The sequence below is a fragment of the Chelonia mydas genome, chromosome 8 (genome assembly GCF_015237465.2).
Source record: "Chelonia mydas isolate rCheMyd1 chromosome 8, rCheMyd1.pri.v2, whole genome shotgun sequence".
Classification (NCBI taxonomy): domain Eukaryota; kingdom Metazoa; phylum Chordata; order Testudines; family Cheloniidae; genus Chelonia; species Chelonia mydas.
The window spans coordinates 103,232,705-103,510,383 of record NC_057854.1 but is presented as its reverse complement, the minus strand read 5'-3'; the positions used below and the strand labels follow the sequence as shown (position 1 = coordinate 103,510,383).

Sequence of the window (277,679 nt, the reverse complement as noted above, 5' to 3'; positions counted from 1 at the left end):
CATCAGAAACTTGACACAATATTCCAGCAGTGGTTGCACTAGTGCCAGATACAGAAGTAAAATAACCTCTCTGTTCTTATTTGAGATTCCTGTTTATGCGTCCCAACATCCCATTAGCAATTTTGGCAGGTGTCACCTTGGGAAGTCAGGTTCAGCTGATTATCCATCATTACCTCCAAATCTTTTTCAGGATCACTGCTTCCCAGTAGAGAGTCACCCACATCCTGTAAATATGGCCTACATTCTTTGTTCCTAGATTTATGCATTAACATTTAGCCATATTAAAAATGCATAATTGTTTGCTTGTGCCCAGTTAACTAAGCGATTCTAATCGCTCTTCATTATTTACCACTTCCCCAATTTTTGGGTCATCTGCAAACTTTCAGTGATTTTATTTTTTCTTCCAGGTCATTGATAAAAAATGTTAAATGGCATAGGGCCAAGAACAGGTGCCTGTTGGACCCTGCTGGAAACACACCTGCTTAAAGACCATTCCCCATTTACAAATTACATTGGGATCCATCAGTTAGTCAGTTTTTAATCCATTTAATGTGTACCATGCTAATGTGTACTGTTCTGGTTTTTTAATCTTACTTGATACTGCATGACATTTAAACAGCCTTAGGGAAATCTAAGTATGTTACATCAACACTATTACCTTTACTAATCAAATTTGTAATCTCAAAAAAATTAAGTGCGTTTGACAGTATCTATTTTCCATAAACCCATGTTGATTTGCATTAGTTATATTACCTGCCTTTAATTCTTTAAAAATAGGAGTCCCCTATTAGCCACCTCATTATCAGTCTGACAGGTCTATCGTTACCCAGGTCAACCCATTTATGCTTTTAAAACTTGGCACAATATTAGCGTTCTTCCCGTTTTCTGGGACCACCCCAAGACTTATTGAAAAAAACTCAGACCAGCAAGCTCCGGGGGAAAACAAAACAAAAAAACAAAAACCCAAAAACTTGTTGCAGGTTATTTGGACCCACTAATTTAAAAATGTCCAACTTTAGTAGCTTCTGTTTAACATAAGACTGGCCAAACTGGGTCACACCAATGATCCATCTAGCCCACTATCCTGTCTTCTGACAGCAGCCAGTGCCAGATGCTTCAGAGGGAATCAACAGAACAGATCAGTTATCAAGTGATCCATCCCATCATCCAGTCCCAGCATCTGGCATTCAGAAGCTTAGGGACACCCAGAGCATGAGGTTGCATCCCTGACCATTTTGGCTAATAGCCACTGATGGACTTATCCTCCATGAACGTATCTAGTTTTTTTGAACCCATACTTTTGGCTTTCACAACTTGCTATTAATTTTGTTGGGTGACCCTTGACTCTTGACTTCCGCCCCGCCCCCCTTCACATAACACATTTTCCTATTCACTTTCTCCACACCATTTATGATTTCATAGTCCTCTATCACATCCTCCCCCTCAGTTGTCATCTCTTTTCTAAGCTAACCAGTCCCTTCATATGGAAGCTGTCCTAAACCCCTAATCATTTGTATTGCCCTTCTCTGTACTTTCTCCAATTCTAACATCTTTTTGAGATGGGATGCCCAGAACTGCATGCAATACTTGAGGCGTGGGCATACTATGGATTTATGTAGTGGTATTATGATATTTTTTCTCTTATTATTTATTCCTTTCCTAGTGGCTCCTAATAGGGCTGTCAATTAACCACAGTTAACTCAAGCGATTAACACAAAAATTAATTAGATTTTAAAAGTCGTGATTATCGCAGTTTTAATCGCACTGTTAAATAGAATACCAATTTAAATTATAAATATGTTCTGATGTTTTTCTACATTTTCAAATATATTGATTTCAATTACAATACAGAATACAAAGTGTACAGTGCTCACTTTATGAGATTGAATGCAGCACTGTTACATTTCTCAGACTAGAGAGAAATAAGAATTCAACGAGTCACTGAAGAGAGGAAAGATACTCCAGTGGCTAGGGTTAGATTGTGACTACAAAGACCTGGGTTTAATTCTTTCCTCTGCAACAGACTTCCTGTGTGATCACAGACAAGTCAGTCTCTGTCTCATTTCCCCGTCTGAAGTGGGAATACGACCACCTCAATGGGGCATTGTAAGGACACCTATATTAAAGATTGTGAGGCACTCGGATACTACGGTCACGGGGGCCGTAAATGTTTAAGTTAGTGTCAATCCTGCAGCACGAACAAGTCTGTGGGATAGTATCCACTGTTTAGGAGTCAGTAGCATTCAGGACCTAAAAAGTACTTTGATCAGATGTGCCGTCAGTCACCAGCTACTGATCTTCTCCCAGCTACATCTCCCAACCAAATCCGACACTGCCCAACGCCTGAGCCAACAATGACAACTTAAAAAAACTTGCCAGGCTGTTCAGAGGTTAACACACAGATTTATGGGCTACACGTCCCTTTAGCCAGCTTTGTAGGGAAAAGGGACCCTATAGGAGATTTGGCATTATTTGCCAGAGTACCCCAACACAACTTGGCTGGTACATAAATTTAATGTAACTTGAAATTAGATATTCACTCTGCAGTTTGCCTTTGATGACTTGCAACAAGGAAACAGAGTTTGTGCCCTTTTGTTTCTTTACGACAAAGTATAAAGGGCCTGAAAGATTTGGGTTTTCCAAAAGAGTTTGCTTATTTTCTTATCAGGGAAATTCAGGTCTTGTCCAAACGGTTTTTCTCTTGAAAACAGCCTGAAGTGCTAGTTGGTACAACATTGGATACAAAGTGAAGCAATTTGTATCCAGGCAGCTTAAAATTAACACTCATTTTACTAATACCTGACAAACAGCCGGAAGAAAAACTATAGCCAAGCATGGCCTGGGCATTTCTGAGTTCTTCAAGGCTGACAGCAGGCCAGGGAAGGCAAGACTTCACATTTCTGATTCTTTTAAGGTAAAAGCAGGCAGATTTTTTAAACCCCTCCACCCTCCCCTTTTGGCTTTTATACAACTACAAGAAGCAGAAGAGGGAACAAATCCTGTTTTCACTTCTCAGGTCATTTTTAAAGTGCAATCCTAACCTGAAAGGTAGGAAACCGATTAACCAAGCTTTCAATGCATTCTCCTTATTGGTAATTATGCCCTAGCCAGGAAGGCTCCAAGTTGGCTTTTAGAACCCATTTTAATTGAGCAGATTTGACCTGGAGTCAGAACAAACAGAAAACCAAGATGCTCTGAAGAGTGACCTAAGGCAGGCAACAAAAACATTTGCTCAGGAGTTAGCGAGTCATGATCCCCATTGCAATGGGAGAAATTCACAAGTGAGAAAGGCCATTACCTGTCAGCATATCTCAGGGTGTTTAAGGTGTACTCACACGAACTCATGCCTGGGGAAATCATTGCAATCTGAAAACAAATGGATGATAATAAGCATGTGTCAAGCTTTTGCTTACTGCTAAATGCTTTGCCTGACATCTCATCCAAACTGTTGAAAAGATGGATTAAGGCAAAGGCTCTCTAGAAAGCAAAAATATTCTGAGAACATTGCACAAAGTTTTGACAGCTACAGAAAGTCTTACAACTGGGAACTTGGTTTCTATCCCCAGCGCTGCCACTGGCTCACTTGGGCCATTGAAAGGGCACCGATACGTTCTAGAAGAGTGAAATGCTGTATCAGTCAGCCTTCAGTAGTAAATGCAAGTCTACTCAGCAATTTACTCTGGCCCTGATCTTAACAAAAAGAACAGGAGTACTTGTGGCACCTTAGAGACTAACAAATTTATTTGAGCATTGTTAGTCTCTAAGGTGCCACAAGTACTCCTTTTCTTTTTGCGAATACAGACTAACATGGCTGCTACTCTGAAACCTGATCTTAACAGTTATTCAGAATCATCACGGATTTGACTCAAGAAAGTTCATTGTAAAGCTATGGGATGGGGAGCAGATTTCACTGACTTTCTGGTTCATGTATTTATAAAGCAATATCTAAACCCTGAATGCACAGCCTTCCTGGCCCATCACCAGCCAAGAACCAGCTTTCTGATGCAAGGAAGGAAGGAAAACATCTTTTCACTCGTGAAATGATCCAATTTGATCTGGAATCACCAAGACAAATATGAAACCACACAGTCACCTAGGAAGTCACTTGTCAGAGTTAGCCTGCACTTTAAGTATTATGAACCTCAAAGCTGATAAATTGATAGAGAATTAGAACATGCATTTTAAGGTGCCCATAAAGCATTTACACTTACCATACAAGTCCTGGAGTTTGCCCCTATGAATGAGTCTCTCAGCACCTGGGTCAGCTTGCTTTCCCTGAAAGGTGTATGAGATTTGTTCTGACCTAGTGCTCGGATACATTCCTGGAGGGGCAAAATAGATCCCATTAATGTAATGTCTGCCATCTTGGTTGACAAGTCTTCACAGAATAGTTCCAGGAAAAAACAAACAAATGGTTATCTACCTTTCGTAACTGTTGTTCTTAGAGATGCGTTGCTCATGTCATTTCCATTTTAGGTGCGCGTGTGCCCACGTGTGTGGCCGGAGATTTCTGCCTTAGCAGTCTCCATGGGGTTGGCTGTAGTGCCCTCTTGAGTGCCACGTTCATGCGTCTGTATATTAGGTACCGCCAGCCCTACACCCCCTCCATTCCTTCTTGCTGGCAATTCCAACAGAGGGGTAAGGAGGGCAGGTAATGGAAGGGACATGAACACCACATCTCGAAAAACAACAGTTACAAAAGGTAGGTAACCGGCTTTTCTCTGAGTGCTTGTTCATGTCAATTTCATTCTAGGTGACTCAAACAGTATTCCTGGAGGCGGGCTCAGTTCACGGTCGTGCGGTTTGCAACACTGCTCTGCCAAAGCCAGCATCGTCTCAGGCTTGCTGGGTAAGCGCATAATGAGACGTGAACGTGTAGACAGACGACCAGGAAGCAGCCCTGCAGATATCCTGAATCGGCACCTGGGCTAGGAAGGCCGCCGCTGAAGCCTGCATCCCAGTTGAGTGGGCAGTCACCATCACCGGTGGAGGCACTTTTGCCAGCTCGTAGCAGTAGCGGATGCAGGCCATGATCCAGAATGTAATCCTCTGAGCAGACACTGGGCAACCTTTCATCCTGTCCACCACCACAACGAACACCTGTGTTGACTTGCGAAACTGCTTAGTCCTGTCGATGTAGAAGACAAGTGCCTCCTGACATCCAGGACAGGCAATTTGCACTCCTGTTCCGATTTATGAGGCTTTGGGAAGAAGACAGGTAAGTTGTCCGGTATGAAACTGTGACACTACCTTGGGCAGGAACACTGGGTGCAGCCGCAGCCAGACCTTGTCCTTGTAAAACACCATATAGGGCAGCTCCAAAGTAAGCTCCCTAATCTCAGAGACCCTACAGGCGGATGTTATCATGCCCAAGAAAGAAACTTTCCAGGAGAGGAGGAAAAGGGAGCTAGAGGCTTGAAGGGAGGACCCATGAGCCGTGACAGCACGAGGTTCAGGTCCCAGGGAGGGACGGGATCCCTGACATGCAGGTGGAGGCCTCCAGACCTTTAAAAAAAAAACCAGGGGATTTGTAGGGAGAGGTTAAAGGGATTCCCTAGCTTGTGTTTTTTTTTTTATATGTTAGATCACAATTCCAATGGAGGACAGCTTGTTTACTTACCAGATCAGTAGTCGGGGGGTCACCAGTGTCGGGGGGCGGGGGGGGGGGGAAGAGGAGGGGAGGGTCATCTCTATGCAGACAGCTGGCACAGCAGACCTCAAGTGAACTGCCCAATGACCACAAGTTCCACTAAGGGACAAAGGCACCCAGCCAGGTTTATTGTCGACAAAGCACGGTACTAGTATCCTGCAGACTCTACCAGACCAGTAATACATGTATGCCAATAACAATGGACCAGCTCAGTGAACGGCAGGACTTTCCGTTCCTCCTTAAAGCCAGACAAAGACAATCCCTCTGAGATACATCTTTACACCCCAATACAAACAAGTTAGTATGGCCCCTTTGACATAGTTACTGCCCCCTGACATCGCTAGTTATCACCCATCATCTTGTACATGTTGGTTCGATCAAAACATCTCCCTTACGGACTGTCATCCTGACCTTATCTTTTAGGAGGGGTCATTGTGTTCTGGTTATCCTTGAGGAATGTTTTTGTACCATCCTTGATATTGGGATGTTCTGGTACCACTTAATGTCGGGATGTGTTTGCGTGAGTATTCTGACTAGCACTTCTTAGGAATGTGTATTTTTGCAATACCAGCCCTGTTTTTGCCAGATTGTGAGCAGGTCCTGCCTTGTACCAGGCCTCTACTACAAGGGGTTACGTCTCAGGCTCTCTTCCTACTACACCAGGGAGGGGATGATGGAGGCCAGGGAGACCATGTGAAACTTCAACTTCCTGAGAGACTTGTTGAGGCATCGCAGGTCCAGAATGGGTCTGAGGCCCCACTTTTGCTTTCGGGATTAGGAAGTAGCAGGAGTAGAATTCCTGTCCCTTCATGTCCCAAGGGACCTCCTCCACCACCCCCATATGCAGGAGGTTCTCATGAGCAACTATTTGTTCAAGAGGTCGAGAAGGGTCCCTGAAGGATGGCCAAGAATTGCAGGATATAGTCCTGAGATACTATCTCTACCTCCCAGCGGTCCAAGGTGACCTGTGACCTGGCTGAGTGGTAGGGACGAAGATGGTTAAGAAAAGAACAAGGTGGATCCGGGGAGTTGACTGGGGCGTCGCTCTCAAGCACACCTTCAAAATGAGTGCTTCTGGCCCTTGGGATGCTTTGGTGGGCTGGGCTATGTGAGCGAGCGGGAAGAGGAAGCGCGGCAATGACTAAAGCTTGTGTCTCTATCCCTTCTCCTTGCAGATCCCTGTCGAGGCTGCCAAGGCCTTGGTGGCAGCAGCCGGAACTGCTTCCTCGACAATTGCAGCATATGCAGACCCAAGGAGTGAAGGTGGTCCGAGTGTTCTGTAGGCCATGCAACCATGAGTCAGTCTGTTCCACAAAGAGGCCATTCCCATCAAATGGGAGATCTTGAATTGAGGCCTGCATTTCTTGGGACAGGCCAGCGGTCTGAAGCCAGGAGCTGCGCCTCATCACCACCGCCAGTGCGGCCACCCTAGCCACCGAGTCAGCCGTGTCCCACGCCATTTGAAGGGAGCACCTTCCCGCCGCCATACCCTCTCCCCCTCAGGGTGCCAAACTCCTGGGCCAAGACCTGGGGCAGGGACTCCTTGAACTTACAAAGGGAGTCCCATGAGTTAAAACTGTATCTGCCCAAGAGAGCCTGGTGGTTCACCACCTGGAACTGAAGACTAGCTGTTGAATCAATTTTCCTTGCAAAAAAGGAAGGAAGGACGGACGGACTGCACACCGAGACCGAGGTACTAGGGGTAGAGTCCGGCCGGGAAGGCTTGGAAGCCGGGCAAAGAGCAGCCTCCATGAGGAGGGCCCTCAGATGGATGTCGTGCTCTTTCTTGGTCCTGGGCCGAAAGTTTTTGCAAATGCGACTTCCCCAAGCACTTCAGGCAGCTGCTCTGGGGGTCACTAACAGCCACAGACCTGCTGTAGTCCAAGCAGAAATCCCCGCTGGGACTCTAACTTCTAACTACACTTAACAACTACTTAACACAAACTACTATAAAAAAAAATTATTTGCAAGGCCCTAAGCCTCGAAGTCGAAAGAGACAAAAAACTGCTAGCCAAGGACAAGGTTCTGACTAACCACCACGAGCGATAAGAAGGAACTGAAGGGGTGTAGGGCCAACAGCGCCTAATATACCAATGCATGAGTGCAGCACTCAAGAGGGCACCACAGTCGACCCTATCGATACCTCCAAGGCAAAAATCTCCGACAGCCATATACATAGGCGTGTGCACACCTAGAATGGAATAGGCATGAGCAAGCACTCGAAGAGCTAGTTAATAATGAGCTATTGTAGCAGCACCTAGAGGACTCAAGCAGGGTCAAGGCCTCATTCTGCTAAGTGCTATACAGACACAAAGGAAGATATGGCCCCTGCCTCAGAACTTTTTGTTATTTGACTCTTCAGGAACACCTTGTGATTGTCTAACTGCTTAGACTTTTAAATAGACTTCTTGGGTAGAGCTTCAGAGAATTGTTATAGCAGTCTCTGGGCTGACAAGGTTTAAGCGATTGGACTCCTGACAAAAGGATTCTGAATGGAAATACATGCAGCATAACTTTCAATGTACAGAGTTGGGCTCCTTTGAGGATGGTCCATTTTTAAAAAATATAGACTAAAAAAATCATCCTGTAAGGAACAGCCCTGCATTGCAAAAAGATGGATCAGATAATCCAATAGGTCATTTCCATCCAAACTTTGCTGATTAACGTTGATGTTGCTCTGAGTTACTCTACCTTCAAAGCCAGAAGGCTCTTGTTTATTTCTGCCCCTTCCATGCGTGTCTGCCGATCAGCACTAGAGGTATCCGCACCTCTCTCATTTCCAGCTAAGTCTACCAAGGAAAATTTGCCATGTAGTTTCCCTCTTCTGCGTAGTATGATTTGGAAGCAGGCATGTGATCGTGAGGAGCTAGAGTTCGCAAAGGTCTGTCCAGATGTCCTGTAGCAGAGACATGGATGAAGTTTATTACAATTTTAGATGTCAAAGCATAGTTCATGCCTAGATCCCCCAGCACTACGCAAGAACATTCATAAGCTATTCACAAATGAAGTCACTAAAAAAGTCTAGGTTATCTGCTCGGTTTTATTAACAAAAACAAAAAAACCCACTGTTAGACATTAATCTAATTGAATTAAAAAAATAATTCCATTATTTCCACAGCTTGATTTAATCAAGCCCTAATCCTTCTCTGCTATACTCCTTTGCAGACACTCCCATTATCTCTTCAAGAGACTCTGAAGCTGTATATGGAGGCTGTCACTAGTACTAAGGAATATTTTTCCAGACTGCATGGAGAGAAATGCTTCAGAAAGCAGTTTTACCACCAACCCCAGCTAGCAACAGGAAATACATCAACCCCTGTACCTCAGAAGTCTGACCTTGGGGTTTTGTAGTTTGAGGGTTCACTGTCAGCAATTAGAGATGTCTCAGGGTACAGAATCAGCTTTCCTAGCTAGAATGCCTCTGACCGACTATTCAGATTCCTTACAGGTATTTAATGCCTAGAATGATACCTGCCCTCTCTTGAAGCCTTATAGCCCACATTCAGTTTCCCTACCATTTTTATCCTGGAATAGACCACATCTCATGCCATATCATGTTTCCACTGTAAGATGAAACAGGTTCCTTATTTTGGTACAGTTTACCCATTGTTTAGTACCATTTACACTTGGGTACCAGACCCCTGCCACCTATCCAGTCAAGTCAGTCCAGCAGTTAACTTCTCCCAAACTGCTGCCGGATGCACTGTAGATGCTCTGAAATCCTTAAAAGGATTTTTAAGTATATGTTAATTATTAACCCCTGGAGGATTGACAGGTCCAGATTTGGTTTGCTACAGGGCAGCGATACATGTTTTCAGCAAGTATATGATGTGATCCTAAGAATCCCTCAATGCCAGCTGGCAAAGGGCTCTCTGTTCTGTCAGCAACTCCTATCAGGCCTGACAAACCCACTACACTTAACACACTGCTTTCATAGCATTTATCCAAGAAGTGTCTTGTGCAGTATCAGATGAAAGCCGATGACACACTGGTTGTCACTATTGTTGTGAAATGTATGCACTCACTCTATATGATAAATTGTGTGAGCCTACTGATACTATGCCATAAAGTCTGTAACTAAACAAAGGGAGAAACAAATTCTCTTCCAGACAGAAGGGAAGAAAAGTCTCTGTACAATGTAAATTAAGCATGGTAAAGCTGACATAAAGGAAGCCCCATTTGCGTGCAGAGTCAACAGGAAAAACAGGCTGATGGGGAGGGGATATGAACTCAACATAGCACTAGCATACCAGAGAACAAGCAACTGGGAAGAAGTCTTATTTGGGGGGTGCATTTCAAAAGAACACATTTCAAAGATTTACTGGACTACTGAAGAAAATCTGGACCCTGGTTATGACTGAAAACCCAGCAACCCTGTCAGACTGAATTCTGGAGAGGACCTCTAGTTGATTAACAGTTACCTTTCCTATTCAATCAGTGTAGACTTAGGATTGCATTTGATATTTTATTTGTAACCTGATCTTAATATTCTTACTCAACTACTCATTTGAATCTCTGTTCTTTATTAAATAAACTGATTCTTTTTTGTATCATAACTACATCTCAGCGTTGTAGTATTAAGCAAAGTGTGAATCCTATATTAGATCAAACAACTGTTCCCTTTGGGAGACAGCAGACTTGGTAACTACTGTGTGTGGCCAGTGACAGGGGCCAGACACTACAGGCAGATGCTTCTGAGGTGCACCTAATAGCCTGCAAAGCTAAACAGGACTGGTAGAGTCCTGAGGAGAGCATGAATGGCTGAAAGGCTGGTTGTGTTCAAGAGCTGACACCCAGCTACCACAAGATAAACTCCCTCATGCCAGAGGTCGGAGGTAAAAAGGTGACATACAATCCTGGGCATGCCGAGGAAGTGTCACATATGGGTGTGGATGTTTAGTATGATGGCAGATAAGCTACCTTCTTAACCCCACCCTCCCCTGATCTCCATTACCATCTACTGCCTGAAAAGTTCCCCTCCCACCTTTAGGGAGACAAAAACTCTTCATAACATATTACTGTAGGAAGTATTAGAGTTTGGAAAGGTTTAAAAAAAAAAAAATCGTCAACGTAAGTTGAATGTGCTTAGGGAGTTCTAGACTAAGAAAGGGTTAGGGTAGATCAATGCAGACATTCAGTGTGATACACAAGGCCTTCCCTAAACTAAATTTTGTATTGCACTTCCAGCCTCTTCAGAGTCATGACAAGACTGCTTGCTACTGAACTCTTATAAGCTGGAGGAAAAACTTCTCTAAAAACTCAACTAGTTACGAGAGGGGAGCTTCACAGAGAAGCCACCACATGGTGTGGAATCAGCAGTGCGCAACCATGCTGCCACCACTGTTTTTCAACCGTGATATGGGAAGAGCCTTCAAGAGTTCGGATGTGTTACGTGACTAGCAAATAGCATCAGACAGTCCTTGCCTCCCACTCAGAACCCTGTAGTGCACAGGTGCTGCACCACAGACATCCCGTGGTTCTGTTAACCAGACAGTTACCTTGATAGGTTTTGAATATTATGCATGAGCTAGCCATGTTTAAAACCTATTGCAAGACACCCATGTCCATGCTTTCCCATCTCTGGGATTTGGTCTACTGGCTGATTTTCTTTCTTTTCCTTAGAGTCAAGATGCTAAGGCATGTGCTTGTTATTGGGGGACAAAGTTCATTGCCCCTTATTTTAAGCCTGGTTATAGATATCCTATAGAGACTTGTAATAGGAAATAAAAGGCTGGAAAGCTTAAAAAAAAAAACACATCACACACATTAAGGAAGCAGAAGCCCAGGGAGACAAACCTGCAGGCACTGCCCATCTCAATCATTCTGATCACATCATCTGCACAGCTGACTTGTCTTTCTTGGAGGCCAACTACTTGGACCTGCTGCTTTCCATCCTCAAGCACTCGGAGTTTTGCCTTCTTATTCAAGAGATCAAACACCTGTATTTGAGCAAAGAGATGGAGATGCACAAGTAAAGAACCATCCCCTACACCAGGGGTTCTCAAACTGGCGGTTGGGACCGCTCAGGGGATCTTGAGGTTATTACATGGGGGGTCGCGAGCTGTCAACCTGCACCCCAAATCCCGCTTTGCCTCCAGCATTTATAATGGTGTTAAATATATTTTAAAAAGTGTTTTTAATTTATAAGGGGGGTGGGGGGAGAAGAGAAGAATCCACACTCAGAGGCTTGCTATGTGAAAGGGGTCACCAGTAAAAAAGTTTGAGAGCCACTGCCCTACACCTATTTCAGTTTCCTCATTTAAAGGAGAGGTACATAGCATGAATTATGCATATCCCAGACTTTCCAATTCAATACCAGAGGCACAAAGGGCCCATGTTCCAGCAAGGACATGCAGATAGCTAAATAAAATCGTACCATGTATCAAATGGTCAAAAAACTCAGACTAAAATCAAGACACAAGATCTCACCTTTCCATTATATATTTCAAAGAATGTCACATAGACCTCCAGGTCTTGATTCCTGTACCTGGGTTGGCTTTGAAGGAGGAAGACATCTCGTGCTGATGGGGAAAGGAAGAAAAAAACATGACCTAACCAGATTTTAGAACAACAATTTCAGCTGCCCCTGGGACTCTGCCCCTTCCAAAATTCTTCACAGCAAGGCAGTTATAGTATCTAGTAGCTGGAATGACAATTGCCCCAGCCAGATAGTAGTGGAGTTATCTGTACAAGAAGACTCCTTCAAATGAATCGGATTTCAGCTGTGTCCTCATTAGGACTGAAAAAAAGAAAGGGATTATGTGAGCTTCTACCTCTCAAGTTATCAGTGAGCAATGATTTTATTTTCTGGCTTGGTTAATACAGTCAAGTTTTAACTTTGCAGAACATTGCAATCCTCTGTAGCTTTGAATCACTTGTTAAACAAAAAAGCGTTAGTTGGGATTCCTAGACAAGGAAACTTTCAGGTACAGTTCAGCAAATAGAGGAAGATTCTAGTTTTGAAAGGGAGAGTTCAAAAGTAAATCCAACTCCTTCCACCACTCTCCCCCCCGCCCCCCCCAAAAAACCTTTCCTTTAGGGCCAAGCTCTTACTACTAATTTGTTAGGAACCAGCAATACCCTACGCAACCAACCAACCACTCTGCCTCAGAGAGTGTGTTTTGATCTTGATTAAATTATTTTTGCTCTAATAAAAATTACTGTTAATACCATTATATACAGAAGCTATATATTGGGTAATATCTATAGGTGGTGATTTACATAACTATTGCAACTAAATTTATCACTGCTTATTCGGAACAACACATGATAATCAGGGTCTATAGGAATTCTTTAAATATTTATTCATAAAGAACTTTAAAATAAAGGCCTTATGGACTTCAATAACTTCTCATACATCTATATAGTAAAGTCTTTTATGAAGAAAAAATACTATACACAACTTGGATTAGAAAACTTGAAGAGTCAACTTACATGCAAAAGCATATATCCCCTTTGAGACATTCTGAGTTTTCCCAGAGAAGTCTCCTCCCATAGTCTACAAAAAAAAAAAAAGCCATTATAGAGGTGCAGTCCAAGCAAGTCAGGTTATCACTCAACTGTAGTTCTAACAATATTCTAGGAAAAAAGAGTCCACATGAACAGCCTGTGATCTCAATGGACTAACTAGACATGGTGCTATGCCATGTAATTCAGGATAAAAAGCTTGATGTAATTGTGTTAACTCATTCTGAATGTTTGGAATGAGTCGGTGTGACAACCACGTTTTTTCCAGCACCTAGGACAGTAGTTACCAAACTGTGGGTTGCGACTCCAAATTAGGGTTATCTTTCAAGTTCCCAAAAAAAGGACACTGTAGAGGGGATGCCTGTGGCCTCACTCTCGAGGTGGGAGGCAATGTCGCTCCCTGTCATGGTGTCTGGAGCAAGCCTGGGATGCAGTGACAGCTGTCTGTCAGCACCTCCCTGCATCTCCCCTTTCCCAGTGCTGGAAGCCAGAGCCAGGGTGGGTAGGATCCAGCAGCTGCGGATGCAGCGGGAAAGATCATTTGGGACGCGGAGCCAGCTCTTTCTGAGCTGCAATGTCTACTGTGAAAAGATCCTGGATGTTTCTCCTTTTATTTGAAAAATCGGCCTGGACAAAAGGTAGAGGATCAAAAAAGAGGAAATGTTGGGAAAACCCAGACATGGTAACCCCACTCCAAGTGCAGTCATGCCATCAGCACATGGGGTCATAGCAATCCCTGATGTGTGGAGGACACTATTTGCTCTGCACCAAGTGACTTCACAAATGTACAGTGTGTGTGAGGTCACACTGTGCAGAGGACACCATTTTGTAGAGCATGTATGTAGCGCACATATACGATGCGTGAGAGGTCACGCTGTGTGGAGGGCACCATTTTGCTCTAAAATTGTGTCCTCCATGCTGTCTCGGGTCCCGGAAAGAAATAATTCATTAAAATGGGGTCATACCAGCAAGAAGTTTGGAAACCCCTGACCAGGGACAAAGGGACCCTCTAGGTGCTATGAAATTAAGGGGAAATCACATGAGTTCCAGCCAACTATTTATCTACAAGCGAGAATTTGGGATCTTAGCAAAGTAACCTGGCTTCCTCTGTTCAGAGAGCAAAAAAAATTGCACTCCAAGATAGCAAAATTTTCCATGTGGCATTGAAAAGGCAGAATTCACTGTGTTTCCAAACCTGGCAGAATCTTATGTTAGTGTCACTGTGACTACTATCTTGCTCATCCGTCCACGATGCTTTCAGTTCCAACAAAACTAAGGTAGCTGCTGCTGTTAATTGCTGTAACAGTTATCAACACTACACCCTCTGAAGCCTGGAACTGCAGTTATTTAATATAAACCATTAGCCTAACAAAATCCAGTATCTTAGTCTGCCAGGGCTCAACGTATAGTACAAGTCCTTCCACAAGCAGCCATTTTTTCTAGCACTAGTTCTGATCCTGGATCAGAAATCAAAAATGGAAAAAATGTAGTTTTCCTACCTATAATTTGTATCTAGGTCTCCTAGTAGAATCTACTTAGCTGAACATCACTACTGAGACAGACCTGCCCATTCCATGCTAATGGAAGTGGCCTAAGCGTTTTGCCTGTGAAATCAGACAGTGCTGCTGGACCGTAGCAGCATCAAACTGATGACCAGGAAGTTTTTAGATGAAGCTAAATAAACCTGATATTTTATAGGTGTAAACATTTATGAGCCCATAGGATTCAATCAGTAAGGTATATAGGGAGTGGCCACAACCAGGGATCACCTCCATTATAGGAATAAAAAAAGTTGCAAAGAAAACAAGTCCTTTTGCATGCCTGGGTAACACCAATGGGAAGTAACAAGCCACAAGACAATTCCTAGGCTACTTTTTGGACCTTTATCTCCCTTAGCATCGATCTTTTACATCAGGATTAGTCATTTGTCTAATCAACTGGCACTAACCAATCAGAGGGTTGAGTTAAAACACTTTGCTACATGACCTGGGGAAAATCATTACCAAAAACACACACACAAGGCGGTGTATTAGGCTACTCTGACAGGTGACCTGAAGGGAGAGAAATTCAGACTTAGTTCCAGTGATTGGAAAGCTACAGGGGAAGAAAACAGGTTCCAGTTACTGAAAGTCTAGTATTGAGTATCCTGTAGGCAAAAAAATGTCCACACTTGTAAGGTCTCCCCAGCCTAAAAGCTGGTGCGATGGAGGCAGTGAACCAGGACCAGAGTGTGATACCACAGAACATCTGCAGAAAGTCTGAAGTGAAAGAGAAAAGCTTAGGATACCTAACTCACAGCAATGAAGATCTGCCCATTCCACAAGTAATATCCAGATCAGGGGGTATCCATGTGTTGCGTTATTGACTTGAACCGGGACTATATAGAACATGGTTGCAACCAAGGTCCTGTAGTGGCACCAAATCTTGTAATAAGGGGGTCAAATAAGGTGTCTAAGACAAGGTTATGGTTTGCTGGTTATGATTATGCTATCTGTATGCATGTATCATTTTTGTATTGAAAGTATTGGCTCTATATTGTCTGTATTTCAAGCTTGTGCTATGCTTCTGGGTGACACCCCCAGACAAGTTGGTGTCAGCTCTACCTAGCCTGCTTGACGGCCCATTAAGGGCCCTCAGATATACAATTGGCCCATTGAGAGAAGGCAGACTTGCCTTGTGACTCAGCAAGGTATGCAGGGACATGTCTATGGACAGAACTCTGAGGTTTTTCCAGGCCATAGGATGGACAGCTTGTCTTTGGAACAAAGAAAGACCACATGGTATGAGACTATAAAAAGCTGCTGCAGCTCCTCCATCTTGTCTTCAATCCTGCTTCGTACCTGTGGAGGGTCTTTGCTACACTGAAGCTTTGAACCAAGGACTGAAAGACCCCTCCCAGCTGGGGATGTTCTCCAGAGACTTGGTTTGAACCTGCCGTTTATTCCATCACTGCTACAAGCCTGAACCAAGAACTTGGCCATCACTGTATGTCACTGATTCCATTTAACCAACTCTCGTCTCTATCTTTTTCCTTTTATGAATAAACCTTTAGATTTTCGATTCTAAAGGATTGGCAACAGCGTGATTTGTGGGTAAGATCTGATTTGTATCTTGACCTGGGTCTGAGGCTTGGTCCTCTGGGATCGAGAGAACCTTTTTTCTTTTATTAGGGTATTGGTTTTCATAACCATTTGTCCCCATAATGAGTGGCATTGGTGGGGATACTGGGAAACTGGAGTGTCTATGGGAATTGCTTGTGACTTGTGGTTAGCCAGTGGGGTAAAACCAAAGTCTTCCCTGTTTGGCTGGTTTGGTTTGCCTTGGTGTGCATAGAAGCCCCAGCCTTGGGTTGTAACTGCCCTGCTTTAAGCAATTTGTCCTGAATTGGCACTCTCAGTTGGGTCCTGCCAGAACCAGCATCATTACAGCATGTATGAGAAGAGGCTTATTTTTGTAAGTGTATTAAGTATTTCTGGAAGAGTTCAGAGAGCCTTTAAAGTGTACATCTTCAAAATATGATACAAACAATCCTTATACCTCTTGAGTGGGCTAGTACCCTATTTCACAAGCTGGGGAATGGAGGCAGAGAGATTGAGACTTGCCTGAGGTTAGTGACAGAGTCAGGATTACAAGTCAGCAGTGCCTGGTCCTGGTCTTCAACCACTAAACAACATTGCCAGAGTCAGCCTCATTACTTTCTCAGCAACATGAAAGGAAGCAGCTATTCGCTTGCCGAAGTTTTAATGGTTACTAACTCACCTCTTGGTAAGGTAAGTGAACTCTCTCCATTATCATTTCAAAGGACAATCAAAAACCAAGATCCAAGTGCTGGATGAAAGGCTATTTACCTTAAATATCCAAAAGTGCTTTAATCAGTTTATCTAAACTGAGATATTGGAGGCCTTTAGAAGACAGCCAGTCAGTCACTTACATGTGTTTTGCCGCTGCCTGTTTGGCCGTATGCAAAACATGTAGCCTTTCCACCCTCAAAGATGGTCTGTACAAGAGGCCTCGCAGTGAACCTAGGAATTTAGAAGTATAAAAAGAATAAGGCACAAAGAAAGGAGGCACTCTCCTGACTAGCCCATACTTGGCTTCAGCCATCACTATACTTCTAGAATCTTCAAATAATTCCCAGGAATCCAACAAATGGAAGTGGATTCAGTAGTAAACATTAAGATCAGACAGAAACTAAGCTAAGGGCTCCTGTTAGATGTTTCACAGTCCACTGGTCTCTACCAAAACCAAATATGGTTAGCTGGATTGTAAAATATCAATCCCTTTAAACTAAGAATCTGAGGTAGTAACCATTTATGTTTTCATTCCCACCATGTTAATCCTGTGCTGCTCAGGCCCACTATGTAAGATGATGCATTACCTATAAACCACTTCATTGGAAGCAGTTTCATCAAATGAAAAATCAAATCTAAATGCCTGGGTCTCGAGATATTTTGTTAGGTCCACTTTCAACTTTGGCTCATGCACCAGCAGGACACACTTGCTGGGAACTGTAATCACATCACATTCCTTCTTGTGAAGTTCTGTTGATGGAAAAAAAATATTTGTAACATGAATGAGTAACGTCAAACTGGCATCGGAGTCCAGGCTAAATTTTGTCAATACATACATACACTTACCTTGCTTATTTAAAGGGCGCTTCCTTACACAAACACAGATCCTGCGCTCTTCTATCTTTAAGAGAAGGAGAGGTTACAGTGAGACTGAATACAGAGTATCACCATTCCCCCCAACCACACCTGTGCTAAATCAGTGTTGCAGTGGAGGCTGTAAGGATACAAGGGCCTGGTCTACACTACAGCATTAGGTTGACGTAAGGCAGCTTACGTCAATCTAATTATGTCAGCGTACACAATACAGCCCTTCTCCTGCCAGCATAAGTGCCCTACTACACCAACATAACTCCACCTCCACAAGGGGTGTAGGGCTTCTGTCAGTGTAGTTCAGGTGACGCAGTGTCCCTGTAAAAACTGCGTTACTTGCATCTATTGGCTGTCATTCTTGTCAATTTCATGGCTCCATACTCTGCAGCCAGGCTCCTGCCTGGTCTCTGCTCCAAGCTAGGCTGCCACCCAGGCTCCCCACAGGGAGCCCTCCTGCCACAGCTGGCTTCCTGGCTCTATTCCCTGCTGGGAATGGAGTAACCAACTGGACACTGGGTGCAGATCTCCCTGCTGGAAGCCCGGCTGCCCCCCACGGCTCCCTAACAGAAACAGGGTAGCCACAGCAGGCTCCAGGCATGGATCTCCCCGCCTGGAGCCTGGCTGCCTTCCTGGCGTTTCGGCCCCTGCTCCCTACCAGGAGCACAGCTGTGCCCAGCAGGGAGCTCCACATCCAGAGTCCTGTTAGGTACCATGCCCCTGGCGGGGAGCCAAGAGGCCCGGGGCAGCTGCCCCATTCCTTGCGTGGAGCCGTGGGGGGAAAAAAGAGGAAAGGGGCAGCCTGGCAGGGAGCTGAGAGCCCTGAGAGCCATTGTCCCCTTAAGTCAGTGGAAGTGCTCCTGGTGAAGACGTACACCACTGACAGGAGGAGGATAGTGCGGATGTGAACCACCACAATAATTACTGCCATGGCTGTATGTCGACCTAATGTAGGTCGACTTAAGTCTATAGGGTAGAAATGGCCAAGGTCACTAAATGTCTCCTCCCCATCACTATTCTGTGAATACCACCAGAGTTTACTCTAATACTACTGATCAGAGCAGAGCCATTGATGGCAGGTTATCTAAGACCATATCCTATTATTGCAGAAAGCTCACCCTGCTGCAAAGATCTATACATAGTGTGTTGGGCTAATGAGAGCCTGGTCCAAAACATATTAAAAATCCAAACAGACATGATAATTTGCAATGTTTGTAATCAATGTGCCAAATTCAGCCCTCCAGTAGCTCCCCTGATTTGAGTGGGACACACTAAGGTTGTATTTGAATGTATACGAGGGATGCAGCACCACCATTCGTTTGGTCGAAGGGGAGACCGCCGAGATCCCGATCCGGAGCGGAGTTAAGCAGGGCTGTCCCCTCAGCCCCATCATCTTTAACCTCGCCATGGAGCCGTTGCTGCGAGCGATCTCCAACGGCACAGATGGCTTCAACCTCCACAGTGAGAGGGTGAGCGTCCTGGCTTACGCGGATGACCTGGTCCTGACCACGAACGATCCAGAGAACCTCCAACGTATGCTAGATGCCACCAGTCGAGCTGCCGATTGGATGGGGCTTCGCTTCAACGTAAAGTGCGCAACTCTCCACATCGACGGCAGCAAAAGGGACTCAGTGCAGACAACAGGGTTCCAGATCCAGGGCGAGCCCATCATCCCCCATACAAAGGGGGAGGCGTACCAGCATCTTGGCATGCCGACGGGTTTCCGTGTCCGGCAAACACCTGAGGACACCATTCAGGAGATCTTGCAGGATGCCGCCAAGATCGACGCCTCCCGGCTAGCACCGTGGCAGAAAATAAATGCCCTGAACACCTTCCTGATCCCCCGCATCCCGTTCATCCTAAGGGGATCCGCCATGGCGAAGGTACCCCTCAACAAGGCAGACAAGATCGTCCGGCAGCTGGTGAAGAAGTGGTTCTTCCTTCCCCAGAGAGCCAGCAATGAGCTGGTCTATATCGCCCACAGGCATGGCAGTGCAAATGTCCCCCACATGGGTGACCTGTGTGACATCGCAGTGATCACCCATGCCTTCCGCCTGCTGACGTGTCCAGACGCCATGGTAAGGAACATTGCAGCGAACGCCCTCCAGGACGTGACAAAGAAGCAGATCGGCAGAGCCCCCTCCAACCAAGACACCACCAGCTTCCTGAGCGGTTCCCTGGATGGTGAATTCGGATGGGACGGGCGCGACATCGCTTCACTGTGGTCCCACGCTCGCAATGCCACGCATCGCCTGGGGAAGCGCATCGGCTGCCGCTGGGAGCGGTGCAAGGAGCACCAGGAGCTGGGAGTCCTGGTGCCGCAGATCAGGTCCGACGACAACACCATCGTCACCCCGAGCGCCAGGGGCATGCTGGAGAGGACCCTGAAGGCAGCCATCCACTCACTGTACATGGAAACCCTGAAGCATAAGCCGGACTAGGGTAAAGCCTTCGAACTGACCAACAAGTGGGACGCCAGCAAGCACTTCCCCGCTGGGGGCGGCTTCACCCATTTCACGACTGGCAGTTCATCCACCGTACCCGGCTCAACTGCGTCCCACTCAATGGAGCCGTCCGCCACGGGAACCGAGACGAGAGTTGCAGGAAGTGCGGCTACTCCAATGAGACCCTGTCCCACGTCCTGTGCAGCTGCAAGCCCCACTCCAGAGCCTGGCAGCTGCGTCACAATGCCATCCAGAACTGCCTGGTGAAAGCCATCGCACCACGCCTGGGGGAGGTGGCCGTGAACTACGCCATCCCCAGTACTGACAGCCAGCTGTGACCCGACGTGGTAGTCACCGACGAGGCCCAGAAAAAGATCATCCTTGTCAACATGACGGTCTCCTTTGAGAACAGGACCCCGGCCTTCCACAAAGCCCGAGCTCGTAAGCTGGAAAAATACGCACCCCCCCAGCTGACACCCTGAGAGTGAAGGGCTACGAGGTGCATATCATCGGAGCCCTGGGCGCTTGGGACCCCTGCAACGAGCTTGTGCTGCGGACCTGTGGGATCGGTCGACGCTACGCACAGCTCATGAGGCACCTCTGTCTCGGACACCATCCGATGGTCCAGGGACATCTACATCGAACACATCACCGGCCACCGACAGTACCAGGAGGTGTGAGCCGGTACGACATCATGCATCCACTATGGGAAAGGGACTGAGAGACTTTTTCCATTGGACCATATGAACTGGAACTATAAACTCACTGAACATTAAATCTCACCAAATGAGGGTAAATCCATCCTCATCATCGTATCCACTCATTATACTCCACACCTGAACATAGCAATTATATGAACAACATACCCCCATATCTCAATGTCTGTACTTTGACCCGTTAACCTTTTACCCCCAATCGGGGAGATTGCAGATTATGTATTTCTTACACCACCTGTTCCTAAACCGAATTTCGCACCCCTTGATAATCTGTACCTTATTCCCTGATAACCAGAAACTTCGAAGCTTAAACCCTGTACCGTTTTCTTTTTACTTCAACATCATAATAAAATTATTAAGTCTGTAATCACCAGATTTGCATATTGCGAAGTTAATTGCACAGTGACCTCACTAGATCTGAGCTCTTCACATTGCAGTCAATTTAGGCATCGCTGCAGTCCAGCTATAGGATCATTTTGTTGGGGAAAGACCACATTCTGCATATGTCACTGGCTGAGCTGAACCAGAAGAGGTATTTAAAGAATTTGTGGACTGGGCAAATCTCTATTCTGCAGCTTGGTGGCATTTACAACATCACCGCTTAGTTTTCAGCCTCCTCATGTTAGAGGCACTTGACCAACATGTCAAGAGTTTGGAACAGGGGTTAACAGCTAGCAAGTTGCATTTTACTTCTCTGGACTCAAGTTTTGTCATTGACAGATCAGAGTAATATTTTTCCGAGGCTAGGATGATACTTCAGTTATTCTGGCATTCAATGTAGTCTTAACTCCAGAAGCGGCAGTTTCCACCACCACCTTCACAGCTTGTTCTGCTGATCTGCTTTGAAGTTACTCCTAATATTTAACTTACATTTTCCATGTTGCAGTGTGAGCTCAATACTAAGCCATGTCGTCGCACTGTTCCTGCTTATTCATGGTACACCAAGTTAAACTAGGCAAGTTCAAGTATTTCTGGTTAAGTCTTTGATAATGACTATCGAAGCACGAGTGTTCAATGAGCGGAAAAAAAAAATCACAGGTGATATTGGTACCTTGCAGTCAATGATTCCAAATATTTACTTACTGGGTCATTCATAGATATTGGTTGGCAGTCTAAAGTAGCTCTGAATTCCTTGATCATCCGTGCAAACTCCCAGTTTGGACAGCTGCTATCGAATTCCTGCAGGGCAGTGACAGACATTAGCTTTAGCAAACAGCCAAAAAAGGTGCAGCCTAGGAGTACAAAGGGCACTAGTCTGTGTGCAGCTAAAGAACTCAGTATATTGTTACTCTGTCCTCATGCTGCAAAGACATGTGAAAGACTCTGGAACTAGAAATAACCTGACTGAATGATTAGGATTTCTAAACTCATTTTCCTTGGAAGGGGGAATCTTCCTATGCAGCAGAAGGGACAGAGCTGAAGGAGTTTTCAGTACTCATTTTAACTGCTGATAAGCACACCTCCTCTCTACCCATCCATTGCCTTCTCCCACAAAAAAACACCCTGTATTTCTCCATTTGTACCCCAGTTTTCCTCTACATAGTACCAAATCTGTGTGCTGTGTCTGCGTTGTAGCACCTCAAACAAACTGGGAAGTTTACACTGACTGCCATACCGATGAATTTTAAGATGGTTGACAATGCAGAACAGGAAGAAGAGCATTAAGTTTGATGCATGGTAAATTCCTCCCCGTGCGTAGTGAGAAGAGATAAGAATACTGCATTATGTCTGCACTCCCTGAGGCAGATTCACATGAAGGGGAAGAGAAGAGAACATTCAATACCCTGCCATTTGTCAATGAGTTTCAGTATTCCAATTGTCACCACTTTGCTTTTCCATTGCTAGTGGCCAATCATTTTGTTCAATTTATGCTTAGTTCAATTATCCAAAAAATGATGAAATCTGTTTCAGTAAAATACTGCGATAGTTTCAAGAACATTGTGTTCAGTTCTGGGCTTCAGGAAAGATGTGGACAAATTGGAGAAAGTTCAGAGGAAAACAACAAAAATGATTAAAGGTCTAGAAAATATGACCTACGAGGAAAGATTAAACAAACCCAGTTTTGTCAGTGTGGAGAAAAGATGACTGAGGGGGAACAGGAGAAGTCTTCAACTACATAAAAGGTTGTTATAGAGGAGGAGGAGGAATTGTTCTTCATGTCCACTGAGGAGAGGACAAGTAGTAATGGGCTTCAGCTGAAGCAAGGGAGTTAGACATTAGGGAAAGCTTCCTAACTGTAAGGGTAGTTAAGCAGTACAACAAAGTTACCAAGGGAGGTTGTGGAATCTCCCTCCCTGGAGGTTTTTAAGAGCAGGTTAGACAAACACCTGTCAGGGATGGTCTAGATCAGTAGTTCTCAAATTTTAGCAACCCGAGGACCCCCATTTTTATTTAAAGCCCTGCCACTCAGCCTCAGGCCCCACCCCACCCCTTCCCCCAAGGCCCCACTCTGGCCCCACCCTCCACCGCTCACTCTTCCGCACCCTCACTCACTTTCACCAGGCTGGGGCAGGGAGTTGGGGTGCAGGAAGGGGTGAGGGCTCCGTACAGGTGGCACTTACTGCAGGTGACTCCAGAAAGTAATCGGCACATCCCTCTGGCAGTGGCTCCTAGGCAGGGGGGCCAGGGGATCTCTGTGTGCTGCCCTTCGCCGCAGGCACTGTCCCCGCAGCTCCCATTGGCCTCAGTTCCCAGCCAGTGGGAGCTGTGGAATCAGAGCTTGGGGCAAGGGCAGCATGCAAAGACCCCCTTGCCCCCTCATCCTCCCAGGGGCCGCAGGGATCTGCCGGCCACTTCCGGGAGCAACACGGAGGCAGGACAGGCAGGAAGCATGCCTTAGCCCTGCTGGACTTTTAGCACCTAAAATCTCCCAGTTTGCCTTCAGTAGCCCCCCCCGGTGATAGAGCCTGATTCCAGGAGACTCCTGGCAAAACTGGGAGGATTGGCAACCCTAGTTGATCAGCGGGGCTGGCGGCCCTGGACATGATTCTGCTCCCTCCCCCGAGTGCACCCCGTCCCTGCTCCTCCCAGTGTCTCCTGCATGCCAGGGAATAGCTGTTCCCCAGTGTGCAGGAGGCGCTGGGAGGGAGGGGGAGGAGTTGATCAGCAGGGCCAGTGGACCCCCTGAAGTACTCTCTGGGACCCCCAAGGGTCCATAGACCCCCGTTTGAAAAACGCTGGTCTAGATAATACTTGGTTCTGTCTCAGTGCAGGGAGCTGGACTAGATGACCTATTAAGATCCCCCTCCAGTTCTACATTTCTATGATTCAGAAATGCCACCTGCAACTGAAAGAGCAAGTCTGGGGTTTAAAAGCCTTCAACTGCAGAAACAGCTATCCGGGAGACCCCTACACAAATTCAGTCTGGAGAGAGCAGACAGGTTTTGTTTACATCCTTATGCATGACACTTTAAAACAAAATCCACAGCGAGTGTAAACTGAAACCAAACACTGGGCACGTTAATCTAAAATGTGTTTTAGTTTGACCAACATACTATCCTATAGAATTTTTCTTATCCCAGTTTATTCTGCAGAACCAAGGGCTACTCCCTGATCAAATACTGCACCTGTGCCCGTTTTGTTCTGATCTCACTTATCTGGGCTCTCTTCTCTTCCCTCTTGCTTTTCATTTTCTCCATCTCTTTCACAATATTAGATTTTCTCCGAACTGGAAAAAGACAGACATTTATATCACTTTTATGTGAAGTTGTTACCACAAACAAGTTTCTTTTAGGCAGAATAATTTCTTTATCTACACCCTCCCCCTGCCCATACACATACAAAACCCTCTTCTGTACAAACTGGGATATCATGACCTAGAGTCTTGTCCTGGAGAGGGTGTTCCTTATTAGTTGTGTCCAGTGGTTATGACAATCCAGGTACAGACACCACAAGGGTCTGAATCCCAAGGAGTTAGCAACTGAATCAACTGGTTTTGTATGCAAGGTTGTTAATAAATATATCAAGTAAGATCTTATGAAAGCTTGTAGTGTTCTGAACTTGATGGTCATTAGGAGATGTTTATACAGACTGTGGTTATGAATCTATGTACATAGAGTATTGTGCTCATACACTGTACTACAATTTCAAATACACTTCACAGCAGGCAGGGGCTCCTGTTGAGCCAGGTGTTTACACAGAACCAAACACAAGTGATGATCCATAATACAGCCCAGGAAGAGAGAAACAGAACCATTACAGTTAATGGGAAGAGACAAATTCCCCACACTCTGAATAACCATAATCTCAGAGAAAGAAAAAGGCTGCAAACCCTGTTAAAAAGGGAAGGGGGTTGAGGACAAAGGCTTCAGAAACTGAGGGGCAGCCTCTACGCAGGAAGCAGTCCATGAAACACTGGATCCCCTCTGCGACAGGGAGTATGGTGGGAAACTGTTCCGAGGCAATGGGTAACTATTAGCAAAGGGAATTTATCCAATATAGAATTGTAAAGCCTGAAGTTGTATCTATGTGTATTTTGTGTAACTCGTGTTTGCCTTTCCTTACTAGTTCATCTGTGATTTTTCTATTAAATGAACTTTATTTTTACCTCAAGCATGTCTCTGCTGTGCAATCTGTGTGGAGTGTGCATGCCAAAGTGAACTGATAACTGGGGGCTGTTCATACCTTTGGGGGGGTGACAAGCAGAGAGGAAGTCAGGGTGCCTGGCAGTTACAGAACTTAGTAGACTTGGGACTGGACGGGCTGTTGGGAGTAACGAGGCTGGTGGAAGCCAGCGGAGAACTTTATGCTTGTGGGCTGGCTACTAGTGTCAGGGCTCCAAGCCATAGCAGCACAGCATTAAGGCACCTAAAGTTAAAAGGTAGGAGGTCACCTTATTGGTGTGGGCGATTCCCGCGCCCCCAACAACAACAACAAAAAATCACAGTGACCAGTGGTGTCTTCACAAAGTATAGCTACCAGCTACTGAAGCTAGTTAGAAAGCCATTGTATTGCTATTCTGGGGTGGAGCCAGTCCTTCCAGGCAGATCTATTTGTATATCAGAACTGTACCATATTTCAATTTGAAGTCATCAGGATGTTTCCTTTTGCTGCTAAGCCACTTTCTAGGAAGTCATATTAAACCTATGAGCATATGGGGAAACAATCTTAACTGACGCTGCTTAGAGATGCAATGCTGGTCAATGAGCCAGCCAGCCCTGACAATAGTTCTTATTTACCTGGATTTGCTGAAGAGCTGCTTCTGATAGATGGATGTTCTTCTATAACTTCATGTACATTTGTCAGTGAGGATTCTGTAGCACAATGTGGCCTGGTAGTTCGGGCTCGGCCAGCTGTTGAAAGGAAGCAGGTCAATGGAACGGTATCTGTTAGACCTCAGAATGAGGGAGAACAGCCTTCCGATTTGTAGGGCCCCAAGACAAGAGTAGAGGGTGGGGAGGGAGAGGAGTCAGGCCACGAGCTGCCCTGCTCTCCAATTCTATGGCAGGTGAGGGAGATAGGGCTAACCCAGGAGGTACAGCACTTGTATGGGATGCAGGCACCCAGTGGCCATTTCATAGTAATTTAGTATAAAAACTGCCAATCCAATAATAGTTCACAATCTGTAAGTATTTCCTTTAATAGGCCAACATATAACAATGTATTAGGATAGTGCAGAATTCTGCTGTAAGGTTGTACTATACACACCTTTAGCTTTATTCTCATTTGTGTGCACTATGGTACTGCCAATTATATGATCACATCTTTGCATGTATGTCATCCAAGATAAAGTTACTTAAATACTTGACTATGGAACTGAAGATTACTGTAGTGAAGATATCTATGCACCGTACCTTAGCTTCTGCATTTCCCATCTTTATTACTTACCTGTACAGCCTTAACATTGTATTCATACAGATTTTTGCACTGGATTTCTTAAAAATCAAGGTTTGCCCAGTGTCCAAACTGCAGGTCAAGTATATATTTCCACATAAGGTAGGTTATTTAAATGCATGAAGTGTGCAGGTTTTCTCTTGTTTTGTTTTTAAAGTGAGGCACAAGTGCTTCTCACCCCATACCAATCTCTCCTCTACCAGCTGCCAAATTTTAGAGATTTTGGCAGCATAACTCATGTAAAGGCTTAAATATGAGAGACAAGATGGGTGAGGTAATATCTTTTAATGGACCAACTTCTGTTGGCAAAAGAGAGATTGCCTCACCCACTGTCTCCTTTAAGCCTTAAAGTAATTTATGATGCTTTAGTAGCCTAAGAACCCGATCTTGCTCCCACTGAAGTAGATGGAGACTTTGCCATTTATTTCAATGAGAATAGGGTAGGACTTTTAGATTTTTTCTTAAAAAGATTTTGGGAAGCTACAAAAAAGTGCTGGCTAGGGGAAAAAGTGCCTATCAAGCTTGACTCCTATTAGAGGTCTGTGATTTAAATGAAATCAAGTTTCAAGATCTATGCAGTGCCTTCAGCCTTGGCTACGTTTTTCAGTTTATGGATCTCATTGATAAAAGTCTGAAGATTAGGGCATTTGCCTACTTTAAGCAGTGTAACTTTAAAGCAAACTAGTTGAGAACTGTGCTTAAGAAAATGTTTTGCATCTGCATAACGATGCATGTCTAGCCTTAAAATTAGTTGTACATGCTGTTTCAGAGCCACGGATCTGTGCTATGCCCCAGCTTTTACACAGTCCCTTGAAGGAACCCCTTCAATGTACCAGACCAGCAAGGGGTCCAACTCTTCCACAACTGAGCCTCTGGGCTCCAGCACTCGTTTCACACCATGAGCTCTGCCCAGCGAGTCTAACTGGGGAAGACTCCTGTTCAGAGATACTTTGCTCTTCAGGGATCAGTGCACCTCAGCATGTATTTGCAGTGACACCAGGCAGCCTTTTCAAAGCAGAGCAGAGTTTATTAGCCAACTGGAACACAGCGTTGCCAAGTCCTTCGGTTGCCATAGAGAAGCAAAGGTGGGGACAGTCCATACCGGCCAAGCCAGAGCTCCCATACTGGTTTCCTCTCTCTGGCTATGCCTACAGCACAAGCGCTGCAGTGGCACAGCGGCAGCTACACGGCTGAAGTGCAGACACTTACTACGGTGCCTGGTGGGTTTCCTGTGCTGCAGTAAATCCACCCCCCCCGAAGAAGCAGTAACTAGGTTGACCAAAGAATGTTTCTGTTGACCTAGCTGTGTCTACAATGGTCGTTAGGTTGACCTAATACAGAGCACGGGGTGCAAAATTTCACAGCCCTGAGCAACGTAGTTAGTTTTAGATGTAGATCAGGCCTGTCTGTCCATCCCAGGTGAGCTCCTGGCCTTTCGAGAGACAACTCTTACCCTAGCCTCCTGTCACCCCAGGACACTGCCTTCTTCCTGCAGACTCATGCTGAGTTCACATGTTCTGCCTGCCAGAGTTTCCTGTGGCTAGTTGTCAATTGTTCAGTTGTTGGGGTTCTCATTGTCCTTCTGGATCCTCCACTGATAGGGTTGTTTCAGCCAGACCTTTAACCACCCATTCATTTCGCCCCAGACTGTTATGTGATACAATGCACCTCATGTTTCCTACTCTGCCCCAAGTGCTGATTTAACCTTTCAATGTCTGTACATAGCAATGCAAAGCACACAGGGAAACCGAGGCACATATAGGACTCCAATTACTAGTTCCCACATTTGTCACACATGTGCAACAGGCAATTTTAAAAAAAATAAAAATCAACTTTGTTACACTTAAGACTACTTTTTCAAAGCCATAGCCCAAAGTCTGCATGGAACAGACTGAGTTTTAACAAACAACCTCTCTAAAGTTCAGGGCCCATCATGAAAGCCAATATGGAACGTGCAGCACACATGCTTTTGCTGTGTGAAGTAGCAAAATGAACAGTAGTAGCTACCAATAAAGCATTAAGTCTGCATTTCCAAAAGAACAAAGCAGGGCTCAAATACTTTCCTTACCCAATAGGTGTAAATACATGCGACTGTACCAGTATCAATACTGCTGCAGAATTTGAAGTACTTTAGCTACACTCAAGTACATCCATATCCCCAATTAATGGAATCTGTCAACGCAGTACAGCTCAGAGGCAATCCAGCTTTTTTTGTCCCCAAATATTGTCCCTATCTTAAGTTATCCTTGCTAAGTCTTTCAGATGAGATATAAAATGCACTATTAATAGCTCTTTTAGCAAGAGTAGGGCCATTACCCCTGCCATTCAAACCAAATTGCCATGTGGGTAAAAACACACTTTGCACTTCCAAGAGAGCAGATACTTCACTTCCCATCCTAGCATTACGTATGCTATTGTGCACTGTTAAACAGATGTCAGATTCATCCCAAGACATGCATGTGGTGGATTAAGTGATTTATTTTTTCAACATCAGGAGAATTTCTGAAGTTATTTGAAATCCCTCTTAATTAGAAGCCCTATGTAAAATGCATGATCATGGACCTATTGTGGTCTCTTCTCTTCTCTGTTTAAAAGGGGAAGAGATTTTGGTCAGTTCTTTCTGCTCTTACAGTTTGCACACCCATGAGATAAGCATTTTGAAACACATAAGACATTCAGTTCCATTTAATCACATTTTACTGGGCTTGTCTCCACTCACCAGGCACTGTTGAATGGTTTCTTGTTTGTGTAGAAGTGGAGGGATCCACCTCCATCTCATTATCTTGGAGGCTGCCCTGGGATTCTGTGATAACAGACATCCTGGTAGAACGGCTACGTAATACTTAGGAAATAAAGAATTCAAGGTCAGTATTGAGCACTGACAACAGCAGGCCAGTTTCTTCAAAAAAGATCAGTATGCTCATGAAAGTAAAGAACAATAAGGAAAGCAGCCTGGTTAAAGAGATACCATTCACAGCAGGCTCTCTGACCCTTTCGAGAAGGTTAGGGTGAGGCAGGGTGCTAGAAAGTCACCTGTTTGGTGAAGAGAGTGTTCTTGAAAAAATACCACTAGTGGAAGATAAATAATTAACTCCAGATTTGCAGTTCCAATGGGTTCCTTTCCCTATTCCACTTTAATTAAAAAGAAAATTAGGATTCATTAACTTATGCTGAGGTTCCTGAACTACCATTCTTGAAAGGGACCAGAAGGCTCAGCTTCATACTCCTGGTCACTGGATCAATCAATCTTGATGAAGGTGTTATAAATCCCGTGACTATTTGACAGGAATTTATCTGTCTTAGTCCACACATCACAAAATTAGCAGCTCGGTTAAAGTCTCTGCGGAGACTTCCAAAGACAGCTTCTCTGTCATCACGGTCTCTCCGTGTGAGGGCTGAGGAGGTATCATGCATCACCATGGCACCTAAGCACAGTTAGAGCTAGTGTGGAAACTTCCACCAATGCTAAATTCACTTAAAAGCTATGATTACAGCATCTGACCAATAAAAGCTGCACTCTCTCAAGATTTACCATGCAAGCTGCAAGGGAATTAATGTCTTAGCAATCACACATTTAAATCTCTATTACTTTAAAATAGTTCTAGCTTCTTACCTGGAAATTCTTTTAGAGCTTTTATGCCAAGGCTATATCACCCATTCAAATAGTTTAAAATAGGCCTTTTTTGTGAAGAAAGCAAATCTTACATGAAAAATTTAGAGTGCAATATAAAAATTGGATCTATTATCACCTCTAACAATTGTAGGAATTTATCCAGAATAAAGCAATGAGTATTCTCATGTGAAGACAAGATTTCTATTGCACACCAAATGTTTATTAGAATAGTGGATAAACCCTGTGCACAGGAATTGTAATTGTGCCCATGAAGCTCAGTGCAGATCACACCAGAATTCTTTACCTGGTTGCTGCTGCTCGGGCGCAGAGACATTAGGGGTCACCGTTGCCACTTTAGGAACAAAAAAGAATTGTACTTCCATTATGCTTGGAGATGGAATTAAATGCTGTGTCCTTTGTGAAGTGTAACAATTTCCAAACCGGAGCTCACCAGAAACACTCTCAGTGTCTCCAGCACTCTGATCACTTCATTACGGAAAGAAATGGCATGCGGTATCGTGACACCACTGCTCCCTTACAGGACAGAATACCATAATTCAGAAGACTGGCAAGATTAGTTTAGGCAGAACCAGTTTTACAATTAACTTTTTTTCAAAGTTACCATTTATTTTAGCTTCCCTCAGGAGCTGATGCAGTAGTACACATTACACACTGATGGGGACTTTGCTTCCTTTTATGTGCTCAGCCGAAGAGGTTTGCAGGACCTGAAAGTATTGAGCTTTCTAATCAGTTTAAGGCAGGGCTCAAAATAGGAGGATACTGGTCCCTGCTACTGTAGCATAGATGTTTTGCAAAAGAGAACACACACTACTTTGCTTTCTTGCTGGATTCGGAGCTGGTCTTTCTTTATGCACTAAGACAGTGGTTCTCAACCTTTCCAGACTACTGTAACCCTTTCAGAAGTCTGATTTGTCTTACGTACACCCCAAGTTTCACCTCACTTAAAAACACTACAAAAATCAGACAAAAATACAAAAAAGTATCACAGCACACTATTGCTGAAAAATTGCTTGTTCTCATTTTTATCATATTTATAAAATAAATCAAATGAAATATAAATATCGTATTTACATTTCAGCGTCTAGTATATAGAGGAATATAAATAAGTCAGTGTCTGTATGAAATTTTAGTTTGTACTGACTTCACTAGTGCTTTTTATGTAGCCTGTTGTAAAACTAGGCAAATATCTAGATGAGTGGATGTACCCCTGGAAGACCTCTAAGTACCTGGTTGAGAACCACTGCACTAAAACACTGGGACAATAGCCAGGCAACATGCACTGCAAATTTTCACTTATATTGTACGCGTCAGAGTACTTCTAGGGAGGGCACTGCCCATCTGTCAGTAACTAGCTGGGTTAAGAGCACCTGATTGGTCAGCTAGCCATTCACTTCCAGGGAGTGACCAGCCTAGAGGCAATAACTCCTAGTACAATTTCCAGTCTACCCGTTTTATGGAGAGTTCCCTGGATTAGTGACAGTTTGGGATGCCTGGGTTCCTGTCAGATCTGCCACTCCCTGCAACAAGATTTGTATTGCCTTCCATCTCCAAGGTCACACAGAGAGCCAAGAGAGAGCTCAGAAAGCCAGTAGCAGCTGGGGTGAAAGCCTCCTGTTCCAAAGCTTAGCACTCCTGTACTGGACAGGCAAATGGTAGCAAGCAGGAGGCTTGCTCCACTTTTGGAGGGAAGAAGGAAGGCAGAGCCAACATGGCAGGGGGCAAGGAGAACATAGCTAGCATAGGATGCTAATTCGTAACTTAGAATTCTATGGAGAGCTAGTCACACTTGTGACCACTGTTCCCTCTAAGCTGTGCGCGTGCACACAGATCCTAAACCCCATGCACACGGCAAAACACACACAAATTTGCACAGAAAAAATTTTTTGCACACACGGCCTGTCAAAAATTAGAGGGAACATTGCTTGTGACCATGACCACTGAGGTGGCAAACTCTAGTAATCTTTCCTCCCCAAACTAACAAAAAGCCCCAAGAAATAAATTAGTCAACTAAAATCTGAAAGTTAAAGTTAGATATGGGATGGGAACTACACCAGACCCTCGCTAGAATGTGGGATTTGGGATCCATGTGTGGTACCGCATTATAGCGGGGATTGTGTTAAAATGAATTGCAATTAAGGTAATTAAATTTGGGATCCATGGCTGCGACTGCATTATATGTGAATTCGCGCTATACAGACGCTCGTTCTAGCGAGGGTCTGGTGTATTTCCCAACTAGCCCCATACCTTCCAGCCCAGGAAGAATAACCTCTTATGGACCCCACCTTCCCTTGCAACATGCCAATCCTCAACTAGCTTTGTTCAAAACATTTTATTCTGTTGACACAAGAACCATTGACCCTATTCCAGAGCCTCTCTACGCACTCACTTTCCATTGGATTATGGAATTTGCAAAGTAGAATTTACTAGTATTAGCTGTAGTAAGAATTCCCCTGAAGCCTGTAGAACTATACAACTTGGAAGAGGAAAAAAAAAAAAAAAAAAAAACACTGTTGTGATAAAAGGCAAATTACAATCACCGGCTTGCCAGCTCATAGATGCACAAAAGCAGCCTGCTGGCAGTAGGCCTGTATTAGGGTACCCAAGATAGGAACCCTCCAAGAAACAGAAAAGCCTCAGAATGCCTTAGGACTAACGATTTAAAACTCAGATTTCAATAAGGAACCAGCATAAAGTACAATTGCTTAACTAGTACATTTTGTAGTGTTGTGTTGCCTAAATTAGATTAGTAAATCTCCAGCATAATTTATTTTTGTCTTATGACTATAGACAAGAATTAAGAGTCATTTTTACCTTCTCTTGGAGCAGGAATTTTTGAAAGCGTTGTTCTACGTTTTTGTTTCTGCAAAAAGTTAAAAAGCCACTGCAGTAAGTATCTGAAGCATCTACCATGCTCTTGGCATTATACAATTAAGATATGGTAACAAATACAAGGATGTGCCTGTTCTTTTATAGAAAGCAGTACAGGAAGCCCCAAAAAAATCCATATGGAACAAAACATGCATACACAGAGACCTCAAAGTTTAAAATGGAAGGTAAGTGAAAGAATCAAAGCAGTTTTAAAAATAATCTGTACTTATGTTCTGACATGCTGCGGTTTGAATTTTAGTACCATAACAAGAGTCTGAAGAGTTTAAGGATTACATACCTGTACAGTTACATTCTCCTGCAGAGGCAGGTTCTCTTTCACATCAGAAGCAGAAGGAATTTCTTCTAAAATCTCTGGATTTATTGTTATCACATCTTCAATCTCAATCTACAAAGGCAAAGACAAGATTTACATAGTAGACAATTTCTGTTCTAACTCCAATGTAAGACAAATAGCTTGACATAAACCTTAAATAAAGACAACCAAATATAAGCTATTCATTTGTTTGATGTGGAAAGTTAGGGTTGCCTTGATTAGTAATGTAGTATTTTAAATTCCACTTGAGCAGTCTAATCGGACTATAATAGAAATCTGCTAGTGAGACCATCTACCAGCATCTGCCAACCACCACTCAGTTCCGCAGGAGCCATTGAGCACTTCTGAAAACACTAGCAAAGCACATTTGTCACCGTTTTAATCTCTTGTGGCTAATCTTAGTAAAGCTCTCAATCACTTCATGATTTCTGCTCTAGGAGAGCATTACGAGTTTACAATATAGTTGTGCTTGTTGAAATAATTATATTAAAAAGCTGCTCACACGGAGGTAAACGAAGCATTTAACATTTAAACCAAAACAATTAAATTCATCTGCATTTTCCCCATATTCACCCTCCTGCTATTTGCAAGTGGGAGTAAATAAGTGATTTCACCTCAGCCACCAAACTCCTGCTTTACCCTGTAGTGAAGTCATAATCCTTTATCTACAACATTCTGCAGCTCTGGAAAAAGTGTGATGTCACAAGTGTCTGTGGGGGAGGACGGGGGTAGTGAGGAGTTGGGCTGTGAAGGAGAAAACTTAGGCACAAACTGAGTCTCTCCCCCTTATTTTTACTGTGTAAAGATAACCTTATAAAACACTGAGTTTGTATGCCACATAGTTGTATAATTATCACTTCATCCTCCACCGAAACTAAGCTGCCTTTGATATTGAAATAGTACCTATTCTGCACAAGTTAGTTAAGTTTATATATTAAATATTAACCTTTTAGAAGCTTTAAGTGAAAACAACTATGTCATTTAATCCTCTGTAAAATGAGCAAACACACAATATTAACTGTTCTCATACAAGAGAGAGAAAGTATTCACCAGATTTTTAAAACAGATTTCTAGATATGTGATTGTCTCCAAGTATTATGGAAACCCAGGACAATCATCAAGTTTACTCACTTCTTGGTAAATGCCAGTCCCTCCAACTCACCTGGGCTCTGACAGTCATGGTTTCTTCCCATTACGATAGCAGATCACTTTGGAGGTTCTGCAAGTCAGAAAACCTAGGCCCCCATGATACCTGTGCAACCTCATTGATCTTATGCTCATGGGTTTGCACTGGTAGAGTTCAAACTAATTTGCCTGCAAAACATCTATTAATGGTGATTATGCATGACATAGCATACCCAGCTTCAATGTCAGAGCGCCACCTCATCTTTCAAATCTTCCTCTACCTGCCGGTACATATTTAGAATTCTGACTAGCCTAGATCTGATAAGAGTTTCAAGTCTCAGACAATGCAATTAGTAGTTGGACTCTGGCCCAAACCTCACGGCTAATTCCCCATCTGTTGCAAAGACATCTGGGATCTCGTGAGCAAGCTCCTCAGTATAAACATCCACTAAGTTTCAGGAAAAGCAAAAGTTTCCCTGCGTGAAAATAAAATAAGCAGAACTAAAAAAGGAATGTGGTAAATTGTGCAAGCTGGGAGGAGATTTACAAAATCAGATTCCAAAACAAACAGGAAACAAGGAAAACCCTTTTCTACAGCCAATGGAGCGGGAAGATAGTCCGGCAGAATATTAGAAATACCTCCAGTTCTTTCTCAGCTTGTCTGTCAAAGACAATGGAGATATTCTAAGTATGGTTTTAATGCATAGGTGGGTAGGGGATGTCCAAAGTATCCAACTAATCTCACATTTTGCCATATGTTAGGAAATTCTTCCAGAAAATTTTTGAGAGATCATTAAAGGTGCTGAACACCAATAGAGAGCTGCCAAGGTTGCGTAAGCCAGGCCTTTGTTAAGAGCATGACAGTACGACACTAATGAAGAAGTCATAACTCATCACTTATGAGTCGTAAAACAAATGTATGTATATAAATACATACACATTTAGTTTTATTCTGAATCAACTATTCTTACTAGAAAAAAAAATAAAAAAACATTGCCCTCAGAGGCAGTGTGTGTCAGCAATACTATTCGCAAAAAGAAAAGGAGTACTTGTGGCACCCTAGAGACTAACCAATTTATTTGAGCATAAGCTTTCGTGAGCTACAGCTCACTTCATGTAGCTCACGAAAGTTTATGCTCAAATAAATTGGTTAGTCTCTAGGGTGCCACAAGTACTCCTTTTCTTTTTGTGAATACAGACTAACACGGCTGTTACTCTGAAACCTAGCAATACTATTGCAATTATTATTTGTGATTAGTTGGAATACAGTGGTCCAGTTTACAGAAATGAGCGATAAGGGGTTTTCACAGTTTTCCTACCCTCAAACTAAAGAGCCAAAAACAAATATGGCCCAAAATTAAGGATTTGTAAAAACAGACTTAGTTTTTGTAAGGCCAATAAAATCTTAATTTTCTTTGGAACGTAATGTAACAGATAAACCTTCATCTGCAGCATTTCCAAACCAAATATTACAACTTTTATGCATTTGAATCTGAAGAGTTAGAACATACTACAAACAAAAAGTGAACTGCCCAAGCTGTTCTCCTTGTCCTAGGTGACAGAAATACTATTACATTTTTAACCCTCAGTTTAATGAGCCACGGAATTCTATGAAACACATGTAAGAAAACTGGCTTTAAGCCCAAAGGATCTTTATTTAAGAGAGTCATGGATTTCAGCCCCATGCTTTATAACTATGCAATTCAAAGATGCTGCGCTTTACTCCAGATAGAGTGAGCCTGGGGACACCTCTCACACTCACCTCTTTTCCTTTGGTTGACTCCCCTTCTGACCATTCTACCGAGACAGACAGCCTTTCAACATTTACAGTCTTTATAATTGCACTGTGAATTAAGCCTAAGGATTAAAGATAAATTCACATTTCATCAGGTCATTCAACACAACACAATTAACTTTTGCTGAAGAGAACAAGTCCTCATATTCATCTCTGTAATACCAATTCAAGATTGGAAGAATAGTTTTTCAGAGAGAAATTTGCCAGTATTCTGTATCCAAAGCTATGCGCCATTGTTAAAATCTGGGAATGGCCTTCATACTATAAATATTGGATAAACATTCAAGACACAAAAAAGCAATGAAGCTGTTAACTCTGCTGTCAGCCAGCAATTTCCTAAGAGTACCAACACCCTTGAGGACCCAGCTGCCCAAAGGAAATTAATGCCCCAGCAAAGGGACAATAATAGCTTAAAGACCACATCCCTGCCAGAAAAGGTGTTATGTGCTATTTTTAGAGCCCTAACTCTGAAAGGCTTCTGGCTTACTTAGCTTATTTTGGCAGCACTTAGTAGATGTTTTCCCATTTATATGGGTTTTCCTACATGGCAACCAGGGGAAAGAATTTTTTTTTAAAGTGGAAAAAACAGTCCCATAAAAAAGAAAAAACACGCACAAAAGATAGCCTGGGGGAGTTCAAGGGTCTGTTTAGGACCAGAAACCACTTGTTAAATAGCACTGAAGTCTGCTAAACAACATGTTTACAGCATCCTTTCATTTTCAATCTCCTTTGGAAAGGACAGAGTCTCATATATGCCTTGTGTCACTGGAAAGATTTCATCAATAACGGAAAGGAAAAAAGACAAGTCTGTAAGAAGACCAGTCCCCTAGGGCATCACAAGCAGTAAGTCCAACAGAGGCAACCAAAGGCAAGAGTGAGAATATAAGAACAACCATACTGGGTCAGACTAATGATCCATGTAGCCCAGTATCCGGTCTTCCAAAACTGGCCAGTATCAGATGCTTCAGAGGGAAAAAGCACACATTGGGGGAAGAGGGTGTGCACACATCCATAGTGAATATGACAGCCCCATTTGAGCATGGAGCTCTTACAGTTTCACTACATACCCAGTGATGACACGACAGGGGAGAAAGGGATTTGTCCCAGCTGCAACCCAGAGGTCCAGGGTGGATGGGGGCTCTCCTCCTGACCCCTCACCCCCAATAGAGAGGCTGCTTCCCAGAGGTGGGGGGTACTGAGGAATGGTAGAAGGAGAAACAGCAGAATAAAGACAAGGGACTTCAAGAAGGCAGACTTTAGCAAACTCTGAGAACTAGTATGTAAGATCCCATGGGAAGCCAATCTTAGGAGAAAAAAAGCTCAGGAGAGTTGGCAGTTTTAAATAGACATTATTAAGGACACAAAAACAAACTGTCTGAATGCATTGGAAAGACAGGAAGTATGATAGATTGGCCTCAATCTAACGATAGATTAGCGTTAATGGCCTGAAACGCAAAGAGTCAAAGGTAGAAGAAAGTAGTAAGGATGTAAATAACAGTTAAAAAAGTTAACCGGTTAAACGATTTAAATGATTTTGTTTAACTGGTTAACCGTTAACTGTGGTAGCTGGGGGGAAACAGTGGGCGCTGAGGCCAATCCAGCCAGGGCCAGGCTCCTCCCCCAGCTGAGACTGAGCCTGCGGGACCCCAGCAGAAGCAGCACAGCTGTGGCTGGGGCCGCTCCCTCTGACCCCACGTGGGGCCACCAGGGTTAACGGTTAACCAGTTAACCTTTTACATCCCTAAAAAGTAGATCAAATTACAAAGGATGAATATAAAACAAAACAAAAAGCACAAGCATGTAGGGACAAAGTTAGAAAAGACAGGGCACAAAATGAGATTAAACTAGCTAGGGACATACAGGGTGACAAGAAAACATTTTACAAATAAGCCAGAAGCAAGATACCAAGGCCAGAGTAGGCCCGTTACGCAATAAGGAGGGAAAGACAACAGAAAATGCAGCAATGACCAAATTATTAAATGTCTTCTTTGTTTCAGTCTTCACCAGAAAGATTAGCAGTGATCGTACGACTAACATAGAGAACATTAGTGTACATGGATTAGGAGCGAAGATTAAAATAGGTGAAGAACAAGTTAAGAATTAAGGTATGTCTACACTTAAAATGCTACAGCATAGACACTACCTATGGCAACGGGAGGATTCTCCCGTTGACATAGGTAATCCACCTCTCCGAGAGGCAGTAGCTACGGCAACAGAAGAATTCTTCAGTTGACCTAGCGCCATCTACAACAGGACTTTGGTTGGTGTAACTATGCTGCTCAGGGGTGTGGATTTTTCACACCCCATAGAGATGTCGTTACTCTGACCTAATTTTCTATTCTAGACCAGGCCTTACTTAGACAAGTTAGATGTCTTCAAGTCAGCGGGCCCTGACAAAATACACCCTAGAATATTTTAAGGAACTGGCTGAAGAGATCCCTGAGCCATTAACAATTATCTTTGAGAATTTGTGGAGGAAGAGAAAGATCCCAAAGCTCCGGAAAAGGGCAAATATAGTACCCATCTATAAAAAGAGGACTTAGACCAGTCATCTTAACTTCGGTACCTGGAAAGAAAATGGAGCAAACAATGAATTTGTAAGCAGCTAGAAGATAAGGTAATAAGTAACAGTCAGTACACATTTGGCAAGAAAAAAAATCAAGTCAAACCAACCTAATAGCCTGCTTTAGGAGAGTAACAAGCCTTGTGGCTAGGAAGAAGCAGTAGATGTGATATCTCTCAACTTTAGGACAGCTTTTGATACCGTCTCATAAGCAAACTGGGGAAACAGAGCCCAGATGAACCGAGGACAAGGCTGGAAAACCACACTCATCGGTCGTTCTCTAGCGATCGGTGGCTCCCAGTCAGGCCCATGGAGCGGGGACCTGGCCTGGGGCTGGCTCGAGTGAAAACTGTCAGCGAGGACTTGGGGAGCAGCCCAGAGCGCACCCCGTTACCGAGCTCGCAGAGGGCACCGGCGGGGCGGGGCTGCAAAGGCCTTTGGGAGGCCAGGGTGAGAAGCCAGCAGCAGCAGCTGGGCAAGCGAGAGGGAGGGGCTGGAAGCCAAGAAGGCTGCCGGCAAAGCCCCGCGCCCAGGGAGAAGACCGAGGGCGCAGCGACGGAACGGGACAGGCCCTGCCCGGGAAGGAGCAGCGGGGACAGGGATCCGGGGGAGGCGCGGATCACAAAGCAAACGCGAGGCAGCGATGTAACAGTGCTGCAAAGACCCAGCCCGCCCCCGCCCCCGCCCGCTGAGCGGGCCCCTCCAGCCAGGCCCTCGAGGAAGCGGGCGGTACGGAAGGCGGCGGGGGTCAATCCTGTCAGAGACCCCCACACACACACACACGCGCGCGCGCGCTCCCCCCGCACTCACCGTTGCTCCGCTGAATCTTAATAAGCCGGCCGGGCAGGAGGCGGCTGCAGACCGCGGAGTCCATAGCGCCGGGGGAGGGGAGGGGGGTGGACGGGGGGGGTCCTCGGGGCCGCTGGACCAAGGGGAGGCACGAAGGGGTCCGTGGGCCCAGCGGTACCGCGTCCAATCAGCAGCTGGGCATGGCGGGCCCCCCGCAACCGCCGCCGATTTAAACTCCGCGCGCCGGCGTGCCGCAGGGCCTACCGGGAAACGCGGCCTCGGAACCACAAGCCCCAGCATGCTGTGCGTGTACAGGGAACTCCATCTCCCAGCATGCCGAGGGGGCGCCGGCCCGGCGCACCTAATGGGAACTACAACTCCCAGCATGCCGCGGGCCCGTCTCTCAGAGCGCTGCGGGGCCTCCACGCGCGGCGCACCCTGGGAGATGTAGTCCTTCTAGGGCGGCGCGGTCTAGCTGCCCAGCTACACGTGGTGCTGACACCCCTGGCAGGGTTTCCCCCTCTGTCCGGGCCCCGGGCCTGCAGGCGAGGGTCAACCGTGGAGGGATGGGGAAATAAGGCCCTGACCCTGCCTGTAGGACCCAAATAATCAGGGATAATGGAAAAGAGGGGACAGTGATTCCCACTCCAGAGAACCCCTCCCCCACTCAGCATGTGCCCCGGTGAGTCACTGGCCACCCCACTTCCACCCCCAGCCTGGGCTCGTTGCTGTCTGCTGGAGCAGGGGGGTCACATTACAAACACCTTCGTGTATTTACAGTGAAAGCTGGAAAGCGGTGTCTTTCCCTGTGTCGCGTCCCAGCAGCTGTTTGGGTTCAGCCTGGCCAAGGGGAAGGTCGCCGGCAGGATGCCCTTGCAGCCGTCAGCCTCTGCACAGGGCTGAACTGCATCCCCACGTTGTGTGTGTGGTGTGGAACAGGGCCCCTGCGCTTCAGGCATTTTGGGCTGTGAAATTAACTTCCAGAGTGCAAGAGGCATTTCAGAATGACGCTCCCAGCACTAGTGTATGCAGTGTCATTGTGGCCCTGTTCGTCCCAGAATATTAGAGAGGCAAGGGGGTGAGGTCATAGCTTTTGTTGGACCAACTTCTTCTGGTGAGAGAGACGAGTTTTGGAGCTTCTTCCCTCCAGCCAGGCGGTGTAGCAATCAGGCAGCCTACTATAAGCCAGCTGCGCACATGAGGTTGCCCAGAGACTGGTTCTGCTGCCGGCCTTGATTTCTGACACACTTGATTTCTCTTAGGACTGCCCATGTCTCCCTTTCACCCCTGCATCAGCTGGAGGAATCCTCCTGGTAAATAGCAAGGCTGCATATCTTTGTGGTTTGCCCAGCGCCCTTTTTGAACAAGACTCTGCTATGTCTCTTGTGAAGTGCCCCGAGGGTAATATCTTCCAACGTAAAGGCAGCTGCAGGGGTGTACTGGCAACTACTAACCTCCGCCCTGCAGCCCCTCACCGACCCAACAGCCCCCGCTACCCCCCCAAAACCTCCACAGCCACTCACCCACCCCACAGCCAACACTCATCTAAGTACACCACGGCCACCCACCCAGCATTTTGACGGGAGTCCTGTACAAGGTGAAGTCATTTAGAAAATGTCTTACCACCTGGAAGCGAACCCCAGGGTGGGAAGAGAAGATAGGAATGGCCTTCCAAAATGACTCACCTCAGCAGGCCACCAAGCCTGCCTGCCTGGTTTGTGAGGGGGAAGAGGGGCACAACAAAAATTGCAGTCTCCCGGCAGCCAAGAGCTCTCCCCCTGCCATCAGGAAGGGTTGCCTCCCAGCCACTGACCCCACGAGCAGGCAGCAGCTAGCCAAGGAGACACGCCACTGCTCCCCCCCGCTACATTAGCATTTCAGGGAGCATGGCAAAATGAGAGGCAGAATATTGGGGGGGGGGGAGCAGGTGACCCTGTGTGCTTCCCCCCGCTTCACCTCTGGTTGGGGATCCGCAGGGCTGTGTATTTATTTTTAGGGGCCCCCGGTAAATAAAAAGGTTGAGGACCACTGTGAGAGAGGTCTATAAAACCCTGAATGATGTGGCTAAAGTGAAGAGGGAAGTGTTATTCACCCTTTCCCGCAATACAGTAAAGGTGCGGGGGACCCACCTGATGAAATTAAGGTGCCGAACTCCCTGCCATGGTATGTTGTGAAGGCAAAAAGTAGCACTGGCTTCCACAGAGAATGAGGTGAGTTCATAGAGACTAGGTCCGTCAAGAGCTATTAGTGAAGCTGGTCAGTGATGCAATCCCATGCTTGAGGCAAGCCCTAAATCTCTGACTCCACAGAGACCAGGAGTGGAAGATGAGGGTGGATCACTCCAAATTTCCCGGTTCAGTACACTCCACTGGGCTAGATGGATCGTTGGTCTGACCCACTCTGGCCTTCTTACAGGAAATCATGGGGGTGAAAGAATTAATTGCTAATGAGCTCTGCTGCATAAGGTCATCTGGAATAACCAGATAGGCCAGTATGAATACTCTTTTTGTACCATTAAATATTAACACAGAAAGCATGGGGATTAGTTATTCTAATTCCTTCATTTGGGAATCATGCATGAAAAAAATGAAACTTGAAAATATATCTGACATTTATTTTCTACATTATGCAAGCCTTGTCTTAGCAAATTACTAATACCAAAAACATACCAAACCAAACAGCTAGATGAATACAGATCACAAAATAGCCCCCTGCTGGAAAAACATCTCACTAACACATCGAGTTCTAAACACTGTATATTGTAAACAATATTTTTTAAAAATCCAGGGTTTTTTTACAATATAAGCTTTAGCTATCAAGAGAAGTTCAAGTAGGAAAATCAAAGCACAAATCTGCTCTTTTCACAATAGGGAACAGCCTCACTGAAGCAAAATATCAAAAAATTGGGTAGAAACTCATAAATGTTCCTCTCCACAGAAATCTTTAGTAAAAACATTTTATTAGATTTAACTCATGTTTTAAAATCATCACACAAATTAAAGTTGGCTACTCAAGCCTTCTATGAAGCACTATGTCTACAGCCTTCGTGGTTTCTTGTTATAATTTTGCACAACTCTGTTAATGAACTTCTTGAATGCCATGCGTTCATCTTTGGTGGCTTCTCATGTGTCCAGTACTTCGACTTCTTTCAGAACACAAAATTCTATTCAATGATGAACCAGAACGCTCAACTGTAGCTGTTGTGACTGGGAGTAGCAAGAGATGAATTCCTACTTCTTGCAGCCCAGGAAACAGAGCACAAAGATCAGGTCGAGCCACTAGCAATGATAAAAAAGAAGTTGAAGTCAAATCTTCATTCATTCGTCGTATGATATTCCACTCTGTGTTCAAATTCTCTATTCTGTCCTGAGCACATGGCAGCCCCATTGCCGGCAGTGCCTCACTCCACTCAACTGTCGGTGTTTTATAGAACAGGGATCTGTAAAAGCTACGGAGAGGTTGAGTAGAATCTAGAAGTTGCTGTTGTAGATTTTTAAGAATCAATTCTGTGTACTTTTTCAGTTGTCTTAACAAACACTTCTTGTCCTCTTCACTTAAGGATTCAATATAAATGCCTTCATTAGTCAACTTCTGGACTGAAGTCTTTGCTTCTTCCTGTACTTTTTCAATGGATAGCTCTCTGATTGATCCAAATGTAGCCTGTATTGCTGGACAAAGATGTACTACTTGTAGCAGATGCCTGGATGGCATTGTTTAATTACCCAAGTGGTTTCAACAGTAGACTTACGAGAGAGAATGGCAATAGTCTTCTCTGAATGTAGTAGCAAAAGTAATCCACCAGCCTCACTACTTAGATCCATCCCATCTTGGTAGATACTTCCCAAAGCCAGTAATAATGGCTGGAGTAATTTTAAGACAACAGCCAAGGATCGCTCACGAGAAAGCCAGAGGGTTTTCCCAGGTTGGACTAATATGAACTTCAGTCCCAGTGTATCTTCTCAAAAAGAAAAGAAGTATTTGTGGCACCTTAGAGACTAACCAATTTATTTGAGCATGAGCTTTCGTGAGCTACAGCTCACTTCATCGGATGCATCCGATGAAGTGAGCTGTAGCTCACGAAAGCTCATGCTCAAATAAATTGGTTAGTCTCTAAGGTGCCACAAGTACTCCTTTTCTTTTTGCGAATACAGACTAACACGGCTATTACTCTGAAACCTGTCATTATGCAAGTGTATCTTCTATATTTTCCAAGATATTCAGTCTTTTTGGACTCTTGCTGAAAAAAGAATATAATGAAGACATTAAATTTATAGCTTTTTTAATGTCTTTTGAAGATTCTGCAGCTCGTCCTAGCACTAGTTGGAGTAGATGGCCTCTGCAGTGTGTATAGGAGAGATTAGGGTTACACTTTTCTCTGAGCAAAGCTTGTACTCGACCATGTCTTCCAGAGAAGTTTGCAGCTTCATCAAATGCACAAGCAGCCATCTGTTTGGGGTCCAATTGACAAGCATTTAACTCTTCTAAGATGTGGGTTGTCACAGATGCAGCCGATGTGTCTTCTATAACTTGAACATCTAGAAATGCATCTACTGGCCTACCCCTGACATCAAGATAACGTACACAGTGACTTAATACTTGATGCCCATTTGCATCAGTGCATTCATCAGCCATGTATGCAATTTTTTTGAATGTGGTGAGAGAGTTCTTCACTTTTTCAACTGTTGAGTCTTTCACTGTTGCACCGCATGCTTCTAGCCAGTCAGTTGAGTTTCTTGCAGAAAGACAGTGAGCATTTGCTGGTCTTGTTCAGAACCACTGTTCAGAACCAACAGGATGAACAAGTGACAATGCACTTAACATTGGCCTCCAGTTTGCAGTGTGTGGTATCTCTTGCTTAAATAGAAAGTAGGATGCCACAGCCCTGTTTGTTCACATGAACTGTGTTGTGTCTCCAGCATTCTTAACAGCCTCATTAAGTACTTCTAAAATTGGCTTTGAAAGGGGGCTTATAAGGCTTTCTGCATGTTGATGCAGTCCAGAGTCCTGGTGTTTTGCTGCCTTTTCACGTAGTTTGTCAGCACTGGCTTTGCTGATCGGTCTGACAAACCAAGCTCCTCCACTTTTACCAATTGTAGCATTGGGAAGCTTTCCTTCTTCGTAAGTTTTTTTGCAAGAGGTGCACCAGTAGCCATCTTTTGTAACTTCAATAAATGGGAACACTTTGACCGATAAACATCGGGAACTGCCTTTAGGTTTTGGAGACACTTTTTCTTCAGTAGTTAGCTGTATTTGTGCTTCGGGCTGGCTGGATGTAGATACACCACTTGAACCTTCAGACGACATGTTGATATATTCTTGGTTCTTGACGTGTTCTTCACCTTGGTTAGTTTTTGAGGCCTTTGAGTGAAAAAATTGTTGTATTGTTTTATGTCTTTTCATTTTCACTTTGACCTGCAACATATAAAACAGATATGAATAAATTAAATGTTTTGTTAGGATAATGCAAATTTAATATAAGGATAATGCAAAATACACCAAAACACATAACAGGTCTAGATTTCTAAAAAAATATATAAATTTTTTAAAACAATGTATTTAATTTAAATTGACTTTTGAAAAGTAAGCCATCATGAGATAAGAGGGAAGTCCACTCATGGATCAGTAACTGGTTAAAAGATGGGAAACAAAGGGTAGGAATAAATTATCAGTTTTCAGAATGGAGAGAGATAAATAGTGGTATCCCTGAGGTGTCGGTACTGGGAGCATCAGTATTCAACATATTCATAAATGATCTGGAAAAATGGATAAATAGGGAGGTGGCAAAATTTGCAGATGATACAAAACTATTCAAGATAGTTAAGTCCCAGGCAGACTGCGAAGAGCTACAAAGGGATCTCACAAAACTGGGTGACTGGGCAACAAAATGGCAGATGAAATTCAATGTTGATAAATGGAAAGTAATGCACGTTGGAAAACATAATCTCAACTATACATACAAAATGATGGGGTCTAAATTAGCTGTTAACACTCAAGAAAGAGATCTTGGAGTCATTGTGGATGGTTCTCTGAAAATATCCACTCAACGTGCAGCGGCAGTCAACAAAGCAAACAGAATGTTGGGAATCATTAAGAAAGGGATAGATAATAAGACAGAAAATATCATATTGTCTTATACCAATAAAATAAAAACCAGCAGGATCTTATTAAAGGGGAAAAGGCAAAATGCCACATTTATTGTGAATACAGAAAGAAACATAGTAAGCAGTTAGTTATAGCTATAACATTCCATTCAATTTCATATTTATTCACACATTCATTCATACACACATACACACACACACACAGGTTCTGCAAGGCTGTTATCATAGTTACCAGCCTTAGAGTTGCTCATGCCAAGCCACTGGCCAGGTGGCCTGGACATGAGGAAGGAGCAAGGCCTTGTCAGATGCACATCTGATGCTCCTGGAAGTTGGTTTGCAGAATCAGACCCCAAAGTTCTCACTTTCGAGAGTCCATTTTTATAGGAATTTATTCCTATGCCAGTCTATGGGAATTGCTTCATCATGCTGTTGCTGAATCAATCAGCAGATGGCACATTCCTGACGGCTCCGTGCTGCCAGATGTTATCTTGTTCTTTGGTTCTCCCATCCTTGAGGCTGTTGGGTGGATTCCAGTCTGCCCTCCGGGGGTCCTCTGGTTGTTTCCACTTGATGCCTTCTTCAGCCGATGGACACTAGATTCTTAGGCTGGCACCTCCCTGATCATTCAGTTATTATCCACACCAAGCATCCATCCACATACATCCTCTATCTCTATTTTAATCACAATTGTTAACAAAGTGAGATGAATACAACAAAAGGGCGGGGAGTCTCTGGGTGCTGTTTCTGTTGTTACAGAGTATTGCTTTGAGTCTTTCTCTCTGTGAGTAGTTGTTGTTACAAAGAATTGCTTTGAGAACAGACTCTGTCTTAGAATGATAATGTTGAAGTAAAAAGAAAACGGTACAGAGTTTAAGCATAGAAGTTTCTGGTTATCAGGGAATAAGGTACAGATTATCAAGGGGTGTGAAATTCAGTTTAGGAACAGGTGGTGTAAGGAATACATAATCTGCAATCTCCCCAATTGGGGGTAAAAGTTTAATGGGTCAAAGTACAGACATTGAGATATGGGGGTATGTTGTCCATATAATGGCTATGTTCAAGTGTGGAGTATAATGAGTGAATACGATGATGAGGATGCACAATTAGCAGCTTGCAAGTTTCACACAGAGAGGGAGAGAAACAGTACCAAAAACCAAGAGACCTCTTAATTAGTAATACCCTAGAATTTAAACTATGGGGAATCAAACTCATTTGTGATTTTAATACAGAACTTCTTTAATATGATCCAACAATTGCCTCTATATAAATCCATGGTACGTGCACTCCTTGAATACTGTGTACAGCTCTGGTCACCCCATCCCAAAAAAGACGTATTGGAATTGGAAAAGGTACAGAGATGGGCAACTAAAATGATTAGGGGTATGAAACAGCAGGAGAGATTAAAATGACTGGGAATTTTCATCTTAGAAAAGAGACGACTAAGGGGGGATATGATAGAGGTCTATAAAATCTTGACTGGTGTGAAGAAAGTGAATAAGGAAATGTTATTTAATCCTTCACATAACACAAGAACTAGCAGTCACCCAATGAAATTAATAGGCAGCAGGTTTTAAAAAAACAAAAGGAAGTACTTCTTCACACAACATAAATCAACCCGTGGAACTCTTTGCCAGGAGATGCTGTGAAGAACAAAACTATAACAGGATTAAAAAAAGAACTAGATAAATTCCTGGAGCATAGGTCCATCAGTGGCTATTAGCCAGGATGGGGAGGGATGCAACACCATGCTCTGAGTGTCCCTAGCCTGTTTGCCAGAAGCTGGGAATGGGCAACAGGGGATGGATCACTTGATGGTTCCCTGTTCTGTTCATTCCCTCTGAAGCACCTGGCCTTGACCACTGTTGGAAGACAGGATACTGGGCAATATGGACCATTGGTCTGACCCAGTATGACCATTCTTATATAAAAATTAATTATAATAATAAAAATGTTTAGTACAGAAACTCCCCAACATAATGACCTCTCAGGATAGCAACGAGGTGAGATAACAACCTTGGCAAACAATGCATTTTAAAAATCTTGGCCTACTAGGAAACATGTATATAAGCTTCCATTCCCAGTCACAAATCTAGCATTCGGGAGCAAAGTCACTAAAATATAATCCAACAAATGTTTATTTAACGTGCCCCTCACTTTTCCCTCCACCGCACCCCACTCACCGGTGTTGTCCTTGGTCAGTGGAGACTCTGAGTTCAGAGGTGCTTTCACCTGAGTTCAGCTGCCAGGTGGGGGGCAAGAAGGCACCTTGCTTATTCCTCCAGCTACTCACTGTTCGCTCTGGTCACTGTTGTTCGTTGTTCTACCGTTCACTCCACCGCTCTGTTGCCAATGGCCCTGCACCGTCACCTTCTGCTGCCACCGGCCACTGTGACCTCTGCACATTGGTCTCTTGAGGTTCCACAGGCTCTAAGTGATTTCAGCTGAGATCTCAGTGGGGGAACCTCGCTGCTAGTGCAGGCTGGGCCGTCTCTGCCACAGAAACACTGTCCCCACCGCAGATCTGAGCACTTAGACCTGATTATCAGTGATTTCAGCTGTAGGGATCACTTAACAGAACAAAAGACTCTCTATGGAGCCTAATCAGCTCTGTCTTTAAACAGTGGAGAGGGGTAGGTCAAATCGTATTTGTGACTCAGGCAGCCAATCAAGCAAAACACCTGTTCCCACCCTCTCTCTTGATGCCCTCAATCAGCACAGGCTACGTCCAGTTCTACTGCCCTTTACTCCTACAATAAGAACAACATTTTATCTCCCCCCCTTCCCGCCCCCCGCATTCAAGTGATTTGTAACCCAACCCCAGCCAAAATCTATCACTTGGGCAGCACAGCGCTGTTTGCTGGATACCTAGATAGATTAGGTGTGAATGTAAATACAATCTGGTCCTGAAGCCTTTCCCCCCAGCCCATCACTAGCTGTCAGGGAGAGCTCATTTTGACTTGCTTACAAATCATAATTTGATTAATTATTAGGTTGGCCAACATCACCGAAATGAATGCACTGACATCGTAGTAAAAAATAACAGCTGTATAAGGAAGCTAGTCTATGTTCATACTTTTCAAATCTATTACACTTTTTCAGATACACGTATTTTATCATACACTTTATATGCTTTTAAAGTGTGTATTAATGTTTCAATTTCAATTCAAATTTCCAAACAGTCACTAAATTGGCATGTAACTAGTTCACAAAACTGGGGGGGGTCTTGGGGAAATTCAGGGGGGTGTAGGGAAATCACTGCATGGAGGATGGAGCCCGGCCGAGAAGCAGAGAGCTATTGGCCCCCGGCTGTGTTAGGAGGGAGGCTAAAATCCGGAGCAAACGCACAGCCGGGATCTCGGACATTTTTACATTGAGGGCATGGCTGCACTTGCAGATGTAGAGCGCTTTGAGTTAAACCAGCCTTCGGAGATCGCAGTAGGGAACGTGCTGCAGTCTGTCCACACTGACAGCTGCAAGCGCACTGGCATGGCCACATTTGCAGCACTTGCAGCAGCATTGGGAGCGGTGCATTATGGGAAGCTATCCCACAGAGCACCTCTTCCCATTCTGGCGCTGTGGCTTGTGGGAAGGGGGCAGGAGGGTGCGGGGTATTCTGGGTCCTGTCCCAACGCCCAGTGATGCATCGCTTCGCATCCCAGCAATCCCTGTGCTTCCGTCCACATTTGGAACCATCTTTCAACGTTTTTTGTACTGCACGCTCTGTCTTCCCTTTCGGTCTGCGGGAATGGAGCCCAAAGTGCTGAGGAACATGCTGATGGGTCTCACCAGCATGTTACGTTTGGCAGTCGAGTTACTCCTTAAGATCCAAACTGACACCGAGGACTCCAACAATGATATGGACTTGGACTCGAGTAACACATACAACACGAAATTGCTTGTGGCATTAACGGACATGCTCACCACCATGGAATGCCACTTTTGGGCTCGGGAAACAAGCACTGAGTGGTGAGATCACATCGTCATGCAAGTCTGGGATGACAAGCAGTGGCTGCAGACCTTTCGAATGAGAAAAGCCACTTTAATGGGACTGTGTGAGGAGCTTGCCCCCACCTTGCAGCGCAAGGACACGAGATTGAGAGCTGCCCCTCTGGTGGAGAAGAAGCGGGTGGCAACTCCAGACAGCTACCAATCGGTCGCTAACCAGTTTGGAGTGGCAAAGGCGACCGTTGGAATCGTGTTGATGCAAGTTTGCAGGGCCATTAATCGCATCCTGCTCAGGAGAACCGTGACTCTGGGTAACGTGTAGGACACTGGGGATGGCATTGCACAAATGAGTGTCCCTAACTGCGGAGGGGCAATAGATGGCACACATATTCCAATTCTGGCACCAGCCCATCTAGCCTCCAAGTACGTTAATCGGAAGGGCTATTTCTCTATGGTTCTCCAGGTGTTTGTGGAGCACCATGGGCGTTTCATTGACATTAACACAGGCTGGCCTGGAAAGGTACACGAAGCATGCATCTTTTGGAACACTGGCCTGTTCAGGAAGCTGCAAGCTGGGACCTTTTACCCAGACCAGAAGATCACCGCAGGGGAAGTCGAAACCCATTACCCTTTAATGCCGTGGCTCATGAACCCTACACAGGGAGCCTTGACAGCAGCAAGGAGCGGTTCAACAACAGGCTGAGCCGGTGCAGAATGACTGGAGTGTGCTTTTGGCCATTTAACGGGCTGCTGGCGCTCTCTGTATGGGAAGCTGGACCTGGCTGATGACAACATCCCCACGGTTATATTCGCGAGCTGTACCCTCCATAACATTTGTGAAGGGAAGGGTGAAAGATTCACTCAGGCATGGAAATCGGAGGTTCAATACCTAGACGCTGAATTTGAATAGTCAGAGAGCAGGGTTATTAGAGTAGCCCAGTGCGGGGCTGCAAGGATTAGGGATGCCTTGAGGGAGCAATTTGAGGCTGAAAGCCACCAATAATGTTTGGTGCCCGGCAAGGGAGTGAAGTGCAGTGGTTCCAATGTTAGTAGGAACCTGTGCTTGCTACACTGACTTGCAGTGCCTTTGCTGTCCTGGGCTAAGGTATCTTTTACTTAATGCAATAATAAAGAATGTTTTCAAAGCCAAAAAAGCCATTTATTTAAAAGAAAATTCATTTATTGAAAAGAAACGCAACTGCTTGGGAAACAGAAAGGGCAAGGGGTGGGGTGGGGAACGGTTCAATCACAGATTTGCATATGTCCTGTTCTCATACTCAGCCTTCCTGTCTGGAGTGCTGTGCTCAGGGTGGCTGTACTGCATGGTGATGGGGGTTGAGTGCAGTGGGTCAGGGTCGTAGTTTTCAGGGCTGGGTGGTGAAGCTACAGGTGTTGGAGGCAGCTGGTGGCGATAAGAACCTGGATGTTGGGGAAAGTGGGTTGGAGGTGACATGGGGGCACAAGGGAAAGAGTTTTGGGATAAGGGCTGCAGGGGAGGGCGGGTGCGGTAGCGCTCCGCCTGCATGGCTACGAGCCCCTGGATCGAGTCCGCTTGGAGCTCCATAATGCTTATCAGCCGCTCCGTGCTTTGGTGCCGGCACTCCGCATTCTGCTGGCGGAACCTCCTTTCACTCTCCTCCACTCCTGCGCTTTTTGATTTTCATTAAAGGACTGCTGCATTACTTCATGCAGCATGTCTTCTTTGCTTCTATGTGGTCTTTTCCTAATTCTTTGGAGTCTTTCGGCCGGTGATAACACGGACAGCTGAGATCTCAAGGTTGCACCTGTAAAGGCAAAATGCAACACTTAACAGAGGCAGCATTGTTCACACCAGACAGAGCAATGATTCGCCCATACTTAAAGACAAGCACAGTGTACACAATAGCAGAATTTGGCTGTCCCAAAGTGAGCGCACATAACACACAGAAGCCCCAAAATGGAGAGTAAGCACAGGGTCAAGGGGGACTGATTCTTTCACTGCCGTACTGTCCTCTGGGTTTCTGTGCCTTGGGGAGAGCCAACAGCTGCAGGGGGCCCCTATACTGACCACTGTCCCCACATTTTCCACAGGAGTTTGTCCTGGAAGCGATCTCGCTGCTGAGGGTGACCTGGGAAGCAAGGGAGGGTCTACTACTACAATGCGGCTTCTGCCCTGGCCCATATGCAGCTTGCCTGTGTGCAGCAATGGTCCCCCCGCCCCGCACGGCACAGGGGCGCAGACATGTTAGCCTGACTGGGGCAAGGAGCACAGTAGCGCTCCCAAGGAACCTGCGCAAGAGCATTCCACAGCTTCAGGATGAGACCTTTGAAGAGATCACTGAGGCCGATTATCACGATGTGAGAGAGCACCTCAATGCCCTATTCCGCATCTAGGCATGCAGGCAGCCCTAACCCTCCTTGCCCCAAGAGCCCTCACCGAATAACTTCCTTCCCAAAATAAAAGCCGCTTACCAGGCACATCCTCTGGTGTTTGTCCTTCCCCAAGCACCAGCCGCTGTGACTGGCTACCTTCCTCCTGGCTTGAGAACAGCTCCTGGCTGCATGCACCTAGGGATGCCGGGGTGTCTTCCTCCTCCTCAGCATCCTCGCTCCCGTTATCCTCCTCCTCCTTCTCCCTTGTTGAACTGGGCTCTGAAGTGCCCATGGTGGTCCTCGGAGTGGAGGTGGGGTCTCCCCCCAGTATTGCATCCAGCTCTTTGTACAAACGGCAGGTCACAGGGGCAGCACCGGAGTGGCTGTTTGCCTCATGGGCTTTGCGGTAGGCATTCCGCAGCTCCTTCGCTTTAGCCCTGCACTGCACTGCGTCCCGGTCATGGCTCCTTTCCATCATGTCCCTTGATATCTGCCCAAAGGTATCGTAATTCCTACGGCTGGAGCGCAGCTGGGACTGGACAGCTTCCTCCCCCCAAACACTGATGAGGTCCAGCACCTCGCCATTGCTCCATACTGGGGCTCGCCTGGCGCGTGGAAGCATGGTCACCTGCAAAGATGCACTGAGAGCACTCCACGCCTGGCTGAGCAAACAGGAAGGGGATTTTCAAAATTCCCAGAGAGTTTAAAGGGCAGGTCTGATGGTTGGTCACCTGAGGGCAGGGCAGTAGAGTTCAAAGCGATGACCAGAGTGGCTAGAGAAGGCATTGTGGGACACTTCAATCAGAGCGCATTAACAGACCAGGGCGTCCACACTGGCGCTGCGGCGCTCCAGCCAGGGCACACCAAGCGTTACGCCTCTTGCGGAGGTGGAGTACCAGGAGCGCTCCAGCTGCGGAGTCCGAGCGCTCTACGTGCCTTGCCAGTGTGGACACGTCGTGAGTTAGAGCGCACGGGGCTGCTTTAATGCGCTCTAACTCGCAAGTGTAGCCATGCCTTGAGATTCTACCTGCCAGCCGGGGTCTGGCCCGGCCTTGTACCTGCTGCTTGGTCTGTCTCTGCTGCCAAGTAGCTCCCCTGGGATCCTGGGGGTTCGTTGAGCTGCAGCTAACCTGATACACGAGAACAGCTTTCACCAGCGCTGCCCGCCTGTGCGCTCAGCCTCACTGGGCGGGTCACAAAAGGGATCAAGTGGCCTTCCAATGGCTGGAGTGGGTGACAACCCCTGACCTTCTGCAATGACAAGAAACTGACGTGAGACAAGGCAGGGGAGGTCATTCTTGTATTGCACCAACTTCTGGTGGGGAGAGAGAGAAGCAAAATGCAGCATCTCTCTTTCCCCGGCAGAAGTGGGTCCACGATACAAGCTATTCTCTTGTCTCTCTGATACCCTGGATTCCTGGTACAGGACCTGGCTACAATTATAGGGCATGCCAGACACTGAAGCGTTATTGGGAAATCAGGTTACAGCTTTGTCGGGCCCCTCCTTTTCTGAGCCGTACTGCAGCACGTGATGCAGCCGCCCGCCTGCCAGGGAGAGCGGGCCCAGCAGAGGCCATCAATCTTTGGTCTGACAGGTAGGATCCCTGCATTAGGAGAGATGGCTAATTAATGAGACCATAAATCCTGGCAATCAAATGTAACCTGAAGTTCATCATAGAAGACCCCAAAAGGCCATTGGGGAGTGGAGTGCAAGTTGAGGAAGAGTTCCCTGCACAGCTTACCTCTCAATTCCCGTTTTCCTGTCCTGAGCACAAAAGTCAGGAATCAGCTCAGGGTAGGGTGGGAATAGCATATGTGTGCAGCGGTTAGACAGGAAACAGCAAGGAACTGGACTGGTATTGAGTGAAACTGTAAGTATCTTATGTATGCCTGATGACTGTATGTTTGAGATAGTTATGTGGGAAGTGGAGGTTTAAAGTGGGCTTTTAGAGGAAATTTAATTGAAAGGCAGCAGAAAGTGGAATCCCAGCTTTTTAAACAATACTCCAGTAACACACACAAAAGCTCATGTCTAGTTACTCATTCAAAATTAGACTAAAGTTACAGCAAGATTTCATCATAAATGAAGTAAAATCCTAAAGATCTCACAACACAACTTCTATAAGGAGACACAAGGAAACAATACAAAGTCAACCTTGTCACAGAGAAACACAGTTAAACTATTTTTGTAACCAGCATAGTCTCCCCAAACGGACTTCAGTAACACTCCAGTGTCCGGCCTGCATGATTTCATTCCCGAATGAAGGAATTAGAGTAACTAATCCCCATGCTTTCTGTGTTAATATTTAATGGTGCATAAAGGGTATTCATACTGGCCCATCTGGTTATTTTAGATGGCCTTATGCAGCAGAGCTCATTAGCAATTATTTCTTTCACCCCCATGATCTCCTGTAAGAAGGCCAGAGTGGGTCACACCAACGATCATCTACCCCAGTGGAGTGTACTGAACCGGGAAATCTGGAGTGATCCACCCTCATCTTCCACTCCTGGTCTCTGTGGAGTCAGAGATTTAGGGCTTGCCTCAAGCATGGGATTGCATCACTGACCACCTTCACTAATAGCTCTTGACGGACCTAGTCTCTATGAACTCACCTCATTCTCTGTGGAAGCCAGTGCTACTTTTCGCCCTCACAACATCCCATGGCAGGGAGTTCGGCACGTTAATTTCATCAGGCGGGTCCCCCCCACGTATACCTTTACTGTATTGTGGAAAAGGGTGAATAACACTTCGCTCTTCACTTTAGCCACATCATTCATGGTTTTATAGACCTCTCTCACAGTGGTCCTCAACCTTTTTATTTACTGGGGGCCGTAAAAATAAATACACGGCCCTGCGGATCCCCAGCCAGAGGTGAAGTAGGGGGAGGCAAACGGGGTCACCTGTCCCCCTTCCCCCAACGTTCTGCCTTCCATTTTGCCATGCTCCACTGAATGCATCCGATGAAGTGAGCTGTAGCTCACGAAAGTTTATGCTCAAATAAAATTGTTAGTCTCTAAGGTGCCACAAGTCCTCCTTTTCTTTTTGTGAAAGGCTAATGTACCAGGGCAGAGCAGTGGCGTGTCTTCTTGGCTAGCTGCTGCCTGCTCATGCCTTACTGGGCAGGGGGTTGGACTAGATGACCTCCTGAGGTCCCTTCCAACCCTGATATTCTATGATTCTATGATATTGATGGCAGGGGGAGATTTCTCTTCTGCAGTGATACTGCAATTTTTTGTTGTGCCCCTCTTTCTCCCCGCCTCCCCCTCCGCAAACCAGGCAAACAGGCTTGGTGGCCCACTGAAGTGAGTCGGAGGTGGGTCAAGCCCAGGTTTCTTTTGGCGGACGCCCGGTTGAGAACCGGTGCTGTATCGTATCCCTCCTTAGTCATCTCTTGTCTAAACTGAACATCCCTAATGTCTGTAGTCTCGTCTCATACTTTGGAAGCCTGCTATTTACCCCTTTCCATTGTAAAAACTGACTATTTATTCCTACCCTTTGTCTCCTATCTGCTAACCAGTTACTGATCCATGAGAGGGCTCGAGCCGTCTGGAGTAGCTTGTGACCGTGAGTGCCAACCTCAGGGCAGAGTGTTGAGAAGCAGGGCACAATCCCCAAATTGGTTGTGTGTTCTATACTTAGATTTCACCAAGTTTCAGATTATGGATGATGTGCCTTTTATGACTTTTTAAACCAAACTTGCTATTTTGGGATAATTTAAGCATTATATGCTTATATATTATATGCAACTCCACATACCTTTGTTCCCGATGGGGAAAAACGATTTGGATTACCTGCTCGACCAATGTCACCCGTTTGAACAGCTCAGAGATAGTCGAAATCTGTCGTCCGGCGTTGTGGAACAGTCCCATGATTAGTAAGGGTTCATGTCACCGGACTAAGTGTTCTTTTTTTAACGGACGCACTTCAAACTACCGAACGCAACCTGTGGATGCCAACAAGCGGGGTTGTCAGGCACATTTCTGGACTATTTAACAAGGCAACACAACAAATTATAAGTGACAGCTATCACATCACCTTGCGACTCAACGAATGGGCAAATCAAACTAGGAATGATACTCAGGCAATAATGGATCTTGTCTGGCGATCAGGAGGACAAGGCCTCCTCTCTGACTTTTCAAAAGATCTACATATGTCTTACATGCAAAAAACCAACCAATTTAATGCAGACACACACCTTTGCCAGTACAAAAAAAGTCTGGAAACATTCACATTCTTAAATAAGGGTCTTTCCTGGCAAGGCTCCCTATCCTAGTTCCCCATAGTTGGATTACACTGTCTAAGACTTTTGCTCTCCGACAATGCCACCCTGCAGGAAAATGAATGGTACAAAACCTCAAATGGAAAATAGTTCACAGCAACTTTCCAGGGCGACGTAATTCAGACAATCTCACGCGGTGCTTCACTGAGCAGCTTTGTTTACCTACTGGCGATGGTTTCTGTGCATGTAACCACACTGCAACATTAGTCCTGCATGATGAGACATGGCAAACACACGGATGTTTTACAGGTCCCAGCCTATTAGTAAAAGTGGGGGGTATCCCGATTGTGTTGGGGTGCAACGGAATTGTCAATGCTCATTTCTTATACCCCTGGTCACTACCTAACAGGGCCCTAAAGTTAGAATGGCATGCAGGTCTGCAGTATTCCATCCTGGACGGAATCGATAAAGTTTTAAGCCATCCCCTCAATCTTGAAGACCCTTTGGATATTGAGGAGCCCCCCCACCCCTCCTGGTGGGACAGCCTCACCTTATGTGCTGACCAACTCCCAAATTGGTTGGGTGTGGGAGTAAAAACAGTCCTGGGATGGGGAAGGTCTATAATCGGATTCACTGTGGATTCCATATTTGGCTCCGACTGGTACTGGGACATTGTAGTAGTAATTGTTATTTGTGTTGTTAACTCTGCTGCATGCATTCAGTGGCGTCTGCCCGAGTGCATTATACTGCAATAGTGAATGGTAACGACTGGCTCGAAGAGAATGTATTTGAAATCAATCTGACTACACGTGTCCAGCCTCCCTCTAGGCCTTCTGGGGGGATGTACAATATATTTTAGAATAAATGATATAAGGCCTTCTTGGGAGGAAAATGGCTTACATTAAACCCCGAAACGTAGATGGCCACAAACCACATCCTCTCGAAATAAGTAGCGTTGCATAAAGTGTCTAGCAGAAATCTGCTGAATATATATTATAATTGTAGAATACTTGCATATGTTAAGGAAAGATCAGCGTCAGCAATCTAATACCGGTTCCTATGGCAATCAGCGTAGCAAAAAAACACAAGGTACAGCAGTAAAATATGCAAAAGAGAAACCAAATTGTACTGGCGAAGCAGCAATTGGCCCTTAACGTTAAGTTAAGCAGCAATGCATACACTAAGATAATCAAACTTACCCTAAACTATGCCCGCATCTCAAGGCCTCATTGGCTAGAGCACATCAAGCAGGCTAGCGGCAACAAGCCATATAAACCTGCTACAGGCAAGGGAGAGTGTGATGTTGAGGATACACCCCGGAGAGTCTGCTCTCTGGCTGGTGGATCAATTCGCCTCCCTCTCTCCAAAAGCTGAGTACCCCGACTTTCTTCTAAGGATCTCTGACAAGTTCCTGGCCAGAGCTTGTGTACTACCTAGGCGTGAGTATCTGGGGAAAAATTGATGAGAGAGTCAATGATAAAAGAGCTCAAATAATTGATTGTCAGATTGATCATTTTAACTGGTTGATGATTTCCTGATTGCAGATATCTAAGTTAAGAACTTTTTTGATTGAAGTTTCTTCTTCTTTTGTATGTAAGAAAGATTATTATAATCTTGCAAAAGTCTCATGGTGTGTAACCTGTAATCCTTATTCGCAACATTCTATCTCGCTTATGACCAATAAAACTTATACACCTTTTGACCCTATATCACTAGCTGGTTTTTTCTGCCTTATCCAATTTTGGACCCTTATTTTCATTGCTCTTCTAATTCTTTGTTTATTAAAATCTTGGCAAGTAGTAAAAAGGATCTCAGAGCGATAAAACAATTAGATTCTTAAAAAAGGGGTTAGGGTGTTCCTCATACCACCTGGAACGTCCTAGTGGAGAATAATGAGAAGGGCCTCTGCCCTTTTTCTTTTTTCTTTTCTCCAGTAAACTCCCGCACCTAGCACCATGAGGATGGCTCTTCGGGACCTCACATCCAGGAGCAACAACATCTCGCCAGCTCTTCAGGAGGAGGACGCCCAGAGAACCTCTCCCACTGCCCAGGACCTGGATGCTGATCGCTGCCCTGCTGCTCCTGAGAAAGCTGCTACCAGAGGAGCCCGCCCGACGACCCACGACCAGGATGCTGATCACTGCCCCTCTGCTCCACAGAGGGATGCTCCCGAAGGAACCACCTCCTCAACCCAGGACCCTGAAATTACTGATCACCCTGCTGCCCAGAGGAACGCCGCTCCAAAGCGAACGCAGTCCACAGCCCAGGATCTCGGTGCCGCATGCTGTCCTTCCAGACAAAGAGACATCATGGCCAGCGAGTCCGTGCCCCCCTCCCAGGAGCGACTTCACCTCCTCAAGCTTCTCTGCCAGACCGAGAGGAACCACCTGGCGAGTCTGCAGGCACAGCAGAGATCCGCCCCACAGAGGGTGAGGCAGGGGAAAATGACTGCATCTACCTCCAGGACCCAATCCCTACAGGCCTCCTCCTCTGCCCCTCTTCTGCCTCCCATGGCCCACTGAGGACCTCCCAGCCGGATACTGCCTGTAGGAGAACCAGGATCATCCCCAGCGCTTCCAGACACGACTGCATCCCCCCAAAGTCCAACACCGGTGCTTCCAGAACCCCACTCCCTCCTGGAAGATCCAGCACTGCCTCAGAGACACGGAGAGCTGCCCCCACCACCACACCAGGACCCCGGCCTCAAGATTCACCTGAACACCGTTCCCCAGTCCGAGAGACAACAAGGCCACAGACCATCCCCACAGCACCTGAACCTGCGGAGACAATGCAGCAGGAGGAGCGACGGCCGCGAGCCAGGGTCGCCACACCATGGCAATCCGTCTGGATGGAGGAGCTGGCAAAGGCTGACAACTTCGAGAACTTCGACACCCTGATGGACAGACTGACCACAGAACTGCCTTTAGAAATCACAACCAGAGGGAGGGAACCCCAGGAGGGCACACGGACCACTCACAGATTCCCTGCGCTGAGCCGTAACAACACCGCCAGAGAAGGCAGGAGAGGGGATGCCAGCTGCCGCTACGATCCGGCGGCTGCACCCCATATTCAGAAACTATACAGGACAAACTGCTCAAAAGCCATGAGGGAGATCCTCGACGGGACCTCCTCCTACTGCGCCATCCAGACCGAGAGGCTCTACTCCTACTTCAAGGATGTGTTTGATCGTGAGGCCCAGACCGATGTGCGACGCCCAGAGTGCCTTCTACCGCTACCCTTGATCAACCTCATGGAGAACCTGGAGCGAGATTTTTCCCCGCGGATGGTGCTGGCGAGGCTGACGAGGACCAAAAACACCATCCCTGGAAAAGATGGCATCCGCTACCACCTGCTGTAGAAGCGAGACCCCAGCTGCTTGGTGCTTGCTGCCATCTTCAACAAATGCAAGCTGTTCCACCGCGCCCCCCGCTCCTGGAAAAAATCCATGACGGTGCTCATCCACAAAAAAGGCGAACGAGATGACCCCAGCAACTGGAGGCCCATATCCCTCTGCTCCACCATCTACAAGCTGTATGCCAGCTGCCTCGCAGCAAGGATCATGGACTGGTCAGTGTGCAGGGGCCCCATCAGCTCAGCGCAGAAGGGCTTTATGTCCTGTGAGGGATGTTACGAGCACAACTTTCTTCTTCAGACAGCCATCCAGGAGGCCAGGAGGTCCAGGAGGCAGTGCGCCATAGCATGGCTCGACCTGATCAACGCCTTCAGGTCCATACCCCACCATCACATCTTCACCACCCTGGGAGAGTTCAGGATGCCAGAAACCTTCATCCAGATCCTCCGGGACCTCTACAAGGACTGTACCACCACCATCTGCGCCACGGACGGAGAGACGGACGCCATCCCCATCCGCTGCGGCGTGAAACAGGGCTGCCCCTCAGCTCCATCATCCTCAACCTGGCCATGGAACTGCTCATCCGAGCTGTCTCCAGCAGCTTGGCCAGCTTCAACCTGCATGGCAAGAGAATCGGCATCTTGGCCTACGCGGACGATCTGGCCCTGGTCGCTGACAGCTCGGAAAGCCTCCAGGGGATGCTCGACGTTGCCAACCGAGCTGCCGAGTGGATGGGCCTCCGCTTCAACCCCAAAAGTGCGCCTCCCTCCATGTCGAAGGCGGTGCCAGGGCTCTGGTCCGGGCATCACGGTTCCTGATCCAGGGCAAGCCCATGACCTCCCTCGAAGAGGGAGAGGTATACCAACATCTGGGCACACCCACAGGAGTCCGCGTCCGACAGACCCCCGAAGACACCATTGTGGAGATCCTGCGGTATGCAGCCCAAACCGACTCCTCCCTGCTCGCCCCCTGGCAAAAGATCAATGCCCTCAATACCTTCCTGATCCCCCGCATCTCCTTTGTCCTCAGGGGATCGTCCGTAGCCAAGGTGCACCTGAACAAGGCCGATAGCACCATCAGGCAGCTGGTGAGGAAATGGCTCGACCTTCCCCAGAGGGCCAGCACCGACATCTTCTACAACTGCCACAGACAGGGCGGAGCCAACGTGCCTCGGATGGGTGACCTGTGCGATGTGGCGGTGATCACTCACACTTTCCGCCTCCTGACATGCCCGGACCCGACAGTGAGGAGCATCGTGGAGGAAGCCATACGGGACGTGGTCAGGAAATGCACCAGCAGGGCCCCCTCTGAGCAGGATATCGACACTTACCTCAGCGGCTTCCTGGAAGCTGAGTTCGGGAGAAAGGGGGGAGACCTGTCCTCTCTCTGGTCCCGCACCTGCAATGCCTCGAGACGTCTAGGAAAGAGGATTAGCTGCCGGTGGAAGTGGTGCAAGGAGCACCAGGAGTTGGGAATACTGGTGCGGTGCATAAAGACCCTGGAGCACACTATCGTCACCCCGACCGCCAGAACGCTGCTGGAAAGGACCCTGAAAGACGCCATCCGCTGCCACTACGCCGAGAAACTCAAGCGGAAGCCGGACCAGGACAAGGTGTTTCAGGTGTCCAGCAAGTGGGACGCCAGCAACCACTTCCTCTCTGGGGGCAAATTCACTAGGTTCGCTGACTGGTGGTTCATCCACCGGGCCCGACTCAACTGCATTCCCCTCAATGGAGCCATCTGCCATGGCAACCGGGACAAGCGCTGCAGGAAGTGTGGCTACGCCAAAGAGACCCTGCCTCACGTCCTGTGTGGATGCAAGCACCACTCCGGAGTCTGGTGCCACCGCCACAATGCCATCCAGAACCGGCTGGTGAAAGCCATCCCGCCATCCCTGGGGAAGATCACCATCAACTCTGCCATCCCCGGGACAGACAGCCAACTGCGACCCAACATCATTGTGACCAACGCAGAAAAGAAAAGGGTCCTCATGGTAGACATCACGGTGCCATTTGAAAACAGGTCACCAGCCTTCCACGAGGCCCGAGCATGGAAGGTCTTGACGTACACCCCGCTGGCCAACACCCTGAGAGCTCAGGGCTACAAGGTCCAGATCCATGCCGTGGTCGTGGGAGCCCTGAGCGCATGGGACCCCCACAATGAGCCGGTACTGAGAACGTGCGGAGTCGGTCGACGCTACGCCCGGCTCATGAGACAGCTCATGGTGTCCGACACCATCAGGTGGTCCAGAGACATCTACACAGAACACATCACGGGACACCACCAGTACCAGGTCGAGTAACCGAGAACGCACCCAGGGAAATAACCCACCTCCTCCCTTCCCTGATGAACCGAAGGACACACCCACCCATGTACTTATTGTCTACACCACTATTGACTTGGACTCTTAATACATTCCATGGGTGATCTACCCGAGTCCATTTAGCCACTGACACTTTTGTTGTCAGACGCTACCAGTGTGGTGCTCTGCTCGTGTTCGGTGATGGTAACAGTCGGCTGCGTGTGTGTTCCCTTTGTGTGCTGCCCCAGCTCTGGGCAGATAGCTAACACAGCAGACCCCGAGAGAACCCCCAAAAACCACAGACTCTAGTAAGGTACGAAGGCACCTGAGCCGGGTTTATTGTCAAACGAAGCACAGTGATAGTTCCCTATAGACTCTACAGGGCATACTACGAATTTGTGCTCCCTGGCAATGGACTCAGCTCAGTCAGTGGCGCGACTTTCCACTGCCCCCTAGGCCAGACAAGGACACCCCCCCAGGGATGCATTCTTCTACACAGGTACAAACAAGTTACATAACGCTTCTGACGTATTAAGGTGCAACCCCTTTACGTAACTATGCACCACCCTTCTACGTAGTGAGGTGCCACCTCTCACCTTGTACATGTTGGTTTGAACAAAACAACTCTCTCCATCATACTAGCCTTTTCCCCTGTCCTTGTTATCTATGTGGACGGTATAAGAATGTTCTTGTACCATTTGTATACAGTTCTGGTATCCAATACACTTTAGATCTATGTCTATGCAACCTCAGCCTTTTCCTTGCCAGCTTCTGTGAGCAGGTCCTGCCTCTGGCTCACAGCTTAACTTTGCTTTATGTTAGCAAAGTCTTGACCATTACTTTAGCTCAGGCCTTAGGTCTCATAACGGGCCTCTGATACCAAGGGTTTATGTTTCAGGGCCTCATCTTACTACAGCTTTAAAAACTCCCGCACCCCAAGCTGGATCTATGCTGGTTATGCGATATGTATGTACCTCGTGAACCTTGTAACTGATACTTGCAATCCCCCATAACCCAAGCCCGGCCCCAGATGTACAGTACCTTCCTTCTTAACTTGTGCAAATTTGATTTTAAACATTAACTTTAATAAAATTTTAAAATCTGTTCTTATCAGTTTAATATCTGCTATGTCCTTTATTTGAGGACTGTATATTAAATTGATTTTTGAAACAGGGGGATGGAATAGGAGCTTGCTCTGTCCACCCCATGCATTGACCTGGTATTGCAGTGCCTCCAGGAACGGTGCATCTCCTTTTGGGGACAATGTTCTGGTTAGAAAAGCAGAAAGGGTTTAACTGTGATGATGCTTCTTTAAAGTAGATTTTTTGAAGTAGCTGAAAAGTCTTAAGTCTTTAACGCTTTGGTTTCTTTATGACAAAATATTGTTACAATTTTTGGGAGTGTTTTGTGAGTCTATAGACATGAGGTTCTTTGTCTTGCTAGAGGATTATTAAAGAAGCTGGGATCCTTCTTTCTGCTGTGAGTCTTTTCACCAGTATGAGGGACAAATGCTTTCCAGACTGTGGGTCTGTTGGGGAGGTGGTTGGTTGGTTGGTTGGTCTTATTGTTGGGTTGGTTTTTTCGGGGGGGGGAGGTAATATTTGAGGTCACATGTATATCAACAACTGCATGAGTTACATAGACCTCTCCCCACCCAGCCTATGTTCCATGTGTCTTGGTTTGTAAGCTCAAGACAAGGCACCAGGTGTCGTGCTGCATCCGGCACTCAGGGGTCCCAATCCTGATTTCCCCCCTCCCCAAACCTACTGTAATGTAAAGGCTAAATAATAATCCTTAACTTCTCAGTGTTGCCACCGTCACCACTGGAAAATCATGAGTCAGACTCCCCAAAATCCTAGACTGGTGAGGTAGGAGTTCCCTTTACAAAAGCTGTGTCCACCCTTTCCCTGTGCAGACCAGGCCTGAGGGTTGGTGCGTGCTGAACAGTTAAGTCAAATAAGCCAAAATAGCTCCGTCCGTCAGGGGTGTGTAAAAGGGAAATGCAATCCTGGGCGACACGGACACGCCGACCTAACCCCCACCATAGCTAAGGGCATTCGGGGAGGCGGTGGGCCTAAAGCGACAGAAAGACCACCTCCACCATAGGGTTCTGCCAGCCTAGTCTCTGTAGCACAGACAGGGTTGCCACCAAGAGAAAGAACAAAAGAGAGCAAAAGCCAAAGCAGCCCCAGGGCCGGGGGAGAGCCTGCAGGCTGGAGGAGGGGACCAGGTGAGACAGGCGTTTTTGACAGGCCATCCTCCTGTCAGAGAAAGAAGAGCCCAAGAACAAAGAATGGGCAAAAAGCTGCAAGCAGAGCAAGAAGCAGAACAGCCAAGCAGCTCCTCTAAGGGCAAAAGAAGACAGTAGTGCAAACCCCAAAGGCAGACTAGAGAGCAGACCAGCTCTAAAAACCCAATGCAGAACCGGAAAACAACAAAGAAGCCTGACCCAACATTTGAAAGACAAAATCACTGAGCTATGCTCAAAGAAGCAAAAAAGAAACCAAAGTAGATAAGTAATTATCCTTGAATAAAAGCAGAGCACAGATCCACCCTTTTCTAGAACATCTACCAAAACGAATAAGTTAAAAAAAAAAAAACCAAATGAAATCGAAAAACCAACAAGAAGAACTCAAAATACCACACATAAAAGCTTTTATTCTTTTGACCGATTGCCAGGGGAGAGCGCGAACGCAGTCCCCCACTACCACAAATTATGCAGTCGAGTTTCCCGCATTTGGGGAAATCGCAGGGGTCAGCACACCCGCAGTGCAATGGATGAGCCTCGCCCTGGGAAAACCACCTTCGTGATCATGGTGTCTCCCCTGCCAGGTAAGTATGAGCTGCACAGCCCCAGCCGCCGCCCGCCCTCGCTCGCCCCGCACTCTCAGCCCACGGTGGGGCCCGCCGCGACACGCCCGCCGCCCCGCCCACGCCGGCCCCCACTGCCGCGACCTGCCCCCACGTGTCCCCGGGGCCCCCGCCGAGCCCCGCCTGCCAAATTCGGGCCCGGCTCGGCAGCCAGCTCCCGCTCCCACAAGGCTCTGCGCGCACACATATCTGCATACGGGCTGCCGCGGCTCCGCCCCTCCGACCGGGCCCCTCCCCCTGCCCCGGCTCGCCAGCGCTCCGAGCCCCGCCGCCGGCCCCACCCCCACCAGGCGCCCTGGCCCAAGGGCCGCCCGGTCCCGGCCGGGGCCTCTGCGGGGCCCGCTCTCCCGGCGGCCGCCTCACGTGCTGCAGCCAGCCCGGCTCGGAAGAGGCGGGGCCGACAGAGCTGCCCCCGGCTTCAGGAGCGCTCCCGTGTCCGGCCTGCCCGAGAGCCGGAGCCGGTCCCGTCCCAGGGATCCCGGAGCCCCGCGAGCAGCTCGTGTCGCGGACCCGCTTCTGCCGGGGGACGAGCGCCGCCGCCTCTCGCGGCTCTCCCCCCACCAGGAGTCGGAGCCGCCCCGAGCGGCCTCCCCGGCCTGCTCTCGCGCCCGTCCCCGTCCCCGCAGAAGGGCAGGGGCGGCCTCCGCGCCAGAGCCGGGAAGGCCCCTCGGTCCCTCCCCGGGCCGCCCAGGGAGGCTGAGCGCGCAGGCGGGCGGCGCGGGGGGAAGCTGGTCCCGGGTCTCGGGGGGCTGCAGCTCAGCGACCCCCGGGCCCCGGGCAGCGACTCGGCAGCAGAGACGGAGCAAGCGGCGGCCCCCGGCCGGGCCCACCCCGGCTGGCGAGAGACGCTCCAGGGCGATCCCGGCTCCTGCGGCCTCGCGAGGCGCGTGCCTTGGCTCCGGGTTCGAGCCTCCGAACCCAGCGGGGGGCCACGTGCCCTCGGGCTTCCCCGCCCGGCTCCGGGGCCCTCCGTGCGCCTGCGCGTCAGCGGGAGTGTCTGGGGAGACCAGCCGCCCCCGCCCGCCGCCCGCCGCCGGCCCCGGCCGCCGGCAGCGCCCCCTCCGCCCGGCAGGGGCAGCCCCGAGAAAAGCCTCGTTTGAGCGGCGAGGCGGGCCGGCGAGTCTGATTTGCATACCCACAGTGCATTGCGCTCCGTGAAGCCAGTCCCTGGTGAAGGGGATGGTTCTGCTCGCAGCGTGCCCGGTTCCGATGATCAAGCTCGGGATTGAAGCGGGCTCGATTCACTCTCCTGTAAAAGCGAGCGGTGTGGCGGGCTGTGAGCGTAGTCACCCTGAGGTGAGGAGAGACCGCGGTTTCCCCGGCAGCGCCTCTGCGGGGTGTTTGTTATACTCTGGTTTCTCTTCAGATCGTATAAATCTTTCGCCTTTTACTAAAGATTTCCGTGGAGAGGAACATTTATGAGTTTCTATCCAATTTTTTGAGGTTTCATTTCGGTGAAGCTGATCCTTTTTGTGAAAAACAGAATAAAGTATTGTAGAGCGATTGTTGTTTAAACTACCGCTTTGGTAAGTGGTGCGGGTCTGTAATGTGTGAATGTTTTGCAGTTTTAAGTTCACGGTCGCACACTCAAGACCTGGGGATGTTTCTTGGTTTGTTAAGACTGCTGTTAGACACACCGTAATATTTTTGGGCTGCTCTGGCGAGTTCTATGTTTTTTCTCATTGCAGTTGGTGAATGTGCTAACACTTTTAAACTTTCAGGAGCACTGCTGGGAAGTTAAGAGGTTTTTTTCTTTGCTAACACTGCTGTTAGGTACGCTGTACGATTTTTTTTAGCTCCTGCTTGCTTGCCCAGACAATGTTTGTAAGGTGTTCTTTTATTAAACGTTTTTCTGACGTTTTTCATCAAGTGTTGTCTATTCTTTCCTGCGTCCCTTCATTTTCAGATTAAGGATTCAGGACATTAACCAGTCCCCAGTTGTGGTTCTTTTTATGCACACTCTCTACCTTGATCTGCAGATTTTCTATGTTTACATTTCATGATAATGTCAAAGTTTGACTCAGACTCACAATTTATCAGACCACTCTGTTTTATTAGCAAAGCTGCTCTGCTAATACATTTAGAAGTGAGCCCCCCGAGTGGGGCTTGTGTCTCTTAATTTATACAGCTTGCTGGAGAACAAGTTACAGAGAAGTTACAGACAAAAGAAGAAAAAGATTTTAGTCACCACCCTTCGAGATCCCTGAGACCAGTCACGTATCTTCAATTACCTGCCACCCTTAACAATCTCCTTTAACAGCTTCCAGTTAACTTAACTAATTGCCCTTCACACCTTCCATTCTGATGCCTACTTCTTAGATGTGCTGGCTCTATCTTAATTGCTTCTCCATTCAAAAGCTAACTGTCCCTACGTGTGCTCCCTCAGATACTTTGTAACATGTTTTGGCATGCCCTCTCATATACAATGTATCCAGCATGTCCCCTTATACAACGTTATACTTATACAATGTTATACTTCCACAATCCCCCCTTTTGGTCAAGGCTACGCCCATGACCAATGACTTACTGGATTCCATACATCAATCGTTCTTTTTCATTACTTTCACTGGTGACATTTAACAACATTAGATTAGCACTCTGGTTAGGGGTAACCTGATGGATGGTGTGTCTTGTGCAGTTTTGGATACAACAAGAAATCAATTGAAAACACACAAAGATTATTAGAATTCCAAATAGGATAGTCAGGATTCCTTGAAACAACCAGTTTCCCAGACTAGAGAAATTGAATAAGTTACTTATCCATTTCCACAAGGAACTTGGTTCTTCGTGGGGAAGGTATGCAATTTGCTCCAGATGGCTAGCACGATTTATTACCTCATTAGTATTATCAGGTATGTATACACAGCATTCTGTTCCAATTAGAGCACAGGTCCCTCCTTTGGCTGCCAGTATTATATCTAATGCCCGACGGTTTTGGAGGGCCACTTGTCGGACCGCTCCTGCTTCTTTGGCTAGAGCTTTTAAGCTCTCTCCTGTTTCATTGGCCATGATCTCAACCACCGCTTGTAACCTTAAAAGCCTTTTTGCATGGTGGATTACCCCCCCTACTGGGACTAAAGAAATGCCAACAGCTTCTTCCCAAGTTAGGGGGCTTATGTTATCCACATACCATTTAGCATCTGGCAAGTCCCTCCTTTTTCGCCTGAAATTACGGAGGCGATTTCGTGGGAGGGATTGAAGCACCCGGAATTGTGGGAAAAGCTGAGCAGGATAACAGATACCTGACCAATTTGCTGGTAACACAGTGTAAGCATTTTCCCCACAAACCCAATGATGTCCCATTAAAGCTGGGAAGGGTTGACTGCAACCCTTTGACATGTAAGAATTTACGAAGGAGGAATAGTATCCCCCAAAGGGCACAGGATGATTTTCACTGGGAGAAGAGGTGGCATTCACATGACATTTGTAGATGGTGCTGTTTTTCTCAGGGAGGCTGTAGGGGGAGCAAGAGATTGAATCTTTGGTTTGATCCCAGGTTGAGAGGAAGTTTATCTTTCCATACCCGGTTCGCCATTCTCCAACCTTGTTTGAATAGTCCCATACACCATGGGACACGATGTATTGGAGACAGCTGCTCCTCCCTAGATTCAGCCCTGTCCCATTACACACCCAGCACCAGTGGCCCTTTCCTTTCACCACACTTATAAGTTTAGGAACATATGTTTTTCCCAGCCCCCAAGTGTCATTTTCCTTCCATGTCCTTTTAAGTGGATAGGGTTCTCCAGCAAGCTCTGAGGAATTCAAAGGGATTGCCATGGTGGGGATACTAGCTTGTGAGTGAGCTGGGATGTGGCTGCAGACCCAGCAATTAGAAATATTCAGGATCTGGGCTATCTGCACCTGTTGTTGGATGAAAGAATTGTCACTGTCACTCTGGATTCCCCAGACCCTCAGGACACAGTAGCTGAGGATTAAGCTTCTCAAAGGACACATGTTGGAAGCAGGACCCTTTCTGGTTCCGACAACCCCTTTCGAGGGAACCGCAGTCACGGTTTTACGTCCACCAGGCAGCAGGCGCTAGGCTCACTACTGCTTCTTGTTTGTTGGGTCCTGCTGTCTGCTTACCCTCTGCTTCTGGCAACCCTTACGAGAGTGCAGATTGTAAGGTATTGCAGGCTGTTCCTCTTTGTCTTCTGGGGTTGAAGCTGGTTCTGCGTGGTCTTGCAGAGGTGCTTGGTCCCCTTGAGGTGGCGCTGGCTTACACTGTGAGGCGTGGATCCATGCAGCGATGCCGGGTAATTTCACTGCTGTCTGGGTGGTGAGCAGTACCTGGTATGGACCCTTCCACCGGGGTTCCAAGGCGTGCTTCCGAAGGTGGTGCCGCAGGTAGACCCACTCACCAGGCTCAAGAGTGTGACAGGCAGCAGAGGTGGGTTCCCTCGGCCAAGCTGCTCGCACCTGCGAATGGAAGGAGCTCACAGCTTGCATTAACCCTTTGCAGTACTGGAGGAGCGTGCTGTGAGTTAGGTTTAGGTCTGGGGCTGGGGTAATAGTAGCCATTGTTCGCATAGGGCGTCCCATGATGATTTCAAATGGACTCAATTTGTGTCTCTGGGATGGGGATGACCGAATTTCCATAAGGGCCAGTGGTAAAGCAGCTGGCCAGTTTAACCCTGTGGAACTACAGATTTTTGCCAGCTTATTTTTAAGCACACCATTTCGCCTTTCAACCATAGAGGTTTGGCAGAGCCCCTGCACTCTGTGGATGGTAAGGGCAGTGCAACAGGTGGGTGACATGTAATACCTGGTTTAGATGTTGAACAATTTTTCCAGTAAAATGTGTTCCCTGGTCACTAGACAAAGTGGCAGGAATTCCCTTGGTAGGGATAATGTGGTTTAACAGACATTTTGCAACGGACAATGAATCAGCTTTGCGACAGGGAAAGGCTTCAATCCAACCCGAAAACAGACATATTATAACTAAAATGAATTCATATTTCTGACACTCTGGCATTTGTACAAAATCAAGTTGCCAGTGTAGGAAAGGTGCTTGAGGCAAACCCCGGAACCCTTGTGTTACTTTTACAGATTTGCCTACATTGTGGCTTTGACAAGTAACACAAGCAATGGGGAGCCCACCACCCCGCCTTACTCATAGCAGAGACCATCCCCTCCTTGCCAACATGCGAAACACCATGTAGGAGGGTGGCTAGAGACGGGTAGAGTGAGAGGGGGGCTACAAAGGTACCGGTGGGCGATCGCCAAAGGGAATCAGAATGCAAAGAGCAACCCAAAGCACTCCAGGAGTCTTTCTCTGTTTCTGGGGCAGAATCCTGGAGCTGAGCGAGATGAGACAGGGATGGTGGCGTTACAGAGACAGAGAGGGGACCAAGAAACGCTTCTGGTGAAGGTTTTATAGTGGCGGCATGTTTTGCATCAGCATCAGCAAGTGCATTACCTTTTGCCACCTCGGTGTCTGCCGCTGAGTGGCCAGTACACTTAACAATTGCCAAGGCAGACGGTAGTAAAACTGCATACAGGAGGGCGGCAATGTAGGGGCCATTCTTGATAGGGGTACCAGTAGAGGTAAGAAAACCTCGAGCCTGCCAGAGGGTGCCAAAGTCATGCACAACCCCAAAGGCATACCGAGAATCAGTAAAAATAGTGTCAGAGAGCCCCTCGGCTAGAAAGCAGGCACGGGTTAGAGCAATCAATTCAGCCACCTGGGCAGAGATCACAGAGGGTAAGGGCGCAGCTTCTATGGTCTCAGAGAGAGAGACCACAGCGTATCCTGCAAGAAGGTCGCCTTGGTCATTTCTATAACAGGACCCATCAGTGAATAATACCAGGTCAGAGTTAGGGAGAGGTACATCTGAAAGGTCGGGGCACGGGACAGTGATAGTGGAGACAGTTGCAAGGCAGTCATGGGGTTCACCATCACTAGGTAAAGGAAGGAGGGTAGCAGGGTTTAACCAGGAGCAGCGCTTAATAGTGATATGTGAGGCTGAAAGCAGCAAAAGTTCATACCTAGTGAGGCGAGCAGAGGAGAGGTGAGCAGTGTTGCGTTGCAGAAGGAGAGTTTCCACAGAATGGGGAACCATGAGAGTGAGAGGAGAGCAGAGGACAAGGGACTCAGACATCTCGACCAGGCGCGCTGCAGCAGCTACAGTGCGTAGGCAAGGGGGTAAACCCTGGGCTACAGGGTCCAAGGTTGCAGAAAAATAAGCCACCGGGCGATTTCTGTCACCGTGCTCCTGAGTAAGAACCCCGAAGGCATAAGCAGATTGTTCGTGACAGAAAAGGGTAAAAGGCTTGTCATAGTTAGGTAACCCTAAGGCAGAGGCAGAGGCTAAATTCTGCTTAAGGGAGATGAAAGCAGCATTTGCTTCAAGTGGCCATGGCATGGGGTTAGGTACAGAGGATCGAGTGAGTTCTTGGAGTGGTTTAGCCAGAGAAGCATATTGGGGAATCCATTGCCTACAGAACCCTGTCATGCCTAAGAATTTTCTGACCTGGTGTGGAGAGCAAGGCTGGGGAAAGCTAAGGATGGCTTGTACCCGGGCTGGAGAGAGTGTACGGGAGCCCTGGGAGAGAAGGAAGCCTAGGTATGTGACAGAGGTTTGGCAGAGCTGCAATTTTGTGCGAGAAGCCTTATGACCCTGGTTCGCTAAAGCTGTGAGAAGTGTTAGTGAATCAGTTTCTGAGGCAGACAGAGAGGGGGAGCACAGGAGTAAGTCGTCCACATATTGGATCAGTGTGGATCCTGATGGGAAAACCAGATCAGTGAGATCCTTGGCTAGGGCTTGAGAAAAATAGGATGGACTCTCTGTATACCCCTGGGGAAGGGTAGTCCATGTATATTGCTGACCCTTGTAGGAGAAGGCAAAGAGATACTGGGATTCAGAGTGAACTGGGACAGAGAAGAAAGCGGAGCACAAATCTACAACAGTAAAGTGGTTAATAGCTCGAAGGTCTTGAACAAATCGCCACGATTTGCCATCAGCCTTTTGAACTGGGAGGATAGGGGTGTTACAGGGGCTGGAACAAGGGACAATAATTCCTTGTTCTTTTAATGCAGATATAACTGGAGCAATCCCAACCTCTGCCTCAGGATTCAAAGGATACTGAGACAGGCGAGGCAGAGGTTTGGAATTGTCTACAGTAATCTGAACTGGGTCAGTATTTAATTGGCCCACTTCAGATGGGTGAGATGGCCATAGGGAGGAAGGAACCTGAGAGATTAGGTGCTCTAGGGACGGAGTTAAGGGACAGCAAGGGACCGGAGTGGAGAGGGAAGTTTCAGACAGCAGGGAGGCTACAGAATCACATAAGGAAGACTGAGGGATTTGCAGATAGACACCATCTGGGGAGCAGTAAATAGAACAGCCAAGTCTGCATAGCAAGTCCCGTCCCAGAAGGTTTGCAGGGGTGGAATCAGAGAGGAGGAATGCATGCTCCTCAGAGAGGGGACCGACCTGAACAGACAAAGGTTTTGAGAGGGGAAAAGAGGTAGGGATCCCTGTAATGCCAACAGCAGACACAGATTTTCCAGATCGGGGAACCTCAGGCAAGTCAGTGGTGCGGATTGTAGAAAGAGAAGCTCCAGTATCAACAAGGAAAGGGAGAGAGAGATCATTTACAGTCAGGACACATTCTCCAGGAGGGGACAGAGGTAATAAGGGAGCTAAAACTTTGTGAGGTTCCCCAGCATCCCATCATTGTTGGGGTGAAAAATAGGGTTGGGGATCAGCTGGAGGAACCAGCGGGGGGTTCACTTGATTTCCCATACAATTATTAGGTCGTCTTGGACACTCTTTTTTCCAGTGTCCAGGCTGTTTACAGTAGTTACAAACCCCAGTTAATCCAGCCCCCCGCCCCCTTCCGCAACCCCGTCCTTGTCCCCGGTGTGGTCTGCTTAGTCCTGAATAATGCTGTATCTGCACAGCCATTAACTTTTGGGAGGACTGTTCCTCCTTTCCTTTTAAAGTGCGGTGGCAATGCTCTGCTACTGCCAGCGATTTGTCCATGGTTTCAGTCTCCCATCCCACACTTACTCGTTTCAACATGCTGCCTGTGGCAGGGAGAAGACCATCAACAAATGCATGTGCCAAGGCCCCCTGCCCATTTACATAGGGCTCTTGTATTCCTGAATGTTGTAGGAAAATATCAGTTAGCCGGGACCTATAGTCTCCTGGGCTTTCTCCTTGCCCTTGCTTACAGCAACGTACTGCTGTCCAGTTTGTTTTAGGAGACCACACTTTGGGAATGGCTTGATGCAGGCGCTTCCAAAGAGCCATACACCGGTCTCTGTATGCCGAATCTGGGCCAGTACTTTTTATGGTTGAGTGGCGTGCCTCAGCTGGCCAGTCTGCGGCAGCCAACCATTTTTCATAATAACTGGCAGGAGCTAACAATTTACACAGTTGGAGGAGATCTGTCTCAGAGGGTTCATAGGTTTCACAGATTAACAGAAACTCCTCAGCAAATTTGACAGAGTTTTCCTGTGGTTTGGGAAAACTTTTAACTATAGATAAAAGTTCCGTACGAGTCCAAGGCTTATAATCCCATATGGACTCACTTTCTCCCATCTTAAGGACTCGTAAGGGTGCCACAACAGTTTGATCAGAGTCTCTCATTAACCGCCCATCAGGTTCTCTTTTTCAAGAAGAGATGTCAAGAGAATCTTTGCAGTCTGCTTTGGATTTCTTCTTCATAAGATTTTGCAGAGCTGCGAGGCCACTTTCATTATCTGTAGTCACTGAAGATTTTTCCTTTTCTGATTTCTTATTTGCGCAGGAGTATGGTGGGGGTCGGGTTTGATCCAGATCATTGCACAGGACTGGGCAAAGGGGAGCGCTCGGACTAGTGGTGGGAGAGACTGCATCCAATTGAACTGTTAGTTTTTTGATAGAATTTTTAAGAGAGGTGAGTTTTGACTCAGTCCATCTATGATTTGCCTCTTCCCACCACTGCATGAAGCAGTCTACTTCTCCTCTCTCCAATTTGGTTTTTGGGAGGACGAGTTTGCTTTTTAAAGCGTCCACTCGATCCTTGTCCCAAGAACCTAACAGTGGCCACTGTAATTTGGGGTTCTCTAGAGCTAATTTGGACCATTTTTCAAGAAACCTACAAGAGTCCGGACCCCTCCTAAAATACATAAAATAAGCTGGAGTTCCCTTAGGGAACTGTTCTACCTTAGACTTCTGATTACCCATCCAGGAGGACTTCACACAGCACTCACACAAGAAGGAAATTCGGGCTCAGCAGAGCGGTACCGGTGCAACACACAGAAAGGAGCCCACAGGCTACTGCCTCAACTGCCCTTGCTTTCACACCAGGGGTTATACCCAAGGCGTTGTGCGGCTGCAGCTGTGCAGATTCCACTTATTCAGACTGTGGGGACGGGGACCCCTTGGTCAGCCAGTCTCCGGACAGAGATGGCTCCCAGATTCACACACACACCACGGCGAAGACGGATAGACACAAAGACAAGACAGTCCTCAAACCGGTTAAAGCACAAAAATAATAATTACCTGAGACGTCTGATTCCAGAAGCTGGATCCAAAGACCCCTACCCGAACAGAGTGGGAACCAACAAGTTCAATGGCATAGACTGCGCTGCTGCTGTGTACTTTCTGTCTTGTGGAGGATCGCTTGGACGAAGCGTCCAGGCGCCGGCTGCCACGATCGTCCTGCAAGGCAGTCAGCGATCACACAGCCTCAGTGAAGCCGCTTGCCATCTCGGTGGGACCTCCAAATTGTCAAAGTTTGACTCAGACTCACAATTTATCAGACCACTCTGTTTTATTAGCAAAGCTGCTCTGCTAATACATTTAGAAGTGAGCCCCCCGAGTGGGGCTTGTGTCTCTTAATTTATACAGCTTGCTGGAGAACAAGTTATAGAGAAGTTACAGACAAAAGAAGAAAAAGATTTTAGTCACCACCCTTCGAGATCCCTGAGACCAGTCACGTATCTTCAATTACCTGCCACCCATAACAATCTCCTTTAACAGCTTCCAGTTAACTTAACTAATTGCCCTTCACACCTTCCATTCTGATGCCTGCTTCTTAGACGTGCTGGCTCTATCTTAATTGCTTCTCCATTCAAAAGCTAACTGTCCCTACGTGTGCTCCCTCAGATACTTTGTAACATGTTTTGGCATGCCCTCTCATATACAATGTATCCAGCATGTCCCCTTATACAACGTTATACTTATACAATGTTATACTTCCACAATAACAAAGAGAGCACTCATAGTAGGGAGTATGGTTGTTCTAAATGATGTAACCCAGAAAAGTCGCTTGCAACTACTGGTATTTTCCCACACTGTTTTCTATATTTGTGGTTGCCCCGGCAGCACCTCTGCAGAGTATCCTGGATACTCTGGTTTCTCTTCAGCTCTTATAAATCTTTCGCCTTTTACTAAAGATTTCCGTGGAGAGGAACATTTATGAGTTTCTACCCAATTTTTTGAGGCTTCATTTCGGTGAGGCTGTTCCCTATTGTTGTGTAAAAAGCAGAATTGTGGTTGGACTTTGCTACTTGAACGTCTCTTGATGGCTAAAGCTCCTTTTGTAAAAAGAAAACCAGCGCTTTAAAAAATAGTGTTTACAACATCTTTAGAGATCGATGTGTTAGTGAGATGTTAGTGAGGCCCCAGCAGGGGCCTAGTGTGTGACCTGCATTCACCTAGCTGTTTGGTTTCATATGTTTTTGGTATGAGTGATTTCCTAAGACAAGGTTTGCATAATGTAGAAAATAAATTTCAGATATACAGTATTTTCAAGTTTAATTTTTTTCATGCATGATTTTATTCCCAAACAAAGGAATTAGAATACCTCATCCCCGTGTCTTCTGTGTTAATATTTAATGGCACAAAAAGGGTATTTACATTGGCCTATCTGGGAGACAGGCCAGTCCTTGCCTGTTTCTTGGGAGTGTTTTGGAGAAATGTTGGTGGTGCCCAGAACCCGCCCCCCCCAACTCCACACCGCCCACCCCGACTAAGGCTCTGGGAGGGAGTTTGGGTGGGGGGAGGAGGTCTGGGGTGAAGGCCCTGGGCTGGGGATTAGGGTGCAAGGTGCAGGCTCTGGGATGGAATTTGGGTGCAGGCTCTGGACTGGAGGTGGGGGTGTAGGAGGGGGTGAGGGGCTGCAGGCTCTGGGAGGGAGTTTGGGGATAGGAGGGGGTGCAGGGGTGAGGGCTGTGGGGCTGAGGATGAGAGGTTTGGGGTGTGGGAGGGGGCTCAGGGCTGGGGCAGAGGATTAGGGTGCAGAGGATGAGGGCTCTGGCTGGGGTTGGGAATGAGGGGTTTGGGGCATTGCAGAGGCTCAGCACTAGGGCAAAAGGGCAGGGTAAGGGCAGCCTGCCCTGCCACAAGTGAATTGGGGGCACTCGGACCCTGTGGCAGCAGTTGATGCCGGGAGCCGGCACAGGAGAGTCAGGCTCCGGGGCCCGGGGAGGTGAGTGGGGGGCAACAGGCGGGCTGGAGGAGAGACCAGGCCTCAAACATTGGTGGAGCCGGGCCCCCGGGCCCTGAATAATGCTGGAGCCCGGGCACCACGAGCGTATCTCACTCGCCGCTCCTGGACGTGAGGTTCTTTGTCTTTCCAGAGGATTGTTTAAGAAGCTGGGATCCTTCTTGGTAGGACGGGGTAGCCTAATTTTGGCAATTAATTGATCTTTGACTGTTAGCGGTAGATACACCCCGTGGCCTGTGATGGGATGTTAGATGGGGTGGGATCTGACTTACTGCAGAGAATTCTTTCCTGGGTGTCTGGCTGGTCAGTCTTGCCCACATGCTCAGGGTTTAGCTGATGGCCATATTTGGGGTCAGGAAGGAATTTTCCTCCAGGGCAGATTGGCAGAGTGTTATGCAGACAAAACTACACAGGATCCTTTCAGGGGACAAGACAAGATGTCACGTTTATTATCATAACGCAATTTGATTTATGATCAATAACTAATACTTAATACCTACGTATACACCCCCCCCGCCCCAAATGTTCTGCAGCCGCTGTATAGTTACCGGTCCTGAACAGGGGCAGCGAGTTATATACACTCGTGGTGCCCAGGCTCCAGCAATATTCAGGGCCCGGGGGCCCGGCTCCACCAACGTTTGGGGCCCGGTCTCTCCCCCGGCCCCGCCTGCTGCCGCCCGCTCACCTCCCCGGCCCCGGAGCCTGCAGCTCCCGCTGACTCTCCTCTGCCGGCTCCCGGCATCAACTGCTGCCGCAGGGTCCTAGTGCCCCCAATTCACTTGTGGCAGGGCAGGCTGCCCTGGCACACAGGGGTCCCTATCCTGCTTTACCCCCCCCCCCCCCCAACCTACTGTCCTGTAAAGGCTAAATAAAAATCCTTAACTTCTCAGTGTTGTCACCCTCACCATTGGAAAATCATGAGTCAGATGCCCCAAAATCACAAAATTGGCTTAAAAATCATGAGGGTGCTTTAAAAAAAAAAAATGGTAACGTGGGTCCTCTTTATTTCCCTTCCGGTTTCTGAACCAGGGAAGCTAGAAACTTACCTTTCCAGTGCAGCCAGAGCCCCAGAGAACAGGAGCCCCGGGTGCCCGGGGCTGGCAGACAGCGGGGCGCCTCGCGGTTGTATCTTCCACATTTCGATGTCACCAACCAAGTATCAAGTGTGAACTCCTCAGGCACTAGGTGAGCCTGCCTTTGTGACAGATGGTCCCTTGCACCAAAAACCATAACAATATTCTGGTCACTCGGACCAGTCACTCAGCCAGGTCAATTGCACCTCAGATCTCAAAGTGAAGACAAGGTTCGTGGCCAATCCCATACTAAACTAGCTAAATCTAAATCTAACTACTAAACTAGCTAAATCTTTACTAACTAGGAAAAGAAAGAAGAAACTTATTTACCAGGTTAAAGCAGGGAAACATACACACAAAGGAGTTACAGTCTGAAGTTTCAAAAAGCAGTAGAAGCTGCTGTAACACGCAAGCCCTGTGTGTCCCTGAGGGCTATCCCTAGCCAGACAGCCGGGATCCCTTGCTGACGCTTAGAAGGCGTGCCCTCTCCCTGAAGTCCAAGCAGCATAGGGACAACAGTTTCTTCTTGACAGGGCTTTTTATTCCATTCCCCCAGAGCTCAAACACTGAGGATGGAGTGGAGGTCAAGGATAATCTAGGCATGGCCCAATATCTAAACAAATACTTTGCCTCAGTCTTTAATAAGACTAAAGAGGATCTTAGGGATAATGGTAGCATGACAAATGGGAATGAGGATATGGAGGTAGACATTACCATATTTGAGGAAGAAGTGAAACTCAGACAGCTTAATGGGACTAAATCGGGGGGGCCCAGATAATCTTCATCCAAGAATATTAAAGGAATTGGCACATGAAATTGCAAGCCCATTAGCAAGAATTTTTAATGAATCTGTAAGCTCAGGGGTTGTACCGTATGGTTGGAGAATTGCTAACATAGTTCCTATTTTTAAGAAAGGGAAAAAAGGTGATCCGGGTAATTATAGGCCTGTTAGTTTGACATCTGTAGTATGCAAGGTCTTGGAAAAAATTTTGAAGGAGAAGGTAGTTAAGGACATTGAAGTCAATGGTAAATGGGACAAAATACAACATGGTTTTACAAAAGGTAGATCGTGCCAAACCAACCTGATCTCCTTCTTTGAGAAAGTAACAGATTTTTTAGACAAAGGAAACGCAGTGGATCTAATTTACCTAGATTTCAGTAAGGCGTTTGATACCGTGCCACATGGGGAATTATTAGTCAAATTGGATAAGATGGGGATCAATGGGAACATTGAAAGGTGGATAAGGAACTGGTTAAAGGGGAGACTACAACGGATCCTACTGAAAGGTGAACTGTCAGGCTGGAGGGAGGTTACCAGTGGAGTTCCTCAAGGATCGGTTTTGGGACCAATCTTATTTAATCTTTTTATTACTGACCTCGGCACAAAAAGTGGGAGTGTGCTAATAAAGTTTGCGGATGATACAAAGCTGGGAAGCATTGCCAATTTAGAGAAGGACAGGGATATCCTACAGGAGGATCTGGATGACCTTGTAAACGGTAATAATAGTAATAGGATGAAATTTAATAGTGAGAAGTGTAAGGTCATGCATTTAGGGATTAATAAGAAGAAATTTAGTTATAAGCTAGGGACGCATCAATTAGAAGTAACGGAGGAGGAAAAGGACCTTGGAGTATTGGCTGATCATAGGATGACTATGAGCCGCCAATGTGATATGGCCGTGAAAAAAGCTAATGCGGTCTTGGGATGCATCAGGAGAGTATTTCCAGTAGGGATAAGGAGGTTTGAGTACCGTTATACAAGGCACTGGTGAGACCTCACCTGGAATACTGTGTGCAGTTCTGGTCTCCCATGTTTAAGAAGGATGAATTCAAACTGGAACAGGTACAGAGAAGGGCTATTAGGATGATCCGAGGAATGGAAAACTTGTCTTATGAAAGGAGACTCAAGGAGCTTGGCTTGTTTAGCGTAACTAAAAGAAGGTTGAGGGGAGATATGATTGCTCTCTATAAATATATCAGCGGGATAAATACCGGCGAGGGAGAGGAATTATTTAAGCTCAGTACCAATGTGGACACAAGAACAAATGGATATAAACTGGCCACCAGGAAATTTAGACTAGAAATTAGACGAAGGTTTCTAACCATCAGAGGAGTGAAGTTTTGGAATAGCCTTCCAAGGGAAGCTGTGGGGCAAAAAGACCTATCTGGCTTTAAGATTAAACTCGATAAGTTTATGGAGGAGATGGTATGATGGGATAACATGGTTTTGGTAATTAAATATTCATGGTAAATAGGCCCAATGGCCTGTGATGGGATATTAGATGGGGAGGGATCTGAGTTACCCAGGAAAGAATTTTCTGTAGTATCTGGCTGATGAATCTTGCCCCTATGCTCAGGGTTTAGCTGCTCGCCATATTTGGGGTCGGGAAGGAATTTTCCTCCAGGGCAGATTGGAAGAGGCCTAGTCTCCGTAGCACAGAGAGGATTGCCACCAAGAGAAAGAACAGAGAGCAAAAGCCAAAGCACCCCAGGGCCGGAGGAGAGCCTGCACATTGGAGGAGGGGACCAGGTGAGAGAGGCGTTTTTGACAGGCCATCCTCCCATCAGAGGAGGCCCAAGAAGGAGGAACAGGCAAAAAGCTGCAAGCGGGGCAAAAGGCAGAGCCGCCAAGCAGCTCCCTTTAGGGCAAAAGAAGGCACTGGTCCAAGCCCCACAAAGGCAGAGTAGAGAGCAGACCAGATGTAAAAGCCCAGGAAAGAACAGAAAAACAACAAAGAAACCAGCAGCCTGAGCTCCAATTAACAGAGCAGTCAAAACAACATAGCGTCGTAAGGCAAAGTCTCAGTTTTCTTGTTGAACCAAACGCCAGCGTGAATCACAAACGCCCCAAAAACTACTCACAAGCATTGAAAAAGAAAACAAGGTAGGTGAGCCCCGTACAGGACCAAGCAATAACAAAGACATAGAAAAAAACTGACAACACAGAAAGAAAAAGATTCAGAATAACTTACAAAAAAAAACAAAAATAACTCTTAACAGAACATTAAAACTTCTCTTCTTTTGACCGATCGCCAGGGGAGAGCGCGAACGCAGTCCCCCACTACCACAAATTATGCAGTCGAGTTTCCCGCATTTGGGGAAATCGCAGGGGTCAGCACACCCGCAGTGCAATGGATGAGCCTCGCCCTGGGAAAACCACCTTCGTGATCATGGTGTCTCCCCTGCCAGGTAAGTATGAGTTGCGCAGCCCCAGCCGCCGCCCGCCCTCGCTCGCCCCGCACTCTCAACCCACGGTGAGGCCCGCAGCGCCACGCCCGCCGGCCCCGCCCACGCCGGCCCCCACTGCCGCGACCTGCCCCGGAGTGTCCCCGGGGCCCCCGCCGAGCCCCGCCTGCCAAATTCGGGCCCGGCTCGGCAGCCAGCTCCCGCTCCCACAAGGCTCTGCGCGCATACACATCTGCATACGGGCTGCCGCGGCTCCGCCCCTCCCCCTGCCCAGCCCCGGCTCGCCAGCGCTCCGAGCCCCGCCGCCGGCCCCACCCCCACCAGGCGCCCTGGCCCAGGGGCCGCCCGGTCCCGGCCGGGGCCTCTGCGGGGCCCGCTCTCCCGGCGGCCGCCTCACGTGCTGCAGCCAGCCCGGCTCGGAAGAGGCGGGGCCGACAGAGCTGCCCCCGGCTTCAGGAGCGCTCCCGTGTCCGGCCTGCCCGAGAGCCAGAGCCGGTCCCGTCCCAGGGATCCCGGAGCCCCGCGAGCAGCTCGTGTCGCGGACCCGCTTCTGCCGGGGGACGAGCGCCGCCGCCTCTCGCGGCTCTCCCCCCACCAGGAGTCGGAGCCGCCCCGAGCGGCCTCCCCGGCCTGCTCTCGCGCCCGTCCCCGTCCCCGCAGAAGGGCAGGGGCGGCCTCCGCGCCAGAGCCGGGAAGGCCCCTCGGTCCCTCCCCGGGCCGCCCAGGGAGGCTGAGCGCGCAGGCGGGCGGCGCGGGGGGAAGCTGGTCCCGGGTCTCGGGGGGCTGCAGCTCAGCGACCCCCGGGCCCCGGGCAGCGACTCGGCAGCAGAGACGGAGCAAGCGGCGGCCCCCGGCCGGGCCCACCCCGGCTGGCGAGAGACGCTCCAGGGCGATCCCGGCTCCTGCGGCCTCGCGAGGCGCGTGCCTTGGCTCCGGGTTCGAGCCTCCGAACCCAGCGGGGGGCCACGTGCCCTCGGGCTTCCCCGCCCGGCTCCGGGGCCCTCCGTGCGCCTGCGCGTCAGCGGGAGTTTCTGGGGAGACCAGCCGCCCCCGCCCGCCGCCGGCCCCGCCCGCCGGCAGCGCCACCTCCGCCCGGCAGGGGCAGCCCCGAGAAAAGCCTCGTTTGAGCGGCGAGGCGGGCCGGCGAGTCTGATTTGCATACCCACAGTGCATTGCGCTCCGTGAAGCCAGTCCCTGGTGAAGGGGATGGTTCTGCTCCCAGCGTGCCCGGTTCCGATGACCAAGCTCGGGATTGAAGCGGGCTCGATTCACTCTCCTGTAAAAGCGAGCGGTGTGGCGGGCTGTGAGCGTAGTCACCCTGAGGTGAGGAGAGACCGCGGTTTCCCCGGCAGCGCCTCTGCCGGCTGTTTGTTATACTCTGGTTTCTCTTCAGATCGTATAAATCTTTCGCCTTTTACTAAAGATTTCCGTGGAGAGGAACATTTATGAGTTTCTATCCAATTTTTTGAGGCTTCATTTCGGTGAAGCTGATCCTTTTTGTGAAAAACAGACTGGAATGTTGTAGAGCGGTTGTTGTTAAAGGTAACGGTTTGTTCAGTGGTGTGGCGTTGTAACGTGTGAATGTTTCGTAGTTAAGGTCCCGCTCGCACATTGAGGAGCTGGGGAGGTCTGTTGGTTTGCTAAGACTGCTGTTAGACACAGCGTAATATTTTTGGGGGGTCCTTGCACAAAACAGACGAGGGTTTTCTTGGGAAGTAGCTGTTGGAACTGCTGCTCTGGCAAGCTCTATGTCTCTTCTTATTGCAGTTCGTGAATGTTCTAACACTTTTAAACTTTCAGGAGCACTGCTGGGAGGTTAAGAGGTTTTTTTCTTTGCTAACACTGCTGTTAGATACGCTGTACGATTTTTTTTTTTGGCTCCTGCTTGCTTGCCCAGACAATGTTTGTAAGGTGTTCTTTTATTACACTTTTTTCTGACGGTTCATCAAGTGTTGTCTATTCCTTCCTGCCTCCCTTCATTTTCAGATTAAGGATTCAGGACATTAACCAATCCCCAATCACGGTTCTTTTTGGGCACACTCTCTACCTTGCTCTGCAGATTTTGTATGTTAATATTTTATGATAAAAAAGAGAGCACTCTTGTGTATGGTTGTTCTCTGATGTAAAGCAGAGCATTCGCTTGCAACGAGTGGTATTTCCCCCCCACACACACACGCACGTTTTTTCTCTATTTGTGGTAATTCATTCATCACTTTAGGTTTTTAACTCCGATTTGTAGCTGAAAAGATGTAAAAGGGAAACAGTCCTATTAAAATAACTGGTGTTTTTACTTTGTAGGTCCTAACTTCCTTTTGATTATTTTGCAGCAGATTTTCGTGCTTGAAGCCGGACATGATGGGCTCCTTATTTTGATGTAAAGTTCCCTGATTCGGTCAGTGCTAACTCGGGTCACCCTGGCTGCAAAGCGAAGTGCTTTAGCCCTGATGGTGGTTTTGGAGCCCACTTACTGATACCCAGGTTTTTCTTTATATTGTCTAAATATTTTGCTTTTTACTAAACTTTTCTGTGGAAACAATATTTATAAATTTCTTCCCTTTTTTTTTTCCCAAGCTTTGTTTTGCTAAACCTGTTCCTTGGTGTGTACAGTAAAAGACAAAAGGTATTAGAGCGGCTGTAACACGAGCTAAGTCCTTTTGTTATAATTTCTATAATCGAAAGCAGTTGGGCTGTCTGTTAATTTTCTTACGGGGAAGTTAGAATGAACGTTGATGTGGTTTTTTCTTAGGGGGCTCTTTTTGCCTTCAGGCTGTAAGGAGTGTGTTTGAACAGACGAAGCACCCGGGTGCAATACCAGAATGGCCCCCTACGCGACTTTCCTCGGACGTGGGAGGATTGCACGCGGAGGCGTATTGTCAGCGCTCCCCAGCTCCACCCCGGTCTCCGCGGGCGGGTCAACGAGCTGTGCGGTGGCTGCAGGCTGGCGAAGCCCAGTCCCGGGGGGCGGCGGGGGCTGGGGACAAGCCGGCCGCTCTTTGCCGCCCCTGGGCGGGCTGCTCTAACCGTAGGGGGCGGGGCGCGATCCCCTGCAGGCTCCGAGCAATGGCCGGTCCGGCCCGACAGCTCGCCGGGGCGGCTCCGCGGCCCTTGCAGTTGCACCGGCCCTTTCCCGCGGGCACCCGGGAGTGGCCAGCGCCCCGAGCCCGCCTGCACCGCCCGAGGCGCAGAGCCCGGCACCCGCAGGCTCCGGGCCCGGGGGCGTCTCCTGCGTTCCAGGGGCTGCAGCCGCAGCTCGGAGGCTCGGGCCCCCCTGCGCTCTCGGACCTACCCGGGACGCTACTTTGAATGCCCAGAATGCATTGCGCATCGTCACCTGCTCCCCGCCCCGCGTCCCTGGTCCTTGGGCTGGGTTTGCTCCCAGGGATCCTGGTTCCGACGGTAAAACTCGGGCTTTACGCCGGCCAGTGCAATGGGCCGTACAAGGGGAAGGATTTACGGGCCGTCCGTGTAGCGCCCGTGGGCTTTTATTGTGAAAAAAAACAGAGCGTTGGTGATTCATTAATTGAAGTTGTGTTAATGCTTACATTGCTCAGAAATCTCTACTGGTTCTTTACACGTCACTTATCTCGAGAATTAACAAAAATACCGTTTACAATGTATTTAGAGCTCAGTGTGCTAGTGAGATGTTTTTCCAACAGGGGGCTATTTTGTGTTCCGAATTCATCTTGCTGTTTGGTTTCGTATGTTTTTAGTACTAGTGATTTGCTGAGACTTTGCATACTGTAGAAAATAACTTTCAGATATATATTCAAATGTCATGCTTTTCATGCATGATTACATTTCCAAAGGAAGGAATTAAAATAACTAATCCCCATGCCCTATGCACATAATTTAACTCAATCCCCATGTTTTCTGTGTTAATATTTAATGGTACAACAAGGGTATTCATGTTGGCCTCTCGGGTTATTCTAGATGACCTTATGCAGCAGAGCTCATTGGCAACTAATTCTTTCACTCCCATGATCTCCTGTAAGAAGGCCAGAGTGGGTCAGACCAAGGGTCCACCTAGCCCAGTGGAGTGTACAGAACAGAACAATTTGGAGTGATCCACCCTCATCTTCCACTCCTGGTCTCTGTGGAGTCAGAGATTTAGGGCTTGCCTCAAGCATTGGATTGCATCACTGACCAACTTCACTAATAGCTCTTGACGGACCTAGTCTCTATGAACTCACCTCATTCTCTGTGGAAGCCAGTGCTACTTTTCGCCCTCACAACATCCCATGGCAGGGAGTTCGGCACCTTAATTTTGTCAGGTGGGTCCCCCGCACCTTTACTGTATTGCGGGAAAGGGTGAATAACACTTCCCTCTTCACTTTAGCCACATCATTCGTGGTTTCATAGACCTCTCTCACAGTGGTTCTCAACCTTCTTATTTACCAGGGGCCCTAAAAATAAATACACAGCCCTGCGGATCCCCAGCCAGAGGTGAAGCGGGGACGGGGGCACACGGGGTCACCTGCTCCCCCCCGCACCCCGCTAACGTAGCGGGGCGGAGCGGTGGCGTGTCTCCTTGGCTAGCTGCTGCCTGCTCGTGGGGTCAGGGGCTGGGAGGCACCCCTTCCTGATGGCCGGGGAGAGCTCTCTGCTGCCGGGAGACTGCCGGTTTTTGTTGTGAGCCTCCTGCCCCCGGCAGCAAGCCAGGCAAACGGGCTCGGTGGCCCGCGGAGGTGGGCCAAGCCCAGGTTTCTCTTGGCGGCCGCCCGGTTGAGAACCGGGGCTGTAGCCTAGCCCTCCTTAGCCATCTCCAGTCTAAACTGACCAGCCCTCCTAACCTCTGAGTCTCGCCGCAGCCTTTGGAAGCCTGCTCTTTCTGCTGGGGAGAGAGAGAAGCGAAATGCAGCGTCCCTCTTCCGCCGGCAGCACGTGACGCAGCCGCCCGCCGGGGGGACCGGGCGGCCCTTGGGCCAGGGCGGCTGTGGGGGTGGGGCCGGCCGCGGGGCTCTGAGCGCTGAAGTGCCGGGACTGGCCGGGGGGGAGCGCGGGGCCCGGGCTGGCAGGGGGAGGGGCCCGATCGGAGGGGCGGAGCCGCGGCAGCCCGTATGCAGATATGTGTGCGCGCAGAGCCTTGTGGGAGCGGGAGCTGGCTGCCGAGCGGGGCCCGAATTTGGCAGCCGGGGCTCGGCGGGGAGAAGGGTGGGGTCCCGAAGACACCCCGGGGCAGGTCGCGGCAGTGGGGGCTGGCGTGGGCGGGGCCGGCGGGCGTGGCGCGGCGGGCCCCACCGTGGGTTGAGAGTGCGGGGCGAGCGAGGGCGGGCGGCGGCTGGGGCTGCGCAACTCATACTTACCTGGCAGGGGAGACACCATGATCACGAAGGTGGTTTTCCCAGGGCGAGGCTCATCCATTGCACTGCGGGTGTGCTGACCCCTGCGATTTCCCCAAATGCGGGAAACTCGACTGCATAATTTGTGGTAGTGGGGGACTGCGTTCGCGCTCTCCCCTGGCGATCGGTCAAAAGAAGAGAAGTTTTAATGTTCTGTTAGGAGTTATTTTTGTTTTTTTTTGTAAGTTATTCTGAATCTTTTTCTTTCTGTGTTGTCAGTTTTTTTCTATGTCTTTGTTATTGCTTGGTCCTGTAGGGGGCTCACCTACCTTGTTTTCTTTTTCAATGCTTGTGAGTAGTTTTTGGGGCGTTTGTGATTCACGCTGGCGTTTGGTTCAACAAGAAAACTGAGACTTTGCCTTACGACGCTATGTTGTTTTGACTGCTCTGTTAATTGGAGCTCAGGCTGCTGGTTTCTTTGTTGTTTTTCTGTTCTTTCCTGGGCTCTTACATCTGGTCTGCTCTCTACTCTGCCTTTGTGGGGCTTGGACCAGTGCCTTCTTTTGCCCTAAAGGGAGCTGCTTGGCGGCTCTGCCTTTTGCCCCGCTTGCAGCTTTTTGCCTGTTCCTCCTTCTTGGGCCTCCTCTGATGGGAGGATGGCCTGTCAAAAACGCCTCTCTCACCTGGTCCCCTCCTCCTCCAATGTGCAGGCTCTCCTCCGGCCCTGGGGTGCTTTGGCTTTTGCTCTCTGTTCTTTCTCTTGGTGGCAATCCTCTCTGTGCTACGGAGACTAGGCCTCTTCCAATCTGCCCTGGAGGAAAATTCCTTCCCCACCTCAAATATGGCGAGCAGCTAAACCCTGAGCATATGGGCAAGATTCATCAGCCAGATACTACAGAAAATTCTTTCCTGGGTAATTCAGATCCCTCCCCATCTAATATCCCATCACAGGCCATTGGGCCTATTTACCATGAATATTTAATTACCAAAACCATGTTATCCCATCATACCATCTCCTCCATAAACTTATCGAGTTTAATTTTAAAGCGAGATAGGTCTTTTCCCCCCACAGCTTCCCTTGGAAGGCTATTCCAAAACTTCACTCCTCTGATGGTTAGAAACCTTCGTCTAATTTCTAGTCTAAATTTCCTGGTGGCCAGTTTATATCCATTTGTTCTTGTGTCCACATTGGTACTGAGCTTAAATAATTCCTCTCCCTCGCCGGTATTTATCCCTCTGATATATTTATAGAGAGCAATCATATCTCCCCTCAACCTTCTTTTAGTTAGCTAAACAAGCCAAGCTCCTTGAGTCTCCTTTCATAAGACAAGTTTTCCATTCCTCGGATCATCCTAATAGCCCTTCTCTGTACCTGTGCCAGTTTGAATTCATCCTTCTTAAACATGGGAGACCAGAACTGCACACAGTATTCCAGGTGAAGTCTCACCAGTGCCTTGTATAACGGTACTCAAACCTCCTTATCCCTACTGGAAATACTCTCCTGATGCATCCCAATACCGCATTAGCTTTTTTCACGGCCATATCACATTGGCGGCTCATAGTCATCCTATGATCAACCAATACTCCAAGGTCCTTTTCCTCCTCAGTTACTTCTAATTGATGCGTCCCTAGCTTATAACTAAATTTCTTCTTATTAATCCCTAAATGCATGACCTTACACTTCTCACTATTAAATTTCATCCTATTACTATTATTACCGTTTACAAGGTCATCCAGATCCTCCTGTAGGATATCCCTGTCCTTCTCTAAATTGGCAATGCTTCCCAGCTTTGTATCATCCGCAAACTTTATTAGCACACTCCCACTTTTTGTGCCGAGGTCAGTAATAAAAAGATTAAATAAGATTGGTCCCAAAACCGATCCTTGAGGAACTCCACTGGTAACCTCCCTCCAGCCTGACAGTTCACCTTTCAGTAGGACCCATTGTAGTCTCCCCTTTAACCAGTTCCTTATCCACCTTTCAATGTTCCCATTGATCCCCATCTTATCCAATTTAACTAATAATTCCCCATGTGGCACGGTATCAAATGCCTTACTGAAATCTAGGTAAATTAGATCCACTGCGTTTCCTTTGTCTAAAAAATCTGTTACTTTCTCAAAGAAGGAGATCAGGTTGGTTTGGCACGATCTACCTTTTGTAAAACCATGTTGTATTTTGTCCCATTTACCATTGACTTCAATGTCCTTAACTACCTTCTCCTTCAAAATTTTTTCCAAGACCTTGCATACTACAGATGTCAAACTAACAGGCCTATAATTACCCGGATCACTTTTTTTCCCTTTCTTAAAAATAGGAACTATGTTAGCAATTCTCCAACCATACGGTACAACCCCTGAGCTTACAGATTCATTAAAAATTCTTGCTAATGGGCTTGCAATTTCATGTGCCAATTCCTTTAATATTCTTGGATGAAGATTATCTGGGCCCCCCGATTTAGTCCCATTAAGCTGTTTGAGTTTCACTTCTACCTCAAATATGGTAATGTCTACCTCCATATCCTCATTCCCGTTTGTCATGCTACCATTATCCCTAAGATCCTCTTTAGTCTTATTAAAGACTGAGGCAAAGTATTTGTTTAGATATTGGGCCATGCCTAGATTATCCTTGACCTCCACTCCATCCTCAGTGTTTGAGCTCTGGGGGAATGGAATAAAAAGCCCTGTCAAGAAGAAACTGTTGTCCCTATGCTGCTTGGACTTCAGGGAGAGGGCACGCCTTCTAAGCGTCAGCAAGGGATCCCGGCTGTCTGGCTAGGGATAGCCCTCAGGGACACACAGGGCTTGCGTGTTACAGCAGCTTCTACTGCTTTTTGAAACTTCAGACTGTAACTCCTTTGTGTGTATGTTTCCCTGCTTTAACCTGGTAAATAAGTTTCTTCTTTCTTTTCCTAGTTAGTAAAGATTTAGCTAGTTTAGTAGTTAGATTTAGATTTAGCTAGTTTAGTATGGGATTGGCCACAAACGTTGTCTTCACTTTGAGATCTGAGGTGCAATTGACCTGGCTGAGTGACCGGTCCGAGTGACCAGAATATTGTTATGGTTTTTGGTGCAAGGGACCATCTGTCACAAAGGCAGGCTCACCTAGTGCCTGAGGAGTTCACACTTGATACTTGGTTGGTGACATCGAAATGTGGAAGACACAACCGTGAGGAGCCCCGCTGTCTGCCAGCCCCGGGCACCCGGGGCTCCTGTTCTCTGGGGCTCTGGCTGCACTGGAAAGGTAAGTTTCTAGCTTCCCTGGTTCAGAAACCAGAAGGGAAATAAAGAGGACCCACGTTACCATTTTTTTTTTTTTAAAGCACCCTCATGATTTTTAAGCCAATTTCGTGATTTTTGGGCATCTGACTCATGATTTTCCAATGGTGAGGGTGACAACACTGAGAAGTTAAGGATTTTTATTTAGCCTTTACAGGACAGTAGGTTGGGGGGGGGGGGTAAAGCAGGATAGGGACCCCTGTGTGGCAGGGCAGCCTGCCCTGCCACAAGTGAATTGGGGGCACTAGGACCCCGCGGCAGCAATTGATGCCGGGAGCCGGCAGAGGAGAGTCAGCGGGAGCTGCAGGCTCCGGGGCCCGGGGAGGTGAGCGGGCGGCAGCAGGCGGGGCCGGGGGAGAGACCGGGCCCCAAACGTTGGTGGAGCCGGGCCCCCGGGCCCTGAATATTGCTGGAGCCTGGGCACCACGAGTGTATATAACTCACTGCCCCTGTTCAGGACCGGTAACTATACAGCGGCTGCAGAACATTTGGGGTGTGTGTGTGTGTATACGTAGGTATTAAGTATTAGTTATTGATCATAAATCAAATTGCGTTATGATAATAAATGTGACATCTTGTCTTGTCCCCTGAAAGGATCCTGTGTAGTTTTGTCTGCATAACACTCTGCCAATCTGCCCTGGAGGAAAATTCCTTCCTGACCCCAAATATGGCCATCAGCTAAACCCTGAGCATGTGGGCAAGACTGACCAGCCAGACACCCAGGAAAGAATTCTCTGCAGTAAGTCAGATCCCACCCCATCTAACATCCCATCACAGGCCACGGGGTGTATCTACCGCTAACAGTCAAAGATCAATTAATTGCCAAAATTAGGCTACCCCGTCCTACCAAGAAGGATCCCAGCTTCTTAAACAATCCTCTGGAAAGACAAAGAACCTCACGTCCAGGAGCGGCGAGTGAGATACGCTCGTGGTGCCCGGGCTCCAGCATTATTCAGGGCCCGGGGGCCCGGCTCCACCAATGTTTGAGGCCTGGTCTCTCCTCCAGCCCGCCTGTTGCCCCCCACTCACCTCCCCGGGCCCCGGAGCCTGACTCTCCTGTGCCGGCTCCCGGCATCAACTGCTGCCACAGGGTCCGAGTGCCCCCAATTCACTTGTGGCAGGGCAGGCTGCCCTTACCCTGCCCTTTTGCCCTAGTGCTGAGCCTCTGCAATGCCCCAAACCCCTCATTCCCAACCCCAGCCAGAGCCCTCATCCTCTGCACCCTAATCCTCTGCCCCAGCCCTGAGCCCCCTCCCACACCCCAAACCTCTCATCCTCAGCCCCACAGCCCTCACCCCTGCACCCCCTCCTATCCCCAAACTCCCTCCCAGAGCCTGCAGCCCCTCACCCCCTCCTACACCCCCACCTCCAGTGCAGAGCCTGCACCCAAAGTCCATCCCAGAGCCTGCACCCTGCACCCTAATCCCCAGCCCAGGGCCTTCACCCCAGACCTCCTCCCCCCACCCAAACTCCCTCCCAGAGCCTTAGTCGGGGTGGGCGGTGTGGAGTTGGGGGGGGGCGGGTTCTGGGCACCACCAACATTTCTCCAAAACACTCCCAAGAAACAGGCAAGGACTGGCCTGTCTCCCAGATAGGCCAATGTAAATACCCTTTTTGTGCCATTAAATATTAACACAGAAGACACGGGGATGAGGTATTCTAATTCCTTTGTTTGGGAATAAAATCATGCATGAAAAAAATTAAACTTGAAAATACTGTATATCTGAAATTTATTTTCTACATTATGCAAACCTTGTCTTAGGAAATCACTCATACCAAAAACATATGAAACCAAACAGCTAGGTGAATGCAGATCACACACTAGGCCCCTGCTGGGGCCTCACTAACATCTCACTAACACATCGATCTCTAAAGATGTTGTAAACACTATTTTTTAAAGCGCTGGTTTTCTTTTTACAAAAGGAGCTTTAGCCATCAAGAGACGTTCAAGTAGCAAAGTCCAACCACAATTCTGCTTTTTACACAACAATAGGGAACAGCCTCACCGAAATGAAGCCTCAAAAAATTGGGTAGAAACTCATAAATGTTTCTCTCCACGGAAATCTTTAGTAAAAGGCGAAAGATTTATAAGAGCTGAAGAGAAACCAGAGTATCCAGGATACTCTGCAGAGGTGCTGCCGGGGCAACCACAAATATAGAAAACAGTGTGGGAAAATACCAGTAGTTGCAAGCGACTTTTCTGGGTTACATCATTTAGAACAACCATACTCATTACTATGAGTGCTCTCTTTGTTATCATGAAATGTAAACACAGAAAATCTGCAGATCAAGGTAGAGAGTGTGCATAAAAAGAACCACGACTGGGGACTGGTTAATGTCCTGAATCCTTAATCTGAAAATGAAGGGACGCAGGAAAGAATAGACAACACTTGATGAAAAACGTCAGAAAAACGTTTAATAAAAGAACACCTTACAAACATTGTCTGGGTAAGCAAGCAGGAGCCAAAAAAAAAATCGTACAGCGTATCTAACAGCAGTGTTAGCAAAGAAAAAAACCTCTTAACTTCCCAGCAGTGCTCCTGAAAGTTTAAAAGTGTTAGCACATTCACCAACTGCAATGAGAAAAGACATAGAACTCGCCAGAGCAGCCCAAAAATATTACGCTGTGTCTAACAGCAGTCTTAACAAACTAAGCCCTGGTCTACACTAGGACTTTAGGTCGAATTTAGCAGCGTTAAATCGATGTAAACCCGTACCTGTCCACACGATGAAGCCATTTATTTCGACTTAAAGGGCTCTTAAAATCGATTTCCTTACTCCACCCCTGACAAGTGGATTAGCACTTAAATCGGCCTTGCCGGGTCGAATTTGGGGTACTGTGGACACAATTCGACGGTATTGGCCTCCGGGAGCTATCCCAGAGTGCTCCATTTTGACCGCTCTGGACAGCGCTCTCAACTCAGATGCACTGGCCAGGTAGACAGGAAAAGAACCGCGAACTTTTGAATCTCATTTCCTGTTTGGCCAGCGTGGCAAGCTGCAGGTGACCATGCAGAGCTCATCAGCAGAGGTGACCATGATGGAGTCTCAGAATCGCAAAAGAGCTCCAGCATGGACCGAACGGGAGGTACGGGATCTGATCGCTGTATGGGGAGAGGAATCCGTGCTATCAGAACTCCGTTCCAGTTTTCGAAATGCCAAAACCTTTGTCAAAATCTCCCAGGGCATGAAGGACAGAGGCCATAACAGGGACCCGAAGCAGTGCCGCGTGAAACTGAAGGAGCTGAGGCAAGCCTACCAGAAAACCAGAGAGGCGAACAGCCGCTCCGGGTCAGAGCCCCAAACATGCCGCTTCTATGATGAGCTGCATGCCATTTTAGGGGGTTCAGCCACCACTACCCCAGCCGTGTTGTTTGACTCCTTCAATGGAGATGGAGGCAATACGGAAGCAGGTTTTGGGGACGAAGAAGATGATTATGAGGAGGAGGTTGTAGATAGCTCACAGCAAGCAAGCGGAGAAACCGGTTTTCCCGACAGCCAGGAACTGTTGCTCACCCTGGACCTGGAGCCAGTACCCCCCGAACCCACCCAAGGCTGCCTCCTGGACCCAGCAGGCGGAGAAGGGACCTCCGGTGAGTGTACCTTTTAAAATACTATACATGGTGTAAAAGCAAGCATGTGAAAGGATTACTTTGCCCTGGCATTCGCGGCTCTCCTGGATATACTCCCAAAGCCTTTGCAAAAGGTTTCTGGGGAGGGCAGACTTATTGCGTCCTTCATGGTAGGACACTTTACCACTCCAGGCCAGTAACACGTACTCGGGAATCATTGTACAACAAAGCATTGCAGTGTATGTTTGCTGGCGTTCAAGCAACATCCGTTCTTTATCTCTCTGTGTTATCCTCAGGAGAGTGAGATATAATCCATGGTCACCTGGTTGAAATAGGGTGCTTTTCTTCAGGGGACACTCAGAGGAGCCCATTCCTGCTGGGCTGTTTGCCTGCGGCTGAACAGAAATGTTCCCCGCTGTTAGCCACAGGGAGGGGGGAGGGTTGAGGGGGTAGCCACGCGGTGGGGGGAGGCAAAATGCGACCTTGTAACGAAAGCACATGTGCTATGTATGTAATGTTAACAGCAAGGTTTACCCTGAAAGAGTGTAGCCAGTGTTTTATAAAATGTGTCTTTTTAAATACCGCTGTCCCTTTTTTTTTCTCCACCAGCTGCATGTGTTTCAATGATCACAGGATCTTCTCCTTCCCAGAGGCTAGTGAAGATTAGAAAGAAAAAAAAACGCACTCGAGATGAAATGTTCTCCGAGCTGATGCTGTCCTCCCACACTGACAGAGCACAGACGAATGCATGGAGGCAAATAATGTCAGACTGCAGGAAAGCACAAAATGACCGGGAGGAGAGGTGGCGGGCTGAAGAGAGTAAGTGGCGGGCTGAAGAGAGGGCTGAAGCTCGAATGTGGCGGCAGCGTGATGAGAGGAGGCAGGATTCAATGCTGGGGCTGCTGGAGGACCAAACCAGTATGCTCCAGTGTATGGTTGAGCTGCAGCAAAGGCAGCTGGAGAACAGACTGCCACTACAGCCCCTGTGTAACCAACCGCCCTCCTCCCCAAGTTCCATAGCCTCCACACCCAGACGCCCAAGAACGCGGTGGGGGGGCCTCTGGCCAACCAGCCACTCTACCACAGAGGATTGCCCAAAAAAAAGAAGGCTGTCATTCAATAAATTTTAAAGTTGTAAACTTTTAAAGTGCTGTGTGGCATTTTCCTTCCCTCCTCCACCACCCCTCCTGGGCTACCTTGGTAGTCATCCCCCTGTTTGTGTGATGAATGAATGAAGAATGCATGAATGTGAAGCAACAATGACTTTATTGCCTCTGCAAGCGGTGATCGAAGGGAGGAGGGGAGGGTGGTTAGCTTACAGGGAAGTAGAGTGAACCAAGGGGCGGGGGGTTTCATCAAGGAGAAACAAACAGAACTTTCACACCGTAGCCTGGCCAGTCATGAAACTGGTTTTCAAAGCCTCTCTGATGCGTACCGCGCCCTCCTGTGCTCTTCTAACCGCCCTGGTGTCTGGCTGCGCGTAACCAGCAGCCAGGCGATTTGCCTCAACCTCCCACCCCGCCATAAACGTCTCCCCCTTACTCTCACAGATATTGTGGAGCACACAGCAAGCAGTAATAACAGTGGGAATATTGGTTTCGCTGAGGTCTAAGCGAGTCAGTAAACTGCGCCAGCGCGCCTTTAAACGTCCAAATGCACATTCTACCACCATTCTGCACTTGCTCAGCCTGTAGTTGAACAGCTCCTGACTACTGTCCAGGCTGCCTGTGTATGGCTTCATGAGCCATGGCATTAAGGGGTAGGCTGGGTCCCCAAGGATACATATAGGCATTTCAACATCCCCAACAGTTATTTTCTGGTCTGGGAATAAAGTCCCTTCTTGCAGCTTTTGAAACAGACCAGAGTTCCTGAAGATGCGAGCGTCATGTACCTTTCCCGGCCATCCCACGTTGATGTTGGTGAAACGTCCCTTGTGATCCACCAGAGCTTGCAGCACTATTGAAAAGTACCCCTTGCGGTTTATGTACTCGCCGGCTTGGTGCTCCGGTGCCAAGATAGGGATATGGGTTCCGTCTATGGCCCCACCACAGTTAGGGAATCCCATTGCAGCAAAGCCATCCACTATGACCTGCACATTTCCCAGGGTCACTACCCTTGATATCAGCAGATCTTTGATTGCGTGGGCTACTTGCATCACAGCAGCCCCAACAGTAGATTTGCCCACTCCAAATTGATTCCCAACTGACCGGTAGCTGTCTGGCGTTGCAAGCTTCCACAGGGCTATCGCCACTCGCTTCTCAACTGTGAGTGCTGCTCTCATCTTGGTATTCATGCGCTTCAGGGCAGGGGAAAGCAAGTCACAGAGTTCCATGAAAGTGCCCTTACGCATGCGAAAGTTTCGCAGCCACTGGGAATCGTCCCAGACCTGCAACACTATGCGGTCCCACCAGTCTGTGCTTGTTTCCCGAGCCCAGAATCGGCGTTCCACAGCATGAACCTGCCCCATTAGCACCATGATGCATGCATTGGCAGGACCCATGCTTTCAGAGAAATCTGTGTCCATGTCCTGATCACTCACGTGACCGCGCTGACGTCACCTCCTCGCCCGGTAGCGCTTTGCCAGGTTCTGGTGCTGCATATACTGCTGGATAATGCGTGTGGTGTTTAATGTGCTCCTAATTGCCAAAGTGAGCTGAGCGGACTCCATGCTTGCCTTGGTATGGCGTCCGCACAGAAAAAAGGCGCGGAATGATTGTCTGCCGTTGCTCTGACGGAGGGAGGGGCGACTGATGACACGGCTTACAGGGTTGGCTTCAGGGAGCTAAAATCCACAAAGGGGGTGGCTTTAAATCAAGGAGTAGTTCAGGCAGGAGTTCAAGGAGGGTTCCAATAAGAAATGGTGCACCTAAGTTACTGTTCTTATTGGAACAAGGAGGTTAGCCTGGCCTCTGATTGATACATGGGTAGATTTAGCTCGCTGCACCTTCTCTGTGAGTGACTGCAGTGTGACCTAGAGAAATGAGTCCCCTAGACAGGGGAAGAGGCAAATGAGTACAAAACAAATCTGGTCTATTTCTTGTTTTGATCCACTCCATCTATCTTCTACATCTTTGGCTGGCAGCAGACGGTGCAGAAGGACCGCATGCCATCCACATCTCATGGCTGCTCGGCAGAAGATGGTACAGTACGACTGCTAGCCATCCTCATCTCTTGCCTGCCTGGCAGAAGATGGTGCAATATGACTGCTAGCCATCCTCATCTCTTGCCTGCCTGGCAGAAGATGGTACAATACGATTGCTAGCCATCGTCATCTCTTGCCTGCCCGGCAGAAGACGGTACAATACGACTGCTAGCAATCCGTATTACCTGCCTGCTCACCATAAGACGGTTCAATAGGACTGACTGCAGGACTAAAGAGAATGACCTGGTCAAGTCACCAAAAATTTAGTCCCTGCGCCCATGTCTGCCCAGGCGCTCCCAGCTGACGTGGCCAGGAGCACCTCAGACACGACAAGGACGGGTAACAGTCATACTGCACCGTCTGCTGCCAGAAGGCAATGGGTTGCTGCTATTGTGTAGCAATGCCGTACCACGTCTTCCAGCACCCAGGAGACATACGGTGACGGTTACCTGAGCGGGCTCCATGCTTGCGGTGGTATGGCGTCCGCACAGGTAACTCAGGAAAAAAGGCGCGAAACGATTGTCTGCCCTTGCCTTCAGGGAGGGAGGGAGGGAACGGGGGCCGGACAATATGTACCCAGAACCACCCGCGACAATGTTTTAGCCCAATCAGAGTGCTCCATTGTGACTGCTCTGGACAGCACTCTCAACTCAGATGCACGATTGTTTGCCGTTCCTCTGACGCAGGGAGGGGCGACTGAGGACACGGCTTACAGGGCTGACTTCACCGAGGGTTCCAATAAGAAATGGTGCACCTAAGTTATTGTTCTTATTGGAACAAGGAGGTTAGCCTGGCCTCTGATTGATACATGGCTAGATTTAGCTCGCTGCACCTTCTCTGTGAGTGACTGCAGTGTGACCTAGAGGAATGAGTCCCCTAGACAGGGGAAGAGGCAAATGAGTACAAAACAAATCCGGTTTATTTCTTGTTTTGATCCACTCCATCTATCTTTTACATCTTTGGCTGGCAGCAGACGGTGCAGAAGGACTGCATGCCATCCACATCTCATGGCTGCTCGGCAGAAGACGGTACAATAGGACTGCTAAGCAATCCATATTGCCTGCCTGCTCACCATAAGACGGTTCAATAGGACTGACTGCCGGACTTAAGAGAATGATCTGGTCAAGTCACTAAAAATTTAGTCCCTGCGCCCATGTCTGCCCAGGCGCTCCTGATCGACCTCACACAGGTGACCAGGAGCACCTCGGACATGATGAGGATGGCTACCAGTCGTACTGTACCATCTGCTGCCAGAAGGCAATGGGTTGCTGCTACTGTGTAGCAATGCCATACCACGTCTTCCAGCACCCAGGAGACATACGGTGACGGTTACCTGAGCGGGCTCCATGCTTGCGGTGGTATGGCGTCCGCACAGGTAACTCAGGAAAAAAGGCGCGAAACGATTGTCTGCCCTTGCCTTCAGGGAGGGAGGGAGGGAACGGGGGCCGGACAATATGTACCCAGAACCACCCGCGACAATGTTTTAGCCCAATCAGAGTGCTCCATTGTGACTGCTCTGGACAGCACTCTCAACTCAGATGCACGATTGTTTGCCGTTGCTCTGATGCAGGGAGGGGCGACTGAGGACACGGCTTACAGGGTTGACTTCACGGAGGGTTCCAATAAGAAATGGTGCATCTAAGTTATTGTTCTTATTGGAACAAGGAGGTTAGCGTGGCCTCTGATTGATACATGGCTAGATTTAGCTCGCTGCACCTTCTCTGTGAGTGACTGCAGTGTGACCTAGAGGAATGAGTCCCCTAGACAGCAGAGGAGGCAAATGAGTACAAAACAAATCTGGTCTATTTCTTGTTTTGATCCACTCCATCTATCTTTTACATCTTTGGCTAGCAGCAGACGGTGCAGAAGGACATATTGCCTACCTGCTCACCATAAGACGGTTCAATAGGACTGACTGCCGGACTTAAGAGAATGACCTGGTCAAGTCACCAAAAATTTAGTCCCTGAGCCCATGTCTGCCCAGGCGCTCCCAGCTGACGTGGCCAGGAGCACCTCGGACATGACGAGGACAGCTACCAGTCGTATTGTACCGTCTGCTGCCACAAGGCAAGGGGTTGCTGCTACTGTGTAGCAATGCAGAACCACGTCTGCCAGCACCCAGGAGACATACGGTGACGGTTACCTGAGCGGGCTCCATGCTTGCGGTGGTATGGCGTCCGCACAGGTAACTCAGGAAAAAAGGCGCGAAACGATTGTCTGCCCTTGCTTTCACGGAGGGAGGAAGGGAGGGAAGGGGGGACTGACGATATGTACCCAGAACCACCCGCGACAATGTTTCAGCCCCATCAGGCATTGGGATCTCAACCCAGAATTCCAATGGGCAGCGGAGACTGCGGGAACTGTGGGATAGCTACCCACAGTGCAACACTCCGGAAGTCGACTCTAGCCTTGGTACTGTGGAAGCACTCTGCCGAGTTAATGCACTTCTGTGGGGACATACACACTTGAATATATAAAACCGATTTCTAAAAAACCGACTTCTATAAATTCGACCTTATTCTGTAGTGTAGACATACCCCAAGAGACATCCCCAGGTCTTCAGTGTGCGACCGGGAACTTAAAACTGCGAAACATTCACACATTACAAACCCGCACCACTTAACAAGGCGTTAGTTTAAACAACAAGCGCTTTACAACACTTTATTCTGTTTTTCACAAAAAAGGGTAGCTTCACCGAAATGAAGCCTCAAAAAATTGGGTAGAAACTCATAAATGTTCCTCTCCACGGAAATCTTTAGTAAAAGGCGAAAGATTTATACGATCTGAAGAGAAACCAGAGTATGACAAACAGCCGGCAGAGGCGCTGCCGGGGAAACCGCGGTCTCTCCTCACCTCAGGGTGACTACGCTCACAGCCCGCCACACCGCTCGCTTTTACAGGAGAGTGAATCGAGCCCGCTTCAATCCCGAGCTTGATCATCGGAACCGGGCACGCTGCGAGCAGAACCATCCCCTTCACCAGGGACTGGCTTCACGGAGCGCAATGCACTGTGGGTATGCAAATCAGACTCGCCGGCCCGCCTCGCCGCTCAAACGAGGCTCTTCTCGGGGCTGCCCCTGCCGGGCGGAGGGGGCGCAGCCGGCGGCCGCTGGTCTCCCCAGACACTCCCGCTGACGCGCAGGCGCACGAAGGACCCCGGAGCCGGGCGGGGAAGCCCGAGGGCACGTGGCCCCCCGCTGGGTTCGGAGGCTCGAACCCGGAGCGCTCCTGAAGCGGGGGTCAGCTCTGTCGGCCCCGCCTCTTCCGAGCCGGGCTGGCTGCAGCACGTGACCAGGGCGCCGGGTGGGCGTGGGGCCGGCGGCGGGGCTCGGAGCGCTGGCGAGCCGGGGCTGGGCAGGGGGAGGGGCGGAGCCGCGGCAGCCCGTATGCAGATGTGTGTGCGCGCAGAGCTTTGTGGGAGCGGGAGTTGGCTGCCGAGCCGGGCGCGAATTTGGCAGGCGGGGCTCGGCGGGGGCCCCGGGGACACCCCCGGGCATGTCGCGGCAGTGGGGGCCGGCGTGGGCGGGCTGGCGGGCGTGTCGCGGCGGGCCCCACCGTGGGTTGAGAGTGCGGGGCGAGCGAGGGCGGGCGGCGGCTGGGGCTGCGCCACTCATACTTACCTGGCAGGGGAGACACCATGATCACGAAGGTGGTTTTCCCAGGGCGAGGCTCATCCATTGCACTGCGGGTGTGCTGACCCCTGCGATTTCCCCAAATGCGGGAAACTCGACTGCATAATTTGTGGTAGTGGGGGACTGCGTTCGCGCTCTCCCCTGGCGATCGGTCAAAAGAAAAGAAATTTTAGCGTGCTCTTCTCAGTTATTTTTGTTTTTCATTATTGTTTGGTTTGGTAGGGGGCTTGCTTACCTTGTTTTCTTTTTCAGTGTTTGCAAGTAGTTCTTGGTGGTTTTGTGATTCTGACTGGCATTTGATTGAACAAGAAAACTGAGACTCTGGTTTACAACACTGTGCCCTGGGGTACGCTAGGACTTTAGGTCAAATTTAGCAGCATTAAATCAATGTAAACCTGCACCCGTCCACATGATAAAGCCCTTTATTTTGACTTAAAGGGCTCTTAAAATTGATTTCCTTACTCCACCCCTGACAAGTGGATTAGCGCTTACATCGGCACCGGGTCGAATTTGGGGTACTGTGGACACAATTCGAAGGTTTTGGTCTCCAGGAGCTATCCCAGAGTGCTCCATTGTGACTGCTCTGGACAGCACTCTCAACTCAGATGCATGCAGGGAGGGGCGACTGATGACACGGCTTACAGGGTTGGCTTACAGGGAGCTAAAATCAATAAAGGGGGTGGCTTTACATCAAGGAGTATTTCAGGCAGGACTTCACGGAGGGTTCCAATAAGAAATAGTGCACCTAAGTTATTGTTCTTATTGGAACAAGGAGGTTAGTCTGGTCTCTGATTGATACATGGCTAGATTTACCTCCCTGCACCTTCTCTGTGAGTGACTGCAGTGTGACCTAGAGGAATGAGTCCCCTAGATGGGGGGCGGGTTTGCAAATGAGTACAAAACAAATCTGGTCTATTTCTTGTTTTGATACACTCCATCTATCTCTTACATCTTTGGCTGGCAGCAGACAGTGCAGAAGGACTGCATGCCATCCACATCTCAGGGCTGCTCGGCAGAAGATGGTACAATAGGACTGCTAGCAATCCTGGTGATATGGAAGGGAGGGGTTCAGCTGTTGTGACCTGCACTGGATGTGCCATGTTTGTCTTTCTTCCACAGGACAGAAGCGACTTTGTCTGTACAAAGTGCAAGCTGGTCTCCATATTGGAAGAGAAGATTGAAGGTCTGGAGCAACAGATAATGACCCTGCGTTGCATACGAGAAACTGAGGATTTTCTGGACAAAAGTCAGGATATGCTTCTACGGGCACAAAGCTCTAAAGATTTAGAGCAGGTTGCACAGCGGAGCCAAGAGGCCAGTGAAGAAGCTTGGCAACATGTGACCTCCAGAAGAAGAAGGGGGAATGTCCGGGTTTCAGCAATGCGGACACAGGTAACTAACCGCTTTCATGTTCTCTCCACAGGTACTAATGCGGAGAGTGGACCAGATGATACGTCTGAGGGAAGGGAGCAGAAGGAGACTCCGCTGGTTGGAAGGCATGAGATGCACTGTCCTGAGATGGGGGGTTCCACGACCATCACTCCCAAGAGAAGGAGACGGGTGGTGGTGGTCGGGGACTCTCTCCTCCGGGGGACTGAGTCATCTATCTGCCGCCCTGACCGGGAAAACCGAGAAGTCTGCTGCTTGCCAGGAGCTAAGATTCGCGATGTGACGGAGAGACTGCCGAGACTCATCAAGCCCTCGGATCGCTACCCCTTCCTGCTTCTCCACGTGAGCACCAATGATACTGCCAAGAATGACCTTGAGCGGATCACTGCGGACTACGTGGCTCTGGGAAGAAGGATAAAGGAGTTTGAGGCGCAAGTGGTGTTCTCGTCCATCCTCCCCGTGGAAGGAAAAGGCCTGGGCAGAGACCGTCGAATCGTGGAAGTCAACGAATGGCTATGCAGGTGGTGTCGGAGAGAAGGCTTTGGATTCTTTGACCATGGGATGGTGTTCCATGAAGGAGGAGAGCTGGGCAGAGACGGGCTCCATCTTACAAAGAGAGGGAAGAGCATCTTTGCCAGCAGGCTGGCTAACCTAGTGAGGAGGGCTTTAAACTAGGTTCACCGGGGGAAGGAGACCAAAGCCCTGAGGTAAGTGGGAAAGCGGGATACCGGGAGGAAACACAGGCAGGAACGTCTGTGAGGGGAGGGCTCCTGCCTCATACTGGGAATGAGGGGCGATCAGCAGGTTATCTCAAGTGCTTATATACGAATGCACAAAGCCTTGGAAACAAGCAGGGAGAACTGGAGGTCCTGGTGATGTCAAGGAATTATGACGTGATTGGAATAACAGAGACTTGGTGGGATAACTCACATGACTGGAGTACTGTCATGGATGGTTATAAACTGTTCAGGAAGGACAGGCAGGGCAGAAAAGGTGGGGGAGTAGCACTGTATGTAAGGGAGCAGTATGACTGCTCAGAGCTCCGGTACGAAACTGCAGAAAAACCTGAGTGTCTCTGGATTAAGTTTAGAAGTGTGAGCAACAAGAGTGATGTCGTGGTGGGAGTCTGCTATAGACCACCGGACCAGGGGGATGAGGTGGATGAGGCTTTCTTCCGGCAACTCGCAGAAGCTACTAGATCGCACGCCCTGGTTCTCATGGGTGACTTTAATTTTCCTGATATTTGCTGGGAGAGCAATACAGCGGTGCATAGACAATCCAGGAAGTTTTTGGAAAGCGTAGGGGACAATTTCCTGGTGCAAGTGCTAGACGAGCCAACTGGGGGGGAGCTTTTCTTGACCTGCTGCTCACAAACACGGAAGAATTAGTGGGGGAAGCAAAAGTGGACGGGAATCTGGGAGGCAGTGACCATGAGTTGGTTGAGTTCAGGATCCTGACACAGGGAAGAAAGGTAAGCAGCAGGATACGGACCCTGGACTTCAGGAAAGCAGACTTCGACTCCCTCAGGGAGCGGATGGGTAGGATCCCCTGGGGGACTAACATGAAGGGGAAAGGAGTCCAGGAGAGCTGGCTGTATTTCAAGGAATCCCTGTTGAGGTTACAGGGACAAACCATCCCAATATGTAGAAAGAATAGTAAATATGGCAGGCGACCAGCTTGGCTTAACGGTGAAATCCTAGCGGATCTTAAACATAAAAAAGAAGCTTACAAGAAGTGGAAGGTTGGACATATGACCAGGGAAAGGTATAAAGATATTGCTCGGGCATGTAGGAATGATATCAGGAGGGCCAAATCGCACCTGGAGCTGCAGCTAGCAAGAGATGTCAAGAGTAACAAGAAGGGTTTCTTCAGGTATGTTGGCAAGAAGAAGAAAGCCAAGGAAAGTGTGGGCCCCTTACTGAATGGGGGAGGCAACCTAGTGACAGAGGATGTGGAAAAAGCTAATGTGCTCAGTGCTTTTTTTGCCTCTGTCTTCACTAACAAGGTCAGCTCCCAGACTGCTGCGCTGGGCATCACAACATGGGGAGTAGATGGCCAGCCCTCTGTGGAGAAAGAGGTGGTTCGGGACTATTTAGAAAAGCTGGACGTGCACAAGTCCATGGGGCCGGACGAGTTGCATCCGAGAGTGCTAAAGGAATTGGCGGATGTGATTGCAGAGCCATTGGCCATTATCTTTGAAAACTCGTGGCGAACGGGGGAAGTCCCAGATGACTGGAAAAAGGCTAATGTAGTGCCCATCTTTAAAAAAGGGAAGAAGGAGGATCCTGGGAACTACAGGCCAGTCAGCCTCACCTCAGTCCCCGGAAAAATCATGGAGCAGGTCCTCAAGGAATCAATTCTGAAGCAGTTACACGAGAGGAAAGTGATCAGGAACAGTCAGCATGGATTCACCAAGGGTAGGTTATGCCTGACTAATCTAATCGCCTTCTATGATGAGATTACTGGTTCTGTGGATGAAGGGAAAGCAGTGGATGTATTGTTTCTTGACTTTAGCAAAGCTTTTGACACAGTCTCCCGCAGTATTCTTGCCAGCAAGTTAAAGAAGTATGGGCTGGATGAATGTACTATAAGGTGGGTAGAAAGTTGGCTAGATTGTCGGGCTCAACGGGTAGTGATCAATGGCTCCATGTCTAGTTGGCAGCCAGAGTCAAGTGGAGTGCCCCAGGGGTCGGTCCTGGGGCCAGTTTTGTTCAATATCTTCATAAATGATCTGGAGGATGGTATGGATTGCACTCTCAGCAAATTTGCGGATGATACTAAACTGGGAGGAGTGGTAGATACGCTGGAGGGCAGGGATAGGATACAGAGGGACCTAGACAAATTGGAGGACTGGGCCAAAAGAAATCTGATGAGGTTCAATAAGGATAAGTGCAGGGTCCTGCACTTAGGACGGAAGAACCCAATGCACAGCTACAGACTAGGGACCGAATGGCTAGGCAGCAGTTCTGCGGAAAAGGACCTAGGGGTTACAGTGGACGAGAAGCTGGATATGAGTCAGCAGTGTGCCCTTGTTGCCAAGAAGGCCAATGGCATTTTGGGATGTATAAGTAGGGGCATAGCGAGCAGATCGAGGGACGTGATCGTTCCCCTCTATTCGACATTGGTGAGGCCTCATCTGGAGTACTGTGTCCAGTTTTGGGCCCCACACTACAAGAAGGATGTGGATAAATTGGAGAGAGTCCAGCGAAGGGCAACAAAAATGATTAGGGGTCTGGAACACATGACTTATGAGGAGAGGCTGAGGGAACTGGGATTGTTTAGTCTGCAGAAGAGAAGAATGAGGGGGGATTTGATAGCTGCTTTCAACTACCTGAGAGGTGGTTCCAGAGAGGATGGTTCTAGACTATTCTCAGTGGTAGAAGAGGACAGGACAAGGAGTAATGGTCTCAAGTTGCAGTGGGGGAGGTTTAGGTTGGATATTAGGAAAAACTTTTTCACTAGGAGGGTGGTGAAACACTGGAATGCGTTACCTAGGGAGGTGGTAGAATCTCCTTCCTTAGTTTTTAAGGTCAGGCTTGACAAAGCCCTGGCTGGGATGATTTGATTGGGGATTGGTCCTGCTTTGAGCAGGGGGTTGGACTAGATGACCTCCTGAGGTCCCTTCCAACCCTGATATTCTATGATTCTGATTCATCTCTTGCCTGCCTGACAGAAGATGATGCAATAGGACTGCTAGCCATCCATATCGCCTGCCTACTCACCATAAGATGGTTCAATAGGACTGATTGCAGGACTAAAAAGAATGACCTGATCAAGTCACTCCAAATTTAGTCCCTGTGCCTATGTCTGCCCAGGCGCTCCTGATCAATCTCACAGAGGTGACCAGGAGCACCTCAGACATGATGATGACAGCTACCAGTCCTATTGCACTGTCTGCTGCCACAAGGCAATGGGTTGCTGCTGTTGTGTAGCAATGCAGTACCACGTCTGCCAGCACCCAGGAGACATACGGTGACGGTGAGCTGAGCGGGCTCCATGCTTGCCGTGGTATGGCGTCTGCACAGGTAACTCAGGAAAAAAGGTGCGAAACGATTGTCTGCCCTTGCTTTCACGGAGGGAGGGAGGGAACGGGGGCCTGACGATATGTACCCAGAACCACCCGCGACAATGTTTTAGCCCCATCAGGCATTGGGATCTCAACCCAGAATTCCAATGGGCAGCGGAGACTGTGGGATAGCTACCCACAGTGCAACACTCCGGAAGTTGACTCTAGCCTCGGTACTGTGGAAGCACTCCGCCGAGTTAATGCACTTAATGCACTTAGAGCATTTTCTGTGGGGACACGCTCGAATATATAAAACCGATTTCTAAAAAACCGACTTCTATAAATTTGACCTAATTTCGTAGTGTAGACATACCCTATGTGCTTTTGACTGCTCTGTTAATTGGAGCTCAGGCTGCTGACTTCTTTGTTGCTTTTCTGTCCTTTCCTGGACTTTTGGATCTGGTCTGCTCTCTACTTTTACCTTTGTGGGGCTTGGACCAGTTCCTTATTTTGCCCTAAGGAGAGCTGGTTGGTTGATCTGCCTCTTGCCCTGCTTGCAGCTTTTTGCCTGTTCCTCATTCTTGGGCTCTTCCTGCTCTGACGGGAGGATGGTTTGTCAAAAACATCTGTCTCACCTGGTCCCCTCATCCAACGTGCAGGCTCACCCCCTGCCCTGGGTTGCTTTGGCTTTTTCTGTCTGTTCTTTCCTTTGGCGGCAACCCTGTCTGTGCTACCGAGACTAGGTTGGCACAACCCCATGGTGGAGGAGGCCCACCACTTCCCCGAATGCCCTTAGCTACGCTGGGGGTTAGGTCAGCGTAGCCATGTCGCCGAGGAGCGGGTTTCCCTTTTACACACCTCTGACGAACGGAGCTGTTTTGACTTAACTGTTCAGCACGCACCAACCCTCAGGCCTCGTCTGCACGGGGAACGTAAGTCGCACTGCTACATCTGTGCGGGCTGTGGACAGAAGAATTCTTCTGTCTACCTAGCTCCCGCCTTTTGGGGAGGCAGGTGGTCTACGCTAACAAGAAAAACCCTTTCCAGGAGCCTTCTCCAGGAACAGTGGCCTTCCGTTTGGGAAGATTTTGCTGATTAAAAAAAGAGAAATAGTTTAACTGCGTTTCTCTGTGACAAGGTTGACTTTTTATTGCTTCCCTTGTGTCTCCTTAGAGCAGTTGTCGTTGACATAGATTTCAGAAAAGAAAAACCCTCTCCAGGACCTCAGCAGGCCACCAAGCCTGCCTGGTTTGCGGACGGGGGGGAGGGTTACAACAAAAAATGGCAGTCTCCCGGCAGCAGAGAACTCTCCCCCGGCCATCAGGAAGGGTTGCCTCACAGCCACTGACCCCATGAGCAGGCAGCAGCTAGCCAAGGAGACACGCCACTGCTCTGCCCCGCCACATTAGCATTTCAGGGAGCATGGCAAAATGGAAGGCAGAACATGGGGGGGGGGGCAATCTCCCTGGACACTCAATAACAGACTTAAAAGTGGCCATTCTTCAACAAAAAAAAACAGACTTCAATGAGAACCTGCAGAACTGGAATTAATTTGCAAACTTGACACCATCAAATTAGGCCTGAATAAAGAATGGGAGTGGCTGGGTCACTACAAAAAATAATTTGCCCTCTGTTGATACTCATACCTTCTTGTCAACTGTTGGGAATGGGCCACATCCACCATGATTGAATCGGCCTCCTTAGCACTGACCCCCCCACTGGCTAAGTCAACTCCCATCTTTTCATGTGCTCTATATTTATACCTGCCTATTTTTTTCCCCACTCCATGCATCTGATGAAGTGGGTTCTAGCCCACAAAAGCTTATGCCCAAATAAATGTGAGAGTCTCTAAGGTGCCACAAGGACTCCTCGTTGTTTTTATTGTCTTGTGTGAAATTTTAGTTTGTACTGACTTCTCTAGTGCTTTTTATGTAGCCTGCGCCTCGGGCGGTGCAGGTGGGCTCGGGGCTGGTCACTCCCGTTTACCTGCAGGAAAGGGCCGGTCCAAGAGCTGCTAAGCTGCCCTGGGTGAGCTGGGGGGAGATTGGTGAATTTGGGGGGTAGGGAATCCCTGCCTGTTGGCCAGGGGCTTCCCTTCCAGCTTCTGGGCGTTGGTCTCGCTGCTCAGGGCAACTGCGTGGCTCCTGTTCTGGGGCTGAGCTTTCCCTTCTCCTGCTCCCAGGCTGCAGCAGCTGCTCGCCTGTGAGCCCCTGGCACCCTGCCCAGAGTTCCCAGGCAAGCTCCAGGCAGCCCGCCCTTGTGAGGAAGTTTCACCCACCTTTGGACGCCCGCTGCCCCCAGTCTCCAGGAGGTTCACCTGGTGGTCCTCCAAGCAATGCTTGGGGGGATGCAGGGGAGCAAGAGCACCCAGGTGGGGGACGGACCCTTGGACACCCGACTGCCCTCCCAGTCCCCTCTCGCCACACACTGAGGGGACTTGGTGGCATCACAGTACAAACTGTGCAAGGCAGATGACTTGATTCACGGATACGAGTGTCTGCTTGTGCCTAGTGTAGCAACTCTGGGAAGGCCCAGAGTTACTCCATTTCTCTTTGCAGGTTAATTCGGGATATTCTGATCAGTGTGGCCAAGGTACCTGCGGAGGTGGTGGTAGATGCAATTCTAGTTAAAGGCTGACGTAAAGAAATGACTCGTGTTGCAGAGCAGTTGATAGAAACTTGCAGTCTGTCCTGGTCAGAGAAAACATGCATTTTACATGGCAATTTCCGAATATGATTTGTTTCTGCCCTAATAATGAGGCTGAAGAGAATGTTTTCTGTAAAAACACATTCCACTCCTCCAGGCAGTTACTTACTGGAAGGACAAAACAGTGTATTCTGAAGCCTGAATGAAGCAGGTCAACTCAGTGTAGAGTAGATATTGCCCTCTCGGTCAGTGTTACAGTTTACAACCACCTCTGACTATTCCATGAACTCCGCACTCAGCAATGACCTGTCATAGCTGGTGATCATAGTTCTTGCTTCTTTTCAGCCGCTAGTAGTGAAGCTATGCCTGTTCCAAAGTGGGTGGATAGTTTTTGTGGGGGAAAGGTAACAGTCTCCCTAGCAGCAGCTCCAATCCCCAAATACCAGCTGCATTCAGAGAGGGATTTTCTTTGTCTTGTCTAAGCACCACAGGCAATAAATAATTGGCATTCCCATGCTGCGTTATGCACTAAGAGGTTTTTACTTCGTTTCATAGAAAGTATAAAGCTAGGTAATATTCATGGCCTGGAGAAATACTGCCTTCTTTATGCTATTTTGCTTCACTACACCAAGTAAAATTTAATTCCCAGTAAAAAAGCAGCACAGTGACATTAATGGGCATTTTTGCCCTCGAACATTTGTGAGAAAACTGCTAATTGTCTCCCCAGGAGTTTCCTTTTGTAAAGTCCAGGTTATTAAATCCCTTGAGCTGTGATGCCAAACTCTGAAGATGTTTGAGAATCTTTAGTTATTTTATACTAGAAAATGCTGTTAAAATATGTCTAACAATACAGGTTATTATAAATGGCTGTACTCATTACAACTACCATTTGGGCTGCTAAATACATAGACGTTTGTCTATCTCAGCGGTTCTCAAACTGTGGGTCTGGACCACTGTTCCCTCTAAGCTGTGCGTGTGTGCGCACGCACACAGATCCTAAACCCCATGCACATGGCGAAACACTGCGCGCACAAACATTTGCACAGAAAATTTTTTTTGCGCACACAGCCTGTCAAAAATTAGAGGGAACACTGGTCGAGACCCCAAAGTGGATCACAAGCCTGTTCTAATGGGGTCACCAGGGCTGTCGTTAGACTTGTGGGGGTCCAGGGCTGAAGCCTGAGCCCCACTGCCGCTCCTTTTCTGAGCTGAAGCTGGTCCACCATACAAGATATTACCATACAAGATATTACCTCCCCAACCTGGTCTCTCTAATATCCCGGATTGCTGGGACTGGACCCGGCTACAACTGTACTGCATGCAAGAATCTGAAGTGTTACTGAAATCAGGTTACAAGAGGCTGAAGTGCCAGACTCCACCAGGGCTGGTGCTTTTTTTGCTCCTCAGCCCTTTCTTAGCTGCTTAGTGGTTTTATATATTCGAGTGTGTGTGTCCCCACAGAAAATGCTCTAAGTGCATTAAGTGCATTAACTCGGCGGAGTGCTTCCACAGTACCGAGGCTAGCGTCGACTTCCGGAGCATTGCACTGTGGGTAGCTATCCCACAGTTCCCGCAGTCTCCGCCGCCCATTGGAATTCTGGGTAGAAATCCCAGTGCCTGATGGGGCTAAAACATTGTCGCAGGTGGTTCTGGGTACATATCGTCAGGCCCCCGTTCCCTCCCTCCCTCCGTGAAAGCAAGGGCAGACAATCGTTTCGCACCTTTTTTCCTGAGTTACCTGTGCAGACGCCATACCACGGCAAGCATGGAGCCCGCTCAGCTCACTGTCACCGTATGTCTCCTGGGTGCTGGCAGACGTGGTACTGCATTGCTACACAGCAGCAGCAACCCATTGCCTTGTGGCAGCAGACAGTGCAATAGGACTGGTAGCTGTCATCGTCATGTCTGAGGTGCTCCTGGTCACCTCTGTGAGATTGATCAGGAGCGCCTGGGCAGACATGGGCGTAGGGACTAAATTTGGAGTGACTTGATCAAGTCATTCTCTTTAGTCCTGCAGTCAGTCCTATTGAACCATCTTATGGTGAGCAGGCAGGTGATACGGATTGCTAGCAGTCCTATTGTATCATCTTCTGTCAGGCAGGCAAGAGATGAGGATGGCTAGCAGTCCTACTGTACCATCTTCTACCGAGCAGCCATGAGATGTGGATGGCATGCAGTCCTTCTGCACTGTCTGCTGCCAGCCAAAGATGTAAAAGATAGATGGAGTGTATCAAAACAAGAAATAGACCAGATTTGTTTTGTACTCATTTGCAAACCCGCCCCCCATCTAGGGGACTCATTCCTCTAGGTCACACTGCAGTCACTCATAGAGAAGGTGCAGGGAGGTAAATCTAGCCATGTATCAATCAGAGGCCAGACTAACCTCCTTGTTCCAATAAGAACAATAACTTAGGTGCACCATTTCTTATTGGAACCCTCCGTGAAGTCCTGCCTGAAATACTCCTTGATGTAAAGCCACCCCCTTTGTTGATTTTAGCTCCCTGTAAGCCAACCCTGTAAGCCGTGTCATCAGTCGCCCCTCCCTGCGTCAGAGCAATGGCAAACAATCATGTATCTGGGTTGAGAGTGCTGTCCAGAGCAGTCACAATGGAGCACTCTGGGATAGCTCCCGGAGGCCAATACCGTCGAATTGTGTCCACAGTACCCCAAATTTGACCCGGCAAGGCCGATGTAAGCGCTAATCCACTTGTCAGGGGTGGATTAAGGAAATCGATTTTAAGAGCCCTTTAAGTCAAAATAAAGGGCTTCATCGTGTGGACGGGTGCAGGTTTACATCGATTTAATGCTGCTAAATTCGACCTAAAGTCCTAGTGTAGACCAGGGCTTAGTTTAGGTAACTAACCTACAGCTAGAATTGTTGAGGAAAGAGCATGTTTCCAAGCCTGGAGAAAATTTGAATGGGATTGGAAGATCGCAGCTCCATTTCTCCCAATAAATACAGAACAATCAAAGGTTAGGAGCATATATGGACACACTAAAGGCCAGATGCTTAATTCGTGATTTCTTTTGACATCAAAAGGATATGACATCAACTCCATATAAACTGAAACCAGGACATGCCTTTCAGGGCATAGAATTATAGAATATCAGGGTTGGAAGAGACCTCAGGAGGTCATCTAGTCCAACCCCCTGCTCAAAGCAGGACCAATCTCCAACTAAATCATCCCAGCCAGGGCTTTGTCAAGCCTGACCTTAAAAACCTCTAAGGAAGGAGATTCCACCACCTCCCTAGGTAACGCATTCCAGTGTTTCACGACCCTTCTAGTGAAAAAGTTTTTCCTAATATCCAACCTAAACCTCCCCCACTGCAACTTGAGACCATTACTCCTCGTTCTGTTATCTGGTACCACCGAGAACAGCCGAGCTCCATCCTCTTTGGAACCGCCCTTCAGGTAGTTGAAAGCAGCTATCAAATCCCCCCTCACTCTTCTTTTCCGCAGACTAAACAATCCCAGTTCCTTCAGCCTATTTCACTCTATTCTACAACTCAGGTCACACAGGCCTCTTAGCCACTTTCCTATGAGCTTCTCATGCGAAGTGCTAGATCAGAAAAGAGGGGGGATTACAAAGAACATTTCACCTTCAATTTGTTTAAAAGCAACACAGATCCTGCCAGACAGCGTGCCCCCACATGCTCACCCCTCCCTCCCTGAGCCAGGGCCACACACCCCCTTGGCTGTTACTGCCGTTCGAGTCTAGGGCCCCCCAGCGAGGGCGTGAGACTTTTGCTCAGGGCGGGAGCGTGGCAGGCTATCAGCGGGCGTTCCCCTGGGGGGTGCAGCGACACCCCCGAGCAGGGGCTGTTCCTGGGGCACTTCGCAGGGTGGCTACCAAGGCCCGGGGGGCAATGCCTGGGCATGGGGCTGTTCTCGCGGCCTGGCGGGGCGCAGGGCCTGGCCCGGGGGCTGTTCCCAAGGCTGAGCTGGGGCTGGACGGTCCCCGCAGCAGGTGCCAGGGGAAGGGGCTGTTCCCAGGCCCTAGGGTCTGTCGAAGGGGCAGTTATCGGGGGGGGGTCCCCGGAAGGAGCCGCGCCTCCCAGAGTCAGGCCCTGGCCCGGGGAGCTCGGCGGGTCCCTCCCCCCGGGCCTGGGGGGTCCGGGCCCAGGGGAGCGCGGCCCGCCCGGGGCCTAGAACGGGGGCGGGGGCAGTAACCGCGGCCAGCGCTTCCGCCCGCCCCGGAACCTACGTAGTCCCCGGGCCCGCGCGCCGGCGTCACGCGCGCGGGTCGCCGAGGGATGTCGTCTGCCAGCGGCACGCCCGGGCGCGGCGGTGTGACGTCCCCGTCTCGCGCGATCTCGGCCCCACAAACCGCCCCGTGAGCCTCTGCGGCCCCTCTTTGCAGCCGGCGCCGCTCGGGATGGGTGAGTAGGGCCGCGGCTCCGGGCCCGCCGCCATCCGCCGCCATCCGCCCGCGGGGCCGGCGGCGCGGGGCCGGGCGCGGCGCGAGGGGCCCGCGGGGCCTGCGCTCGTGGGCGGCCGCGGGGCGGGAGGAGGCGGGATGCCGGGGTCCCGCGCGGCGCGGGCTGGGGCGGGCCCGCCGCCGCCGCCAGAGCCTCCCCCGCCTTTCTCCGGCTGTGGGGGCCTTGCGGGTCGGCAGCCTCCGGCGCCTCCCCCCCCCCCCCGCCGGCTGGGGGGCCCTGCGGCGGGCACGAGGCCTCGGCGCAGCCTGACCCGCCCTGCGCCCGGGTGGGTGTGAGCCCGTCGGCCGGGCGTTGTGGCGCGGGCTGGGGTGCAGGGCCCGTGATCGCAAAGCGCCCCAGTCTGGGAGGGGACCGTTTCCTTTCGTGCCAGGCGCTGGCTTTGCTGAACGCTTCGGGGACGGGGGGCTCCGAGTATCCGTGATGAAGCTTCTCTACTTGCTGCATTAGACCGAATGCACCATGTGGAAATCAACCTTGGAGAGCTGAGTACTCGGAGCGTTGCTGTTGTACGGTTGGGTGGGCTCATCTGCCTCTCTGACCTGCTGCCCTTTGGTTTAACCCAGGTATCTCTAGGGACAACTGGCACAAGCGTCGCAAGACTGGGGGCAAAAGGAAGCCCTACCACAAGAAGAGGAAGTATGAGTTGGGGCGACCACCCGCCAACACCAAGGTGGGGGATTTGGACGTTGTGGATAACTGGATGTTGCTGCCCTGGCCAGCTTAGAAAATGCTGTGTTAGTTTCTGGCTTCATACTGCAGTGATAAGGACTTGTGAAAATGCACTGCTTTATCAATCAGTTCTCTAATTTCTGCCTGTGCTCTTCTGAGCAGTGGCATTTCTCTATCTCTCCCTCCCCCCCCGGGATTTCAGCATTACATTAGTTCAGAGTGTTACTGGTTTAGGAGGCAATTGGAGTGATGAGAACTTCACCTTAGGTGGGTACTATGGACCGTTTCGGTCGCAATTACTGCACCTGCCGATGCTAGGATCTGTCATAGTTACACTGACCATATTGCCTTTCAGCCTGAAACTCACTGTCTCCTCTCCCCTAAGATATTGTTAGCAGCTATGTTTTTGTTGTTGTTACAGATTGGCCCGCGCCGGATTCACACAGTGAGGGTTCGTGGTGGTAACAAGAAATATCGTGCTCTGCGCTTGGACGTTGGCAACTTCTCTTGGGGCTCTGAATGTAAGTAGAAAGATGAGAATGCGGGCCCCTCGCATCTAGAAAGCAGCTCAGTCTTTTTCTTGCTGTGTCAGCCATCCGTGAAAACAACAAGGAGTCCGGTGGCACCTTAAAGACTAACAGATTTATTTGAGCATAAGCTTTTGTGGGTAAAAACCCCACTTCTTCAGATGCATGGAGTGAAAATTACAGATGCAGACATAGACTGACACATGAAGAGAAGGGAGTTACCTCACAAGACTTTCCACTCCATGCATCTGAAGAAGTGGGGTTTTTACCCATGAAAGCTTATGCTTAAATAAATCTGTTCATCTTTAAGGTGCCACCAGACTCCTTGCTGTTTTTGTGGATACAGACTAACACAGCTACCCCCGATACTAACCATCCGTGGTACTGCTGGACTGGAGGAATGATCCAAACAAACAGCTTGGATACTGATCTTCAGCAATGTGGTTGTCTGTACAGTGTTTGGTTCTGGAGCAGTGTGAATAATGATGATAACTTTGACCTTAGGTGAGCTTATTAGAAGGTTTGGAGGCCTTTGTAAAGCTCACAGTGATAGGAACGTCATAGTTACACTGAGTGCATTGCTCACAGAAGCTCTTGTTTCAGGAGGGGGGCAGCTGTCATGGAGTTTTCACATTAAAAACAAATGATGATTGTCAAATGATTGGTTTAGATTTACAGCTTTCAGCAGAATGTGCTCCCTGTCTCCAAGTGTTTGTTATCTAAATAAAGCAAGACAAAACAGTTCAGGAGAATGGAGAGCGTGAGGATCCTCGATGAGAATGGTTTGCTGGAACAGGTGGTTTTGAAGGAGAATGCCCTGCAAAAAGGTTGGAGGGTGGGGAAGAGTTTTGAAAAGGAGTCGGGAATTCAGGTGAGAGGATGGGGATATGTAATCCTGCTACTGCTGTCATCAGTACTCTTGGAGGCAAGGAGTGTCTTTTGCTTGTGCCATGCTGAGACCAGGGGATTCCAATCCTGGCTGTTCTTTTGGATGCTTCTGTAATACAAATAATAAATAGTAAATCTGGTGCAGGTTAATGATGACTGAGAGGTGGCTTGTCTGACATGAGGTAGAGGGGAAATGGTCTCTCTCCAGTTAGTAGTGAAGTATTATGAAAATCACAATCCCTTGCAGCAGGGAGGCCAAAAATTAATGGGCTGTGAAGACTGAGCTTCCCCCCCTCTCTTTAGAGACAGTCCCTAACCAACAGGCATGAGCCAGCACTGCTGAGCAGTGGGGAAAGCCAGCATTGCTGCTGTGCTTGTCCTGTGGACAAATTAAAGACTTGAGTCCCCGGGGATGGCAACTGCTAAACTTATTAAAGCAAAACGACTACCATAAAACGGTGTTTTACCCCACTGTGGAGTGACCTGTGGTCTCTAGAGGCCTTTTGGGGTGGGAAACCCAGCTTGCTGCTCAGATTCCGTAGTAAAGTCCTGATCCTGCAAACAGAGTGTAGTGCTTGCTGCAGGGGGAGTCCCATTCACTTCCATGGGGTCGATTACCCGTGGTAGGAAGGATTCACAGGATTGGGCCTTGACTCTCTGCACTTGTCTTTTATGCAACTTGTGTGGTAATAACTTTCAGATGAGAAGTTTGATTTCAACAAATGAGACCGGGGGAGGAGGAGGATGCACGGGACCATGCTGGAGTTTATCTAGTGCTTTATTTAGAGTGGGTGTAGCTTTCCATTTGCAGGTCTCTTTCCGGAACCCATATAGGCTGCACTGGGAGAGGAAAGGATATACCGAAAGGACTCCCCAAGTAGTTGAAGGATAAACTTCCAAAGAGGTGTGGGTTGAGCACTGAAGATGCTGTGTTGTCTGCTTTGATGATACATCCATAGTAAAAGCTTGTCTGGCTTGTGTGGGGTTTAATGAATTCCCTTGTTTTCCAAGGCTGCACCCGCAAGACCAGGATCATTGATGTGGTCTACAATGCTTCCAACAATGAGCTGGTGCGGACAAAGACCCTGGTGAAGAACTGCATTGTTCTCATTGACAGCACCCCATACCGACAGTGGTATGAAGCCCACTATGCCTTGCCCCTCGGACGCAAGAAGGGTGCTAAACTGGTATGTGCTGGGCTGAGAGATCTGTTCTTGATGCTGTGTGAATCATGCCAGTCTGCTTGCTGGGCAGGGATTGCAAAGTCTGCACTGTGTTCCTGCCTTGCTTAATACCAGTCACTGCTGTCAGTTCTGCCTCTTAGCAATTTTGAACAAAGTATTTCAGAATTGCATTCGGGACCAACTCTAACCATTTGAGATGTTCTCATTTGGAGCCACATGGCCATTCCAAAGGGAATGCTGGTTCCTTAAAACCATTGTTCCACAGAGCCATCACCATAGCTTTTGCACTTGGCAGTGTTAGATTAGTAGAGGGATCTGCCCCTTAAAGCTTCCTTGGTCTTCTGATGATGATAACTTTGTCCAGTTCTGCTACTGAATGGAGAGCGATGACAACTTGTGACGCTGAAGAAGACTAGTGGGCAAGTTGGGGCCTCACTGCAGGGAGCAAGCTTCTGCTTCTAGAGCAGATTCCTACATGTTAGTCAGTTACGTAGGAATTTGGGTCCTGCCTGCAATGTGTTTTTTGGGGCAGAAGTTTGGACTATTCAGTTTATTGTTGGATAGTTGGTGTAGGTTGGCCTGTTAACATTGTCTGGTTGTTTGGAGACACATTCAGATCATTACTCCAGTCTGTGTGGTTGCGGGAAGGGAGATTCAGTTGATTTTTGGGGAGGAGGGTAGTTCAGACTTCCGACGGTTTGTCCTTTTGGAAGAGTTTCCTATGCCTGTGTAGTGCACATCCCTTCTGGAGCCTGATCCCTGGCCCTGTAAACTAACAGCAAAGGCTGGTTGGTGTTGCAGCTGCATTCATGCCTCATATCTAAGGATTTTGGCTAGCAGAGGTTGCCTATTCTATGTGCATGGACAATGACTAACAGCAGTCATTGCTGGACGATGGGGGACAATTGCTTTCCCAGAAACTCGTTCACTGTCAGTAGCCTCCTCTCCTGCCTTGTGTTCTCCATACATGATCAGGCATGTTTTGGGCCAGGACTGTAACCAGGGTTATTGCACTGTAGTGTTCACCAAAGTGGTACTGGAAATACAAAGAGTTTCTGACATGACAATTGAGTATTGTGCTCTAAAATCATGCCTTTTCCTGCATAAACAATTTCTGCTCCTTTCCAGACATGGAAGGAATATAGAGATAATGCCACTGAGCAGAAAAAGGGAATTCAGTGGGAGGCTTCCAACAAAAAGGTGGACAGTTAAACCTAGCCTGTTCTCAGTCCTTTCTCTGGCTTTGTTTCAGACTCCTGAAGAGGAGGAAATCTTAAACAAGAAGCGTTCAAAGAAGATCCAGAAGAAATATGACGAGCGGAAGAAAAACGCCAAGATCAGCAGCATCCTGGAGGAGCAATTCCAGCAGGGAAAGCTGCTTGGTGAGTCCCCAGGGAGGGAGAACTCAGTGGACTATACAGGCACAAAGAAAAGGTGCCAGAGCAGAAACTATTCTTTAGTATTTCTAAAATCCTGTCTGGATTAGTCAGCCTGATAAAGCCATGCAGAGGTGCAGATAGAAAGTGACGGGGAGTTCATCTGTTGTAAGTAGGCTTGGCAGAATTTGATTTTTATAATTTCGACAGTTATCTGTGTTTGTTTTTAAGTATTTTTATCTATTTTAAATTTTTCACCGTTGCAGGAAATTATGGGGGTGTTAGCCAGTGGTAATTATTTAATGACCGTAGATGTTGAGATTCAAAAAGTTAAAGCTTTAGAACTATTAAAACACAAATTGTGAGCATCACATGTCAAAATCTGCCAAGTAAATATCTTTAAATCAAACTATTAAGAAGTTCTAAAATAGCAGTATCTGTAAATGTTGGTAATGGTCCCTGGAAATGTTTGTTTCATCAGCTTGTGCTTGTATGGTGAAATGGACATCTACCGATTTTAAAAAACCGACTCCTTCCAAGCCTAGTTGTAAAATGTTTTTAGTGGATATTAGCCACAGCTTTCCTTTCATGTGTCTGGATTCTGGAGGGTCCAGCAATTTTGGCCCCGGTGGGAAGGAAAAATTTCCCACATCTCAGCTGGCACATTTGTTCAGCTCCTGGAATTGCTCCGCCCTGACTAGTGGTCATTCTCTATAGGCCTTTCTCTGGTAAGACTTGCCAGTGTTGTGAAAAGCCTAAGGCCAGGTCTGCGTTACAGACCTGTATCGTCTAACTACGTTGCTCAGGGGTGTGAAAAATCGACACTGACCTAACTCCCGGGGTAGACAGTGCTAAGTCAATGGGAGAGGCTCTCCTGTTGGCTTAGTAGTGTCTTCAGTACTGTGCTGCTGTAGCACTTTAATGAAGACAAGTCCTAAGGCTGCTTGTGCATCCTCTCTGCGGTGAGCAGCTTTCTTGGGCTTAACAAGTAACACCTTCCACCTATCTGCCGTTGTGCATGGGTGGCCTGCTATTCTGAAGTCTTCTGGTGATGAGAACACTGTCCAGTTCTGCTACTGAATTTGAGCGATGACAATTGGAAATCTGAAGAGGACTTCACTAGTGCGTACCTTTCCCCTCACTCTTGCATAGCCCCACAGCTGTGCCTGAGCAGGTCCTTTCAGGGAGATGCTCACTAACATATTGATTTGTTTGAAGACATGTTACTGGCCTTTATTTGACGAGGCCAAGAAAGGTTGACAGTAGAGGGCAAGAAAGAGTCCAGCTTGTTTGGATGGACACTGATGTGAGAGTCCGTAGCAATGTAGCTCCCATTTCTTTTTCTATGACCTAATGACTGACTTCTCATTGCAGCTTGCATCGCCTCCAGACCTGGACAGTGTGGCCGAGCAGACGGCTATATTCTGGAAGGCAAGGAACTAGAATTCTACCTGAGGAAGATCAAGGCCAGGAAAGGCAAATGAATGTACGATACACAACTAAAAGACCGAATAAAAACCCCAGAGTCTTGTTATAAAAGGGTAGTGTGCTTATTTGTGTGTGGAGAGAGGTAGGTCTTGTGAAGCTCCTTTCTCCTGTAGAGACTTGAAAGCAAAGGGGCTATAATCAGGAATTTCTGCGCTCTCCATGCTTTCAACCCTAGGAAAGCACTGAACCTGCAAGCCCTGTGCTAAGATGAGACCTAGCAGGAAATGTATAGGAGTGACTTAAGGGGCAAACACAAGTGTGGAGGAAGGGGGGTTGTTAGTGGCTTGGTTTGTGCAGCAGCTCATAGTCTACACCACTGATGTGGGCCATTGGTGTCATTCTAGCTGTTCTAGATCTGTTAACTTCAGTTGCTGATGTAAAGGGGTGTTTCTTATACACCGGTATGTTTGCTGTAAATGGGGATTCCTAGACTGGAGCAGACTTGTGGTCTGTCTAGTCTGTTGTCTCCTGTACTGGATTCATTACAGGAGGTGTTAATAAGCTGTTAATCCAGTACGGCACCAATGGGGTCTTTTTACTGGGTGCTGGGAAAATCTCCATTTGGAAACCTTTCCCATTTTGGACAGTGGTTCCTATCTGTACATTGCCTTACATTTTGTACAGAGAGCTTTGGCTAATAGGTTTACTTAAGAGAGACCTGCTGACTTGTTTTCCTTTCAGACATACGTTTGTGGAACAGTTTAGACACTGCGACATGAGAATCGATAGCCAGGCTATCTTTTTTTTTTTCTCCCCCTCCTCCCCCCCATCACTGTTACCTGGACACCGTAGCTTCTATTGTAGCAGGTACCGTGTGCTATTAACTCACGAATGTAACTTCTGAAATCTTACTAAACTATCTCAGTCAATATTCTGCAGCTGTGAGTGCTCTATGTTGGTCCTCCAAATGCCACACACCCAGTACTTATTTTGAACTAGTTGTACGTTTAACCCACATCTACGGTTTCCTGCTCGGTTGAGAAGTTACTCTACAATTTCAGTTGTTTCTGTTTCAAGTTAGCCATTGGTTAGAACAGGTGCTGCACTGCCAAGTGGCTGGTTGGTCTTTTCCTTGACCTCCTGAGTCTCATTGCAGTGCAAGATTAACTCCCTTCTAGCAGAAGGGCCAGGCTATTTCAGTGGTCTGTCTCTTTCGATGGTTGGGCACAAACTTCCCTTTCTCTCCACCTACCATCCAGTGGAGAGGAGGTTGCTGTTGATTGCACAGCTGAGGTGCCAGACCCTGAACACGGGTGAACAAAACTATTTTCCAACGTACAAATGGCTGTACTGGGTCAGGCCAATGGTTCATCTAGCCCAGTGTTCTGTCTTCTGACAGTGGCTGGTGCCAGATGCTTCAGAGGGAATGAACGGAACAGGGCATTTCAAGTGACCCTCCCGTCATCCAGTCCCATTTCAGGCAGTTGGAGGCTTAGGGACACCCAGAAACTTAGGGACACCCAGAGCATAGGGTGGCATCCCTGCCCTCATGGCTAGTAGCCATTGAGGGACCTATCCTCTGAGAACTTACTTAATTATTTTTTAAATCTGATTATACTTTTGGCCTTCACAATATCCCCAGGCAATGAGTTCCACAAGGTTGACTGTGTTGTGTGAAGTACTGCTTTGTGTGTGCTGCCTGTACATTTCATTGGGTGACCCTTGGTTCTTGTGTTATGTGAAGAGGTAAATAACACACCCCTATTCATGAATGGCGTAGAGAAAGTGATTTTATAGACCTCTATCGTATCCTTCCTTAGCTGCCTCTTTTCTAAACTTAACAGGTCCGGCCTTTAATCTCTCCTTGTATGGAAACTGTTCCTGCCCCACTTGTGTTGTCCTTCTCTGTACCTGTTTCCATTCTAATATATCTCTTCTGAGATGCAGTTATCAGAACTGCACAAAGTATCCAAGGCTTGGGCGTACCATGGATTTATATAATGGCATTATAGTATTTTCTGTTTTATCTGTCCCTTTCCTAGTGGTTCCTAACATAGTTAGCTTTTTCCACTGCCGCTGCACGTTGTGTGGATGTTTTCAGAGAAATATACAATATGACTTGTGGATATTCACATATGATCTCTTTCTTGAGTGGTAACAGCTAATTTAGGCCACACCGTTTTGATGTATATTTGGGATGTTTTCCAGTGTGCATTACTTTGCACTTACCACATTGAATTCCATCTGCCATTTTGTTATCCAGTCTCCGAGTTTAACGAGACTGCTTTGTAATTCTTTACAGTCAGCTTTCGACGTAACTGTCTTGAGTAAATTTGTATTGTCTGCAAATTTTGCCACCTCGGAGTTCACCCCCTTTTTCAGATCACTTGTCAGTATGTTGAACAGCACTGGTCCCAGTACAGATCCTAGGCAGGCCCCCGTGTCACTTCTCCATTGTGAAAAAATGCACCCCTGCATATTGGTTTTCATTCCCTAATAAGGTCATTTCAGCTGAAGAAAAAAACATAATGTGACCCAAGATTCTCCTCTGCATCAAACTAAACAAGTCTTCTGCTTGGGTGTGCGTGTCTTAAGTCTCCTGTAGGTTATCAGGCTGGAAATGCAGCTCAGTGTTTGAATCTAAGAAAGGTGCAGACTTCTTTGATGTGTAACTAGAAGTCCCCCAACAAGTGTTTTGTGCTGTGCAAGTCTGTTCCTTTCTCCTTGTTTCTTGGCTCTTGCTCTTGTTTCCTAGCAAGGTGACCACCACCTTGGTGGTGATATATTCCATCCACCAGGGAGCAGTGGCAAAGGCACACAACTGGTGTCAAATGTCTTTTATTTAGCCCATGTGCCAGATTTTACAGAATACAAGCTGCTGTTTCTTGGTTGTTTTTTTGATGCCTTCAGCCCCTGCGACTAAAGAGAAGCTACTAAATCAGTGTAGCCCTGCTTGTCTTGTTTTCCTGCTTGCAGATAACCTGACATAGCTCTAAGATGTGCTCTGGCTTTATTCATCTCAAGGAGGTGTTCTGCCTTTATACCTGAGTGCGATACCAGACATAGCAGATCTTCATAGAACTCCCCTGTGTTGGTTGTGCAGCTAGTTACCGTAACGTATGTACACAGATGGAATAACTGCATGTGAAAATGGCCGTATAAACCGTTGCTGGCATCACTTTCCTACATTTTACTTATAAACTGTAACAACACTCTTGGTCTTTGTACAAACCTCTGTTAGCCCTGGGAGCACCCCATAGCATACAGCACTTACGTCCTTAATGTTTGCTAAACCCTGCAGGTCACGATTACAAATGTAGCTTGGCCATCCACAAAATGAAAGAAATACTGTTAATCAGGAGGGAGCAGACTGTCACAAGCATGGCTGAGCCGTTCTAACAGAGAGGATGCACAGATTGCTGGCAGTTCCCTCTGCAGGCTGTGAAGAGTCCTCAAATCCAGTCTGAAATAGTGGCAGAGAAGCGTTGAGTAACCACTTGAATACACTCAAGAAATTAGGGCTTGTCTACATGGGGAAATAGCCTGGAAAAGCTTTTGCCCTTTAAATTCACACCCCAGCTTGTTTTTCAGTGGCTTCCCTGTGTGGACAAGCCCTAGGTTACATTATTTTCCCTTTCAAATGTTGAATAGTTTCAAAAGCAGAGAACTACTAATTCCCTCTACTCAGATTTTTCTTGGGAATAGGTGCAAATATATACACCAGGCTTAAACCATGTATATTTTTAAACCAAAAATGTTTGTGTATGTGCTTAAGACCTTGCTTTTCAATGCGGTAGAAAATGGTGATTATACAACTTATTTCTCTAGCGTCCTTTCCGGTGCACAAGAACCAAATCCTGCCATGTGGAAGGAAAAGGGGTTCTGGCTTTAGAGCATGCGCAAAAGAAGTGGCTGTGCCTCCCGTAACCCCCAGCCCATGTCCTCCGTGCCCAGCCTACCACTGTCTGCTATAAGAAAAGGAGTACTTGTGGCACCTTAGAGACTAACCAATTTATTTGAGCATAAGCTTTCTAGCTCACGAAAGCTTATGCTCAAATAAATTGGTTAGTCTCTAAGGTGCCATAAGTACTCCTTTTTCTTTTTGCGAATACAGACTAACACGGCTGTTACTCTGAAAACTGTCTGCTATGTGTGAGAATAAGAGGTGCAGATGGTTTTGGTGTGTCTAAACTCTGGTACTACAGCATGTTCTGCCATGGTTCCCTTAGCTGCAGCTGTCTGCGACTTGGCAGGCAATGGAGGTTCAAGTTTACCATTGAGGTAACTGGATGCCTCTCCTGTGAAGTTAGTGGGACAGGAGCCTGCCTACACCAGACCTGAATTTGGCCTGGAGGTTTGCTATACAGTTTACACAAGCATTCTTCACTACATTGCATGAATCCCCTGCCCTCCACCAAAGAAACACCAGAGGTGGTCTTACGGTAATAAAAGGCATCCTGGAAAAATGTCATCGCCAGTACCTCATCTCTTTTCTATACGAGTGCAAGTGGGTCAGAACGTTCATGGGATATTCCCTGTTGCACAGATGGGGAAACCGAGGGAGGGATTTGTTTAAGATCACAGTAATTCAGTAGTGAAGTAGGAAATAGAATCCAGGTCTCTTGCTGACTGGGATTATGCATAATTCATGTGGCCACAATACTCCCACAGCAATTCACTTCATTCCTCTGCTTATTTCCCTGTCTGAAACATGGTGGAGAGGGCTCCACTCACATACAGCCCATTTGATTAGCTCACGAAAGCTTATGCTCAAATAAATTGGTTAGTCTCTAAGGTGCCACAAGTACTCCTTTTCTTTTTGCGAATACAGACTAACACGGCTGTTACTCTGAAATGAATTTGTTAGTTTCTAAGGTGCCACAAGTACTCCTTTTCTGTTTGACAGTTGTGGATAGTCAGCTGATCATGAACGCCCAGTGTGATGCTGTGGCCAAAAGAGCTAATGTGATCCTGAAATGTGTAAATGGGAATCTTGAATAGGAGCAGAGGTTCGTTATTTTCTCTATTTGGCACTGGTGCAGTCGCTGGGGGAATCCTGTGTCCAGTTCAGGGGCCCACAATTCAAGAATGATGCTGATAGATTGGAGGGGGTTCAGAGAAGAGACATGGGCATGCTTAAAGGGTTAGAAGACCTGCCTTCTAGCGATAGACCCAAAGAGTTCAATCTATTTAGCCTAACAGAGAAGGTTAAGCAGTGACTTGATTACAGCCTATCTCCATGGGGAACAAATATTAATGGCCTTTTCAGTCTAGCAGAGAAAGGTCTATCATGGTCCAATGGCTGGAAGCTGAAGCTAGACAAATTCAGTCTGGAAATAAGGTGTACATATTTGATGGTGACAGTAATAAACCATTGGAACAATTTAGCAAGAGTTTTGGTAGATTCCTCATCACTAATGGCTGTTTCTCTAAAAGGTCTGGTAGAGGAATTATTTTGGGGGCAGTTCTCTGTCCTGTTATACAGGAGGTCAGACTAGATCAGGGGTTCTCAAACTTCATTGTGACCCCCTTCTGACAATACCCCAGGAGCGGGGACCGAAGCCTGAGCCAAAGCCAAAACCCAAGCCCTGTCACCCAGGGCTGAAGTCCTTGAGCTTTGGTCCCAGGCAGTGAGGCTTGAGCTTTGGCTTCAGCCCTGGGTCCCAGCAAGTCTAATGCCAGACCTTTTGACCCCATTACAATGGGGTTGCAACCTACTTTGGGGTCCTGACCCACAGTTCGAGAACTGCTGTGCTAGAGGATCGCAATGGTCCCTTCTGGCCTTGCAATCTCTGAATTAATGTGAAGTCGGCACTTGATTAACTGGTCTCTTCATTTACTGAGATGGGAGGGTGTACAGGAGAGACAGTCCATCTCAGATCCAACATGTGGGCTGGTTTTGTAGCCATTATATGAACAACATACCCTCATATCTCAATGTCTGTACTTTGACCCGTTAGCCTTTTACCCCCAATCGGGGATATTGCAATTTATGTATTCCTTACGCCACCTGATCCTAAACCAAACTTCGCACCCCTTGATAATCTGTACGTTATTCCCTGATAACCAGAAACTTCTATGCTTAAACTCTGTACCATTTTTTTTTATTTTAACATCATCTTAATAAAATTATTAAACATGTCCCCAAACTGGCTGGGGCTTGGAAATTTGGAATGAGACCAGGCTGGTGTTGCTACTGCAGCAGCAGCCTGTAGGGGGCACACTACCTCTGCAGTTTCCAAAAGTCACACAATGTGTGTACCCTGTTGCAAACTGTAGGGGATGCTAGTTTATTAATAATGAAGCCTTGAAGTAGCCCTATACATTTACACAAAGCCTGGGAAAAGAGACAGCGGCCCTGAAGTGCTCTAAACTACGACAAACCAAATGGAAATATTTTACCTTGTTACCTTTAAATGTTCATAGCTTGTAAACGAATGAACCAGTTTTCTTCAAACTTGGCTTGTTTTTGTAGATTTCATTGAGACTTTACAAAATCCCATTTGAAGACTATGCCATATCACCTGTGTAGTGATATGTGGTTGTGGGGGTGGGTATTCCATACTGTATTAATTGCATTTGTGATGCTATAAAAATAGCTCATTTTAAGCTGGGGGGGAGGGGAGTTTTCATCCTGAACTTTGCATTTCCAAACTTTGAAGGCTTGATTTCTCATCTGTGATCACTGTGTTATTTTCATGGAACTTGTTCTGATCACTATGTCATCCCCTCACAAAAACATCAAATCGCTTAAACCAGTTTAAAAAGTTTTTTTAAAAATACAATGTAAGACGATCTGTGGGCTGTAATATTTGGGTCGTTAGGTTAGTGTGTGGGTGTGGGTGCTCATGCTAGATAGTCGTCCCTTCTGGCCGTAACCTCTCTGACCTAACAACTGCCTAGGCAGGTGTGAGGGAGCCACAATACGGGTCTGTCTCAGTCAAAACACGGCTCCAGCTAAAAGACTGAATAATTCAGACGAGAATCCCTCTTGCGTGTCTTATTTTAGCCCCACCACTCCCCATGTTCCACACATGTTCGATGTCCCTGCATTTGTGTTGTTGAAAACGATTGACATCAGCAATAAAGAATCACACGGCTGAGGCTAGGGAGACGTTTATTTACCCTCACAGGAGGCGTCTCACAGCATTTTAAGTTTCCTGTATGAATATTTCTCCTGTGTCCCTCAGTTTGGTTCTTTGTCACCCACTGAATCCAACAGTTGGGCCATGGCAACCGGAGGGGTGTGATGGGGAAATGGTGACGGGGCTTTCTGTAGAGCACGATCTTCACTGAACCCTTTGCAGCATTTGAGCTGATCACTACAGTCTGGCTTCTGGCCCTATGGGCCTGCTCCAATGCCCACTGAACCAGGGGGACTCCTTCCCTTTATTTCAATGGGTTTTGGATCAGGCCCTTAGCTGGTGGTGCTGTCACACAAGCTGCCAGGCCTAGAGGGCAGACACCAGGGGCACAGCTCGCACCGAGAGTGGAGTGACAAGGCACACTGAGCTCGCTGCCTCTAGGCAGCTGACTGGTCGATGTCGATGCTCTCGTTGGAGGGCTGCCTCACTTGGATCTGGGGGTTCTCCCTCTGCGGCCCCCGTGAAGCTTCCAGCTGACTGGGTACCTTGAGGCGGGTGCCGGGTGTGGGGGGCTCGCTGGCCTCATCTTCCGTCTCCTCCTCATCGATGCGGCCCACCGATTCGGGGTCCTCGTTGTGGCGGGGGTTGGGAGAGGGGAAGCCGCCCTCGCCCCTCAGGCGCAAAAGGTGGAGGTGGGCCCGGTTGCTCCTCCCGAAATTCTTCAGGCTGACAGCGGGGGAGGCGGCCGCGGTCAGGAAGCGGTTGAGCAAGGGCGTGTGCATGCGGGGCAGGCTGGGTGAGGGCTCCACCGGCTGGCTCTGCTCCGGGTCGTCGCTCATCCTGGGGAAGGAGTGTGGGATTAGGGCACAGGCTCTGAGTCAGAGCTGCTAGAAGGCAGGGGAAAGGTTCCTGTTGATTTGAAAGGCTTCAGATCGGCGTCAGAGTGCGCTCTGGGGACAAGCTGCTGGCTAAAGCACGCAACGTGCATGGGACAGGCTCCTGGGACAACAAGGCCCCACCCAGCACAGACCTTCAGCCAAGCTGCCCTGGACGCTCGTGGGAGCTTTGCCTCAGCAAGGGGGCTGAAAGGACGCGTCCCTGACTAAAACGTGGCCAGTGCATCAGCGTTCCTGGCTTTAATATCTGAGCTTGGGTTTGGCAACTGGAGCGAGGGCCCCTCGCCTCCCAAGCCAAAGTTCCCGAACACAATTTAATGGGGTTAGTGTAAGAAAAATTGTTACTCAAAATAGCCCCATCTCCTTCACAGAGCTGCTTCTGTACAACGTGGAGCCAGAGCTGCTGCCTAAGAGATGGCTTTTACTCCTGTTAGCTCAACGCCGAGGGAGCTGGAGTCTCTTCTGGCTTGTGCATCATCAAGAGTGAGACACGCTCCAAGTGCAGAGCCATGTGATTCTGCACCAAAGTTGCTTGGTAAAGTAAGAGATGTTTTTCCCTGACTGCCAGCCCTGCAATCTCACTGCAGACTGGGTTCTTCCCAGGTCATGCATCTTAGTAAGTAATTCAGATTATTCAGGCCAGAGTCTTCCCTCACTTACCCTAGTGCACCCAATTGTCTTCATGTTCTGCCCTCAATTACCCCTGAAGACAACGGGGTTCACTTAGGTGTAACTAAGGGCAGAATTTGACCTGCAGATCTTTATAAACGGATGAGGCACAAGCTAGAACTCCCCACCCCACAGCTTGCCTCTTAGATTCCAGGACCAGTTTGTGACACAGGCAGTTATTAGAAAAATCACCTTCCTACTTGTAAACTGAGTAAATCTGATCTGACGTGACTCAGAGGCAAGAAAGGGGAGCCCATGCAGCCCTTTTTAGAGTGGTGTTTCAGGTCCAAACCGCCCTTTGGAGCGGTCCCAGAGGCTCTTGGCCGTAGCTGCTGCTTCAGGAAAGCTGCTGTTCTCATTCCAAATGAGCCAGCTGACCTTACCGCATATCGAAGGTGGAGCCCAGGAAGGAGGGCTTCAAGGTCTCTGCGGCCGTGGCGATGGTGTAAGGGGGCTGAGCTGTGGATTCATTCCAGTATTTGTCCTTCCCTGTTGGAGGCAGGTTCTGGTACATGTCATCCACGGAGAGCAGTGACACCTAAGGGCGGCAAAGGGCAGGCTCAGCTTCAAAAGGAGGAACAGAGCATGCCACAGGCTGGTTGGGTCTTTAAGGGGAGTGGGGCTCAGTCCTGCCTGTGGGGGATCCGCTGATCTGATGCTCTGGCATCAGGTGTTTCAATTCAGTTATCAGAGCCAGCTGAGGACGCATGGGCTGATTTCCAGAAAGGGCTGGGGGAGCTCGGCAGGGAAGAAGAGCTATAGGAGGGGGATGGTCCTCTGTGACTGGCCCTGAGGGAAGAGGGTAGCTGTGGCAGGTCTGGGAGTGGGCCAAACCCTAGGCAGGTGGCCCAGAGAGGGATAGGGAAGAAGGATCTGGCCTGGGGGAAAGACTCCAGGGAGGGAGCCCTGAGGATCAGCAGCTCAGGAAGAAGTTGGGCATCCCAGGAGGAAGCCGGGTGGGCGGGGAGGGTGGAGGGAGGTCAGCACTCAGAGAGCAGGCAGAAGGGGAGTTCAGGAGGGGCAGAGACCTTCCATTTTACATGTCCTTTGGGACTATTGTCTAAGTCTGTTAGCAGTGCCTACGCGGGGGTGTTATGAACAAAGGCGGGCCACGAGGGTGACCCTGACACATGTTTCATGCATCGAAGGCAAAACTCCCCCTCACTCCAGCGAGGACGTTGCCTGAGGGAGAGTCAGACCTGGAGGCTGCATGAGAGGAGGTATGTTAAGGGCTGCATTAAGGAGGCTGTGTTGGTGAGTATCTGAGTGTTTGGTGTGAGGACAGTGTGACTGTGTGCTGTGTGCTTGATTGGTTGTTTGAAAGGGTGGGAACTGGGTGTGCTTTGTTCCAGGTGAGCCTTAAGTGGGCCTGACTGCATAAAAAGCCAGTCAGTTGCGAACCAGCTGAGCAGCGACCAAAAGGAGTTTGCCTGGGAGTTCGCCTGGGGAGAGCCCTTGCCGGATTCTCAGAGTAATTACTACAACTCCTGAGGAAGCTCGTAGAAGGAAGGTAATATGGATGGGGGGTGTTCAGCTGTTGTGACCTGCACTGGATGTGCTATGTTTGTCTTTCTTCCACAGGACAGATGCGACTTTGTCTGTACAAAGTGCAAGCTGGTCTCCATACTGGAAGAGAAGGTTCAAGGTCTGGAGCAACAGGTATCGACCCTGCGTTGCATAAGAGAAACTGAAGATTTCCTGGACGGATGTCAGGATAGGCTTCTACGGGCACAAGATTCTGAAGATTGAGCAGGCTGCACATCGGGGACAGAAGAATGGTGAAGAAATTTGGCATCATGTGACCTCCAGAAGAAAAAAGGGGAATGTCCATGTACCAGCAGGGCAGATACAGGTAAGTAACCGTTTTCATGTTCTCTCCACAGGCACTAATGCGGAGAGTGGACCAGATGATACGTCTGAGGGAAGGGAGCAGAAGGAGACTCCGCCGATTGGAAGGCGTGGGATGCACTGTCCTAGGGTTGGGGGTTCCACAACCACCGCTCCCAAGAGAAGGAGGCAGGTGGTGGTGGTCAGGGACTCTCTCCTCAGGGGGACTGAGTCATCTATCTGCCGCCCCGACCGGGAAAACTGAGAAGTCTGCTGCTTGCCAGGAGCTAAGATTCGCAATGTGACGGAGAGACTGCCGAGATTCATCAAGCCCTCAGATCGCTACCCCTTCCTGCTTCTTCACGTGGGCACCAATGATACTGCCAAGAATGACCTTGAGCGGATAACTGCGGACTACGTGTCTCTGGGAAGAAGGATAAAGGAGTTTGAGGTGCAAATGATGTTCTTGTCCATCCTCCCCGTGGAAGGAAAAGACCTGGGTAGAGACCGTCGAATCGTGGAAGTCAACGAATGGCTACGCAGGTGGTTTCGGAGAGAAGGCTTTGGATTCTTTGACCGTGGGATGGTGTTCCAAGAAGGAGTGCTAGGCAGAGATGGGCTCCACCTAATGAAGAGAGGGAAGAGCATCTTCGCAAGCAGGCTGGCTAACCTAGTGAGGAGGGCTTTAAACTAGGTTCACCGGGGGAAGGAGACCAAAGCCCTGAGGTAAGTGGGGAAGTGGGATACCGGGAGGAGGGATGAGCAGGAGCGTGTGAGAGGGGACGGCTCCTGCCTCATACTGAGAAAGAGGGGCGATCAGCAGGTTACCTCAAGTGCCTATATACAAATGCACGAAGCCTGGGAAACAAGCAGGGAGAACTGGAAGTCCTGGCACAGTCAAGGAATTATGAGGTGATTGGAATAACAGAGACTTGGTGGGATAACTCACATGACTGGAGTACGGTCATGGATGGATATAAACTGTTCAGGAAGGACAGGAAGGGCAGGAAAGGTCGGGGAGTTGCACTGTATGTAAGGGAGCAGTATGACTGCTCAGAGCTCAAGTATGAAACTGCAGAAAAACCTGAGAGTCTCTGGATTAAGTTTAGAAGTGTGAGAAACAAGGGTGATGTCGTGGTGGGAGTCTACTATAGACCACCAGACCAGGGGGATGAGGTGGACGAGGCTTTCTTCCGGCAACTCGCAGAAGTTACTAGATCGCAGGCCCTGGTTCTTGTGGGAGACTTCAATCACCCTGATATCTGCTGGGAGAGCAATACAGCGGTGCACAGACAATCCAGGAAGTTTTTGGAAAATGTAGGGGACAATTTCCTGGTGCAAGTGCTGGAGGAACCAACTAGGGGCAGAGCTCTTCTTGACCTGCGGCTCACAAACCGGGAAGAATTAGTAGGGGAAGCAAAAGTGGATGGGAACCTGGGAGGCAGTGACCATGAAATGGTCGAGTTCAGGATCCTAACACAAGGAAGAAAGGAGAGCAGCAGAATACAGACCCTGGACTTCAGAAAAGCAGACTTTGACTCTCTCAGGGAACTGATGGGCAAGATCCCCTGGGAGAATAACATGAGGGGGAAAGGAGTCCAGGAGAGCTGGCTGTATTTTAAAGAATCCTTATTGAAGTTACAGGGACAAACCATCCCAATATGTAGAAAGAATAGTAAATATGGCAGGCGACCAGCTTGGCTTAACAGTGAAATCCTTGCTGCTCTTAAATACAAAAAAGAAGCTTACAAGAAGTGGAGGATTGGACAAATGACCAGGGATGAGTATAAAAATATTGCTCGGGCTTGCAGGAGTGAAATCAGGGAGGCCAAATCACACCTGGAGTTGCAGCTAGCAAGAGATGTTAAGAGTAACAAGAAGGGTTTCTTCAGGTATGTTAGCAACAAGAAGAAAGTCAAGGAAAGTGTGGGCCCCTTACTGAATGAGGGAGGCAACCTAGTGACAGAGGATGTGGAAAAAGCTAATGTACTCAATGCTTTTTTTGCCTCTGTCTTCACGAACAAGGTCAGCTCCCAGACTACTGCACTGGGCAGCACAGCATGGGGAGGAGGTGACCAGCCCTCTGTGGAGAAAGAAGTGGTTCGGGACTATTTAGAAAAGCTGGACAAGCACAAGTCAATGGGGCCGGATGCGCTGCATCCGAGAGTGCTAAAGGAGTTGGCGGATGTGATTGCAGAGCCATTGGCCATTATCTTTGAAAACTCATGGCGATCGGGGGAGGTCCCAGATGACTGGAAAAAGGCTAATGTAGTGCCCGTCTTTAAAAAAGGGAAGAAGGAGGATCCTGGGAACTACAGGCCAGTCAGCCTCGCCTCAGTCCCTGGAAAAATCATGGAGCAGGTCCTCAAGGAATCAATTCTGAAGCACTTAGAGGAGAGGAAAGTGGTCAGGAACAGTCAGCATGGATTCACCAAGGGCAAGTCATGCCTGACTAATCTAATTGCCTTCTATGATGAGATAACTGGCTCTGTGGATGAAGGGAAAGCAGTGGATGTGTTGTTCCTTGACTTTAGCAAAGCTTTTGACATAGTCTCCCACAGTATTCTTGCCAGCAAGTTAAAGAAGTATGGGCTGGATGAATGGACTATAAGGTGGATAGAAAGCTGGCTAGATTGTCGGGCTCAACGGGTAGTGATCAATGGCTCCATGTCTAGTTGGCAGCCGGTATCAAGTGGAGTGCCCCAGGACCTGTTTTGTTCAATATCTTCATAAATGATCTGGAGGATGGTGTGGATTGCGCCCTCAGCAAGTTTGCAGATGACACTAAACTGGGAGGAGAGGTAGATACGCTGGAGGGCAGGGATAGGATACAGAGGGACCTAGACAAATCGGAGGATTGGGCCAAAAGAAATCTGATGAGGTTCAACAAGGACAAGTGCAGAGTCCTGCACTTAGGACGGAAGAATCCAATGCACGGCTACGGACTAGGGACCCAATGGCTCGGCAGCAGTTCTGCAGAAAAGGACCTAGGGGTTACAGTGGACGAGAAGTTGGATATGAGTCAACAGTGTGCCCTTGTTGCCAAGAAGGCCAATGGCATTTTGGGATGTATAAGTAGGGGCATTGCCAGCGGATCGAGGGACGTAATCATTCCCCTCTATTCGACATTGGTGAGGCCTCATCTGGAGTACTGTGTCCAGTTTTGGGCCCCACACTACAAGAAGGATGTGGAAAAATTGGAAAGAGTCCAAGAGTCAACAAAAATGATTAGGGGACTGGAACACATGACTTATGAGGAGAGGCTGAGAGAACTGGGGATGTTTAGTCTGCGGAAGAGAAGAATGAGGGGGGATTTGATAGCTGCTTTCAACTACTTGAAAGGGGGTTCCAAAGAGGATGGATCTAGACTGTTCTCAGTGGTAGCTGATGACAGAACAAGGAGTAATGGTCTCAGGTTGCAGTGGGGGAGGTTTAGGTTGGATATTAGGAAAACCTTTTTCACTAGGAGGGTGGTGAAACACTGGAATGCGTTACCTAGGGAGATGGTGGAATCTCCTTCCTTAGAGGTTTTTAAGGTCAGGCTTGACAAAGCCCTGGCTGGGATGATTTAGTCGGGGATCGGTCCTGCTTTGAGCAGGGGGTTGGACTAGATGACCTCCTGAGGTCTCTTCCAACCCTGATATTCTATGATTCTATGATTCATCCTGTACCCTCTCCAGCCAAATGCAGTAGGTGGAGAACTGGGCACCGGGGAGAAGCATTCTGTGACGGAACAATCCTCCAGCTTCACACTTCCCTAGCTTTTCTCCTTTATTTGTTTCCATTTCTCCTGTGGATTTTTTATGCCTGGTGCATGGTGCCAGCCTAATTAATCCCAGAGGCTGATGTCTGCCACCCACCGTTAGCAGTGCTAGCTTCTCCCTGTCACACGGGCACCATCCCCTGGGGCTGAGCTTCACCCCTGTTCTGGAGAGACCCCTAAGTTGAAGTTCAGATACAGCCCATTCATTCTGGGTCTTCTCCACTGCAATGCCAATGAGGATCACTTGTGATGGTCAGTTTTGTGATGTGGACATCTGCCTGCTGAAAGCCCCAGTTCACTGGCTCTAGGAACGCCTATACAAGGGCTGGATTTTAATCTGTGACTTGGCGGCAAAAGGCTCCCTGTCCTGCCCCTAATCCTGGCCTGTAGCATCTCGGTGCAGCCCTGATTATTCCAATCTGATGGAACAGCCCCCGAGGCATTGAAGATATGCTACCGGCACACCTGACTCTACACTATATGCTCTTCGGAGGGATGGGACGCACCTGCAAGTTCCTGTCGATCAGCTTGTTAGTTTCAAAGTCATCGTCGTCCTCTCCAAATGGGTTAATGATCTGTTCTGCTACCTGGAGAATGAAGGCAGAACACCCCATGAGATACACGCACTCAGACACCAGGCGCAGGGTTCTTTGATGCTGGTGAAACACGCTGCACTGACAGCTGTTGCTATGATGACCACTTCTTTGCTGAGTACCACGGGTGCATTAGGGACTGTGTAGTGTGTACGTACCCGGTCCCTTTCCCAAGGAGATCATAGTACAAATGTGGATGACGATGTGGACTATGCATTTGAACGCACACAGTGCAAGCCCAGCTGAAGGGCCAGTCTCGGAGCCATGTGCACTGGCTTTCTAATCTTTTCTCTTCTCTCATTTCGGTGGTGGATTTTCACTTAAAGGCTTTACCGAAAAGGAGCCTCTTAAGCAGGGATTTGCAGCCCTGGAGGCCTCTGCTTGCCCGCAGAAGAGGTACAGATGGGAAGCAGTGCTGTAATCTTCCCTGATGCTGAGGCACATCTGCCCTGAGCTGGAGAGACCCCTTCTAGGGCAGAGAGTGGAGGTCAGTCCCAGTGGCCCATTTTGTCATTGCTAAAAGGGTCCACAAGAGGGGGCCAGTCAGAGAGAATTAATTTTTGAGTGCGACACTTGTCCCACTAGGTATTGGACCAAGATCCCAATTCATCTCTCACTGAGTCCATCCGATGGGAAAGACTCACTCACCTGGGATACATCCACCGCAGTGACTGTGAGACACAAGCCCACGGGCGCCAGTTGGCAAAGGGTTCACAGCTCTGTGTCAGCACCTCCTAACAGGCCTGAAAAACTCGCTGCGCGTAACGAATTGCTTTTTGCTTTTTGCATCCGATGAAGTGAGCTGTAGCTCACGAAAGCTCATGCTCAAATAAATTGGTTAGTCTCTAAGGTGCCACAAGTCCTCCTTTTCTTTTTGCTTTTGTAGGATTTATCCCTAAACGATGGGGCCTTGGAAGGTCTCCAGCGAAAGCCAGGAGCATGCTGGTCATTCATTTCGCTGTGAAAGGCGTATATATTGATGCAATTTTAATCATTATGTCTATTTACTGAAAATCTGACCTGGTCCCTCTGGGAAATACTGCTGTAGATGAGAAACTACTTTAGACAAGGGTTTGAGCCATTAAAATTAAGTTTTGACTCTGCTAAGCCTGTTATCCTGCTGTTGTCCGTGTGACCATTCTGCTGCTAATATTCTTGCGCACGACTCATTTGGCTCTTTGGGCCTCGGCTCTTTGTCAATAAACGTATTTGTATTAGAAATAACTCGTAGCGCTGTGGTGCCAAGTGAAGTGCGACGCCTCGGCTGGATTCACCAAGGTGACGTGCGCACTGTTCTCTTTCCGGGACAGCGAACCTGGTGCCTAGGAGCGTCCAGGGGCAGGCGCTGCACGGAGCGCCGCGAGGACTTGGGGGTGGCTCTGTGTACACCTAGCACTGGCCTGCACAGAAAGGGCGAGTCTGCAGAGACCCAGAAGTACGAGCTTGCGGGGCCAGAGGCTGTTGGTTTCAGGGAGCTGAACCACAGCAGAGACAGACAAAGCTGGTTCATGCTAAGGGCAGACAGTGGGTGCCCCTGGGGAGTGTCACAGTGACCTAGAGGTGAAAGGCTCCTCATTGATTCCCCTGACATCCCCCAGGACCCTACGTCACGTTCACAGAGGGGACAGGGGCTGCAGGGGAGTCTGACAACCGGGGGCAAGGTCAGATCTCCCACCAAGCTGGTGCCCGGCAGGGTCCTGCGCCAGGACCGTGCTCACCTTCAGCCAGCCAGCATAGAAGAAGAACTGCAGGAGGGTGGTCAGAGGGACGTACAGATCCAGATCCCGGTCCTGATCCTGCTCTGGGTCCAGGGGCTCCAGAAACTGCCGCCCGATCACACAGAAGGCGAAGAAGGAATAGACAGCGATTGTGACTACCTGCAACAGAGGCTCTCCGTTAGCCAGAGCGGGGTGGGGAGGAGCCACTGGCTAGTCCCAATGCAAATGGAGAATCCCAAAGGGGGAACTACTGCTTTGAAAAATGAGACTCGGTACAGTTTGACAGATGGAGATAGACGAGAGTAACACCGAGATCCCGGCACTGGTGAGCGTTAAAGAGTCTGGGGCACATTTCACAAGAGTAGCGTGCTGTGTAAATTGGTATCCTGGCCAAATTCCAACTTGGGTGATTCCATGCTGCCACTTTACACTCTTCCTACAGTTTCATTAGGAAACTGGATCCTTTTTCCCTCCCTGTTTGAACCCCTCCTTGTCCAATGTTGCCGTGTGCTGTTAAACAGCTGCTGCACCCCACCCCAGAGGTGGATGCAGCGTAGTGGTGGGTGAAGCGCCAAGTGCTTTGGGATGAAAAGCGATAGAGAAATTCAAGTTGTGTCTAGGAAGACAAGGATCTACCACACCGTGGGTCAGCCCCCAGGGCCCCATAAATTCTCTGAAGATGCTATATGTAGAAGGTAATCTCTACCCTGTAGAAGTAGCCTGAAGTGGCTTACATGTGAAGGGTGTTAGGGAAAGGAGCTGATTCCCTTGCTGTGATTGGGACGGAGGGTTCAGTTTCCGTGGGCCGTGTGGTTCCCATCTCCTGATCCCATTGGAGGGTTGGAAATGGAGGGTGCGCTGAAGGCCGGGCACTCACTGACCTGTGTGTACACCAGTGGGATGCTGATCCAGTCGTAATGGAACAGCATGCTGCATTTGGCACGGTACAGATTCAGTTCCTATGCAGAGAGGGGAAAGTGGGGGTTATCACCTGGGTGACAGCAGCCTTGGATAGGCTCCCCCCCACCAGCAGCTGACACTCCTCCTCCCCAGATCCCAGCAACAAGCCCCCTGTTTCACACCCCCCCGCCCCATCCCTTGACCTTCCAGTCCCTGCAAACTTACATCTATGAGTAAGCGGAGGGCCACGTCGTCCCTGACCCGCCCATCTCGCCTCGCCTGGGCAGCCAGGTTGGTGAACCACACACAGGGGATCCAGTACTTGTTAAAGTCCGAGTGAAGGCTCTCAAACTTCTTGCGCTCTTCCTGTGTCATGAAGCCTGTAGCGTGGGAGACAGCAGGAGGGCAGATATTCAGGGTCCATGAATCCAGCACTGGTGAAAGGGATCAGATTGTCTGGCCTGGCTGCAGCAGCCCTCAATCCTCAGAACAGATACGGCGTGGGCAGCAGCAGGGCAAGCTCCCCACACGCTGCCCCATCAATGTGCCCCATCTTGAGATGGGGGTGCCCTCTCCAGGGGCAGGGAGATCAGTCTCCATGACCCGCTCAGTCCTTGATCTCTCTGCTGATGCTGCCAGCAAGGGAGTTGGTTGGGTGGGGTGGGTTTTGTGATGGGCACCCCGTCTTAGGAACCGGATTGAGACCAAAGCTCATTTCACACAGACCACCAGGCAGCCACCAGCTGATAGCAACTCCCAGTGACTACCGACTTGGGCTGGATCTGAGCTCTGCCTCCCCCCCCCCCCCCCGAGCTGTCCAGCCCCCTTTCTGTGACTCAGCCAGCCATGGGAGCCCCTGGAACCAGTTCCATCCCTCTGCCTCAGTAACTGGTGATGAACTCCATGTGGTTTCGCTGCTAACCTGGCCTCCTGGTTGCCCAGGAGGGAGTCGCTCCAGGGTCACAGATTCCAGAGGAAGGCTCCCACCCCTAGAGTCTACATTCAGTGGAGGGAGGAAGAGTCTCCAAGGCCGCCACTGAGCAAGGCATGGGGAGAAATGGGTCCCTCGGGATGGAAGGGGGACAGGAAATCATCTGGGCAAGAAAACACGCCCTGCCAAGCTAGGCTTTCCCTGGACACTGGACCTTAACTCCAGCCCTTGCTGCTCCCTAGGCAGAGAGCTGCTGGCCGTAGCCTGGAAATTAACCAACACATCAGTGCTCTGCCCCGGCCCTGAGACGAGCTCACCTGCATCTACCAAATGGTCCATGGTTGGAAACCTCTTGAGCACCCTGGTGCTGACAGAGCGCAGGATGAGCACGGAGGACAAGTTGGCGTAACGGATGAGCGAGCGCCGCAGGATCCTCCCCTTTTCATCCTTCCCGTGGACGGTGCTGGAGATGACGCACATCAGCTGGTCAGGCAGCGGGATGCTGGTGTACTGGGCCCACCACCGGTTCACGATCAGCGTGACGTAAAAACCTGCCCAAGGAGATAGCCCGCAGGGGCACGGTTACTAGCTGGGGAGGCCGAGCATCGGAGACCCAGCAAGGAGAGAGGCAGGAGCAAGTGGGGTCATTAACCAGGGACGGTGTCTGGTGACTTGCGGGCTGGGCTGCGTGTGAGGGGCCGGCAGAGCTGCAGTGTGGGCCGTGGCTGTGTTGCCTTGTCTAGATGGGATGTGAGCGTGTGGGAGCTCACGTGTGCTAACGGATGTGTTTTAAAAGACAAGTGCAGACAAGGCTTATGGGGCCCCATTTCCAAAGGGATCTAGGCACCTAGAGAGACTGACAGGTGCTTCTGAAAATCCCAATTGGTCCCTCTCTAAATCCCTTTGAAAATCTGGCCCATTGCCTTCAACATCCACTAAAATGGTTGAGTGAAAACCTGCCCTCCTCCACTGGCTTTAATGTGATCCATTCAGCATGTATGAGCCCTTCACACTAGAAGACTTCCCCGATGCATTAGGTGGAAGGTGTTAGCCCACCTGTTAACATCAGCCCTTTGAATCCAAATCTAAGCCAAGCCTGAGCAACAGCGGGGCGAAAACTCTCTTGGTTAAAGAATCACTATTCCCACCCTTCATGTAAGAACCAAAAGTTCCACACCAAAGCCAGGGCAAAGCAGACCTCCCATAGCTCATATCCCCAACGCAGAAACAACGCTGATGTTCTGGGGGCAGGGCAACGAACGCTTTCCACCCTTTCTACACACCATAAAGAAGAGACAGATTTTCCCCTCGGCCGGTAGGAGACCTGCCAGTTTCCGCCTGTGACAACTGTACCAGCATTCTCATCACTGGACCACCAACTGCATCGCTCTGGAGGAAATCTAAGGGGCAATGCTGGGCCTAACTGGGGATGGGCAGGAGATCATGACAAGGCTAATTAACCCATGAGCCCAGGAAGTAGAAAAGGCACAGATAGGAAGAGCAGGGGGTAGACTAGAGCAGAGAGAAGCGACATGACTGACCCACCCACCTACCCACGTTCAGAGCCAGAGCCCTCTGCCTCTCAGAAACCTTCGGTCTCCCCCTCCATGGCTGTGGGCGCTAAGGATTGCATGCAGCTGTAAGTACAGAGCTGCACAAGTTTGTACGGTTGGTGGGGAGAACGCTGTAAATAACTTGCACAAGGTGTGTAACCAGAAGATGGTCTCCGAGCGGTTTGTGGCTAGAAAAGAGACAGAAGTGGGAAGACACCTGGTCACCACGTTTGTCTGGTTTCTGTGGGAGACGGATTTCTCTGTGGCAGGAGAGATAAAGAGTAGCTGAGCTGTTTGGAGGGACATTGTGCTTTTCCTTTGACTCATTTCCCCTGGCAATAGCGGAAGGATCAGGACTGACATCTGATAACCTACAGCTGGGCTTGAATGAACAGCTCCAGCATTTAGCCAGACTCTGGCTGAATTCGTTAGAGGAGATTTTGTAAAGAGCGGTGAAAAGACCAGAATCCCCGAGGGAACAGCTGGTAGATCCATCAGCTGAGGCCTTTCAGGGATGCTCAGACAGGGTGAAATTCACCCTGTTCGGTGGAGCCCACGCCTTGTGCCAGCCAGCTCTCTGAACGGGGTGAATTTCTAGCTCTTGTGAATATCAGGCCTGGGCACCAGGGGGCAGCCCGTGGGCAGGCAGCCACCCGAGCTCAGCAGGCTAGCTACTGCAGGAGCACCTCTCAGAAAGGAGCAAAGAAGTTCCTCATTTCTCTGGCACCTGGGAGGGGCAGGGTGCCACTAAATAATGCACCAGTCATCTGTCAGAGATAATCCCGTTCCCAAGGCACAGCAGGGTGGGGAGAGGTGTTCATGGGCGCCACTGCATTCCCACAAACTTTTCCCAGCATGGGAAGCTTTGGCTGGGTAAGGGCTTGTTTTATGCGGTAAATGTCTAATCATTAATCCCTCGCACCGTTTTCCATGTCTCTCCACTCACGCTTGGTGCCCCCTCCCAACCCTCCCTTCTATCCGTGCCCTCTGCTCACACATACAACAGTTGCTCACGTTTTTGCAGGACTTCTCTTCCCCAGAGGATCCTAAATGTGCTGCACTTATCCACAGGGGTTGCTGAAATGCAGCCACCTCTGGGGCAGAACAGCAGTGCTACATAACAGCTTAGCAGAGGGAAGGAGAATTCTGCAGGGGGAATAGAGAGGCCGAATGGACAATATTGGGAGGAAGTGTGGTCAAGTGGGAGCCAGGATGCCTGAGTTCTATCCCTGGGTCTGCCTCTGATATGCTGTGTGACTTCGGGCAAGTCATTTTCACCTGCTGGGAGCTCGGTTTGCTCATCTGTAATATAATGGGGATGATAGTGCTAACCCTCCTGTGGCAGGTGCTTTAAGATCCTGGGGTGAAAATAACTGTTGTCACCTTAATTGGAACTGGGCTAACTGCCCGTGTGTTTCTGGGGCCTGGAGCCAAAGAATCAGGGATCCCTTCCAAGATTCATGCCCTGGCCCACCTGATCCATTCGCTCCAGCCTTAACTGGCCACTAAGGATGGAAAACAAAGTAGGGGGCACTTTACCCAGGACAAAGGACATGGGGATGAGGTCCGTGGAGCGGTTGCAGTACTGAGCCACTTTCACATAGACACGCTTCTGCTCTTCAGTCAGCAGCCGCCTGCAGGGACACAAAGAGCCGGGATCAGGTGCTTAACCTGGTGTGCGTTATTGCCTGGAACCTCCAACTCCGCTCTGTGCTCATCTTCAGACTCCCCTTCCTCTCACTGGCCCCTCACAGGAGCACCAGCTCCTCCCTGCTCTCTCCCTCCCCAAGTGACCCCACCCCCCAGCCTGCGATGGATGGCTCGCTGTGGTATATTTCTTCAGGAGTTTCCACTCCAGCTGTCATGTGCCAAGCCAGGGATCTTTCACTGATGGGGGCCTGCAGGATCTCTGCAGTGGCAGGTTTTCCCTGAGACTAGCATTTCCTGATGTTTTCCAGTCAAATGGATGGATACTCTAACGGCAGGCACTGTCCATCGGCAGAAACAGGGTTAATAAAAGAGAAGCAGCAACAGCAAGTGGGTAAAGGACACAGGTGTTTCCAGCAAGTCCGCATGCGAGTGAAACAGACTGGCTGCTGCATGAGAAGGGAACAGCCTACTACTGCTACCGGCTCATGAAATCAGTCCTTTATCCCAGGAGGCAGAGGGCTGCCATAGGTCCTGGGTTCTGTCCCTGGAGCGTCAACATCCCATGTGGGGAAGCCGTTCCACAGACTCACCGGTAAGTGATGCTGAGCATTGTGTATAGCATGACAAAGACAATGAACTCCTTGTACAGCAGTTTGTAGATGCTCCCCTTCCACCTGAAGAGCAGCTTGGAGAAGCCTCCGAACTGGGCATTGGCCACCTTCAGCGTGTAGGAGACCGTCATGGCTGCCTGCCTCCGCCCCCTCCGGGCTGCAGTGGGGAGAGACGGCACTAGAGTGAGATTTCCCCTCCGCCTCCCTGGAGCTCTGCCTGCGAGTCTGAGGAAGCTCTGTGGTCTCAAGTGCCCTGGCTGGAGGTCACAGACCGAGCCTGAGCCCGCTTCCGGCCACCAGGCTGGGATCCAGCGGCCAGCACGCATTTCCAGTGCAGGCCTCATAATAATCCATGGCCGCAGATGCCACACTCGTCAGCCAACTGCGAGCCCATGCTCCTTCAGCCACCAAGGGGCAGCCGTGCGCCTCGACGCACACCACCTGACACCTCCCATGCAGTGGGTGGGGCATGTGTAAGCCACGCTAGGCGTGCATGTCTTTGTCGCTCTCTAGTGGTTGTTCCACATAAGAGGATAAGAACCTACTACATCTACCATGTGATAGTTATTCTTTTAGCTCAGTTGGTAGGGGCTCATGCTGAGGGTCCGGTGTTCCATCCCTGGTGAGGACCCACCATGGTGCTGGTGGGGAAACCATACACGTGCACAAGCATACACACCCAGAGCAACAACTGTTAGTAGATGGCACCAGCTGATCGATACACAGGCGAGTGCATACACCCGTTGCTAGCAGACAGTGCCAGCTGAGCAGATGCTTCCCTTCATAATGTCAGTTTTATTGATACATATTGGTTCCAATTCAGACCAGGTGTGATCAGATAAAACTGGGCTGAGCTCAGTGGAGTTACAGCCACCCACCCCAGGTCTGGATTTGCACTATCCCATCTTACATGGCTATAATAGAGAGCCCTAGGCTGCAGCGTGGCTCATTATTGATTTGTCACTCTCCCAGCTTAACATGTAAACCCACAGCTGCTGCAGGGCACGGTGTGAACCGAGCAGTTTGTAGGGAGGCTGGCGGGCAGAGAAGCCCTTTCTCTGGGGGGCTCTGCTCTGGGGAATACCCATGCTGTACGGTGCAGTTGGGTGAACACCTGCTCCTCAGGCAGGTCAAAAGTCAGCCCCTGCCTGGGATGGTGTAGCAGCTTCCAGAGAAGGGGATGCAGCCCAAACAAGGTGGTGACCCCTCCACCTTCCCACCCGGCTTCCCAGAGTCCCCCTTGAAAACCATTTAAGGGAAACAGTGCCGCTTCGGCTCAGACACTCGCGTGGAGAATACACACGCTTTGTTTCTGTTCAAAGAGCCGGTTCAGTGGCAACAGCTGATTCTCCCACACACTCCCCTACAAGACACTGCTAGTCCAGAACTCCTTCAAGGGGGACGCCCACAAATGAACGGACCCCCACTCCTACCCATACCCGTTGCTGCTCCCCTGGAGGGGAGAGCCTCCTACCTGCACCAGGAGTCCCTTTTTGTCCCACCAGCGTCCAGGCAGCGACAGAGCCTTTACGTTCTCCCTTTAAATACCTCCCCGTGGCTCATAAACCGCATTCCTCAGGGTGATGGATTGGGGGTTAGCGCCAGGCAGAGAACAGGGAACTGACAGGGAGGGCCACACCAGCCATGCCTCTGCCGATATAGTCAGCACTCCGACTCGCAAGGCTCCCAGATCGTCCCGCTGTCCTCACGCAGGCCTGCCTGGCACATGGCCACTCACATCGAATGGGGATTGCCTGCTAACTCCCCGTGCAGCAGAGATTCAGGAGAGATCCATGCACGGCTGCATCCTGGGATTCCTGCTCAACCTCCCCAGTCGCGCTGGGCAGTGCTGCCAGGAGCAGGGGCCGCTGGGTAATTTCCACACATGAAGCGCTGCATGGGATGGCGAAGGGAGGACCAGCTGAACCTAATGCAGAGGCAATGCTTGCAGCTTCCTTCCACACCGGAGAGAAACCGAGGCAGATGGCTCTGGTTACGGGGAGCCCAGGCCTGGAAAACGTCTGGTTTTGATTGCGTGTGGCAGGCCGTGGTGTGCAGAGAGTACAGGCTCAAGGCATTCCGAGCAGGGTCATTCAGAGAGCGATCAGGCCGCTGCTCTGTGCCACTGTGTCTCTTTGCTCCCATAAGAGTCAGCAGAATTTAAGATTTGGGGTTTTTTTAAATTAAAGTTTCTAGCCTTTCTTGTTGCAAAGAAACCTTGTGAAGGTGACCTGACCCAGGCACCCCACCCTCACGCCCTCGAGTCTGCAAAGAGACAGAGACAATGGTTCTAAGGGAGTGAACGTGGGTTTATTCTGGAGCCTAATGACAACAGTGAACATTGGAACATTAACTCTTTCATTGCTGACTATTGTAGCAGAAGCATCCAGCTCCTCTTGGGCTGTGGTGGATTTTGGGGTTAGGAGCAGAGCTGGAGTAGGTGACCATCCCAGTTTCCCCCCTACTCTGAGCCCTGATTTCAGCAATGGTTTAAAATTGAGCCAGTGTAGCCTAAAGTGAGAATTTCAATTGATTTTGTTCAACTAGTACAAACCTCTGATTCCGACCAACAGGTATGTTGTTTGTTTTTTGTATTAGCTCAGGGGGTCTCAAACGTCATTGCACCGCACCCCCCTCTGACAACAAAAATTACTACATGACCCTGGAAGGTGGGGTGTGGGGCGGGGGGACTGAAGCCTGAGCCCACCCTGGGCAGGGGGGTCAGAGCCAAAGCCCAAGCCCTACCACCCCAGGTCGGGGGGGTTGGGGGGGAGAGAGACCAAAGCCGCAGCCCATGGGCTTCAGCCCCAGACGGGGGGTCTGTAACTCTGAGCCCTGCCACCAAGGGCTGAAGTGCTCGGGCTGGCCTTTGGCCCCGGGCAGTGGGGCTTGTGTTTTGGCCCTGAGCCGCAGCAAGTCTAACGTCAGCCCTGTCGCCCCCCCCATTAAAATGGGGTCGTGACCCACTTTGGGGTCCCAACCCACAGTTTGAGAACCGCTGTATTAGTTTAATTCAAGTGGGAACAGGAATAAGCGAAAGCAAAATAAATCCCTCTTCTACTGAAGTAAGAGTGTCCACACATGGGGTTGCATTGGTTTAAAAATGAGATAAGCTAAAGCAGTGTAACGTTCCCCTGTCGACAAGGCCTTAGAGAGTGAACACACCCTTGCAGCATCCACTGCATTAGCTCTAAAGCACTAGGGCGTATTCTTCCTCAGTGTTGCCAAGTCTCCTGACAATTCTTGTTTTCCTTAAAGCACCAGTGCCTGGAGTCAAGGGGATCTGTGATGGTTTCAGCCTTCGTTCTTTAAGAAAAAGTAAGTTTCTAGCCCTCGTGGCTGAGGCGAAAGCTTCCAAATGTGACCTCTGCGCACCCTAAAGGCTCAACAAGCAAAAGGCAAATAAAACAAACCCCAGATCGATTATTTGTACATAATCTCATGATTTTTGGTGAGCCTGAGTCATGATTTTTGAACATTTGGGGTTGGCGACGCTGCTGAGCTCTCACCTCCCTTCACTTCATTGAACACAGGAGAAAAACTCCAGCCAACCTCTCCACTTCTCTGCCCCGGCACAGCGGACGGGGGAACCCCGCAGGCACTGAATTCTTCTGCGTTGTCCTGGGGCAGCCTGGCCCTTTAAGAGCTGGACCGGGCTTGTGTGACCCATCTAATGAGCCCTGCCTGTCACACCTGGGATGGGGGGGTGAAGATTAATCAGCAGAACCAGCTGAGTCCGGAGGGGCTGGTTCCCCAATAAAGAACAGCAGGGAGGGTGATGCCCAGGGAGAATTGGGGGGGGGCAGTGAGTAGGTTCCCCATAGGGAGTCCTGAGTCTCCAGAAAGAGGCCGCAGGCTGGGATAGCCTGGATGACCCCCCCGCCCCCACCCCCATCTGCATAGGAAAGATGCGGAGTACAGACTTGATGGGGATTTTAAGAAACTCTGTTTTGGGAATGCATCCGATGAAGTGAGCTGTAGCTCACGAAAGCTCATGCTCAAATAAATTGGTTAGTCTCTGAGGTGCCACAAGTACTCCTTTTTTTTTTTGCGGATACAGACTAACACGGCTGCTACTCTGAAACCTGTTTTGGGAATGGTTTTGTTCTTTTAATAAACCCAGCCTGGGGGGCGGGGCAGTAGCAGAACCAGAGAAGAGTTTGTTGGGTAGCTTGAGTGAGTGAGCCCTGAAAGTGGGGAAACCAAGGCAGGGTGCCAGCAGAGTGACCTCAGCCCAGGAGGGAGTGCCCAGGAGGCAGCCGCTCTATTCACAGGCACCCAATCCGGCTTTGAGACTCTGAGCAGTTTGGCTTCCCTCAAGCACATCTTTATTGAATTACTGAGTTGAGTGCCCTTTGGTGACCAAGTTTGTTCAAGGCTGAAAAGGAGCCAGTTTCTCACAGCATGGTGGACTTGAACTAGCTCCCCTTGAGATTAAAAAAGGAAAGCTGCAATGGAACATAAAATAGTTTCCAGTCTCTCGAGTGAGGATACCACATGGCTCTGTCTCTGGGGGGGGAAATAACTAAACACAGAGTAACGAAGCAGGCGTGGTGGAAGCCTAACATAGCACGCTAGGATGACCAGCACCGCAGCTGCAGGCAGATACACAAAGAATGGCAGGCCAGCCCAGGAGCTTTCTGGGGTTTGCTTTCTAGCATGGCATGCGTGTCCCAGTAATGCTCTCACCTTCCTGCCTGGATGTGTCCTCCAGCTGCATTTCCGGCTGGAATCCTCAGGGATCGCCCTTGGGGTACTGACCTGCTCGTCAGTGCATGCTAATGAAGATATTGTGAAACATGTTAGAGCCCATTAAAGCCTGATGTGCAATTTCTTTGTTTAATTTACATATGCAGATTAAGTATATTTTTCTGCAGCCCCTCGGGGTCTTATATATTTAACTGGCATTGAGAAAACTAAATGCATTATCTTGTTAACCATTTTTTATTTCCGCAAGGCGGGGAAGAGGCGGAGCTGTCCACGTGCTATTGTTTAAAAGACTTTGCCTTTCCTCCAACCCCTCTGGAAGGAAACCGTGTATTCCCTGAGCATCTCCACGGTGCTATGCACCCTCACTTCCAGACCCCGGTGGATATTGATCCCGCCTTGGTGTTGAGTCATAACTAGTTTGCTGCTGTGTGTTTTGGACTTACCCTGAAGTAAACCCCTGGAAGAAAGCATTGGTGGGATATAAATAAATACTCAAATCAAAACAAAGCACCAACATATGGGGCAGGGGCTCCTTGCCAAGCAGAGATTGCTGAGCGATATTCTTTGCAGGAAATGCGGCTTCCTCTAACGGAGATATCAACGCGTTCTATCCCTCCCCTTCTTGGAGCTGTTTCTCATCTCACAGCCCTGCCTTACGTCTAGTGCTGGTACGTCTGGTAAGGCCAGCTATAGTCAGCATCCTGCACCCCTTTCTTCCCCCTATCCCCAGTCAGATCTTTGCACCCGCTGAAGCCGTGGTAGCTAGGGGAGAATCCAGCCTGAAGGTTATGGGAGATTCAGGCCATGCAGGAGCAGGTCACTTTGGGAGCTAGTCGGTTCCCAGGAGAGGGCTGCAGGTTCGGGGTGTGTCTGGTGAACCTGCTTGTCCTTCCGGCACTGAGGCTGAGTGACTGTTAATGAAACGTTTCCCGAAACTCCGCCGTTCCTTCCTGGGGCCAGTACATCTCTCCATGGAGGGTTAACCCCAGCCTAGACTGCTCCTTTCCCCGGCGTCCAGGGAAGTCTCAGTTCCCAGAGCCTGGTGGCCTCGGAGAAAGGAAGGAATTAATTCCTTGCCGCCCACTGCTCCGTCCCCCACACAGCCCTCGCTCCCTCCCGTCTCCTTTCGTCCTCTGCCTCCTTGAGCCCTTTGTGTGCCAGGATTCTTTGCACTGGCCGCAGCGACTCTTCCAAGGAGGAGCTGTGGCAGCTGGAGTGAAGGACCCTGGGGTTCAGGGGAACCCCAGTGCTGCCCGTAGGCCATACGAGGGCAGCAGGGGGTTGGGCTGTCTGGGCAAAAACTCCACGGGCAGAGGGCAGGGCCCAGGTGAGGGGCTGAGGTAGGAGTGGCAGCCCTAGTGTAGCCTATGCTCCCTGCAGGGGTCAGTGGATGTATCCCTTGAGCTTTGCCTTGGCCCTGCCCCGGGTAGGGGATGATTTACAACCCCTCCGCTCCCTTCTCCTCTTTCCCACTGGAGCCCAGCTCAGAGGAGAGGGCAGTAAATAGCCCTTATTTACAGCCGGCCTGCTCTGGTGACAGCTTCCCTGTGCAAAGGGTGCACATCACCCACGGCAGGGTGGGGCAGGGCTGGGCAGCCCAGGAGAAGTCCGCAGCGGTGGGAGGGATACACCGACACTGCTGATGCTGTGTCCCCTGCGAGGCCGAACCCACTGGGAAAGCCTCGGCCTGGCTCTAGACGCTGCCCTGCACAGAGCGCCGTGGGCTGGCCCGAGTGGAAACAGGGATCCTCCACATACCCCCCCGGGAAAGGCGGCGGGATCCCAGCAGCGCCACGGCAGGGGCCGTGGCTGTTACAGCGTCATGGGCCTCATAAAGATAAGCTGCGGAGTCGATCTCCAGGAAAAGTCGGCCTCGGGTTGAAGCTATTATGGCTGCTCATAAAACCGTCCTTCAGCCTCAGCTGCTTTGCTTATGGCCCATGGGGAGGGGTCCCCTTTGCTGGCTTGCCCGGGCTCCAGCAGCATGCCAGCTGGCTGCAGGCAGGGTCGGTTCATGGCTGTCCCGGCGGGTGAGGGCTGCACCCTGCGCCCACGCTCAGTGCCTGGGGCAGGGCGGGAGCTCTGGGCGTGCCTCTGGCTGGTTCCAGGGCAGCGGGAATCCCATCCCATTGAGTCCCCCACAGGTGGCGGGAAGGAAGAGACAGCGAGGAGGGGGTGGGCACGAGGCTGGGGTTCAAAGGAGGAAAACCAGGAGATCCTCATTACTCCAACAAGGATGAAATGCCCCTCAGCAGCCGCCTGCCTCCCCCCATAGCCTGACACAGCTCTGCACTGGGGCCCCTGGGAGCATGAGCCAGAGAGGCCAGACAAGGGTTTGGGGACTGGGTGGTTGTGGCTGGATCTGGCCCTGGTCCGAGGCCAACACCCGCGTGGCCCAGCAGTAGGGCCGGACAGCTGCAAAGCCTGCTTAGCTCGGCACTTCTCAGCTTCCTGCTGTGCTCTGCACGCTGAATGAAGCCTCCCAGCCCCGGGGGCCAGGTCAGCTTTACCCCACAGGGCAGCTGGGGCACAGAGAGGAGCGATGGGCCCACAGCCGCCCAGACAGGAAGTGGCAGAAGAGGAATTAGAATGTGGCGTTCCTGGCTCCCACTCCTGTGCTCCAGCCACCAGCCCGCACCCCTGCCACACTCAGGCCTCGGGAGCCCTGGAGCCACAGGACGAGGGGCCGATGTCAGTGACTCTTGCGGCAGCAGGGCAGGCGTGGTGACTGGCTGCCCCCTAAACAGCACACGCAGGGCCAGATCCTGAGCTCCTTAGCCCGAGCCAAGGGGAGAGGGGAGCTGGCCTGTTCTGCTTTGCGTCGTCCCAGTGTTGTACGTCCCTGCGGCAATAAGTGACTCTCCTCCCCAATGTTAAAGGGCCAGGAGCTGGGAGCTCAGCTCTGCTGCTGCCCTCGTGCCCCAGGGCACTGGTCGTTGTTAACGCTGTTGGGTTTGGGGTACCAGGAGCTGTGGCCAGTCCCCTCTCTGCCCTGCAGGGAAATGCAGGGACTCTAAAGAGGCACAGCCCATCTCTGGACAGCAAGGGCCGCGAGGACACCTCACCATTGGGTCCCTCCTCTTCCCCCAGCGACCCTGCCCTGTCCCCAGCAGAGCAGCCTTGGATTTCCAGGGCCTGAGTCTCCTCCCACTCATGCTGGTTTTGCACCCGGGTCACCCCAGTGACTTTGATGGAGATAGTCCCGACCTGCACCCCGAAGGCAGGAGCAGAACCAGGCCAGGGGTGGGAGCACGGCAGAGGCCTGCTTGGGTCTAATTCAAGCCTGAGGGAGACTAAAACCCGACCTGAGCCTTTTTCAGACCCAACCCATGTCAGTACCACCACCTCGTTCTTGGGGCTTCCCGCTCCCCATGCCCACGACCCGTCTCCGGCTGCCTCCTGCCCGCGGGGTAGCGATGACGGCTCTGTGCCCCCACGGCTCCGTGCCCCCTGCTCGGTGCACGCACGGTGGAGCAAGAGGTGCTGCGACTCCTCGACACGCTCCCTCCACTGCATGCCGGGGCCGGCAGGAGCGGGACACGCAGCCGCCGTGGTGCCAACCCCCTCGGCAGGAGGAGGAGAATCGCGCCGCGCCGGAGAGGGTCGGATAGTTTCCTGACCTGAACCCCTGTTGTTTTCCAGGGCATTCAGGGAGCAGCACGAAGCCCTGCTAAGGACGGCCGGCCCCTGACCGCCAGTCGTGGGCGGCCACGGGAGCCTATGATGGGGTGGTGAGACTCAGGTTCTGCATTTGGGACAGACAGTGTTATACACTCCTGCCTGGTGGGAGTGTGCGGGAAGACCGGACCGTGAGAGGCAAAGGGGGTTTGAGTGGTGGAGGGGGTGGGAATTCGGAAGGCAGCACGTCCCACTCTGCAATGAGCCAGCCGGAGTCATTTCCAGACATTTATACCTCGTGTACAATTGCTCTCGCTCCAGTCCAACGGATCGACATGACAACGGTCGTTTGACGGACAAGATATCCATTCACGGCCTTCCAGCTGCATCCTGCGCTAGCTCCCCTCCCCTCCCGCCCCCGGGAGTGCGCTGGCTGTCAGCAAGGGCAGGACACGGCCCCAGGTTCCCAGGACAGACACCTCAGTGGCCAAGCCTCAGTGCAGGTCAATGTTCTCGTACTCCTGGGGGTCGGAGTCCTCCAGCTCGATGGCCGGCACCAGGTTGTAATAATCCACCGCCTGGCTCATGTAGAGCTTCTCTCGGTCCACCGAGTCCTTGAGCACGTCCGTCACGCTCACCGTCTCCGCTTCCAGCTCGCTGCCCGCCAGTTCGTCTGCTGCCGCCGCCACCGGGGGGGCCCCCTCGGGGCCCGTCTCCTGGTCGAGGCTCCCATCGTTGACCAGCACCAAGGAATCGTCCAAGGCCCCCAGCTTGATTTCCACCTCTTCGTAGAGGTCCCGGTTGCTCCCCAGCAGGGCGGTGGAAGGCTTCAGCAGGATCTGGTTCCTCAGCAGCATGTTCTTCTCGCTCTCGGTGGGGGCAGTGGGCAGCTCACACTGGATGTAGTGGTGATGCTCTGCCAGCCCCTTGGCACCGTTCCTCTCCGCTGTGGCCAGGTGGCACTCCGGACTGCGGCTGAGGGCAGAGCCCGTCTTTCTCTTCTGCCTGCAAAAGCACCAGGCGACCAGGGCTAAAATGACCACCAGGGGCAGGCAGATGAAGAGGGCGGTCAAGCTGTGTGCCCGGCAGAGCTCCTTCTTACCGATGTCTCGGATGTCCATGCTGCGGTAACGCTCAGGGGTGCTGCACACCACGACAGAGCCCTGCATGTCCCCGCTGGGTGGCTCTCGGGGATACTTCTCCAGGTCACTGAACAAGGTGCAGGTGCAATCCCAGCTATTGTTGGAGAGGCCGAGCCTGATGAGAGATGGCTTAAAGACACTGGAGGGAAGGGAGGCCAAGTCATTGAAGCCAAGGTTAACCTCTTGGATTTGGGTGGAAGCTCTCAGGAAGGATTTGGGCAGCTTGTGAAGCTTGTTGCCGTCCAAGCGAAGGACCCTCAATCGGGGGGCATCTTCTAGGAAACTTTCTGGAAGCTTTTCCAACCGATTGTGATCCAAGTGCAAAATCTCCAGCATGACGGGCACCCCTGGTGCATTGACTATGTCCAATACGCCGCAATGCGAGAGGTATATCTCTCTCAGGCCTGTTACTCCACCAAAGAGGCTCCAGTCCAGGGAGCGAATTTCAGTCCCGGTGAAGTTCAAACAGCATGTCTGGAGGGCTGGAGCGGCCTGAAAATCAGAGAAGGCCACGACTGTACTGCAGTTGCAGGCTTCTTCCACAGTTCCTAGAGCAAGTCGCGCGGCCAGCAGCAGCCCACCCCACAGTATGAAGGTCCTCAGCTCGTGACCTAAAGCAAAGAGGAGAGGAAAATAGATTCGTGATTTCTTCTGAGTAAAAAGAGGTTTGTAACTAACTCACAACAGTTCTTGTACAACAAACACCAATTGCTGAGTAAGCCTGCAGTTCGATCCATTTAACGGATCAATTTAACTCTTGGAGAGCAGTTCCTCTCTTCAAAAACTTTCCAAACTTTATCTGTACAAGGTTCACTTCACCCAGGCCTGAAATGTAGCTGTCTCTGGGGGGGAACCCCGCAGCGTACAGTAATTCTGCAAAGCAGCTTAAGATAGGAAGTGAAAAAGAATCCTATCCTAACTGAAATACAGGGAAACAGCGTGCAGGTACCCAGATGAGAACTTCACAAAGGCCGACCCTGCTGCTTTTATTAAACGTGCCATGGGATCTTTAACGACAATGAACGTTCAGAGCCTCCATTGTACGTGTCGTCGGAAAGATGGCACCCCCCAGCAGCACACTGCCCCCTATTGGCAATGCATGTTTAACCACTATCCTTACTTATAGGTAATTAGAGGGATATACTATTGGTCACATCTTCCAGACTGTGCCACCTTTAGCATCTCACATTAAAACACCCTGCAGCAGGGGAGAGGAAAGGGTTGGGGTGACCCCCTGTCCTTCTTTTCAGCCCTAAATATCTGTGACCCACTAGCATCTCCCAGTTGCATCTGGCATGAAAGGAGGGAAGAGGTGAGGGGGAACTGGCTGATTGGGAGGGACTTTCCTTTTTCAGCCACTAACTAAATTCCCGGCCGCTCTAGCTCCTTCCCAAGAATGAAACCGCCTGCCCCCAGTACGTGGTGGCCATCTAGGACTTTCCTCTGTCTGAGCATGAGACCCAGGCTGATTCTGGCAGGCAGCTGACGTCAAGCTGCTAACGCAGTTTCTGAAGCAACCCAGCCCTGGCACAAACAAACATGGGCAGGAGCCCTGCCTCTCACCTGGTCAGATCCTGCTGCTCTGCAAAGAGTTACCTGCACCAGGTACTCAGCTCAGTGCCCAGGAGCACTGGGGAACACCCTGATTACACCCACTCCAGAGGAGAGCAGTTCCCCAGGCAACGGCTGGGCAAACCTGAGCTCCTGTACTGAAAAGGGGCATGTGTTGTTCAAACCAGAAAGGTGGAGTGTGGGAATCACCCTCCCTAGGGCACAGAGATTGACTGGATACCCATGACCCTGCAATACTTGGCCAATGCGTGATCCAGATTCCTAGGACCAGTGCCCTGGGGTTGTTGGCATCTACGCTGCACAGACAGGACCATGGATTCAAAGGGATCTTCCACACACACAGTAAACTGCAGAAATATGCAGGCTGAGTTAGATCCTGATGAGAGTGAAACCTTTGGTTCCGAGGAGTGTAGGATTTCAGACTCGATGCCCTCCATCATCCCCTCCAGCAGGTCCAGAGCCCCAGCTATCTGCCTGTTCCTCTTGTAGCAGCCACATAAACTCCTTCCCATGGCTATGGCCATTCTTTCAGGGAACCAGCTGGTCTGAGACCCTTCCGTTCACACTGGTGGTTGGAGGCATCTCTCCAGGATACTTCCATACAGCACAGCCACTTCTCTGAGGGTCAGCCAGCCAGGGCTTCCCCACGCAGCCTATAGGGGCAAATCCTGCTCCCCTTCCTTTGGTGCAGAGGGCCTTCAATACAGAGGAATCAGTGTGATCCTGCTGCTTAGAGCCAGGAGGACGATATGGGGAACTGCATAAAGGGATCTGCACCCCAAGAGTATCATGGATTGGGGCTCCCTGCACCCCAGCATGCAGGAGTTAGGGCGTAGGGGCAGGGATCTGGAACAGGTGAGCTCTCCTCCGGAGGCGACGTCATGCTGTCTGCATGTGCAACACCAGAACCAGAGAAATTAACAAAGGCCGTATAACAAAAGGCCACCCAGAACTCCAGTCTGACAGGTCTGACCCAGTGACCCAGAGAAGAGCTCTGGGTAAGCTCGAAAGTGTGTCTTTCCCACCAGGCAGTTGGTCCCTTGAAAGATACGACCTCACCCCTCTTGAATCTCCAATATCCTGGGACCGACACCACTGCAGACGGGTCTGACCTTACCTTCTCTTCCACCCCAGGGCCTGTTAGGACCGTGTGTAGCTACCCCAGCTACCCCAGAATGCCCTGCTATGGACAAGCTGCCAAATCAGCGGGCATAACTTTGTACTGATGGGCCACAGCGGGGCAGCGGGGCGTGGGAGGGGTTGAAATCTAGATGCCAGGCGTTATGTAGGACAGATCAATTCAGTGAAGCTTTCCTGGCATGACAAGCTATGCCAGTGTTGCTGCAGGGTAAGAAAAAGTCAGCCCCACAGGTCTCTGCCGGAGAGTGGGTTCGATTCCACCCGTGAGGCAGCTGTAGGCAGGGTTCGGAGTTATGCGCCCTCAGCTTGGTTCCCCTCGTCTGGAGTAATCGGCGACACCTAGTGGGTCCTCTGGTGCATTGCGATGGCTGTGGGGCTAGGGAGGCCCTGCCTGTTTCCCCATTTAAGGGTCAGATGTTTACTGACAGGAAGCATTCACGGGGCTTGGGTGACCCAGGGTTCCACCTCTTGCTCCAATCCTGCCCAGACACCAGCACCTGGGCATCGGGACCTGGTCAGCAGCTTGGGCAGAGCAGGTTGGTGGGTGTTAGTCCAGTGCCAGGAGCCTGAGCTCCCCCCTCGGGTCAGGGTCGAGGTTGGCTGGCAGAGGGGTGTGTGTGGAAAGCTCGACCTGTCGCTACCCATGTCCCGGGGAGAAGCAGGGGGTTCGGTTCCCTGGGCGGTCAGGCTGGGCCCCAGGGGAGCCCGTGCCGAGGGAGGCGTCCGAATGCTTTACAATGCCTGAGATGCAGGAAAGGCTCAGGAGCTGAACCGCTGGAGGGCGAGGAGGGAGATCCTTGGGAATCAAAGCCCCAGGCAGCAGGACCTGCGGTGCATCCGCTCATTCTCCAGAGCCATCAGCCCAGCTGGGGCCAGGCTGCCAGTCCGAGGGCTGGAGACAAAGACCGGCCGCAGCTGCGGTGCTGACGGTAACACGAGCCCCAGGCCACGGACGCTGTTTCCTCTCTCCCAGCTCTCTCTCTGCCAGGCCACACCGGGATGGCCCTCAGCAGTGGGGTTACCAGAGACCCCACTGTGTCACCCCCAAATCCGTGACTCCCTAGGCTGGTGGGACGGTGATTCTACCTGGTGGTCCTGGCTCCTCACCTGCCTCTCTCCCCCACCCTGCAGTCATTTCTCACCCCTTCTTTCTCTCCTTCCGCTCCCAGTGCTTCCCTTCTCCCTTTCCCCTCTCTCAGTTCCCATTCCCTCCCCTTGACTCTCTGCCGTGATGCCTCCTTATGGCAAGGCTTGGATGCCCTTGTGCAGCCCCAAGGCACGACAGGCTGAGGGAATTTTGAGGGCACGTCCACGTAGAACGTCTCTGATACAGGCACCGGCCTGTGTCTCCAGGCCCTCAGCAGAGGGGCTGCCCAGGCAAGGTAGCGTTCAAATGAGGACCTGGGGATTTCCCCCAGCCTGCCCCCCATGCTTGGGAGGAGCTCCCTGGAAACATCTGCAAAAGGAACTCCTTGTCCTCCTTTAAATCCCTCCCAGCTCTCCGCTGCCATGATGCCTACGGACGACAGCTAAATCGCTGGTGTGCAGGGAGCCCTGCCTGTCACATTGGCCATTGTTTCCTGGGACTCCTTAGTTCACCTGTACCCCACCTGACGTCTCGTCTTACATTGTAAGCTCTCTGGGGCAGGGGCCGTCCCTTTGCTCTGTCTGCACAGAGCCTAGCACCATGGGGGCCCAGTCCTAGGTGCTACGGTAATATACATAGGAATAATACTGTATGCTGGAGACATTACAGGGCCCCGGGCTCCGTTCCCTGCCATTGTGCGGGACAGGAAACTCCAGCACTTTGGCCCATGTTCCAGTTACAGTCCGTTGGTCTGAGCAGGGGTGGAACAATGAACAATCTCTGCTTATCAGCCCCGCCATCCCCAGAGGAACTCCTGCTCAGCCAGGCACTCCCTGGCCACTTCCTGGCCACTGCCCCTGACGTCGGCTTTACCTCCCCGCCCTGCTCTCCTTAAAGGCCCAGGCCTGGTTTTTAACCAAGAGCCTCTTACGGCTTAAACCCTGAGCAGGCCTGTTCTGGAAGCCAGGGTGGCCAATGCTCGGTCTTTCGACGTGGGAAAACGGGGCTCAGGTCCCAGCTGTGGGAAGGACTCTTGGGAGGGGGGGAGGTGTCTCACGAGGGACCGTGTATTGCTCAGCAACTTTCCCCTCTGCTAATTAAGAGGCAGCGTGCACGGGGTGTGTGCGTTTGTTGTGTGCGTGTGGATGGCTCAGGGGACCAGGATAGGATGCAGAGACCTTCACCTCCAACTCCAGTCCAGCCCGAGGCTGGGGGACATGGGACTTAGGCTGGGGGCTCCGGGGGTCTTTCACCACTAGGTGGCTTGTTCCAACCCAGCACAGGCCAATCGGCAATAACGCCCCCCCACTGGTAGCCCCAGCAAAAGGCCAAGGAGAGCGACCGACGCTGTCACGGCTGGCGGGAGCCCACTTGCCGATGCCCTGGCTGTATCTGGCCATGGATACGCCCAGACCCCCGGGCTGCCTGCCAAGCACCTTTCACCGGCAGGAAATTCACCCTGAAAGCAGCCGTGGGGATGGGCTCCGAAGGGGACCGTGAGCTGCTTTCCTGGTGTGCTTTCCCCGCCCTGTCCTGCCCCATAAGAGAACCAGGCACCATGGCCCAGTGCTGCTCTCGTCCCCTCTGGGCCGGACCCAGCAGGCTGTGATACAAATCTGTGAAACCTGAGGCTCTCCCAGGAAATGTGGGGCCCCGGGCAGCCTGTCAGCAGCTTTTCAAGGCGAGGAGCTTTCCCGGGACGGGAAGGGAGAGCCAGCGGCAAAGCTGGAAGCCCTCTCAGCCACGAAGGCATGTCCCTTTCATTGCACTGGCTTCCTGTTTGCTAGGGCCAGGCCTGTCCCCTGGCAACGGCCCAGGGCCAAGCGCTTGATCACCTGAGCGGGCCGCCGTGCCAGCAGCAGACTGGTCACCCACGGACACTGCTCTCAGCGTGGAGCAAAAGCCCTCCCAGCCCCGATGGACGCCTATGGCCTTGACGGCCCAGCTCAGCCGACAGAGCTAAGCCTGGCCCCTGGGATGCCAACTGCGTACCGGCCCCGCCTGGAAACATTTGTCTTCTGTGACCGTCCCAAACATGAGCTCTGGGCGGCTGGGACCTGGCAATGGCAGAGGTTGGTGCTGCGGCTTTCCAAGCAGTTACCGCTGACAAACTTCAGCCTTAACTCGTATCCCCCCATCTCCAACTTACTCCAGGCAGACCGCGTTTCATGGCAGCAGAAATGCTCCCCCCCCCCCATGAATCGCTCAGCCGGTGATAGAAAGCAGACCTCCTGAAGGAAGGCTTTAGAACGAACCGGATACTGCAGGGAAGTGGACGGGAGAAAGGTGCTTGTTACTGAGGGTCTAGTCAGACCATCTGGGCAGCCCTCACCCGATCTTCTGTGATGCCGAATGGCAGCTTTCACTGAGCCCCCGCACCTAGGTCTGGTTCCTCTCTGAGCACTGCCCATGAGAAGCCTGGAACTGCAACCCCCTGGCCCAGGGGGAACGGGCACAGAGTGGCACATACACCCAGCAGGGTCGTGGATGGCAGCAGCTACAAGCAGCTCGCTGACACAGCAGGAAAGAGAGTCCAGCAGCAAGGGGGTATCCAGCTCCTGGTGATCAGCACCACTCCCGCTCTGTTCACGTTCCCTTCTGTCTCTGTAGGCCCTGTACGTGGCTGTGTGCCACTGCTCCCCAGCACAGCCAGCCAGCACGGCCGGAGCAGGGGGAGTGGAGCCGGCTCACGGTATCTTCTCCCCTGCCTCTGAAGCACCGAGTGGAACTCCCACCCACCGTGTGCAGCCGCAGAACTGGACCATTGCGCAGCGGCAAGGAAACGCCCCTGTTCCCCTTGGCTGGTCACAGCACGCTGCGTGGCTGCTCCTCTCTCGTGTCCCGGGGGCCTGGGCTCTGAGCTGGGGAAAGCACTTTTGCACTTACTTTTCACTGCATCCCCTTCCACCCCACGCACACCCCCCCCATTGTTACGGGGGCTCTAGAGAATACATGGATCCTGGGTTTACACCCCCTACTCCTACATGGGTATACATGAAAAATCAGGAAGGCTGTCACCCGGTTAGAGTCAGATTTCACAGACTCTGAGCAAGATTTTCAACGGTGATTTGGCCAGGCGTTCAGAGCCGGCCTTAGGGAAAATGGTGCCCCTGGCTCCCAGGCTCCCCACCACGTCACCTCTGGCCCCTGCTGCGCCCCCCAACACACACTTTCTGGAGCCTCGAACCCCAGGCCTGCCCTATTTCTTGCCTCTTGACCACAGCGCCCTGGGCAGTCGCCTACCCCTAAGGCCAGCCCTGCAGGGATTCCCAAACTTTTCGCCAGCTCGAAACCCACTGTAATTCATTATTTCCTCCCGAGGCCCCGCAGAGAGCATGGAGGGCGCCATTTTGTAGAGCAGAGTGGTCTCTGTGCATTGTGGTCTCACATGGACGGTGCGTGCGAGGTCCCAAAATGGCATCCTCCACACACGAGGGGCCACCGCCACCCCATCTGCTGGTGGCGCACTTTGGGAACCGCTGGACTCGGGCAGCCTAACTTGCAATTTCTTTTGAAGGGGCTAGTTTTTCAAAGGGGGGTGCTCAGCACTTCCTGAGAAATAGGCCCCTCTGAGGTGTTTCAGGTGGGGTCCCCAAAATCACTAGCCACTTTTGAAAATCTTGGCTTCTGACAGCTACATTCTTGGAGCCCAAAAGACCTACATCCCTTTTCAGCAAGGATGCATTTTGCAGGTCGCCAGCACCTTCCACCCAAGGGTCTCAAGGCCCTTTACAAACATTCCCCTGTGAGGTAGGAAATTAACAGCCTTTCCACCTCACAGAGACTTGCTCCAAGTTACAAAATGAGTCAGCAGCAGAAGTGGGAATGGCGCTTAATTCCGACGGAAAGAGGTGCTGGGGCATAAGCAATTTTTTAATTTTCATAACTGAGGTGGCAAGCCTGGAGGGGCCGGGGCTCTGAACTGCCAGGCCCGGAGGGGCCAGGGCTCTGAACTGCCAGGCCCGGAGGCTGCCGGGGCTCAGACCTGCCAGGCCGGGAGGGGCCAGGACCTGCCAGGCCCTGGCACAAATTAAACAGTGCTGATGATCAGGAACTATTTTTGTCCGTCTCTTCCCTCCCAGCAACACCAGCGCCCCCAGTAGGGTGGCCAGTCAGCAAGTGTGAAAAATCGGGGTGGGGGGTAATAGGCGCCTATATAAGGCAACGCCAGGGACATAGGGACATCTGGTCACCCTAGCCCCCCCGGGCTAGACTGGGGCACTGGAGTGGGGATTGACGCCGGGGGAAGAGCGCCCCCTATTGAGTCACCTGCCCCAACGCTGGGGCACCAAACTTGGGAGAACACAGGCGGTGCTCGGCTGGGGAAGGGCGCACGGACTCCCGGCCCTGGTGGCCCAGCGGGGAGAGGGGTCTCCGCGCCGGGCAGCCCGAGGGACCAGGTGGCCCCTGCCCTCGCCGTGCCTTGTGAATGGAGCCCAGGGGACGCGCAGGCCCCTGTTCCCGGAAAGCCGGGCAGAGGGACGGGCACTGGGGAAACCCAGCCAAACAGACCCGTGGGCGGCGGGACCCAGCCAAGCCCCAGCGCACCCGCTCCCCGGCAGCCTGGCCTCGCTGCTCCGCCCGGCCCGGAGCGGGCCAGGGCCGGGTCAGTCGCTCCGCGGAGCGGGCCGGGGGGTGCGTGGGAATGCGCCCGCGGAGCCCAAGGGGGCGCGGAGTGGACGGGCAGCCGGGGCGGGGGATTTGGGGCCGGGGGCGCCCGGGGCTGGAGGGAGGCGGACCCCGCTGCCGCCAGCTGGAAGTTGACCCCGGTCCCGGGACAGCGCCGCCGGGCAACCCTCACTCACCTCCCGCGGCGGGTCCCATCCTCCCGCGGGGGCTCTCCGGGGAGCCGAGCGGCGGGGCCCCGTCTCAGGTGTCCATGCCGGGCTGCGCTCCGCGCGCTCTCGGGCCGGCCCTCCCGGGGTGTGGCCCGCCCGGCGCCCAGCAGCGGCTCCGCCTCGGCTTGGGCCGCCTGCGGAGCAGAGGCAGGTCACTCCCCGCCCTCCGGGATTTCCCAGTCCCCCGCCGCCCGGTCCCCTGCCCCAGAGCTAGCCCCCTTCTCTCCAGCCTCCCACCTCCAGCCCCCTTCTCTCCAGCCCCCCAGTATCCAGCCCCCACCCCCTTCTCCTTCCCAGTTCCCCGCTATCCAGCCCCCTTCTTCTCCCTAACCCTTCTCCCATCCAGCCGCCCCATATCCACCCCCTCGTTCCCCAGCACCCCCTTTTCAGCCACCCCCCCCCCAGTATGCAGTCTTCCTCTGGTTCCCCAGCCCCTCAATATCCAGCCCCCTCCCTTCTCCCCAGCCCCCACCTTTTTCAGTGTCCCCCCCCATATCCTGCACTCTTCTTTCTTCCCAGCCCCCAGTATTCTCCTCTTCCAGCTCCCAGCCTCCAGCCCCCGGAATTCCTCAACTCCAGCCTCTCCCCCTCCAGCCCCCAGGCCCCTGCTAGGCACCTGGCTGAGGTTCCCCATCCCCTGTGGGTGGTGGGAAGCAGCTGCGTGTGTGTCTCTGTGTGTCTATTTCACCATCAGTGGAAACCCACCCAGAGCGGGGGACACCAGCCCAGGCAACGTGCACAACCCCGTGACTGAGAGCGTGTGTAAACTACAGAGCCCTGGGGCCCCGCTGCCATTCCTGTGTACACCGGTGTTCCCGTGCAAAGGGCCGTAGCTAGGCATGAGTGGGATGGAATTGACAGGGGAACACTTATGCTGGGGCTTTTGGGTGTGCAATAGTGGCCGTGGGGGAGGGCCTGGCTGGGACCCCATCACTTGGGATAGACCAACTGGACAAAGCACTTGGAATTGCACTGTAGGGCCAGGAGGAGGTCTGAGGGGGTTTATCCATCTCTAGTTCCCTCCATTCCTGATTCTAGGAAATGCAGGGGGGTGGGATCTGACTGGCTGCTGATCCAAGGCGTGTCCTCCTCTCTGTGGCCTTTATCCTGCAAACACCCACTTGCTTACCTTGATGCACACGAGTATTTCTGTTGAGTTCAGTGGGACTAAGGTCTCGGTGGTTAGGTGCTGAGCGACTAGTTAGGCATCTAAATGCTTTTGAGGATCTGGGCCTAACTCCTGTTCGTAAAGTTAAAAGTGAATGTAAACGCTTGCAGGATTGGGGCCAAATAGATCAAAGATTCTCCCCTCCCATTGTGTCTATTGTGAATTTTCTTTTCCCCAGTACAAGCAAAAGCCCAGGGGCACTTGGAACTGGAGAGGGAAAAGAGCCCCAGGCTGAGGAAACAAAGCTAAACAAAAAGGAAAATTATTAATACATAATACTAAGGCTTGGTAACTAACATCTTTGAAACACCAACCATGCTAAGGGATAAATCCTTGCTCCAGCTCTGCAGGGTGGGGAAGTCATAAAATGTTGATTCCGACCATGATTCTCGGAGGCAGATCAAAATGACTGTACAGCTAGGTAAACTGAGGCTCAGGGAGAGGCAGGATGCCCCAGCGCCCTGAACCTTTCAACCATCCTTTAAACCTGTGCAAAGCTTGTGCATCAAACCAGTAGCGTTTGACACCCACTTTGCACATATGTAAGTGACTACGCAAGACTGGAGAGAATCAGCCCGTGGTTGACTAGCAGGGGAGTGTGTGTGTGACGGATAATACCGGTGTGGGTCTCACTGTACTCACAGGCCTTGTCTGTACTTAAAAACACTGCTGCTGTCCCTACACCTTCAAAATCCTGCTAGTGTAGACACAGTTATACCAGCAAAAAGGAGCTTTTGTCGGTACAGCTCATGCCAGTTTGAAATCGGACAGAAGCAGGTTTTTGCCAGTATAACTGCATCTACAACAGGGCTTTTGCCGGCCCAGCTACATCATAAAAACAATCGTACCCCAACCACCATTGCATGCCGGCAAAACTTTTAAGTGTAGACCTGGCCTAGCATGAGATCTGTGTCTGAGCATGCTCAGTGCAAACTAAATGTTTCCAGAAGCCTGGGGAGGCTTGGTGTGAGCAGAGTGCTCCTATGGCTAATAATAAATGTATTTGGCCTTTTCTCCAGCCACGCTGCCTCCTAAGCACCTATTAAGCATTCCAGAGATCACAGTACATGCCTGGAATAAACGGTGCCCTAATACGTCCTAAGAGGTTGTTATGGCTCATCATTTAAGACACAAGTAGGTAGGGGCCAATAGTTTAAAGGGTTTATTGATTTGCTTTTATCAGCTGACATAGGTGAGGTACCCCTGCAAGCTGTGATAGTAGTTAGGGCTTACACTGTTTTATTCGTCTTTTGAGCTTTTTACAATTAAAGGAATGGAACCAATTTTAAAAGGTGCAGTACCTGGAAATTTTGTTCTGTGTGTGCAGCACCTAATGCAGTGGGGCCCTGGTCCATGGCTCCCCCCTTACTCCTGTTACAAGTGATAGCTAAGCTCACTCTACCTGAAAGAGGTTAGAGGGGAGGAAAGACTTTCTCAGTTTTCCAGTGTGTTAGCTTGTGCATTGGTCTAGTCAGTTTCACGGTTTCCTTTGCAGTGGCAGGTGGTTTGTCAGTTTCCGTGTCTTGTCTGTATGGTTCTTTCTCACAGCAGCCAGGGAGAGAAAAACACGTTTTAAAAACAGGAAAATGTGGTTGTCAAGCCGCAGAAATAGGCAGGGAGACCCTGGGGCAGCTGCTGGTCTTGGAAGGGCTTTTAACTCATGTTTGGAAAGTGACTAGATTTCATTGCTGTAAGAAGTCCACTGGAGTGGACCCCGCCTGCCTTTCCAGTGTTACTTCTCTTCCCGTTGTCTGACTGACCCTGTGAGTGTGTCCGCGGCACGTCCCCAGGAGACACTGCCCACACATCCGGATCCGTCGCTCCTGAGCTCAGGTGGGTCAGCAGCAAGAGCTGATGGTGGCAGATGAGCAACGGCCTTGTGAGCAGGCAGCTGGGCTCCGTCTGCAGCAGGCAGCAAACAAAACAAACTCCATAGCAACACAAGGCCGCGCTTTCTCCTGGCTGGGGATTTCAGACACGAAGCAGAGCGGGTGAGACAGAAACAGACAGTTCCCTTTTGGGTGTGATGCAGGGAACGAGTGTTTGAAGGTTACAGGAAGTGAGGGTGTAGAGAGGAAGGATGGTGCATTGGGTAGGGTGCTAGCTTGGGAAACCGGGTTTCAAGTCCCTGCTCTGCTACAGTCTCCCTGTGTGACCCAGGGCATGTCCCTTCGTCTCCGTTCTCCATCTGTACAATGGGGTCATAGCCCTGCCCTCCCTCCCAGGGCTGTTGCGAGGGTCAGAACAGTAGATTGTGAGGTCTCAGATACTCTGGAGAAAGGGACCAGACAAGGACGGCAGATGGATGGCTTTTGCTATGCAATACTCAGTGCTGGAAGCAGAGAGGCCTTCCTCACAGTCCTGCAAATGTGGTCTAGTGGTGAGAGTCTCGCTGGGACTCCAGACCCTGGGTATTCCTAGAGTTTAAGGCCAGAAGGGACCATTCGGATCATCCCGTTTGACCTCCTTGCCAGCACAGAGCTTAGAGCCTCTCCTAGCGATCCCTGCATCGAGTGCAGACATGTGGTTGAGCTATCATGGATCTTTTAGAATGATATCCGGGCCTGATTTAAAGAATTAAAATGACAGAGAATCCTCCCCATCCCTAGGTCAGCTGTTTGATGGCTAATTACCATCACTTAGAAATCAGGCCTTATTTCAAGTCTGAATTTGTCTAGCTTCAGCCTCCAGCCACTGGATCTCGTTCTGTCTTTTCCTGCTAGGTTAAGAGCCCTTGGCTGACTCAGAAATCTCCTCCCCTCTGAGGTACTTGTAGGCCATGAGCAAGTCCCCTCTTAATTTTTTTTGGATAAACTCAATAGATTGACTTTCTTCAGGCCCTCATTGGAAGGCAGGTTTTCCAGACCTCAGATCATTCTTGTAGCTCTTTCCTGAACCCTTTCCAGTTGGTTACCATCCTTTCCGAAGTGTGGACACCAGAGCTGGACGCAGCAGCCAGTAAGGGCCTCGCTGATGCTGTATCCAGAGGTGATGCCCACCCCTCTACTCTACCTGATCGGCCATTCCCAGCTCTGTCACTGGGTGACCCAGGAGAAATCACACCCCAGCTTTAAAATGGGGATAGTGATCCAGCCCCAACTTTGTGAGGGATGCTGAGCTCCGGGAATGAGAAGCACTGCATGAGTCAGGGTACCACCCTCCTTCTGTAGTCTGCCTTCCCACCCAGGGGGGTTCCCGGTCTGCTTTCCCCAAGAGCTGTGCACTGGGTCAGGGGCACTCCCTCCTGAAAACCTCAGCCTTGGTCTGTAATGCCCCGTGTCCTCCCCAGGAAATCAGGTGGCTGGCGGGGGACTCAGCGGCTGAAACCACATCCTGTCTCCCTGGTCGATGGCCCCTGACCACCATTCTGGTGCGGGATCCCGGACATGCCTGACCCACTCCCTTGCTCTCATGGACACTTTACCTTTCTTGTTTTCTTGATCTCCCCTGACTCTAAAATAAAAGCTGGTCCCTGCCTCCTTTCAACCTGGGATATTTAACTGCCCCCTGCATGGGCCCTGCTAGAAGCTGACGGGGGAGCTGAATCCAATGGCCCATCTCTCTCTGTCTTGCTCCTCCTTTCTCCCTCCCCCTTGTTTCTGTTGCTGGCTTTGCTCCAGTCCAATGGTCTGGTGATGCTTGTGGCTCAGTCGAGGCCCCCCCTTCCCCATCTGTGAAGTCCCAGCTCTCCAGCCACAAGCTGATTGTAACACGGTGCTGCCCTAGCGCCCCGGGGGGCCGATGAACTGCAAGGGCCCTGCATGGGTTGGGGTGGATCGTGTCCAGCAGAGGGAGCTAATGGTCACTGACCCTGGGGCCAATGCACTGATGTGTGGAAACAAACTGGTGAAGCAAGAGCAACGGTGGGTTATGAAACGGGGGACATTCTGACCAGGGCAGTGTCCAGGTCCAGCATACGACTCTGTGAACGCCCCTCCCAGGCCTAGGTGCTGGAACTAGGTGGCCGCTGCACCCCCTGGCTGCAAGTGATTTCTGTCATATCCAGGGTTTACAGCTTAGTTCAATGGCTCTCAGCACCCCCACGATACAAATTGTTCCAGCCCCCTGCTCCCCAGGGCACCGTCCAGCCGGTTGTTGCTACGTCTGAATAGACATGGCCTGCTGATGTATTCTGCACCCCCTCCACCTCACGCTGGGGCCTCATCCGCTCTCACAAGCTAAGCCGGCCTGGGCAGGGGCAGTCCTTGGATGGGAGATGACCAGGAGAATATTCAGGCTGCTGATGGGAAGAGGGCGGGTGACGCAATACGAGGCTCTATCCCCCCTGAATCAATACAGACCTCGCTGGCCCAGTGTGATGCTAGGGGGTGGGAAACTAAACCCAGCCTTAACCTCCCAGCTGCTGGGGTACCTCCACACCAAGACAGGAGCAGGACTATCTGGGAAAAGAGCTCTGTGGAGCTCGCAGGCTTGTCTCTCTCCCCACCAGAAGTTGGGCCAATTAAAGATAAGACCTCACCTACCTGGTTTCTTTCGTTTCCTGGGACCAACCCGGCTACAGCAACGCTGCAAACATATATACACCCAAGCAGGTCAGTTTCCATCCAGCACAGATAGCAATGTACACGCAGAGCAAAGCACACACACACAGAGCAAAGCACACACACACAGAGCAAAGCACACACACACATACGTTGTCAGGCCCACACACACACAGAGCAAAGCACACACACGTACGTTGTCAGATCTATGTTCCTCCACCAGAGGGCAGTAGTACCCACAAATATAAAACATAAGCAAGCAGGTAGGACTCCATCCGGCAGCAGGTGTGATTCTTGTACCCAGGCACAGCCAGGGGAGGCCTGCACAAGCAGGTCTGATTCTTTCCAACAGAGGGCAATAATGCCATGCACACTATCTGGTTTAATTCCTCCCAGCCGGTGCCAGTAGCGAACGCACCCCTGCGGACGCAGGAGCAGATTCCTCCCGGCACCAGGCAGCGTTATGCCGATGTGCTGTCTCACGCATGCACTCACCTACATGGTGTTCTCCATATGATAAATTGCAAACCCCTATAGCAATGGAGATTGCAGTTATGTGTTTTGACCAGCTCCCCTGCATTGCTCTGCCCACCATTCCATTTCCCCTGGGACTTACTCTAACACCCCAAGCCTCTGAGCAGCCTTAAAGAACCAAATGCCCTCACCCCAAGTCAGCCCACCAAAGAAATTATTCCTTCTTTCCTCCTAATGTGGAATTTTATAGTTACCCGACACTCAGGCCATAGGTCAAATCCAAATCCTTACTGCGAATCTGGGGGAAAGACCTTGCTCCGAAGGCATGGCGTGACCTCTGACCTTGGTGGGATTTGCGTGTGACCCTTCAAACACTCAGATGTCACCTCTCGGTTCTGTGTTCCAGGTTCACTTAAAACATCATCAGATCTTTACACCTTCTGCTCTTGAGCTGTATGGGGAGGTGAGTCCTAGTGATGGGAGCCCAGGCCTGGCACTGGCTCCCGCTTTGTCTTTGGGCAAATCACTTCATCGATTCATGCCTCATTTTCCCCTTCTGTAAAATGGAGACACTGAGACTTACCTCATAGGCGGCTGTGGGGTTTAATTATGTCCCACTTGTTCAGTGCTGGGAAGATGGAAAGTGCTTTGTGCTGGTGCATGGATTTTATAGACCCTTGTCTATTGTTTTGTAGGACACCTCTGTCAGCCATGTTTTGTCAAGCGGAGTTTAACACAGCCCCTGGTTTAGCTGAGCCTCCATCCAGTTTGATCAAAACCTCAGGAACTGAGCATTTGCATCAATAATAATACAAGCTCCATCCTCTGCTTTCATTAGCTTGGATCCCTCTGAGGAGGGGTGATTCAATCAGTGAGCATTTAATTAAAGTCTCTCTGGTCCCATCACCAGAGTATCCAAATGCCTCATAATTTCTAATGTGTTTATCCTACCACCACCCCAGGGAGGGAGGGCAGCGCTGTTATCCGCTTTGCACAGGTAGGGGACTTGGCCGAGGGAGCCTGTGGCTAGCAAGGACTTGAACCAAGATCGCTACAGCCATAGGCTACTGTTCTAGCTGCTGGGCCACCCTCCCTCGCAGCCTTAATGCACCTTGGCATGTAATCAGTGAAGGTGCTGAATGAGAGAGTTCACCAGAACCCGAGGGAAACCCACGTCAGGAAAGAAACTGCTGTCCATGGCCTGTCCTTGACACATGAGCACTGCCAGGTGCCCTGCAAGCTGTGCCACGCCCCTGCTGGTGGGGTGGGTAACAACACGGCCCCTTAACTCCTGCTGATGGGACCGGATTGGATCAGTAGAAGGGGAGGCTGCAATGTAGCTTAAAAATGAATGAAAAATGGCTCTTAGGACAGAAAAAAAACCTATTGAATAAACTAGAGGCCAAATGTTTAAAGGCACCACGGATCTCAGGGCTGCTCCCCACTCCACAGAGCTTGCTGCCTATCTCCTGGTCCAGCCAGTGCAGTCCTATTCCGGCAGGGATCAGTGCAGGGACAGCTCCATTGGCCTAGGGCTCCCAGCCAAGCTCTGGCCTCCTGCTCTCTGGAGTGGGCTCCTCACCCGAACCCCTCCTTGTAATTCAGCCAGATGCCCAGGCCAAGGTGATCCATTGGCTAGTGACTGCAGCATCCCTCGTGGTGGAAAAGCAACAGGGCGCAGGTGGAGCGCATGCGAGAGGTTCTTTCCTGAGGCTGCTGGACACGGGCTGACCCCGTGGCGCTTTCTGAGTAGCCCATCTTGTGCTGGGTGGTGGCACCTCACAGCCTCTCTAAGTCCTAGTCTGGCCTCTTCAGTCAAGAACCGGCCCACCCTAAATGAACCCAGCTCTGGCCTCAGCTGGCGTCTTTTAACTGGGGAGGCCACATTGCTTGCGGGGATGGAACTTCTCAGCCCTGGGGGGGCGGCCCCAGACCTACTCTCCTATCCTAGCACTGTCCAGGGTGTCCCCAGGGGAATCGCATGCCAGGGGCCCAGTGAGAGTCACGTATCAACTCCAGCTTTAAACCCCCAAGGGCAGGAGTCCAGAGCCAATGGCAAAACGCTGACAGCAGCCAGCGTTACTGGGCCGTGCAGTCACAGATGCTGTTCTGGAGCCCTGTCCTGCTGCCATCGACGTAAAGGATTGGGCCCCAGGGTTGGACACCCACCTCTGGCTGAGGCTTGTGGTTTGCAGGGTGACTGGGGTGTGTGAAATTCTGCCGTCCCCTGGGCTAAGAGACTGCTTCCCCAGCTGTGGCCGGGAGGAGAAGGGGAGCGTCCCGATTGCAAGCCAGGATCAGCACCGGCTCGGGCTCCCTCTCATCCGGTCACTGCCAGAGGCTACGCAAGTGGGGCAAAGAGCAGAGCGGGGTGTTTCTGGGGTCCACGCACCCAGGAGGAAGGAGGCCTAGCCCCCCGGGTGGTCTCTGGAAGCTGTGTGTGACTAGGAGAAGGGGAGGCAAACCCAGAGCACAGCTGCTGGGCTCTGAGCAGCCGGTAGAGGGCACCCAAGGCATGTGACTCAGAACCCAGCCCAGTTGTGCCATGGCCAGAAAACAAACAGTGGGATGGTATCAGGGTCACCCCCTCCTGCCCAGTGGCTGATTGATGAGCAGAGCAGAGGGGTGTTGGGGGCTGCAGGCACCTGGCTGGCCGGCCTGTTTGGGGGGCGGTTCCTGGGCCGGACAACCCAGGGAGATCCAGCGGCACCTTTTGCATTTCCCAAATGCTGCGATGGATTCTACATGCGAGGCTGGCTGGGCTCCCTCCTCCTGCCTCCTTCCTAGGCCTGCAGGGCTCTGACCTGAGCCCAGTGCCCTGCTGAGCTGCACCCCTGCCCCAGAGGGATCCCCACAAAAGGGAGAGGGAAACTCGGTCTCCACGGCCCATTCAGTCCTTGAACTCTCTGCTGGGGACACTGGAGATCAAGCTTCCAGCTTAGGTACTTATCCGTGTACCCCCATTACTGGGGCATCATACTGACAGCTGTTAACCCTCTCATGCCCCTGTGAGGCAGGGCAGTGCTATCATTGCCAGGGAACAGATGGGGAACTGAGGCTAAACCCCAATGGAAGCTGGGCACCTAGTTACCTTGGAGGATCTGGGCTTAAGTGACTTGGCCAAGGTCACGCAGGGGGGCTGCAGCAGAGCAGGGATTTCAGCTCAGGTCTTCCAAGTCCTAGCTTAGTGCCCTAAGCACTAGACCATCCTCTCTGCTGCTCCTAGGTGCTGGCCTCTGACACCCCCGGACTCCCATCCCCCTCAGGCCACTGCAGCAGCAACCTGAACATAAGGGTGAAAGGCTCCAGCCCCCTCACTGCCAATCACTACCAGGGCTCCTCCAGCACTGGGGCTCTGTTGTCTTGTCAAGTCAGCTCCTTGTGGAGAAGGTTCCACGGAGCTGGGGCCTCCATCGGAAAGTGCAGGGTTGCCCCGTGACGCCTCCTGCCCCCTCCCGAGCCTGGAAACAGGGGCTGGGGGGTGGTTACGGCTGGGTGGAGAGGGTTAGTTTCTGTGAAGTGGTGAAGGTCTCCTCGGCATCTGTTCTCACTGGGGGCGGGGCTCCCTTGTGTTTGTTGTGGTGGTGGCTGGTATGTTCATTTCCTGTGTGATAGCTGGAAATGTGAGAGAAACAGAGCAAGGGGGAGAGACAGAGAGGAATCATTGCTTATGCTCAGTGCCTCATTTTCTCCATCTCTAAAATGGGCGTGAGGCTAAATGGGTGGGTCATGAGGCTAAATCCGTCTGTGCTTGCAAAGGGCTGAGCTCCTTGGATGCTGGAGCTAGGCAGAAGGTCATTCTAGTACGTAGCTCTCTGCAGCCTCAGACAGCACTCTACACTTTAAGTTAATGAAGCTTTCCTGTCCCCTCTGGGAGGTGGGCGGGTACCACGTCCCTTAGTGGATAGGTGGGGAAACGGAGGCACAGAGCAGGGAAGAGACTTGCCCAGAATCACACAGCGAGTCGGGGCAGAGCCTGGGAAAGACAAAGGAATTGGTTCTTCACATTCGCTTGCATTAAGGGCCATTGACACTTTCTCCGTTGCCTGGTGAGCTGTGAAGGCCACAACATTGGGTCCGTTTCTCTTTGAAGAGGATCCTTGAATGGAAACTTGGGGTGGTCCAGGAAGGCGAGGAGAACAGCTGGGGAGGGGAGATGGGGGTGAAGTAAGTGATGCTCCCTTGAGAAGTCTTGTTTCTTTGAACCCTAGAAGAGAGATTCCTGGGACCCCATCAGCCCGCTCCCCATGCTGATACGTGATTGGGAATCCAATTAAGCCCCTTTGGTCTCCTCTACATCCTGCCCTCCCTTTCCCTCACTCTGATTCCTTCTGAAGGGTAATTAATCTAGAAGCCAGCTGTGGCAATTAGAAGTCCTGCCAGGGTGCAAATTGCAGCCGCAATACTGGAAAACCAGCCTGCCTGGGAAATGATTATCAGCAGCCCCTGAGAGCAGGGAGGGCAATAGGCTGATTCACTAGTGGAGGGCAGCATCTGCATACCATCGTCAGCTCAGTGCATGGGAAGAGTTGACACTTGGGACTCCAGCTTTGCTTGTGACAAAATCTTGGGACAGGCAGAGTAAGAACCCCACTGGAGATCTTGTACATCGGGAGCAACTCCCTGGCTGGAGAAGGAGGCGAGGAATCCTCTGCCAGCAGGACACCAATGCTCATGCCACCAAGAGACATGTAATTCTGTTACTGAGCCATCAACACAGGATGGCAGCTAAGGCCTGGGGCCCGTCAGTAACTAGGGATCCACTGTGGAATGCTCAGGTTTCCCCTTGTGCCCTCCTGGGCGATGTCTGGCATTTCCCCCGAACTAGGCCTGCTGGCTGATATGATACAGACAGGGAGGGGGCCGGGGGTCTGGCGTGGATTGGCTGGCAGTGAGCCCTCTGAGACTCTTAGGAGATGCAGGCCGGGCCCTGTGTCACTGGGAAGAAAGGCAGGATTCTGACAGGATGTCGTTTGAGCTTTGTTGTCTTTCCTGGACATGTTCCTTGAACAGCTTCATGCCTCACTGTCTGGCGACACCAGCGTCATGCTAATACGGTCAGAGACAGAGTGGGAGCTCACCGTGGCAGGGGGTGGAGCTGATCTGAGTCTCCCAAGCACCATGTCAGTGGCTAGTAGTATATAAATGTTCTGTAGCATTGGATCAGGGTAACAGTATAATACACCATGATGATGAGATGAACAGGGACAGCCTGTGGACCTGACCCAGAGGAGCCAGGCAATTGCCTTGCCCGAGAGCCCTCTGCGCTGCCTGTCTCATAACAAACAGCTGGGGGCTGGCGTCGAGCTCCCCACCAGACCCCATTCCTGTGCTTCTGTACGTAATGCAAGTCTCTCGCCCGGCTTCATCCGCTCACCCTAAAAGCCATACAGCCTTTCAGCTCCAATCAGATTAGTGTCTGACACATGCCTGCTGGGTGAGGGGCTCATATCCTGCCCTGGCAGGGGCGAGAGACTCCGTGACATTTTAGGGTTTATTTTGTTTTCCATCTCTGCCTGTGATTCTCTAGTAAAGCCTGGCTAGGCCTGTCCTCCTGACCCTCTCTGTCCATCTTACCGGCTGAGGCTTTCCCCAAGTCCTGCCTTGGCATCTCTTCAGACTTGGAGGACCAGGGATCGGGAAAGCTAAATAGCTTTAACATGCCAGTGCCCTTCTCACTGATTCCAGCCCGAGCTCCGGCGCTGGTAGGCAGAGCCCACCAAGGGCCCACTCCTGGGTGCTCAACTCTGAGCAGGGTAAGATGACACAATGGGAAGTGAAGTATGAATCAAGGCAGACGGTGACCCTAAGAGCCCATCATGGTGGTGACCAGCCACCCCTTCCTATAACCCGCCCTGCCCCTTCTACAAAAATGAATGAGGAGAGAAACTCCTTGCAGGAAGAGCCTGACTGCTCCCATCCCCCTGATTAAAGTACTCTCCTGTCAGATAAGACATTGGCCCGGATCCCAGTCGTCAGGCGCCTAAAGACGTTTGAGCATCTGGCCATTATCTTACCCGAATAGAGCCAAACACAACAGATTGCAGGATCGTTGCCGCAGTATTTGGGGCCATTGCTGCAGGACAGTGGAGTGATTTGGTTATAAAATACTTTGGGAAAGAAACCCCCATTTCTTGTTCATCTCCGAAACAGGCTGGGGACAAGGAGGGCTCAGCCGGGCTGCGCAGACCCCGACCCTTCCCTGCAACCAGCTGTGGCCGTTACACCAGGGGAAGCAAACACCTGGCAGCCGGAGTGCGGGCCCAAAGGACGAAAACAAACCCCAGGGACCGAATCCGCAGCCTTCTGAGGGCTGGTTTCTTTGACGAGGTTCAGCCGCTTCCAGGCCTGCCCTTGTGAGCTGAATGTTCCTTCTTTGGGGTTCCAGGGAGGGGGGCAGGGCAGACGCAGCCCCCCCCCCCCCGGAGGTTACTCTGTTGAAGAGTTTCTTTACCCTGCGGGGGGGACTGCCCCGCCCCCCCCGCCGGTTCTCGCAGCAACCGCACCGGCGGGAGCGGGAGCCGGGAGCCCTGAGCCGGGAGCGGGCGGGTCTGATTTCAGCCCGAGGGGGAAAGAAACCGGGGGGCAGCACAGCCGACGGCCACTCAAACGCAGAGGGTACAATCCCTCCCAGATCTAGCGGGCGCGCTGCGCTGCCGCTGTCCCGTTACTGATTCGCTCGGTCGGACTCCGCTGGAAACGCGGCCCGAGGCGAGCCCCAGGCGAGCCCGCCGCTGCCCCCGGCCCCCGTCTGTGAGTGCCGCGGTCTCTTTAAGAGCTCGCCCCGCCCCCACCCGGGGGGCGGGGTTCCGGGGGTGACGTCGGGCCCCTGCGTGGATTAAAGGCTCCGGGGTTCCCTGGCTGCGCGGCTACAGTGTGTGAAAGTTCCAGGGCGGCTCGCCACGTGTGAGGGGCTGGAGGCGGATCGGCCGGCGCCCCCCATGGAGCTCGCCCGCTACGCGCAGCATCACCCCTTCCACTGCAGCCTCATGGGCTCGGATCCCTACAAGCCTGTCCCCGCTGCCGGGGCCGCCCCGCCCAAGCCGAGCCCAGCCCGAGCCGAGCCCCAGCAGCCCCGAGCGGCCGAGCCCACCCGGATGATCGCCGACCCGGTCAAGGGCAGGCTTTACTGCAAGGGACGTCTGCTGGGCAAGGTACCGCCTGTCCCGGGGGCGCTCGGCGCGGGGCGTGCGCGGAGGGGGTCCCGCAGCGGCGGGGGGCGGCCTGCTGGGTCGGGGGACCGGGGCGGCGCCCCTGGGGGCAGAAGGCTCTTTCCCTGGCCTCTCCGTGCGAAGCTTTGGACCCCCCGAGGCCTGGCTGGGGCGCTGCTCTCCGATCCCGCCCCACTCCCCAGCCCCCGCGCAGGTAGGAGCTGCTCGTGGGCTGCCGGCCGATGGGGGTGGGTGGATCCCTCCGTGGGCAGCCTGGCTCCGGTCTCTGCGTGCTCGGGGGGCGCAGCTCGCGCGCCTGTTCGGCCCTGCGGGGGGGTGATGCGGCTGTGAGCTGGTGAGTCACCCCTTCCTTCCCTCCCGCATCCCCGGCACCGGGCAGCGGGAGACTCGGCGTCTGTTCGGAAGTGCCCCGGGCTCTCCCCCGGCTCCGCTGGGGGCTTTAGGGACTTGCTCTGGGGTGCGATCCAGCAAATCTCCCCGGGGCCTGCCCTCTCCCCCCCGCCCCCGGGGAGCCCCTGCGGGGCCCGGTTCTCCTTCTGAGACAGCCTCCGGTTTCATTGCTGCCCCCGGAGCGGGTGTTTGGCTGCGGCACACCCAGCCTCCGCTGCCTGTGATCGCCCCAGTGGAGGGAGGCGACTCGATACTCTCCCCCTTGTGCCTCGGTAACTCGTTATCCTTAGCGACACCCCCCGCCCCCGCCCCCGAAAAGCGGCTTTCGCCCCGGACGGGGCAATCGGAGGCTTCTGGTGACCTGCTGCCTTCCGCAACCTCCTCCTAGCACCTCGGTTTCAAAGCCCTGCCAGTGACCTCCCAGCCGGAGGGAGGGGGAAGTACTCAACAGGGCTGAGTTCTTTGTTCACTCCGGGCCGGGGCCTCATGGTTGGCCCCATTGGCTGCTGGGGCTCTAGGGCAGAGGCTGATCCCCCCATGAAAGAGCCGCTCGCCTTCTCCTTACCCTTCAGAGCATTGTTCCACCTGGGGCAAGGCGCAGGGCGCGATTCTGTGGCTGTGTGCCTTGCATCATGGCAGAAAAACCTGCCTGTACGGTTCTCTCTCTCCCCCCGTGGTCCAAAATCTCGGCCTGTTCTCACTTCCCTCCCATGTGCAGGACTTTCCAGTTGCTCTTGGGGAGAAAACTCAGTACTGGTGTGGTGGGAGGCCAGGCATGATACAGACTTTACAGGAACTGATTTTAGAAAGTGGCCTGACTCAGGGCTGTCACTCCAGATTTTAATAATGGGGCTTCTAGCATGACAGGAAACCAGATATTTTGGTTTTCTTCAAAGCCCATGTGTTCCAGGGAAACCTCCAGGAAGTCAAATGACAATTGTTCTATCCTGAGCAGGTGGAGCTGTGAATAAGTGAGTCACTGACATGTGTTGAATGCTCTGGTGACTTCCAAGAGCAGGGGGAGGAATGGAGAACGGTGACCCATGGGTAATGACTGCCTCTTCCTTTGCAGGGAGGATTTGCAAGATGCTATGAAATGACAGACGTCAACAGCAACAAAACCTATGCGGTGAAAGTTATTCCTCACAGCCGAGTGGCTAAACCACACCAACGGGAGAAGGTATGTGAGGAAGTGGTGGCTGAGCGCTCAGCCCTGGGGGAGAGCAGAGAGATTTCAGGCTTGCCCGGAGCAAGGTCTTTGCATAGTGATGGGGCTGCTGGTTGATGGGCTCCTTCCTCCTTTTCAGATTATGAATGAGATCGAGCTGCACAGAGACCTGCATCACAAACACATTGTCAAGTTCTCGCATCACTTTGATGATTCGGAGAACATCTATATCTTCCTGGAACACTGCAGCAGGAAAGTAAGTGGTGGGCTCGCCCCATATGGCCCATGGGCTGGTGTGGTGCTGTTGGGAGCGCTGGTGCATGGATTCGAGGTGTCAGTCGTGTTAAGGGGGGACCGTGCAGCAAACACACCCGATTTGTCTAGTGTAGACAAGGCCGTAGCTGTGTCTTCGTTCCCAAGTCCCTGCAGGCCCCTCGTCACTCACCGCTTATGCACGGATGCAGATCTCGCTTTCTAACGGATGCTTGAATTCACACTCAGCTGCTTGTCAGATGTGCCCCTTTCATTTTCCAGTCCTTGCCTCATTGTGTGTCATTGGCTGGGTAACCGGGTTAGCTAAACCCCACGTGCTGGTCTTGCGTAACCACACTAACCCCGTGACCGGGCTTCTCTTGGTAGGGCTGTTCCTAGATCCTACACGTTGCTTGGGCCATTCTAGTCTGGCTCTTGCCAGCAGTTCACTCCCTTGTAAATACCAGTGGGGCTGACCCAAAATCCTTCAGTGACCCAAAGCTGCTGAGGTGGCATCTTTGGGCCTGCCTGGACCAATTCAGGCTTTCGCCAGCCAGTTACGCTGGCAGCTTCTCAGAACAGCCCCTGGGTAAAATGAGTGGCTCACGGCCATGGCTTCACCAGAAGTGGTATTTCGAGTCCTTTGGCCTGACCAAATATCCTGCTCCAGGAGCAGGCTGCACCTCTTACTCCTAGAGCCTGAGGCCGGAAGAAATCGCTGGGGTGATCTAGTCTGACTGCCGATATAACATGGGCCAGAGAACAAACCAGAGCCGCTCACACACGGGAATCGAACCCACGTTTTTCCTGGTACCAGAGCCGCTCCCCTGGTCAGAGCGGGGCTTGCCAGATTAAGATCAGGGGTCTGCACGCTGCAAACCACCGCTTGCACTAGTGTCTCAGGCCTCTGATAAGGCACGTCCCTGACTAAGGAGGTTTTCGCTAACTGCTTTGCTTTTCCTCTTCCAGTCCCTGGCGCACATCTGGAAAGCCCGGCACACGCTGCTGGAGCCGGAGGTGCGGTATTACCTCAAACAGATCATATCAGCCTTGAAGTACCTCCATCTCAAAGGCATCCTTCACCGGGACCTCAAACTGGGTGTGTACCATGACCTGAGCGCCCGTTCGGGGGGCAGGGTGGGGAGCAGACCCCTGGGTAGCATCCGGCCCTGCGCTGGTGTCCTAACGCCTCCCTTCTGTTGTAGGCAACGTTTTTGTCAATGACAACATGGAGCTGAAAGTTGGAGACTTTGGCCTCGCTGCCCGGCGCGAGTCTATGGACCAGAAGAAAAAGTAAGACTCCTAACGTGCCAGGCTTTCCTGCTCGCCTGCACCCTGATACTTCATTCTTCCCCTCAGCCCCATACCCTGCCTGGGAAATCCACCACCGCCCTCCCATCTCTTACCTTGCTGTAATCAACTGCTGGCCCTGCCTGGCCGGGGGGAGGGGAATGCACAGGGAAGATGGTGCCTCCTTGTCCCGGCCCCACACTCAGGCAGTGAGGGCAGCTGTGTGGGGATCAGAGGCCGGAGGGAGCTTGGTGCTGGGTCAGTAGCGGGGGGAGAGGTGGTCTGTGGATGCAGGGGGAGGGATCGTGGGGGGTTCTAATCTAGGGAAGGTGTTAAATTGGATCCTGAAGGGATGGGGGCAGGGTGCTTGGTGCATTCCCTGGAGAATGGGGGTGATGGAGTCCTGGTGCTCTGGATGCAGAATGTACATGCTGGAGCCCAGGGCTCGCTCGTCTACCCCGTCGGCCAGGGAGCTGCATGGAGGAGGACTTGTGCTCTGGTTTGTTACTGCGCCGCTGACTCTGCTCGGCTCTGCTCTCTCCCCATAGGACGATATGCGGCACCCCCAACTACCTCGCTCCTGAAGTGCTCCACCGGCAGGGCCACGGGCCGGAGTCAGACGTGTGGTCTCTGGGCTGTGTCGTGTAAGTTCCCAGCTCTTGTTGCAAAGCAGGGCAGGGCTGGCGGGAAAAGAGACTGGAAGAATGACACTGTCCTGGGCAGCTTCCTGGGAAATCAGCCAGATCCGCTCCCCAGCACAGATGAGTGAGCTGGTCTCTGGTTTGCACGAGTACCAGTCAGATGCCACTAAAAGCAATGGGCCTTGCCGAGGGCCGAGTTTAGCTTGCAGAGATTTTATTACTGCTCCTGGACTGGAAGCAAAGCCCAGCTGGACTGATCCTGGGGCACCTGCAGGGCTGGCAGTTAAGGGGGGGAACCCTGCCGTGCTTGTAAATGGCTGGCGCTTGGTGTCATCCAGTGAGCCCATTGAGACAGACCCCTGGTGCTCCGGAGTCCCGTGTCGCTGCAGACGGCACTGCTCTGCAGAGTGCTTTCAAAACAATGGAAAATGTCAGACACGAGGGGTGGTCACCAATCTATTAATATGGGCGGCTCTCGCTCCCCACAGTGCGAATCGTAAACATCGCTGGTGTGGCTGTTTGCCCTGGTAAGCCACAGGCTTCCTGTTGATCTTTCCATTCACTCAGGCCGGGACAGACGGAGGCGGAAGGTGGGCTCGCACAGCGGTGAGCTCAGCCGCCGGGGGTGGGACTGGGGCAGAGTTTAGCTCCACCCCTGCTAAATATAGAAGTGGCTCAACCGACATTCCTGGTTCCCAAGGCTTCCTTATCTCGCGCTGTAAACGATTGCAGGGAGGCGCGTTCCGGATGTGACTGCAGCCTCTCGCTACTTAGAGGATGGTGGTTGCTCAGAGGCTTGTTATAGGTGGCACTTGGAGCCAGGTGCAACCTCTCGTCAGCGTGTGAATAACTTCCGTGCCTTGTGATTACTGGGCTGGGGGTGAGTCAGGCCGGGGGTGAGTCAGGTGGACGGGGGATGTGTGCCCAGCCCTCACTCCCATCACCTCTCTTTCCAGGTATACCTTGTTGTGCGGGAACCCTCCCTTTGAGACCTCGGACCTCAAGGAGACGTACAGGTGTATCAAGCAGGTGGAATACACCCTCCCAGCCTTCCTCTCCACGCCAGCAAAGCAGCTGATCACAGGCATCTTGAAACGCAACCCGCGGGACCGCCTCACGCTGGAGGAGATCCTGGACCATGAATTTTTCACCAAAGTGAGTGGCTCTACTGCAGGCAGCGAACGCCCCCCCACCCCTGGACCGGTTGGAGGAGAATGAAAGCAGGGTGGGCCTGGTCTCTGCTCGGGTGGCAAACCTCCCAGGGTGTACGTCTCAGTACACTGCGCTCCTCCCATGACCCAGTGCCCCTGCAGGCTGCAAAGGACACCAGACTGCTGGAGACCCCAACCTGCAAGTGGCCGCTCTCCCTGAGCCTGGCTTATTGGCCATTAACATCACTGGGTCTTTAGCCTTAGCGTGCCTCCTAAATACCCTTGTATACATTTGAGCTGCATCTGCACTCCGGGGCCATGTGGCTGTTACACGTGAGCGGAGGCTGCGTCTCAGGGAGGCCGATTCTCAAGTGTAGCCCTTTCAAGGCAGCTCCCAGGAAATGTGAGCTGCCCCTGGCTGTCAGAGGAGAGAAAGTGGCCACTGCCAACAAACCAAGGGCAGCTGTTGTCTATCTTGCTGTGTGATGTGTGGTCTGTGGAGGAAGGTGAACCAGACAATGACACGCTCGCTCTCTCCCCAGGGTTACACACCTGATAAGCTCCCCCCCAGCAGCTGTGTGATGATGCCAGAGCTGAGTCCCCCCAACCCGGCAAAGAGTCTGTTTGCAAAAGTCACCAAGACGCTGTTTGGGAAAAAGAAACCCAAAAGTAAGTTCTCTCCCTTGTGTCTGTCTTGGCTTTTGTTGTTGGCCAGCAGGTAGCATGAAGCCAGTTAAACCTGATGGAGGATGGCACGCCTGACCTCTAGAGCTCGGTCTGATCTTCCCCGGAAGCTTTTATTCTGACACTCTGTTGCACAGAGCACTGCTCCAAGCAGGCGAGTCCTCATTGCCTAGGTTCTGCAGAACGTGCTTGGAGCTGAAATGCCATTCCAATCCCTCTCCCTTGGGATGGAAATGTTTCCTTGCAACTTAGCAAGTTCACCGGGTGCATGAGAACCAGGAAATGAAACTGCCCAGCCTGGTTTCACTGGCCAAGCTGAGTGAAGTGCAAAACTGGAACAGAATCAGGGGGTGGGAGAATGTAAACAAGATCTCAAACTGCTTCTGCTCTCGGCTGGGGCCAGTGGAAGGACTCTAAATGTCGATCCTCTGACCCACCAACTCTGCTGGCCTCCCTGACCATCTGCTGGGTCTGCCCACTAAACGTCTCCTTCTTCCTTCTAGTTAAGAAGGGCCCCTCTGAAGAGAAAGAGGACATCTCCAAGTTGGTTGTTGGCCTCATGAAGACCTCCATCTGCAGGCAGATGAGCTACAAAACTGTGGAAGGGAATGAGGTAAGATTGAAGGCTGGGAAAAGGGGAGCCTTGCTGGCTCCTTGGGCGAGTATCCTCTTCCCTGAGTGTCGGTGTCCTGGCAGGGGAGCAGGGATGAGGTGGGGCTGCTCCTGGAACAGAGCCCCAGGTGGGACAGTGTAAATATGCACATCCTCTCTCCAGGTGATCCCCTTGACATGTCAGAGCGCCAGCTGCAGCCCTGTGGAGACGCTGGCAGAAGAGGGTTCACGGAGGTCCGTCTCCAGGTCCATTAGGGGGACAGCAGCCAGCAGCTGTGAAGGTGAGTGAGGCGGAAGCCTGCTTTGAGCAGCTCGTGTATGTAGAGCTGTCCTGCCCTGAGATTCTAGAGTGCCTTGCAGCTCTGCCCCTGGCCTGCCGGGTGGGAGTGGCAGGGAGGTCAAGGAGCTGCTGGCGAAGTGTTGCACTGGGCTGTGGGAGGGGCACTGGAAACCCTGTGAGATCCCCAGCTGCCCCACAGAGGTTGGTGCTGACATCACACTTCCCTGCAAGGAGAGGACCATGTCTAGAGACAACTTTGTGCCCAGCTGAGGGTGGGGGTTTGAATGACCAGTTACCGTAGACCCCAGATCTCTTCCTCCCATGCTTGTGACTCCCTGATTCTGGCTGATGTGGTTTCCTGTTGTGAAGACGGGGGCCTAAACTTGAATCCCTCTATTCCCCAGTGACCTCAGAGCTGTGAATTCAAACAGAACAGTAGCTCTTCGTGGCAGCTCCACAAAATCCCTGCCCTTGCCTTGTGGGGAGGGAACATCGTCTTGTGTCTTGGAATCTTCTTTGGCTTCAGACACAGCATGCTCCTCGGCAGCAGCTGATTGGGCTACCTGTCTTGCAGTTTCTGAGCTGATCAGCCGCTCTCTGCCTCCAGTATGGCTGACGGATCTTTCTTCCCCTGCAGTGTTTGAAGAGTGCATTACGGCCTCTGCGGTCACTGAATCTGCCATCGGACTCCTGAAGAGCTGCCTGTCCGCCATGCCTCCAGGTAACGCGGATTCTCAGGCTCTTGCCGATTCTCAGAGCTGCATCACACACAGGGTTAGCAGGGGGATGGAGGGGGACAACACAGGAGGGTCAGGTGTAGTAGCTTCTCCTCGAGGCTGGTGTTGGCTTGGTCAGAAAAGACGTCCATGGTCCTGGAGTGTGAAACCTAAGGTGGGGAGGGGGGATGTGTCCCCATGGCTGCCCGGTGGCACTTATGGGACTCCAGCATCTGTAAGATGCTCTGAATGGAGACTGGTGCCTCCTGTAGGGAACTGGCTACTTCCAGTGGTATTGAATAGGCTTAGGGAGGAAGCTGGCTGGGGTGGGTAATGTGGCTGGAGCAGAGGGCTGGACCTCTGGAGACCTGGCTGGCTCCCAATCTGCCTGCTGGGGCCAGCAGAGGTGCGGGCCACCTGGTGCTTGCTAGCATCCTCCTTCGTGAGGCACATCCTGGGTGTCACCCCACTCACAATCCCTTCGTGTCCCAACCAGCTGAGCGGAACCCTGCCTCTCTGGCTTGCCACGAGCACTTTGCCTGGGTGAGCAAGTGGGTGGACTACTCCAACAAGTACGGCTTTGGCTACCAGCTGTCCAACCACCGCATCGGGGTCCTCTTCAACGACGGGACGCACATGGCTCTGTCGGCCGATCGGAAGTAAGTGGAGGCCATGGGCCACCTGGATGTCTCTGCTCTGTGTGTGGGGGGATGGAGGGGAAGTGGGGTCTCCTGGCTTTCTTCCTGCGTTGGCCACTGGGCAGCTGCGGGGCACTTAGAACTCAAAGCAAGAAGGGGAGGAGAAGTTGCGGGGTTGGGGGGACCCTGTGAGGGCTTCCCTGCAGAACAGCAGCGTTCCCCCTCCCCAGGGGCTGGGCCGAGCAAAGACTAGCATGGCTACAGGCCACTGGGGACCGGGAGGCAGTAACTGTACACGCCGAAGGGGGTGAACTCCAAGGAGCGTGGTCAGGTCCCAGGGGTACAAGCCCTGTTCCTAGACTCCAAGCCTTGGGCTGGGCAAGGGGAGCCAATGCCCTTCTCCCCAGGTCTAAGATCAGACTCTAACGAGGCTGCCAGCTCCTCTCCTCAGCAGGGCCCATGTCCTGTGGTTACACCTCAGTCACAAGACGAGACCCTCAGACTATTGCTGGCTATGAGCGGGTTCTGCCGCTTACACTAGAACCCCGCATCCAGCTGAGGGTGACCTAGGCTCCCCCGGGTCTGGAACCTGACGGTGGAGCCCATGCGCATTGCGCTGCTGGCAGTGCAGGGACTCGCTGCGGGAGATGGAAGCTCACCTGGTCTCCTCCCCTTTCCAGGATGGTCCATTACAACCTGACAAACAGCAAACACTTCGCCTTTCCCATGTCGGCCATCCCAGAGCAGCTGCAGAGCCAGACGAGCGTCCTGCGGTACTTTGCCTCCTACATGGAGCAGCATCTCATGAAGGTGAGTGGCCTCCTGGCTGTCCAGAAGCCAATGCTGGGGGGTGGTCTCCTGGCAGAGCAAGCTCACTTGCTGAAGGGGGAGCCTGTGGCTCAGCAGGCGTGTGGCATAAATACCGGGGGGGACAGCCGGGCGTGCTCCTCAGGGAATGCACTCTGGGGAGCTCATCTGGTGGCTTGTGCCTGGCCCAGGCGCTGTCTGAAGTCTCGCAGCAGTAGAAGCCTGTGAACCAGTGTGTGGCTGAGAGACGCTTGCTGGGTTTTGTCCTTGACCCAGCTTGCAGAGAGGCTGCTGCTCGGGCAGGAGTCGGTGGCTAATGCGGATTCTTCTCCTAGGGGGGAGACCTGCCCAGCATAGATGAGATTGAGCATCCTGCACTGCTGCTCTTGCAGTGGGTGAAAACGGACCAGGCCTTGTTGATGCTCTTCAGCAATGGAACGCTCCAGGTGTGTGTGTGGGGCCCTGTGGATAGAGGGGGGAAGATGGCATCTGCCCGGCTTGCCAGTCCCTAGACCTCCGCGCAGGTTTCCCAAGGCTGGCCCTACAGAGCTAGCCCCCACCCCTCTGTAGATGGCTGCTTTCCTCACCTGCAGGGAGCAGCTGCTTTCAATGCTTCTCCACTTATCCCAGATAATCTGTTTCAGGGCTGGAGTTTTCACACCAGGGCTTAGGAACCAGTTCTAGTTACAGGGGATTTCTTAGTCTTCCCCCAGAGCTCTGGGGCTCCTAGGGGGAGACAACAGGGGCAGAGCGACATCCCCACTGGTCTCTTGCTCAGCTAACCTCTTGATTGGAAACCTCTGCAAGGGGAAGGGGGCTCCTTAGCTGAGTAGCCAACCTGTGGCTTCCCAGCATGGGACCCTTAGCCGCATGTGTCCCTCCCAGCTTTTGTTAGCCCTGAGGCTCCCCTTCTGCTTGGCCTAGCCACGGCACCGGGGCTGCCCTCCTGACTGGCCAAAGCTCCATCACAGGTCGGGGAGAAGGGGCTGGCTGAGGTCCGAAGCATCAGCCTGGGAACTATGAGACGCACCCAGCCCGAGGCTGGAGAAGTAACTCCTCTGTAACATGGCTCTCCTAGGTGAACTTTTACAACGATCACACCAAGGTGATCCTCAGCAAGCCAGACCATTCCTGTCTCCTGACCTACGTCACCAAGGACCGCAGCTCCTACACGTACAAGATGAGCAGCATCAGGGAGCTGGGCTGCTCTCCAGAGCTCCAGTTCCGGCTCAAGTATGTCCTCAAGCTCCTCCAGGAGAGGGCCGATGCCTAGGCTGGGGCCTTGGGAGAAGCCTCCTTGGATTCAAAAGCCTTCCCCGTCATGTCAATGGAATGAGTGACAGCTCTGGCTGCCCACCAGAACTTTCCTAGCCACTAAATATGACCGGGCTGAAGGAACTTAGATAAGGGCATCTGGATATTTTGATTTAGCAGCAGCTGGCCTCAGCATCCTTCATCTCCTGATGCCTGCCAGCTGTTGATACTGAAATCCTTGCCCTGGCGTTTGTCAGCTGACTGCTTCAATCCATGGAGATGGGGAGGTGTGTGTGGGGTGAAGTTACACCTCAAGTTTACTCCTGTGTAATCTTTACACAGCTTAAGTCGTGCACGTGGTTGGGTAGGGGAATCTCCAGGGGACAGCTGTTCCTTCTCCTCCCATGCCGAGCAAGCTGAGGAGAGAAGGAACAAACCCGATTTTTAAGGGGGAGAAAAATCTTTGTCCAGTGTCTAAATGCCTAAATGTTAAGAGCCCAATGCCTGTCCAGGTCAGTGTCCTGTCCTGGCCTCGGAGCTGGGGCAGGGAGGAGCTGAGAACCATGCTCCATCTGGGCTTGATTAGAACCTCCCTGCTCCCGCCCTGTCTGGCCCATGTGGGGAAGGCTCCTAGTGAAACCTGCCCAGCCTGTGGGTGGCTGGGGTGAAGGGGAAGCTGCTTTTAGCTCCTCTGGCAGCACTGCTGACTTTATGCTGAGCTGCTACCCCTAGGGACTCTCTTCTGCAGAGGGGGGAGTCCTCCATGTCACTCTCTGGCCCTGGGGTGGGATCTTAGCTAACATGAGCATCTTGCCTAGAGGCCTGAGAGCTGGATGGGGGCCAGGGCCACTCAGCAGGGGTGGGAGAGCCTGCTGTGGGGCAGACCAGCCTAGGCACAGACACCAGGAAATACTTTATTGAACTTGAAAATATCTCTGAGCTTAATGCTCAAGGTACAGCAGGGAGCCCAGTCGCTGTGTCAGGAGGGGGTGAGAATAAGGCTACCGTCTCTGAGGGAGGAGGTACGGTGTTGCCAATGCCAAGAGCTCTAAGGCAGAGCCTTTGTGTCAGCCCAGGCTGGCCCCTATTCCGGCCATGGGTGGGGAACGGGAGAACTGCAGAATTGTTACACTAAGGAGGGGGCAGGGTCCCTCTCGTGCTGAGGCTTGGTGCGGGCACATCCCCTGCTTGTCTTGCAGCATGCGCCAGGGAATGTGAATTGCCACGGTACACACTCGAAATGCTTTAAAAAGGGACCCGAAGAGCCCTCGGCCAGCTGGGACCTAAACAGGTTGATTTTTTTTCTGGTTTCCAAATGCAGGTTTTTTGGCCTGATGAAATTATTTATGTATTTGTATTTATATTGAAGTATTTATTTCACCCCTTCCGTGGTCTCCTGTCTGTGCAGGGCCCTGTTTGCTCCGTGCCTTGCTCACTAATAAAAGTGTTCCTTTTATAAAACACATGGGCCTGCTGCCACCCTTCTCTGTACCTTCTTGGGGAGCTGGGCCCTTGCTGGGGCAGTGCCATGTCTCTCGCTGCAGCCCCTGGCTCAACGATGGTTGCCTGCCTGTATGGGCATTCCCTGTGCACTGGGGACATTAACCTGCCCTATGCAAATGGCTCCCATGTATCCTCCAGGACCTAGGGCTACTGCTCCTGGCTCTTGAGTAATTGACTACCTGGGAAGCAGCCCTCAGGCTGCCCCTCACAAAGATGGCTGCAGGGGTGGATTATTGCAGAGGGGCAGCACCCCAGTGCGCTGTTTAGCAGCTGATCTGTACGTGCTCCTACATCTGCATCATACTCTGCTTGTCTGAGTGCTGGGGGTCCTCAGAGCCTGGGGGTAGGGTTAGTGCTCCCATGTCGGGGGAGGGAGGATGGTGAGTAAGGGGTGCTGGAGAGACAGCACCCTAAAATCAGGGCCATCCCAGTGCTTATTCTCAATGCTTTCTTACACACCCTGCCTTGCTCTCACCTGTGCGGGATGGATCGCTGCTCGTCTTCGACCCTGCCATCAACTCCATGCCACAAGGGGCTGGCAGAGATGAGAAACTGGTTTTAGGCCCCTCTTGCTTTAATCGTGACCAAGTAAAGCTCAAATCCTGTCCCTCCAACCTGCTGGAGCAACCTCAGTCCCTGGCTACCCGAAATGCTGCTCGGCTGCTGAACAAGGGGTCCGGCTGGTGGGACCTTAACGGTGCTAGTGTCCCCTACGCGGGTAAGGCCAGGTACAAAAGGGGGTTAGAGGGAGATCTGGTCAGGAGGCTTCTCAGCTATTGCCCACTGAGGAGCGGCCCTTAAAGCGCTCTCCAAAACAGGGGCTGGGGAAGATTGTCTCGGATCTGGTCTGCTGGGTCAGAGGGTTGGATCCATGTTCTCTGCCCTTACGAGCTGCTTTGTTTTGAGAACACTCTCAATCAGCAGCAGCGAGATGAGCTGGATGACACGGGGCTGGTGTAGATAGGGCGAGGGGGGGCCACCTCGTGAGCCAAAAGGGTGCTTGGTGCTTTGGCAGGGCAGCGGGTGCTGCTTGTCAGCCTGAGCTCTGCCTTGATGGAGGAGCTAGGCTGTGACACTGCGGAGAGCTCAACAGGCTGGTTTCTGCAGCTCTAGGGGGGAACGGGAGGTCCAGCCACCCCCCTCCATGACTCAAATAGGGCTGGTAGCACACAATGGGGCCCCTGGGGCTGGGGTTGCCCTTTGTGAAAGCAGCTGGGAGAGGAGCCAAGAATGTGCAGTCCTTTAATCCTGTGCTGGGCTGCAGAGCAGAGACCCTGCTGAGCCTCCACTCCCAGGCCCTGAGCTCTGAACACGAGAGGCCTGAGAACAGCTGGCCTTGCATTAAATCCCTCAGCTGCTGGGCTTCCTCCCTAGGGTGTGGAACCTGACTGAAGGGCTGACTCCAGGAGGTGCTAGATGCTCCCCCCAGGGAAGTAAAAAGCCACCCAAGGTGCAGTTTCCTTTGCCTGGTGCTTGCAGGGCAGTGAGCTTTGGGCAGCTGGCTAGCGAGGGGCTCCTTACCACTAAAATGTGAGCACCAGCCGTTGGTTAACAGCTTCACCCCGCAAGGCACAGAAGAACTAGCCCCATTGCGTGGATGGGGAGCTGGGGTGCTACCAGCTGAGAGTGGATCACCAACCATGTACATTCAAAAACCCTGAGATTGGCTTCACATCCCAAGATTTCAGACCTGAACCTGGCCTTCTGCCAGCTGAGCCGTGGACTCCCCTCAGCTCCTGTCTTGGAGCTTCTCTCCATGCTCTCAAGGGCCGGGACCTACCTCTGCCTTTTCGAATGGGAAGTGGCGATGCCCCCATAACCCCGTGCCTCCAGGAGCTGGGGCTTTCAGAGAACCCAGCTCCCTCTGGCCCCGCTCCCCAAGTACCAGCCCATCCTTCCTCCCCAGGCTCCAGCTTTCCAGTCATTTCTAGCAGCTGCCGTCAGCACCCCCAGAATTCTCCTTTTCTTAGCCACCTCTTGCCCCGTTCCTGTTGTCTCCTTGCCGGAGCTGGCTCCTGCAGACCCCACTAGCACTGCCGGGGCGAGCTGCACCTGCCTCCTCCCGGGTGGGGGCCGCGCAGACTGTGCTGGCATTGTCAGCCTCCCAACAAAGGGGCTGTTCTGTGGGTGGGAGGCTGCTGGCTGTGACACAGCTGCTTCTCTCTGTCTGGGCCCCCCCGGGGGCACAGCGTGAGCGAGCGGGGGCTAGTGCCAATGGGGGCAAGTGACAACAGAGCTGCAGGGCCCTGCTGTGGCCCTGACATGGCGAAGGAGGAGCCGGGCCCCTGTGCTCCGGCTGTGGGAGTTGGAGGCAGGGCTCCTGGCGAGCTCAGACCCCTGAGGTCCTGGAGCAAAGCTCCTCACCTCTCTGGTGCCCTGTGTCCTGCCGTGTCTCGCAGGGAGGCGTGGGGACAGGGTGGCACTCAATACCTTGCCACTCAAGCCCTGTGGAAGGCTCCCAAGGCCTGGGCTTGGGTGGGAGGGTGTTAACATCTGCCTGAGAACACCCTTCCCTCCAGGTTGTGCTGGTCCTTGGCCTGCCCTTAGAGGCTAGTGACCCTCTGGCCCAATGAACATGAGTTGGGACCACTGGCTCAGACCAGTCCCTTGTGGCTCATGGCAGGCTGGGCCAGCTGGGGGTGGCTGGGTGGAGGTGGAGCAGCTGGAGGGCCTCCAATGCGCCCCTGTCCTCAGGGCTCAGCAGTGGCCTCTCCTACCACGAGAGTAGCCAGAAGGTGCGGGCCGGGAGGGTTCCAGGGACTTGCTCAGAACAGCCAGAGCTCTGTGCTCAAAGGGGCCCGAGCTCGCTCCCCTCTCTCGCTTTCCCAACAGGACAGGCCACGATTCAGGCCAGCAGGGGATGTGGGCGTTGTGGCTTCAATTCCCGGCTCTCTTACAGCCTCCCTGTGTGCCCTGGGGAAAGTCCCTTAGGCCGAGATTGCCAGACGTCGAAACCTTGTAGGCAGGCTTAACAATCTGAGCTTTCCTCTCTGCAAAAGGGGCAGAACGCCCCCACGTCTCCCCTTTGCCTGCCCTGTCAGTGCACACGCTGAGCTCGCCCTCTGTGTCTGCAGCGCCTGGCACAGCGGGGCCCCGAGCTCAGCTGGGGCCTTTAGCTGGTACGGCAGTCCCCATCACAACCCCCCGCCAGCGAGTGGAACCCGGGGAACAGCCCATTCTCTCCTGACCCAGGCCCCCACGGCAGCAAAGCACAAAGGCCAGGCTTCCCCGTGCCGCCGGCCAGCCCCACATCTGGTTAAGAAATTACTGGTTGGGAGTTAACACGAGCCCTGGAGGTCAGGGCGGGCTTCTCTTTATTTCTGGCTGGGTCTCTCCTGCCGTGCCGTTGGCGGCGGAGTGTGGCACTCGGATCCTGGCAGGAGCTGGCCCAGGCACTACTCGAAGTACAGCCCGTGCACCGTGGCCACGGCAAAGAGGGAGGCGTTGACGAAGGTGGCGGAGGCCATGCTGTCGTTCTCCGTGTCCCAGAGGCAGCGGCTGGCCACCTGCAGGCTCTGCTGGCCCTGCTGGCCCAGGAAGACGTTACAGACCAGCTTGTAGCGGGGCGGGGTGAGGTCCTTTAGGCGGCTGCGGATGAGCTCAGACAGGCTCTGGGCCAGCTGCCCGCTCGTCACCGGGTTGTACTTGGCATCCCCCAGGTAACTGGTGAGGGTGGACTCCAGAGCCCGCTGGGCCCGGCAGGGGTCAAACTTACAGCCTTCGTCTGGCCGGGTCTTGTAGGTGTTCTCATACTGCGTCTCCCGGATGGGCTGGAAGAGGGGGAGCCCCGAGAAGCTCACCCGCCCGCTGTGCATCCAGGGGCCGATGGAGAGGCGCCTCCCTCCCATTGCCATGGAGACAGAGTTTCTTCGGCTGGTGAAGGGGGCGTTGGCGATGCTCATGACGGAGCTCCTCCGCGAGTGCAGGGAGGGCGGCTTCCCCTCCTCTATGCTCTTCAGCCGCATCAGGGGCCTGGGCGGGTTGTCCACTGAGTGAGAGCTGCGGCGGGTGGACAGCAAGCCCGCCCTCAGGCGTGCAGCCTCCGGGTTCTCTGACGCTACCGCCTGGTTGAACTGGGCCAGAGCCTCCTGGAACAGTGCTAGCGGCTTGCCTGCCATGCCCCCGGGGTGACACCTGGGTCTGGGCAAAGAGAAGAGCAGTGCCGGCAAGTTACTCCACTTCCACCACCCACCCAGCTCGTGGCCTGCCTGGGCGCTGGCAGGCAGGACGCCTGGGCTCAGCCTGGTCAGGGTTATGGCGACTAAAGCCTTCCCATAGCGGTGCTGGAAATGGCATTGTCCTGCTATGCTCAAGGAGCTTCCAACACCAAATGGGGACGGGGACCTGGTACTGACAACCATTGGAACAAGGGGCCATCTCCCTGGTGCAGCGAGACCTCGAGGCACGTTCCACAGCCCTGGATGCTCTTAGCAAAGTGTCTGGGACCATCAGCGAGCCTGAGCAAGCGGCTCCTGCTTCCAATCCGCATAGCGCAGGAACCCCAGCGCTGGAGCTGCCTCCTGCAAAGTGCCCTGGCCTCCGCTGAGTGAGTTCCCTGGGAATTGCTCTCCTATTGGGCTGCGGTGGCGCTCTGGGGATAACGCCCACAAAAGCCAGGAAGGTCTGAGTTAATTCACAGACACATCAGGCATCTTCCAACTCCTTCCTGCTGCTTCCTCACACTCCCCCTTTTGTGTCTAGCCAGACTCTGCCTGTCCCTAACCCCGCTCTGAACTCCCCCGCCACTGTAGCTTTAGCTTGTTATCTCAAGGCTGTTTCTATTCTGGTTCACTAGTATTTACTCTGCCCCCAAGTCCCTGCATTCCATGGGGAGCCAAACGTCTCCGCAGAGACCCAGGCAAGAGGAGCCGGTGTGAGTGCTCCCAGCGGCTGGTCTGTTTGACAGGCCGCTCGGGGGGAGGATGGCCACGAGCCGATCCCCTTTCACTTTGCAAGATGTGTAAGGAGCAGCTGTGCCAAGGGCAGCAAAGACAAGGGCCTCCAAGAAAGGACAATTACTCAATCAAAGGGATGTAAACAAGGCCGGGAGGATGGTCCTGTTGCATGTGACTAGAGCATTTTAAATGGAGCACCAGCTCCCTTGGCTTTGACATGAGATTTCCTATTTTAGTCTCCTCAGGCCCATCACCGTGATATCTGGTGCCTTTGCGGCTGGGAACCTGTGAAATGGAAGCCGGAAAACTGGCTTGGATGGAACAAGCCCTGACCCAAAGTTCACTCTCCTTTACTGGGAGGGGTGAGGGAGTCTGGCTAACTTGCCCCTGGCGTTTCATGGTCATGGCTACTGCTGCACTTCCCAACTTGTGCCCAGAGTCAAGAAGCAGAAGTGCCAAGGAGGGAGGTTGACTTTCTGGGCTGTTTCCAGCCTCGCTGGATACACGAAGTCTCTCACCCCTATGCTGGGTGTCAGGAGAGCCCCGGCCAGAGAGTCGGACTAAGGATCGGATCCTCTGGGGGCTGAGCTGGACCACACCTAAGAACTTCACTGAAATTCACCCATCACCCCCTTGCCAGTATGGGGTTGATGTTAACACGTCTCCCCCGGTTTTCAGTGCCATTCACTGTTACTGACATGGGATGGTGAGCAGAGATGGGCACGCTCGGGGTTTTTCCCCCTTTAAATGGACTAATAGGAAACAAATTCCAGCCAGAGACAGACAGGAGCCAGGATGGACGTGACCTCTCAGCACCCTCCTCTGGGTCAATGCACACACGTTCTCTAGTGCTTTGTCCAGCTGGCCCATGCAAAGAGCCTCCTTGTTTCTGGGGGCACCACTGAGAGAATATGTGGCCACCAAAGAGCCCCTGCTTCATCTTGCCAAGGGGCAGGCGTCTCCCTGCTCTTTGAGTCAGTTGCAAATGCCCTGGGTATAATGGCAGAGAATCCAGCCTTGCAGTGCGCCTGGTTCTTGGGGAGTGTGAGCAGGTGAGTACACCACAGCAGGCCACGTCTACACTGGAGCTGGTGGTGCGATTCCCAGCCCCAGTCGACATACTCGTGCCAGCTGTCCTAGAGCTATCCATGGAGTGTCAGTGGGTTTGTACTTGGGACGGCTAGCCCCTCCCACGGCTCACCACTGCCCATCCTGCCGCAGCTTCCCACTGATCTTAGCCTGCTGGCTCTCACCGAGCTCGCACGAGCACGTCTACTTGAGCTGGGTGTCACACCCCCAGCGCCGAGTGTGGACGTAGGCTGGGACCCAGCCCCTGCCAACACCTAGGCGGGATCTCCCAGTCCCCGATCCTCTGCCAGTGAATTCAGTGGGAGCTTTACCGTGGAATCCAACAGGTGCCCGCTCACATCCCTTGTGCATTGTGGGTGGGTGGGCGTTCACGGTCCCGCAAGGGTCCATTGTACTATAAGCAATGCCGTGGGAACAGATACAGTGGCAGGGCACCTTGTTGCCCGCATCCCATCTGCACTGGGGTGTCTTCACGGAAACAAGGATCCCTGTGCATGCAGGAGAGTGACAGGGGAAGCCAGGGCAATATTATTTCTGAGCTTCACTGTCATTTGCTTTTTCCATGCAATGACTAGAAAATAAACGAGCCTGCAATTAATAATTGATCCTTCCCTTGGAAACAGCCCAAATGCAGTGGGCTGGGGTGGGGCGAAAGGAATTTGTGGTGTCACTTCAGCAGGCAAGCCTCCGGCGCGATCTCACCTGGCAGTGCCACCCGCTCCGATGGGGGGCTGCGGGATTGCTGGCAGGGTCACCGCCCCCCGGGTCTGGGAATGGAGATATCCCAGGGAAGAGAGCGAATGCCCGTTATCTCGCCAGCACTTGCACTGGCTTGCTGTGTGCTCCCCTGGAGCTCCCTGCCTGCTGGCTTAATATCCCCCCACCCCCCCGCGGTAAATCATTGGCCTCTTTGATGTGACAGTTCAATGCAAGAGCCTTCAAAAGGGCGGGGGCAGGGCTGGGCAGGCTCAGGTCCATGACTCTGTTGCCTGTACAAGTTCTGTGAAGCCCTGGTTTTTTTCTTCTTCTTTCCCTCTTCTGAATTTCGTGGCGTTTTGAGTAGCAGGGTTTGCTTGCTAGAAGGCAAGGCCAGGCTGCCCTATCCCCTCCTCCAGCAGGGGCCGACGGGCCACCTACCCGGACCTCCAGCCCTGACTCCTGGGATCAGATCCCCGCAGGCACCCCCCTGCGCCCATGTGGCACCCCCGGGGCTAGACCTGACCCGCGGAGATCTAATGGCAGGATCGGGGCCTCGGTTGGGGGTGAGTTGAGGGTTTATTTGCAATTTTTTCTTTTTAAAGGGGCAGCAGCTCCCGGAGGGAGCCAATACCAGCCCTTGCCATGTGCCGAGGGTACCGCTGTCTTGTACCCCAACCCACGTCACGTGTCAGGGGATGGCAGCCAAGGAAGTCCCACCATCTCTTCCCAGCACTCTGGGGTGTTGTTACAGGCCCCCTCCTCACTCACCACTTGCCTTTGGCCCTGCCCCCGCCCCCCCATCAAGATGTTCCCTCACCTCTCTGCCATAGACATAAATATCCACTAGTGCTGGCATGTCCCTGGCCGCTCTCCTTGACCAGCCCTAGTGGAGGGCAGGAACCTGGGAGTCTCACTTCACCCCAGATGCCTCTTTCCTCCCTCGTTGCTTTGGCCAACAGTGTCAGAAGGGGCGAGTGGATACAAAGGCCTTGACTTCCAGACCCTTCTGGAAATTCGGCTTTAAAGGGGTCTCAAGCCAGGCACCCAAAACCAGGGCTCACTTTTGGTAGATCTTGTCCCTGGTCTGTAAGTCCCCTGTCCCCTACCCCTCTCGGGAATGGATCCTTGCATCGACCCTGCTCCTAATCAGAGCCGTATTCCTCTCTTCATCACGTCCTGCCCTGGCTATCACAGCACCTTTCATGGTCTCCTCTATCTCCACTCTCTGCACTTCAGAGGCTTCGGGATGCCGCGGCCCCACTAATCTCTGGCTCTGAGGAACTGGACTCTCTCACCCCAGCCTCCGTCAGACTCCAATTCAGAATTGCCCGGCCTGGTTTGCAGAGCTTCCCAGGACTAGTGCCATGGACCCTCCCAGACATCACCCCACGCATCCTTCCTGCTTGATCACACTGCCCTTCGAATCTCCACGCTGCCTTGTCCTGCTGCCCCCCTGCCCTCCCTCACCGCATCCCCTGACCTTGTTCCTCTCCAATGCTGCATGCTCCTGGCCTCCTCCAACCTGCCTGGTCACATCCATCCATCTACCTGGTCACATCCATGCCACCGCTCCCACCCACTCAGTCCAGTCTCAGCCCCCTTCTCTCGTCCCACCGGTACGCTCCTGAACTGGAGCCATGGCCTTCGCCGCCAGACCTACCTTTCCCCCTCAGCTCCCGTGTGACTTTCCAGGAGGGGCCGGGACATTGTGTAGTAGGGACTCTGCCCAAAAATGAAAGGCATTGTGTTTATTTTGTAGTGAAACATTAGGTGTTGCTATGTGACACTGAAATCCTTTGGCCATCAGGCAGAATAGCTTTAACTCTTCGCTGCCCGGTCCCAGGAGCTCTCCTCTGCATTCTGCCGAACACACACGTTCTCTCTTTGGGGAGTTATTTAAGAAAGTGATAAACTCCGACACAAAATCTATAGCTGTCTAGCACCTAATCTAGCTACTTAGCTCTCCCCCATCCCTGTGGCATCGAGTGTGTAAACAAACTGCCCTGAACGCTGCATGTGTGACTGCATGTGTAAACGCTAAAAGAACCAACTCTTATGGCGTATGATTGTTTTGTGGCCTGTATCTAGGTAGCTGGATCCCGACCAGCATTTGAGAGGGAAGCTGTCACCTCCGCTTTGCCCTCTGATTTAGACTTTGTACAAACTTTGTACAAAACCTAAAGGCCTGTAGAAATGTTTCTATTAGTTAAAAGAAAAATCCGAGCAGAGTAGTTATTTTTAACCGTATAACTGCTCTCAGAAGTGTTTGCAACCCAACAGTGCCCTCCCAGAACCCTGACAGTAGTGACCAGGATTTCATTCTCTTTTATTGGCCAAAAAAAGAGACACACAGAGTGACCAAACAGCAGAACTAGAGAAAAGCTCAATGGGTTTCTAAAATTCTTTCCTCTTTAATAATCTGAAGTGTTGTTTGTGACCCAGAGAAGGACACATATTACCGAGGTTTGCTTTTAAGCAAAGAGTGTCCCTTTAATTATGATTTATAATTTCTATCCCCCTAGCACATAGGGGCTCTTGTCACAGACCAGAACCCCACTGCGCTAGGTGCTGTTCACACTAGCCCAGAACACAAGTGGTTCCTCTTGAATAGCGGCAGCCTCAGTCAGGGCGTCTTACATTTCGCCACGTGGCCAATAGGCCCTTCACAGCTGCTGCGTGAGGGCAAATCCAGGACCATGTGGCAGGAGCTCCTGCCCCGGCACAGTTGATTCAGTCAAGCGTTCTGCTTCCTGCAGTTGCAGAACAGACGAATACTCCATCCAGCCCGCTGTCCTGTCTTCAACACGGGTCAGAGCGGGACGGGTTGAAGGAAGACAGGGCCGTCTCTCATGCCATGATTCACCTTGCTGGTGATTATCTTCTGCCCTGAAGCATGAAGATTGATCGCCCTCATGCTTCCATCCTAGCTTGCATTGGTGATGATTTAGTTGTTCAATGCACTAAACTAGTGAGGAGAGGAGTGAATGGCCTTGCGGGTCTCTCTCTCTCGCCTCACTTATTTATAGGGCCCCGCTCACTGTAGCTGCCAGGAGGTTCAAGGTGGACTCTGCTCTCACCAGCCGTGGGTCACTTAATTCAGCCCTGAACCAAAGACTGGAGATGAGGGAGAGAGAGGGAAAAGGAACAAATCCAAATTTCAGGCAATCTGGGTTCCTATGGACACCCAAAGGGGGTACCCCCCATAATCATGTCCCTGTGTCTCGCTAGGGTGGCAGCAAGTTTCAAGGGTAAGATGAATGGGGTGGTTCACACCTACTTGGAGTGATTGTTTCAGGCTGTCTGCAAACTCAGGCAGGTGTCAGTTACAGTCAGGTCACATTGTCAAGCGTTTCTTTGCAGCTATGCGGGCGAGGAACATTGTTTTTTCTAATGAAGACTGAGATTCTGATCTGGACATGAGGCACCAGGAGTTGGCACAAGCCTGTAGTGCCTTCGCCTTGGTCCAGCCCTGCTTTGGTGTCTGTTCGTGTGGACAGACTTCTGTGAACAGGAGAGTTCTGCACCCGGACCGGTCTGATCTCTTCCCTCCAAGTGTTCAATGGACCAGACCCCTGCTCCTGAGGGTCACACCCCGGGCACCGCTCGTTCCTGTGGGCACAGGTCTGAGGGTGGGTGGCAGGGGCGGGGCAGGTTCACAGCTCATTGAGGCCCCAGCCAGCTCCTCCCAGCCGTTCCCACTTCCCATCAGCGTTGGCACTGCGCCACCTGGGTCGGTCATGTCCCCTGCAAAGGAGTGCTGCAACTAGGAGCCACTGGTGTGCTAGCCGCAGCCCAGGGCCTCTGCCAGCATGCCAGGCATTTGCTGAAAGGGAGGGGGGAATAGCTGTGATCCCTGTGGGACCCATGGGAAGGCCGGTGAGGACGAGGGGTGGCTGCAATGCTCCTTTGCTGCGCCAGCCACCACCGGGACGCATCGCTGACGTGCCGAAGCAGCGTCAGGAGCCGGGGAGCTGCGTTGCTACAGGGGGTGGCCACAGCCCTCGGAGTGGTCCGAGGAAGCGCCCGGCAGCGTGACCCCGTTTCCAGGGTCGGGCATCCGGGGGCGTGCGCGATGTGGGCTTGGGTGCAGGATGGCAGCTGCGGTGCCTTTCGCGCTAGTGACTTGAGGCCGGGCGTTGCAAGGCTGCTGTCTCTGCCGCGCGTGGGTCCTGGCTCCTTACAGCTCATCCGTGAGATGGCACAAAGAGACCCTTGGTCCGAGCAGCCGCGCCAATGCCCTCCCTCCATCGTCCAGCTGGCTCGGAGGCCTGGCCGCAAGGCGACTGGCGTGCTGGCAAAGGTCACCGACTGCAGGACTTGCCTCAGTGCCAGCTTCTCGGGGACAGAGCCCAGGCAGGGGAGGCTGCAGACAGATCTTTAGTGTTGAGCGCTGGCCCCTCTGCTGCAGCACTGCGGGCTACCGCTAGCCAAGAGGGGCACGGCGCCCATCCCCATGGCTGGTGGGTGTAGACTTCCTCTGGGCTTTCGAGGACTCCCAGGAGAACACCCTACCACTTCCTGCAAGCACCACGATCTCCCCTGGAGGCCTGGCCCCCCCCCCGAGCGCTGGCCCAGACAGCCCCATAGCAAAGGTGCGTGCCCACCGCACACGCATGCTCTGTGTGACCCCACAGCTGTGACTTTGCCCTACGTTTGGGAACTAAGAGAGCCTGCGGGCCCCCGGGAAGTGGCAGCAGCTATTCAGCCGGCCTGAACGACGGGTGGGGCTGGGGGGCACCGGAAAGTGCTCAGCTGCCGGGAGCCGTTTGCTTTCTTTCAGGGGCTGAGCTCTGCTCAATAGCTTCGCCCCAGGGGCTGGCCACGGACCAGCCCTTCCGTTCCAAGGCTGAGCCAGGCTGAGCTCCCAGATGGCGGCTGGCTCTGGCTGGCTCTGGAAAGCAGATGCTGTGTGGGGTGTGATTTTCCAGCTGCTTTCCCGCCGCCCTCCTGCCGGCCCCAGCCGTGAGTCTCGGCCCCTGCAGAACTCCTGTCCCGCTGCTCCCGCTCCCCTCTGGTTTGCTGCCTTTCCTCGGCCTGGCCCCCGGGCCGGCTGGCTGCCTCGCTCTAGACTCTGACCCTGCTCCTCTCGGTTCAGGCCCACGGGTTTCCCAAACACCCCGTCTGGCAGCCGCTGGATTTCTGGAGCTGCCGGTTTCCTTAGTGATGAGCTCTGTTGCTTGCAGCAGGGGCCTCCTCCCCGTGGCCTAGGCCTGCCTCCCCGGCTCTGGCCCTGCTCCCGCCCGCTCCTGCCGGCTCTCTGCAAGGCGCTGGGCGAGATAGCGGCCCGCAGGCCTGGCTGAGCCGCTGAACCTGGCCGGCTCTCTCGGCCGCACGCCCAGCCCCGCTCCCTCCCGCCTGCCTCGGTCGCCACCCCAGGCCATGGCCTACGCCGGCTCGGCCGTCCTGGAGGGGGACGCGGCCGCCTTCGCCGCAGCCATCAGGAGCCTCGTCAACAACCCGCGGTTCAGGTGAGCTGGGCCGGGGAGCGGCTGGGCCAGGCCGGGGATATACGGCCGCACGCCCGCCAGAGCCGTACTGAGGGTGGGCCCTTCCCTGTCCCTCAGCTCCACCCTGTGGAAACTGTGGATGCATCCGATGAAGTGAGATGCAGCTCACGAAAGTTGATGCTCAAATAAATTGGTTAGTCTCTAAGGTGCCACAAGTCCTCCTTTTCTTTTTGTGGAAACTCAGCCACCCTCCCGCTGCGCCCCCTGCCAGAGTGTGTGCGGGCGCGGCCCCCTGCCCGTAGCCAGCATCACTCCTGAGGGCCTGTGTGCTGTGAGCTACTCCCTTTACTCCCTGTCCTAAACCTGCGTGCAGCGTTGCTGGGGGCCGCGAAGCAGTCGCCGCGGCTCATCCCAGAGACGGCTGCATTCCCGTGCTGGACAAAGTGCTGTGTCTGTGTGTGTGTCTGTGTGTGGGGGGGCGTTGAGAATTTCAGAGCAGCCCAGAGGGTTTAGACGCGTAGCTAAGCGTGTGTCGAGGTCCCCTAGCCTGCTTTGAAAATCTCAGCCTCTGTGCATGGAAATTGCAAAGCTCGCGGGGCTGCGTCGGAAGAACAGCGCCCTGTGCATGCAGCACAGGTGGGTGACCCCCTAGCGCTCTGGCGAGGAGTGGGCCCCGCCGTGGCCGACAGCAAGTCCGTGGGACAGGGTCGCTGGCCTTACACTGGCCCCCCACGCTAAGAATTTTATGCAAACTTCTTGGTTTCAACTCACTTCTTGCAAACCATTTGACAAGCCCGCGTGCGGAACCGGCTGGCACCTCAGGGCTGCTTTCGCCAACCTAGGGCCAAGCCTGCGCTCTGATGCGAGCACGTCACCCACTGGAATCCATTCCAGGGGGAGGGGGTGGGCCATGGGTCTGGTCTGTTCGCTGATTCACCGGCAGTTCTTTATTCTGGGGGCAGCTTGCAGGGCCCGTCTGAGCACTGGAACCCAGGGGAGGGTGGAAGTCCCTGTGGGCAGTGCTGGGTTTACAATGGGGCCAGTGGCTCAGAAGGGGCCCTGGCCTGCTCCGCTTGCTGGCTCCCCCCCCCTTCCACTTGCTCCTCTCGGCCTGCAGGGTTGTGCAGGGTGCTCTGCATTTGTGGGGGGACTTTGGGGGGCCCTGGCCATAGGGAGTTTGGGGGGGTGTTGCAGAGGTGCAGAGGAAATTTCTGATTTCCCCATGGGTGCTTGACCCCAGCTCTGTCCCAAGCCCCACCCCCACTCCACCCTTTCCCCCAAGGCCCTGCCACCCACCTCTTCCTGCCCCCACTCCACCCCCACCCCACCTCTTCCTGCCCCATCCCGCACCCTCCCCCCGAGTGCCCCCACCTCTTCCTGCCCCTGCTCCTCCCCCCCCCCAGCGCCTCCTGCCCCCTGCTGAACAGCTGATCAGCGGCACGTGGGAGGCGCTGGGGCAAAGCTGATCAGTGGGGCTGCCGGGGGGTGCTGAGCAGCCCCGGAGCACCCATGGAGTTGGTGCCTATGGGGTGTTGGGCGTGGGGGGCTGTGTGGCACGGCCTGGGCCTGCCCCCTAGGGGAAGGGGCACGCTGGCAGCATTGGGCTGGGCAGACCACTGTGCGTCTGCCGGTTTGTGAATAGTGCCCTCGCACTGGGCTGGCAGAGCGGGGCCGCCCCTGCCATGCCCCGTTGCCCCTGGCCGCCCCTCGCTCTGGGGACCGACCTCCCCGCGCCGGCTCCATTGCCCCCATGGGGGCCCACAAATATGTTTGGTGCCAGGCCCACAGAATGTTAATCCGGCCCTGCTCATCCCTGGAGCACAGTGCAGCCGCTACGGGACTGTTTTCGGGCCCTTGCTGTCTGCTCGCCGTGACGGGGAGAGTTCGTGGGGCGGCCGGTGAGAGAACCTGGCGGGAGGAAGGTGAGCACTGCCACTGCTCCTTGGGTTCTCTTCCTGCGAAATGGAAACCGCCAGCTTGACGCGGGGCCGAGGCCGTGGCTAGCTGGTGAGCGCGGGAAGCCAGTCGCATGCCCGTGACTGTTTCTTTTGAGGAACCTAACGCCCCCATGAACTCCACCCACGTCACCTTGACTCAGGCCTGGTCTACACTAGGCAATTAGGCCAGTTTAATGACGTCAGTTAGGGGGATGAAAAATCCACACCCCTGAGTGGCGCCGTCAAGCTGACCTAAGTCCCCGTGTAGACAGCACTGGGTTGACGGAAGAATCCTTCTGTTGACCTAGCTACTGCCTCTGCTGGCAAGAGGAGCCAGGACTAACTGTGGTGAAGTGGGAACTGTTGTCATGTTTTGTAGGAGTACTGTGTGTGCCTCAGTTTCCCCAATGTGTTGCACAAGTATCTAGCTGGTGGGACAAAGGTGCGTGATGGTTGCAGAAACTCTACTGGGTAGCTGCCAGCGCCCAGACAATGGCCAGACACTCTGCATCCTGGCAACTGATGGCCGGGGCACATCCTCTTCAAGGAGCCAGCCGAAGGAGTTGGAGAAAAAACAGACATGGAGGCCAGGTGACAAGTTTGCCTGAAAAAGAGACAAAGGATGGAGGGGCAACTGGGCACGACTGAGGTTGGGTTGCTGGAAGTGAGTCAGTCTCCTGGATTGGGACTTGGGGGGAGAGCCTGGGGCTCTGGACCCCCCCCAAGATAGGCTTTGCTGAACCTTCCTGATTTCTGTGCTAGCAAGAACTGTTCTACGCTGCGTTCCAGATGACTAATAACCCTTCTGTTTTACACGCTGGCCAAGAGTCACTGCAGAGTTGGGGTGCAGAGCCCTCTAGGAGTGTGACACAAGCCCCCATCGAAGAAAGGATTAGCCGTTCCCCAAAGGGGCTCTTCCCACTTCTGCGTTCAGCACCCTGGTTCACGCGCCCCGGTGACGCCATGCTGACTAACCCGGCCGCCTGGAGTCTGACCAGCCACCCCCTCGTCGGCAGGCCTTGCCAACCCCATACTCGGTCACTGCTCTGTGTGGGGTCCCTGGCCCCTCTCTCCTGCCGTGGGGCAGAGGCCGAGCATCAGTCTCTGTACTAGACCCCGGAGGCCCTGAGCGGAGCCAAACCCATAGGTACAGTTGCACCCTCTCACCATTGGATAGCTCACGCCTCAGCTCAGCATCGGGCCAACTACGCCTGCCTCCCGGCCATTATCTATTTGTGAAGGGTGGCGGGCGCGGCTGGCGCTGCCTGGGCACGCAGCTCCTGCCCCACCGGGTCCTTCCTTCTGGGCCAGCTGGCTCTGGGGACTGTGGCACACCAGAGCTGGTAGCTGGACAACAGATTTGTGAGGCAGCAGGGGACTTGGACAGTCCCAGCATGGCAGGTATGATGCGGTAACCCGCAAACACCCCCCACCCTGGGCACACAAGGAGGGCACCTCGTTCCCCACGTGCAGTTAGCCAGAGAACCTCTCCGCCCCAGAGCCCCTGCAGCTGCTTTGTTCAGCAACTAGAATGCCAGTGGATTGCCCCGATCCAGGGAAATCTGCAGTTCCAGGGAAGGGTGACTAACAAATCAGGCAGGTTTTCAGCCCTCGAAAGCTGAGCAGGGAAGGACCTGTCACAAGGCCCAGCGACGCACTGGGCTGAGGAGCGATGTATACGGCACGGTCCACACATTGCGCCTCCCCGAACAGGACTGGCTGAGGACAAGCTAAGCAGCAGCCTTTGCTCCTGGTGGTGGGTTTCACCAGTTGGTGCAGCCACACGTCACTAAAAGAAACCCAGCGCCTCCCAGCGGGATTTGCGCAGCCTTGTGCACTGGCCACGTGCTCCAGCAGAGGCAATTGCTGTTTCACGAGAGCCCTGGGTTTGACCCAAACCTTTCCACTGGCTTTGGTCAGGCCCGACATGGGGAGCGTGCGAAGTCACCCCTTTCTTTTAGTCCTACCTGCGGAGTCTTGCACAGCTAGGTGCCAGGTGCCAGTCCAGCCTCGCTAGGGGGTGGGCCCAGAGAGAGGAGCCGGGTGGGGCTGAGCCTCCCAGCACAATTGGCCATCATTGTCTCCCTTGGTGGCAGCTGTAGCCAAGAAGCCCAAGAGCTGAACAGGCCGCTGGGCGTGAGCAATCTGCTCCCTCTGGGCCCCGGGCAGGCAGTGTGTGGCGTGGCGTGGCCACTGGCCCAGGCCCTGCCTGCTCTAGGGATGGAGAAGAGCCTCTCGCTTCTAGAAGCAGAGTGGAGCCGGCGGTGGAGGAGGAAGCTGGAGCCAATGGACGGAGGAGATGCTCAAGGGTGAGCTTTGTTGAGGCTGCTAAGGGAGAGCAGCTAGCAAGGCGTGCTGGGGAAAAGCAATTCCCCAGGCCCGTGCACCTCGCTCCAGAGCTCGGACTTTGGCACCACTGCTCATGGAGGCCGTGTGGTGTGAGCAGAAGCCGGGTTTCCTCTCCGCGCAGGGCTTCAGGCGGCTGCCGAAAGCACAAAGGCAAACCTGCTGAGCTGGTGGAAAAATGTGGTTAACAGATTTTCTAGCACTTCATCAGCACTTTCATCTGTGGCCCAAGGGGCAGGTTTCTAAACGCCCGGGCCCGAGCGCTCGCTTCCCCCAGCTCCTGTTGCCACTCGGATGGGGAAGCTCAGGCCTAAATGCCGGTGGCACGGAGTGGAAGGAGGCAGCTGGAGCAGCCATCAGCCATGCAATACCTAGAAACTGGCAGGTGATGTGGGACTGCTGGTCCAGTGTCCTGGCTGTGGTCCAACCCCAGGCATTACAAACTCAGCTGGCATTGTCCGGTGGCTCCATGTTCTCCACTGCCTGGCCTCAGCTGTTGTGCCGTGTTGATGTGCGCTGTTAAACAGCTGCTGCGTTTCACCCCAGAGGTGGCTGCAGTTTTGGGCTCCATGATGTGAGGCTGGCTTGGGAAGCAGCTTGGGATGAAATGTAACAGGCAGTGATCCCTTTCCCTGCCCTGCGAGGCTCTGCCCTGAGCAGGGGCTGGGAGTTGCCCTTTTGATTCCCAGGGGTTCTCTGTGCCGTGAGGGCCAGTTTGATGCTACAATGTACGAGCGTCTCGCGTGGGGAGGAATGGGATGGCTCAGGCACTGGGATACAGAGCTTGGCCCGTGTCGGTCACTCATTCAAATCCACTCGACACTCCACCGCTCTGCCAGGCAAGAGCCCTCCTAAGGCTGCTCTCCCCTTGCTAAGGGGTTGTGCTGGGTACGGATGGATTTAAACAGTTTAGCCTAGATCCTGAAGGGTATCTAGGCTCCTAATGCTTGTTGCTTCCTGGGCCTTCCTCCCTGGGGCAGGCTCATGAAATACACCCAGGGGCCCAGCTGGCTGCTGTCAGCCCGCGTTCCCTTCGATGGCTGCAGTGCACGGGGTACAGTGCGGGACAGCACCGGTGCAGAGGAAGGATGGCCCCGTGCGTCGGGCACTTGAGAGACCTGGGCTTGATTCCCTGCTCTGCCACAGAGTCCCCGTGTGACCTTGGGAAAGTCCCTTAGTCTCTCTGTGGCTGAGCTCGCCAGCAGCATGATGGGGGGATTATAATATTAAAGCTACGCTGAAGAAGTGAGGTGCTCAGAGGTGCCGGGGCTGGAGAAGGACTCAGCTCAAGCCACTGGCTTGTCTCAGGTGGCCTTGAAGGACGGAGTTCCAATGTTCTTAAGGCCAGACACTGGGGGGGGGCGGGGGGGCGCGTTTCAATGAGTCAGGCGGCTTTTCCCAGCTGCTTGGGGCAGCCTCTGGCTCCCACTGCCCACCAGGCAGAGCCTGGGCTAGCTCTGGGAGAGGAACAGGCTGGGTTGAGTGAGACAAGTCCAGGATTTGCAGTCTGCAGTGGGAGACAGGGACCACGTGGCAGTGGCCTTTGCTGGGAGAGCCCTGGCCACTTGGGCTGGAGCTGTCAGAGAGTGTTTGGGGGGAGGGTGGACGAGCCCCATTCCTGGGCTCATTTAGACCTGGACTGGGTGATGCAATGGAGAGAACATCCCAGCCTCCGTCAAGGAATGTAGCACGCGCTGACCCTCAGTGCTAACGGGGTGGTTTATTGTCTGAGCATCATCTCTGCGTTCCCAGGGCTCCAGCCTGTATCCCACAGGGTTGACTCAGCCTTCCAGCATAGGCACACTGAGTCCCTGCCACTCACTCCCTATGGCATTTTGGCTGAGTCCTTGAAGCCAAGGTCCTGTCTGCTCTACACGGGTACTAAAGAGCCCCACGTCATCAGAGGGTAGCTTTGCCTTGCTGCTCTTGGCCAAAATGCCATGCTCACCGCCCTTCTGCTGGTGCAGCGTGATGTGTGCTGGGTGGTTGATGTCTTCCACACCAGAGGTGGCTGCACTTCATTGTGGGTGTATAGATCCTGAAGTGCTTTGAGATGGAGAGTGCTCGGGGAATGGCAGGTGTGCTTGCAATACACTGGCAGAGAGAGGGCCCCAGCGATAACGCTTTGAGATGGCAAAAGTCACTAAACACAGAACAGGCCCAATGTCACTTAAAGGGCTCAATCCAAAAGCCAGGTCAGTAGACTCACCAGCCCTTTCAGGCCACAGTCTACACAGGCAGCCCGGTGCCACATCCCGGTGCCCAGCGCGCTTGGGAGATTTGGGTTCTGGGCTTGGCTCTACCATAGACTAGGCCCAGACTTTAGGCCCCTCACTTGCATGTAAATCCTCAGTCCCTTGAGGAGCTGCCCCTCCAAGCCTTCCCTGCAAAGTGGGGACCATCAGAATCCTGCCTTAGCTGACAGAGACGCGGGGCGGATCGGCCCGTTGGCTGGGGGTGAGCCGTCCAGATGCCAGGGTGTGGTGGGCACAGGTGATCAGTGGGTGCTAGGATTGACTCCTCCTGTGCCTTGTGAGCAGCGGCAGACCCCGACCAGGCTGGCCCCACTGTGCCACCAGGCGGGTGTTGGCAGCAGCGCCCACACGCTGGCGTCCCGGGAGAACCGGGAGGTTGGAGGCGTTTACCCGCGGTGGAATTATTTGTCAGCATTTCTGGTTCTAGCCCAGCTGCCTGACTCAAGGGTCATGAGTCAAAGGAGGTGAAAAGCAGATTTCTGATTCTCAGCAGCTGGACTTTCCACTGCCTGCTGCACGGAGTGAAAACCCCTCCATGCAGGCGCTGGGCCCACGGCACTTTCCTTTTCAGTTCTGACTCCACACGGGTGCGCGGCCTGTAGTTTTATGAATCTTCCAGAGGAAGTGGTTTACCTGCCCTACATGGAGTTTTGAACCAAACAAACAAACAATAGCAGCCGTGCAAACAATGAGAACCCTCAGTACTTCCCGAACCGCTACACAAAGCCCTGGGGGGTACGCAAGGAGAACCTCCATTAGCTGTTAGCAGTACAGGGCCCATGACACTCGGTTGGGCAGTTCAGTCCAGCCAGTAGCAGGCACTGTGCGTATGTATTCAGGGAAATACCCGCACCACCACCCCCGCCCAATGAGATGTAACCTCAGCCCCATGGTGTGACTGGCATTTGTGGGGGGGAGGTGAGGAGGAGGGGTGAAGGCTGCATGTCCTGGCCTCCTGCTGGAGTAGATTTGCTCAGTCACTTGCAGGGAGGCAGCACACAGATGGCTGAGCTGGGCGGGGGTGAGAGGGGGATTAGTGGGAAGGAGTAGCCATGAGGGGCCACGTGCTGGGCTCTTCTGCCTCCATTAGGCTCTGCACGGGAGGATACTCTGAATGGAGGATGGGGGTTTAGGGGGTACATTGCATGGTGGGCAGGGTACTCTGCCTGGGGGATAGGGCGGGGGTCAGGGGTACTCTGCATGGAGGATGAGGGTTTAGGGGGTACATTGTATGGTGAGCAGGGGTATTCTGCCTGGGGGATGGGAGTCGGGATACTCTGCATGGGGGAAGGGGGTACTCTGTATCAGGGTAGGGGGTACTCTGCATGGGGGATGTGTTACCTGCACACATTAGGGCACCCCACCTTTTCCCAATCCGTAGGGCTCCAGGCGAAAAGCATCTACCCTTTCCCAATCTGTAGGGCTCAGGGTGTAACTAACCTGGTCAATGTAAGGACCCACGCCCTTTCCCAATCTGTAGGGCTCCGGGTATATACTACTTCTGCAGGTGGGCAGGACCTTTTACCAGTGAAAGAGCCTTACACAGTAATATCTGGACCCTCTAGTTATTAACAATCACCAAGCAGAATACACACTAAGCAGACAGTGCCATGCTCACCAACCCTGATCAGGCAGGCGGACTTTTCCTGTTGGCCAGGCAAGGTCGGTCTCGTCTGGGTCCCAGTTGCTGCATGTCACGTCTGAACAGCTCTGATCTTAGGCTGAGTCTTGGGGGTGAGTTCTTCTTCTTCTTCCAGGTCTTTCCTTCTTCTTATGCTTCTCTTCCCAATTGGTCTCCTTCTTGGACCCCAGTTTATATAGTGAAACTTGAGTCCGGCTTAGCTAGACCTTAACCAATCCTAACATATAGTAACATAATTCTCTAACCAATTATATCCCACTACCCTAATTAACTGACACCTAGCAAAATTAATTATACAGCAGACAGCAACAATTAAAGAACCAGACAGAGACCATACAGGTAAACAATAGGGAAGTGGGGACCATAATGCCAAAACAATAAAGAAATGAGGATTTCACGGTGAGTTCTTGCCAGACAGGATGCTATCAGACTAAGTTTTCCTTAACCATCTTAAGCTCTGTTTCTTTATCTGGCGATACCGGGTGCCATTAGGACGGGGTCTCCTTCTTACCAGCCGCATAGGACAGTATTTTAATGTAATTAGAGGCAATGTGAGGATGTGACTTCCTGCTTCTCAGCTAATGGCTGCCGCTCTTTTAATCTGACTGCAGATGAAGGCCTTAGGCCTTACGATATGGCTGCTGCCAAAGGCCTTATCCTTACAGATGGGGGATTAGCGGGTACTCTGCATGAGGGGGCAGAGGTACTCTGCCTGGGGGATGGGGGAGTCAGGGGATACTCTGCATGGGGGGGCAGGGGTACGCTACATGGGGTATTAGGGAGTACTCTGCATGGGGGATTAGGGGGGTACTCTGCCTGCGGGATGGGGGAGTCAGGAGGTACTCTGCATGGGGGATTAGGGGGTACTCTGCCTGCGGGATGGGGGAGTCAGGGTGCTCTTCATGGGGTATTAGGGAGTACTCTGCATGGGGGTAGGGGTACTCTGCATGGGGGTAGGGGTCAGGGGTACTCTGCATGGGAGATGGGGGTACTCTGCATGGGGAATGGGGTGTAATGATGCTGGTTCTGGGGGGACCCAACTGAGAGTGCCAATTCAGGACAAATTGCTTAAAGCAGGGCAGTTACAACCCAAGGCTGGGGTTTCTATGCACACCAAGGCAAACCAAACCAGCCAAACAGGGAAGACTTTGGTTTTACCCCAGTGGCTAACCACAAGTCACACAAGCAATTCCCATAGACACTCCGGTTTCCCAGTATCCCCACCAGTGCCACTCGTTATGGGGACAAATGGTTATGAAAACCAATACCCTAATAAAAGAAAAAAGTTTCTCTCGATCCCAAAGGACCAAGCTCCAGACCCAGGTCAATATACAAATCAGATCTCACCCACAAATCACGCCGTTGCCAATCCTTTCGAATCGAAAATCTAAAGGTTTATTCATAAAAGGAAAGAAATATAGACGAGAGCTAGAATGGGTTCAATGGAATCAGTGACACACAGTCATGGCCAAGTTCTTGGTTCAGGCTTGTAGCAGTGATGGAATAAATGGCAGGTTCAAATCAAGTCTCTGGAGAACATCCCCAGCTGGGAGGGGTCCTTCAGTCCTTGGATCAAAGCTTCAGTGTAGCAAAGTCCCTCCAGAGGTAGGAAGCAGGATTGAAGACCAGATGGAGGAGCTGCAGCAGCGTTTTATAGTCTCTTGCCATGTGGTCTTTTTCTTTGTTCCGAGGACAAGCTGTCCATCCCATGGCCTGGAAACACCTCAGAGTTCTGTCTCTAGGCAGGTCCCTGCACACCTTGCTGAGTCCCCAGGTGTATCTGCCTTCTCTCAATGGGTCAGTTGTGTCGCTGATGGTCCTTAATGGGCCACCCAGCAGGCTAGGCAGAGCTGACACCAACTTGTCTGCGGTGTCCCCCAGAAGCGGAGCATAAGTTTGAAATACAGACAGCACAGAGCCAATACTTATATCTTTAAATACAAAAATGATACATGCATACAGAAAGCATAATCATAACCAGCAAACCATAACCTTGTCTTAGACACCTTATTTGACCCCCTTTATACAAGATTTGGTGCCACTACAGGACCTTGGTTGCAACAACGTTCTATACGGTCCCAGTTCAAGTCAATAACATCACATGGGGTCGGGGTACTCTGCATGGGGGATGGGGGTCAGGGGGTACTCTGTATGGGGGAGGGGTACTCTGCATGGGGGATGGGGGTCAGGGGTACTTTGCATGGGGGATGGGGGGTACTCTGAATGAGGGATGGGGGTCAGGGGTACTCTGCATGGGGCACTCAGGCAGTGGCCACCCTGTTGCAATCCCCGTTCCTCATGGCGTGGCTCGGCCTGTCTCCATCTCCGCAGTGACGTGACGTTCGTGGTGGGCAGGGAGAGGCAGGAGGTGTTCGCCCATCGCTGCATCCTCGCCTGCCGCTGCCAGGCCTTCCAGGGGATGCTCAGCCAGCCCCAGCCAGGTGCCCAGGAGCCGTGGCCCCCCCAGGCCCCATTGGTCCTCAGCCATGTGCAGCCCGAGGTCTTCCTGGCCGTCATCGAGTTCCTGTACACCAACAGTGTGACCCTCAACAGCCTCATCGTGAGTGCCGCGTGCTGCCCCGGGGCCGGGCGCCCTGGGAAGGGCAGGGGTGGGTCAGACACAATGACAAGGGACCCCAAACTGGCTGCAGGGAGGGCATGGCAGGATAATACATGGGGATGGCTCATGTCACATCCCCCTCTAGCAGCTAGGCCACAGAGAGGATTACAGCCTACTACTGTTGCCCTCTGAGGGATCTATTTCTTTAGCTCAAGTGGTAGAGGGCTGTGCCACAAGTCCTGGGTTCAAGCCCAGCCCACGCAGGGGAAGGTACATGTGCTGTGGCTTGTAGGGCACGTAGAGTGTAGTTAGAGTCTGCAGTGCCGGATCCAGACAGCGCCACCGCCTGATGGGGGCTAGGGCGGCAGCTGCCCCGCTCAGCTCCCCAAGCCTCCTGGCTGGGAGTGGCTTGCAATACCCGCATGGTCTTTGCTCCCGTTCCTGGACCATGGCTCTCCCTCCAGCCTGGCCTGGCCGAGGAGAGAGGGAGGAGTCCCTGGCCCAGGCATGGTTAGCTTGGGGGCTGCAGGAAGAGGCCAGCGTGGGGTGGAGTGCTGGCTTGTCCCAGCCCCTGCTCTGCCAGCTTTGTAATCCTCGATACTCCTCATTATGGGGGCAGTGGGGGAAAGGGTCGGGGTGCCAGTGGGAGGGGGGTGGCACTGGAGGCTGCTTGCTCTAGGCTATTTTTAGAGCAATGCCCCTCGCCCCGCCCATGCAGCATCGGAACAGGGTGCGAATCACCCAGCTCAGAGAACTAAGATAAACTCAGCCCAAGGAAACAGGAACCACGCCCGGGAAAACACTGCCAGCCGGGGCCATCCCGGGCATCGCCCTGCCTGGGGGCGGAGTCACCCGGGGGATTCAGCCCTTTCTCTCCTACGCTCTCCGCACCACGCTCCTTGCTCAGACACCCCCACCCCTCACCTCCTGGCCCCACGCACTGACCTGCTGAGCCTTGGCTGGGGGCATCCCAGCCGCACGGCAGCCGTGGAGAGGCCCAGGAGCGCAGGTCAGCCCCGGCCATCACCTTACATTCCTGCAGTGAAATGGACCAGGGCTGGATTTTAACCTCCCCGCCAGCCCCAAATTGAGAGCCCATGGCACAGAGAAAGGGCCCCAGAACTCGGGGGGTGGGGGGGAGACCATGGGCACAACCACGGCCTTTCCCCAGCCCCCAACGGCCCTGCAAGGTAGCTCCTGGGCTAAGGAAGAATCAGGCTTCTCCGGAGGTTCCCTGTCCTTTACCCCGCTCCCGTGGCAAAGCATGAGGCAAGTCCAAAGCCAGCTGTGGGGAGGGGAAGTGCCCCCCAGTATTAACACCACTCAGCCATTCGCACGGCCATTGCATGGCCATCCTCATCCCCCACCCCCACTCCCGGCCCCTGGATCTAAGCAACTGCAGGGCGGGTGGGACGGCCTGGCAGCCCCCCAGCAGAGCATCGTGGTTCCCCCTCCAGCTGATTCAGCAGCGGCGCTGGGGGCGTCTGGGGGTGTCGTGGTGAGGCAGAGGTGGAGGTTGTTGCAGCCCAGAGCCGGGTGTGACATCCCCAGAGTCCAAGCCGGACTAATGAGGAGCTGTGTTCCCCTGCCCTCGGACCTGGGGTGCCCTTTACCCCTCTCTGCTACTGTCGCCTCCAGACCCAGCCTGCTCACCAACAGTCGCCCGCAGCCACGTCGGGGTGTGAACTGCAGCTGGGGACACCCACACGCCCTCGGTCTGGGATTCCCCCCCAGAAACAAACATCCTGCACTGGGCAGCCCTCCCCTGGCCAATACCAATTCACACAAGTCAGTGATCTCATCAAGGGAAACAATGCACAGACTCGGTGACCTCAAACGGACTCTCCCAACCCCTTCCACGCTGGATGAGATCAAACAAGTTGATTAACGACGAAGAGGGAGAGTTGACGGGAATACACAGCATGAGGCATGACTGTCAGAAGTGGCTGCAAGAGCAACTGACGCCTGACACACGGACCCAGGTGACACTCAAAGCTCGCCCCACCTTTCAGGAGCTTCGCTGGCTGAAGTTCTTTCGGTCCAGGTCCCTGCCCCAGCCCAGCACTGCTGCTTTTGTTCTTCCAGTGCCTGGACTGCCAGAGGCTGAGAGAATGGCCGGGAAACTCTGGGGCATCTGCCCCCCACTTTTTATAGTCCCCCCCACTCCAGCTCTGAGAAGCAGCTCCAGCTGGGAGCGTGGCAACAGGCAGGCTGCAGGGCTGGGAACCCCAGGCTGTTTCTTTGCTGGGATGGAGATTTTTTGCCCTGCCAATGAATGGCCACTTAGCAGGTGATGGCCCATGTGACCTTGTCCACACCTGGCTGAGGCACCAGCTTGCCCTCTGTCTGAAGAATGGGTCTGGCCGCTCCCCAGACTCGGAACATCAAGGGCTATTAGTCAGGATGGGCAGGGATGGTGTCCCTAGCCTCTGTTTGTGAGAAGCTGGGAATGGTGACAGGGGATGGACAGGGGTGACAAGGGCTGCATCACCCTCTGTTCTGTTCCTTCCCTCTGGGGCACCTGGCACTGGCCACTGTCAGCAGACAGGATCAAACTGGGCTTTTGGTCTGACCCAGTGTGGCTGTTCTTTACATGTGGAGTAACTCCAAGCTTATTCATTCACACACAAGGTTGCCACAGGTATTTTACCAGGACAATAATGACCAGCAAATAGGAGTTTTATACTTTGTCCAAGGGGTGACGCCAGGGGTCCAGACTGCCACAAGGGGTCTGCTTGAAAGGCCGGGCTGTGTTCCCTTCCCTGCTGCGGGCTGGCTCAAGGGTTGCTTTCCAGGGCGGCCTCGTCACGGCCCTTACTGCAGAGAGCCAGTTGCACTGAGCAGCCGTCTGGCCCGTTGAGCTGCCCTCTTGCCCCTCCGAGGCCCTTGTGGCCTGAGGAGCACAGACGGAGGAGAGACCTGGCCACACAGGCTGTCATGGGACAGAAACTGTCTCTCTGCCCAGCTGGCGGCCAGTGCCCGTGGCTGTGTGGGCGAATGCCCGATCCTGTTCGTCACGGCTCTGGTTGTGTTCCCTCTGGTGTGACTGTTCCAGTGTAAGAGGAGGTGGCCCCTTGTTAGCTGCCTGAAGCCAGGGAGAAATTCAGCTCCCGAGCCTGACACGTGACCTGGACTCTGAGTAAGCTCCGTGCAGGATCAGAGCCCAGCCTGGACCAGCTCTGTGGTCAGCGGATGGGGACCAAGTGTGAAATGCTCCTCTCCCAGGGTCTAGCTGAGCATGGGAGACCCGGCGTCTCGCAGGGGTGGACGGGCTGTAGCTGGTGTGGCTGCTGCGTAGGCTACACCACGTGGAATCCCAGCTGGCGTTCTAATGAGAATGGTATTTTGGGATTTCCTCTGAGGTGATCCATAGCCAAACAGTGGGCAAATGGGACCTGGTGAAGCCTCTCAGCACACCTGTGAGGCAGTGAAGAAACTGAGGCACAGAGAGAGTTGATCTAGGAATAGCACCGAAGAGCCCCGCCTTGCATCCCCTGCTCTAGCCAGCAGGCCCCAATGCCTATTGCCAGCCTACGGCCTTCTGGACTAGGAGCACTCCTTGCTGGGGCATGTTATCCTGCAGTGATCCCGGCAGGGAGATGGTGGTTCCCAGCTTGGGGTCCGCAGGACACTCGCTGGTGGCCTGCAGAGAGCTGGCTGGTGACTTGGGCCCGGCTCTTCCTCCTGGCTTCCAGCTGTTAGAGAACTAAAAATATGCCAACTCCTTTACCTTCCCCTGGAAGCAGCTGCTGTAGTAGCTGCTGTGACTGGGAGGGCAAGTGGTGGAGGGAGGGACCTTCTCTCTGGTAGAGTTTGGTTCATGTGGTTTACAAGTTGGAGAGCCCCTGCCCCTAATTAATTAATCAGGAAAAGTCAATAGTAAAACTAATGGCAAGGATCACTGCGTTCAAAGGAGCCGTCTGGCATGTGCATTTGCAATTAACTTTAACTGGGGCGTAGCCCTTTCTCCAAGAAAGCCCTGGCTGCTTCTCCTTGGACGCACTGGGGCTTGTTGTGAGAGGCCCAGGTTTAGGGAGCAGGCCGTGTCTAAGCTGGGGATCTCCGGCCAAGGGAAGAAATGATACCTGTGCCATCCATCACTGCAGCTGTCGGTATCCGCTGGCTGAGTGAAATACCATTGCCAGGAGCAAAAGCAAAACGCTCAACATAGGTAAGACCCTAGGGAGGAGGGATGGTTTGGTCTAGTATGTCCCAGCTAGTCCACCTCCTGCACTGTCCCACCCAGTGCCTGGTCCTGCCCCGCCATGAGTTGCGTCCTGGGGACCCAGCATCCTCACTCTGGTGCTGCATCGCACCATAACGACACAGATGTCCCAGCACTTGTCTGACATGCTCAGAAGAAGGTGGCAGCCCGGCTCCAGGCAGCGGTGAGGAAATAACCCCACTGGGAGAGTGAGCAGGAGGCTTGGGGTGTCACCCAGGAGGGGATGTCTCACCTCTTCTCCTACCCATTGTCCCTGCTACATAGGTCCCTCCCTTTGCACTTTTTAGGCTGGGGAGGATGGTGGGAAATTGCAAACCAGCTGGGGGCTGGATAACAGCCCTGCCAGGGCTCACGGGTTCCCAGCGGCCTGCCCCTTTCAGCCGCTGTCTCCATAGCTCCTCCCGTCGACTTCTGCCCCTTGCGCTGATCCCAGCTCTGAGCAGACCTCTCCTGACTCGTGCCCACCATACGTGTCTGTTGGGCCACTAGGCAGCTGACCTTGGGCCCCAGGTGTCGTGAGTTGTGCATGTCAAACCAGTGACACAGGCTCCTGGTGTTACCCGCTGTGCCCAGCAATTCTGAGAGAGGGTGAGGCTGGGTTGCGTCCCGCTGCTGGGAAGGTATGAATCAGGCTCTTCCAGTTTTCCTGGCGTTCCTGGGGCTTGTTGAGGCAACGCGGTGGCTTTCCCTCGGAGCACCTCTGACTCCGGCCCAGCTCCCTCCTCCTTCCCAGGCGGCTCAGGAAGTCTTTTAAGGCTCTGCTCACTCATGGAGCTTCGGGCTGGGGATTGTCAGGCTAGCTACACTCAGTAATGTGGGGTGGATGGGATGGCTCCAGGGGCTGGGATCCATCCACCCTGGGTGGCCAGGTCCCCTTCACTCTAGGCTGACGGGAGAGCAGCCATCCTGCCTTGTGTGAATGGTACTGTGGAAACTGAACTGCCCTGCCTTCAATGCGACGGGGGGCCTTCTAGATCCCAGCTGGGTCACATGGACGGGGAGTTGTGCAAGAAGACCACGAGCCAGTTCTGGGGCTGAGCAGAGGCCTCCCATCTCCAGGCCGTCCCAGGAGAGCCTGAGGGTCAGATCTGTGCCACCTGGCGCTTGGCAGCAGTTCTGGCAGCTGTGAGTGGGTACAGTGCCCCGAGCGTTGCTCAGACCCCGGGCTAGCGCCTCCCCTGGGCAACGGGAGAATGTCTGTGGCAATGAGCCTCTGCTGCCCACAGCTTTGTGAAATGCCGAACGGTCAGAATGGGCCCTGCTGCTTTGCCACGTTGGCGGCTGAGAACTGCGGTGGCGGGGCCACGTGCCTGCTTGGAGGAGAGCGCGTCGGGGAGAGCCTATGAGTGTGTGTCTCCTGGCACTTGTCAACACCTCAGCTCCCATGAGCAGGCCAGGCTGCTTCCAGCAGGTGCCAGCTTCCTTTGTAACGTTTCCAAAGCTCTCTTGGTCTCTTTTTAAACACATTTGTCAGGTGGGGGCCCCCGGCTGGAGCCCCCAAGACACTCTGTCCCCCCAACCAATGCCAGTCCCTTGCCCGTGCATGTGGGGTGTGTGTGTGTTGGGGGGGGCTGTAGAATAACCCCAGTGCGACCGGCTGAGAATGGCTGGAGAGGACAGATGCAGAGAACAGACCTGAGGCCCCTGGCCCTGCCAGCATGGCACCTGCGCTCTCTTTCTCACCAGTATGTTTCTTCACTCCGCAGGCCCTGGAGGTGCTCACCTCGGCTGTGGAGTATGGGCTGGACGACCTGAGGAAGGTAAGGCCCTCGCCTCACGGCCTGGGCTGCCTCTTGTTAAATACATGGGTGCTAGGGGGACGGGACGGTCAGGTGATGGGTGGTGATGTCCGGCGGGCCAGGGACTGCACATTTAGCCCTCTCTGTCCCTGGGGGGAGGAAGGGAGCGAGTAGGTTGACATAGGGCCGCTAACGTTAGGGGGGCACGTCACCCCAGCAATGCGGATTTGCACCGTCAGAGGGCTGGGCCGGTACCGCCCCATGAGGGACCCGGCAGGAGCGTGCAGAGGGGGCAGGAGTGGGTGATTGTGTCCCTTGGTCGCAGGCTCGTTCTTACACCTCAGGGAGCTGGGGGCAGGGGAATGGTACCAGTAGCTTCTTTCAGCAGGTCACTGGAGATGGTTAAGGGTGCAGGGAGGTAACATCTCGGGGGAGCAAACCAGGGTTGTTTGTTCCTTCCGCCCTGCCGGAGCTTGTCTGGAATCACTGCAGAGAAAGCAGCCAGGCCAATGGGAATGGGCTGCTCAGTACCTGGCCTTGTGGGTGCATTGCATTGTGGGAGTTTGTAGTCAAGGGCCAAGGCTGCATGAGTAGACTTTGGGTGACTCTATTTCTGGGAAAACTTGGAAATGGGAGGCTCATTCTCTGTGCTCAGTCCAGCAAACTGAGCTGAGTTCCCCGATGTGATCTCAGCTGAGCCCGTCGGCGCTTCTGGGCAGCTCGGAAAGTGGAGAGGTTATGAAAAGTTACCATCGAACCTCAGCCTTACGGGCACCTTGGGGATGGGGGTGCCACGGCATCCCCGGGCAATGCTCTGCGACTGCTCCCTACAGAGCCGAGCAGGACTCTGGTGAAGTTTCCTCTCTGGGAGCAGCCTGTCTTCAGGACACACAGCTCACCTGGCTTCCTGGGTCTGACCTCGGAGCATTCAGCCTCCTCTGCCCCTCCGTGCGCTTCCCACAGCGAGTCCGCCCAGGCGGGCTCCTGGGGAAGCCAGAGGGTCCTGCCCCACAACTCCACAGTCAGACGTGCCTCTCAACCAGCCAGTAAAACAGAAGGTTTATTAGATGGCAGGAACATGGTCTAAAACAGAGCTTGTTGGTACAGAGAACAGGACCCCTCAGCCGAGTCCATTTTGGGGGGCAGTGAACCAGACAGCCACGTCTGCACTTCACTCCTCGTCCCTGGCCAGTCCACTTTGCAAATTAATTCCAATTCAGCAGTCTCTCGTTGGAGTCTGTTTTTGAAGTTTTTTTGTAGAAGAATTCATAGAATCATAGAATATCAGGGTTGGAAGGGACCTCAGGAGGTCATCTAGTCCAACCCCCCGCTCAAAGCAGGACCAATCCCCAATCAAATCATCCCAGCCAAGGCTTTGTCAAGCCTGACCTTAAAAACTTCCAAGGAAGGAGATTCTACCACCTCCCTAGGTAACGCATTCCAGTGTTTCACCACCCTCTTAGTGAAAAAGTTTTTCCTAATATCCAACCTAAACCTCCCCCACTGCAACTTGAGACCATTACTCCTTGTCCTGTCCTCTTCTACCACTGAGAATAGTCTAGAACCATCCTCTCTGGAACCACCTCTCAGGTAGTTGAAAGCAGCTATCAAATCCCCCCTCATTCTTCTCTTCTGCAGACTAAACAATCCCAGTTCCCTCAGCCTCTCCTCATAAGTCATGTGTTCCAGACCCCTAATCATTTTTGTTGCCCTTCGCTGGACTCTCTCCAATTTATCCACGTCCTTCTTGTAGTGTGGGGCCCAAAACTGGACACAATACTCCAGATGAGGCCTCACCAATGTCGAATAGAGGGGAACGATCACGTCCCTCGATCTGCTCGCTATGCCCCTACTTATACATCCCAAAATGCCATTGGCCTTCTTGGCAACAAGGGCACACTGCTGACTCATATCCAGCTTCTCGTCCACTGTAACCCCTAGGTCCTTTTCCGCAGAACTGCTGCTGAGCCATTCGGTCCCTAGTCTGTAGCTGTGTATTGGGTTCTTCCGTCCTAAGTGCAGGACCCTGCACTTATCCTTATTGAACCGCATCAGGTTTCTTTTGGCCCAATCCTCCAATTTGTCTAGGTCCCTCTGTATCCTATCCCTGCCCTCCAGCGTATCTACCACTCCTCCCAGTTTTAGATCTGTAATCGAGTGACCAGAGAGATTGAAGTGTTCTCCGACTGGTTTTTGAATATTGTAATTCCTGATGTCTGATTTGTGTCCATTTATTCTTTTACGTAGAGATTGTCCGGTTTGGCCAATGTACATGGCAGAGGGGCATTGCTGGCACATGATGGCATCTGTCACATTGGTGGATGTGCAGGTGAATGAGCCTCTGATAGTGTGGCTGGTGTGATTAGGCCTTATGATGGTGTCCCCTGAATAGATATGTGGGCACAGTTGGCAACAGGCTTTGTTGCAAGGATAGGTTCCTGGGTTAGTGGTTTTGTTGTGTGATGTGTGGTTGCTGGTGAGTATTTGCTTCAGGTTGGGGGGCTGTCTGTAGGCAAGGACTGGCCTGTCTCCCAAGATGTGTGAGAGTGATGGGTCGTCCTTCAGGATAGGTTGTAGATCCTTGATGATGCGTTGGAGAGGTTTTAGTTGGGGGCTGAAGGTGACGGCTAGTGGCGTTCTGTTATTTTCTTTGTTGGGCCTGTCCTGGAGTAGGTGACTTCTGGGTACTCTTCTGGCTCTATCAATCTGTTTCTTCACTTCAGCAGGTGGGTTTTGTAGTTGTAAGAACGCGTGATAGAGATCTTGTAGGTGTTTGTCTCTGTCTGAGGGGTTGGAGCAAATGCGGTTATATCGTAGAGCTTGGCTGTAGACAGTGGATCGTGTGGTGTGGTCTGGATGAAAGCTGGAGGCATGTAGGTAAGTATAGCGGTCAGTAGGTTTCCAGTATAAGGAAACAGTTTCCTCAGCTTGTCAAATCTTTTTTTAAACTTTTCCTTTATTTTTTTTTATACTTTACATTTCATGAAGTACTGTTCTGTATTTGCTTTATTTATTTATTTTGTCTCTGCTGCTGCCTGATTGTGTACTTCCGGTTCCAGATGAGGTGTGCGGTTGACTGGTCAGTTCTACTGTATTTATTTGATGACAGTAGCACCTGGAGGCCCAAGCAGATCAGGGCCCTCTTCTGCTGGGCACCATATTTACACACAGTAACCGTTGGTCACTCACCTGAAGAGTCTGTAGAGATGAAGCAGGGATGATTAGCCCTGTTTTACAGATTGGGAAACTGAGGCATGGAGGGATAATGACATGCCTGTCCTCCATAGCAGAGCCAGGAGTTGAACCCAGCTCTCCTGACGGACCGTCCAGCGCCTTACCCACAGCACTATCCTTTGTGTCCAGAGCTGATGGGGTCACCACCTGCCAGCTGTGTAGATCCACGGCCCCGTGTGGCTCGCCCTGTGCATGTATCTCAGCTCTTCGGCACCCGTCTTGGGGGGGAGGGGTAGCTAAGCCACTTGTTCTTCAGCCGTTTTCCTCCATTGCAGTGTGTGGACGCGGCTGGCTTTCCCTGGCCATGGCGTCACAGGACCATCGCAGTCCGAGGTGGGAAAACCCCATGAGGTCATCCACTCCAAGGCAGTTCCTTGCTTTCTAAGTAAGATCCTTAAACTGCGGATGACTCAGGCCCCTCCTAGCCACATGCACTCGGGATGTGTCAGGGTCATTCCAGGCATGCTAAAGAGACAACCCATAGTGACTTGGCTAAGTGCAGCAAACTGCCTTGACTCAGCAGGAGATCTCCGCATGGGACCTGCCGACACACCATGTAATGGCCAACTTCCCTACAAGGCGCAGCCATGAGCTGCTGCAGACTCCTTTCATTTACACGGGCCTAACTGTGGAGTGGCTCCCGTTTCTTATTTGTACAGCCGAATGGCTGATCCTGCATGAAGCAAGAGACTTCCCCTGCTCAGCTGTGTCTGAGGGAGCGTGAGAGGATCTGAGACGGGCTGATCCGTCCCTCCCAGGCTGATCCGTCCCTCTCAGAGCTGGGAGTGAAGTGAAGGCTCATGAAGCTGGGAGAGAGATACGGGGCTTGGGGCAGGGAAGTCAGGGTTGTGCTTGTCTGAGCGAACTAGTGAAATCCTTTGGGTTAGGAGGAAGAGGGGGCGAGGAATGGAAAAACAAAAGGGAAGTGACAGACAGAATCTCCTGCCCACTCCCAGGACTGGGGGTGGGGGTGGGGGGTGGGGAGAGCTAAACTTCCCAGGCCAGCTGCCAACGGACTTGAGAGCATGGGAAGTTGCAGTCATGGGGGATTTTTAACCACTGGTATCTCTCTGCTGGGTTTCACACGCAGCCAAATATGCGCAATCAAAGAGATTCCTAAATTAGGGTGGAATCGGCCTTATGATCCGGAGATTCACACCAGGGTTTCCCCTCTCTTTGTACTCCTCTCCAAAAGGGAGACGCTAACAAGGATGTGAGAGTAACCATGAACCACTTGAGTTCCTGGTGAACGCAGCAAGAGAGCTCAGGGAGAATTCAAGTATCTAGCGAGCAAGGGGAGAAGGGAGGAAAGGGTAACTCAAACCAGCGGGGAGTTGCAAGGGTTCAGACATCCCAGACTGGGAAAGAGGAGTATGAGATACGGCTGATATGGGGTTCATGGGGGACTGACTGCTCAAAACCCTGCAGTTTAAAACGGGTGGAAGAGGAGAAGGAAGCAAACCAGAATAGGTAGTTATAGTGCGGGGAGGGGGGGGGTGCAGACCAAGTGAAGGACAGCCAAGGGGGCTAAGAGAAACTAGCTATTTATGAAGAGCAGGGAAAGGAATTCTGCGCCTTAGCATGCCCAGGTGACAGGCATCCTAGAGTGGTAGCTTCCAAACACTTGGAACAGCTGATAATTATTCCTAAAATAACACCCAGGTTTTATACCGCGCTTTTCATCTGTAGATCTCAAAGCACATTCTAAAGGAGGTTGGTATTGTTATCCCCGTTTTACAGATGGGGAAACCGAGGCACAGAGCTGTCGGGGAAAATAGGGGAGGTACTAGAAAATTATAAATTAACACAACGTGGTACTGATCTTTGAATGGGAAAGGAGGGTCCTCCAGGCAGTTGCCCTTTGGGGGATGAAATTCAGTCCCCCAGTAAAATCATGGAACAGATCTTACGCGGGAAATGATGCCCAACTCCTACCTAACAGAACCAAGTGCTATAAGCAGCATGTGCTTACCCAGATCAGACCTCATCAGGCAAAGCTGACTGCTTGTTTGGCTAGGTGGACGCAATGAGTGGATGCAGGGAATGCTGGATGTGAAGTGTGTGCTGGAATTTTAGCTAAGTGTTTGCAATCTCGCATGAAACGAATACAAATGTGCTTTGGTATGCACTGTTCCATGGACTGCAGACTGGATGTAAATAAGGGCTAAGGATTCACTGCACGGTATTTAATCAGGAAGGAAACGTCCAGGGGTAGCGCGGGTCTGTCGTCTGGTCTCACATTGAATATCTTCATTAATGACCTGGAAGAGGGGAAAAAACAGTGCAGCTGGTCCTAAACTGAGGCATTGTGAGCCAGTTAATGATCAAGAGGAGCTAGAAATCTGAGCAGAAACGATCCAGCTAGTAAATCTAAGGCAAAGTAATTCAAACCAGATATGCAGCGAGAAAGCAGGGAAGGAGCAACGTCTGGAGGAGATCCAGGGCAGAAAGTTGCAGTGTCACATTGCATCAAAGCCAGTCCAGTCCAGTTGTGAGCTGAGTACACAGAATCAGCAGGTCAGGGAGCGGGGAGGGAAGGCGCTGTTTGACTCTGCAATCTCCTTTGGGATTGTGTGTCCTCTTCTCAGTTATTTTGTTACCAGGACAATATTGACAAACAGGGGGGAGTTCAGAGAAGAGCCATAAAAAAGATCAAGGGCTGGGAGCGGTTTCTGAGGAATGCTTCAAAGAACTAACCTCATTTCTTTGGCTAAATAAGGACAAAGTCCTTGGCTTTGCTGAGTCTGTATTGAATTGGTTTAAGCATTGATAGTTCCGTGTATCCGCACTAGTCATGCCGTAGGTATTTTCCTAAGTCATTTCAGTTGCAATGCCTTCTGGGTACTTAACCCTCAGTTCCTTGCCAAGCTTCCAGAAACCGTGCATTGTGGGAGACGTGCCAAGGTGGCTGGTGCCCTGTGGGATCGCAGTGGGGTGTCCAGTTGAACTGGTTTGATGGATCTGCACCCACACTGGCACTAACCTGGGATCTAGCCCTGAAAACACACTGGTCCCTTTTGCACATTTGTGAACTGGTTGGAACCTGTGTGCGTGGGCGTGTGCGCATTACGAGCAAACTACAAGGTGACAACAGTTCTCAGCATGGTCAACTTCTCTAGTGTAGACAAGACCAGGGGGGTGGAAGGGGAGCCATAGGAACCGTGCGTTGATCTGAACGGGTCAAGGCCGCCGACGGAGGGGAATTATTTAGCGGCATGCTTTGAGGAACAACTGTCACGGAGTCCCCAGGCGATGCTCTGGAACTGCTCCCTACGAAGCCAGTCAGGACTCTGGGGAAGTCTCCTCTCTGGGAGCAGAGTAGCAGCCGTGTTAGTCTGTATCCGTAAAAAGAAAAGGAGTACTTGTGGCACCTTAAAGATTAACAAATTTATTAAAGCATAAGCTTTCGTGAGCTACAGCTCACTTCATCGGATGCATACAGTGGAAAATACAGTGGGGAGATTTTATGTACACAGAGAACATGAAACAATTGGTGTTACCATACAGACTGTAACGAGAGTGATCAGGAAAGGTGAGCTATTACCAGCTGGACAGTCTCTACGTAAAAGAATAAATGGACACAAATCAGACGTCAAGAATTATAACATTCAAAAACCAGTCGGAGAACACTTCAATCTCTCTGGTCCCTCGATTACAGACCTAAATGTCGCAATATTACAACAAAAAGACTTCAAAAACAGACTCCAACGAGAGACTGCTGAATTGGAATTAATTTGCAAACTGGATACAATTAACTTAGGCTTGAATGTGGATGTGTCATTACACAAAGTAAAACTATTTCCCCTTTGTTTATTTCCCCTCCTACTGTTCTTGTAAACTGCTGGAAATGGCCCACCTTGATTATCACTACAAAAGTTCCCCCCCCCACCCGCCCCCCCAACCCCCGCTCTCCTGCTGGTAATAGCTCACCTTTCCTGATCACTCTTGTTACAGTCTGTATGGTTACACCCATTGTTTCATGTTCTCTGTGTATATAAAATCTCCCCACTATATTTTCCACTGTATGCATCCGATGAAGTGAGCTGTAGCTCACGAAAGCTTATGCTCTAATACATTGGTTAATCTCTAAGGTGCCAAAAGTCCTCCTTTTCTTTTTTCTCTGGGAGCAGACCGTCTTCAGGGCATGAAGCTCACACAGCTTCCACCTTCCTGGGTCTGACCTCAGAGAATTCAGCATCCTCTGCCCCTCCATGCGCTTCCCACAGCGAGCCCACCCAGGCGGGGCTTCTGGGAAAGCCAGAGGGTCCTGCCCCCCAACTCCGCAGTCAGACGTGACTCTCAGCCAGCCAGTAAAACAGAGCTTGGTAGGTACAGAGAACAGGACCCCTCAGCCGAGTCCATTTTGGGGGGTAGTGAGCCAGACAACCACATCTGCACTTCACTCCACATCCCCAGCCAGCCCCAAACTGAAACTCCCTCCAGCCCCTCCTCCTCTGGGCTTTGTCCCTTTCCCGGGCCAGGAGGTCACCGGATCCCTTTCTTCTCCAACCCTTTAGCTCTCACCTTGCAGGGGGAAGGGCACAGGCCATCAGTTGCCAGGAGACAGAGTGTCGGCCATTTGTGTACACTGGCCCTTTGCTCTGCAACCATTACACCCCCTTATCCCACCACCTAGAGACTTACGAAGTGCCTAGGGGAAACTGAGCCACCCCTACTGTATTCAGAGGAAACATTAAGAACGGTCCCACTTCGTCACAATGAGGAGCAGTGGGACGAGATTTAGAAAGGGAGAACACTTAGGCTGAATATCGGGCTGAACGTCCTGGCGGCAGGGTTCCCCGTGGCGGTGGAAGAGCTTCCCCGGGTGTGGTGTGATGCAGGTTCCCACGCCCGTTCTGCACATGGCAGCAGGGCCTGGGCATGGTGATCTCATGGGTCTTCCTCATGCCTGCACAGTGTGATTCAGAGAGGTGCTGGGATGAAGCCAGCAGCCTCTGGCTAACTGCTCCTGGCTCTTTCCACACCTGCATGCCATTTGGATCTCGAGGCACTTTCAGTTTTTCAGGAATCCCTCTCCGGGCGCGGGTGGTGTCAGCAGCAGGGAATTCACCCCTTCCTTCCCGCAGAGGCCCGCACTGCTTTTCCATAACCTGCCCAGGGAGCACGTGTCACTAGCGCGTCGTTTCCGCTTCGGACTAGTGCCTCTCCTTTCCCGGAGCTCGCCCGGCTGGCGATGCTGGTCAGCGAGGGAACCCACACCTGCTGCTCGTTCTCCCAGCCACCGTGTCAGGGGAACCTGCCGTCAGGGCTCTTCTACGGCCCGTACCGCGGCTGCGCCTCTTAGCGGTTGGGCTTGGGACGGAGGAGCCCAGCAAAGTGTCTTCTGCAGGGTCAACCAGAGCTAGGCTGGAAACTTGCCAACAGCCCAACGGCCACATGGGATGGGCACATAAATAGAGCAGATGAGAACGGGAATTACAATGGAGAGTGTAATTCCCAGGGTGCAGTGCTCCACCTTGAGCCACGCCGGCATCGCTGCAGGATGGGCTGGAGGCTGTGTGTTGTGTTCTGGGAGCTGTGGTTTCTGCGGGGGCCTCCCAAGGGTCCGGAGATTTCCCCGTGACTTACCCTGCACTCGCCAGGACCAGCGCGGGGTGTTGGACCCACCTGGGGTGGAAAGTGACCGAGCCAGTCCTGGGCAGCGGTAAGGAATTGCCCATCCAAAGCACAGGGGCCTGGGCCTGCTCCCCGGGAGCCCACGGCTGTGTGGCTGGCCCGAGAGCTGAGGGAACGTTTCATTTCGAGCCCAGGCCAACGTAGGGCAGAGGGGAAGCTGCCAGGCAGTGAGGGCTGGCAGGCAGGGCAACGTGTGGAAGCTACTTTCTTGGGTAATTGAAAACCAGCCCAGCCAGAATACTGAGGGAACCGTCCCCCTGGGTCTGGGGAGGTCTCGTCTCCCAGGCCTTCTCCAGCCCAAGCAGCTGCGGGAAGGGGCTTTGAAGGCTAGTTTTCTTCCCTTGTGTCCACTGATGTGGGGCTGCCCCTGTAACTAACAGGCCAGTGGCTCCCTGGCCATAGGCAGAGCTGGATGGGGCAGGACCTGGCTGGACAGGGAGACCAGAGTCTCCTTCCTTAGTGGAGAGAAGGGACCTCGCTGTTGCATTGATCCCATCCTGTGTGATTGGGAGGAGCCGTCCGCGTGGGGCAGCAACGGCTGGCTGAGGGGGGCGCCCAAGCTTCCTCTTAGCCGAGTGTGAAGAATGTGGGGGTGGTGTGTGTGTGTGTGTGTGTGTGTGTGTGTGTGTGTGTGTGTGTGTGTGTGCACGCGCGCGTGCAGGGGGTACGTGTGCCTCACCCGTGCTAATTCCCAGACGAGTATGTTCTAAACACTGGGCCTGAAGCCCCGGCTAAAGGCCAGCACGTGGGGCACGGGGCTGGCAGACCCAGGCCAGGGAGCTGTGGGGTTGGCACAGGGGGTATGGGGCTGGCAGTGGAGGAGCTGCAGGGCTGATGCAGGGGGCGTGGAGCTGGTAGACCCAGGCCAGGGACTGGGAGCCATGGGGCGGTGCGGGTGGCATGGGACTGGCAGTGAGGGAGCTGCAGGGCTGGCACAGGCGGGTGCGGGGCTGGCAGTGAGGGAGACGCGGGGCTGGCAGGCCCAGGCCGGGAGGCCGGCGCAGGGCGTGTAGGGCTGGCAATGAGGGAGCTGTGGGGATGGAGTGGGGGGTGTGGGGCCGGCAGTGAGGGAGCTGTGGGGCTGGAGTGGGGGTGTGGGGCCGGCAGTGAGGGAGATTTGGGCCCGGCAGTGAGGGAGCTGTGGGGGTGGAGTGGGGGGTGTGGGGCCGGCAGTGAGGGAGCTGTGGGGGTGGAGTGGGGGGGGTGTGGGGCCGGCAGTGAGGAAGTTGTGGGGCTGGAGTGGGGGTGTGGGGCCGGCAGTGAGGGAGCTGTGGGGCTGGAGTGGGGGTGTGGGGCCGGCAGTGAGGGAGCTGTGGGGGTGGAGTGGGGGGTGTGGGGCCGGCAGTGAGGGAGCTGCGGGGGTGGAGTGGGGGGTGTGGGGCCGGCAGTGAGGGAGCTGTGGGGGTGGAGTGGGGGGTGTGGGGCCGGCAGTGAGGGAGCTGTGGGGGTGGAGTGGGGGGGGTGGGGCCGGCGGTGAGGGAGCTGTGGGGGTGGAGTGGGGGGGGTGGGGCCGGCGGTGAGGGAGCTGTGGGGCCAGCAGTGAGGGATCTGTGGGGCTGCAGTGGGGGGTATGGGGCCGGCAGTGAGGGAGATTTGGGCCCGGCAGTGAGGGAGCTGTGGGGGTGGAGTGGGGGGTGTGGGGCCAGCAGTGAGGGAGCTGCGGGGGTGGAGTGGGGGGTGAGGAGCCGGCGGTGAGGGAGCTGCTCGGTGGAGTGGGGGGGGGGGGTGTGGGGCCGGCAGTGAGGGAGCTGCGGGGGTGGAGTGGGGGGTGTGGGGCGGGCAGTGAGGGAGCTGCGGGGGTGGAGTGGGGGGTGTGGGGCCGGCAGTGAGGGAGCTGTGGGGGTGGAGTGGGGAGGGGTGTGGGGCCGGCAGTGAGGGAGTTGTGGGGGTGGAGTGGGGGGTGTGGGGCCAGCAGTGAGGGAGCTGCGGGGGTGGAGTGGGGGGTGTGGGGCTGGCAGTGAGGGAGCTGTGGGGGTGGAGTGAGGGGTGTGGGGCCGGCAGTGAGGGAGCTGTGGGGGTGGAGTGGGGGGTGTGGGGCCGGCAGTGAGGGAGCTGCGGGGGTGGAGTGGGGGCTGTGGGGCTGGCAGTGAGGGAGCTGTGGGGGTGGAGTGGGGGGTGTGGGGCCGGCAGCGAGGGAGCTGTGGGGCTGGCATGCCCAGGCACGTGCTTTGTTTTGATTGTGAGGTTGCCTCGTTGCCCCCCCCCCCCCCGTGGGTTTCGTTGATCTCGTCTCCTAAGAATAGCTGGCTGCTCCCCGCCCCGTGGCCGCTTCCCGCCCCCAGCCCCAGTGCCTGCCCCATCCGGCCCCCGGGCTGGGAGCTGGGCTCATGAAAGCCAGGCAGGTGGGCCGGGAGGCGGGGGGGGCGGGGGGGTCAGGAAATGACCGCAGCGCTGGGCTGGGGCCAGCCGTGCACAGCTGCCGTCCCACAGACAAAGAGGGGCTCAGGCCCGGGGAACGGGGCCGGGGGGATCCAAGAATTCGTTCAGAGCAGTCCTGGGCCAGGCCAACCAAGGCCTTGCTGCCGCGCCAAGCGGCCGGGCATTGAGCTGCTCCCCGCTTCTCCTGGCCGGGGGAAGAGCCCCCCAATTCTTCCCTTCTCCTGGGGGAAGAGCTGCAGCGCTGGGCCGTGGCGGCAGGGTGGGCACGGGTCGGCCAGCGTGCAGCTTGGCTTTGATGCCGGTTCTGCTCTCAACAGGCAGGCGCCGTGGGGCCTGGCTGCCGCACACGCAGCAAGGGGCATCCTGGGAGGGAGAGGGAGGGGAGCTCGAGTTAGGGGGAGCACAGCTAACAGCTCCCCTTGTCCCCCTGGCTGGGGTAACAGCCCTCAAATTCCTCCCTTCTCCCCTGGCTGGGGTAACAGCCCCCCCAGTTCCCCCTTCTCCTCCTGGCTGGGGTAACTCCCCCCCAACACCCCAACAGTCCCCCCTCTTCCCCCTGGCTGGGGTAACAGCCCTCCAATTCCCCCCTTCTCCCCTGGCTGGGGTAACAGCCCCCCAGTTCTTCCCTTCTCCCCCTGGCTGGGGTAACTTCCCCTCAACACCCCCACAGCCCCCCTCTTCCCCCTGGCTGGGGTAACAGTCCTCCAATTCCTCCCTTCTCCCCTGGCTGGGGTAACAGCCCCCCCAGTTCCCCCCTTCTCCTCCTGGCTGGGCTAACTCCCCCTCAACACCCCCACAGTCCCCCTTTTCCCCCTGGCTAGGGCAACAGCTCTCCAATTCCCTCCTTCTCCCCTGGCTGGGGTAACAGCCCCCCAATTCCTCCCTTCTCCCCCTGGCTGGGGTAACAGCCCCCCAATTCCCCCTTCTCTCCCTGGCTGGGGTAACTCTCCCTCAACACCCCCACAGCCCCCCCACTTCCCCCCTGGCTGGGGTAGCTACCCCTTCAACACCCCCCACAGCCCCACTCCTCCCTTTGGCTGTGGTAACAGCCTCCCCATTCCCCCCCTTCTTCCCCTGACTGGGGTAAGCAGCCCCCCCGTCTCCTGGGCTGTGGTGAGAGCTCCCTGTCTGGCTTGTCTAAGGGTTGCCCCCCGCAGGCCAGCATGTCTCCATCGGGGTTCTCAACCTGGGCTCAGGGCACCACCCCCTTTAATGCCACATGGGGGGTGGCCTCTCAAACCTGGGGTCACAGTGCAGAAAAAGCTGGGAACCCCTGGGTCCTCCCTGGGCTCCTTGTCCCTGCCAGCCATAGCTCCTCACCCTGCCGCCCTCCTGTTCCCGGCCTCTCCGCCTGGCGTCCTACGCAGCCCAATCTCCTGTCTGTACAGGGCCATGCACGCTCACAGCTCTGAATGCAATGTTAGGAGAGTCCTGACAGACAGACACAGCTCTCCGTGCACGTGGGCTGCGAGGGGGGATTGTGCAATCTCACTGCGCTAGGCCCAAAAGTGGGTCAACTGGCAGACTGGGTTCCAGGACGCCTGGGTTCCTTTCCGAGCTCTGGGAGGGGAGTTTGGTCTAGAGCAGTGCTACACAGAGTGGTGGTCCGCAGACCGGTGCCGGTCCACGAGCCAGCGGCTGCCAGTCTGCGCGCACACTGGAAAATAAAATTGCCGGTCCCCCACATCAGATAGCTTGAGAAGCGCTGGTCTAGAGCAGAGAACCGGACGCGTGGGTTCTGGTTTTGATGGTTCGGTCCTGACTCACTGGGATTTTAGGCACGTCACTTTGCTGTCTGTGCCAAATGGAGACCCCAGTATGTCCCTCCTGGGGTGGGGCAGGGGGCTGTGAGACTAAACCCCTGCATGGCTTTGAGGTGCCTTGGAGTGGGGGTGGGGCAGGCCCAGCCAGTGGCTACCCCGTTTCCCCACCACTCTCACCCTCTGGGGCCAGGTAAAACTTTTACAGCCCTAGCCACCTGGCAGAGGGCCGGTCTCCCATGCCCTTCCTGCTGCCCCAGAGCCAAGCAGCCAGCAGGCTAAGGAACAAAGAGCAGGTCTGGACATGTCTGCAGCAGGGCCTAGTGGTGTGGGGGAGAGGCCAGGGGCATGCGGTGCTGAGCCCCACCTGCAGACCAGGCGGAAAGGAATCTCTGCCCCCCTGGGTACATGGCTGGCAGCGGCCACCCAGCCCTGCGTGAAGTTCACCATGTTCCCATGGGGAATGCTCTGTGTGCCAGGTGGCGTGGGGCAGCGCTCGAGCGTAGCAGCCTGCGAGCGCCCATCCCTGCTGGCTCAGTGGGGGTGGCTGCTCTCCCCTGTGACGAAGCAGGACTGTTCTTAATGTTTCCTCTGACTATTGTGGGGGTGCCTCAGTTTCCCCTAGGCAGTTCTTAAGTATCTAGGGGGTGGGGTAAGGTGCATCTTATGTATGATCACTGCAGAGCCCTAGAGGGCAGGTGTGTGCAGGGGTCTGGACACAGAGAACGGCCAACACCCTGTTTCCTGGCCACTGATGGCCTGGGCCCTTCCCCCCTGCAAGGTGAGAGCTAAAGGGTTGGAGAAGAAAGGAATCCGGTGCCCTCCTGGCCTGGGAAAGGGACAAAGCCCAGAGAAGGAGGGGCTGGAGAAAGTTTCAGTTTGGGGCTGGCTGGGACATGGAGTGAAGGGCTGACGTGGTTGTCTAGCTCACTGCCCCCCAAAATGGACCCAGCTGAGGGGTCCTGTTCTCTGCACCTACAAACTCTGTTTTAGACCATGTTCCTGTCGTCTAATAAACTTTCTGTGTTACTGGCTGGCTGAGAGTCACGTCTGACTGCGGAGTTGGGGGGCAGGACCCTCTGGCTTCCCCAGGAGCCCCGCCTGGGCGGACTTGCTGTGGGAAGCGCACGGAGGGGCAGAGGATGCTGAATGCTCCGAGGTCAGACCCAGGAAGGTGGAAGCCGGGTGAGCTGTGTGTCCTGCAGACAGGCTGCTCCCGGAGAGGAGACTTCCCCAGAGTCCTGCCTGGCTTCATGGGGAGCAGTCCCAGAGCATCGCCCGGGGACTCCGTGACAACTGGTGGCAGGGGTGGGATGTACTGAATGCTCTGTGTGCCAGCTGGCATGGGGCAGCCCTCGGGCGTAGCCAGCCTGCGAGCGCCCATCCCTGCTGGCGCAGTGGGGGGGGGTCTGCGCTCCCCGAAGTTTCCTTCTCCTCCCTGCTCCGGGGCCAAGGTGTGCTCAGCTGAGCCGGGGGGGGGGGGTTGGGGGGGTTGGGGGGAGCGGAGTTTTGCACCATCCCAGCATGGGGGCGGGCGGTGATGTGGCAAACTCTGCTCTAGAGCAGCGCAGGCTCTGGAGATGCTGAGGGGCCTCCTGGAGGTGGTCAAGGCGGGGCCCCGATCCTCAAAGGCCCCGAACTCCCATTAACTTCTGTGTCAGTGAGGAATCGGGCCCGGCTCCTCAGTCGCCTGCCACCCTGGCAGCACATGGATGGGCGATGCCCTCGGGTGGCCCCCTGCCCCTGGCGTTCCTGGCCACCTGGCTGGCATCTCTGAATGGCGCTGGGGGGTCCGTCCAGCCTGCGCCTCGCTCCCACCCGAATACTCCACGCCTGGCCATTTTCTAGGCCCTCCCATGCCCACATCTCCAGGTGCTTCACAGGCAGCTGGCTCCCGCCCTGGCCCACTTTGGTGCTTTGACTGGGATAAAAGCACGCAGGCCAGCGTAGCTCCTGCTTGTCTGGTGAAGCCAAATAATCGGTACTGGTGTAAAACGCCTCCTCCCCCCGTATCTGCATCTGCACGTTCGAGCTGAAACCCGCCCCCTCCGGCTGCCTTGGTGGTGATGCTGATAAAACTCAGAGTGGAGACCCCCTAAGCCTCCCTCCCTCCCGCTGGATGGGCGAGCGCCATTGTCTGCTTGCCCTGTTGGAGAAACTGAGGCAGGGAGTGGGGAAGGGGCCTGGACGAAGTCTGCCAGAGCTCAGAACAGAATCTTGGGCTTCTGAGCCCTAGCAACCGGCTCTTCCCCACGACCATCCTTCCCTCCCCCGCCTGCCCGCAGGGTGAGTTCGGGGGGCGGGGGAGTTACTGGGGGGGGGGGCGGTAGAAAGCCGCATCCATGGTCTCGGTGAGCAGCTGGCACATGGAATCCAGAGCCAGGCTCCTCTCGGCCCCGCTGTCAGTTCCAACGATGCGGCCCACCCTGCGGGGGAGGGGCCGGGGGCAGTGATTTATTTGTGAAGTTCCCAGAAAGCAGGAAGCCAAAACAAAAAGCAGAGGCTGTTTGTGACACAGCTGCGGTCGCCTGCCGGGGCGGTAGTGGTGCTGCGCGCCTGGGGGACTCACAGCCACAGCAGGGCTCGAGCTCAGGCCCTGACGCTGGTGCTGGGAGCAACTCTCCATTAACTGGGAGCAATGCAGGGACACGGACACGCAGTCAAGCAGCTCTGCTTCCTTCCCGGAGCGGGCTCGGGTGCCTGGGGGCGGCTGCCCGTGAGGGATAAAGCAAACGGCAGGGAAAGCGCAGAGCAGGGAAGTGAGGGGAAAAGCCGCGCCCTACTGGAAGTCACAGACTGTTTAGAAGGAGGATGGAGCAGTGGGGGGATGACCCCAAGCCGGGAGGGGTTGCAAGCACTTTAGAGGGCAGGGCAGGGTTTTACGAGCCCCTCCGAGGCCTGGCTAACTCATACCATTTAGGGCATTGCATTTAGCAGCCTCTTTCTTTGTCACAGGCTCCCAGCCGTACACCGTCCTGGCTGGCTCAGCCAGACTCTGGTTAGACGGAAGGCAAAGGAGAGCAGTCGGCGGGGGAAGGAAGAGCTCACGTCGGGTGGGGGAGGATGACAAAGTCTCACATCCCAGGCGATATTTGGGGTCAGACAGCGGAGGTGGCGTGGGTGGTTGGCTCTCGCTCTCCCTGGGCTGGCCCCAGGACCCCCCTCAGGATCAGCCTGGCGAAGGCCGGGATCCCAGGCGGGGCCAGCCAGCGTCGCGATGTTTGCTCCTTCCCCATCTCGTCCTTCAGCCAGCCTGTGCTGCTCTTCCCTTTGCTGTGCCAACATGTCCCCCGCAGGGGACAGCCCATCCCCTCGTTATTCTGGGCACCAATTTGGCCTCGTATCTGCAGCAGCCCGTTTGGCCCCTGCATTTCCATGTTCCCCAGCGCGGGATGCAGCCCTGGAGCTGTCTCTGGTGGGCCCGGTCCTGCCTGGCTGGCTCGCGCCCTGCGCCGTTGCTCGTTGTCGGTTAGTGAGACGTTTGCTGAACTTGCTCGCTGGGAAGTGGTTCCTGTGGCTGATAGTTCTCCCGGGCGCACGGCATTTCCACCCCCACGTGCTCCAGACCAGGCGAGAAGCAGCCCCCTGGCGGGTTAAAGCGCACCCAGGGTGAAGTCCAAGGCAGACAGGGCCGCCATCTGCCATCAAAGGGGAGTGGTGCATTCTCCATCCCGGGGAGTCTCCCACTAAACACCAGGCCAGCTCAGCCAGCAGAAACCAGGCGCGCTGCTGGCTTCCCTAGGTGACGTTCTCCGGGGAAGCTCAGACCAGATGCTCAGAGCAGTCCCTGCTGGCCAGGAGATCTCTGGCTAGTCCAGGATCGTGGCTCAGTTCAGCCCTACGGCCCATCTAGGCTGGGTTCCAGGCTCATCCCAGTCCAGACCAGTGCGCTCTGATCCAGTGCTTGGTCTGACAATAGCCAGCGCTTGATGCTTGTTCCAGTTCACGCTGTGACCCTCCTCCTGCCTGGCGACGCACCGCGTCACTCCTGGGGGAATTCGCTCCTGCCCCCAGCTGCAGACCCTTGTGCCCAGACACGTGCGGACTCAGCGGAGGTGTGATAGCTCTTCCGTGGGGCCTGTGGTCTGGGCTGCGGTGCAGGCAGCGTATGGCAGAGCACAATCCGCTGGGGGCAGTCTCCACCACACCCCCCACACCCCTGCGCCTGCTTCCATCCGCTTCATGGGACATGAGGCGCGATGCTCCAGCCCCCTGAGCGTCGGTCGGTCGTGGCGAACCTGGGGCTTGCCCAAGTTAAAATCCCCTCTGCCAGCCCCCACACAGCCTGCTCCCTCCGCCCTGCCAAAGCAGCGACGCCCTGTTGGAGATGTGGCCAAGGGGTCCCGCGCTCGGGGGTGGGATCGACGCTGCCTGGTCTCCAGGGCTCTGGGGTCAGAGCAGGCAGCTAACGTTAAAACTGGGTGCAAGTCCAGCGCCCCGGCTCTCCATGGTGCCTCCAGAGCCCGGCTTTGCCTGGAGAGGCCGGGGGCACTGGGTGATGGGCGGGGATGGAGAGTCGGGTACTCTGATGGGATGGACAGTCCCGTCCCCCTGGCTATGGGGGGGTGGGTCTGAGAGACGCGGCTGAGAAAATGCCTCCTCTCCCCACTCCAGGAGAAATGGCCTGGCACGTGGCAGCCAGTGGAGCCGGGAATTGGGGCGGGAGGGGAGGGTTGCTGTGGCCCAGCTGGAAAGAGGATTAGGGTTTTCCTGTTGCTCTGGATGGTGGGAAGCAGCTGCAGTCGGCAGCCTGCTGTGATACTGTTGACACCTCCTGGTGTTACCTCCGGGCTGCGGGATGGGGCGGTGGCGACCTGCCAGCTGGCCCCGGGCCCTGGCTCATGGGAAAGCGCTGAGAGAAGAGGCCTGTTTGCCGATGCTCAGGTGACAATTAATCCCGTTTCCTCTGCCCCAGGTCAGGCCCCCCCCAAAAGCCTCCGGGGCTCCCTTACAGCTGCAGCCGCCCTCTGGGAAAGGCTCGCAGGCCTCGCCGGTTGATTGGCAAGGGCAGACAAGTCACCGGCAGGCTGCCTGCCAATGCCGGTGCCGCCCGACTCAGCCTCTGCAGGGGCGCGGATCAGGATGTCTGTGGCCAGCCCTGCCCTGCTGGTGCCCGGCACCCAGCTAGGAAGATGCCAGTGAATGGCCCTGCTGCAGATGGGCCTGGCAGAAAGGTGGGAGCACAGGGCACCTGTGACGAAGTGGGACTGTTCTTAATGTTTCCTCTGAATATTGTGGGGGTGCCTCAGTTTCCCCTAGGCAGTTCTTAAGTATCTAGGGGGTGGGGTAAGGGTGTATGATCACTGCAGAGCCCTCGAGGGCAGGTGTGTGCAGGGGTCTGGACACAGAGAATGGCTGACACCCTGTTTCCTGGCACCTGATGGCCTGGGCCCTTCCCCCCTGCAAGGTGAGAGCTAAAGGGTTAGAGAACAAAGGAATCAGGTGACCTCCTGGCCTGAGAAAGGAACAAAGCCCAGGGGAGAGGGGCTGGAGGGAGTTTCAGTTTGGGGCTGGCCGGGACATGGAGTGAAGGGCAGACGTGGTTGTCTAGCTCACTGCCCCCCAAAATGGACCCAGCTGAGGGGTCCTGTTCTCTGCACCGACAAGCTCTGTTTTAGACCATGTTCCTGTCGTCTAATAAACCTTCTGTTTTACTGGCTGGCTGAGAGTCACGGCTGCCTGCAGAATTGGGGGCCACGACCCTCTGGCTTCCCCAGGACCCTGCCTGGGCGGACTCGCTGTGGGAAGCACACGGAGGGGCAGAGGATGCTGAATGCTCCGAGGTCAGACCCAGGAAGGTGGAAGCCGGGTGAGCTGTGTGTCCTGAAGACAGGCTGTTCCCGGAGAGGAGACTTCTCTAGAGTCCTGCCTGGCTTCATGGGGAGCAGTTCCAGAGCATCGCCCAGGGACTCCGTGACAGCACCTGGCACGCGCTGCGGGCGTGCTGGGTTTGACGACGGGCCCATCTGTCAGCCCCCAGGCACAAGGCCGGCTGCTTGCTTTGAGTCCAGGTTTGCCTCTGCACGGCCTGTGGCTGGGAAAAGCTGGGCCTGCTTTCCTCCCCCCTGGGGCCAATAGGACAGCAGCCGCCTCTGCTGACCTGCTCCCGAGCCCCTGGCCGGGAGGTCGTCGCATCTGGGCTCCGTGAGTTTTGTTGGCCCAGGCCTGGGGTGCATGGCTAAGGCCCCTCACCTCCCAGGGGGAGGGGAAAGTTTGCCAGCATTGGAAAGAACTGGACTGTGTGTCTGTGCACTAACGCCCCCTGCAGGCTGGAATCAGACCTGCTCTACTCTCTGTCATAGGCCCTGTACTGCTCTCCGCTAATGGGGAGTCTCCCTTTGCTCCAGGAGCAGGGGCTGCTGCTTTGGGAGCTGGCTCTGAGTCACTGTTGCTGTCACTGTGAAGTTGTCTGTAACTCTGGCATGCAGCAGAGTGAGAACCAGGAAGCTGTGGGTGGCCCTGGAGTTGATGCAACAGCAAAGGTGACCTTCCAGCCAGGGGCTCTGTGGCGATGCTGCTCCTCTGGCAGCCGGCGCGCTTTCACTTTCCACATCCTTGCCACGCTGACACCTACCTGAGGGTGTGGCGTCAGCCCGGCGCGCAGCAGCGCTCTTACACAGCCAGCAGCCTTGCCTGCGAGCTCCGAGGCCCACGCACAGGAGCTAGGCACCTCGCCCAGTGCTGACAGGGCAGGGCGCCATCCACCCGCTGGGGCTGTCCCAGCACTCCGGGGGTGGGAACAGGCATTCGTGCCCTGGGTGAGCTCCGGTGGGGGCCTGGTGTGCTCTCAGCACACTTTGTTCAGCCTTGAATTCACCAGCGGCCGGGAAATGGCTGCCACCCTCCCCGCCCCTGCACGGCACGGCGGACACAAGGGGTGTACGAATGCGGCTGTGTCCTGGCGGTGACCCCGGCCTCTGTGTGTGTGTCGCGGGGCTCTCCTGCATCCCACAGAGATTTCCCTTTAACTCTCTGTGTCGGGAAAAGGAGCCAGCTCGGTAGCCCCGGAGCCTCTCTTGATCCATGCAAGCAGCCCCGTGTCTGAGCCGGAGAGGTGAGGGGGCCAGTCCCTCTCAGCCTCTCTCTGCCACCGAGGGGGCCAGCCACTGCCCGTCAGTGATGGGGGTACCTGCCTGGTAGGACTGGTCTGAGACCCACCCAGCTCATTGCATGTGGGGGCCATCAGCCAGGCGTGTGTTCCAGCCCCACCCCCTCGAGCCAGCCCATCTGCTCGAGCGGGCGTTTGGGGAAGCTGGAGGCTGGTTCCCTCTGTGGCTCATCAGTCCAGCTCTTTCCCTTTCAGTGCTGAAGGGATTCCTCCCCCTGGGTGGGTGGCTAGCCGGGCGGATGTGGCTGGGAGAGTCGGAGTTGGAAACGCAAAACGCTGGCCTCTACAACGGGACTGCGGGCCAGGGCGTGTGTGTCAGGAAGGGACCTGGAAGAGAGAGCATTTCTGTGCTATTTTCTCCTCACCCAGGGGCATAATGATCAGGGGGTGGGAGGGTGGCTAACAAGTCCCAGCCCATGTGATTAGACCAGAGACCTCCACCAGCCAGCCAGCTGCCTCCTTTCCTAACGCCCAGCGTGGCGATATGGCCGCGGCAGGCGGGGAGGATTGTCCTCTGGGATGCAGGTGGAGGGGTAAGCAGGAAGCAGTGGGAAATCCCCAGTCGGGCGGCCTGGCTTTGCTGGGACGCAGATGCGAAGTTTAGGCTCCCTTCCCAGCGCTGACGGGCCCAGCCCCTGATGCAATGGCCCCAAAGCCTGAGCTGGCTTTTCCCACGCAGCATCTGGCACTAAAGCTGCTGATCCAGCCAGACCAGCCCTGCGCCTCCCCAGTGCCCCAGCTCGGCTGGATGGGGGCCCCTGCCCCAGGCACTGCAGAGCTCTGCTCCATGGCCCAGGCTGGGGTGAGTGGGGTAGCAGCTGCACAGATACACTTATCCCTTGGCCCCTGTATATGCTACAGGCTTGGGGCCCCGCTGCACCAGCCCCCTCCTTTCCCCGGGCTGCCTGTGGCCCAGTGTCTGGGGCTGACAACGCCCCATTGCTCAATAAGGACAAATACCAAGTACACCACTTAGGAAGGAACAATCAGTTGCACAAACACAAAATGGGAACTGACTGCCTAGGAAGGAGCACTGCGGAAAGGGATCTGGGGGTCATGGTAGACCACAAGCTAAACATGAGTCAACAGTGTAAAAAACCCAAACATCATTCTGGGCTGTATTAGCAGGAGTGTTGTAAGCAAGACCCAAGAAGTGATCTCCACTCTGCTCCGATTAGACCTAAACTGGAGTATTACATTACAATACAGGAAAGCCAGGGAGCAGTGGGAGAGTGCTAGAGGGGAAATATATAAGCTCAAGGCTAATTAAGGTGTGCTTCCCTGTAGACTAGGGAAGGTGGCTGCAGGTTAATTGGAGCACCTGCAGTCAATTAAGGCCCTGTTAGGAACCTAATAAAACCCCCTGCTCCAGGCAGGCAGGGGAGGAAAGCTTGAGCGTGGATGTGTGCTGTGAGACTTGGGAAAATAAATAAATAAATAAATAAATAAAAAAAAATAATCAGAGAACTGAAGTGAGGGAAACCTGCCCCAGCATCTAAGGACTGCAGGTACCCCACCCAAGGGGGAAGAGGGTAAGAACCTGCAGGGGTTGAGAGGGGCTGGCTCTCAGAGTGAGGCGCAAACCCAGACCCCTCCCCTGCTTCTCTCCTTTACCACCTTCCTGGGCCACTAGCGAGGCCATCGATGGCCCAAGAACAGGGGCAAGGGGTGGCATCTTAGCTCCCCGCCAAGAAAAGCGCAGGACTGCCCAGACTAACATTGGCTATCTTGTCACAGTGTCCAGTTCTGGGTGCCACATTTCAGGAAAGATGGGGACACACTGGAGAAAGTCCAGAAAAGACCAACAAAAATGATTAAAGGTCTAGAAAACATGACCTATGAGGGAAGACTGAAAACATTGGGTTTGTATCTTCTGGAGAAGAGAAGATTGAGAGGGGACAGGATACCAGTTTTCAAGTATGTAAAAGGTTATAAGGAGGAGGGAGGTAAATTGTTCTCATGAACCTCTGAGGATAGGACAAGAAGCAATGGGCTTAAATTGTAGCAAGGGACATTAGGAAAAACTTTCTGTCAGGGTGGTTAGCACTGGAATAAATTGCCTAGAGAGGTTGTGGAATCCCCGTCATTGGGGATTGTTAAGAGCAGGCTGGACAAACACCTGTCAGGGGTGGTCTAGACAATACTTCGTCCTGTCTGAGTGCAGGGGGCTGGAGTAGATGACCTCTCGAGGTCCCTTCCAGTCCTGTGACATATGATCGCTAACAGAACGGCTCATGCTGCTCGGGGTCGGGGGGAATGGGGCTCTCCATGGGGTCAATAGAACATTTCAAACTGAACAGCAAAGGGGCACGTGGCTGGAGGGTGGGGCCATGGGGCACGTGGCGGGGTGGGCGGGGCCGTGATGGGGCAGGTGGGGCTGTGGCAGAGCAGGGTGTCGCCGAGGGGAGTGTGGCTGGGCTGGTGGAGCCTTGGGGGGCGGGGCAGTGCCAGAGCAGGGTGTGGCTGGGTGGGCTCTGATGGGGTGAGAGCCATCTCACCCGCGTGCCACGTGGTGGGCTCAGCTCGGTGCCTCCTGGCGCTCCTTGCCAGCAGGCTAGATGAGCCACCCATGGCTGCAGCAGGAAGTCACCAGCTTCCCTAAGCTGGGGCTTCTAGTGCCAGCATTGCCCTCTGCTGCAATTTCCTTTGCTTGTGGTTTGCTTTCCGGGGCTGCGCTCGCTGGACACGCCCAGGTCAGGAGCAGGGCCGGGCAGGCTGGCCACGGCGCTGAGCGGGGCGTAGCCGCCAAGGGGTCCTGGGAAGGGTGCAGCTTTTCCTTCCTCTGCTCACAGCCGCTGGGTTAAGCCAGGGAAGGGGACCGGGGTGGCCAGTCCATAGCAGGGCTGGCCTGTCCAGTCCGAGCAGTCCTGGGGCTCCTGGATTGAGCGGGTGCCCGGCCTGCTCCCCCTCTGCTGCGCCACGTAACCTCCTGGTGCAGAGTCCTGGCTTTGTGGCTTCCCTTGAACCCTCAGGCAAAGGCACCAGCTTCCTCCCCTTGGCCTCGTGGGCCATGGTCTCGCTCTGCCATGCCTCCCCGCCCAAGAACCCGGAGCCTCTCAGGGAAGTCTTAGAGTCTTAGGTCAGCGGGGTGGGGGCGGGACTGAATCACAGCCTGGGGGCAGGTCACTGCCAGCCAGGGGCAGAGCTGGGGCTGGAGCTGAGGCCTCCGGACCCATCCTCCAACCTCTTCCCTCACAGCAAAGTGCTAGTGATGGGATCCCAGCGACCGCCAGGGCTGGCGCCTCTCTCAAGGGAAGGGGGTCGGTGCCCTGTGCCCGAATCAGGGCGCCAGGCAGCACGTGGAGCAGGCATTGCGATGGCACCCAAGGAATTGGGCAAGGAGGCTGGCTGTGACTCCCAGCCAGGAGTGGGAGTCAGGGCCACCGGCTACATAGCCGCAAACATGCCCTGGCCTGTGTTCCTAAGCCCCCCCACCCCCGCCGGGGTGCCCGGGGTTCCAGCGAGTGGCGGTTCAGTCTGTGGCCTTTAGGACCCGGCACCACAGACTGGTGTTGGCCAGCGTTTGGACAGTGGCGCAGCCTGGCGAGTGGCTCAGCCAGGGCAGAACCGTGGGGCAATCACTCGGGTGAATGGACCAATGCCCCCCCACGAGCTGCCCATGGGGGGTGAGCCCGGGAGCTCCGGAGCCAGGCGCCCGCAGACAGGAGCAGACTCGTCCTGTTCTGGGCCATGTCGTTCTCAGCCCACCCTCCTCACGCTGCTCCCCGGGCACCTTCAGGTCATGCGCTGAGGGTGTGGCTGCCCGGGGGTTCGATCTCTCCCCAGGGGCAGAAGTGGGCATGCAATGGGGTGGGTTGTTTTGGTAGAGCTGGGGTTTGTAAGCATTCTGGGAGGAGGCTGGTTGGAGCCCCGCACCGGCGCCAGGGAGCGGAAGGGGGAGGTTTGACCTGGTCCGTAGCCTAAGGCTGGGCCCAGCCCCGAGGAAGCGCTGCCTCTGTCTTGGTTTGCATGCGTCCCGCGAGCAGCCAAGCTGTGGGGCCATGTCCCCCGTGGGATTTCCCAGCTGGCTGCACAGGGGCGTCCTGGATGTTCTGGGAGAGGAGCCAGAACTGGCTGGAGTCCGGCAGAGGGCCATGGGCCTCAGTTGCTAGGTCCCAGTGGCTGGGCCACTGTCTGGGCCAGGCCCAAGCCAGCTAGGCGTCGCCTCCACCTGGTTCTTTCTGCCAACACCCCACCACACTCCTAGTTACCCAGGCAGGGCATCGGGGAAACTGAGGCCCACACACAAGTCCCACAAAATATTATGCAAAGTTCCACTTTGTCACACTGGGGTCGGCCAAGCTGTTCCTCTTCAGTCACCCCCCTCTCCATTAGCAAGGGTCAGAGGTCAGGAACCGCACCAGGCCACCCCACTGGAACAGCACAGCGAGAGCCCCCTGCCCCACCCCCTTTAGTACATCTTGGGGTGGGGGAGCTTTGAAACCCCCTCATTTCCCCCAGCCACAGTGCACCCATCCCTGCTGGTGCTGCCTGGCCTCCCGCTCTGCCAACCACCCAGCCCAGTGCACGGGGCTCGTGGCTGCGTCTGGGAGCAGCGGCAAGGCCTAGTGGTTAAAGTGAGTGGCTGGGGTTTGTAAGGTGCTTTGAGAGCCCTGCCTGGAGGCTGCACTGGGTGGCAGCTCCGGGTCCCCTCAGCGCTGCTGGCGGGTTCCCTGGCGTAGTTTACACCACTGGATCCTCTGCCCGGGGGGCCCCGGTGGGAGGCCCAAAGGCAGCAGCACCCCCGCAGGCAGGGCCCGGGGCTGGGGATCGAACGGTTTGCCTGGAAGTGGGGAGCCGTGTTAGCGCAGCTGTGCCGGGTCTGGTCGCTGGCACCTGCAGGCTGGGCCCGCCAGGGTCCACGTCGGCCTCGGAGCTGCCCACCCCCTGCAGGGCTAACCGGTCTGCAATGCCGACGTGGAGCGAAAACCCTCCAAGTCCGAAGGCCAGAGCCTCCGAGTGCCTAACTCCCATTGGAATCGATACCTTAAACACCCTGAAATACAGGCCCCAGTGCTCACGTGGCTTCTTAACCCCAGGGGCACGGGACACACCCCCTGCCTGCCCCGAGTCTGAGAACAATAACTAACCCCCCAGAAACCGCCAGCTGGGTGGGGAGGGTATTAACAGTGAGCAAAGGTGGGGGGTGGGGGAGTTCTTCCTCCAGCGGGGACCTGGGGGCACGGCAGGGGTGGGTGGAACCTGGAGATCAGCTTGGCATGCTGGGATTTCCTCGGAGCGCTCTTGGCTTCCCCAGGACTGGGGTCGGCTCCAGACTGAGCTGATCAGGGCATGTCCCAGATTCAAACTCGGTCCCTTTATTTACATTGGCCCATCGCATTGCATCTGGCATTGGCCCATCGCATCGCATCTGCTCTACACTGCATCCCACATTCTGCCGTTGGCTTGATCACCTGGGAGGAACCGGTCCCTGGGCAGCCCATGCGCGACTCCTTTCAGCCTCCTCTTTCCCTGTCCGTTGTCCTCTGTCTCTTTGTGATGGTTCCCGAGATCCAGGCTGGTGCTTAGTTCACTGACCCCTTAACCTGCCTCAGTGGGCACAACTGTTTCCAGGTTGCGGCTGTGTTCACCACCCTGCCCCTGTCTTCCACAAAATGCAGCCTCCCCCAGGTTCAGTTCCCCACGTCACGCCAGGCCTACACCATGGCACTCCCCCGGATCCACCTGGCAGAGGGGCCCCGGCGAGGGGCTGGGGGCTCCCCCTTCTGCCAGCCTCCCCACAGTGCTGAGTCAGACTGGAACGGTGTGTATCAGAGCCGTGGGGATCTCCTGGCGGTGCTCGGTGTGGGAGGGGGAGTCACGGTGGTTTCTCTGCTCTGCCCCCACGGTCTGTCTCTGTCTGTCTCCTGCAGCTGTGCGTCGAGTTCCTCACGGGCGCGCTGAGCGTGGAGCTGGTCTGCGAGGCGCTGCAGGTGAGTCCCCTCCCTCCCCTTCTGCTGGCTCTGTTCCCAGGAGCTGGCTGGGGCGGGGGCCCGTGACTGGGATTCCTCCTCCACTGCTCACACGCACAGTCCCGGACACGTGAGCGGCTCTCTGCCAATGCGCCATGCCCTGATCCCTGCCAGCTGTGCCCCTCGACAGACAGGGCACATGGCCAGGGGCCGGGTGTTGGTGGCGAGGAGCGGGTTGGCCTCCCCCCTGAAGGATCCACCAGCAGGATCTGGCCCCAGTGTGCGCCCTGCCAGAGGAGGGGGAGGCCGGGCATCTTGGGAGGGCTGGAGTGCAGCAGCCCCTCTCCAAGCCCCGGCTTCGATCCACCCTGCGCTGTCCCAGGAGGGAGCCCAGGCCCCATTCAGCCCCCCAAGGGGCCTATTGTGCGGGGGGCTCTTTGTACCTGGACACCTGCCCCTAAGGAAGTGAACTGAGCCCTGCTGGCACAAAGGAGCCCAGCCAGGCAGCTGCAGCGTGCAGACAGGCCCCCGGCCCCTGCACCAGCTGGCCCTTTGTCTGCCGAGCCGGGGTTTTGGTGGAGGGGGGTTGTCCGCGTCTGTCCCCCCGTGGACAGGCTTTGAGCTCTGGCTGGTTGTTTCCCATGGCAGCCGGCCCCCCCGGGAGGAAGTGTGGCCTAGCGGTCAGGTCGTGGACCTGGCAGAGGAGTTAGCGGGGTGGGCTGGTATCGGCCAGGCCTGCGCCATGCGATGCCGAGTGGGGCATTGTTCTGTGCAGCCAGCTCCTTCCCCTCAGGCTCTGGGGGCTGGGCCCCTTTGATCGGACAAAAGGCCCGGGCTGACTTTGTCTCCTTTGCCCTGATTTGTCCTCGGCAGCTGCTGCTGACTGGCCCAATCCCAAGCGCTGGCTGGGGGATGGGGCTAGAGCCATCGCGCTGGGTGGGACACAGGCACGGTGGGCAGCAGGGATCCCAGGATGACTTGAGTAGCTCCCCCTGCGATGTGCCAGGTGCTTTGCAGGCCAGTTGGCAACCACGTCCCAGCCCCACAGAGCCAGCGTTCTGGATACATCGCCGGCGTGGTGGTGGAGGATCTCTGGGGGAAATCAAGGCCGGGATCCACGCTGCCTGGGCGCTCGGGTGCTGCGGGACGAGCACAGTGTGGAAACCTGGTTGGAGGAGAAGGCAGAGCCCAGCCCCTCAGTGCCAGAATGGAGCAGCTGGACAGCCCTGGGGCAGGCCTGGCCGAGGAGCAGGCTGCCCCGGGGAGTGGATCAGTGCCTAGCTCTGGGCTCTCGGATGTGGCTGTGGCGTCCTTTTGCCTCTGCCCTGCCTCATGGGGGTGACAGTGAGTCTGTGCCGGCTGTGGACCGAGGGGCTGAGAATCTCAGGGGCTTGGGGCCGGATTCAGAGCTCACTGGAGTCGAACAGCCTTTGCACCAGGCCTTCTGATGCCAGGCACAAGCCCTGGGCAGCTGGAATAGCCGGATGCAGAGCTCTGCCTCGGGCAGAAGCTCTGGGGACTGCAGGGGGCGGCTTAGGCCTGATTCTGCCCTCACAAAGCCGGGGTAAGTCAGGCGTCGCCCTTGGGGCCAGTGGAGTTGCCCCGGATCAGAGCCGAGCCCTGGAGGCTCAGCGTTCAGATGCAATGTTACCTGCCCTGGGGGGGTGAGGCTTGCCGCTCCTGGCCTGTAGGTCAGCGTGGCACTGGGGGTGGGGAACAAGGACTGGCCCAGACCGCAGGGCTGAGGGCTGTGCAAGGGAGCTTGCTGGGACGGTGACCAAGTTCCCCACCAGGCCCATTCTCACACAGTCAGTCCCCTGGGCCTGAGCTCTTGTGTGGTGCAGGGCTCTGAGCAGGCGTCGGGGCGGGGTTTCTGCTGCTGAGCACCTGGACCCAGCATGGCCTGTGGCTCTCCACGCTCCTGTTCTCCCCGGGAGAGGCCAGCGCCCGCCCCGCAGCCCGTTGTCCTCGCTGGTTGTGCGTGAGGCCCAAGGAGAATCTGGGCCCCTCCTGGCTTAGCCTGGCCACTCGTAAGCCCGGGGGCAGTCTCCACACGGCAGGCGATGGCACGTCGGGGTGATGCACAGGCCCTTGGGGCTCCCTGGCTCTTTGAGCCGCTGTCCGCCTCGTCCCCGCTGCCCGGCCTGCTCGCTCAGGGCACAGGAGAACAGCGGGAATTGGCTCGGAGGCCATCCTGGGGTGGGTGTCTGTGAACCTCGCAGCCGCGCACGGGGAGACTCGCGCAGCCCAGACGCCGGGGGGAGAACACTGCTGAGGTGGCAGCATCCGGCGCGCAGAAGCTAGGAGGCGCCAGGATGAATTGCCGCAGCAATTTGAATTCAGCCCCTGGCCGGAGGCCGCTGCCTGGCTCAGGGCACAGACGGACAGTGCTCGCGTACAACCCTGCCTGCGATAGCCAGACAGCACTGATTGGATCCCAGCTGCTCCCGAAGGCCTTGCTCCGGATCGGGCTCCCTTGTGCAGGGAGCGGGGGGGCCCTGCCCACAGAGTTTATAATCTCTGGTGCTGAGCGCTCCAGCCTCGGCTGAGTCCCACACGGGCGAGGCTGTTAAACTAACTGGCTGGGCACCGGCACAGAGGTAGCAAAGGGCCAGATTTTTTCAAGTGCTCAGCACCCGAAACTGGAGGCAGATTTCCCGAAGAGCCAAGCGTGCGGTGTGGAGCAGTGCCTGGGAGCCGCAGCCCACGCCGCCTCAGTGCGGTGCCTGGAGCAGAACGACGAGCTGGCCAGACTGGAGATGCCCCAGAAGTGTTGAGCTGTGTCTGGACCAGCGGAGAGGCCCTGCGAGTCGATCACCCCGCGCTGGGCTCTCCATTGGCCTGGGTGGCGTGGTGGGGAGCTCAGTGAAAGGTCTCAGCGCAGTCAGCAGCAGGCCGCCACGCTGGCAGGGCACGGGAAGAGCAAGCCAGAGCACAGCAGTGGGGGCGGCCTGCCCTGGGCCGGTGGTCAGCTCTGGTCACCTGTCTCGGATCACAGGGAGCAGAGGCGCAGTGGATGCAACCAAGGACCAGCGACAAAATATTGCTCGGGCATGCAGGAGTGAAATCAGGAAGGCCAAATCACACTTGGAGTTGCAGCTAGCAGGGGATGTTAAGAGTAACAAGAAGGGTTTCTTCAGGTATGTTAGCAACAAGAAGAAAGTCAAGGAAAGTGTGGGCCCCTTACTGAATGAGGGAGGCAACCTAGAGACAGAGGATGTGGAAAAAGCTAATGTACTCCATGCTTTTTTTTGCCTCTGTCTTCACAAACAAGGTCAGCTCCCAGACTACTGCACTGGGCAGCACAGCATGGGGAGGAGGTGACCAGCCCTCTGTGGAGAAAGAAGTGGTTCAGGACTATTTAGAAAAGCTGGACAAGCACAAGTCCATGGGGCCGGATGCGCTGCATCTGAGAGTGCTAAAGGAGTTGGCGGATGTGATTGCAGAGCCATTGGCCATTATCTTTGAAAACTCATGGCGATCGGGAGAGGTCCCGGATGACTGGAGAGAGGCTAATGTAGTGCCCATCTTTAAAAAAGGGAAGAAGGAGGATCTAGGGAACTACAGGCCAGTCAGCCTCACCTCAGTCCCTGGAAAAATCATGGAACAGGTCCTCAGGAATCAATTCTGAAGCACTTAGAGGAGAGGAAAGTGATCAGGAACAGTCAGCATGGATTCACCAAGGGCAAGTCATGCCTGACTAACCTATTGCCTTCTATGATGAGATTACTGGCTCTGTGGATGAGGGGAAAGCAGTGGACGTGTTGTTCCTTGACTTTAGCAAAACTTTTGATACGTCTCCCACAGTATTCTTGCCAGTAAGTTAAAGAAGTATGGGCTGGATGAATGGACTATAAGGTGGATGGAAAGCTGGCTAGATCATCGGGATCAACGGGTAGTGATCAATGGCTCCATGTCTAGTTGGCAGCCGGTATCAAGTGGAGTGCCCCAAGAGTCGGTCCTGGGGCCGGTTTTGTTCAATATCTTCATTAATAGAATAATGATCCAGAGGATGGCGTGGATTGCACCCTCAGCAAGTTTGCAGATGACACTAACCTGGGAGGAGAGGTAGATACGCTGGAGGGTAGGGATAGGATACCGAGGGACCTAGACAAATTGGAGGATTGGGCCAAAAGAAATCTGATGAGGTTCAACAAGGACAAGTGCAGAGTCCTGCACTTAGGACGGAAGAATCCCATGCACGGCTACAGACTAGGGACCGAATGGCTCGGCAGAAAAGGACCTAGGGGTTACAGTGGATGAGAAGCTGGATATGAGCCAACAGTGTGCCCTTGTTGCCAAGAAGGCCAATGGCATTTTGGGCTGTATAAGTGGGGGCATTGCCAGCAGATCGAGGGCCATGATCGTTCCCCTCTATTCAGCATTGGTGAGGTCTCATCTGGAGTACTGTGTCCGCCACAAGAAGGATGTGGGAAAAATTGGAAAGCATCAAGCGGCGGGCAACAAAAATGACTAGGGGGCTGGAACACATGACTTATGAGGAGAGGCTGAGGGAACTGGGATTGTTTAGTCTGCAGAAGAGAAGAATGAGGGGGGATTTGATAGCTGCTTTCAACTACCTGGAAGGGGGTTCCAAAGAGGATGGATCTAGACTGTTCTCAGTGGTAGCAGATGACGGAACGAGGAGTAATGGTCTCAAGTTGCAGTGGGGGAGGTCTAGGTTGGATAGTAGGAAACACTATTTCACTAGGAGGGTGATGAAGCACTGGAATGGGTTACCTGGGGAGGTGGTGGAATCTCCTTCCTTAAAGGTCTTTAAGGTCAGGCTTGACAAAGCCCTGGCTGGGATGATTTAGTTGGGGATTGGTACTGCTTTGAGCAGGGGGTTGGACTAGATGACCTCCTGAGGTCCCTTCCAACCCTGATATTCTATGACTTGGAAAGACCCTCTGTGCGGGACGAGGGGAGAGAGCAGGCCTACGCTGGGAGTAGTTGGATGAGAAGGGCCAGGGCATGGATCAAGGCAACACATGTATGGAAGGGGAAAGCTGGCCCGGGTATGTGGTGTTCGCCGAAGTCTTGGCAGAGTTCCTGCCACAGACTCCCTAGTGTGTGACCCTGGGCACTACCCATGCTAGTGGGTATCTGCACCTAGGAAGAGCTTTGCTCCTCTGGTGCCAGCTCTTGGGCTGGCGGGTGTGTGATGTGGCATCTGCCACACGCTGGCCTATAATGGGGTTAAAGGACCCTAAGGAGACTGTGCAGAAAGCAGCCAGTAGGAGAGGGGCTGGGAGGAGCAGCCAGTCAGGGCTGGGCAGGGCCTACATAAGAAGAGCTGCTGGGCAGAGCATCTTCAGCTGCTCCCTGGAGGTGGGAGACCTGGCTGCCTGGCAGGAGGAGGAAAGGTGGCACCTTGGACAGAGCAGTGCTGCGTGGGATCAGGGAGAGAGCACGAGCCCCTGGCTGGCTGCTCAGACAGACACGCTGAGGCCCTGAGATAAGGGCGGAGAAGGTGCTGGAAGCAGCCCAGGGAAATAGACTGCAAAGGTGGAGGGGGTGCAGCGTGTGGCTGCTATCTACAGCGTCCCTGGGCTGGGACCCGGATTAGTGGACGGGCCTGGGTTCCCCCCCACTCACCACTGAGGAAGGGGCTGGACTGTCAGACTGCGGTAGTTCCCCACGAAAATGGGGAGCACTGGGTGGGGCACAGCTGGAGGGCTTTGGCCTGGAGAGGAGGCTGCAGTCCCTGGAACGACATGGGTCGAGGAGGAGAAGTGATGGTGGCGAAAGGTCACCAGAAGGGGGCACTCGGGCTAGCAGAGCTAATCCCCGGGACAGCCGGCAGGAGGCGCTAGCGTGCTGAGTCGCACCCCGTCACAGCGTGGTTTCCTTGAAGCCCCAGCTCCTGGACTCCCATGATCACAGCAGAGGCAGTTTTCATTTAAAAAGAAACAAGTTTCTAGCCCCCGTTACTGCAGAAAACCAGCCACAAGTGGCTCCGAAAGCAGAAGGCGAAGAGCCCCGGACATGCGTGTTCTCATGGTTTGGGGGGGCCTGCCTCCTTAGGGATGGGCAACCACATTGGTCTGAGCAAGAGACTGGGAGCCAGGAACGTCCTTGGGATTGTGACCCCACTGCAGCCAGAGGGGCGGGGTTCTTAGCCAGTGATTGTCCGCCACGGCTGCACCCCTCTTGGAGAGCTCTGCTGGGCACAGCTGGGTGGTGGTGGGTGTGACGAAGCGGGACTGTTCTTAATGTTCCTCTGAATAGAGTGGGGGTACCTCAGTTTCCCCTATGCAGTTCTTAAGTATCTAGGGGGTGGGATAAGGGTATATGATCGTTGCAGAGCCCTAGAGGGCAGGTGTGTGCAGGGGTCTGGACACAGAGAATGGCCGACACCCTGTTTCCTGGCCACTGATGGCCTGGGCCCTTCCCCCCGCAAGGTGAGAGCTAAAGGGTTGGAGAACAAAGGAATCCGGTGACCACCTGGCCCGGGAAAGAGACCAGGTCCAGAGGAGGAGGGGCTGGAGGGAGTTTCAGTTTGGGGCTGGCTGGGGACGTGGAGTGAAGTGCAGACTTGGTTGTCTGGCTCACTGCCCCCCAAAATGGACCCGGCTGAGGGGTCCTGTTCTCTGCACCGACAAGCTCTGTGTTAGACCATGTTCCTGTCGTCTAATAAACCTTCTGTGTTACTGGCTAGCTGAGAGTCCCGTCTGACTGCGAAGTTGGGGTGCAGGAGCTTCTGGCTTCCCCAGGACCCCACCTGGGTGGACTCGCTGGGGGAAGCGCACGGAGGGGCAGAGGATGCTGAATGCTCCGAAGTCAGACCTAGGAAGGTGTGAGCTGTGTGTCCTGCAGACAGTCTGCTCACAGAAAGGAGACTTCCCTAGAGTCCTGCCTGGCTTTGTGGGGAGCAGCTCCAGAGCATTGCCCGGGGACTCCGTGACAGTGGGATGCCCTTCAGCTGCCCCTACTGGGCATATCAGGGCACCTCCTGCTGGGCACACATCTGTGCCTGTCCCTCGCTGCCCCACGCCGCCTTCCACAGAGCTGCTCCCTGCCGCTGCGCCCGTCACCACCGCGTCTGGGCGCCCCGCCCAAGCAGACCATTGGGCTCCCTCCTGGGAATTCTGGGAGCTCCCTGCAGGCCTCGGCGTGGGGCAGACACATTGAACAGCCGCGTGTGCCCCACTCAGCGAGCCGGGCAGCTAATAATAGCGCGGTGAGGTCAGCGCCGTTCCCCAGCACTTCCTGTTTTGCTGCAAAGGGCCCTGGCTGCAGGTGGGGGTGGGGTGAGCACGCCCGGGGCGGCGCGGTAACCTTTGCCGGGGGAGTTCACATCTTGCGCCTGGCGCGCCGGTGACGCACTTGGGACGCCCCCCCGGCTCCCTGCCCCAGGCTCACATCAAAGCAGTGTGCACTGCCCTCCCCCAGCCCCAGCCAGGCTGACGTAACTCTCCAGGCAAGCAGCTCCCCTGGGCATAGGGGCCTCCCCCGCGCTGCCAGCTCAGCTGGGCTCCTAACCCTCCGGCGGGCCGGGGGCTGGCTGGGGGGTGGAGGAGAGGGATGGCAGAGTCAGGAGCAGGAGACAGGGAATGTGGAAGAGCAAGAGGTGGCTTGGGGCAGGGTAGGGCAGGTCCGGGGGCACCTGGCCCGCTCCCCGTGAGGCAGGGCATGGCTGGCAATTCCTCCAGGTCCCTGGCTGACGGCGGGGTCTGTGCCGGCGTTTGTCTGTCCACTGCGCCCACACGTCCATGGTGCCGAGGGCTGGAGGCGGGACCAGGCTCTGCATCATGCCATGGCTCTGGCTTGGGGATCCCCTGGGGGCAGCAAGCGCCAGCCCCCTGGGGCGATGGTGAGGATGCTGAGAGGGCAGAATGTGCTGTCGGGAGGCTGAGCTGGGCGCGTCCCAGGCAGCAGGAGCCAGGGAGGACCTGTGTCACGGAGTCCCCGGGCGATGCTCTGGGACTGCTCCCTACGAAGCCAGGCAGGACTCTGGGGAAGTCTCCTCTCCGGGAGCAGCCTGTCTGCAGGACACACAGCTCACTCAACTTCCACCTTCCTGGGTCTGACCTTGAGCATTCAGCCTCCTCTGCCCCTCCGTGTGCTTCCCACAGCGAGTCCGCCCAGGCGGGCTCCTGGGGAAGCCAGAGGGTCCTGCCCCCCAACTCCGCAGTCAGACGTGACTCTCAGCCAGCCAGTAACACAGAAGGTTTATTAGACGACAGGAACATGGTCTAACACAGAGCTTGTCGGTGCAGAGAACAGGACCCTCAGCCGGGTCCATTTTGGGGGTCAGTGAGCCAGACAACCACGTCTGTCCTTCACTCCATGTCCCCAACCAGCCCCAAACTGAAACTCCCTCCAGCCCCCCCCCCCTCTGGGCTTTGTCCCTTTCCCGGGCCAGGAGGTCACCTGATTCCTTTGTTCTCCAACCCTTTAGCTCTCACCTTGCAGGGGGGAAGGGCCCAGGCCATCAGTGGCCAGGAAACAGGGTGTCGGCCATTCTCTGTGTCCAGACCCCTGCACACACCTGCCCTCTAGGGCTCTGCAATGATCATACACCCTTACCCCACCCCCTAGATACTTAAGAACTGCCTAGGGGAGACTGAGGCATCCCCACAATATTCAGAGGAAACATTAAGAACAAACGGGCCAGACAACCTGGTCACGGGTCTGCCGTGCAGCGCAGCCAGAGCCGCACCCAGACAGCTCAGCCCCAAACCCACAGTCGCTTTCCCCTCTGGTGGCGCCTGGCCCCGCTGAGGGAAATGCCCGCTGGCGGCTCAGCAGGGCCTGGGCCGAGCTGCAGCGTCCGTGGCTGGGAAGGGGCCGGCATGGCAGCCAGAGACTGACGGGCGGCGGGCATGGCCCAGCCTGGGGCCGGCGTGGCTAGCGGCAGGGTGAGCTCCCCAGCCAGCCCGTCCTGGGCCTCGGCCTTGTGGGCGCTGCCGGTTCATGTCAGCGGGGATGCTGGCTGGAGCATTAGACGCCGCGAGACAGGGAACAATCCTGCCTTGGCTGGCTGGGCCCCGCTGGGCCTGCCCTGGGAGGTGAGCGCCGCTCTCGGTGAGTGTCCTGGCTGGGGCCGCTGGGCCTGCCCTGGGAGGTGAGCGCCGCTCTCGGTGAGTGTCCCAGCAGGGCCTGGGGGCTCAGCGGCAGATGGGACACGAGAGGTGGCGCCAAGGGCCAGGGGAGTCCCAGGGAGCAGTGCCAGACCCTGGCAGGTGTGGGAGGAGAGGGCTCTTGCTGCTGGGCAAGGGGGGACAGGAGGAGCTGCTCCAGCCTCTGTATTGCTTCTGAGACTCAGGGCCGGGGACCCCACCTTTTGGGGGGGTCATTGCCCCCCCAGGGGAGGGAGCTGAGCCTCTCATCCCTGGGCCCCTGTGCAGGGGGGCTGCAGGTCCCGGGCAGGTGATGTGGAATGTTCCCAAGGTCAAAACGGGGGCACGTCAACCCCCATGTTTGACACCGAGGGCTGGCAGGCCCCATGGCAGGTTGATCACGTCCAGGCTGAGCTGGGAGCAACCCACCGGTGTCACCCTTTGGCCGAAGAAACCTGAACATGTCCGGCCAGGTCAGCCTCCGGGCCCGATCCTCTGAGCCACTGAGCACCAGGGGGGAGCTGTTCAAGACCTGGCAGGATCAGGCCCTGAATAAAGCCCTCTGGCGGCACTGGGGTGTTCCCCACCCTGCTCAGCTGGGCATTCCCTGCTCTGTCTGGCCACAGGAGCCAGCTGAGCGAGGAGCGGAAACTGAGGCACAAAGCCGCTCCTTGCAGCCGATCTCCAGAGACCTGCTTCGGAGCAGGCTGGCGATGCCATGGCCTCCTGGGAGATGCACCCCTCCACCTGGGCTGCTTCCGGCTCCCCCACCAGAGCTGAGGTTGCCTCTGCAGGGCGGGGGAGGGCTGAGAGCAGGCACTGACACAGAGGCAGTGATGCCCAGTGAGTAGAGCACTGGGCTGGCTCTCCAGAGACCTGGCTCCTATTCCTGGATCTCCCACTGGCCTGCTGGGGGAACTTGGTCACGTCGTTCCCCCTCCCCATGTCTCAGTTTCCCCTCCCACTCCGTGTTGAGGAGCTCTTTGGGGCAGGAGCTGTCTGTCCCTCTGTACAGCACCCGGTGCAGGGGGCCCTGCTCTCAGCTGGGAGCTGGCAGGAAGCCCTGGCTTTGCCGGAGGAGAGTCAGCGAGGCCACCAGGTCTGTGAGGGCAGAGCTGGGGAGGGGAGGGTGGCAGCTTTCCATGGTGCAGGGAGATTTTCCCCCTCGGTCTGCAAGCTGCTCTCGGTCGCTGATTGATTCAGAGAGTGGCTCAGAGCAGGGTTGGCGGCGAGGAGGAGGCCCCGGGCAACATGCTGACGCCGGGGTTTCTGTTCCACCGAAACGCTGCTCCCAATAGCCACGGGGCCTGCGCTGGTGCAATCAGGAGTCGCTCAAAGGGCCTGATTCTCCCCTCGCTGACGCTGGCAGACTGCTGGGTCCCTGATAACGTAGCCATTGGTTCCCAGCCGAGCTGCACCACCCCAGAGGGGGCTCTGTTGCCCAGCACTGCCTGGGTGAGAACTACCCCTCGCGGGCATCATTCCCCCCACCCGTCCCGCTGACTGAGGAGGGCTGGACATGACCAGCGTGGCCGCGAGACACGGACAGGCAGGACTCTGTGCCCCAGAGCTGCCTGGCAGTACCATAGGCCTGGGCCTGGAGATCGGACCCCCTGTTGGCTCACAGAGCAGCCAGGCTGACGGTGCCCCGCTGGCCTACTCTGGCCTGGGCACCGGGCACCACGGGCAGGCCAGAGGGCCAATGGCTGAGCTGCACCCCCATGAAGAAGGCTCTGCTCCCCCGATGGCTCCTTAGGGAGCCCTTGGAAACTGGCTTTGCCCAGCTCCTTTCTCCCTTTCCCCGAGTCCTGCCCTGGCCCTGCTGGACCAGCTCCCCTGCTGCACCCCCCCATGGCGGCAGCGGGCGCCTGGCTGGGCGCAGGGGGCACCGTGGCAGATTGGAGCGAAGGCCGGCAGCTGAGCCGCCCCGCTGTGGGTCTGCGTCAGCCTGCCCCCTGCCCGGGCCTCAGGCTGGTAGCCGGAGCATGGCATCAGGCTGACAGCGCAGCCCCCCACCTGCCTCGAGGGACCACCCCTTAGGCCCCACTGTTCGCCGGCCACAGAGCCTGGCTTGCCGCTTGTCTGACGCTGGGAGCTGAATTCGATCCATTGCGCCGGGGCTGCGGCAGAGCCGTGCACAGAGCCGCACCGCACCCGGTTCGTGGGTCTCCCCAGCTCTGCCGGTCCCCCTCACTCCCGACCCGCAGCCCCCCGCTATCCCAGCCTGGGCTCCCCACCCCAGCTCTGCCGGTGCCCCTCACTCCCGACCCGCAGCCCCCCGCTATCCCAGCCCAGGGCTCCCCACCCCCAGCTCTGCTAGTGCCCCTCACTCCCGACCCGCAGCCCCCTGCTCTTCCAGCCTGGGCTCCCCTCCCCCAGCTCTGCCGGTGCCCCTCACTCCCGACCCGCAGCCCCCTGCTCTTCCAGCCTGGGCTCCCCACCCCAGCTCTGCCGGTGCCCCTCACTCCCGACCCGCAGCCCCCCTGCTCTTCCAGCCTGGGCTCCCCACCCCAGCTCTGCCGGTGCCCCTCACTCCCGACCCGCAGCCCCCCTGCTCTTCCAGCCTGGGCTCCCCTCCCCATAGCTCTGCCGGTGCCCCTCACTCCCGACCCGCAGCCCCCCTGCTCTTCCAGCCTGGGCTCCCCCGCCCCCAGCTCTGCCGGTGCCCCTCACTCCCGACCCGCAGCCCCCTGCTCTTCCAGCCTGGGCTCCCCTCCCCCAGCTCTGCCGGTGCCCCTCACTCCCGACCCGCAGCCCCCTGCTCTTCCAGCCTGGGCTCCCCTCCCCCAGCTCTGCCGGTGCCCCTCAATCCCGACCCGCAGCCCCCCGCTATCCCAGCCTGGGCTCCCCACTCCCAGCTCTGCCGTTGCCCCTCACTCCTGACCCTCAGCCCCCCTGCTCTTCCAGCCTGGGCTCCCCAGCCCAGCTCTGCCGGTGCCCCTCACTCCCGACCCGCAGCCCCCTGCTCTTCCAGCCTGGGCTCCCCAGCCCAGCTCTGTGGGTGCCCCTCACTCAGGCCAATTAAAATTGAAGGGATTGTTGCCTGAAGCAGGGCTCAGAGTTCAGCCTGCCAGGAGCTGCTGGTGCTCAGGGCATGAACTGAGCCGAGGGAAACACTCCCCTGCTCGTCACCTAGGAACGAGGCGCATTTGTGCGGCCAGAACTGGCCGCTGTTGGGGAGCTGCCCCTGGGCTGGCTGGACCAATGATCAATCTCTTCAGCTACAGCCGCCCCCTGTCCTGAGGACGTTGCCTTCTGAGGTTTCTGAGGCCAGCACATTCCACATGGGCTCTTGTTGTGTGTATGGTCCTGGCAGGCGTTACCGGGGGGCGCTGATACACAGTCTGCCAAGCGCACGAGCAAGTGTTCAGTCTTGGGCAGACAAGCTGCGGGGTGAGGCCCTGGTTCTGTGCAGAGGCAGCTGAGCAAGCCGCGGCAGCGTTGCTCTCTGCCTTGGGCTCTGATTAGAGTCAAGGCTTGAGGCGGTTGCTCCCTGGGAGCTGGGATTTCCCCGCATGCTGGTTGTGACCCGCTCTGGTCCAGGCCGGGTGCAGGTGGGTAAATAAGCCAATTGCACTTTGAATAGACCCTGACTTTGCGTCACAGATTTCTCCTGCACTGGGAAGCCACCAGGCCCCGGGCGCCTGCTACCACTCAGTGGAGGAGCTGGCGTTTCTGTGCTCCCGGGCTTGCCGCATGCCTCAGTGGGTCTGAGCTGGGCTGGGTGCCTGGTAGCCAATGGAGTCCTGGTGCTGTCAGACCCGGATGGGAGCCCTCCCTGAACAGGCCCTAGCGGAAGCCTTTGCACTCGTTGTTCTCTCCGCTGGCAGCTTTCCCCCGGCGCCCGGCTCTGTGGTTGCTGTCATGCGGCTGGGGCAGGTCTGTCTCAGCAGGGTTTCCCTGGCGCGGGCGGGCGGCTGGCACCACGTGAAGCGCTGCTCGGCGGAAAGAAGCAGGAGGGGAAACCGGCATCAGGTGCCCTGGAAAGTGACGGTTGGGCCCCGGCGCGTGGAACAATCCGTCTGGCGGGGGGAGGAGCCGCCCGCAGGGGGGTTCCCCTGGCTCCCCTTCCAGGGCAGGTTCGGCTGCAATGTGCACAGACCCCTCCCACCAGGCCTTGCCGCCCGCGCAGGGGAGAGCTGCTCTCGCCCTCTGCAGCTGGCTGGGAGCCTGTACGGCACCATTCCCGTCCCTGGGGGTGCAGGGCTTAGCCAGGCCCCAGCTCGGTGCCCCTCCCCCTGCTGTCTGGTCCCATGTCAGTGGCCCCACCGAGGTCCCTGACCTCGACTCTGTCACTCAGTTGTGGAGCAGCCCCTCCCCCCAGCTCCGCGCTGCCCCATGGGTGGGTGGCTCCTGGCGGGAGAGGGTGTGCGGACTGTCAAGGTCTCAGCTACGTGGGGGGAGAACAGCGCCGAAGGTCCCAGGGTAGAGATGGGGCTGGGACCAGACAGGTCTATGGGCCAGCTCTGCCCTGGGCACGGCCCCCAATACCCCCCACAGAGCAGGGTGAGGGATCGTCTGGCCTGGGACAGAGCCAGCCGCCCAGGAATTCCCTCTTTCCAGCAGTGCCAGCAGCTGTGGGGTGATCTGTGGCAGGGGCTGCTGTGTCTCCCTGTCGAGCCGTGGAGCCCAGACCGGGTCTGCACCCAGATGGGGGGCATTTCGCTGTGGGGTGCTGGGGACAGCCACCCTCTCTGAGACTGCGGCTAATGCAGCTGCTGTGGGGTGCCCCCTGTGACGAAGTGGAACTGTTCTTAATGTTTCCTTTGAATATTGTAGGGGTACCTCAGTTTCCCCTAGGCAGTTCTTAAGTCTCTAGGTAGTGGGATAAGGGGGTGCAATTGTTGCAGAGCACAGGGCCAGGGTACATAAATGGCCGACACCCTGTTTCCTGGCAACTGATGGCCTGGGCCTTTCCCCCCTGCAAGGTGAGAGATAAAGGGTTGGAGAACAAAGGAATCCGGTGCCCTCCTGGCCCGGGAAAGGGACAAAGCCCAGAGGAGGAGGGGCTGGGGAGAATTGCAGTTTGAGGCTGGCTGGGGACGTGGAGTGAAGTGCAGATGTGGTTGTCTGGCTCCCTGCCCCCCAAAATGGACCCAGCTGAGGGGTCCTGTTCTCTGCACCTACAAGCTCTGTTTTAGACCATGTCCCTGTCGTCTAATAAACCTTCTGTTTTACCGGCTGGCTGAGAGTCCCGTCTGACTGCGGAGTTGGGGGGCAGGACCCTCTGGCTTCCCCAGGACCCCGCCTGGGCGGTTTCACTGTGGGAAGCGCACGGAGGGGCAGAGGAGGCTGAATGCTCCGAGGTCAGACCCAGGAAGGTGGAGCCGGGTGAGCTGTGTGTCCTGCAGACAGGCTGCTCCCAGAGAGGAGACTTCCCCAGAGTCCTGCCTGGCTTCGTAGGGAGCAGTCCCAGAGCATCGCCCGGGGACGCCGGGACACCCCCCATCCAGGCCTGGCTCCCTGGCATCACTCTTGGGGCGTCGCTGGCTGCTAGGACCGATTTTGCAGCTGGAAGGGATTTCACTCAGCCAAGCTGGATCCGTCTGGACAGTGCCCCTGCCCGGAGCCCGCAGGGCCTGGTCTCCTTCGTACGTGTGGGCCCAGGTACCTTTACCTGCTGTCCTTACTGTTCTGCTCGTGCCCAGCTCATGACACCCAAATGCTGTGGTGATGGGCACCCAGGTGAGAGCCCGGCCAGCTGGCCCTCACCAGCCATGCGTGGCAGGCAGGGTTTGGCGGTACTCACCCGGACTCCAGTGCCTCCCCGATGGATGGCACGGGTGCCCATTTCCCCGGCTTTGGCTGCAGACGTTCCCTGGCACTGCGGCATGACCTGTGATGGTGCGGCACACAAATAACCCCAGGCTTGGTGCCAGGGCACCTGACCACACCTCAGTGGCACGGAGCCCCCTCCCTGCCCCGGGCAGGGCTGGCAGGGTAGGAGCATCACCACCCAGACAGTCAGCACCCACCCTCCGTTACAGGGCAGCCGGGCATCCCAGCCTGTCAGCTAGGCAGAGGTGGGTGGGGTCTGCTGGGGACGCTTGCTGGGCTCCTGACCATGGCTTTGGGATCAGGGTGTCTGGGCTGCAGAGCTGTTTGCTGAGGGGCACTGGGCATCGCCGAGAGGCTGGTGGGGGCAGCCCGTCCCTGGGGGCGGGAGAGGGGTTTGGCAGCTGCGGGTGGGGTGAGGTTAGGGCTGCACCAGGGGTCAGGGAGTGCCAGGGTGGGAGGGGCAGGGGGTGCTGGGCCCAGTCGGAGGGGGTTAACGGTCATGCCATTGTTGGGGGACTGTGGCAGGCGTGTTCGTGGCCAGGCCCCTGGCGCTCTGCTCCCCCTGGTGTGTTCGCGGCTGTGCCGGGCCCCTGGCGCTCTGCTCCCCCGGTGTGTTCGCGACCGGGCCCCTGGCGCTCTGCTGCCCCCGGTGTGTTTGTGGCTGTGCTGGGCCCCTGGCGCTCTGCTCCCCCCGGTGTGTTCGCGGCCGTGCCGGACCCCTGGCGCTCTGCTCCCCCGGTGTGTTCGCGGCCGTGCCGGGCCCCTGGCGCTCTGCTCCCCCCGGTGTGTTCGTGGCTGGGCCCCTGGCGCTCTGCTCCCCCCGGTGTGTTCACGGCCGTGCCGGGCCCCTGGCGCTCTGCTCCCCCCGGTGTGTTGGCGGCCGTGCCGGGCCCCTGGCGCTCTGCTCCCCCCCGTGTGTTCGCGGCCGGGCCCCTGGCGCTCTGCTCCCCCCGGTGTGTTCGCGGCTGTGCTGGGCCCCTGGCGCTCTGCTCCCCCCGGTGTGTTCGCGGCCGTGCCGGGCCCCTGGCGCTCTGCTCCCCCCGGTGTGTTCGCGGCCGGGCCCCTGGCGCTCTGCTCCCCCGGCGCTCTGCTCCCCCGGTGTGTTCGCGGCCGTGCCGGGCCCCTGGTGCTCCGCTCCCCCCGGTGTGTTCGCGGCTGGGCCCCTGGCGCTCTGCTCCCCCCGGTGTGTTCGCGGCCGGGCCCCTGGCACTCTGCTCCCCCCGGTGTGTTCGCGGCCAGGCCCCTGGCACTCTGCTCCCCCCGGTGTGTTCGCGGCCAGGCCCCTGGCGCTCTGCTCCCCCGGTGTGTTCGCGGCCGTGCTGGGCCCCTGGTGCTCCGCTCCCCCCGGTGTGTTCGCAGCCGGGCCCCTGGCGCTCTGCTCCCCCCGGTGTGTTCGCGGCCGGGCCCCTGGCGCTCTGCTCCCCCGGTGTGTTCGCGGCCGTGCCGGGCCCCTGGCGCTCTGCTCCCCCGGTGTGTTCGCGGCTGGGCCCCTGGCGCTCTGCTCCCCCCGGTGTGTTCGCGGCCGGGCCCCTGGCGCTCTGCTCCCCCGGTGTGTTCGCGGCCGTGCCGGGCCCCTGGCGCTCTGCTCCCCCCAGTGTGTTTGCGGCCGGGCCCCTGGCGCTCTGCTCCCCCCGGTGTGTTCGCGGCTGGGCCCCTGGCGCTCTGCTCCCCCCGGTGTGTTCGCGGCTGGGCCCCTGGCGCTCTGCTCCCCCGGTGTGTTCGCGGCCGTGCCGGGCCCCTGGCGCTCCACTCCCCCCGGTGTGTTCGCGGCCGTGCCGGGCCCCTGGTGCTCCGCTCCCCCCAGTGTACTTGCGGCTGGGCCCCTGGCGCTCTGCTCCCCCGGTGTGTTCGCGGCCGTGCCGGGCCCCTGGCGCTCCACTCCCCCCGGTGTGTTCGCGGCCGTGCCGGGCCCCTGGTGCTCCGCTCCCCCCAGTGTACTTGCGGCTGGGCCCCTGGCGCTCTGCTCCCCTGGTGTGTTCGCGGCCGTGCCGGGCCCCTGGTGCTCCGCTCCCCCCAGTGTACTTGCGGCTGGGCCCCTGGCGCTCTGCTCCCCCCGGTGTGTTCGCGGCCGTGCTGGACCCCTGGCGCTCTGCTCCCCCGGTGTGTTGGCGGCCGTGCCGGGCCCCTGGTGCTCCGCTCCCCCCAGTGTGTTTGCGGCTGGGCCCCTGGTGCTCTGCTCCCCCCGGTGTGTTCGCGGCTGTGCCGGGCCCCTGGCGCTCCGCTCCCCCCGGTGTGTTCGCGGCTGTGCTGACATCGCTGCTGTGGCAAGTCAGGCGTTTCCTGTTTACCCTGCGGCGGGGAGGCCTTTGCCTGGCGGTGTTAGAACTTAAATACGTGCTCGGGCTGTGGTCACCCAGCCCCGGAGCAGGGACAGGAAAAGCGGCTGGGACTGTTTGTCCTCAAAACAACTGGGCGAACAGTGTCACAACAGACGCACACCGCCAGGTACACACACAGGCAGGCACCCACGTGGTGTGTGCCCACGCGCGGGGTGAGATACAGACATACACACAGAGCCAGGTACACACACAGACACACACGTACATACACACCTGGCTGGGTGCGCCCACGCGCACGGGGGCAGCGTCAGGGTGCGCTCGGCCCCAGCCCGGTTGTTGCTTCCCTTCCAGCCCATGTGGTAGCAAATCGCGCCCTCGGCACGAGCGAGCCACGCGACGCTGTTGCAGAAAACGCCAATGCACGGGTGGGCTGCATTAGCAGAGGCAGTGCGTGCAGGCCCCGGGAGGGGAGGGGAGGACGGCGTCCAGCTTTGGTCCCCGCCGTATAGCAGGGGTGGAGAGAAACTGAAAGGATCCAGAGGCGAGCGACAGAGACGCTCACGGGGTGGAAGGCAGCCATGGGAGCAGAGGCTGAGGGAATGGGGTGCGTTTAGTGTGGAAAAGGGGAGATTAAGGGGGGACAGGATAGCGTCTTCAAACACGTGAAAGGCTGCCATAAAAGAGACGGAGAAAAGTTCTTCTCTCTTGCCCCAGAGGGCAGGACAAGAGGCGATGGGTTCAAACAACAGCAGAGCAGATGCAGGTTAAACCTCAGGCCAAACGTCCTAACCAGAAGGCCAGTCGGCCCATGGAGCAGAGGCCTCGGGAGGTCGTGGCATGATGGCAGGTCCTTCGCTGGGGGTTTCCGAGAGGAGACTAGATGATCCTGGCGGTCCCGTCTACCCATGTGGGTCTATGATTCTACACCCCAGCCCGAGCGTGGGGTCCGCGTCCTGCCCCCCATCTGCCTGCCCTGCCCCGGGCTGTAGGCAGTGGGCTCCCTGCCGGCAGGGGTGGCGCTATCGTGCGTCGTGTAGCCAGCGTAGGTGCCTGGCACTAGATGGGAAAGGCAGGGGCCCCCTGGGCGCAGGGGTGTGCCCGGGGGAGGGTACCAGGCCAGCGAGCTGGTTACAGGCATTGGACAGGCCGTGCTGGGGCAGCTGGAGACCTCTCGGCTCACCCTCCCCCACCCAGAGAGACTGTGTCATGGGGGGTGAGGACAGGGGTCGGGGAGCCGGGGTGATGCGGGGGCCTAGACCCAGCAAAGCCACTGCCCTCACAGCCTCTTCGGCTTCAAGGCCAGACGGGACCGGCGCGATCTGCCATGGCAGGGCGCAGAACCTGCAACACACCCAGAACCTCTGGCTGAGTCACTGCCCCTCTAGCCATGGGTTCGAGACTTCCCGAGACCCCCCATTGACCCTAGTTCAAACCAGCGAGTGACCCGGGCCCCACGCTGCAGCCAGGTCTCTGCCAAGCTGAGCCGGGGGGAAATTCCTTCCCCACCCCAAACCGGGCGATGGGTTAGGCCCAGCGCAGCCAGACAGCTGGCAGAGAAGTCTCTGTCGGACTCAGAGCCCTCCCCACCCTGTGCCCGCCACCGTCCGTTGGGGTATTCGCTGCGAGCTGGCTCCGATCGGCCACGTGCCCTCGTCGGCCCAGCCATCTTGTCACCCCGGCCCCGCCACGCACTGCTCAGGGGCGCAATGGGCTGGGAAGGGAGCCGCTCCCCGAGGAGCCGGTGCCACGGCCGAGCCGAGCTGGCTGGGGACGGGGATCCGCGAGACCCCCCTGGCTGGGGGGGGCAGAGCTGGCCCGGGCCGTGGGCCGGAGCAAGCCGGTCGTGCTGAGGGTGCCAGTCACAGCGGTGGCCAAGCGCGGTGTGAAACCGAGCGCTGGGGCTGCTCCCGACTGTGCTGGCTGGGGGAGCAGCTCCATGCTCCAGCCCGGCCCTGGGGCGCCCCCTGCTGGCGCCCCTACAAACCGTGTAAATCCCTCGGGACCGACCTTCACAGGAACCAAGGATCTGGCCCCACTGAATGCCAGGCGGGCACGACTGCCGGGTGGCACGGCTCATGCCCCGTCCCTCGGAGCGGCTGGTGGCCCAAAGCCCTGCTGAGGCTGGAGAACAGGACAGGCTGAGATCCCGTCCGAGGCAGGGCATGTGCGTGCGTGTGTGTGTGTGTGCGCTGCGTGTGCACTGTACGGCTGTGTGTGCTGTGTGTGATTTGTAGAGCTGTGGGTTGTACCTCTGGGTGTCTGTGCTCTGGGTGTGTGTCTCGGTGCCATGTGTGAATTGTGGTGCCGTGTGTTGTATTTCTGTGCCGTGTGTGTGTCGGTGTCTGGGTGCCCTGTGTGCACAGCACTGCTGGGTGTGTGTGTCTGTGTGCTGTGTGTGGCAGGGGTACATTGTACCTGTGGGTGTTGGCAGTGCCCCACAAGTGACAGCTCCAGCCCCAGTCACGGACCCCCCGCCCCCCGGCTCACTCTCTGCCGTCGCAGGTGCCCGGAGAGACACCAGGGGCAGTGCCAGGGGTTCCCGGCCCTGGCAACGCTCCCCTCTGCCCCCCCCAACGGAGCAGCAGCCTCGCTGGGCTCCCCCAACCCTTGCCCAGTGCCTTGAGGGTGCAGCGATCCTGGGATCTCTTTGGGGCGGGGATCCCTGCAAAACCGCCCGGCCCTTGTGCGGCCCTGACCCGCAGGCTCCCTGGGGCGGGGCAGCCTCCCTGCTGGGAAGCGCAAGGGGGTGCTGCCTGCCACCCCCGAGCCCATGTCCCTGCGGCCCCCCAGCAGAGCTGAGCTGAGCCTGGGGCTCCCAGGGTGACGCTCCCAACGAGAGGCTCATGGCCCCGTTTCCCTCCCAGCGAAGGCCGCCAGGGTGACAATGCCCCAGCGGGCACCGAGCGCTGGGCTCCACCGGCTGCGTGGGGAGACGTGGCGAATCCTAGAGCTCGTGAGACTGAGCGATTGTAGGCAGGTGCTAGTCAGACACCCCCGACCCCCAGCTCCGCCGGTGCCCCTTACTCCCGACCCGCAGCCCCCTGCTAGCCCAGCCCTGGGCTCCCCCCCCGGCTCTGCCAGTGCCCCTCACTCCCGACCCGCAGCCCCCTGCTAGCCCAGCCCTGGGCTCCCCCCCGGCTCTGCCAGTGCCCCTCACTCCCGACCCGCAGCCCCCTGCTAGCCCAGCCCTGGGCTCCCCCCCGGCTCCGCCCTTGCCCCTTACTCCCGACCCGCAGCCCCCTGCTAGCCCAGCCCTGGGCTCCCCCCCGGCTCCGCCGGTGCCCCTCACTCCCGACCCGCAGCCCCCTGGTGTGCCATGCCCCCGTCTCCAGCTGACTCCGGCTGTCTGTCTGTGCTCTCCCTGCAGGCGGCTGTGACCTACGGACAGATGGACCTGCAGCAGCACTGCCTGGTGTTCGTGGAGGACCACACGCGGGTATGGGCACTCAGGGAGCGAGGGGGGGCCCAGGGCCTCAGCGCTGTGCATGGGCCTGCCCCCCCATGAGCTCTGGCAATACCCCCACGCCCCGCCGGCAGACTCAGCATGCGGCCAGGGCCCCACGTGGAACCAGCCCTGAGCAGCCAAGAGAAGGGGGGTCGCCCCAGGCAGGGGGGCACAGGCCAGGCTGGCCCTGTCAGTGCAGGGCCCCGGGGGGTAGGATGCCCCAGATGGCCATGGGCAGCGGGTGCTGGGTCACGCAGGGGCACTGGGCGAATGGGTCTGGGTCACTCAGGGGGTGCTGGGCGAATGGGTCTGGGTCACGCAGGGGCACTGGGCGAATGGGTCTGGGTCACTCAGGGGGTGCTGGGCGAATGGGTCTGGGTCACGCAGGGGCACTGGGCGAATGGGTCTGGGTCACTCAGGGGGTGCTGGGCGAATGGGTCTGGGTCACGCAGGGGCACTGGGCGAATGGGTCTGGGTCACGCAGGGGGTGCTGGGCGAGGAGAGCTGGGTCACGTGGGGTTCCCAGGGCCCCTTCTGCCCTCAAGGTCGATGAGTCTGAGCTCCCTCGGGTGGGGTGCAGCAGAGGGGTGGTGGGATGGGGCAGGGCAGAGGGGGGATGAGGGTGGGGTGGGTCAGAGGGGTGGCAGGATGGGGCAGGGTGGAGCAGAGGCGTGGCAGGACAGGGGCAGGGCAGAGGGGGCGGGTCAGGGGGGCAGTAGGACAGGGACGATGGGAGGGGTGGGCGGCAGGTACATGCCCGGCAGTTGTGGGGCGGGGTTCTGGGCCCGCCCCATGCCAGGTGGGACCAGCCCCGCTCCCAGGCTGCCAGGGGTGACCGGGCCCGTTTGTGGCACCCCAGGAGGTGGTGCAGACACGGGGCTTCCACGAGCTGTCGGGCACGGCGCTGGGGGTCGTGCTGCAGAGCGACCGGCTGGCCATCGACGAGCCGGACCTGATCCGGGCTGTGCGGGAATGGGCCCACGTCAGCTCGGTGAGTGCCGGCAGCCCCAGGGCCAGGAGCTGGGGCTCACCCAGCTAGGGGCTTTCTCAGCCCCCACCACAGGGAGGCTGGCAGGGGTTGTTCCCTGGCGTGCGGGGGGTGGGATGTGCCCCCGGTCACCCAGTGAGTGCATGGCAGAGCTGGGAATGAACTCCCCCGACTCTAACCCATAGACCCCACTCCCCACCCAGAGCCGGGGGAGAACCAGGCGTCCTGGCTGCCAGATCCCTCCGCCCCACTCCTATAGATCCCACTGCCCTCCCCTCCCCTCGCCTCCCAGAGCTGGGGATAGAACCCAGGCATCCTGGCTGCCAGCCCCCACCCACCCCAGCCCACCCTGGAGAAGCAGAGCACAGGGCCCCAGGGGTGTCCCCCACCCAGGACCCAATCTCTGGGGCACAAGCACAGGTGATGCCAGTCCCTGCCCAGCCCTCAGTGCTCCCCTGTCTGCCCTGGGGGGCGAGATGCCAGGGCTCTGTCCCTTGGGATGCCTGGGGGGGACTGGCCGCTGGAGGGCCGGGCACACAGGAGGGCGGATGGTGGTGGCTGGTGACATGGGCCCCCATCACCTGGGAACCTGGCCGAGACCCCCGGCCCATCTCCTGCCGGCTGCCAAAGAGCTGGGGGGCCCTGCCACCCCGGGGTCAAAGGCCCCAGATCGCATCCCCCCCCTCCGGCTGCCCAGATCCTCCCCGCCCCGGCTCTCCGGGTCATGGATCCGGCCCCTGACTCTGCACTCCTGTTCCAGGCCGTCCTGGAGCGGCCGGTGGCCGAGGTGGCAGCAGGGCCGGTGCGCGAGCTCCGCCTGCCCCTGCTCTCGCCCCGCGAGCTGGCAGCCCTGGAGAGCCACAACCAGAGGGACCCGCTCATCCCGGTGAGGGGCCAGCTGGCTGCGTCTGTCCGGCTGTGTCTGTCCGGCTGTCCTTTGGCCCCATCTGTCTCGGTGTCTGTCTGTCTGTGTCCGGCTGGCTGTGTCCATCTGTCTGTCCATGGGCCCTGGCTGTCTCTGTGTCCGTCCGTCTGTGACCTCCCATCTGTGTCCGTCTGGATGTGTCCGTCTGTATCTGTCTGTCTGTCCATGGGCCCCGGCTGTGTCCGTCTGTCTGTGTCTGTCTGTCCATGGACCCGGGCTGTCTCTGTGTCCATCTGTCTGTGTCCATCTGGCTGTCCACGCTCCCCAGCTGTGTCTGTGTCCGTCTGTCTGTCTGTGCGGCCCTGGCTGTCTATATCCATCTGTCTATGTCCATCTGTCTGTGTCCATCTGTCCATGCACCCCATCTGTGTCTGTGTCCGTCTGTCCACTCACCCCTGGCTGAGATCAGGCCCTTGGGAAGGCCTGGCCAGCCTAAGGCATTTGGGGACGGGGGCTGAGCCCCATGGGACCTGCTCCAGGCCCTTGGGCCAGCCCCTGGGGACGGTCTGGACAGTGCCCCCAGGACGGGGATAGGCTGGTGAGAGATGCCAAGGGACTGGGGTCAGGAAGCTGCTGCTGGGGAGAAGCAGGGACGTTTGCGGCACTGACCCAGACGCCTGCCCCACATCCCCCTGCGCCAGGCACCAGCCCTATCGCCGTCTCCGTCCCTGTCACTTCTTGGTGCCTCTTGCAGCCCTGTCCTGCCCCACGGCCCCAAACCCCCTGGTGCCAGTCCCGTGTCCGGCTGGGCCCCGCTGCGAGCTGCGTGCCCAGGGACAGCCCTGGCATGGCTGGGACCGGCCGGCCTTGCAGCAGCCTGTTGTCACCCCCGCAGGTCGAGTGCATCGCTGAGGCCTGGAAGTGCCACGCGCTGAGGAGGGGGAGAGGGGCGCCCTCCCATCTGTACCAGTGCCGCAGGGGCACCCAGCCCCGGGAGCACCACAGCTACCTCCAGTGAGGGGCGGCAGTCAGCGGCGGGCGCCGGGCGTTGCCCGGGGGCAGGGAGAGGCTGTTCCTGCGTCTCTGGGACGAGTGACGGGCAAAGCGAACTTCCCAGGACACCGCTGGTCTTGTGCCCCCGACATGCCAGAGCTGGGGGCAGGCCTGGCCCATCCCAGGCAGTGCCGGGCCAGGATCAGGGCGGCCATTGTCCTGCGTGCGGGGGGGGGGGGGGGGGCACAGCTGAGATGGGGGCTGTCCCAGCCATGCTGCGCCCCACAGCAGCCGGGGCATTGTGCTAAGCTCAGCCTGCCCACAACGCCTCACGTCTGAGCCTGACCTCGTGTGGAGCTGGGGAAGGTCAGGTTAGTACCTCCTGCAGCCCGGGGCCAGCTACAGCAGCCCAGGGGCTGCTCTAATGTACACCTGGGCTGTAACAAGGGCTAGCTGGCAGCCCAGACTAGCCAGAGGGCCCAGCCTGGTGGGCAAGCCCCCTCCTGTCTACCCTGGGGTGTGTGCTGCCCAGGGACCCCCCTGAGCCGGAGGGAGCCCCGGCTTGGGTTGCTAGCTGCTTTCCAGCCCCTTTGTGCACAGGCCCTGCCTCTCCAGCGTGTGTAGGATCCCGGGCGGGGGTTGGATGCCCACAAGCCCCAGGGCCATGCCTCTCACCAAGTCACAGGGCCACCAAAGGAGGGGGCCAGCCCTGGCACATGCTGGGCAAGGCCTCAGGGGGGTCACTGGGGGCCCTGGGGCTGCCCTGCACTGCAGGCAGGATCAATACATCTCCATGGAGCTCATTGCTGAGTCAGCGTCTTGATTTCAGCAACGCCTCAGAGCTGGGGGGAGCCCAGGGCTGGGCTAGCAGGGAGCTGCGGGTCGGGAGTGAGGGGCACCAGCAGAGCTGGTGGTGGGTAAAGCCCAGGGCTGAGCTAGCAGGGGGCTGCAGAGATAGACTAAGGGGGTCTGGGGGGGAGTTGCCCATTGACGGCCTATGGCAAGCACCCCATGTCCCTGCACCCCACATCCCTGGGTGAGTCGGGGTGGGGGCAAGGGGCCTCCCGCTGGAGCTCTGCCTGGGAAAGCCCCTGGGACAGCAGGCTCCCCTTTGTGACTGTAGCCCCTGCTGGGGGTCCGGACTCCTGGGTTCATTGCCCTGCCACCGGCCCCCTGTGGGACCTCAGGGAAGTTGTGCGCTTGCTCTGTGCCTCAGTTTCCCTATCTATGGCAGGGCTGCCAGGCTGAGACCAGCCAGAGCCCACAGAGGGGTGGCACCGGAGATGGGGTCCCCCAACGCTGGTAGCAAGGACGCCTGCCAGCTGGGTGGGTAACAGCAGCGGGCACAGTGCAGCACGGCCAGACCGGCCCCCCCATCTGTCGGTCTAGGCTGCCCAGCTCCCTGCACTCTCTGCCCATCACACGTAGCAGCAGCCACTCAGGGTCAGTGCAAGGCGCTGGATCCCGAGGCCGGCGCTGAGCCATCCCTGTGGCACTGATGGGTCTCGACCTCCAGGGACCCCAGCAAGCTCGTGGCCCAGCCTAGCCTGGGCCTGGTGCAGCTCGACGAGCCCTTGGCACCTCTTCCGCCCCACGCCCTGCCTCGCTGGCTCTGGGTCTGCGCTCGATGCGGTCACCTCCACCTGGCCTGCAGCTAGCCCCTCGGGGTGGGCAGAGCCAGGGCAGCAGGCTGCCTCCACTCCCAGCAGCGCTCTGCCCTGCTGCCCAGAGACACCAGAGGCAAAGGTGAGGGGCCCGCCCAGCCCGGGGAGCCAGTACAGCGTTCCCTTCTTCAGCCAGGTGGGGACACTGAGGCCAGGATTGCCTAGGACAGTCAGTTCCTCCGGGGCCCATGGGAGCCAATGCCGGGATGTGCTGCCCTGCATGCCCACCCTGTCCAGGGGGCACGGGGCAGCAGGGACACGGCCCTGTGACCCGACAGAGGGGTGCTACACAACCCGACTGCCAGCACGCTGAGCCCAAGGGCTCTGGGCCAGGCATCGACGGGGGACGAGGGCTCAGTGGCCTCCATGGGGAAGGGACCAGGCCAGCCCGTGGGCGCCAGCGGGACGTGCCGGGCTCAGGCCTTGGGAGCTGCTGGAGCTTGGCTGCCTGGCAGGCCTCCACCCAGGGGGTCCAGCTTGTCTCCTGCAGGCAGGGCGGGGGCCCTAGTCCAGCTCCTCGTTCCCAGGCCCCAGGCCAGGGACGTGACAGTCTATTCTTGGCGCCCTAGGAACTGGCAGCTGAGCCCCTGGGTTGGCCCAGGGGATTTTTAGCTCAGCCCAGGGCCGCTGCTGGATTTCTGGCTTCTTTGCCAGGGACCTCCGGAGTGTCCGGCCAGGGCAGGCCAAGTTCAGGGACTTTGCTCCTGCTCACACCCAGGGTCTTGGCAGCCGAGAGGGAGCTGGCAAAGACCACGGGTGAGATGGGGGTGGGGGCCTCAGCCAAGGCTGCAGCCGGGGGGCTGGGCCTGCCGCGAGTGCCCAGGCTCAGAAGGGTGAGGCTGGGGCAGGACCTGGCTGGGACACAGCAGGATGACGTGGTGATGGCGATTCAGTGGGGGGTGATGCCCTTCCAGGGCCGTGCAGAGCTAGGGGGCGCTGTGGTAGAGGGGAGCCTTCCCTGACCCTAGTGCCCCAGTGTGGGGGTTAGCTGGGGGGGGCAGTATGATCTGCTGGGGGGATACCACGCCCTGCTGTGGCCATGGGTCTGGGGGGGCAGCAAGCCCTGCTGTGGCCATGATTCCCGGGGGGCACCGCGCCCTGCTGTGGCCATGGCACCAGGGGGGCAGCAAGCCCTGCTGTGGCCATGGCTCCCGGGGGGCACCACGCCCTGCTGTGGCCATGGCTTGGGGGGGGGGGGCACAGCAGCTGAGTGCAGGCCCTGTGGCGAGGAGGGGCCGGCTGCAGGCCATGTGTGTTTGGGGTGTGGGTTGCTAAGTGGCCGTGGAGCTGAGGCCTGGCTGGGTGCCCGCAGGGAAGCCCTGCCGGAGCCCTCTGGCATGCACTGACTCATCGGCTGAGGCGGGGAGAGGTCGGAGCAGCCCTGGGCCTTGGCAGCGAGGCGATCCAGCCCCTGACGCAGCCGCACTGGGATGACTCACGCTCCAGTCGCCCTGCGCTGGGGTCAGTTGTGGCTGTGCTGGGCGGCTGGCGGAACCTGTGCGGACACGGCTCAGGGGAAGGGGCTCCAGGCAGCGCCGGGATCAGAGGCACCAGAGCCTGGCATGCCAGGAGGGCTGCCACCTGCCCACGTGGTCACAGGAGTGTCGTGCTAGTCAGGTAGCTGGCCTGGGAACTGTCAGGGTGCTCAGTGCCCGCGGCCAGCAGCCCTGCCTGTGGGCTACAGCAGCACCCGCGGGGCCTGGTGCTTTGGGACCTCAGAGGTGGCAGCCCCAGATGCTGGGTCGAAGGGGCTGCTCCTCCAGCACATTGCACCTCAGAGAGTCATTTACACTCACTGTGCACAGGGGTAACTGGTCAGCAGGACTGGGGCAGGATTAGGCCCAATGGGCAGGGCCAGGACAGGATTGGGCCCTTGATTTTCCCCTGACCAGGTCCCCCTGGAGCTGAGCGATCAGCACCTGAATGACGCAGCCCTGCACCCTGCCCCACAGGAGGCCACAGGGCTCCCCGGCCCTGCCCCTGCGGGACCTGCCCCCTCACCCGGCCAGGTAGCCCCAGAGCTGAGAAGCTGTGACGAGCCCTGACACCCCACCCCAGGCGCCGGCTTGCTGCCCCGGTGCAGGACCTCTGGAGCCAGGTGTGGGGCCGGGGCGGGGGGACTCCTTGGCTTTAATGAGTGAGTTATTCCAGCTGCTGAGTGAGAGCTGGGGCCCTGTGTGCACCCCCCAGCTCTGCCTGCGCCCCCCACTTTCCCAGCCACAGCCTCCAGCACCCCTGCTGTTCTGCCGGCCTGACTTTGGCTGGCATTACCGGTGCCCCTCACTCCCGACCTGCAGCCCCCGCTATCCCAGCCCTGGGCACCCCCATAGCTCTGCCGGTGCCCCTCACTCCCGATCCGCAGCCCCTGCAACCCTGGCCCTGTTTTTCTGATCTTTTTCAAGCCTGGGGTTGGCCCTGGGTGTTGCCCATCCTCAGGGCCCTCCCTCCCCCCCCGCTGAGCCCTTTGCTCCCAGTGACTCTGGAGTCCAAAGGCCATGAGGAGTGGGGTGCAGGGCCCCCATTCACGCCACTGCCCAGCCTGGCCAGGGTGGGGACAGAGGTTACTCCAGCAGCTGCCTCCTTATCTCTCTGGCAGGGGGTGGGGGGTGAAACACGCGCCAGTCCCTTTACGGCACCATAGAAACCGGGCTGGGGCTGGGGCTAGCCTGACACACAGCTGGGCGGGGTGGGGGAAACCTGCTGCCTCCGGCACCTGCCCCGAAACCCCCTGCCCGGGTTCTGCTCCCAGTGGAGGTGATGCCTGGGACAAAGGAGGAGCTGCCCGCACCCCGCCCCCACCAGCCGGGATCCCTTGGGTGCTGCGAGGAGCCAGCCGCTACCCTGCCGGGGACTCGCCGTGCTGGAGCCCCTGCCCCAAGGAACCAGCTCAGGCCTGCGAGGGCGGGGGGGGGGCTGTCCACACACAGCCCTCAGTGGGGCGGGAGGGGCAGCAGGGCAGGCTTGGGGTGCAGGGAGCTGGGGGAAGCTGAGTTGGGGAGTGACCCTCTCCCTAGTCCGGGGGGAGGGGAGATAGTGAATTGGGGAGGAAGATAGCTCAGTGGTTTGAGCATTGGCCTGCTAAACCCAGGGTTGTGAGTTCAATCCTTGAGGGGGCCATTTAGGGATCTGGGCCAAAAATTGGGGATCGGTCCTGCTTTGAGCAGGGGGTTGGACTAGATGCCCTCCTGAGGTCCCTTCCAACCCTGATCTTCTGTGGTTGCTGCCCCCGCAGCCCGGGGTGGGGGGGATTCAAACCTGTGCCCCCTGTCCCCAGCAGCTGTAACCCCTTGGGTGCCAGGCCCGCCCCAGCTGCAGGGCGCGCTCCTGTAGGGCAGGGATGGGGACAGGCGCTGGGGTCTGGGTCATGCCCCCAGCTGACACCCAGATGCTGTTGGGGGTTGAGAAGCTGCCCCCCCATGACCGTGCCAGGAGTGGGGCAGGGAGCCCCGGCCTCGCTGAGATCTCCCCGCCGCCCTGGCTCAGTGGGCACAGCCCCCCCCCGGATTAATCCCCCATAGCGCTGAAGAGCCGGGCCGGGACGGCAGGGGGAGGGGCCCGATCGGAGGGGCGGAGCCGCGGCAGCCCGTATGCAGATGTGTGTGCGCGCAGAGCCTTGTGGGAGCGGGAGCTGGCTGCCGAGCCGGGCCCGAATTTGGCAGGCGGGGCTCGGCGGGGGCCCCGGGGACACCCTCGGGCATGTCGCGGCAGTGGGGGCCGGCGTGGGCGGGTCCGGCGGGCGTGTCGCGGCGGGCCCCACCGTGGGTTGAGAGTGCGGGGCGAGCGAGGGCGGGCGGCGGCTGGGGCCGCGCAACTCATACTTACCTGGCAGGGGAGACACCATGATCACGAAGGTGGTTTTCCCAGGGCGAGGCTCATCCATTGCACTGCGGGTGTGCTGACCCCTGCGATTTCCCCAAATGCGGGAAACTCGACTGCATAATTTGTGGTAGTGGGGGACTGCGTTCGCGCTCTCCCCTGGCGATCGGTCAAAGGCAGAACAGAAACGCGCCGGGGGCTCCGCGCCGCGTGTTGTCCGCCCCTGGGTTGCGCTGTCGCGGTTCTCGGTTTGCCGAAGCCGCCTCGTCTTCCCGCGGGGGCTTCGCTGCGGTCCCCTCTGTCCGCCCGAGCGGAGCCGCTTGTCCGCCCCTGGCCCCTCTCGGGCTCCTCCTGCCCCCGCAGCACGAAGCCTGCGATTCGCTCGGCCCCCGGGAGACCTTCCCTTAGGCCTTGTGGCACCGTAGAGACCAACCCCTTTGTTTGAGCGTGAGCGTCCGTGGGCGACAGCTCGCTTCATCGGATGCGTCTCTAGGGTGCCACAAGTCCCCCAGTTCTTTCTGCGGACACAGACGAGCCGGGCGGCTACTCGGAAACCGGCCAGTCTCTGTCTTCGTACCCGCCACCTGGGGTGACAGACGCCAGGCTGGCCTGGCACAGCGCCGGGGTGGAGCAGGATTTTTCCATTGCCCGAGTGCCCTGACGGGGGTTAGGTGGGCTTGGGAGCGGGTTTCCTTTTCACACCCCCCCACGGACGGAGCAATGGCGACTTGTGAGTCCAGGCCGCACCCAGCTCCCGCCTTGTGCGGGACACCGACACCGACGGGAGACGCCTGACTGGGGCAGAAGGACAGGGCGATGGGAGCGTCTCGGGGCCCGGAGCCCGACTTCCAAAGGGGGCCGCGGCCCCCGCCCGGCGCGCCTCCCAGCGCTACCCAAGGGGTGGGCACGGCCCAGCCCGGCCGCCGAGGGCTGTGAGTTAGGCTGGGTCGCTCACGACCCTGCTGGCTTGTCAAGTCGGCGGGGAGCCCCTGTGTCCCCGGGCGGCTGTGGGGACGCGCCGTGTCGGCGGCGGGGGAGAGGACGGCAGCCCGGACAGCCGTCCGCGGCCTCCCGCTGGAGCGGAAACTGGACGTTTCTCTGGCTGTGCTTGAGAGAGGAGCGGGGCGGGTAGGAGCAGTTTAATTGTGGGGCGGGGAGGAAGAAGGGCCGGAGCAAGGGCAGAGATGGGGCTGGCGCAGGGTCGGGGGGATACATAGGGAGGAAAAAACTCGGCTCCATGAAATATTCAGACCGTTCTCCCTGAACAGGGCTGGTTTGTGATGCCTTTAGGGACGTGTTTTCTTTCCAAACAGGCTCCATCCCAAACGGCGGTGCTAACATGCCCCCCCCCCGCCGGTCCCTCCGCCACTACCCCACTGTCCAAGCGTCTTCCTAATCTTCACTGTCCTTCTCCTCCCAAGGCTCGTGCGAGCAGGGAAGCGCCATCAACCCCATTTTCCGGATGGGAAAACTGAGGCCCAGCGCGCATGAGTGACGAGGTGACGGTGGGAGAGCCTGGGGCAGGAGCCCGAGGCTTTCTCTTCGGGTTCCTGCTCCTCCCCCCACCCCCCACCTTCTGGCTGGCTTGTGAGTGGCTCCTGCTCCCCCCATGGCCTTTTTGCCCCATCTCTGCTCTGTCTGCTGAGGCCCCGCTGAGCCCAGTTCAGGAGTGGGGCCGGCTCGGCGGGCTGGGGACAATGGTGGCCCGAACCCACACGGAGGCCTCTCAAAGTCCGTTCCCTGACGGCGCCGCCCATGGCAGCTGCTTGCCTGCACCAGAGTTCCTGGTGTCACACATGCGGTGAGTTTGCTGGGCTCAGCACACTTGGTTTGGCACCAAGGAGCTGCCTGCTTGGGGGTGGGGAGGGCTGCTGGGACCGGGCAGTGTAGGCCTGGCAGCCTCGGAAGCGGTGGGGAGAGAAGCGTGCTGACTGCTGCTGTCCTCCCCTGGGCAAGGGGCCCCCTGGTTGCAGGGCTGTACAGCCACCCCATGGCAGCACTGGGAGGGCCCCGCCCTTGTCAGGGCAATGGGGCAGCATGGTAGGCATCCAGCCCAGCCGCAGAAGCCAGCCTAGGAGCCCTGCATGCAACCCAGTGCTAGCTGCAGAGGGCAGGAAGGTCAGAGGAGGCCCCTGCCACTCAGCACTGGCACGTGGGGGGAGGGGGGAGCAGAATGGGGCCACGGGCAGCTGGGGATGCAAGTGGGGCACTGGCTGGGGGGGGGGCCCCAAGCCCAGTGTGTGAGCATCTGCTGCCCCCTTGTGGGGAGAAGGTGCAAGTGCTGGGAGCCCCTGCCCAGTGAAGGCTCGTGCCCCCCCCCCAGGCCCTGGGGGGGAGGGGATCTCTTACCCCTCGGGCCCATGCACAGCCCAGCAGCCCCATGGCAAGGGTGCGCATTGGGCTGGCGTCTGCTGGGCAGGGCAGAGTCCCTGGGCTGGAGGGGTCTCGTCCAGCGCTTGCCCTGCCTGGTGCTGACACCTGCCCCCTCTGCGAACTGGTGCACTCCCTGATGGCACACGCAGCCCGGGGAGGGGCAGCACCTGCCTCCCTTCCCGGGCCTGATGGGGCCATTCATTCCCTCCAGCCGTGGGACCGGGGTGGGTGTGCCGGGACCACCTCGCCCCCCACTGTCAGGGCTGAGCGCCCCAAACTCATTGCATGGCCAGGGCCTGGAGCCAGGCAGGCAGCATCAGTCCCAGGCTGAGCCAGCTGGTGCCTTTAACCAGCAGGAAAAGACCCTGCCACCAAAGAGTGGCTGGACAGGAGCCCTGGCATCTCCCCCCACCCCAGTCCGCCCAGCTCTGCACAGGGGTCTGGCACCCCCAGCCCCTCACTGATCACACTATGGGCCTGACCCACATTTCTGGGGCGCCCAGCTCTGTCCTGCGGGCTAGCGCTGGGCGGGGCCCTGTGTGTGATGAGTTGGGGGGGGGGGCGCTCAGCCAGTCATTACTGGTATTTTCATGCACTTGCACAACTGCTTCCTCGCACAGTTGATGTCCAGCTCCCCCCCCCCCCCATTCCTGTTCACAACGTGGCCAGTGTCTGATGCCACCCCCCCCCACACACACACACACCTGGTGAGCGGTTCAGCCCCGCCCCTTGCTTTTGCCCCGCACAAGATTCTGGAACTAGGCAGAGGGCTAGAACCCAGGCGTCCTGGCGCCCAGCTGCTCTGCTCTAACCACAGGGCCCCACTCCCCTCCCAGCGCTGGGCTAGAACCGCTGCCTCTAAGCACAGGGCAACGGTGGGACTAAAGGGTCTCATGCCCCCCACCAGTTCATTTGGCCGGATCCCGGCGCCCCCCAGCACTTTGCAGAGCTGCCGGCGGCTTTGGGGCTCGCGAATGGGCGCCGTGTCAATGCAGCGCCAGCCGGGTCCCTGGGGCCCCTTGCTGCACCGCACGGCTCGGCTTCAGGCACTGCATTGGCTCACTGGGCGCCGACAGTTCGCTGGCCCCGTGGCAGCCGGCCAGTGTCCCCTCGTGCCGCTCGCGGTGTGGGGCGCCCCGTGGCATGGCAGGGCCTACACCGCGCTCAGGGGCTACACGGGCCAGCGCTCGGGCCGGGTGTCTGCCCAGCTTGCCAGCACCTTCAGCTCCAGCTGGCTCATCAATGGGCACATGCCAGCCTAGAGCCAAGTGCAGCCCTTCGGCCTGGCCCGGCTGGGTGGGCTGAAAGTCCTCCCCAGCTGGGGGGCGGGGGGGTGGTGGTTAAACCTCACCCACCCCCAGCAGGGGCCCTGGTGCCGTAAACCCTGGTCATGTGGGTCACATCAGGGGTGCATCACACACCTTAAAACAGCCCCTGTAACCCCCCCCACACACACACACACCTGGCAGTGCCGGGCCCCTGGGCCCACATGCAGGTGAGCACAGGGCCTGCAGGGGGCAGTGTTTGCCCATGGAATCGGGGCACAGGGCCACGGCCGCCCGCCTGGCAGGAGCCAGCCCAGGTCCCCCAGCACCGTCCGTGCCTGGCTGGGGAGCCTGACCCCCCCATCAGTCACTGGGGGGAGATCCGGCCCCCATGCCCCCAGTCAGCCTGCGAGCCTGGGGCCAGCTGCGAGCCAAGTGGGCAGCGCACCCCCCGAGAGCCCCCATACACACACTGCCCCCCAGCCTGTGCCCTCTAGACCCCCCCATACACACACTGCCCCCCAGCCTGTGCCCTCTAGACCCCCCCATACACACACTGCCCCCACTGTCCTCTACAGCCACCCCCCACAGTAGCCCCCCAGCTTTGTGAATGCTCCCCTACCTCCACACAGCCATGTACACACTGCCCAAAACACCCCACCCCAAACATACATCGGGCGCACACACTGCCCTGCCACAAATGTGTCCCCACACACATGTGCATTCACTAAGGCTGCCCCCCCCGGCCTCCCCCCCCTGCAACCTGCAGAGATCCCCACACTCACCCCCCCCCCGGCTCCACACACACACACACACACACACACTCTCACGGGCCAGACGAAGAACGAGGCCGGGACACCAGCAGATCCGGGATAGACAATATATATTTTACTCTTTAAAAATAAACCTTCCAGCCCACGGCTAAGGGTCTGTACAAACTACAAAAATAAACCTTTCTTCTTTGTAATATAAATAATTTATATGGCATGGCCCGACTGGGGCCGGGGCACCGCGCGCCCCACCTGCCCCCTATGTCTCAGGGGGCGCCGGGGGCAGGCACGCCGCTTGGCGGCTCAGGGCAGTGGGTACCCCAGCTCCACGCCGTACTGACGGCTGAGTTACTTCCACCAGCCACACCCACTGGCCCAGGCGGGGACAATCGCTGAGAAGCTGCCGGTTGGACCAGGCCCCCGTCGCCGCCCTGGGCAAGGAACCCAAAGGCAAGCCCCAGGCGGGGCTGATGGGGACCTTGGGGCCGGAGGGGGTTTTAAAGTGCCGGGGAACGGAGAGGCAAGGGCCAGCAACTCCACACCAACCCCCTGGGAGCCCAGCTGATCTCTGCCTGCCTCCAGCGAGTGGCCCCAGCCACAGGATCGGGGCCTGGCAGGCAGTGGGGGAAAAGCCCATCCTAGGGGGCAGGTTTCTGTTTTTCAAAGGCTCCCTGATCTGGCTGCAAGTGCCCAGGCGGGTGTGGGGTGTGTGTGTGTGGGGGGGGGGCCATGCAGGGGAGTTGTGCAATTGCACAAGGGTGTTTGGAATACACCCCTCCCCCACCAGTCAACTTCCATCGGGCAGCATCAAGGGACCCCATAAAGGGCGTCAGTGAGACATATGGGGTACCTAGGCCTTGGATGGGCTTGTATGGGGGAGCACATCCCGCTCCAATTTGCCCCAGATCCGCTTCCTGCCAGGACACACAGGAGGAGCCCTCACAGTTCGGTCTCACAGCCATTTACAAAGGAGGATGGGTAGCGTTGTCCCCATGGGGAAACTGAGGCAGGGAGGAAGGGAGTACTTTTCCCAAGGAGCGGGGAGAAGAACCCAGGTGTCCTGAGGCCCAGGCCAGCGCTCTATTCATTAGGCCCCGCTGGAGTCAGGATTTAGGTGTTAAAGTGAGAAAATGTCCTACTCTGTGAGCGAGAGTTTCCCTTTTCAGTAACTAGGGTCAGGGCCGTTCCCATCTCCCAGGGTCGGGGGGACACGGCTCCTGTTCCAGCCCCTCGCCTGAGTCCAGGGCGCCCCCTGGGCCAGAGCTCAGCCCCCTGCAGCAGGGGAAGGGAAGCTCCCCCCGACGCTCCCATCCCAGGCCAGGGAGGGGTCGGGTCTCCCCACTGGGGCCGGCATCTCATTCCCCTGTTGGGGGCGTTGCTGGGCCTCTTCCCAGACACAATTGCTCCCTGCCCCGGTCTCCTGGGGAGCCCCACGACTCAGTGCTGGGGGCAGGGCAGCAGGGCACGGCCCCGGCTCCTGCCCAAGGGATCCGCTAAGCACCCCCAGCCCCAGGGCATACGCATAACGGGCGGCTTCCTGCCCCTGCCAGTGCGGGGTGCAGAGCCCCGGGACAACCCGCTTGGGCAGGGACCTGACCTGGGAACACTGGAGTGGGGGACAGCTGGGGGGAGTGGGGAAAGGGAATGGCTGAGGGGCCAGCCCGTTCACACACACCTTGCATAGAAACCTTGATGCAGCGATTCCCCCAAAGGCTCAGCTGTGCCCCCAAGCCCGGGGCAGCCATCGCCTGCTGCGGGGCTCGGGGCGCTGCCAGGTGAGGTCAGGGCAGATCTCCGTCCCAGCGCGGAGCAATAATAATAAAATAAGAATAATTAATCACTGGGGAATAGCAGCAAATGCAGGGATGGCGGCAGCCCCGCTCCTGCCCCCGCCCGTGGGCACTGCCCCTGCTGGCAGCGCCAGGCGCAGGTCACCCGTCCAACAGCTCGCTCCAGCTCAGTGTTCAGCTGGCATCCACGCACGGGTGCCAGCGCTCGCCGCGTCTCTCCGCTCTGCCGCTCCCTGGGCACGGGAGCTGGAGCCGGCCGCACGGCAGGCCTCGGCTAGGAACCACGGCGCTTCCCGGGGCAACCTGTGCGGAGACACAAGACAGCCGGGTTAGCCGGATCCCCAACAGGGCTACAGCTCTGCTGGCTTCTCCAAGGCATCTGTCCGCAGGGGCCTCCCACACGCCACGAGCACCCGTGGAGTCGACACGCTCCGTGGCCCGCGTGTGCATGGGCAGGCGTGCACCCTGCGCATGTCCCTGTCTGCGGGCACGAGTGTGCAAGTCCGCTAGGTAGGTGCGGACATGCACTGTCTGTGCGTGCATCCACCCGGTGTGTACGTGTGGGCACCCTCTGTGTGTGCGAGCGGGCGTGCACCATGTCCCTGTCTGTGGGCACAAGTGCGCGAGCCCCCTGGGAGCGTGCGGACATGCACCGTCTGTGTGTGCGAGCGGGCGTGCACCGTGTCCCTGTCTGTGGGCACAAGCGTGCGAGCCCCCTGGGAGCATGCGGACATACACCGTCTGTGTGTGCGAGCGGGCGTGCACCGTGTCCCTGTCTGCGGGCACAAGCGTGCGAGCCCCCTGGGAGCGTGCAGACAGGCACCGTCTGTGTGTGCGAGCGGGTGTGCACCGTGTCCCTGTCTGTGGGCACAAGCGTGCGAGCCCCCTGGGAGCGTGCGGACATGCACCGTCTGTGTGTGCGAGCGGGCGTGCACCGTGTCCCTGTCTATGGGCACAAGCGTGCGAGCCCCCTGGGAGCGTGCAGACAGGCACCGTCTGTGTATATGTGTGTGGGGGGTTTACACAGCCGCTGCTTTGGCATCAAATTGCCTCGCAGCGCCCGGGTGCGCTAATGCGCAGGGAGTTTACCCCAAGGGGCAGTGCTGGCCCCAAGGTAACGCCAGGGGCGGCCGGGCGCTGGCCCTGCCTGGCAGGGTGGGGGGCAAAGGAGCCCCTGGCACAGGGCTCAGTCCCCGGGCTCACCTAGGGCCTCGCGGAGCCCTCTGCCCGTCCCGGGTGGTGTAGTGCGCGGCTCTCGGGTGTGGCCCAGCCGTGGGCGTTGCAGGCGGGCAGGCCGGGCTCCTCCGGGCAGTCCGACTCGCTGTCCTCGTAGCTCTCGTGGGTGTAACCCTGCAAGGAGCCTGGCAGGGGAGGGTGCAGGGCCAGCGTCACGGAGGCCGTGGCCATCACCGTGGCGTAGCTGCCGCTGTAGGCGGGGAGGGCAGTCCGCAGGGGCCGGGGGGCTCGGGGTGGGGCTGTCCTGGCTCCAGGGGGGCCGGGCCGGGGCAGTCTGTGCTGGGGCAAGTCCCTGAGATCCGGGCCGGCCAATGGGAGGGGGTCGCTGGCAGGCAGGGGCTGGTTGGTGCTCGGTGGCTCCTTCTTCCCCGGCGGCTCCTGGTTCTCCGGGTAGGTTTTCACCACCTGTGCAGGGCAGAGACTCCCGTGAGTCCAGTGGGCAAAGAAGGGGGCGGGGGGGCTGCTAACGGGGCAGCCAGAGTCCACACCCGGGGGGGGCCTGAGGACAAGAGCTCCCTCCGCTCCCCGGCACTCACAGACCGTCCAGCCAAGCCCTGGGTGCCACCCCCCGCCCCGCTCTAACCCCTACCACACGCTCCCTTCCAGAGCCCGGCGGGGGCACGGCCTGACAGAGCTCCGTGGGCGGGTGGGGCTGGCGCTGTCTGGCAGGGACTGAGCGGGACGGGCACCGCGCCTGCACTCACCGTGATGGTGGGGAAGCTGGGATTCTTGCCGGCCTGCACCAGGACCCGGGCTGGGGCGGGCGGCAGGATGTAGGCGCCGGGGTCGTAGGGCTGGGCGTGGGCCAGCCCCGAGCCCGCGGTGCTCTCCGAGTAGTACTCCGAGTTCGAGGAGTCCGCAAAGGCGCCAGGCCAGGCTGGGGGCGGCCGCATGTAGAAGCCGTGATGGCTGATGGGCGGGGGGATGGGCTCTGGTGACGGCAGGCGGCTGCCATTATCCACCGGGATGACCTGGGTGAGAGGAGGGCGCAGGGTGAGACGGGAAGGCAACGGGATGCCCAGAGGGTACAGGGAACCGGGCTGGGGGCACCATCAGAGCCAGGGCCGGCCCTTCTGAATGGGCTCCAGGCCTACACAGAGGCAGCTTTGGGAGAGGTGTCCCCGGTCCAGCTCAATGAAGCGTTAACTCTGAAACCTAATGGTGGTCACTTTAACCTCAGCACTGATCATTCTCCAAGAAACTCCTAGTTCCCATGGGCTTGTGGGTGGAGCCTGTGGGTGTGGGCGGAGCCAGTGTGAGGCACAGACCACTGTTTCCCCCTCCCCCCATCTGACCCTGGCACCCAGCAAGGCAGAGGCAGACTTGGGAATGAACCCAGGCATCCTGGTGGCCACGCCCCTCTTCAAGCACTAGGCTCCACTCCCTGCCAGGCCCCATTGCAGGGGGGCTGTGGCTCAGTGTGGGTGGGGGGCTCTCACCTCGGCCGGGGGCCCGATGACCGACAGCAGGACGGGCAGCAGCACCAGGCCATTCAGGAGGCCCAAGACGGTCAGGACGGTGAGCACGGCAAAGAAATACCTGGCAGAGGAGACGTGGTGAGAGGAGCCCAGCAGTGCCATGGGCACAGGGCATCCCAGCATGCTTTGCAAACAGAGCCCGCCCACCCCCTCAGCCCTGACAGGCAGGGTAGGAGCATCGCAGAGGCAAATGGGCCTGGGGGGCGTAGAGAACCCAGCACAGTGGGGCCTTGCGCCCCCCACCCCATGACCCCACCCTGCCCTGCTGCCCTAGCGCGGCCTCTCTGCCTGGCCTCCTAACACCGCTGCCCCCATGCATCCCTGCACGCTCACACACACCCATACATCCCCCCCGAACACACCCGCATGCACCTACAGCCCCAGGAACCCCTGCACGCTCGCACATGCCCCCCACACCCCTGCACGCTCACACACACCTATACATCCGCCCGAACACACCCGCATGCACCTACACCCCCAGGAACCCCTGCACGCTCGCACATGCCCCCCAACCCCTGCACGCTCACACACACCTATACATCCCCCCGAACACACCCGCATGCACCTATACCTCCAGGAACCCCTGCATGCTCGCACATGCCCCCCACACCCCTGCACGCTCACACACACCTATACATCCCCCCGAACACACCCGCATGCACCTACACCCCCAGGAACCCCTGCACGCTCGCACATGCCCCCCCCACACTCACGCACACCCATACATCCCCCCGAACACGCCCGCATGCACCTACACCCCCAGGAACCCCTGCACGCTCGCACATGCCCCCCACACCCCTGCACGCTCACACACACCATACATCCCCCCGGGCATACCTGCATGCACCCACACTTCTAAGCATGCCCATGTACACCCACACCTCCAGGCACCCCACAATGCTTACACACACCCCCACACACTGTTGCACACTTGCCCATGCCCACACCCCCCCCACATGCTCATCCATGCCCACCCCCCGAACGCTCACCCCCACCAGCCCCCCACACACCCCCACATGCTCATCCGCCCCCACGCCTGCACGCTTGCTCACACACACATTCCTGCACGCTCACCTACACGCGTGCGTGCACACCACCCCGGGCACCCTGCATGCTCACCCCTGCACACTCACCCATGTGCACACACCCCACACCCCTGCACACTCACCCACATGCACACCCATCCCTGGGCACCCCTCCACACGTGCCCATGCCCACACCCACTCCTGGGCACCCCCGGGCCCCCTGTATCTACACCCAGGGCTGAGCTAAAGAGCTGCTCTGGCCTCCCCCGCGCTGGTACCGCAGGATGAAGTCGAACTCGGAGCCGGCCAGCATGAGCAGGCCCAGCAGCGTGGAGAGCGCCCCGTCCAGCACGGGCGCCAGCGTGTGCTCCAGGGCCAGGGCCGAGCGCAGCGTCCGGCTGCCCATGGCCGTCAGGAACCCCTGTGGGAGGACACACGGCTCAGCTCTGGGCCGGGGCGGGCGGGGAGACGGACTGACCCTGCCCCTCCCGCCCGGGGCCGGCCGGACAGACTGACCCTGCCCCTCCCCCCTGGGACCAGACAGACTGACCCTGCCCCTCCCGCCCGGGGCCGGACCGACTGACCCTGCCCCTCCCGCCCGGGGCCGGCCGGACAGACTGACCCTGCCCCTCCCCCCTGGGGCCGGACGGACAGACTGACCCTGCCCCTCCCCCTTGGGACCAGACGGACTGACCCTGCCCCTCCCCTCTGGGGCCGGCCGGACAGACTGACCCTGCCCGTCCCGCCCGGGGCCGGATGGACAGACTGACCCTGCCCCTCCCCCCTGGGGCCGGACGGACAGACTG

At 54.4% G+C, this 277,679-nt stretch overlaps 9 protein-coding genes and 16 non-coding genes across 30 annotated transcripts in view; 16 read left to right on the top strand and 9 right to left on the bottom strand.

Annotated features, from left to right (window-relative positions):
* The window catches only part of KIF2C (kinesin family member 2C), a 49,192-nt gene extending 9,036 nt beyond the window's left edge, over positions 1-40,156 (bottom strand). The window contains exons 1-18 of one of the 5 annotated variants that reach the window (XM_037906656.2): positions 39,897-40,156; positions 36,491-36,585; positions 33,568-33,675; positions 33,213-33,261; positions 30,685-30,732; positions 29,487-29,609; positions 26,113-26,226; positions 24,502-24,602; positions 22,019-22,114; positions 17,755-17,809; positions 17,496-17,658; positions 17,049-17,139; positions 13,085-13,148; positions 12,080-12,171; positions 11,447-11,589; positions 8,342-8,546; positions 4,212-4,322; positions 3,299-3,366 (exon numbers count right to left, since the gene is read on the bottom strand). In XM_037906656.2, the coding sequence (XP_037762584.1) occupies positions 3,299-3,366; positions 4,212-4,322; positions 8,342-8,546; positions 11,447-11,589; positions 12,080-12,171; positions 13,085-13,148; positions 17,049-17,139; positions 17,496-17,658; positions 17,755-17,809; positions 22,019-22,114; positions 24,502-24,602; positions 26,113-26,226; positions 29,487-29,609; positions 30,685-30,732; positions 33,213-33,261; positions 33,568-33,675; positions 36,491-36,585; positions 39,897-39,960 (1,790 nt within the window). In that variant the 5' untranslated portion in view covers positions 39,961-40,156. Of the gene's footprint in view, positions 1-3,298; positions 3,367-4,211; positions 4,323-8,341; positions 8,547-11,446; positions 11,590-12,079; positions 12,172-13,084; positions 13,149-17,048; positions 17,140-17,495; positions 17,659-17,754; positions 17,810-22,018; positions 22,115-24,501; positions 24,603-26,112; positions 26,227-29,486; positions 29,610-30,684; positions 30,733-33,212; positions 33,262-33,567; positions 33,676-36,490; positions 36,586-39,196; positions 39,355-39,896 lie in introns of those variants that run through there. The other 4 variants (XM_037906657.2, XM_037906659.2, XM_043552498.1 and 1 more) reach the window with 4 other exon arrangements.
* A 20,521-nt stretch (positions 40,157-60,677) lies between these two features.
* Positions 60,678-92,043, top strand: LOC122461547 (uncharacterized protein T26G10.4-like). Its single transcript, XM_043521514.1, has 2 exons — positions 60,678-62,460; positions 91,268-92,043. Exon 1 carries the CDS (start codon positions 60,678-60,680, stop codon positions 62,145-62,147), a length of 1,470 nt encoding a protein of 489 aa, XP_043377449.1. The 3' UTR covers positions 62,148-62,460; positions 91,268-92,043.
* On the top strand, positions 63,211-63,400 carry LOC114021772. The gene has a single exon (XR_003566195.1). It is a non-coding gene; the product is annotated as a U2 spliceosomal RNA (small nuclear RNA).
* LOC114021763 lies at positions 64,824-64,987 on the bottom strand. Its single transcript, XR_003566187.2, has one exon. It is a non-coding gene; the product is annotated as a U1 spliceosomal RNA (small nuclear RNA).
* Positions 66,365-66,480, top strand: LOC114021764. The gene has a single exon (XR_003566188.2). It is a non-coding gene; the product is annotated as a U5 spliceosomal RNA (small nuclear RNA).
* Positions 75,359-75,474, top strand: LOC119567005. The gene has a single exon (XR_005226638.1). It is a non-coding gene; the product is annotated as a U5 spliceosomal RNA (small nuclear RNA).
* Positions 80,567-80,730, bottom strand: LOC119567002. The gene has a single exon (XR_005226635.1). It is a non-coding gene; the product is annotated as a U1 spliceosomal RNA (small nuclear RNA).
* Positions 82,093-82,208, top strand: LOC119567003. The gene has a single exon (XR_005226636.1). It is a non-coding gene; the product is annotated as a U5 spliceosomal RNA (small nuclear RNA).
* Positions 86,015-86,178, top strand: LOC119567008. The gene has a single exon (XR_005226641.1). It is a non-coding gene; the product is annotated as a U1 spliceosomal RNA (small nuclear RNA).
* Positions 91,273-91,388, bottom strand: LOC114021765. Its single transcript, XR_003566189.2, has one exon. It is a non-coding gene; the product is annotated as a U5 spliceosomal RNA (small nuclear RNA).
* A 6,632-nt stretch (positions 92,044-98,675) lies between the features above and the next one.
* Positions 98,676-98,791, bottom strand: LOC119567004. Its single transcript, XR_005226637.1, has one exon. It is a non-coding gene; the product is annotated as a U5 spliceosomal RNA (small nuclear RNA).
* An 809-nt stretch (positions 98,792-99,600) lies between these two features.
* On the top strand, positions 99,601-99,764 carry LOC119567006. The gene has a single exon (XR_005226639.1). It is a non-coding gene; the product is annotated as a U1 spliceosomal RNA (small nuclear RNA).
* Positions 99,765-111,903: 12,139 nt separating this feature from the next.
* RPS8 (ribosomal protein S8) lies at positions 111,904-118,285 on the top strand. Its single transcript, XM_037906677.2, has 6 exons — positions 111,904-112,042; positions 112,666-112,772; positions 113,193-113,292; positions 115,198-115,373; positions 116,623-116,752; positions 118,121-118,285. The coding sequence occupies exons 1-6, from the start codon at positions 112,039-112,041 to the stop codon at positions 118,228-118,230; spliced, it is 627 nt and encodes a 208-aa protein (XP_037762605.1). The 5' UTR covers positions 111,904-112,038; the 3' UTR covers positions 118,231-118,285.
* On the top strand, positions 112,511-112,595 carry LOC114019936. Its single transcript, XR_003564888.2, has one exon. It is a non-coding gene; the product is annotated as a small nucleolar RNA SNORD55/SNORD39 (small nucleolar RNA).
* On the top strand, positions 113,011-113,116 carry LOC114019933. The gene has a single exon (XR_003564885.1). It is a non-coding gene; the product is annotated as a small nucleolar RNA SNORD46 (small nucleolar RNA).
* Positions 115,709-115,781, top strand: LOC114021909. Its single transcript, XR_003566251.1, has one exon. It is a non-coding gene; the product is annotated as a small nucleolar RNA SNORD38 (small nucleolar RNA).
* On the top strand, positions 117,789-117,859 carry LOC114019938. Its single transcript, XR_003564891.1, has one exon. It is a non-coding gene; the product is annotated as a small nucleolar RNA SNORD38 (small nucleolar RNA).
* A 989-nt stretch (positions 118,286-119,274) lies between the features above and the next one.
* Positions 119,275-119,406, top strand: LOC114019934. Its single transcript, XR_003564886.1, has one exon. It is a non-coding gene; the product is annotated as a small nucleolar RNA SNORA35 (small nucleolar RNA).
* A 6,290-nt stretch (positions 119,407-125,696) lies between these two features.
* BEST4 (bestrophin 4) lies at positions 125,697-142,279 on the bottom strand. Its single transcript, XM_007061648.4, has 10 exons — positions 141,845-142,279; positions 140,350-140,527; positions 139,649-139,743; positions 136,874-137,107; positions 135,851-136,005; positions 135,607-135,684; positions 134,726-134,884; positions 132,921-133,001; positions 127,208-127,362; positions 125,697-126,099 (listed from the first exon to the last, which is right to left on the bottom strand). Exons 2-10 carry the CDS (start codon positions 140,499-140,501, stop codon positions 125,697-125,699), a joined length of 1,512 nt encoding a protein of 503 aa, XP_007061710.2. The 5' UTR covers positions 140,502-140,527; positions 141,845-142,279.
* Positions 142,280-146,479: 4,200 nt separating this feature from the next.
* Positions 146,480-158,613, bottom strand: LOC114019930. Its single transcript, XM_037906662.2, has 2 exons — positions 158,445-158,613; positions 146,480-150,451 (listed from the first exon to the last, which is right to left on the bottom strand). The coding sequence occupies exons 1-2, from the start codon at positions 158,461-158,463 to the stop codon at positions 149,193-149,195; spliced, it is 1,278 nt and encodes a 425-aa protein (XP_037762590.1). The 5' UTR covers positions 158,464-158,613; the 3' UTR covers positions 146,480-149,192.
* A 12,812-nt stretch (positions 158,614-171,425) lies between these two features.
* On the top strand, positions 171,426-183,139 carry PLK3 (polo like kinase 3). Its single transcript, XM_037906660.2, has 15 exons — positions 171,426-171,775; positions 173,256-173,363; positions 173,491-173,607; positions 174,573-174,702; positions 174,809-174,896; positions 175,442-175,537; positions 176,491-176,689; positions 177,228-177,354; positions 177,873-177,982; positions 178,145-178,262; positions 178,899-178,982; positions 179,474-179,636; positions 180,296-180,425; positions 180,758-180,868; positions 181,501-183,139. Exons 1-15 carry the CDS (start codon positions 171,563-171,565, stop codon positions 181,693-181,695), a joined length of 1,989 nt encoding a protein of 662 aa, XP_037762588.1. The 5' UTR covers positions 171,426-171,562; the 3' UTR covers positions 181,696-183,139.
* A 3,348-nt stretch (positions 183,140-186,487) lies between these two features.
* Positions 186,488-191,595, bottom strand: DYNLT4 (dynein light chain Tctex-type 4). The gene is made up of 2 exons (XM_037906676.2): positions 191,523-191,595; positions 186,488-187,319 (listed from the first exon to the last, which is right to left on the bottom strand). The coding sequence occupies exons 1-2, from the start codon at positions 191,567-191,569 to the stop codon at positions 186,575-186,577; spliced, it is 792 nt and encodes a 263-aa protein (XP_037762604.1). The 5' UTR covers positions 191,570-191,595; the 3' UTR covers positions 186,488-186,574.
* A 2,332-nt stretch (positions 191,596-193,927) lies between these two features.
* BTBD19 (BTB domain containing 19) lies at positions 193,928-262,992 on the top strand. 2 transcript variants are annotated; one of them, XM_037906668.2, is made up of 8 exons: positions 193,928-195,330; positions 205,821-206,049; positions 211,981-212,034; positions 238,005-238,064; positions 258,533-258,601; positions 259,470-259,601; positions 260,359-260,484; positions 261,359-262,992. In XM_037906668.2, exons 1-8 carry the CDS (start codon positions 195,242-195,244, stop codon positions 261,479-261,481), a joined length of 882 nt encoding a protein of 293 aa, XP_037762596.1. In that variant the 5' UTR covers positions 193,928-195,241; the 3' UTR covers positions 261,482-262,992. The 2 variants fall into 2 exon arrangements, with proteins under 2 accessions (XP_037762596.1, XP_037762598.1); XM_037906670.2 differs by lacking the exon at positions 238,005-238,064 and having other exon boundaries at positions 194,682-195,330.
* A 3,942-nt stretch (positions 262,993-266,934) lies between these two features.
* On the top strand, positions 266,935-267,098 carry LOC114019932. Its single transcript, XR_003564884.2, has one exon. It is a non-coding gene; the product is annotated as a U1 spliceosomal RNA (small nuclear RNA).
* Positions 267,099-271,440: 4,342 nt separating this feature from the next.
* Positions 271,441-277,679, bottom strand: part of PTCH2 (patched 2) — a 56,771-nt gene continuing 50,532 nt past the window's right edge. The window contains exons 20-24 of the mRNA XM_037906679.2: positions 277,152-277,294; positions 275,810-275,909; positions 275,075-275,341; positions 274,338-274,775; positions 271,441-273,437 (exon numbers count right to left, since the gene is read on the bottom strand). Of these exons, the coding sequence (XP_037762607.1) occupies positions 274,338-274,775; positions 275,075-275,341; positions 275,810-275,909; positions 277,152-277,294 (948 nt within the window). The 3' untranslated portion in view covers positions 271,441-273,437. The remainder of the gene's footprint in view (positions 273,438-274,337; positions 274,776-275,074; positions 275,342-275,809; positions 275,910-277,151; positions 277,295-277,679) is intronic.

What these genes read in the sequence shown, in the direction of transcription:
- PLK3 (XM_037906660.2), top strand. Translation starts at nt 171,563, where the DNA reads ATGGAGCTCGCCCGCTACGCGCAGCATCACCCCTTCCACTGCAGCCTC. An exon ending in TGGAACACTGCAGCAGGAAA is followed by an intron (nt 173,608 to 174,572) that starts GTAAGTGGTGGG and finishes TTCCTCTTCCAG; the next exon opens with TCCCTGGCGCACATCTGGAA. An exon ending in TCACCGGGACCTCAAACTGG is followed by an intron (nt 174,703 to 174,808) that starts GTGTGTACCATG and finishes CTTCTGTTGTAG; the next exon opens with GCAACGTTTTTGTCAATGAC.
- BEST4 (XM_007061648.4), bottom strand. Translation starts at nt 140,501, where the DNA reads ATGACGGTCTCCTACACGCTGAAGGTGGCCAATGCCCAGTTCGGAGGC. An exon ending in GGACCATTTGGTAGATGCAG is followed by an intron (nt 136,006 to 136,873) that starts GTGAGCTCGTCT and finishes CCCACGCTACAG; the next exon opens with GCTTCATGACACAGGAAGAG. An exon ending in GGCTCCACCTTCGATATGCG is followed by an intron (nt 126,100 to 127,207) that starts GTAAGGTCAGCT and finishes CTCCTTCCCCAG; the next exon opens with GATGAGCGACGACCCGGAGC.
- RPS8 (XM_037906677.2), top strand. An exon ending in GACCACCCGCCAACACCAAG is followed by an intron (nt 112,773 to 113,192) that starts GTGGGGGATTTG and finishes TTGTTGTTACAG; the next exon opens with ATTGGCCCGCGCCGGATTCA. An exon ending in CCAGCAGGGAAAGCTGCTTG is followed by an intron (nt 116,753 to 118,120) that starts GTGAGTCCCCAG and finishes TTCTCATTGCAG; the next exon opens with CTTGCATCGCCTCCAGACCT.
- BTBD19 (XM_037906668.2), top strand. Translation starts at nt 195,242, where the DNA reads ATGGCCTACGCCGGCTCGGCCGTCCTGGAGGGGGACGCGGCCGCCTTC. An exon ending in TGGTCTGCGAGGCGCTGCAG is followed by an intron (nt 238,065 to 258,532) that starts GTGAGTCCCCTC and finishes CTCTCCCTGCAG; the next exon opens with GCGGCTGTGACCTACGGACA. An exon ending in AGAGGGACCCGCTCATCCCG is followed by an intron (nt 260,485 to 261,358) that starts GTGAGGGGCCAG and finishes TCACCCCCGCAG; the next exon opens with GTCGAGTGCATCGCTGAGGC.
- LOC122461547 (XM_043521514.1), top strand. Translation starts at nt 60,678, where the DNA reads ATGACCTCCCTCGAAGAGGGAGAGGTATACCAACATCTGGGCACACCC.
- DYNLT4 (XM_037906676.2), bottom strand. Translation starts at nt 191,569, where the DNA reads ATGTCCCGGCCCCTCCTGGAAAGTCACACGGGAGCTGAGGGGGAAAG. An exon ending in ACGGGAGCTGAGGGGGAAAG is followed by an intron (nt 187,320 to 191,522) that starts GTAGGTCTGGCG and finishes CTCTTTGCCCAG; the next exon opens with ACCCAGGTGTCACCCCGGGG.